The 288,358-nt window shown below is 30.7% G+C and overlaps 7 protein-coding genes and 1 long non-coding RNA gene across 20 annotated transcripts in view; 5 read left to right on the top strand and 3 right to left on the bottom strand.

The window, feature by feature from the left end:
- Window positions 1-29,494, top strand: part of loco (regulator of G protein signaling family member locomotion defects) — a 129,003-nt gene extending 99,509 nt beyond the window's left edge. Inside the window, exons 9-13 of one of the 3 annotated variants that reach the window (XM_075366236.1) lie at window positions 603-748; window positions 2,835-2,918; window positions 9,664-9,829; window positions 12,161-12,252; window positions 27,552-29,494. In XM_075366236.1, coding sequence (XP_075222351.1) covers window positions 603-748; window positions 2,835-2,918; window positions 9,664-9,829; window positions 12,161-12,252; window positions 27,552-27,620 — 557 coding nt within the window. In that variant the 3' untranslated portion in view covers window positions 27,621-29,494. Of the gene's footprint in view, window positions 1-602; window positions 749-2,834; window positions 2,919-9,663; window positions 9,830-12,160; window positions 12,253-16,114; window positions 16,356-17,249 lie in introns of those variants that run through there. The other 2 variants (XM_075366235.1, XM_075366238.1) reach the window with 2 other exon arrangements.
- Window positions 29,495-36,424: 6,930 nt separating this feature from the next.
- LOC142325001 (venom allergen 5.01-like) lies at window positions 36,425-67,971 on the top strand. The gene is made up of 7 exons (XM_075366234.1): window positions 36,425-36,640; window positions 42,520-42,638; window positions 48,993-49,080; window positions 56,791-56,957; window positions 62,443-62,546; window positions 66,578-66,675; window positions 67,575-67,971. The coding sequence occupies exons 1-7, from the start codon at window positions 36,553-36,555 to the stop codon at window positions 67,850-67,852; spliced, it is 942 nt and encodes a 313-aa protein (XP_075222349.1). The 5' UTR covers window positions 36,425-36,552; the 3' UTR covers window positions 67,853-67,971.
- Window positions 67,972-83,450: 15,479 nt separating this feature from the next.
- Window positions 83,451-90,536, bottom strand: LOC142324437 (uncharacterized). Its single transcript, XR_012756287.1, has 3 exons — window positions 90,412-90,536; window positions 86,928-87,019; window positions 83,451-84,618 (listed from the first exon to the last, which is right to left on the bottom strand). It is a non-coding gene; the product is annotated as an uncharacterized LOC142324437 (long non-coding RNA).
- Window positions 90,537-103,603: 13,067 nt separating this feature from the next.
- LOC142325000 (uncharacterized) lies at window positions 103,604-110,230 on the top strand. The gene is made up of 2 exons (XM_075366233.1): window positions 103,604-103,821; window positions 109,881-110,230. Exons 1-2 carry the CDS (start codon window positions 103,725-103,727, stop codon window positions 110,126-110,128), a joined length of 345 nt encoding a protein of 114 aa, XP_075222348.1. The 5' UTR covers window positions 103,604-103,724; the 3' UTR covers window positions 110,129-110,230.
- A 2,838-nt stretch (window positions 110,231-113,068) lies between these two features.
- Sec10 (Exocyst complex component Sec10) lies at window positions 113,069-170,587 on the bottom strand. 3 transcript variants are annotated; one of them, XM_075366232.1, is made up of 18 exons: window positions 170,444-170,508; window positions 167,016-167,069; window positions 165,213-165,337; window positions 163,044-163,161; window positions 162,622-162,819; window positions 160,148-160,212; window positions 154,039-154,222; window positions 150,022-150,162; window positions 147,786-147,862; window positions 147,429-147,539; window positions 146,042-146,137; window positions 141,007-141,166; window positions 132,138-132,373; window positions 131,891-131,977; window positions 128,967-129,069; window positions 127,202-127,358; window positions 124,223-124,383; window positions 113,069-113,764 (listed from the first exon to the last, which is right to left on the bottom strand). In XM_075366232.1, the coding sequence occupies exons 3-18, from the start codon at window positions 165,239-165,241 to the stop codon at window positions 113,666-113,668; spliced, it is 2,022 nt and encodes a 673-aa protein (XP_075222347.1). In that variant the 5' UTR covers window positions 165,242-165,337; window positions 167,016-167,069; window positions 170,444-170,508; the 3' UTR covers window positions 113,069-113,665. The 3 variants fall into 3 exon arrangements, with proteins under 3 accessions (XP_075222347.1, XP_075222345.1, XP_075222346.1); XM_075366230.1 differs by lacking the exon at window positions 167,016-167,069 and having other exon boundaries at window positions 170,444-170,587; XM_075366231.1 differs by lacking the exons at window positions 113,069-113,764; window positions 167,016-167,069 and adding an exon at window positions 121,283-121,410 and having other exon boundaries at window positions 170,444-170,587.
- A 336-nt stretch (window positions 170,588-170,923) lies between these two features.
- Window positions 170,924-208,868, top strand: LOC142324997 (uncharacterized). Of its 3 annotated transcripts, XM_075366225.1 has the most exons (6): window positions 170,924-171,230; window positions 172,879-173,079; window positions 189,310-189,421; window positions 195,421-195,573; window positions 199,907-200,431; window positions 208,528-208,868. In XM_075366225.1, the coding sequence occupies exons 1-6, from the start codon at window positions 171,087-171,089 to the stop codon at window positions 208,545-208,547; spliced, it is 1,155 nt and encodes a 384-aa protein (XP_075222340.1). In that variant the 5' UTR covers window positions 170,924-171,086; the 3' UTR covers window positions 208,548-208,868. The 3 variants fall into 3 exon arrangements, with proteins under 3 accessions (XP_075222340.1, XP_075222339.1, XP_075222341.1); XM_075366224.1 differs by lacking the exon at window positions 208,528-208,868 and having other exon boundaries at window positions 199,907-201,491; XM_075366226.1 differs by lacking the exons at window positions 172,879-173,079; window positions 208,528-208,868 and having other exon boundaries at window positions 199,907-201,491.
- A 4,038-nt stretch (window positions 208,869-212,906) lies between these two features.
- Window positions 212,907-241,354, bottom strand: LOC142324998 (venom allergen 5-like). 2 transcript variants are annotated; one of them, XM_075366228.1, is made up of 7 exons: window positions 241,252-241,354; window positions 240,622-240,740; window positions 233,143-233,230; window positions 224,316-224,470; window positions 218,619-218,722; window positions 216,954-217,054; window positions 212,907-213,470 (listed from the first exon to the last, which is right to left on the bottom strand). In XM_075366228.1, exons 2-7 carry the CDS (start codon window positions 240,622-240,624, stop codon window positions 213,166-213,168), a joined length of 756 nt encoding a protein of 251 aa, XP_075222343.1. In that variant the 5' UTR covers window positions 240,625-240,740; window positions 241,252-241,354; the 3' UTR covers window positions 212,907-213,165. The 2 variants fall into 2 exon arrangements, with proteins under 2 accessions (XP_075222343.1, XP_075222342.1); XM_075366227.1 differs by having other exon boundaries at window positions 241,146-241,334.
- Window positions 241,355-247,619: 6,265 nt separating this feature from the next.
- Window positions 247,620-287,956, top strand: LOC142324996 (tRNA (carboxymethyluridine(34)-5-O)-methyltransferase ALKBH8). Of its 6 annotated transcripts, none has more exons than XM_075366218.1 (9): window positions 247,620-247,673; window positions 253,791-253,909; window positions 254,423-254,654; window positions 256,899-257,030; window positions 257,333-257,542; window positions 268,621-268,780; window positions 277,207-277,432; window positions 281,472-281,627; window positions 283,214-287,956. In XM_075366218.1, exons 2-9 carry the CDS (start codon window positions 253,793-253,795, stop codon window positions 283,805-283,807), a joined length of 1,827 nt encoding a protein of 608 aa, XP_075222333.1. In that variant the 5' UTR covers window positions 247,620-247,673; window positions 253,791-253,792; the 3' UTR covers window positions 283,808-287,956. The 6 variants fall into 6 exon arrangements, with proteins under 6 accessions (XP_075222333.1, XP_075222332.1, XP_075222334.1 ...); XM_075366217.1 differs by lacking the exon at window positions 247,620-247,673 and adding an exon at window positions 253,517-253,693; XM_075366219.1 differs by lacking the exon at window positions 247,620-247,673 and having other exon boundaries at window positions 253,517-253,909; window positions 254,423-254,528.
- Window positions 287,957-288,358: the final 402 nt, after the last annotated feature.

The following is a 288,358-nucleotide window of genomic DNA, read 5'->3' as shown; positions in this document are numbered from 1 at the left end:
TAAATCTTGAAAAATAGCGTGGAAACTCAGCATCACATAAATTTTATATTATCTTTTTGTGATACAGATAATGATGGTGCTGATCAACAGTAATAATCACTAGATTTAAGTAACAATTATTGGACTTCACAATTAAAAAGGTTGTGAGTTAACTAAATTAGTAATTTCCATATGTAACTATGAACTCTTAATTGTGTTTTTTTTTTTACATTGTTTATAAGTTGTAGTTTAGAAATAATCATAGTCTTACTTGAACTGGTGTAAATATTTAGGCTTTTGGTTGTAAATTTCTCACTAACATTGAATGAAATTAATTCCATCATACTATTGAGTCATTTATTTCACATGATTATGTAAATATAGTAACTTAAATATTTTATGTTAAAATTTGCTTAATTATTTTAAATAGAAAATTTTTTTGTTACTGTTTTAGGGATAAAAATATGAAAGTATAGATTTTGTGCGTTATAATTAAAGAATAAAGGATTTTTTTTAAAGTAGAATAATGTAAACACTGAATCTACATTACAGATTTTTAAGTCATTTAAATATTAAGTGTAATAGATGATTTGAAACTTAGAGTTGTGTGTTTGTTTTATTAGGTTGGCATGTTGGAGACTGTAGTGCAACACATAAAGTTAAATCTGCAGTAACACTGGATGAAATAACTAATCGTGTTTTTGAAGATCTTCTGCAGGGGAAGACAGAAAACCTGCGGCATACAGCGTCTGATCAAGGATCAGTTAGGGTAAGTGAAGTAAATTTATAAAAACATAGTCATTATAAAAGATGGTGGGATTTATTTGAGTTGCTCAGATCAAGGCATTAAGGGCATAAAAAAAATGTTTGTATAGCATTGAAAGTCTCTACCTAAAAGGTTTGTGTAATAGCCATTTTAATGACTGCATAAGTTGCTGAAGTGTGTTTGTTTATTATGTTTACGGTTCAACAAAAAGCATAGTGTGTTTTCTGGCGCATATCAAACTAAAATCGATAACTTTGGTTCAGCATGCATTTAGAATGTACATGTGAAAAGGAGGTACCACATAAAAACAATATTTGATATTGATTTAGACAGTTCAAAGAAACAAAATTTGTTTTCTAGCAGAATTTCTGTGAAAGATATCAAATCAGAAAAAATGTTGAATAAATTAGAATCAGCAACAGTTACAACAATCTGCAATCAAAAGTCCTAATAAAAATTGTTGCTTGTCAAACCCTCCAGTTAGTTATAAATTACAAAAACAATAATTGATTAAGTTCTACATAAAAGGTTGCATTTGTATCCATACAGATATTATAAGAAATAGAACCATCTGGTACAGAAAAGTGTTTCCAGTTACTGTTGAAATTTTAGACAAAACTATTGAAAATGGATAATTTTAAATGCTGTTTACTCAAACATGCTTAGTTGAGTATACGAACTAGTATACACGTGACTTTCTAACAGGAGTTTATAACTACTATTCACCATGAACTCAGTATTCACTATTCACTTATCTGCAGTTCATCACACCACCACCTAAGTTATTGATAGATTTCTATATAAATCAGAACATTATAATCAGTCATTAATCACAATTAATTGTCAAAATCTGTTAACTGATTTATAGATACATCATGCATATTAAAAAGAATGCTGTGGAACATGTGTTGATGATAAAAATAAATACATCTGGAAATGTTAAACAATATGCAATATCAAATGTAGACATTTCATTTCCTTTTCCCACAGCTGACCGAGAATTGCAATTTTTTTAAAAAGAATAATTCTTCAAGACATCTCCATTTAAACAATATTCTCAACTAAACGTGTCATTTAGTATAATTTTTATGTAAGACTACTTTCCATCTTAATTGATCCATTAATAGGCAAAAATCAGGAACATAGGGATCTGAAAACCAACATATAATTTTTTAAGAAGAACATAACATCTAAAGTTAATTTTGATTGTTTTTAAGGAAAATCTCTTTGATAAAAAGGCTATTAATGGAAATTTTTATTGTGATATGCTAAATGACCATTTCTTTCTGACAAGATGATACAATCTTACACGTCTTTAATGCATTCATTAGCCAAGTTTTGAACAAAAAATTTGCAGACAATGGATAAGCAGAAAAGAAATGACCTCCAAGAAGTCCAGACCCAACCCCCTTGTGATTTTTTTGTAGGGGTACAATAAAAATATCATTAACTCAAATCATGTGAACTGAATCATCTGAAAGTAAGAAAATTAAGGATGCAGTTACAACCATAACAAAAGATATGTTAGTTTGCATATTAGCAGAAGCTGAATATCGATTAGATATTTGCCAAGGACAAAGGGAGTTCATATTGAAATTTATAAATTATTTAACTAAACTATTAAAGAGAATTTGAGAAATAAAATAATACAACCAAGTATTTTTTTTTTAATTTAATTTGTGTATAAACTCTATGCTTTTAAGACCCTGCATAATTATTTTAAAAGTTATGTAATTTCTTTTAGGATTTATTAATTTTTTTTTAAGCACCCATATTGGTGACACCAAACTAAAGTGTCTGTAACTTTTGTTCACTGAAAATTAAATGTATAATCAGAAAATTCGTTGGAACAAAAGGTATCATATAATATGTTTGATTTGAAATTATGAACCGCAACGGTTAGAAATAGTGTTGACATTAGTACATTATATATGTTCAGTATTCACTAATCACGAAATAGTTTTATTATTGTGTATTATTTGCAGATGTTGATTTTTAGTACTGATAGACTGTTTAGGAATGGCAGTGAACCATAGTTATATGAAAGGTTTAATTTATTAAGATGAATAATTTATTTTATATTTTGTAGTCTGATGATTGGGGGTCCGAGCATTCGTCTGGTATTGTAAGCCGATTCTTGAGAAGAGATTCTGCCTTTATGGATAAAGGAAGGGTAAGACTACAGACTGTTAGTTTAGAGTTTGCACATTTTATATAAATTTTACTTTGATAATTTGTTTTATTCTAACATATTGTAGACCAGATATATGGTGTATATGGTTAACATATTGTAGATCAAATTAAGTTATATTTCAATAGTAGGGGTAAGTGTCCACAGATGAGCCCAAATTAGGCTTAGGTTGCCATAATAATTTCTGTTTCAATTCTGGAATTATTATTTGGTTTTATTATTTTTTTTATGTATCTATGAGTTGCTTGAATCATTATTATCATATATGTAAGAAGTCTGTGCTGTATTTAATTATTTCTGAGTTATTCATAGCAAAATTTTAACTCATCTTCATGGAAACAGTATGATGGTTCTTTAATGTGCATTTGAAGTTACTTTTAGCTTATTTTAATTTGAATCATTTGGTGTATCATTAAGCCTGGAAAGAATGGTACAATTTAATCTTCTGATCAGCAATTGAGCTCTGACTTAATCGTATTCATTTTTGTAGTCTTCTGTTGGGCATATTTCTTGGAATATTGTAACTATGAAATGATACAATGGCTATTTACATGCAAATGCATGTGAGGTAGTGAAATGGATCGTTGTAAAGTATGACTTAAGTAATCATACATTAGTTTTTATCTATTTATTTTTTTTTTATTTTAGCAATGTAATTTTATTGGCTTCAATGTTATACAGTTTTTAAATAAAAAAAGGGAAATGTATCGACATGTATGTTGGCACAGGGACTGAAAACCTATGTACTAGCATTTTACTTGAATTGGCTTTTGTTACAAGCAAACTAAAAACATTGTCATTTTCTTTATGTCTTTTGTGGTATGATAATATATAAAAAATAGGTTTCATAAACTTACTATTGTGTATGTAATTATTGAGTTTTATTCTAAATTTTATATTAATGTTGTGATTTAGACCTACTTCCTGTTGTATAGCTACTAATAATAGTAGAATCATTTATAAATCGTACATGATTAATGTGCTATTTATAAATTGTTGTAAACACAACAAGCAATTCTAAGAATTTCATTTACTTATTTTTAATCAACTCTAATCATTGTGCTGTGAAGATTCATATGTCACACATCGCTTTGGTTATTATAGAAACATTTATTGTGATGTATATTTCACTTAATGAAGTGAATGAATAGCTTGTTAGTGATTTATTTTTACTATTTGTTGTGTTGTTTTTATTCGAGGCACTGTCATAAATTCAGTCGTTAAATTTTTAGTATTTCAATACAATTATTTTCTTTTAAAATGCCCAAGTTGGGAGGAAAAAGTACAGTAGTTCGTAGTCAGGCGAGGGAAATTGTATTCAATGTTTACAATTTCATTTTAAATAGCAATACCGGAACTGGAATAGTGAGGGAAACTAAAGTGCTGAATACGGTTGTTCAAGCGACAAAAGTATCAAAATGAACGTTCCAAAAAATTATAGCAGAAGGGAACTCAAATGAAACTGAGAAGCCATTCATGTTCATTTCGCCGAGAAAACATGTTTATTGCCCCAGTACTGTGTGCAATTTAGATTCATTTGACACGGATGCTTTGAGGCGTTTAATAAATAAAGTTTATGTATGACAAATTTTCTTGTTTCACAAAGAAGGCAGGTCGATTGTATGCACAGATGAAACCTACATTCACAGTAGTCATTAGAAAAAATTTTCCAATGTCAAAAATTATGGTCACACAGATCTACGGTTGCCACCTTATCACCACGAATTAAATTCCATTGAAATGATTTGAAGTCAGGTGAATGGACAAGTAGCTAAAAGAAATACAACTTTTAAAATGTCGAACATTCTTAAGTTAGCTGAAGAAGAATTTCATAAAGTGTCTGAAGCTGAGTGTAGCAGTGTCTGTTAGCATGTTGTTAATGTTGAGAAAAAATACATTGAAGATGAACATTTATATGATTTACACATCGACAATTTTGTGATAAATGTGAATTCAGAATCGGACAGGTCTTTAGAATCTACCATTGACAGCAACTTTGGAATTTGCGAGCTACACCAATAAAGTGAGTAGAAAAAATGATTATTTAAAGTACTTGAAAATAAAAATACTAATTGGGATACTAAACTAGTTTTAGTTAAATAGCATCATATGTATTTTTGGTTATAAATATTGTCTATATTAAACTGATAACGTTTTCAGTCGACCTAGTACTGTGCCAAATGTTTGCTGAATGCTTGTAGTTTTTTGTGCCATCATACGTGTTGGTAGTTCCAATGTCTTTCCCTTAAACCAATTTTGAGAATCATCTTTTATCAGTAATTAATTTTTTATAACTTTAATTTTATTTACAAATGTTAGGATAGTAAAAGACACAAAAAAGAATTATGTCTCCTCACCCTCAAAAAAATGTTATTGTCATAGAAGAATGTAATTTTGCTAGAATTAAGGTATCATTAAATATTGCCTAGAGAGTAAAACTGCTTTCAAATTATTATAAATCTTATTATTATTATTATTATAATTATAAATTCATAGATATTTCATTTTCAAACATGTTTACCCAAATTCTGTGGTTTGCATTTTAGTGGCTATGAGACATAAAAATAAAATAAATGTAGAGAAAATCTAGAATAAATAAATAAAGATTTTTGTAGATGATGAAGGCAGGAAACTCCTTAGGTTTAAAATTAGCTGAAGGAGCAAAGAGAATTTGTTAATCCAGAGATTTGATGACATAGAAAAATATGATTACTGGAAAGCTATCATTTAGCATATTTAAAAATAATAGAAAATTTCAGGGAAATGAAGCCAAAATGTATTAGTACAAGAAGTCGTGGAAGGCCATGAGAGATAACAAAACGTTATGAGGTGCCCATAATATTTATACTGTACTAAACAGTGGAGGGAAATAATCTGATTAGGTTTTGCTTAAGGAAAAAGGGAAAAATTGATTGTGACGACGATGATGATAGAGGAAGTTATTCTAGAGCAAGTTTGATAGAATAAACAAACACTGTTCAAATATTCATGGATTACAAAATAACTGCTCTTTTTCCTATTTGATTTAATACTGAACTTATAAATACACCCCTTTACTGTAGTTATTTGAACAATTACAATTCCTCCATGCCACACGTGATTTCTTCACTGTTCCCACCTTCATATTAATCATTGTCTTCAATTTCAGTAGAAATCATATTATTGCTGCTGTTATCATAGCTTAATTTTATTATGAATAATTTGATAGCCTCCTCCAGTGGACCTTGCATATCCTGGTAATTTTTTTCTATTTTCAAGCAGTGTTTGATTTTTTCTCCCAGTGTTCTAACTAAACCCACTGATACAAATTTGTTTTTGCAAACTCTGTCACCATCTTCTTGGATAAATGTAGTATTTTGGGCAGCGACCCAATTTTTGACATCTGCCCAAATCAATTCTATCAGGTTCAGCTTGGGACGGTACAGGAAAGTTGTAAAATATTGTGACCAGTGTTTTTGATGATTTTTGTCTATTGAAATTTCAAATGACTTATATTTCTTAACTATTTCATAAAGTTCTACTTAAGATCGGTTTCATGGAAAGGAATAACATGCAACTTCAGCCAATCTTGCACATCGATTTTAAAAAAAATTCAAATAAGGGGCTTCATTCACTTTAATGCTGTGATAAGGAGCATTACCATGGCTGTCACTTTAATTATAATAAAATGTCACTTTAATTTGTTTAAAACGTGTAATTCGCAGTATTATTGAAGGTTCACTAATGAAATTATTCATTATTTCATTAATTGTAAATTATAATTATATTTGTTTTTTTTTTGTACAGTTATGGGCCATGAATTGTGTACAATTACCAATTGTAATGGTATAAAAAAACTCAGATCAATATTAGCAATTCTATGTTTCTTGTACAATGACATTACACTGCTTCCACTCTCCACAAGCCATATGAAGTGGCACTATCTATATGTAATATTTATTATACATGAAAAGTAGCCACATGATAAAATAAAAATGTTACCATACCAAAGAAAACGATAGCAAATGAACGTGAAAATTACCGCGTTAACAGTCAGTGCTTCATGCTTGCTTAAAAGATGTTCACTAGAATAATTTACTAGTAAACAGAGTGTGATGAAAGATACACTGAATGAAAACCAGTGGAACTAGTTTTATAATTTAACTGAATGCAAAGAAAAAGAAAAAAGTGTGGCATTTAAAGAATGAATGTTGAGATTTGAGTCTCAAAATACATGTTGATGCTAAGAAAAATTCTTTCATAAAATTATGTCTAGCATTGTTTTTAATAACAGAATTTTAGTAAAATATATATATATATATACACACACACACACACACACAGTCAAATTCCTATAACTCAAAAATTTCTGAAACTTGAAATTTATTCTAATTCCCAGCCGTATTGTATTACGTTATATGGAGATATAATTCCTTTACTCAAACAAAAATTCTATAAGTCAAAGTAAAAAATTTGTTTACTTATAAAAAATAAAAACCCAATTTTAATATTAGGCCTATAATACTGATGTTATTTGCAGTTCAGAAATATGAAACAAGCATGATTCACTTCCATTACTATGCGATAACAAAATAGCAAGAATCAACATACAGTAAAGAGGGAAGCGAAATCTTATACATCAGGCGTCAGTATTCACTGGAACTCTTGTGTCGTAAGAAGTGTCGGTCAATGTGCCTTTATAATCATCTCAGCTCATATGCATAATTTTCATTTGTCTGTTTGGGTTTGTTTGTTACTTTAAACAAAGGTGTTCTTATACTATTTTAGATATGTTTAAAATCAGTCATGATCAAAATTTATTTATCAGGAGACCAAATTTACGTGAAATAGCTGAGTACTTTGTGAGACAGTTCAATCTTACAGATTTCAAAGCGAGTGTGGGTTGGCTTAATAAGTTTAGATAGGCATGGAATAATTTTTTTTAAATGTATGGTGAAAGTGCCAGTGTAAATGAAGAAGTTTGTAATACGTGGATAAACAGTATGCTAAAAGAAATTATAAGCACATACAACAAATCGGACATTTTTATTGCACAAAACTGGATTGTTTTACAAATGTTTAGCTGACAAAAGTTTAACTTTTAAAGGTGATAAATGCCATGGTGGGAAACAAGGTAAAAACCACGTCACAGTTCATTTAGGTGTGAACATGTCGGAGACAGAAAAGTTGAAACCTCACCTAATTGGTAAATAAAAACATCCACGTTGCTTTGCTAACGTTAAATCTTTGCCTATTCAGTATGAAGCAAATGGAAATGTGTAGGTTACTAGTGAAATCTTTGAAAAATCGTTATTCAAATCAGATCATTATCATCAATCAAAAAATAGAAAGATTGTTCTGTTTATTGACAACTGCCCGGCACATCCAAAATTGTTTTCTCAGGAATTGTTATCGATATAATAAGTTTTCTTTCCATGAAATGTTACCTCTAAACTCCAACCAATGGATCAGGGCATTATACAAAAGTTTAAGCAAATATACAGGAAAAGGATTATAATGAAAACGTTGCCAGAAATTAATCTTCTTCATTGTCTGTGGGAAGTTAAAAAATCTTGGAATGATGTAACTGAGCTAACAATATTACCTGTTTTAAAAAAGCTGGATTTAAAAACCCGAAACAACTTGTGTTATTTTGTTGGAATGTGAACAAACTAGCAGTGAAAAACCTTTGTTCTAGCAACTGTAATGATGATGATGATGATAATAAATGGCAGTCAGTTACCGATATTTAGTAAGTACACAGCAACGTAAATTTTTGGGCTAAATGTTTATATAGATGAAGATTTGGTAGTAGCCTACTCTACTGATGAAGATATTTTAATCTACATGATTAATGCAAAAGCAAATGAGAATGACACCATAGACACTGATTTGGATAATAACAATGATGAACTACCCTGCATACTGCCCCCAACTTTAATGGGAGTTACGGATAATGTTGATTCTGTTTGACGATACATTGAATCAAAAAATGATGTACCCGAATCGATTTCTTCCATGGTGGCAGGTATAGAAAAATGGTTGACTACACTGGTCAGAATAAACGTCAAGACAACTAACATTTTTTTTAATTAAATTCAGTTTTTTTTTTACAAAAGTGCCAATTATTCTTCACTTTTTATTTTATTTTTCATAATTTTAATATTGTTTTATTTTATCTGAAAAAAAAAACACAATCCTTGAGTTTAAACTGTGTTTTATATACAACAATGATATGTTTTACTATTCATATTAAGTTTAATCGTTTTGTATTTTTCATTCATTAACGATTTTTGTGCAATAAATTGATTATCAGTGAGAAAAAATATGATTAATGTACAGGTTTTCATGTGTATTTATTAGCCTACATTTTGTTTAGTGTCTTCCGCAGTAATGAATACTGATCAGGTAAGTTAAGTTTAACTTACTAACTACATACTACTGATTAGTACGTACATGTACTGAATACTGTTTTACAATGCTGAATCATGTAATAATATTGTTGTGATATAATATGACTGTATTTGGAAAAAATGCAATATTTTCATAAGTAGTGCTATACATTTTATGTGAGTGAATTTACAGTGGGTAATAATTTCATAACATGTATGTTTATTTAACTCAATTTTATCTACCTTGAATATTCAAGTTACAGGAATTCCACTGTGTATCTGTGTGTATATATATGTATAATAATGTATTTAATTAGGTAATGAATATTTTATACATTGTACTTTTTTTATTCTAGGAATGTAGGCATAAGAACAAAAAATCAAATAAACAGTTGGGTGGTGGAGAAGATAGTGGAGGAGGTAATAGTAATGGTGGAGGGGAAAGGAAATCAAGTAAATTACCACCTTTAATTGCCAAATGGAAACCAGGAACAAAATTAGAAGGACGTTCTGAAAGTGATGGTATGGGTTTTTGGTTTTACATAAACTCATAGTTAAAAATTTGTAGCAAAATTTAAAAAATGGTTTTTATAAATTACAGATACAAAACGAAAGTTTTAAATAGCAGTATTTATTTTGGGCAAGTCTTGAATGTTATGACACATGGGGAGAGCGGTCTTGCAGCAAAAATTAATATCTGTTGTTTGCTGAATAAAGACAACCAGAAAAAATGTTGAAATATTAAAAACATATTTACATTAAGTTTTTCATAACTAAGTTAATTTTTTGATAAAATGATAAAAGTAAAAAATAATAACTAAATATTTCAACACTAATTTCCCTCCTTTCCTCAGAATGTGACTAACTATGGTGCTTCCAAGTTTTTTCTTTTTATAATTAGAATTTAATGTAATATGAATATTTAATGTAAATTATATTAATTTTAAGCTTATGCTGTTTACCAGTAAAAAGACTACAGTGTATTGCATATGTTGAGGTGGCACATGTTTTGTAGCATATACTGACTTTGTAAAACTAGTTGTGTGTGGCAGTTATTGATATATTTTTACTGTGTACAGTTTTGTATTTATTTACTTTACTATATAGAAATACATCTTTACAAGCAAGCCACATAATTATGAGTAAATCTTTGAAGACAGACTGGCAAAATTTGTAAATCAACCGTATAATGAATTATTTTGTTAATACTGAAAGTAATAACATTAATATGCAGTAAATTAAAAATATTTCCGTAATAATATTTTTTCTACCGGGAAAATAGTTGCAGTTCTGTGCTCAGAGATTTAAATATTGGATTGTTTGTATTGGTTGTGTTTATAAGTATTCTATTTTTAAGAGCTTTTTTGCTAATGAAAACCTAAATGCATTAATATTTGATGGTACATCAATATTCCAAATATTTTTTTTTGGAAATTGTAAAGAGGATAAAAGGACAGTAAAGAGGGTCATTTCAGTAACTGAAAGAACATGATTGTTGTTAGGCAGGGTAAGATTGCTGGTGAATGGGAGGTGGAGAGTTTACTTCAAGGTTCATAATGATATGACCAGAAGCTAGTTTGTCTTAGGAAGCAATTACTTTTTAATAACAACTGAAAATCTTCAACCATGACTATAAAAATTGTATACAGTATAAATTTTCTGATAGATGATGTAAAGTAGCATTCTTAGATTGCATGCTTGTTTTTGCAGAAACAAAACAATTATACAACTTTATTCATTTATGAACAAACAGTATTTGAATTATACTATAATTCAAACTACGAGGGTTATTTTTTTTTTTCAAGGTCCGATCGGTCACGAAATTAAAACCACAGTGAAAATACAAAATTTTTTATTTGTACAAGTTCTTACATAGTTACGCTATTTTTCTACATGGTTGCCACTCCGATTTAGACATTTGCGTGGTACCAACTTTCCAATACCCTCGTCATAAAATATTAAATACCCACCTGTGTTATCAGCCCTTTTTCTATGCTGGTCTGCAGTTCGATGTCTGTGCCAAAATGTTGTCCTCCTAGCCAGCGTTTCATGTGAGCAAAGAGGTGAAAATCAGATGGAGCCAAGTCCGGGCTGTATGGTGGGTGATCAAACACTTCCCAACGAAAACGCTGTAGAAGCTTCTTTGTTACAGCTGCAGTATGTGGCCGAGCATTGTCATGGAGAAAGACAATGCCTGATGACAACATTCCTCTCCGCTTATTCTGAATTGCCCTTCGTAGACGTTGAAGGGTAATGCAGTATGAGGCTGCAGTGATGGTCATGCCACGTCCCATGAATTCCACCAAGAGAACTCCATTCCGGTCCTAGAACACAGTAGCCATACACTTTCTGTTGGAGAAGGTTCGCTTGAACTTCTTTGGTTTACTGGGAGAATGAGAATGCATCCATTGTTTCTTCAGTTTCGAAATGGAACCATGTCTCTCCCCTGTAACAAATTTGTTCAAAAAATCTTCTCCTTCATTGGGGTAGCGCTGGAGAAACGTTAGGGAGACGTCCATTCTCATTGTTTTGTGATGGTCGGACAGCATCTTGGGAACCCATCTCGCACACATTTTGCAGTAACTGAAGTCTCTCACTCGCAATGGTGTAGAGAGCTGACCTTGAAATTTCTGGAAACGAATCATTCAATATAGAATAGGAGTTACAGTCTTTGTCTCTGTATTAAAATAAACACAATAGATGGATGTTTGTTGAGTAGTACTATAGAGCTAGCCAAGAATCTCCGTAGATATTTTGAACATGGAATTGTTTATTAGAAGATTATACAATATTTTCTTACATATTTTTTGAATTTGCATTTTAATTTTATTTTATGAATTTTTTTTGTTGTAGTATTATATGAGGATCTGAAAAGAGCGCAACGAAGTAGACTTGAAGACCAAAGAGGCACTGAAATTAATTTTGAATTGCCTGATTTTTTAAAGGTATAAATCATAAATATTTTCTTCTTTGTTATGATCTGTTAATTATTTCTTATAATATAACTTTCTATTGGATGTAAAATTATAAAGTCTATGCTGTAGATGTTCTGCTTCTTGGAAAACTTAATTCTCCAGTTGACTGATTTGTAGGTGGAGCAGTTAAGTGGCTAATACTTATGAATGGGAAACGGGCCTGTGCACTATATTAGAATCATTGGAATCTAGAATACAACAATCATTTGTTGTTTGAAATGATAAACTGTTTTACAGTATTAATTTTTTTTTTAAAGAAAAAAATTAATGGTCTTTAAGTTCTTTATTTTAATGTTACAATATGTTATTATTATTTTTTTTTACTTATATTGATTAAAAAATTAAAAAAATAAAACAACTTCCCATAAAAACATAATTAAAAAGTAGTTTTGTTAGTCTGAATATTCCTGTATATAAATACCCTTTGCCTTTTACTTTCTAAAATAATAGTTAATTTAATGCAAAATATGTGTGTGTGTGTATGCATGTGCGTGCTTCCTAGGATTAATTTATTTTTTGCATTCAGGTATAACTATTCATTTTATACAGGCTAATTTGTTTATTCTCATGCATATGTATTCTTGTGTACTTTTGTAGTGTTTGCTGTACAAATCATGTAGCAATTTTTTATTGAAAAAAAATTCTGATGTAATAAATTAATCAATCCATCAGAAAGTTTTCATTGGTAGGTTTCAGGACTGTAATTTACAAAATTATAATAACAGTAAATGACAGTATGTTCAAAATTTTCATCATAATCAATTCTTTATGTTGGGCAAAAGATTTATTGTTTTTTATGAAAACTATATAAACAATAATAAAATGGAAATATTCTCTTGCTGCTTGTTTTTATAATATTAAAAACAAGCTTTCACAGTGTGTACCGCTTCATCAGATGTAAAAATTTAAAGAGAAGATTATTGTCTCTTTTTGGTTAGGTTGTCAGCTGGTAATGGAGGGAAATTTTTATTGATAATAATAATAATAATAATAATAATAATAATAATACACACTGTTATATCTATTCGATGAATTTTAAATTATATGAATTCTGTTATTTACTGAATCCATCATATTCAAATTTAATTTATTTATTTATAATATTTTAATATTATCGTTTTTTATTATATGTATTTTTTTGAGAGATTGTGTTTTTAAGTTATTGTTATTTATTTCTAACACTAATATGTCTTGTAAAATTTGAAAATGTATGTTTGTTGTCTTTTATGTAATATGCTTAATTTGATATCTGTTTGTTATATTTAAATGCTTGTAAGTGTAACTTAAGTTTTTTTTTAATTGTGTCATGCCTGTATAGAATTTATAACAATCCTTATTACCATAATTAATTTTATATACACCTGGTTTATCATTAATAGTTTTTTAATTCATTATTATTAATTTATTAATTTTTTTATTATTAGTTTTAGGAGCTATATATATATATATATATAATTGATGAGATATTTTTTGAAGAAGTTGAATGAATTATTATTGTATATTATATAGGTTGACAATTTTTATTATCAATTATAGAAAATTTCTTTTCATTGCTATGTTTCTATATTAATTTATATGTTAAATTATTAGTTTATATCACACCCATTTTCATTTTATTATTATTGAAAATAATTGTTATATACTGGAATCTGCTTAATTACAAATTCATTGATGAAAACTATTTAATAAATTTACTTTTTTTTCCATAATTTACTGATGGGTAAACTATTAAAAATCTCCATGAAATTTTTTACCTCCATAAATCATGCACACAGTTTACTAATTCAAATGTATGGTTTACATTTCCACTTGCCAATTATTACTGTACACGTGCAATATGCTTTATTTTTTATTGCATGATACTTCTGTCTGAAAAATATTTGGAGTTCAATTGTGTATCACTGAATACAGGCTGGATTAGTTTGTTATATATTTGATTATTATTTATGTTGTTCCATGTTTATGGAAGTAAAAGCTACTCCAATTTAAGATGGATTGAAAGATGGTGATATTTCAAAATTAATTTTTTTTTGGGAGCGAGTGCAAATCTTCTATTTACTGAATGAAGTGAATGTGGTTATATGTTGGCACATTTAACTGATTTACTATGTGTAAAATAACTAAATCAGTATTAACTAAAGAAAAATTAATATTACATTTTACGGAAATTTTAATTTCATGAAATACTGGTAAATGGTATGTCTAACTGAAAATATCCAATCTATAAAGTGTGATTTACTATTTTTAAATAGAGTACTCAATTGGATTATATAGGTAACACTGGTCAACAAAGTTTAATTTTTTGTTTGTTAAATGAGAGTGAGTGGCTGTTTCTTATAGTACTTTTTATTCTGATTTCATACATGTTAATCGATTTTTTTCTGTCGACCTCAGTTTTTTGTAATTGAAATTTATTTTGAAACAAAAAACGTATGATGAGCGTAATATGACAATACGTTACACGCATTTTGTACCCGCCTAAAATCTATTTCTTTTGGATTTTCTGCTGTATGTAGATCCCTCATTAGGTTCCAACAGTAGTCAGCTAACATTTTTGGGTACCATTTTCACTGGTATTGTGTTTCCATTGTAGATATCTTGTGGTGAAAGCGTTCTCCATGTTCATTACTGATACTGCCGAGGTTGCTAGGGAAATAATCCAAATGTGATTGTAGTTTTGAAGGAGTTCACTCACAAGTTCTCTGTAGTTATTGGCCTTATGGTTTCTAAGGAAGTTGTTTACCACATTTTGAAATGATTTCCATGCAGCAACCTCCAAGTCATTAAAACATTCTTCAAATGCCAGATCACTCATTAGTTTTCTTATTTTTGGTCCAGCAAATATACCTTCCTTTATTTTAGCATCACTTATATTAGGGAATTTATTATTTTAGAAACTGAAACCCTGCATCATTACAACCCATTGCTTTAATTAAATTTTTGAATAAACCTAGCTTAATGTATAGTTGCAGAAGATAAACTTTTTCTGGTTTTACTAATACCTGACTGACAACATTCTTCTCCTGTACAATCAGTACCTCTCTCTTTGACCACTGCTCTTTTGTGTAATGGTTTTACCTATCCCTGCTATTCCACTTGTACAAAAAGCAACAGAACTTAGTGTATCCAAGTTGCAGTCCAAGTAAAAGTGCTATTACTTTCTGATCTCACAAATATGCCATAAATATTTCTCATACTAAATCATTCTCAATACAAGTTTGATAAGACTCCTTCATATGAACAGCATATGCTAATGGTATTTATGGGTATTTATTTCCAGTGTGAAGTAGAATAGCTTCCAAAAAACGAAGTTTTTACTAGTCAATAAAAATTTGTCATTCATCAGGATTGTACATATGTTCTAAAGCTTTTACTAAAGAACCCATATCATTACAGTACACTAAGTTTTTCTGCTGAGAAAAGAAATGTACAAATTCTGACTGTCATGGAAAGCAATTATTTTAGTATTTGGTTGTAAAAGATGCCATCCTTTCAGTTGATGCCAATATTTCTGCCTGATTCTTTGATAAATTTAGATCAGGAAACAGATCATTTAATTCTGACTGATTTTTTAAAATGGGGTATAGTATATCTATTTTCTAAAAATTTTGGATCTCTTTCTTCATTGTCTGATAAATCAACACAAGATTTGACATTTTTATTTTCATCTAAGTTCCATATTTCTAGTGATACTAGAATTGGAAGCTCTTGGTGTCTGGCACTGACCTCATGGTAGAGGGAATATCAGGGTATTTAACAGTTAGTCTAGTTTTAGCTGTTATTCCAGATATCTTTATTACACAAAAATAACAGTCTGTGGTGTGACCCTTAGGTACTGTCCAAACCATTGGAATTGCAAATGGCATGTGACAAGAACCATTTAGCCAACCAGTGAACAATATTACACAAGAAGCACAGCAAATATAAGAAGACCAAGATTTGTCCTATCACCTAATTTACATCCAAAATACAGTTCTTATGACTTTTATATCAATGGAGTTATATTTCTTTTTTGAGGCTTCAACGTTACCTCACCACAGATGCAGCAGAAATTGTTTGGATGATTAATACAACTGCAAGCCATTGTTAATACATTACAATAACTAATGTTGTTTAAAAAGAAACACTTAATCACTTTACTGATCAACATATACCTGCAAATATGAAAACCAGCTACAAAACTGAATGTTACACACACACAAGAACTCGCACTTGAATGAGAATAAAAATATTTCTCCAATCTGCACAGCAGTTTATAAGTAAACATAATAACGACAGAAACAACTAACGAGTGGATGATATGTTTATTGCAAGATGAAAATAAGAATAAGTCTCATTCTTGCTCATTTTTATTAGTGTGTAAATAATAAACATGATGACTAATGTCCAAGAAAACAATGTGACAACAATTAAGTGACTGTAATAGATAAACAAAAGCTATTTAATTGTTAGATAATATAATAAAATACGTTCACAAAATGCTATGCTTATGGAGTTCGTGCATGATACTACCTGAAAATAATAATGGTAATTACAAAAAAACTAAGTCTGTGTAGAAGAATTTTGATTTCATATTTGAAATCAGCATGAGAAATACTATAAGTTATTCACTCTCATTTAAAAATCATTGTTGATTAGTGTAATTAATGGCACAGGTAATTAGATCTAGGTGAAAAGATGTTTTCTTAGGATGGAATTGAACCCACACTTTTTGGTGATGTTAGTAGTGAACTACCAACTCTCTGGTGAATTACTGAAGTATTATACCTCATATGTGCATCATGATCTATTAGAATATGATGTGTTTGTTTATAAATTCAATTTTTAAATCTTTGACTTCACTTTGTCTATGTCTTTTTTTTCTTAGTTTAAAACTGAGGACTTAGTAGTTTATTGAATACAGTTTTATCGTTTAATGAATTTGCTTGTGCAAATTAGCTTTTTCACCTTAAATTAAATTTTTTCAGGATAAAGAGAATGCACCACAAGGTGGTAAAAAGTTAAGAAAATTTAGGAGGGATGGAATAGAACCGATTGGAAATTCAAAATTTTATCAGCAAGATTCATTACAAAATTCAAGTGATGATAGATCTAGTTTAACATTACATAATGAAAGCACTACATCAAACGGTTTAATGTCAAGATTTTTGGATCAGAGTTTTACTACAGATAGCGTTAGCGTTATTCCTACACCAGAACAAGCAGAAGAATATTTTCTCAGCCATTCTAGAATGCCTCCAGCATCTTCTGCAAATACCAATACAAATAGTAATGAAAATGTAGATAGTACAACTTCAGGTACAACAATAGTGCGTTCTCAAAGGCTACCTAATGATCCGCCACCGCCTCTTCCGCCGAAACCGAAGCTTCCACCTCCATCCTCATCATCTTGGCCATTATCTAGCAGTGAAGATCCAAAACTTAGAAATGGCCGTGTTAGACGAGCAGTTTATCTTGACCAGCCAAGCAGTAGTTTTGTATAAATTACACTCATGTGCAGAACTAGTTATTTATTTAATTTTTTTTTTTTTTTATTACTTATTGTTTTTATTCAATGTAAAATAAGATCTTGTAACCTTATGTTTATAATATCACTAATAGGTTTTTGAAGAAAAAACCAAATTATGTTTTGCCAAACTGTCATTGTAGTTTAGATATTTGAGCCACTAATTCTCTATTATTTGGTATTGATGGACAACAATTGTTATTTTGTACTCGTATCTATTGTAATCAACTTTCTCATTGTTACCGTTCCTAAATTTTTTTGGGCTGGAGTTATTTTTATGTGCTAGCAGACCAGAAAAAGTGAGAAATACAGCAAACTTTCTATATGCATTTTATGTTTAGATCAGTTTTGCTGCTTTTGACCACGTGATTTAATCATTTCGTAGATCTTTAATATAAGTAACCTTTCTTTAATCCGGCATATTCGGGGCTTAAAATATGCTGGATTATTGGATGAATGTCGGGGGAAAAAAGCGGAGGAATTAGAACTAAACAAAAAAATGACAAAATTTTTAAGAATTAAAACAGCATAAATAGCATAAAAAATTCTTCAGTACAATATGTGCAGTAAAACCAAATAGTGCATTGTAGGCCTTAAGGAAATGAAAATATAATTTTAAATCTTTAAATGGTTTAAATACAGTAGCATAAAATATTACAGTATTCAGTACTGTACAAAGAAAAATTAAAGTGAGTGTCCTTTTAATACACAGTTGAGCAAGAAGGCTTATTTTAAGTCTGTGGTATTGTTCTTATTGGCAGAAGCATCTTAAACACATGTTGATTATTGGTTTGTTTTTAGTCTTGTCTCCTTGTTTTTTGATAGTCATTTCGTATAATGTGGGGTTTCATTATTTTACCATAATTGAACGAACTGCTGCATTCAGAAATTTTAGTAAATCAGCTCCTTCATTCCAAGTGATGTTATTTGATTTATCAGTCATCTTCATCTGAGTCAACATCTTTGGGAGCTGTTGGATTGATCACACTCTGAAGGATGGCCTTATCTGTCAGAATTTCCTATGTTGCCTCATTGTTATCTGCTTCAATCCACCCTCTAATTTCTTTTAGAGTCAGTTGTGACATAGGGTTTTCTAAAGGCAAATCGTGTAAAACCTTTTCTAATTCATCAACAGCTTCAGTTGCAGTAATTTCGACATTTTGATCCATTACTTCAGGCCAAAGTTTACACCATGACTTTTTCAAAGTTTTCTGTTTTACCTCACCCCAAGCAAAAGCAATAGCAAAGATAGAATTTTTAGTAGAGAACTACTCTTGAAAATCCTTAACATTGCAATTTGATTGTAGTGTGACTTAAAGTTCTGTATCACCTCTTGATCCATTGGTTGACGCAAGGATGTAACATTGGGAGGAGATATGATTGAAATGTTACCAGACACTAATTCCTCTTCATGTGGATGAGCTTTGCAGTTGTCTAAAAGTAAATTAGCCTTATGGTTTTTAGGCATTTTCAATTTTTCAAAATTGCATTTAACAGCTGGCACAAAGTCTTTGAAGAACCAGTTTTTAAACAATTATTGATTCATCCATGCATGCACTTGAATGTGCTCCATATATCTCACGTAAGGTTTTCATACCTTTTAAGCTCTAGGCCTCATTTACTTTCCTATCACAAAAGTTTTTAGTTTGTGATCACCTGACGAATTAGTGCAGAGTTGTACTGATAACCAATCTTTATTTTTCTGAAAAAGTTTTACACATTTTTCATCACCATCATCTAGGGTAGAATTTGTTAAGAAATGCCACAAAAGGCAGGTCTCATCTGCATTATGTATTTGACAAGTTGTCAGTTCATGTTCGGACACAGTAGACTTGAATTTAGTTTTAAAACCTCTTCTCACCCCCTTCAACATCTGGAGATTTCAGCCCACCAGAAACCTCTTAATTACCTGATAACATGATGAATCTTAAAAATTCCTTAGTCAGGCTTTAAAAAATTTACAATTCACATGTGTAATGTTCAAATCTTGTTGAATTTGTTTTACTTTTTCTATAAGCATAGGGCCAGTTATGGGTTTACCCTCTGAATCTTCTGTTGATAGCCAATTATACAAAACTGAATCCAGTTGGTCTGACTGGGTTTTTTTTTTTAAGTTTGCTTTCAACAACATTTTTTAAAGTTTCTAATTCATTCAAAAACCGTTTCAATTTGTTCTTGTTTTTTTTATGTCTTAAAAATTTGGACGACCCTAAATTATAGTTTTCATTATGATGTGCCTACTTATGCCATTTTCAAGCTTCTTGGCAATTTCCAGCTTTTCAGCCAAAGTGAGAGTCAGATATTTTCTTTTTGATGATATTAACCCATGACACTGTCAGTCAGAATCTCACAAGCACTATAAACATACTTTTTTCAGCTGACAACAAACGATTAACAACCTTAGTGTAACACTTAACTAAAATGATGGAAATCAAATGTAGAATGTTAACAAAGATGCAGTAAGGAAATGTGGTCCCTGCAGCTTTATGATGTCAGCTGAAGATGAGCGTGCTGTTATATTTGACGACTGCCCTCCTCCAAGCATGCTGTTCCATTCGACGCAATGTCTCCCCCTTCTGCCTTCAATTGCGTATGAGCTTGAACTAAACATGATTGCTTGTTTTGTGATTCATTATTTTTTTCTGAAAATCGTGCCGGACCATACGATGCCAGATTAATGGAAGTTTACTGTATTACGTACATATTAATCTCTCTGCAGTTAATATAGAACAGTTTTACTTGTTTACACTGACATCTTGCTAAAAGTAATCTGTTTATATACATCAATGGTATTAGTTCAAGACTACTTTACATGCAATTTTTTTTAGTTTATATCAAATTATATATTTATAGTCTGGGAAAATATCAAGTGGGCAGAGTAACTGAATGGAAAAGTAAATCTAGAAAGAAATTAATATTTTAGTTGATAAGTAGAATATAAAAGTTGAAGGTTGTTGTACATTATCATGTATAGAGCTCTGTTACTACCCACCATCCTATATTATCTCTTCTGCATCTGCAGTCCAAGTCCATTGAAGTTTTTGTCAAATTGTATTTTCATAGAATTTGTGCATTTATTTTGAATTAGTAGGTAATTTATTCTCACTAAGTAATCACTATTAACCTTTAGTTTGTTTCAGAGATAGGAAATATATATTTTCATAATCTTCTTTTGATTCAATATTGAATGTCTGCTTTTACACTTTTTTCAAGTGCACAACATTTGGATACAAAAGCCCACTTTTTTTACAATATGAATATAAAAAACAATCTGTTGAAAAATTAGCACGTCTCAGGTTTTTATTATTAGCTTTTTATTAGATTTCTTATTCTTTGGTCAAATTGATTTTAATATTTTGCCAAAATTTATAAACATAAGGTTGCTAAAATGATTTTTCTTTACCAAATTATATTTGTGGTTTTTTTTAATAATAAAAGAAATGTACCAAGTACAATAGAATCCTACAAACTTGAATTTAAAAAATAATAACATTCTGTAAAACTTGACATAAATCAGGAAACTGGTATATGCAGAATTGGAATCCACACTTTATTGTTTTCATGCATGGTGGTTGTAGTGAATTATTTCCAATCTACAAACAGACCTGTTAATGAGAAACATAAGGTAACTAGCAATTATAAATTACTTAGGAAAGAAGAATAGATGTTTTCATAGGTTGGTTTTCTTTTAATTTTATTTAAACTATACTTTTTTTCTGTTACCTGTTTCGATATAAATATTATAGTTTTAATTTTCATTTGAGGTATCCACTGAATTGTTTTTTAAGTTAAAATTATATTGCAACGTAAATTTAACTAATAAAAATCAGTGTTTTTGTCTATTTGCTCTTTGAGATTACTTATGCTATAATAATATATTGGATTAAATTTTTGATTAATACTTTTTATATCCTATTCCAAGTATTCAGTAGGATCCTTCAATAAATTCAGTTTTCCTGATAGGCTGTTCTTCTATTAATTCACATTATGCCAGGTTTAACAGAATTGTTTATCAGAAAAATATTATTTCATAACTTTGCTTATAGAAGTTATTTCTGTATGTATATGTGTGTTTTTGCATGTGTTAAATCCATGACATTTTATTTATATTTTCTTTCTTTACTTGGGAGCAGTATTTTATTTATTGATATTAAAAATTACATTTCTGGTCTTTGGTTACATGCATTGATGGGTATTTTCGTTTTTTAAATATCTCTATATAATTTAAATCCTTAAATACTACATTCAAATACATACTGTAGTCCAATAATTTGTATAAAAATCTACATACAGACTAACTTTTGTTAGTGAGAGAGTTCATTGCTGAAGATGTTTTCGGAAGTTTTCATCATTCTCCAGGTTAGCTCAGACAGAATGGCATCGATTTCATGAGCTTAAATCTGGTGACCATGCCGGCCATCCCAAGTCTCCCCTTAAGAGATCAAGTGCCCAGGGAACATTTCCCTTAACACTCCAAGCGAACATCATATTGTGTGAGATGTGGTCCTGTCCTGTTGAAACCATGCACGTTCTATAGCCACATAGTTCAGTTTGGAGCGCAGAAAGGTCTCCTATAATTCAATGTACCAGTCAGCTATTGCAGTTACTGTTGCTCCATTTTCCTCAGAAAAGTACAAGCCAACCACACAAAAGTCTGCCTGCAGCTGCACACCAAACAGTTGTGTGAGGAGAGTGAAGCAGTCATTCTTGGAGCTTAACATGATCTCTCTCATGTAATTCTTTAGCCAATATTATCTTTTAAGGATGCAGTTTTAAATCGGGATGCAGAATCCTCAAAATCCAACTTAATATCCCTAGTGACATGCTTACGAGTAGAATGCTTTTGTGATTGCTGAATGGATGCTCTTACTGTTTCTACATTTTCTGGTGTTCTAACAGTCCTAGGTCTGCCAGATGATATTCTTTTCAGTATGGATCCAATTGCCCAAAGGTTAGAAATCCATAAAATAATCATATTTCAATTTGGTACAGATACATTTCGACCGAGCATAAAGTGTGTATAGAACACTCTCTGTGCTCTCACGGACTGGTTCCTCTCATAATATGCTTCAACAACAAAGCCCCAATGTTCACTGGCCAACTCATGATGGGTACTGAAAACAGTAGAGGAAAACCAACTGCATGAAACCTACCCCACCTCTCTACTTCCACTACAGCCCGCACAGTGACTTCTCCAAATGTTTTCTTTAAGCTCAACCCAATATCTTTAACTTAAAATTGTCATCATTTATTAAATGAGATAAGAAAATTTTCCAGGAATCAATACAGTTGGTATATTTGGGTTGTTTTATATGGTTTTGAAGTATAGTTACAATATTATGTTATCTACTTGTGGATTTTTTCTTTACAAGATGGTAATTCCATGAATATAAAATACATTGAATTGAACTGAACATTTATCCTCAGATTCACTGTTTGCCTACATTATGAATCTGTTCTCCTTATTTGAATCGCTAAGTCTGTTCCATTACCAATATCAATCATACTGCTTTCATTATCTTCATATCTAAAATAAGTTATGAATATATTTTTGTTGTGTTTCATAATTCATATTAATGTTGAACAGTAAATATTTTACAAACTGACCATTAAAATGAAATTCTGTAAAATAAGAAAGAAGCATGCTCGCACATAATAGCTCTTCTGGAAATGACTTGCAAACAAAAACTCCTTGCCTAACGTGTAACCAAGGATTAATGTAATTTAAAAAGTATTAATAAATGTATTTATTTTACACAGCATAGGTTTTAATATATGATTTTATGAAATAATGCTTTGTAAAAATATAATTTTATGATTCTGTTTACAATAATAGTCAAATTTTATTTTAATTGTTTAGTTTGAATTGAGTATGAAAATTATTGTAATGTTTGTGAAGTAGATCTTTCCATGGCTATTTTTAAATATATAGCAATATTAAAATATTTATGGATATTGTATTTATTTATTTTTCTCTCTATTAAAAATTTATTTAATTATATCAGTATGTTCATTAAAATTCTGTAATTATTGTTAGAGTATGTTTTTTTATATATTACATTGACAAATAAAAATACCTAGCGGTACATTAAAACTGTTACAATTAATGCCATTAAGTCCTCAAAAATTATATGTTTTCATTTGCTGACAATTTTGTCGTCAGTTTAATGTCAAGTATTTCCCCTCACCACTGCACCCAATTTCAACAGGATTCTGTATTCTACAAATTCTGATTTTTAGAATATCTTTTAACGGTTTTAAACAGATATTCCTTAAAATACATGTGTATTGTATTATTGAAATATATATTTTATTACACCTCTTGTAAAATTTTTTTAATGAAATTGCTACTGTAATGGCGATTCTATTTCAAAATACTTTACTGAGAAGATTCTAAATTTATTCTTCCATTTAATACTATGATATCCTATTTCAACATTTGTAAAGAGTGTTATTGTAGTCTTTTTATGCTATCACTGATAAAATCTTTCTTTTAATGTATTTTTATTTTTTATTATTTATTCAAGTTAGGAGGAAAATATATATTTATATTTTATAAGCAATTAATATAATTATTTTATCTGTATTTAATTTCAGTCCATGCATATATTTTGACCTAACAGTTACCCCGTTACAGTGAAAAATAATCTTAAATATATATTATAATATTAGATTTCAATTTTAACAGATTTAGTTGGTTTTTTACTTTACAAAACAGCCACTTCAGTCGTATGTCTTATTGAAAATAGTTTATAAAGAAAAACAAGAATCCCCTTATCAAGCTCGTAATTGGAAGTCATCACCCTGCTAGGGAAGAGACTGCCTAATTGATACTAGACAGTGCTAATAAAAGCAAGTTATGTTGTCTAAGCCCATTTCTATTTTGCCATATCATTGTTTTATCAACTAAAACTAGCTTTGAAACTGGTAACATTTTATTCTGTAAAGATTACTAAAGCTTTTAATTTTAAACCTTTCTTAGTGGCAAGAAAGTTCTTTATGTTGTAAGAGCCTTAATTTATTCACAACCCTGAAACGTGGAGTTCCACGAAAACAAGTTGCATAGAATGCTTAATTGCATCCTTCTGTTTTTGTCTCCAACTATTGCAGGATTCATCAATAACAAATTGTTTTGCAGCTTCACAATTCATGTTCTTTCTCCAATTTTTATCACAATTAATCCATAATTCACATGAGCATATCTTTGGTTATCTTGGAATTTCGTACAGTTGGTTTCTTGTAATTTGGTTTGAGAGAGTCTCACATTATACAATTTTCAAATGATGGCTTTACATTACTCATACTGCAGATTGAACTGTAAAACACAGAGTGTAAAGAAAGTACTAAAATGTTTATTTACTATTACCAGTGTAATATACTTTAGATAAAAGTTATTCAAATGTATTATCTTTATAAAATAAAATAATACTGAATACTATTCTTAATTTCTGTAATAACAATTAGAGAATATTGAATACTGATATAAAATTACTGATTGGGCAAGTATTTAACAATATCAGTGGCTAATTTTTTACTGTACTCTTATGATTCATTCAAAAGTCTGCATTTTAATTGTATTTAACAGCATATCCCTGCAATTCTTAGCTCATTGGGTTTCAATGGTTATCTTAAACTGGATAATGCACCTCCTAAACTTTATTAATAGGCCTAAAATTACAGTTATATAATTTTGGATTAATAGAAATAATTTTTAGTAATACAGAAACCTGCTTTTACATAAAAGAATCAGTAGGGTTGGAGATCTTTTACGTTATATTTTCATTGTACATTTTTAAAATACTACTATGAAAAAGTAGTAAGTATTATTTGTTGTTAACTTTTAACAACAAATATTTGTTTTTTAAGTGCAACAGTATAAGCTTGAAATATTTATTTTGTGTATAAAGTTAGTGTTGTCATGCCTTACTAATTTATATTTTATATAAAAAATGAAAGAACTATAAGAAGAAATTTGCCATTATTAAGACTGTATTTGTAATTGTAAAGTAGTTTAAACGTTCCATAATGAAACAACTATTCCACATGATTATGTCTTGCCATATATTTTAAATATCTGTAAATATATTTGTAAATATTTTATTTTTAGTTATAAAAGTTTAAATTTTTGAACTGTATTTTAAGTTTTTTTTAGTATATTATATATTAATTTATAATGTTACTGTTTTATTTAAACAAAATAATAAATAAAACCAGTGAGTGTATTTTATTAAATTTTTTATAAATGTTAAATTATTTATGTAAATAAATTATAGTAGATACAATATTATGTGCATTTTAAGAAAGAATGATATTATTAATTCAAACAAATTAATCTTTTTTGTTAAATTGATTGTTACTCTATAATTTACCTCATATATTTGTTTAAGATTCAAATGAATTAATAATTTAAGCTAAAATTTAAGTAAATTTTTAAAAGTATTTTATGTAGAACATATTTTCAGAGGAACAGTTCTTCAAAAATAATATTAAAGTTTTTAGATGATTTTTAGGATGTCAGTATAGCAAAATAAAAGTTTAAAATTTGCATGTTACTTTGTTCAATTAGCAGAGAAGATAGATTTTTATCATGCTGGCTATATTGTTTAATAATAACAGTGGGGTTCACAAGAGACGTTTTAATTTGCCATAAATATCTGGAAAAACATTGTAAGTTGTGCCAATTTGAGTTTTTATCACCAGCCCCATCAGAATTATTTGAAGCCAGAATTTTAATTTAAAAAAAAAAATTAAAATTAAAAAATCATAAAAATTTAGGGGTAAGTATATCACCATTACTATTACATGGTAAAACTAGTAACATAAACCTACATATAAAAAAAAATAATTCAAACTGTGTATGCCATCCCTGCATCTTGAAAAAATTACCAAAAGTGAATATTCACCATTTTTCATGTTCAACATTATTGGTAATTTTCTCAAGAAAGAAGAGAGATAGGTAAATAAACTACCGGACCAATCTTTTACCTTGAGAAAATATGAATAATTTCTTTTTGTTATATCATTCCGGGACCAGTAGTTTTTTAATTATGATTTTTTCCATAAAACCTCACAATCACAAAAATAGGTGTGTGCACCATAACAAAAATGGCCACACTGGTAAACTGCTTAAATAAAAAATATAAAAAAAGGTAGTTTTAAGGTCCTGTGACATGTAGGAAACCACCCTTTTTTGAATTGGTCAAGCAAACATCCTTCGGTTACTTCAAATGAATTGACCCAATAGCTAATAAAATATAATTGTAGTTTTACATTTTTATTTTACTGTACTAATTTTTTTTTTATGTAATATCTATATATATATAAATGTTTCTCTTTAAAATGCTTTGTTCTATATAAAATAAAATTATCAATAAACTAAAAATATATAAATTAAATTTTTACTGATTTGATGAATTTATTAATTTAATTCTTTATAATGTTCATAAAATGTTCAACAAAAATATAACAGGCTGAATTTCATGGTGTTTCTTCAAGTACCAGAACATTCATTCCTATTGCCCGTAAGGTTATCCCCAGTCTAAAAGTCAAAAGATGTGTTTAATATTTAAAAATTATTTAATGTTCTATTTGCTGTAATTCTTTTCTCCTGAATCTTTAATCAGCTACATTCATAGCATGTAAGTACAAAAGTTTACGGTAAAATGAGGAAAGGAATCCATGTTTGTAAAATTAAATGAAAGTTTTTATGATAATTTAAAAATTATATTTTTCATAATTCTCATTCTTTTAAATATTTTGCCAGAACATGGTGGAACCCTTGCACCAGATTAAAATGAACAAGAAAACCTCTAAGAAGAAAAGTTACTTCTAATAATTTATATAAAATCAACAGACAGTGAAAAAATTTCAATTATTTGAATAGTTTATTTAGAGGTAAGTTTATTGACTAGGTTTTACTGTACATTCATTATCTCATTAAAAATGCAAATAATAGATAATGGGTGTAACTTCAATTATATACATAGTTAGTGAATGCTCTCCGTAACAAACTATTTTACTCATTTCTCTACAAAAATTGTGAAAAGCCAAATTTGTAATTAAGATACTAATATCTTGAAAACAGTTTCTTTGTTTTGATAAATGAAGTACAAAAATATAAAGTCTGTTTTTCATATTTTTGCTGGAACAATATACCTATCCCTTACTGAACATTTGATTATTAAATATAACATTTTCTAGGATTTATCTGTACTGTTCTCTAATTATGGGAGTTGCCTAAAAAAACTTACAACTAAAACTGTTTTCAAAGTTAAATAAAGTGTGGTTAAATATTCATTCACATGGCCCAGTAATTTTTATTTTTAAGTTAACATCTGTAAAGATATACAAATGCTTGAACTTTCATATATATCTATGAAGATGTACCTTTAATTGAGTTAGATTAAGATGTCTGAGTAATTAAAATTACTCGTCTTACTGTTAGATATTTAAAATGTGTAACTTGATGTTTTAATATTTTAAATTTATATAACTGCTGTTAAAAAATGTTATACCATACAATTGTATTAGCACCAACATATTGTTTTTTATAACATACTATTTAGATATGTAGTTGTAGAACTTTTATATTAAGTTCAAGTTATATATTAACTAATCCTCAGATTGAATTTTTTTTATATAAAAATGTAATTTTGTATTTTTCCTATGATCTAAATCTAGGTTTTTCACTTGAAAAAATTTTAAATCTCCCAAAAACATAAATAGTCCTATTTTTATAAAAAAATTTGAAAATAAACTGAATTAGTTCTGAGATTGTGAAAATTATTCTTTTAAAATGACTAAAAATTGACTTTATGAATAATTTAACAGGACAAAGTTCACTGGAATAATAAAATAATATTAAATTTTATAAATTATTAGATAATAATTTGAAATAACTGAAGCAGTGCTATTGTAAAACTAAAGCATTCTGTGTAAATGCTTGCATGTGTGGTTTGTGGATAGTTTAGTTACTGTATGAGCATAGACTTTGACAGATTAAGGCAGACTGAAATAATGAATAAAGTTTTACAAGTTTGACAATGACAGTTTCTTATCTTGCTGGATAATGTAAAAGAGATCATGCTGTTTGTATGTCCTAATGAGCACCTTTGTTTTACGTTTACACTTCATAGAAATTCAAAGAGGAAGTTTTAATACAGTGAAAGGTTAGTGATGTTTAGTATTGTATAAGAAATGTTTTTAACGAAACATTTTTACACTAATATGAATGTGATTAATTCTGTTATTATATATTAGTGGGGATGTATTTTCTGTTTATTATTGTGAAAAATACCTCTTTCTGCTTTCTGCTTAAGGAGTATGTATTGCACTGATTAATTACTAATACTTTTCAGATATAAATATTAATTTGCAATTTATTGTTGACCTATATTACATATTTAATAAAAGTGTTCATCATGAATCAAGTTTAAATGAAATGTAACATTCAAAAAAATTATTTTGTTAAATCATTTTAACTTTTTTAATTAAATCACAATTAAAAGGTTGAAAAAAAATCCAAAAAGTTTTTTTTAATTTTATTATGGTTAAGGTTGTATTGATATTTTTATAGTAAAATAAAATTTTATTATAGAAATTCTGTTTTTAAAATTGATGTAATAAACTAAATTATGTATTATTTTATAATTGTTAATATTATATATATTAAACAGATGAACTGAAGATTTGTATATCTAAATAAAATGTAAATATTGAAAATTCAGTTTTACTTAATTACTTAAGTTTCACTTACCTTTTTCTTATATGGTATATGCATCACACATACTATTCTGAACTTCAGAAATAAAAATTATTCTACATTTTTTCAAAGGATGTATTGATCAGTTCTCGTTTATCCTAATAGTTTATACTGTAAAGATTTTTGATTGCCATCTTACTGTTATAATTATGTCAACCTATTAATACCATTGCACTATCTATAATCGACTGTCTTCTGGGGAAAATGGGAAAAAATTGTAATTCTTAGAGTATATCGAATTTCATGATTTCCTCTTCTACATCAATAGTCAGGAATTTCATTTCCACTGCCTGCATGCTTCTATTATTCCTTTTAAACATAACCCATTACCTTGTTGTCCAAGAGCTTTGGTGCAGTTGTCATAAAACTGCAACCTTTCCTCTTTGTTACTTTCTTTAAAGATCTGGGTTGTGCCATGTACAGATTTCTAATAAATACTTATTGTTGAACATTTGTACATTTGACTAGTTAGTTGAAGGGTCTGGTGCTGGTGTCCATTCCTTTCTTTATATACCAATCTTTTAAACTCAACTTAATTTCTGCATTCTACTTTTTCAGTTATTTGTGTTCCATTATTCTATTTTTTTCTTCGTGTATAGATTTTACCTTTTATAAATCGTTCAATTACAAAATCTACTAAGCCTGGATATCTTAATACATTGTCCACCAACCTTAGTCATTTTTATAAAATTATGCAACAAATGTCTCTCCTCTCATATTTGTCTTAAGACCTTTTCGCTTTTATTAACCCCAGCTAATATACCAACGTCATCACATTTCATTACATGTTGACCACGATCCTGTGTACAAGTATTTAAAACACTGCAATATTAATTTTAGTTGATGTTGTTATACTTTTCTAATTGCAATGTAAAACAGATCTGTTTGCAACCTACTTCACTGTCCTGGTGATGTAGTATACCATCTGCAAATAGTAAGTATTGTAGTTAACAGAATCATGATTATTTTATACCTGATCCCACTTGTCCCTTCCAACAACTTATCATGTATATAAATATTAAATTACTGATAGATGTTATTTTAATAATATTTGATAAAATCTGATCAGCATCTAAAATATGTACCTGATGCTAATTGGTTTAGTGATATTCATCATTTTCAGTTCCCTTTAATCCAAGTTTCCTCGGGTTGGGCTATTAAAAAATTTCTCCATCTGCCTTGATCCAAGAACGAACTCTTCTGTTACTCTCACCATATCACCTCTCTTGCACACTTCCTCCATCACTATATTTATCCATTTCATTCTTGGTATACCTTTTGGTCTTGTTTGTATCTCTTTCCTCTGCGTGCATCATCCTGTTGGGTAATTATTCATCATCCATTCTTTCAATTTGTCCAAACCACCTGAGCTTTCCACTCAACAAGGCTTCCCAATTTCAATTTCTCTCCAATCATGCTGTTCCTTATCCTATCCTTTCTTGTCTTTCCTACCATGCCTCTCTTGAATTTCATGTCTGCTGCCGGTACTCGATCCTCCATCTTTCTGGGAAGTAAGATGGAGAAGTACCTTTGCAATGTAAGAGTGTTGTATAAACACTTACGTTGCAAATGTACTTCCTTGTTCCAGACCAGACTTCTTTCTTTTCTTTTCTTTTCTTTTTCCTGTTTAGCCTCCGATAACTACCGTTCAGATAATACTTCAGAGGATGAATGAGGATGATATGTATAAGTGTAAATGAAGTGTAGTCTTGTACATTCTCAGTTCGACCATTCCTGAGATGTGTGGTTAATTGAAACCCAACCACCAAAGAACACCGATATCCACGATCTAGTATTCAAGTCCGCGTAAAAATAACTGGCTTTACTAGGACTTGAACGCTGGAACTCTCGACTTCCAAATCAGCTGATTTGGGAAGACGCGTTCACCACTAGACCAACCCGGTGGGTTAGACCAGACTTCTTGCTTTCTGATCAAACCCACTTGATATGAGCCGAATAGGAAGCTGCTACTTGGTGTAAAAGCCATGTTATTCTCTAGGTGAACATGTTTGTCTCATGGTGTTGTTCCTCAGTGGTTAGAAGACCTTTATATCCCCCTTTCGACACTTTTGATTTCTCAACATTTTAGGTTCTGCAGATGTAAATGTGTCTGGAGAGCTGGGATCAGAGTAATTACATGCTAAGAAAGAGTCTGTCCTTGATGGGGTGTGACTTGGTAGCTGCTCATTTGTTTGTTGGATGTTTTGTCAGTCTTATAAATTTTGATTTTTGAGTAAATAGTACTTAAGTTAAAATTAGATTTCAGATTTTTTGTCTTAAATTTGTTGACAGTAAAATTTTATTGTATTAAAAAAGAATAACCTTAAATATATCATTCAATTAATGTATAGCTATAACATATATATATATATATATACACAAGGAGTGGCTGAAATGTAATGCACACTGGAACGTAACATGAGAAAAACTTAAATGACTGGTGCCACCACCTTGTAGTTTCATTCTCCTACTGTTAACATGACACATGCACTTTCTTTTTCTGTCAGTTACCATTATTATAGAATCGAGTACAACTACTATGTCAACATGTATAAAAAAATATGCAGTAATTGAATTTTTAACAGGAGAAAAAGTAGAATGCCTTTCATTACTATCCTGTGACATTTAGAAAACACTTCACAGTTTTGCCCTTTATTTTGTCAATCAGATTATCCATTACTAACAGTTGTTGAACTCTTATCATTTTATTTCATAGCCTTCCTTAACATTATCTCACAATGTTTCTGTTAATTTCATTTCGACTATTTGGAGTCTGTATCTCGTAATAGTTTTCTGTGTCCATTTAAGGTAGGTGTAAATGTAATTTTTTTAAAATTATTCTGTGGTAATTTGGCACAAAACATTCATTGATGCATTCTAGTATAATAACAGATATATATTTCCATCTGATGATGGCAACTTCTTCCTGAAACATGTCAATCAACATAAAGAACAAACGTAACAAAGCAGATTTAAATTGAAGTTTTTATAAACTACATAAATATATTTTTAAAAAATATATAGAATTAAAATAATTTTACAAATTTATATCAAACATTGAAGTCCTTCTCATAATAAATATATTTAAGCAACTTTGAGACCTGAATTTGTTTTTACATTTATGATCAGAATATGGCATGAATCAATATAAACCAAACTATTGTCGTCACAGCTCACATACAAACATGAAATGGGCTGTTGTGGAGGGATATTAATGGTGGAGATGTGCAAAAGGTACACCCGACTTGGCATTTGCATCTTTCTGATAAATAGTGTAGTGTGAAGGCAAACGATTCCATCATAAATTGCACAACAATTGGTACCTGTTGATTACATTCCTTCTGAAATGGATATCAGTCATGAAAATGTGTATCCCATTACTGCAAAGTGTGTGCGAGATGAATTTCAAAACTTGAACCAAATTCAGAAACAGCCCTGGAAAGAAATTATTGTCAAAGGATACTGAAGCGATTTTGACAAGAGGGAAATAACTTTTTGGAATAGTCACATGTGTGAGACATGTCCCCATCACTACACTACAAAGCTGAAATCTGCAATTATGGAGTGGATTGTCTTGCTCTGAAAATGCAAGATTCTCTGTCAGCTGGAAAAGTCCTTCCAACTATATTTTGGGAGTGAAAAGATATATTGTTCATCGACTTTCAACATGTACATCGTATTGTGATTGATGCAAACTATTGTCAGCTCTTTGACCAAATGAAAGCTGTCTACAGGAACAAAAGGCCCCGTCAGCCAATCAGAGAAGTAGTACTCCTTTATGATAACCCCTGACCTCGCACAGCTGTACTCAGAATTAAATGGACAGATTTACTGGAACACCTTCAAACATATATCTGAATAGTTCAGATTTATGCCCCTGCAATTTTCTTTGTGTTTGGGGCATTGAAGGAGGCACTGGGAGGACAGAATCAAGAGAGAAAAGGAAGTTGAGGAGTTCTGTGCAATTGACATGTCCTAAAACCTTTTTTGAAGAACGAATCAATAAGCTCCACCACATTAGGAAAAATTTGTAGAACTTTTGAGACAGAAAATCAATAAATATGTTTTGTATTTTTATTCTCGATTAATAAATATTAAAATAAAAGTTACATTTATATTTGACTGACTTAATAATAGATAATTTTCTTTTATTTTTACACTAAATGGAGAAAATATTTACCGACATAATTTATTTGAAAAGCAACAGTTAACAGTTGCCATAGTTTAATTATAAAAACATGATTATTTTATTTTATTTTTTATTCTTAATATGTGTGTTGCAATCTGTTAAACTAGTGAACAGTAAGCAACCCCATAGCCAATGAGATAAGGATGACGTGTAAATGAATTCAAGTGTAGGTTTTGTATCAGACCCAGGTTGACCATTCCTGAGGTGAGTGGTAAATTAAACCCTAACCACCAAAGTACGCTGTATCTATTGTCTAGAATTCAAATCTGTATAAAAATAATTTTACTTGGATTTGAACCTCAAATCTTTGACTTTGAAAATCAGCTGATTTACAGCAGCAACTTTTACCACTAGACTAACCCAGTGAGTTAAAAGAGTTGATTATTAACTATAATTTTTTTTAAAATACAGTACTGTTAAACTGTCTGATGAATACTGATGGCTAATATCTGTTCTGCTGTTGTTAGTAAAATCAGTTTGCAGACTGTAATTAGGTGGCAGTGTATTCTCAAAATAATTTTTTTAGGTTTGATGTATTTCCTTATTTCTTTTATTTTCTGCTGGTTTTTTAATGTCGCCCAACTTCCCACATCATAAACATCAATTATTTGTTTTACATACTCTTATCTGCTTTCCTACCAGGTTTCCCTCCCATATAACAGTTATTGAATAACACAGATAATGAACAAAGATAAATGAAGAACACAGCTTCATGCTTACTTCAGTTATGAGGTCAGCAGTTGTCAGCCCATCACCCTCTTGCCAGCAATCGGCAATTTCCCTGAAAGGCTGGTTGTGGAACAGCTCTGGGAAAGCAATGAGGTGAACTGTTTTCTAAATCGAGGCCAGTATGGCTTTACGAAAGGAGTTGGCACTGATGATTGCATCTTAAATGCTCTTCTCGAGGTGGAAAGCACCGACCGTAAATATATTTTGGCAATTTTTGTAGATATAGAGGCAGCATTTCCTTCCTTGTGTTGGAGTTCTATCCTCTATGCATTTGAGTGCCGCAATGTTCCTGTAGCCCTGCAGGCTGTAGTACGTGACTATTTGTTTAATTGTACGGCTCTGTTTAAAGATGTGCACCTAGCTGTGGAAAAATCCATCACCAGGGGAAGCCTAAAGGGTTCCGTTCTCAGACCCCTGCTATGGAACCTGGTATTTGATGGGTTTGTGGAATTGACATTCCCAGAAGGGATCACGGCCCAGGCTTTCGCCGATGACTGTTTCCTTTTAGTTCATGGTAATTCATGACCGCAGCTGTAAGATCGAGCACAAGTGGCCTTGTCAACTGCGGAGGGCTGGATGGACATTCAAAATTTAAAAATTTCTATGCCCAAGAGAAAGTTTATGCTTCTCAAGGGTGCAGACAAATTATCGTGCAGTTGAAACCCCCACATTAAGTATAAAGGCTGTGTAAGCCAAGTGTGAGTTCATAAGTACCTAGTTGTTTTGTTTGATGAGAAGTTGCTGTTTAGCAACCACATTAGGCAAGGAGTGGCGGAAGCCGTCTCAGTGATGCACAAACTTAGGAGGATTGATCGGAAGAACTATGGGTTGCCTGGCTGTCAAATGTACATGGTGTACCGAGGTTTTTTCGAAAACATGATCTCTTATGTGGCACCCCGTTTTGGCACATAGGTTGTATATGAATAGACCACTTTTTCAAAATTTAAGGAGTGCCCAGTACAGAGCCTTAACTGTATGCACTGGTGTTTTTAAAACAACCACCTACGAGGTTACCACTGTATTGGGAAAGGCTCTCCCAATCGATTTAGTGGTGAAAGTTCAGGCAGCCATGTGGAGATTTCAAAGAGGCCATGGTATTTGGGATGCGGTTTTTGGCCGGGCCAGTACCGGAGTGGAACGGTGATCACAATGCACCAGATCTAAATTTCATTCAGTTGCCCCTCTCCCGCCTGCAGAGCCTCACGATGGAAGCATGACAACTGGAATGGGACACCACAACTAAGGGAAGCTCCCAGTACAAGTTTATATGGGTTCTGGGGGGATAGTATGCCTTGAGTTCGTTTTTAAGGGCAACAGGTGCCCAGGTGCAAATAACATAGTTTTTATTATCTAACTTTGTCATAAATCTCTCTTTTCTCCAGAACTTAAAACTTCTAAAATTCTTATTTTATTAAATAAATAACAGAAAAATAAATAATAATTTTTAATTTTGGTCAATTATTATTAACATATTCATAAGATCTTCTGAGAAGAATGTATAAGTAAATATGTTTGGCCAAAATGATCTAGTGCTACAAGTCATCCTAAGGATGATAAAGAGAGAAATAAATTTTGGTTGGAGAAAATAAGAAATAACAATCTGATCTAGAGGCCTTGAAGAAACTTGATTTAGAAATTGGGGTGGGGTTGGGTGAGATTAGGATCCTGATTATTTCATAATTGAAAATTTAAAAGAAAATGGAAAAACATAAGAAATCGATATTATTCTTGAACACGTTTAGTTTATTTCTTCAGTAAACATATTGTTTTCTTTGCTTATTATATTTTTTTTTTAATTTGAGTGCATTATGTGCTTTCATATTCATAAGCCATTTTGAAATAAAAGTAAGTTATTTAACATCTTTAGAATAATTTTAAAAAAATTAATTAATATAGTTACAGTTTGTGCATATGCATAATTTTAATTAATTTGTATTTGCTATAAAACTGCAAGAATAAAAGTAACGTATTTAAAAGCAGCAGAATAACAGAACTGATTACTGGCAACATTGCTAATTAGTATCATTGCAAAATCTTTTATTTTTTTCATAATTAGTACGTAGTCAGTCTTTGTCATCAGGAAATATGTATCTGGTACTGCTCTTTTGTTTGTCAATACTGTTTTCTTTTACAATTTGTGTAAATGATGATGCCATGTTTTACACACTAATAGGCAAGTATAATCAGACATTTTTATTATAATGTTTTAGTTATGCTATATTATTTAACTACTATATAGAGGAAAGGTAAGACAATGTCTTGCATTTCTTGTTCAACTAATTACACCCAGTTTACATTACTCCCACAACAAACCTCTTAATTCCTTCATTTATCTTTCAAAATTAGATAACAGACACACTTTTAAAACAAAAACCAAAATATCCTTGTTTTCCTACAACACATATAATCGTCCCAAAAAATGATGAGCCTGTGATGACTTCGTACACATGTTATACCTCAAAGATATAAAACGTAAGCAAAGATCTGTTTATTAAAACAGATCTTTGTCATCTGACTACACTGAAGAAGCCAGTATAAATAAAACACTTGACCAGTGTCTATTTAATTTACACCTATAGGTGTGTTATATACATACTGAAGAAATAAAAAATACATCTAACGATCAAAAAACACATAACACTAAATACACTAACTAATGATCAGACAAAATTATATGCATTTTCAAAAAAGAAAATTGTGTGTCACTTTCATATAAAACAAAATATTCAAGTTCGTGAAGTAAACTAACAAAACACATAATAACAAACATAGCTACCCATGAGTAAACAAATTAAATTACACTAAACACATTAAAAAGACTGGATGTGCCTTTATATTTTCCTACAAATGTAAATTATACACACATCAATAAAATCAATTTTTGCAAAGCGCACAGTTATAAAGATATTAACCGCAACATACAAAATTTACACAGTACCTGAAAACCAGGGCATACTTGAAAAATATGTCATTTATAAACAAAGTTTAGACAAACACAGCTTTGAAAGGAATGCTAAGATGATAAAAAATTTACAGATTTCTGTGACAAAGCCTCTTTAAGGTAGTATACTTTTTTGTTTGCACAAGATGACTTGTAGAATAAAAAAAAAAAAATTAGTATAAAATACGTAATACTTCAATGCTATTATGTTTTAAGAATATTTTCTATTTTTAGTACTTTTTTAAATCTCAATTTCAGCATGGAAAACAAATAACAAAAAAACAAAATTTTATTTGCAGTATTTATTGACATTTCTTTTTCTCTTTTATAAAAAAGAATGGTCACTTTATGATTTAGCAATGTAAAAAATAATGATGTATAGCAGGAATAAACAAAACTGATAGACCTAGTCTAATTTTAAACTAAATTGATATCCTTGCAGAAAGCTAAAATTTTTAATTTAATTTATAGTAATTCCCAAAGGGGAATTACATAGCTCATGGGAGTTATAAAACTAAACAAAAGTGCTAGATAAGAGAGCACTTGTTCCACTTGCATTAGAGCTGTTTGTAATTCAAATATTTATACCACTGATCGTCCAACAGCTTTATAATTAGCTTACTTTTTCAGACAAAATATATTTCATATAATACAAAAATATATATTCAAGATACATGTTAGATTTCAATCAAAAAAACTGTTCATTTCTGTTTCTTAAAAAAAGGTAATCCACACTTATATTTCAATATCCAACATTCACCCTACCACCGGTCAATATTTACATATACTCATGTGCAGTTATTTATTAAAAATAATTGTTTTTTTATTTACCACTTTTGTTACTTTCCCGTCTAAAGAGTGCCATATCTCTAGAAGAAAAAGAATTGTAATCAGTGCAATTTAGGCATATGATATTTTCACCAGATCTTAAGGGTTTACACAAAGGAATCCAAAAAACCGAATAGAAATTTTCAGAATGTCACTGTTCATATGTACGCATGAGTGTTTAGTGTTGGCCTCTAAATCATCTTATATCTCCAGAACTACTGGATCAATTTTGGCCAAACTTGGTCAGATTACTTCTATATATGGAGCATTGATGCCATTAAAGATCAAGGGGGTGAGGGTGACCTTGCCTATAGGCACCTCTCACTTTCGAGATTTTGCCTAATTAATATTAAGCAAAATATATTTTTTCAAAGCACATCTGTTAACAATTAAAAAATAACAATATTTGCAAAAAAATTTTTCAAAATTGTACCCCGGCCCCCAAAAAATGCTCTAAAATACTGCTATGTTGTGACACCATAGGTGAGCAATAGAATTAAATAAATTAATAATATTTAAAGTGTAAAAAAATAATTCTGTCTATCTGGGTCTCGAACTCGATCACTTGATAAACTTGGTATCTGGTGTGTTAAGCCTCATGGCTACACTACCATACAAGCAAAATTTGTTCTAAGTTGTGAAATTACATTAGTTTAGTTAGTGCTGAGTGTCACCACTAGTATTGCGCAAATTAAATATGGTATGCACACACGGTTTAGTTAAAAACGTTGAATTAACTAAACGAAAAAATATATTTAAATAAAATGATCAATATTTTAAATTAAGTTGTATGTGTAAGCTGCATCAGAAACAACTCACAATTGTTGGACTTTCCTAGAAAGCAGCTTAGCTGTGTGACAGGAAAGTCCTACAACTGTGTTGTCAGCTTTTTTGTTATTCTTAGAGATACTTTTTTCATCAGAACATTGTTTGTAAAATTCAATTTAAAAAAATTTGAATCGTTAAAATTGTAAAGTGTACATCAATCATGTGTCACCATACAAATTGTATTATTCTGCTGCATAGATTGAATGATAACAAAGTGTTCATAGATAATGAAACAATAGTTTTGATCATTTGAATGAATATATATTTTTAAATATAAATGTGAATGATTTAAATTCATAAAATTTTATATTAATAAATGTATTATTTTCCCTAACCTAATCATTGCTTTTGGATTTTAATTGTGCATTAATTATATTTTTTTTAATGAATTTATATTCTATCAAGAGTAAGGAATTTAAATTTGTTGTTATTGATCTCTTAATACTGATAAATATATATTTTATTTTACTTAAATATGTTTACATATGCTCACCTTTAAATAGTATGACCAAATGGAAGATATAATTAGATACAATTATTACAAATACCAAAAAATAAATTGATGAATTAGGTATGTCGATGATATTTTGGTAATATATGATACAAAAATCGCTTAAAAATTAAATAGTTTTCATAAAAATATTATACACACTTTAGAAATAGAAATAAGTAATGTTTTTCACTTTTAAAAATTTGGTGTGTATAAAAAACTAATATCATCAGTTAGAATAATTAATAATAAATCAGTACTTCTGAATTCTTGTAAGAATAGTTTTTGCCTTGTTGGCATATTTTCACATTGTGTTCGCCTTTCCATCCAGGTTAATGGTAAGATCATTGCACGCGTTGCTGGCTAGTTGTTGTGTCATGATTTTTGCCTTCATTATGTCTCATGACAGGTTATAAGTGTATTATGTTGGTCTGGAGCATTCAAGACGTGTTGTTGGTATGAGTGAGAGCTCATAAGGGGCCTACACATCTTGAAGTTATGCATCAGGGTGATCCCAGTTTGTGTAGAGTTACTCCAAAAGAGGGTGGTTTTAGTCAATAGTCTGTTGATGGCAGTTGGATTAGACCACCAGCAGGAGTCCGACACTTCATGCATAAATGCATTTCCACCTCCGTCCCAAAAAAAAAGAACTTCTGAATTGCTAAGAAATAGTAACTTTTATGGTATGATTAATAGGGCTCTAACTATATTGAGCAGAGTATAAAATTAACAGAAGTATTTAGTTAATATCTGTATCAAATGAAAATGGTTATAATGTAATACAGAATTGCCTTTAAAAACTGGCAACAAATAAAAAAAAAAAGTAATAATGAATACTAAAAATGTAATTATAATATTTTTAAAGAATGTATGTCAAGAAAAAAACATTCTATACAGGAATAATAGAAACTTTAAAACATTTTCAGCATCATTAATGAACATAATAAATGTAATTAACATAAGCCCTATTATGCTGGGCATATTAGGAAAAACATATTTTAAGGTACAGAAAACTTGTCTATTAGAAAAGGAGAAGTCGAAGAGGATGAAAAGGAGATACAGTACTGAGATCTGAATTTAATAGAGCATTTAAAGATTTGAATGGCAGAAAGGCTTCTGGGATAGACAGGATAACTACAGAATTATTGAGCAGTGCAGATGAGGAAGCGATAGATAGATTATACAACTGATTTGGAAGTCGAGAGTTCCAGTGTTCAAGTCCTAGTAAAGCCAGTTATTTTTACACGGATTTGAATACTAGATCATGGATACCGGTGTTCTTTGGTGGTTGGGTTACAATTAACCACACATCTCAGGAATGGTCAAACTGAGAATGTACAAAAGACTACACTTCATTTACACTCATACATATCATCCTCATTCATTCTCTGAAGAATTATCTAAACAGTAGTTACCGGAAGCTAAACAGGAAAAAAGAAAGAAAGAAAGACAGATTATACAAACTAAACCTATTGGGTCGGCCTAGTGGTGAATGCACCTTCGCAAATCAGCTGATTTCAAAGTCGAGAGTTCTAAGTCCTAGTGAAGGCAGTTACTTTTATTAAAGAAAATTAAAGAAAAACAAACCAACATACATATTGTTTATAGACTTAGAAAAGGCATTTGATATGTAGACTGTAATAAAATGTTCAGCATTTTAAAAAAACTTAGGCTTCAAATATAGAGATAGAAGAGCAATTGCTAACATTTACAGAAACCAAACTGCAATAGTAATAATCAAAGAATATAAGATAGTAGCCGTAATAAAAAAGGGAGTCCAACAAGGATGTTCCCTATTCCCGTTACTTTTTAATCTTTACATAGAATTAGCAGTTAATGATGTTAAAGAACAATTTAGACCCGGAGTAACAGTGCAAGGTGAAAAGATAAAGATGCTAGGATTTGCTGATGATATAGTAATTCTACCCGAGAGTAAACAGAATTTAGAAGAAACAATGAACGGCATAGATGAAGTTCTACGCAAGAACTATCGCATGAAAATAAACAAGAACAAAACAAAAGTAATGAAATGTAGTAGAAATAATGTAGATGGACCACTGAATATAAAGATAGGAAGAGAAACGATTACGGAGGTAGAAGAATTCTGTTATTTGGGAAGTAAAATTACAATAGATGGACGAAGCAGGAGCGATATAAAATGCCGAATAGCATAAGCGAAACAAGCTTTCAGTTAGAAATATAATTTTCTTACATCAAAAATTAATTTAAATGTCAGGAAAAGATTTTTGAAAATATATGTTTGGAGGGTAGCTTTATATGGAAGTGAAACTTGAACGATTGGAGTACCTGAGAAGAAAAGATTAGAAGCTTCTGAAATGTGGCACTATAGGAGAATGTTAAAAATCAAATGGTTGGATAAAGTGACCAATGAAGAGGTGTTGCGGCAGCAAATTGATGAAGAAATAAGTATTTGGAAAAATATAGTTAAAAGAGGACACAGACTTATAGACCACATATTAAGGCATCCTGGAATAATCGCTATGATATTAGAGGGACAGGTAGATGGGAAAAATTGTGCAGGTAGGTGATGTTTGGAATATGTTAAACAAATTGTTAGAGATTTAGAATGTAGGGGGTATACCGAAATGAAACGATTGGCACTAGATAGGTAATCTTGGAGATCTGCATCATATTAGTCAAATGACTGAAGACAAAAATAATAATGTTTTGCTGCAAATTGCAAAATTATTTATTAACAATTTTTGTGACTGTTTCTTGTTAAAAATAAAACTTGGATAAATAACTTAATAATAATAATTCTTTTATTTTACTTCTGTTTAATTATTGAAGGGAATACTGATGAAATACTTACTTTTAAAGGGACAATAGTTGGCAAAAGTTTGGAAATCAGAACTTTAAAGTTTTAAAATGCGAGTACAAATTAAAAAAAAAAAAAAATGAAATAAATATCATCTAGTAAATATTAATAAATTTCTTTTTTTAGAGTCTGGTTTATATGATAATGATATACAGATAATTTTAGATGAGCATAACAAATTTCGAGCAGAAATTGTTTTTGGAATAGGTACTGATCAACCACCAGCAAAAAATATGAGAAAAATGGTAAGCATTAGCTTTATCAATGTATTTTATTAAGCTGTTAGTATTTGATTTATTTATTTGTTTTTGGTGGCTGTAGATCCACACACATGTAAAATATTTCCTCCTACAGTAATGAAAAATCCCAAAATATTTTCCCACACGCTACACAAATTCAAATAGAGGCAAAGACTTACTTCAGAAATCCTAAACCTGGTCTTAGGTGGCTGCAATTTCTGGAGGAAAACTATAAATGCTGTGGTGAATTTTAAGATGGTCAATTGTAAAAGTGTTTTGTAATTCGTGTTACAAGGCAAAACGTAAAAATTAGATTACAAATAGCGTAATCTTTTCAATGTCCAGAATTGGATGGGCTGTTATTATGAAAAGCTTTTTTGTTATTTTAAAACATATAAGTAACTGACTTAATGCAATCTCAATTCTGTTGCACAGTGATTATGAACCTCACACTGTTTATTTAGCAACATCTGCTTCAGTTATGTGAAATAACAATATTACAGCTACTGACAGTGAATATTGTAGTACTTATACTCCAACTGCCAGTTTTTTTCATGTGCTTATAGTGTCATTAAAAATTCATGCAAACCAATCTCAACATCTTAACCTTGGTTGCTTGACTTTGCTGACATGCTCTGTAATAGCTTTGAGACTGATCTCACATCCTTAGCAAGGAGGAGTAAGCTAATATTGTACAGTAGCATACTTAAAATGTACAACACACTGACCAGAATCAGTTAAGGATGTAATCAACAATCTGCAGCAAAAACTGCCTTTTATGTTACTACCTCTTAACAAAATCTTCCACTTATCTAAGTCACTGGTGCAGCTAATGGATTGCAATTCAGGGAACCCATCTTATTTGTTTCCTTTATCATTCACTGAGTTATGGAGCTGATGTTATGATGTTGCAGGAATTTGATCTTCATATTTATGAAGCTAGAAGAGACCAAATTCCGCCCAGTTTTTATTAGAATATTCAAGCTTCTTTATCATTGCTTATAAAGGGAATTACTGTAGATCTTACAATTAAAAAAGATAATCACTAACTATTATTTATTGTTAGATTAATTAATAGGTTTCAGTGTGTTGAAATGGTGAAGATTATTATGAGTAATACCGTCTCGGAAGTAGACAGTTTGGAATCCCAGCTTGGGATTTATCACTTATATAATATTATATTTTATTGTTAGTAGCTGCTGGAAGCTTCTGGCCAGCATTCTGTTAACGGGTTCTAGCAACATATCTAACATAACCTGTTACTAAATCGTAAATTAATACAATTTAGAAGACATTATTTGTTGTCTAAACATATCCTTACGTTTAAAATTTAAACATATTTCATTTTAGTTTCGCCAACTATACCAGAAATATAAGATGTCAATCCAGAAATATAAGAAAGTACAGGTACTCTCTGTACAAATAAAGGGCGCAACTGCTTTTGGCCCTGAATCAACATAGATGGATTAAATACTGGAAACTTTTGAAGATCATTTGAACCATCCATACACGAGTTATATTTACTGGTTCAGTAGCACATATATTTTTTCAATGTGGTTACAAAAGAAGTCCCAGTAGAAAGGATACGAACACAGCAAATAACTTCGTCCATAAATAAAACAAAATAAATATAACCTCAACTACATAAATAATTAGGTGTATCGGTACATATGTTGGCGCACGGACTAAAAGCCTATGTACTAGCATTTTGCATGCATTGGCTTCTGTTACAAGCAAACTAAAAACATTCTCATTTTCAATAAGTCTTTTGTGGTACGGGTAATATATAAAAAACAGGTTTCGTAAACTTGTAGCGTATGTAATGTTGAGTTTTATTCTAAATTATATATTGGTGTTGTTATCTTGACCTACTTCCTGTTGTATAGCAAGTAATAATAATAGAATCATGCATGACTAATGTGCTATTTGTGAATTGTAAATACAACACGCAATTCTAACAATTTTATTTATTTATTTTTAATCTACTCTAATCATTACACTGTGAAGAGTCATGTTATACATCGCTTGTAATTGTGTTCTAGAAGTCGTTATTATAGAAATATTTATTGCGGTGTTATTCCGCAATAAATATTTTTATTACTTTATGAAGTGAATGAATAGCTATTAGTGATTTATTTTTACTGTTTGTTGTGTTTTTTCATTCCAGACTTTGTCATAAATTCAATCATTTAAATTTTTAATATTTCAATACAGTATTTTCTTTTAAAATGTCCAAGTTAGGAGTAAAAGGTACAGTAGTTCATAGTAAGGCGAGGGAAATTCAATGTTTACAATTTCTTTTTACAAAACAATGCCGGAACCGGAATAGTGAGGAAAACTGAAGTGCTGAATACGGTTGTTCAAGCGATAAAAGTACAAAATGAACGGTCCAAAGAATTATGTTCGTTTCGTCAAGAAAACGTGTAAATTGCCCCAGTATTGTGCAATTTAGATTTGTTTGACACGGATGCTTTGAGGCGCTTAATAAATAAAATTTATGTACGACAAATTTCCCTGTTTCACAAAAAAGTTAGATCGATTGTATGCACAGGTGAAACCTACATTCACAGTAATCATGCGACACCAGAATCGTGGGTAGACTCAACAAACCTTCATGAGGGACTGAAAACACCAGAATCCAAGGGCTCACTATTAATAATTGTTCATGCCGGTTGAATAAACGATTCATTAACAACGCTTTACTTATATGCGAGTCAAATAAGAAAGGAGATTATCATAAATCGATGGATTCCAAAAATTACACGAAATGAAAATGGGAGAAGAAGTGTATCCCAACTTGCCACCTCGGTCGGTTATTATACTAGAAAACGCATCGTAACACAACATTCTGCAAAATTCTAACTCTTTAAAAAGTGATATGATAAATTGGTTAGCCGAATAACAAATTAATTGTTCTCCTGCTATGACGAAGACTGAATTATATGACATAAGATTACACAAAGATAATCAAAAGAAATTTCTAATAGATGACATTTTCGAAAATTATGGTCACACAGTTCTACGGTTTTCCATTTTATCATCCTGACTTAAATGTCATTGAAATGATTTGGAGTGAAGTGAAAAGGCAAGTAGCTAAACGAAATACAACTTTTAACATGTCGGATGTTCTTAAGTTAGCTGAAAAGGAATTTCATAGTGTCTGAAGCTGAGTGGAGCAATGTCTGCGAGCATGTTGTCAATATTTAAAAAAAAAAAATACATTGAAGATGAACATTTATATGATGTGCACATCGACAATTTTGTGACAAATGTGAATACAGAATTGGACACTAGCTCTTTAAAAAACTACCGACGACAGCAACTTCGGAATTTGCGAGCTTCAACAATAAAGTGAGTAGAAAAAATAATTATTAAAGTACCTTAAAATAATAATATTAATTGGGGTACTGAACTAGTTTTAACTAAATAGCATCGTATGTAGTTTTGGTTATAAATATCGTCTATATTAAACTGACAATGTTTTCAGTCGGCCTAGTACCGTCCCAAATGTTTGCTGAATGTTAGTAGTTTTCTGTGTCGACTTAGTACCGGTAGTTCTACTCGTCCATTAAAAGAAAGATACAGCAGGAAGGGATTTTTGTCCAGGTTCTGCGATTAGTAGGGCGATACATAATTCTCCCGCAATACTTGCGTTCCGTTCAAGAAGTAGAAATTAAAAAAAAAAAAGTTATCTTTATTATTAAAAAAGAAGAAAACCACACTGTTTCTGACCATGTGTCCTCCCGCCAGTTATCGATGAATTAATGAGTTTTAGTGCTAAACTACTGAAAATCAATACTTTTACATTATTGTATTTCTGTAACAGAGTGACTTGACATTTGATGATGCGCCTACTGACATGACCTATTTATCCACTTCAGAAATATATTCCTACTTGATAACTGTTGTTCATTTTTATTTGCTTTTATTTATCCAGTCTCACAGTGATAGTGTATATTATTAAACCGTATATATATCGTATATTAACCGTATATGATAGCATATATTATTAATTGTACTCAAGACACTACCAATAACGGCAGTATAGGTGACTATCGAAATTGATGAACCTACGATCGTTAAAAGAAAAATTACATCGTCGGCAAAGTACCGCGAGAGCAGTGAGTTTTCAGAGGGATCTGCCACGAAACACCCGTGTTTTATCGTTGTTACTATCCGAAGTGTGGACTCTCTACTATCAGTAACAGACAATTTCATTGCTCCGGGTTCCGTAATTATTTCAGATCAGTGATCGCATAAAGGAATGCGAAATTTGAACTGAAATTATGTACACAACACTTTTAATCGCTCTCAAAACCTTATACATCAAATTATTGGGCTCGTAACCAGACTGTTGAAAGGTTGTGGGGAATAGCAAAAATAAATTTCGTCGAAAAAGTGGCATAGAGAGAAATTTATTAGATAGTTATTCATGCAAGTTTCTTTGGTGCCATAAATAAAAGGTGAGGATCGGAATCCGTTTCAGACCATTCAGAAAGATATTACCGACGTTTGGTCCATACAGTAAGTCTCTAGTTGATTTTTGTGTGTACAATGAATATCACTTTCATACTAATAATGTTTTTTTTATAAATATGTCACTAATAACAAACATGATATAAAAATAAAATATCATATAATTAAAAAAATATTAGATTTTTTAATAAATTCGTTTAATTATTATTATTATTAACCACAAAAATGTATTAATATAACTGACGGGAGAATAACGGAAGACAACGGTCTCTTTCTTTTAATGATGTCAACTAAACATCCAAACCATATTTATTAATTTATAAAATTAAAACCATATGTATTAAACAAATTTATAAAATATAATTTTCCTGTAAGTAGTAGTTTTCATTGATTCCTCCAAAAATTATCCAGTGATTCTTTCTAAATGTAAAATCAAATTAATTGGTTAAAATTAACTTATTAAATAATCTTAAAAGATGATGTATATTTATAACATTTATTATTTTTTTCATAGTTTTTTCTCTACTTTTAAGCACACTTTGATTCCAGTATTTTCAAGTTCATTTTAGATGAGCTATTGTGATTGTTGAATTGACCCTAGATCAGCTGATTTCATTCTTATTAGGTATATGTGTTTTAAATCTACTACTTCAGTCAGATCTGGTTAAATTTTAATTTCCACTGTTAATAATACAATCATTTTTAAAATATTCATTTTTTAATAACTTTCAGCAATTTATATTTAATTCACTAAAAATATATTTAAAAATTTCTTATTTTACAAGATGATCAATATTTTTTTTCTGTTTAGCCTCCAGAACCACCGTAAGGTATTACTTAAGAGGATATGTATGAATGCAAATGAAGTGTAGTCTTGTACAGTTTCAGACTGATCATTCCTGAGATGTGTGGTTAATTGTAATCCAACCACCAAAGAACACTGGTATCCATGATCTAGTATTCAAATCTGTATAAATGTAACTAACTGCCTTTACTAGGATTTGAACCTTAAAACTCAATCTGGGGTTTTTATCACACCCTTTTAGTGTGTGAACTATACTTCTTGAAAGAAGCTACCTTCTTCTAAAATATTTTTATTAAATTTAGCATAAATTACTTTTAAAAATTAATTACCAATTAAAAAAACTCACTTTTTACGTAAAATTAAGAAATTAAAGATTTATTTATTTTCTGCACAGTATTTATAAAATTCTCAATTTTCAAACTATACCTTATACACACAGGTTGATAATTATTATTTTAACAGCCTTATTGGTTAGCTGAAATTTTGTTACTCTGTATATAGTCTTTGTATAACTGTACACGTAGCTACGCTAAGCTGAAGGTTGATATATGGAGTTGACAGTCAATCAAAAATTGATAGAATCAGTTAACTTTAGCAGAAATATTGGTTACTTGTCAATGGGTATTTTCCTCTTGATGGTAAACATGGCAAAGTTACAGTATTTCAACTGAGCATGTTTCCCCTCAGAAATGCAACTATTTCATAGCCAACAGTCATATAACATGGCTACATGAGCCTTGAGGCAATATAGCTATTAGCTTTGAAGTTACATAGCTCCTGTGAGCTCTCTACACTTGAGAGTAATGAACTGTGCTGGGTTGTTAATGCAACTGTGGCAGTATTCAATTGCTGACAGAATCGACCAAGTTTCTTACTTTACTGGATCATTGTTTTTGTGTAGTGAGTTTGTAATGATAGGCTAGATGGAGAAAAGCTGCTACTGGTCCTAATCCACTAACTATGCATGGTTGAAAGAAAAGAAACTTTCTGGATTAATGAAATATTTTGTAATTTGATAATGTAAGAGAATGTAATATTATATGTACACGTCTACAACATTTATATAAACTTCATTTCAGGTGTGGAATAATGATTTAGCAGATTTAGCACAAACATGGGCAAATACAGGTAGAGCTTCTCATGATCCTGATCTGCTAGAACCAAAACGTAATGTACACAAAAATTAATTTAAAAAGTTTTGTTTTGATTGTTTATTGTATACAATAGGGTGGTCATTAGTTACGCTAATATTGTACCTAGAAATTGTTTTTTTCTTGGTTAAGGAAGATTACACTTTCAAGTGAGAATGAGCTGTACATAGAAAGATTATTTGAAGTAATATACCCAAAGTGTTAGATTTAATATAAAACACACATATTAAATGTTTACTTTATGTATAATTATTTTTATATTATTATGAATAATTATAATCAGTTAAATATTATTGTAATTAATGATGGGAACTATTATTATTACTTTTTTTTAATAAAATGAACAAAGATTAACAAAGAGCTATAGTTATTACTAAAATTTTAATTAATATTAATTAATGTTTTTATACATTATCTCATAATCATTAATTATCCACTTTTAAAATTTCTTACGGCAGGACCTTTCATAATTCTTCAATACATTTTTCTATCACAAAAACTGGTATAAGCTTGTATTATAACTTTTTTGAATAACTGAAAGGTACTTGATAATTAATTTCAGTGACTACATCAGAATTGGGTAGGTATACTACTTCATAGTTAAAAAAAAGGTTATTTGAATCAAGGGAAACCAAGGTAAAACTTTGATCAAAGCAACATTACAAAATCCACTACTAATTATAAAATAAAACTAGTTAAACATCTATGTTAATAATTAAAAGTATATATTTATGATAGTAAATTGAGTATGAAAATATATAAATAAATGAGAACTACAAATCAAACAATTCAGGTGTTAATGAAAATTTTCATTAACACATTTTATAATATGTTAGAGATTTGCAGAGAATTTAGGTTTTTTTTTAAATTTTCTTAATAATAATTATTATTTAAAAACTGACTGATAAAATATTTTTTCTGTAAATAAATTGTTTATTTTATTTTAAATAATTTGAAAGTAGGAATAATAAGCATTGAAAGACCCTTTCTTATAAGCTGAAATATTGTATTGAACTCTTTAATCAAGGTTGATATATGTGGAAATTATCAATTTTTTGTTTACTAGATCAAAAAAAAAAATAATAATTAGGAACCGAGGTAAAAGTAGGTGAATTATAGTGTATTTTTTATGCTGAATCTTAAAATGAAATCTGTTTTTCTGCATCACCCTCACATTTTTAGTTAAGACCCTTAACCTAAAAAAATAATAATAATTGTAATTACAATTATAATTCCTACCTTTATTATGTAGACATTTTTATCTTAATTTCTTTTTCTTATTTTCTGTTTGTGTTCAGTGAAGTCTTATGTTTTTATTATCCAGCAATAGTCACTCATCATAGATTCATCCCATTGGCTTGATAATATTGTTTCATTTGCAACATATCTTGGTGAAATATTTCTTTTAGTTTGTCACTGATATCATCCAAGTTTAAAGGGGAAAAGTCCAAATGAGAATGTAAAAAAATTAAATTTCAATGACATTTTGCAGCCTAAATCTTTGGAGTTCACTAAGAGTTCATTTATAAGCTGATCATGGTTTTCAGCTTTTTTGTTCCCAAGAAAACCAGTAATGACATCTTTAAATGACTTACATGTTGCTAGTTCTGTAGGATTCATTTTGCTGTCAAATATAATTTTCTTATTTGTGGCCCGATGAATATTCCCTCTTTTAATTTAAATTTATTTAATTGTGAAAAATCCTCAGTTAAATATTTAAAGCTGTCTCCATCTTTATCTAATGCTTTTACAAAATTCTTCATCAGGCCTAGTTTTATGTGTAGAGGCGGTAAAATAATACGATCTACTTCGACAAGGGGAATATTGACAACATTTTCGTTTCCTGGGGTAAACTGATTTCTTTTTGGCCAGTCTTTAATTGTGTAGTGTTTACCTCTAGTTCGAAAATCCCCACAAACACAAGAAACACATATATTGCACATATATTTTGTAAAGCACTCTGGAAACTGAGAAGCCCTATCGCTTTCAGGTTAGCAATGATTCGCTATAAGTGTTAATCATATTTAATAGCTTTTAACATTTTTGACGTACTTTCATATGTTTCTTTCATTCCTACAGCATGTGCTACTGATATAGAAGAATACTTATTCGAGTTATGGAACAACACTGCCTTTAAGTTTTTTTGATGAGTCTATAAATAAACACTAATCATGAATAAAATATTCAATGTCCAGTTCAGACATTAGCCGTAACATCATGGCAAGAACAAATTAAACTATCTCTTCTAAAGTATTTCAATAAATTTTTGTTTCAATTTCTATATATTAAAATTTCGTACCCTTATTTAATAAATTCCATTCTTTTAGACATGAACCTGGGAGTTCTGCATGTTGTCTTGAATAATACAAGTCATGAATTAGGTCGCTCAGTTCTGGTTGTGTGATGAGGTGAGGTTCAGTATTTGATTCTTCTGGAATGTAATTAATATCTATTGAAAATGAGGGTTCATCAGTTGAGCCTTCTGGGAATCAGAAATTTCTTTCCAAGAAGTTGGAGCAATTGGAATTGGTAAATTAACACCATGAAGTACTGGTCTCCTACCTGAATGAACATTAGGGTATGCAGTACTGCTTTTATTGTTTGAATTGAAACCAGTAATATTTTTTAAGAAAAGATAGCAGTCATTATAATGGTTAGTAGGCTCTCACCAAATTACTGGTATGCCAAAAGGCAAATGCTCTTTATTTCCTTTTAACCACTGGGCTAGTTTAACGTAGCATTTGATACATCTCAGGATTTATCTTAGTCTCCCAAGGGACAGTCAAAATAATGTTCTTAAGCAGTTTTCAGCAGATTCGATAATGGTTTTTCGTTGACTTTTTGTAGTGAATTTTCTGCAAACATATCAAAAACTATTTGGAATATTTTTACAAGCTCAATTTTTTTTTTTTTGTCTTCAGTCATTTGACTGGTTTGATGCAGCTCTCCAAGATTCCCTATCTAGTGCTAGTCGTTTCATTTCAGTATACCCTCTACATCCTACATCCGTAACAATTTGTTTTACATATTCCAAACGTGGCCTGCCTACACAATTTTTCCCTTCTACCTGTCCTTCCAATATTAAAGCGACTATTCCAGGATGCCTTAGTATGTGGCCTATAAGTCTGTAACAATTTGTTTTACATATTCCAAACGTGGCCTGCCTACACAATTTTTCCCTTCTACCTGTCCTTCCAATATTAAAGCGACTATTCCAGGATGCCTTAGTATGTGGCCTATAAGTCTGTCCCTTCTTTTAACTATATTTTTCCAAATGCTTCTTTCTTCATCTATTTGCCGCAATACCTCTTCATTTGTCACTTTATCCACTCATCTGATTTTTAACATTCTCCTATAGCACCTCATTTCAAAAGCTTCTAATCTTTTCTTCTCAGACACTCCGATTGTCCAAGTTTCACTTCATATAAAGCGACACTCCAAACATACACTTTCAAAAATCTTTTCCTGACATTTAAATTAATTTTTGATGTAAACAAATTATATTTCTTACTGAAGGCTCGTTTAGCTTGTGCTATTCGGCATTTTATATCGCTCCTGCTTCGTCCATCTTTAGTAATTCTACTTCCCAAATAACAAAATTCTTCTACCTCCATAATCTTTTCTCCTCCTATTTTCACATTCATTAGTCCATCTTTGTTATTTCTAATACATTTCATTACTTATGTTTTGTATTTGTTTATTTTCATGCGATAGTTCTTGCGTAGGACTTCATCTATGCCATTCATTGTTTCTTCTAGATCCTTTTTACTCTCGGCTAGAATTGCTATATTATCAGCAAATCGTAGCATCTTTATCTTTTCACCTTGTACTGTTACTCCGAATCTAAATTGTTCTTTAACATCATTAACTGCTAGTTCCATGTAAAGATTAAAAAGTAAGGGGGATAAGGAACATCCTTGTCGGACTCCCTTTCTTATTACGGCTACTTCAATTGTTACTGTTGCTGTTTGGTTCCTGTACATGTTAGCAATTGTTCTTCTATCTCTGTATTTGAACCCTAATTTTTTTAAAATGCTGAACATTTTATTCCAGTCTACATATCAAATGCCTTTTCTAGGTCTATAAACGCCAAGTATGTTGGTTTGTTTTTCTTTAATCTTTCTTCTACTATTAATCTGAGGCCTAAAATTGCTTCCCTTGTCCCTATACTTTTCCTGAAACCAAATTGGTCTTCTCCTAACACTTCTTCCACTCTTCTCTGAATTCTTCTGTATAGAATTCTAGTTAAGATTTTTGATGGAATGACTAGTTAAACTAATTGTTCTGTATTCTTCACATTTATCTGCCCCTCCTTCTTTGGTATCATGATATAACACCTTTTTTGAAGTCTGACGGAAATTCCCCTTTTTCATAAATATTACACACCAGTTTGTATAATCTATCAATCGCTTCCTCACCTGCACTGCGCAGTAATTCTACAGGTATTCCGTCCATTTCAGGAGCCTTTCTGCCATTTAAATCTTTTAATGGTCTCTTAAATTCAGATCTCAGTATTGTTTCTCCATTTCATCCTCCTCAACTTCCTCTTCTTCCTCTATAACACCATTTTCTAATTCATTTACTCCGTATAACTCTTCAATATATTCCACCCATCTATCGACTTTACCTTTCGTATTATATATTGGTGTACCATCTTTGTTAGCATATTATTAGATTTTAATTTATGTACCCCAAAATTTTCCTTAAATTTCGTGATGCTCCGTCTATTTTACCAATGTTCATTTCTCTTTCCACTTCTGAACACTTTTCTTTAATCCACTCTTCTTTCGCCAGTTTGTACTTCCTGTTTATAGCATTTCTTAAATGCCGATAGTTCCTTTTACTTTCTTCATCACTAGCATTCTTATATTTTCTACGTTCATCCATCAGCTGCAATATATCGTCTGAAACCCAAGGTTTTCTACCAGTTCTCTTTATTCCGCCTAAGTTTGCTTCTGCTGATTTAAGAATTTCCTTTTTAACATTCTCCCATTCTTCTTCTACATTTCTACCTTATCTTTTTGACTCAGACCTCTTGCGATGTCCTCCTCAAAAATCTTCTTTACCTCCTCTTTCTCAAGCTTCTCTAAATTCCACCGATTCATCTGAGACCTTTTCTTCAGGCTTTTAAACCCCAATCTACATCTCATTATCACCAAATTATGGTCGCTATCAATGTCTGCTCCAGGGTAAGTTTTGCAGTTAACGAGTTTGATTTCTAAATCTTTGCTTAACCATGATATAATCTATCTGATACCTTGCAGTATCGCCTGGCTTTTTCCAAGTGTATATTCTTCTATAATGATTTTTAAATTGGGTGTTGGCAATTACTAAATTATACTTCATGCAAAACTCTATAAGTCGGTCCCCTCTTTCATTCCTTTTGCCCAGCCCGTATTCACCCACTATATTTCCTTCCTTGCCTTTTCCAATGCTTGCATTCCAATCTCCAACTATTATTAAATTTTCATCTCCTTTTACGTGTTTAATTGCTTCATCAATCTCTTCGTATACACACTCTACCTCATCATCATCATGGGCGCTTGTAGGCATATAGACGTTAACAATCGTTGTCGGTTTAGGTTTTGATTTTATCCTTATTACAATGATTCTATCGCTATGCGTCTTGAAATACTCCACTCTCCTCCCTCTCTTCTTGATCATTATGAAACCTACTACTACCTGCCCATTATTTGAAGCTGAGTTAATTTTTATCATTGTAAAATTCAAAATGTTTTAATGAATAAAAGTAAACTGAAATATTACAGAAATACTTAATTAATTACTTAAAATACTTCATAAAACTGTTTCACCATGGAGTCCAATAAAACAGCATGAAATATAAATACACATACACACACCTTAACAAAGCTTGATGTTCAATAAAATAATACCAAAAGTTGTTCTCTCATAGAAATCTCTCATTAAATATATGGCATCATTTATGAGATAATATTTATAATATGTGTTTGATAAAACCATTACCACAACTAAAGAACAGAAAGTCATACCAAGAGCTGAACTCATACTGAAGAAAATTTAATTACCTTGAATTACTCATTACTTGACTCACTGACATGCTATATATGGTTAGCTTGAAATGGAATGACATCATTTGACTGTTATGTATTAAATATAGGTCTTCTGTATGCATCACAATATAAATCAGATGTTAATAAGTAAAGATACAGACGTACTAACTTATTTGCATTGTTTATTCCACAAATGATGGATCAAATAAATTTAAGGGATTGTAACTTAATCAACTTTAATCACTTCTTGATAATTTCCTTTAACTGCACTTATCCCTTTTCATTTAATATTATATCTTTTTCTCAAACTTCATTTGTACAATTCTTTCACTAAATTTCATTTCATATTATTTATTACCCCTTTATTTCATTCTTCTACTTTTCTTTAAAAGAATTACTTTTAAGATTCAATACCTGTTAATTTAATACAAGTATGGCAATAATTATTATTCAATTAGAAATTTTCTTCGTTAAAAATTGCTGTTTTACATTTTTAAAATGATAATTGAAATTAATGTTCATCGTGTATTATTATAGAAAATACATATAATACATAGGGATCGATTAAAATTCAATATAATATTCATATCTTGTACATCAATAATATCAACATTAAGTGTTGTTCTGTACAGCTTGAATTTTTCTGGATTTGTATATTGGAGGAAGGATTGCTGCTAATTTACTTACTTAATTACTTAATTTTACTTATTTTTTTTGTATTCTTTGATGCATAAAGAATTAGTAAAGACCTTCATTACAGAATTCTGATATGTATATGTACAATTTTGGATTTAGGACTGTTGTAAAATTTTAACAATAAATAATTCAATAATAACAATTTAAAAAAAAAAAGAAGTTATTAGTGAAATAAAATCTTATGTACTTTTCATTTTAACTCAAACATTTTTACAATCAGAGGTTAATAATTTATTAATAAATCAATATATTTAAATTAAAAAAAAGAGTTAAAAAAAATATATATGTACATGAAGTCGGATTCGAACTGATGTGTGCATGGTTACGAATACGACATGTTCTCACTTACCCCACATATCTACTTCAGTGACGTGAAACAAAATTAATATATAAATTAACAGTTAAACTATTCCATTTAGTGAAGTCCTGTATACTGGTTAAATAAAGTTTAACCAGTTTAAGTTTAAATGAAGTGCAACAAAAAATGTGTATATGTAGTTTAATAGGTATACAAGTTATTCATATGGTGTCCACATCAGATTTTTTTTTACATATTGTGAAGTTTGACTTTTAATTATAAAATAATTATGTGGAAATTATCTATCTTTTGTATAATAATAAATGACTACTGTTTTTAGCAAAGGTTTTATACTCATGAACACATGAACAAGTTAAAATTTTTAATTTGCTGAACATTAATTTACATAATTAATATGAGTATTTTCAAACAATGATTTGACAGCTCATTTTTATATCTAGAAAACTTGTTCTATATTTGTTTTTTCTTTTTTGAGGGAGCTCCAAGAGATAATATTTTTGCTGCCATTAGGATGCTTGCTGCTTAATTATTTTTTAATGAACTATTAAGAATTTGAATTTTAATATGTGTGATATACGATGTTTTTATACTTTTATGATCTGTAATATTTTCTGTTACATAAACTCTGTTTATTTTAGTCAAGTTGAATTTATATATTTTTATACTTTTGATTTTCTAGTTGGTCAGAATATTGCAAGAGTTACCATAGAAGAAAGAATGGTAAGTAATAGATCAAACTTTAGAGAAGCATGTAAGCGTTGGTATGACGAAAAATTTAATTACACATACGATCTTGTGAATGAGGAACTGCAACATGCACAGCCTCCAGTATATCATTATGTACAGGTCAGGAACAGTCAAATATAGATTTCTTTCAATTTTTATTAATTTATTCCAGATTAATAAATCAGTATTTATTTTTAAATTGGTTTGATTAATAACTTTTGTGGAAACAGTCACAGCACAATGGTTATATTTAGAATCTAAATGATAAAATCATGACAACCTTTATCTTTAATGTTTAGGTAGATATTTTTTATTCCTTATGTCCTTCAATAACTATAATACTACTATCTCTTTTAGTAGCAATATTTAGGAGCAGTTTATAAGGGTGAACAATCCCTATGACTAATTAATTTAATAAATAGTTTATTTTCTACTACATTAAATGTACTATTATAAATAACTTGCTAATTCAAGAGAACAATGTTTGTAATTACTTGTTGGATACATCTCTCGCAAATATTACAGAAAATGTTTTTGCTTAAAAAGGGTTGAAACCCCTATTCAGATTCAGGAAAATTTTGTGAAGTTGTAGCTAACTGTATGGCTCTAGTTTTTGTCTTACTGACTTTTTTTTTGTTGTAAACAACAAAATATTAAAAAAATGATATAAAAAAACACCAACAATGAATTACATAACTTGACTGGTGTAGCTGGGAAAGTTATGCGATTCATTTTTCAATTCAATCATTTTAAGCTCTATTTGTACCTTAATGATAAATTAATTCCTTTTTATTAAAAAACAATAATGAAAATTATGAATTCTTTTTTTACATTTTTATGTAAAAATATTTATTTATAATTTCAACAAAATAAAGTAATAGCAAACATTTTTAACATTAGTATATTAATATTAGCATCACAATTTAAAAAATATGTTTTCGACTTTTTGAAAATTTGTGAGTTCATGCATCAGGGGCTTTTTTAATTATTAAAATATTCACTAAAATTAATTTTAAATACATTAAAACAGATTTTTTAATTTGGGAGCTCCCCATCATGGAAGGGTTACTAAGTTATTTTAGTGACTTTTTTGTTTAACAAAATACGTCTCTAGCATTAAAAATTTGAATTTGAGAAAAATTTTTTTTTTCATTTTGGTACCTTTCAAACTCAAGAAGAAGCATTCCAATATAATTAAGTTTTAAGAAAATAATCCCTAAGTGGTGATAATAAATTAAAAAAAAAATAACAACAAATTGTTTAGAAAGTACAAAACATAGCTATAGTTCTAAATAAATAAAGTTGTAATTTTAAAGGAAGGGGTAAACATTTTTGGCTAACTTTTAAATACTTTTCTGAAGTAAGATATAGCTAAAAAAAGAAAAAAATATATTAAGTCATTTCTTGAGGAAGGGGTGAATAATAAATAAACTTTTCTGGTAATTTGTGATCTTGGTAAAAAGAAAACTTAAAGTTTTGCGAGATAAAGTTTCTGTTAGAGTCCCAGTAAAGATTTGAGATTTATTTCAGCCAAAATACCCAACCCCTTTTTCAAATTTCTGCAAAAATGTAATACATTCTTTTCTGCAGAATGTAGTACCTATCTGCCAAGTTTGAAGAACATTGGTCAAGGGGTCAAAAGTTACAGTATAAGACAAAATACAAACCACATAAGCATACATATGTGTACATAAGCACAAATGTCTGTCTGACAAAAATAGTTCTGGAATTGGGAGATTGGAATAAAAAATTGTTTTCAGAGATTATTTACAATTTATTTAAATTATATTTTCTGTAAAAATATTTTTAAAAAACCTCCTTAAGGCATAAAACTTATACTTTTATTTATTTATATACTTTCCTATACAGCTACAGTAGGGAAAGTAAAATTATATATATATAGATGTATAAAACATTTTTAAATGTTAAAATATATATACTTTTAATCACATAGATTTAAAAATTGTGAACATAAAAAATAACATCTGTTTTCAGAAATCTATTATGCGTGAAATATTTGAGTTAAGCCTAATTTTAAGAGATTGATCATTTTCATATTTGTTGCTAGGTATTGAGAGACCTATGAAAACAATCAAATTACACAGACATGCAGCATAAACGTACAAAAACAAAATTATAATTATGACCAAGAAAGGATAATATAGGAAACAATAAATAAATAAAGCAAATCAGATTATGAAATAAAATATATTAAAAAGCGGAATACGAAACAATTTTGATTTTGCAATATTTAATTAATTAATGTTCTTTTGAAAACATTAATAGAGGTGGAATTTATGATTTGTTCAAAAAGTGAATTTTAAATGTGTATAGCTGAAACCATGAAGGGATAACTTTCTACATAGTAAAATTTTATGAGTAGAATCATGAAGGTAATACACATATGATACAGTACCTCTGCCTTGAGTAGAAGACATAAGTGGAAAATGTGGTGTGTGTAATAGGGATCCTGGAACCCTTAATAATTTTGTAAATGAACACATGCACAAAGTACTACTACCACTCCTTCAGTTTCAGTCATTCTAAATACCCCCCAAAAAACGGCATAATGTGATCTTCTTATTAAATATTAAAAATATAGTTAATGGGGATAGCAATTCAGTGCAATTAGAAAATGATTGTTTAATTTCTCTATTAAATTAAGATAAAAAATAATGGAAAAAATCAAAGCCATAGTTAGTACCCTTGTAATGTGGTTGGAAAATGTTTCCTTACCCACTGAAATTGGTGACTCAGCAAAAACCCAATTACCAAATATAACCTACCTGAGAAACCCATATGAAAAATTTCTCAGTTTGAACAATCATGCAAATAGTTTTCTTTAAAAAAAATATCATGGCATTTAATACTTGGTAGAATTAAAAAATCTATCTTAGAAGAGAGGGAGAGAATGATTAGATTTTGAGACCATAGCAACTAAAAGTGAGTTAGAGGGGATACCTTTGTCGTAAGATACAGACATGAGGATAGGAGCAATCACTAATTTTCCCATTACCTGACTTCTACATTACTATAAGTCTATAAGTCTTCTAGTTACTATAAGTCACTAGAAAAATAATATTAATAAAACATCCTTTGTTAAATTTTTTATATTAAATTTTTTTAATTTTCATCAACATTTTTGAAGTTTTACAGTTTTGATTAAAGTACACACACTTTTAAAGATAAAAGTTATAAAAAACTCCTTTCTGTGAACTAGCTTTTGCTTCATATTATGATTCTTTAGACTCTTTCTAAGTTCTTTTATTTTTTCTAAGTTTCTGTTGAAAGTTCTTTATTGTTAATGATGTGTTCAAAGAATGTGCATGGATTTGTGTTTGTTCATTTATAATGTTGTGTTGAAGATTTTGTATAATTTTGAGTTGTTTAAGTGAGTCAAAAATGCATCTTTTCTTATATACAGGTAATATTTTCATGTGTTTGTTGTTGAAGCTTGTGTATAAACATGATAAATCATGGATATAAAAATTTATAGTACATTTCAGTGTTTGATAGTTTAGAATTATAACTTATTATAGGAGTTTTATATATATATGGAGAAAATACTGCAACATTATATGAAAATTTTACTAGGGGATTTTAATGCACAATTAGGTAAAGAAAAAAAGTACAGGAAAACCATAGGTAATTTCTCAGGCTACAAAATGACCAGCAAAAACTGTCATCAACTAGTCAAAGTTTGTCTATAAAATAATTTAAAAATAATGTCTATAAACTTCTGCAAAGACCCCAAAAAGACCAAGGACCTGGTGATTTCCTGTAACTGAACTGGGGTAATTTCAACTGGATCATGAGGCAATCTCCCATCCAAACTACTGAGAGATCCACAATGTACAAGTTAGAAGAGGGGCTAAAAAAGACTCATACCACCTCTTGACAAGAATTAAAATCAGATTCACACCAAAGAGGTGCATCAGAAGAATGACAATAATCTCTAAGTTTGATACAAGTAGACTAAAAACATCCAAAATCCGAGAAGAGTTGGAAAGAGAATGAGTGTATATGTGGAAAAAGTTTCATAGGAAAATAGTACAAAAGGCAGAAGAACTCATTCCACTAAAGAACAAGAAGAAACACCCATGGTGGAGCGAGGAGTGTGAAAATGCAATCTATAACAGAAAACTCACCTTCCAGAAATATAGTTGCAATAAAACAGACAAAACCTAGAATATTTCCAAACAACAAGAAAACAAACAGCTAAAATTAATAGAAACACTAAAATACAACATTTAAAACACCAGTTGGAAAGCATATATAGGAGAACTTCAGAAACTACAATGTCAGGGACTTTTACAAGGACATTCTGAACAAGATTATCAGCAAGGATATCAACCACAAAATCTATGTTTCCATAAGAAAGTGGGTGACTAGTACTCAAAAACAAAGAAAACTGTGAAGAACTGGCAAGGTACTTGGAAGAATTATTAGATTGCCCTGAACCAACTTAACGATTCCCAGCACAAATTCCTCAGAAAAGAAAACCGGATTCCTACCACCTATGGTAGAGGAAATCAAGAGGCAGACCAAAAAACTAAAAAACGACTGGGCATCTGGATAAGACGGAATTATTGGAGAACTGTTAAAAGAAACTGGAACAAACACACTGTCAGAATTAACTCAAATTCTTGGGAACACCTGAGAAACAGAGGAATTACCAGAAGACTGGAAATGCGCTCTGATCTACCTTTTGCACAAAAAGCGAGATCAAACTGATGTGAATAATTGCAGAGGAATTTCTCTGCTGCAAATTACCTACAAAATTCTCCTCATGAGTCTTTTGGAAAGTACACAAACTCAATTGAAACACAAAGTAGAACACCAAGCAGTTTTTCACTCTTAACAGATCCTGTGCTGAGCAAATCTTCAATCTAAAAACCATATTATCAAACTAAAAGGAACAGAGATACCATATGCACTTTTATCAACTTTTAAAAAGCGTATTACTCAATAGAACGGAAATCCCTAATAAATACCTTAGAAGAATGATGGCTGGACAGGAAAACCACATACCTTATAAAAAAGACACTAATGAACATATGGCTTCCACCAGCATGCCTGACCAGAAGAATCCTAGAATACACAAAATCAATCAAGGACATCCTGTGGAACCTAGAAGTCCAAAAAACCTACAGAAAGTTGGAGTCACACCAAATGATATGAATGACAGAAACATCTACAAACATAAAATATACAAGTGGGAGCTAAACCAGGAGGAAGAGAAAAAGAGGAATGATACAAAGTGAATAGAAGAAAGAAAGCAGAAACATAGTCAAAAAATGAAACTCCGCTGAGCAACCAAGAAGGAAGAAAAAACAAGCTCACATTAAGTGGAGTTGCCTCATGTAGTCCTGGCAGAGCTCAGATACGTCAAATAATAATAAAATATATTAAAAAATATTAAAAGTGGTAAAATATATCTTATTTTTAGTTCTGACACTGAAAAATGTATTAATCATAACAAGTTTTTTCCTTTTGATTTTAATTGAAATGAATCTCCTTTCCCATGTTCAATTCATGGTTCCACTCAGGTTCTTGGTGTAAAATATTAACATGAAATAATTTATTGCTTTTCTTTACTGTCAAGGTGGTGTCTTCTCATTCTTATCACGTTGGATGCGGATATGCTGTTTTTAAAGGACCAAAAACAGGGATTACAAGGAAAGTACATGTTTGTAATTACGGGCCAATGTAAGTTACTCATATGTAACACTATATATTATTAAACTGTAGCCAATTTAATCTTTATTTTATGGTACAGTATCTTAAGTAATGAGCCTTTTCTTTTTAACAAGTGGTGAATTCTTTGGTGCACTGTTGCCAGATTTCAAAAAAAATTCTCATGTCAGCCTTACTAAAAATACGAGGATGAAGAGATTTTCCATATTTTCTTCTTGTGCCAAATCTATTGTTGTATATCTGTATGCTGATGCAACAAAACATGTAAGTTTTATTGTATATCTGTATGCTGTATGCAAGTGATCCTACAAAACATTTTTTCTCTGTTCCTTGCAGGGATTGGCTGTACAATAAACAATTAACTTGTACCTTGTACACCTCAGATAAATGTGTCAAGGACAAATGAAAGAGTGGGATGTATAGCGTACAGCAACAAATTAAAATAACTATTTCTGTGGGAAACAGTGCATTAACATTCTCATGTTGATAGCAAATGCAATCTTATTATAACACAAAAAATGTAATAATCGTAGTTTCATGTTCACAAGGAATTCTTAAAACTCAGAAACATGCTTTTAGATTTATGTTCAGTGTGAAATAAACAGTCATGCGGTCGGACTTTTATATCACATTTTTACTGATGGCAGTGATTTTTTATAAAATATAAATCTTTAGCTATAAAAAAAAAATGAAGATACTGAAGATCATAATAGAAGAGGTTAAATGGCAATTTCATGTAAATCAACATAATTTAAAAACACTTCCTAATATTTGAGGGTGAAAATAATACAAAAACTTCCAAATAAATTAAAATATTGTAGATAAAAAATCATTAAAAAAATCACGACAGTATATTCTTTCCTTCCTGTTGAATTCCTTCCTTTATAAAACTAAACAGAATATATTATATTCTGTACATAAAAATATATTTTGCGTTTGCAGAAGTACTATTAACCATGTGACTATATTATTCTACAGTATTGGTGCTTCTGGAAGCTTTTCTTTTTTTACTTTTCCTATACTTCTTTAAAAAATTTGTTTAAAAAAAAACAGATTTATTATACAATACATCAGTGACATTCACAATATTCTCCAGTAATATCAAATTAAAATACTAAACTAAAGGGTTTTATAATTTTTTTATTTCTCTCAATTCCCAGCCGTAAGCAGGTTTTAGTACCATACAGTCTTACTCATCTACTAATGACAAATTACTTGTCTACAAATAAATCGTTTACTATCAGAGTTGCTTTTGTTAAGTATATTAATTATAACTGAGAATTGAACTTATTTTAGTCATAAATAAATAAATTTTGTATTTGTGATCAAGTTTAATTATCTGTTTATTCCATTTACTATAGTTGTATACAAATATATAGAATCTTCTTTATAATTGAATTGATGTCAGATCTATGCTGAGAACTGAATTCTTGATTATAACATTTTTTAAATAACTTTTTCTGAGTGAATAATCTGTTTTATAAATTTTCAGTATAGATGTCATACTATATATTAATAATTAAATAGCCATAATAATTATACATATGAATATTTTAATCTACTCTATGTAGGTAATTCATGATATATTTTTAAATATCTTTACGACATGCATTTCAGACATAATTTTAGAAAATTTATGTAAATAATTAGAAATGGATAACTTCTGCAATAACTGTGTAGTAGTTAAATACAAAGAAAAGAAATTGTGAATCTAAGCATACTACAAGGTATGACAATAAAGTTCACAGACTAATGCTATAAAATAATTTATTGAAAAAAGTAATTTAATTACACATTGCACCCTTCAAAGTACTCCTCCTGAGCTATAATGCACTTCTCCATTTACCTTTTCCAACCATTGAAGCAGTCATGAAATTGTTCCTCTGTTACCACTGACATTAACTCTTTAATGCATTCTGGAGTAAAAATTTTTCTTTAATTTTTGGAAATAGAAAAAATCACAGGGGGCCAAATCAGGTAAGTAGAGAGGGCTGTTCAAGGACTATGGTGGATGTTTTGGTTAAACACTGCTTGACAATGATGGCTGTGTGAGAGGATGTATTGTTATAGTAAAACAGCCATGATTAGTCTTGCCACAAATTGAACTCTTTCATGCAGACATTTCATTACTTCCAGGTAGTAAGCAGAATTAGCTTCTCTGATCCTGGGGACCTATTCTTGGAGCACAGTTCCACATGAATAAAAAAAATCATCAGCACTTGATGTTTGATTTTGACATCCTGGCTTTTTTTGTCTATGGCTCATTTAGTTTTTTTCCATTACATGCCCTGCTTCTTCATCAAGGACTAATTGTAAATCTTGGTGTCATCTCCCGTAATCACATCTTTTGAAAAATGACTGCATTCTTCAAACAATCTTGACATATGCAAATGATTTTCCTTTTGTTCACCTGACAAGTTTTTTTGGAATAATTCGCAAATTGTTTTGACATCCCAACTCTTGTGTGAGGATGAGGTGTATGGTTTCTAAGTTGATTCTGGTGATCACAGTGACATCTCTAACGGTAAGGTGGCAATTCAAGTTGATGGCTTGTTCAATTTTCTGCATTGAAACATCATTTTGAAAAATGAAGGGGTACCCTGAACTTTCATCATGCTCTGTTGAGATTCTCCTTCTCTGAACCTCACCATCTACTTGAATAACAAAATTCTTTTCACAAGAGAGTCTCTGTAAACAGGGTTTATCATTTCAAGAATTTCTGAGTTTGTTTTCCCCGCTTTTACAAGGAATTTCATCATACTCGCTGCTTTTTAAAATCACAATAGGTTTCCATCATCATAATAGCAAAACATATGTGTACAAAAACAGAGCTATTCAACATGATGTTGAAAGAACTGAAAACAATTGCATGACTGAAATGTTAACAATTGCTGTACCACTGCTACTAACCTTCCAGTGTTGCCATTGCACTCACAATAAAATGAGTCTGTGAACTTTATTGTCATACCTCATACATTACTGAGACAATTTTAATCAATTAATTTAAACCCTAAACCCCACCTAGGGGGGTTAGCACCTTCCATTTGCATAATCTGTTGAACCTGAGAGTTAATCCAATGGCAGCTCAGTTATTATGAGGACTTCGTCCTACTAGGACAGTCAATGGTTAGGAGCCATATTAAGAAGTACTTTACAAAAAAAATCTGTTTTCTGCGTTAAGAGGTCTTTACAATAGAGTCTGTTCAACAACATGAGAAGTTATGGTAATCAGCTGATTACCATAAATAAATATAAAGCATTTAATTGCCATAAATAGAAAGCAGTTATCAAAAGATGGAAAGAAGATATTATATATAATTTAAAATTTTAGCTATAATTAGAAAATCAATGGATATTATCCATGACCAATACGAAAAGGGCAAAAAGAAAGACTGGATTTATTTGAAATAAGGATACAGAGGGCGGGGTATGGAGAAGATTAAATGGTCAGACAATAAAAAATGGAGAAATAATGATAAACAAGTATATAAGTTAATCAAAACACTTTAAAATAGGACAGTAATTGGCTGAAATAAGAGAGGAGGATTGATTAATGAGTGCTACAAAGATCAGTAAAGAAAGAGAGATATGAAAGATAAGAGAGATATGAGTTGTATGATATTAAAAAATACAAACAACTAAAAAGAAATGCAGATTCAAGAACTCAAAAGTTTATTTGGCAACGGAAGAGAATAGAGACATACATGGTGCAAAGGATCTACTACAGGGCAGTAGGATTAGCCTTATGATGCGCTTTAAAATCCCTCCATTCCTATAAGCTACAACAGAAGTACTGTTTATAAACACGCTAGTTACCTAACATAATAAATGATCAAATCTTGTTGCCAAAGTATAAACACATTCAGTCCTACCACATATTTCATTACCGAAAGTCAGTGTAATCAACTTCTGCTGATCTCTTGGAGAAAGAGCCAGAATAAAAAAAATATGATCTAACTCTGTAATAGAAAATTAAGAGAAAATATATTGTGCCTCAAATACATTTTAATTCTGTGTTATAACTAAAAAGATATTTTTTTCAGTGGTAATATAATTGACATGTATCCTTACGAAAAAAGAGTTGATGATGAACCATTCTGTGGTAAAGGATTAGTTGACAGTGATATTGAAGGTCTCTGTGGTAAGTAATATTTATTTTTTTAAATTATCAAGACAATTTTTAAAAATATTTATGTGTTTTTTTTATTTATCATGTATTTTTTTCTTACATTTTTGGAGCCAAAAAAAAAAGAGTATTGTTACTGGAGATTGAAAACAAACAAATCAATTTTCAACAAATACCTAGCCCACCACACATTACTAGATCAAGCCTTTGGATCAATAATCTATAGTGAAATAGATTCATTGTAGATGACTGACCCTTAACCTTCAATGATCATTTGATTACTCGCTACCTGTTTTATTTTTATATTTGTCAAATAACATAACACGAGTAATGTGATAGAGAAGTTGATTTAAGCAGTATTTGGTGTGAATAATTTAAACATAAAACATTTGAAGTTCCACCATCATGTTTTTGCTGATATCGGTGGTAGCGTCTCAGCCTTTCATCCAGAGTTCCAGGGTTCAAATCCGGTCAGACATATTATTTTTCATGCATTATTAATTTTCATTTTTGTATCCTATATACAAGATTCTGTGGTGAATTAAGTCAGTCATGCTGTTTTCAGTATTTGTAATGATTTAGTTTTTGTCATTGAACAATAGAAAAATAATTTTTGTTGCTGAAGAAATTTCATCCAATCATTTTACAGCATTAAACATTTAATGCATTTCTAAACATTTTTTTTGCCATCATTTTAAAGTTGCTTGCACATGGTACTTTTGTATATATAAAACTTCGTTTTATAAGTAGTCAGACAACATTTTTTACTGATGTAAATCCCATGTGTAATTGACTAAACAAATTTGAGCCCACTGTAAGGTACTTTTAAAATACAATATATGAGTAATATTTAAATATAATTATACTAATCATTGTGTTTGTACTTATACATATTCACTGGACTTTTTTTTCAGATCCAAATGAGGAAAATTCCATTGTTCCCAAATATAACTTAATTCAAAAGAGTAAACCTGAACAGATATCACAAAACATTATACAAAAGAATTCTTACAATCCTTTTGATGAAGACGCTTCCTTTTGCAATTCATTGACACCCATTATCAAAAAATTAAATCTAAAAAAAAATAGGGCTGCCAAACTGGAAATTGTAAAATTGTTTTTTAGTATGACGTTTATTGATGCAGCAAATACGCATGTACAAAGAAACTCTAAGAATACTTTGAATATATAATAATCTATCACAGCATGTCTGAAGTATAACATGCAAAAGACTGCAAATTTATTATCTATAAATGTTTTACTGTAATTGTTTTTAGAAATGAAATAAATATATTAATCAAAATAAATAAATTTTTCAATTTTTATTCACAGTTAAGGAAAATACCATATTTAATGCATAAGAAAATACCTGTTCTTCTCCTTGGTGTTTCATGTAATTAAACCTGCCAATTAGATTCTTTTGCTTTTTCCAATATCCTGACAATCTCCAAGTGACTTCCTTACTAATCTTTATTATTTGTTCCTTTCAGCCTCATATTTAAAATTAAATAAATATTTTTAATAGTTGTAAAGAACAATATAAATAAATCAATTAATATATTTCATTATAAATTAAGATGGCAAAATGAAATATCGTCACTATTCTCAATATGGGAAAAATTTAACTAAAATTCCGGTGTCCATCTGCTTCAGTGATTGGCAGTCAATGGGTTCATCTAAAGTGTAATGACCAGGAGGTGATAAGAGAGCAATAGTACAGTTTCAAAACTTAAATTCATGTCAATGGTTATGTGATCTTTGTAAAAATGGTTCTACTAATAATCATGCTTAATGATCAAATTCAATGATTTATAAAATCAAACTGTTTTTCTTCAGGAACAGTTATCAACAGCTGATTTAATCCTGTGCGTAAAGAATTCAATTTTTTCTACTGTTGCTCTTTTAATATATTCTTAAACAGTGGAAACAAGAAAAAGTTACAGGATGCAGTGTTTAGAGAAAATGGAGGCTACAGCCATATAGTGTTATCTTTGGCCACATTTGTGGTCCTTTTCTTTGATTCATGTAAATGGTTAAAACTACAAAGAATACTACTATTTGCCTGTCATATAATCTGGTAAGAATTCATAATGGACAATGTCATTGTAACTGAAAAAATCTTAAAGAAAATCTTTGATTGAACTTGGCTTGTTTTTTTCAGTGTTAGTTCTTCAGGATGTTTCTGTTGGGATGATTGGACCTTTGTTTCATCATAACCACTGATGTTTCATCATCTGTTATGAAATGTTTGATTAATTTTGGGTCATCAGCAACACCAATTGCTGACAATAACTGTTTTCAACAGCTCAACAACTGTTCTGTGATGTTGCTTTTGTTGAAAATTTAACATTTTTGTACCAAAACAGATTTTTCTACTCATTTCATGGTCAACATTTGTTTCACTTGAGCCATAAGGGATTCCCACTTCTCCAGCAACTTCTGCAATTGTGATTTTGTGAACTTTGAACACAACGTCCTTTATATTGTGTCAGTATTTTCATCAGTTGTTGATGTTTTAGGATGTCAAACCATTTTGTAATTTTCACAAGCTTCTTGAAACTGTTTCTATCATTTAAATCCTTGACGTCAACATAGCAGCCTCATCAGGAGTTTTATCTAACATCCTCACCACTTCACTGTACTTTATTTCACTTTCAGCACAAAGTTTAAGGCAAATCCTTACTTAGTTCGATCATTTTAAAACAAGATGAAATATCATTCAAAGAAATTCAAGATGAAAGATCATCCATGATGAAATATGTCCTAATTACTTAGCTGCCAACTTTAAACTAAGCATCTAATTTGGTTGAAAATACTGTTATACATTATAGGCAGTGCTCTAATCAAGTGCGGAAAAAGATGTACTAGTCAAAAAGAGAGAGCACAGAATTAAAAAATTCTCTTTTTTTTATCATATCTATTTTATATATAATAGTAAATCTATTTAATATATAATACACAGTTAACTGTCCTTGATTTTAGGTTAAGTAAATATAATCATTGAAAAATACAAAAGTCAATTTAAAAGCACTAGACAGAAGAATCACACAGCAAAAATTGTTACTCATAGACTCCATAAAACCATATACAATTAGACTTATACTCAAACTGAAGCCAAAATTAGTATGATGCATATATGGATTGAAAATAAATAACATATGATTAATATGTTGCAGATGAAAAATAAGTTATTTTTATATGAACTGGATAGTTACTTAACACAAAATTATACAGTACCAAAACCAATTAAAAGTTATTTTCCTTTTAACAGAGATACAGTATGTAATAATAATATATGAACATTATTTTCACTTAAAAAAGAATTTTAAATTGATTTACATTGTAGTAATCAGAGGCATTAGTAAGCCACATTAATGTGGTGGTGTCAGTGATTCATTAACTGACATGACCCTATCGGTGCTTCAACTGAGATAGTAGTAAAATCTATCCTAACTTACAAAGATCTATTTCATTTTATGAGTGATAATTACATTATTATTTAACTGATTTGAAAAACTTATCAAACCAGGATTTGTCTTCTGATATTAATAATTCTTCACAAAAGTTGTTTAAGGCATTGAAGCACACAAATATTTTGATAGTATATTACATAGGCATCACCACTAGGCAATTTTTATTGTATTTCATAGAAATTTTTATCGTTTAGAACTTTACTTAATATACAGACATTTTACATACATCACATGGGTTCCATATTAATGTAAAATAAAAGTGAATAGCTTACAAAATGATTAATATGTTTTAAATTAAAATGAGGCTTCACTGACTCATAATTGTGTTTGATGTTCTCTAATGTTTCATGATCTTTGATTTATAGTTTTGACTGAAAAATTGGGTTATAAAATATTCTGTGCTGGATGGAAGCCAAAGATGTTAACCGATATACACAAAGAAAAACATCTTGCTGCAGTGCATTAATTTTCATGGCAATATGAAAATGAAGATGATAATTATTTCTGGAGGTGAAATCTGAATTTCTTGAAGTTGAAGTTAGTGATTGTGAAACTTCTTTGGATGTGATGCATATTGCAAAATGTTAAAACATCTTTGGAAGAGATAGAAAAAACAAACAACGTAAAATGATATACCGTGGAATTTTGTTTTTGCTTGATAATGCCTGGCTGCACATGGCAAATCACAGTGAGGTGATTGAAAAGATTTTGCAAGAAAATCTAAAATCATCCACCTTATAGCCCTTAGTTAGCTCTTAGTGATTATTTTATTTTTCTTCACTTTAAAAAGTGGCTTGCAGTTCAAGGGTTTGACAACGATGACGAATTAAAAGATAGTATTATTGCATGGTTTAAGCCACTAATTGCAGAATTTCTTGAAGAGGAATTGAAGAAGTTAATGAAATGCTACGAAAAATGTGTTGAAGTTGGACGTAGCTATGTAGAAAAATAATTTAAAAAAAAATGTTTTTAATTAAGTTGATATTTTTCAGTTTTGTGTTTATTTCAAAACAGAACCTACTTTAAAAACTTGCCTCATAGTCAGAAAAATCCAGTCAATCTGATTCAAGGGGGTGTAAAATGAGAAATTGGAGGGGCAGGTAGAAGGGAAAAATTGTGCAGGCAGGCAACGTTTGGTATATGTAAAACAAATTGTTAGGGATGTAGGATGTAAGGGGTATATCGAAATGAAACGAGTGGCACTAGGGAATCTTGGAAAGCAGCATAAAACTAGTCAAATCACTGAAGACAAAAAAAAAGAAAGATAATGGTGAACCATGGTCCCAGCAAAATGGTATTAACAACGTAATATGATCTACGAATATCTTACAATGTTTCCTGGTCCACTGATTTTTTGGAATATATGTTATTGAACATTAAGATCTATAGTCTTAAATATATATTATTTTTTTGTGGGGTTATTCAAAAGTTTTTCTTTAAAAGAAAACTAAGATGAATTGAGAAGTGAAAAGTAGCATTACTAACGAAATTAAAATCATAAATAACAACATTCTGTACCATGTCACATAATTTGTCAATCAAATTGAAAATGTACTGCCAACAATGGAGCATTTTTTCACTATAGCTTTTTTAAAAAGTAAATAAACAGCACTAATTAAACAATTTAACCAATTAAACAAATTAAAGGGTGGGTGAGAAAGTGTAAAAAACGAAAATGATTGCTGGTTCACTGTTCAAGAAATCATGTCGGAAGTGTGTATCAGCTATAGGAGTGCTCAATCCATCAACTTGGTTTTAGAAAAATTAGTACTTGATGGGTTCTGAGGTTGCTGACCAAAAATCAAAAACAGGTCAGGTTGGAGATCTGTGAGAGACTTCTGAACTGATTTCGACAAGAATGGGATGATTTTTTGAGGCTCATTGTCACTTGTGATGAGACACGGGTCCATCATTACACTCCAGAGTCAAAAATGGCAAGTAAGGAGTGGTGAAGGCCAAAACCCATATTTCAGCTGGAAAAGTCCTTGCAATGATATTTTTTGACTAAAGGGGAGTTTTATTCATTGATTTTCTCCACAATCAATGAGCGGTGAATGTGGCTTACTATTGTCAGCCACTACAGTCAACAAAAGACTGGGTATGCCCATCAGAGATGTCATCCTTATCTATGATATTCCCAGGCTGCACACTGAGATTTTGGGATAAATTGGAAAAAATGCACTGAGAAACCCTCAACCATCTCCCTATAGTCCAGATTTGTCCCCCTGTGACTAGTTTTTTTTTTGCACTCTTGAAGGAATTGCTTGGAGGGGATTTGAAAACAATGAAGACATTGGAGCGTGTGTGTAATTGGTTGATGATTAGTCTTCAAATTTTTTATGAACAAGGAATATCAAGCTTCCAAATCATTGGCAAAAGTGTGTAGATCGTGCAGGAGTTTATATAGAAAAAATGATGAAGGTATGAATTATATATATTATTAATCAATAAATTTATTAAAAAAAATTACTGTTTATATTTGATCCATCCTCGTACATAAATATATATATATATATATTGAAAATTCAAATAATTCATTAATATATTGACCACTGTGTTAATAAAATTTCATATTATATGTAATATAAACCACCAAAACACAGTAATTAGATAAGTTAAACTTACAACATTAATTTACAAAAATCAATTTGCAGAGGATCTCACATTTTCAGATGGTATTTAATTCTATAATTACATTATATATAATATTTTTAAAAATGTCAGTACTGACTGCAAAATATGCATACACATTCATAATATTATTCAAAATTTTTTAAAACAGAAAACAATCTAATGTAACACATTTTAAAAATAATTATATATAATTTAATTATAGAATTCAATACCCAACTGAAGATGTGGGATCCTGCAAATATCGATTTGGACTTCTGCCTGAGTATCAATTAAAGTAAATATGCCGTTGATCACTTTACAAATTTAAACTTCTTTTATAAAAAAGTAAGTTTCATAATGGTTTTAAATTGAGGATTATCAATACTTTATTATACATTATTTAATAAACATATTGAAATAAATTAACAATAAATATTTGTAATTCACAATTCAGTATTTATTTGGCTATGCAGCCAATCCTTTTAAAGAGTTTGATAACTTCTGTGTTTTATAATCACTTCTCAACTGTATAAAATTTAATAAAATACAACGATCCAAACCAGACTGTAAAAAAATAAAATAAAATATTTTTATTAATGTAAACATTTCTCAGTACATAAGAACCAACTGAAATAAAAGCACCTTAAAAATTACTGATACATTTAAAAATTTTTTAACAACTATTTTCTCAACAAAAAATGTTTAATTTAAATAGCATTAGCTTCAAAGATTGCAATGTAAAACAAAAACCATCAATGTAAAGCGCACAGGTATCTAGAGTCTATCAGCAAAGACCTATCTTTTACCTGATAGGTCTCTTAAACACTATAAACTCAATTTATCCAGCTACTTAAAATAACCATCTATGATGGCAATAACCATTATTGGTTGAAAATCTCTTCCCTTTAAGATATTTGTTTAGGTTAGGAAAAGTGATAGTCACTGGGAGCCAGACAACAGCAATTCAAACTGTAATTTGTTAATTTTTGTCATTGCAATGATTGAAGTACGAGCTGGAATGTCTTGATGGAAAAAGCACTGTTTTTGTCAAATGCAGCTGTTTTCTGTAATATCATTGCTGAGATGCAGCAGTAGGATTGCACGTGATCAATGATTAATGAAAATTCACAATTTTCATGATTTTTAAGACATTTTTCAGCAACAGCAATTCAGACTGAAATAATCAATGAAAATTATTCCACGTGTTACCTAAAAAACAGCTGCCATAATTTTGTTAAAGTATAAAGTTGTTTTTGCTTTTTTTTCAGCAGGTTGACCTTTTTCAACACATTGTTTTGTGTTGGGAGAGTAGTGATGAAGCCTCTCTCATCAATTATCACACATCGATGTAAAAATTCCTCTGAATTGTGTGAAACAACTCGAGACAATTGCTTGAAATGTTTCTTTGGCACTGTCTTTGATTGAACATGAGCAAACGCGCACCTATGTAGCGCATAGCTTATTCATGTCCAAATGTTCCTGCAAAATATTGTGCATAGGTTCTGTTGTCATGCCTACAGACTTCCGCTAACTTGTTTGCATTTTATGCAATTTTCCTATCATTAGTTAGTCACTTTTCAGAAGGGTGTTCACTGCATCATTTGTTAGTGCATGTTTGACCCATTTTAAACTCTAGTGACCCAGCATTTACTGTTGAATTTGATTGAGAACAGTCTCCCAATGCCATATCAAGCTCTTTTTTCATTTGAAAAAAGTATTTAATCATTACATGAATTTCCAGTATTTACATTTTCAAAAAAAACCACCAAGTTCTCCACTTTGGATTTAGTGATGCAGCGACTTGATATTTTTTTAGTAAACTAATGAAGAATGTAATCTTGTGATAATGTCAAGAAGTTAAATGTGCACCATCTCTGTGTGAAGCCTTTAACTTTTCCCTCACCCATGTATAGAATTCAAATTCTACTAATTAATATATTTTTACACCTTTAAATCAAATGTTAGACTAATTAGATAAAAATTAGGTAATATCTGGAAAAATGGATAAACATTAAAAAGAATCAACTTTTTTATGAGCTTAAAGTTTTAGTTTTCCTTTTAATTATTTTTACTCTTGGTTCACAAATAGTATAAAATATACTATGTTTAGTTCAAGAACTATTAAGGATAAGATATGCTTGTTTGTAGTAGTAAGAGATACTGCATGGTACTTACATTATAAAAATACATTTATAAATAAATAATTTTTTTAAAAATACAGAATGATTCAGTAAATTATTCTTCAGATTGTAATATAATTGCATGTTGGGACCACTTCCAACATATTTTGTAACTATATATAATTACAACCCACATCAGGAATATTATGTTTGTTATTCTATTTCTAATTATTATGTTCTTGGACATGATTTTGCATACCTTTGCCAAGAAAGATTTGAAACCAGAATGTTAACCAATAAATCGAACTGGCCGGCTAACAGTTTTATTACACAATGTATCTGTAATATTTTTATTTATTGTTATGAACTAATGGGTGTTTTAAAAATGACACAACCCCTTTGTTTGATGATGTGGGTTTATTACAAAAATATTAATGTTAAAAATATGATAAAAATTAATCTTAAAAATGTTATTAATTAATGTTAAAAACGTTACAAAATACCTATAAAACATTATTTAAATTATCTTTAATAACTTCAATAGATGTTCAAAATGTTTTCCATTTCACTACCGGCACATCTCCATCTGACTATTTCCTTCACCCAAAAGTGAGATTACCGCCAAAGGGAGCTTAATTTGAAACCACTGATATCCAAAGAGTTGTGCTAAGCATTTGAAGAAAATCCTTTTGGAAGATTGTTCCAGCATGCTCAAGTTTTGAAACCTGTACCAAATGGAGAGAATGAAGTGAATTATATTTTGAATCAGAGGAAAACAGATTAATGTGAGATAACAAATTCTATATTTGTTAATCCTTTCTTTTTTTTTTGTTTAACCTCCGGGTCCACAGTCAAGCAATTCAGAGGATGAGATGAGTGTTTGTAGCATGTGTAAAAAATGCCATGCCTGACTGGGATTCGAACCCAGAACCTCTGGGTGAAAGACAGAGACGCTACCACTCGTGCCACGGAGGCAAATATATTTGTTAATCCTAAAACATTTGAACTGTATCATATATATAAATTATTTAATAATAATAAATCAGTATCATTTTAATTAACAATATTATTAAATGCAATGTGAATCAGACTAATTCAATAGAACTCATCATTTGAAAGATCTATATTGATCATTTTGACCTTGATTTTAATTATGAATACAACTTATCATATATTATTGAAGGACAAATAATATTAATTGAAAAAAAAACTTTTGTATTCGAATGAGGCTTGAGGAGAATCAGATACTATTAAAGAATTTATCACACTATGCAAAAAGGTTTTTTCTTCTAATAAGAAGGAAATCTTATAAAGATTTCATGCTCTTCTCTAATAATGATTGCAAAGCAGACATGACTCATATACACTTGCAACTTTGAACCTGACATCAGTAGTGCTAGATGTTTTTCTTCTCATCTCTGTCAGCTGTAATCAACATATGTTTGAACTGTTGATGGAGAGTAGTACTGCCAATAATTTATTGAATTTTGAACAAATTGTTTGACAAGTCATTCTGTCTAGGACTCTCACAAGACTTAATAATAATTAGGTTGGAGATGAGTACTCTGTAGTCTAGAATGTATGAGTGGTACAAGTCATTTAGAGAGAATTGGGAAAGAGTTGACAGATAACTTTTGGGTCAACAACCTTAATCAATGAAATCAAACAACATAAAGTCCAAGCATTTACACATTAAGCATATTACTATAAGGTGAGGTCTCTGAAACTCCTGAATTAAGTCTAAGGAAGAAAGAAGTAATAGTAAGAGATCATTTCAAATTCATTAAAGTGAGTTCTTTGTATGGGTTTCGTGCTTTTTGCAAATTGCATATAAAGAATGAAGACTGGTTGCTATCGCACATGTTGTGCAATGATGTGAAAAGGATAGAAATAATAATCTGATAATCTATAATAATCTGAATTGGATACTATAAATCTGAAAAGAAAAAGTTTCTGAAACGGAGAATAATGGTGGTGTCCTTTATTTAGAATTCACAGAGAAAAAACCTTGATTTTCTCCGAAAAAATAACTAACAATAACTGCTCATACTGTTCTATAATTTAAAAATATAAAGTAATGCATGCATTCATTCTATAAGGAGAGTTGGCTAGTATTCTATAGGTTTGTTCGTAGAGGTTTGAACTAACTAAAGATTTCAAATGTGACATGCTATCCCATCTGAGTTATATGTGGGATAGTCACATACAACCAATATTCTGAACCACTGTTTGGCCCTTATTAAAGAAACCATAAGAGATAAACTTTAAAAAAAAAAAAACAAAACAAACTTTTACCAAGAAAAATAATGGCAACCTTTATTTAGAATTTACAGTATTTACGTCATCTCGCTGTACTCAGTAATGAATTGTTGCTTTGAAATTCTGTCTATATTTGAACCATTTACACATATAAGAGATAATTAAAAACGGACTGAAGATGATTGATGATTAAAAGATGCCAGTCAATCAGTGAAATTTATCTAATTACATTATAATGCATAGAATATACATATAAATTGTATTAGTAAGAAACAGAAAAGTTAGCATAAGAAAAATATTAACTAACATTGTGCTAAGAAGAAAACTAAGAGAAATCTATTAAGCAAAACAAAACAGCTAGAGAGAAAATATGTGTACTGTTGCAATATGAAGTAGAAAAAATGGAAATGAAGAGGTAGAAAAGAAGTGCATTTTGTAATGCAATCTGTGAATTCTGAAAGTGTGAAATGATAATGATTTTCCATAAATAAAATAAAAATAACTTAATAACAAAAAATACGTACCAACTGTTCCCCATTGCAAACTTGTTTTAAATTTTCAGGTTTCACTAATAATAAGTTACAAAGAGCATGTAATGAATCATATAATGAATTGACTAGAGGACAATGCAATTCTTTAACACATTTTCTGTATTCATTTACATCATAGATAATACACACATTGCACCTGAAATAAAACAATTCATAAAAATAACAGGAACTCTATAAAAATATAGACATCCCATTATAATTTCTCATTTAATAATTTGCATGTTTGGGAAATACGGATGTTAATTAAAATTATATTAGCCAAGTTTGTTATATTTACTGTCAAATCATCTATTTGGAATAGTAAGATTATTATAGAAAATGCCTGCAAAAAAAAAATTATATTTTTTATGTGCAAACTGTAAATAACATTAAAAAAATAGTTCAATTAACTGAAATAATTACTTTCAAGATTTTTATTTTTATTCATTTATCTCTATTAAATAATCATCTATGGTAGAAAAGAATAACAAAATACACAGAAAAGCTAGTAAAATTCTATTTAGCTAATTTATTATTTTAAGTAACTTTAATTGCCTGTTTGATAATTTTCTTTACATTCCTTTTGTAAAATTGTCATTAATATCTTAAAAATTTGGCCTAGTTGAAATTTATGAATTGATTTCAAAGTTGGATCGCTAACTTGGGTGTCTAACTGACAAAAATATTTAAAATAACTATAGCTAATGTAGAGTAGTAATTAGAGTTAATGTATTCAACTAGTTTAAGGCTGAGCCATTTTTAAAAAATATAAATCAAACCATGCAATTTGTTTAATCATTGTAACCTTGTTTAAATAACCAAGTCAACTATCATGACCTCAAGATGGTGAGACTGATTAGAATAGTTGAAATGGTAGTGTTGAGGTATAATTTATATTAAAATAAGTTGCTTCCTAACCATTATTAAATTATTACATCTGTTGTTTCGTTACATCAAAAAACAAAATTATTAAAATAAATCCAAATATAAGATTTTACTCCCGGTTAAAAAGTGGCTTATTATAATTTAAGTTACCTCATAATAAATTTTAATGTTATTCTAAGTGGTCCAGCCAGCTACCTTGAAGTCATGTGATTTATTTCTAGTTAAAATATTGCTAATTCTCATAAGTTAGATTTGGTAACTGTATTCTTTTTTTTTAAGTGGCTCTGCCACTTGCTATCAAGTTATTTTAAAAATATACAGTTTAATGTATAGTTTAAAAAATTGTAATTTTTTAAAGTATACATTTACTAAAATGTAAAAAAAAAATATTTAAATACACAGTAATAATTTAACTGAGGTAAATGTTAAATCTTTAGCTATTTTCCACCAAAATAATTTACATACTTTCAATCATCTTGGCAAGTTAAGAGGGGTGGCTGAAATTGTAATGCATGCATATTCGCTCATAACTGGCAAATGTAAAAAATACAGTTTAAAAATACAATTTTACTTATAAAAAAACTTACGTTTATTTTTCCCCACAGTCACCATTTATAACTTATATTTCTCCAATGGTGAACCAGTTTTCTCATCCTGTCGATGAAAAATGCTGGCGCTCCTTCCTTATTCACGACCTCACTGTGTCCTTTGATTTATCACCCATGCTGAAATCTATATTCATAATAATCCTCTTTAAATGTAGAAAGAAGTGAAACTTACAGTCTCACCAAATCTAGTGAGAATATAGGGTGATGAATAGACTCAAATTTCAATTTCACAAGAATCTTGGTAGTTGCATGTGATATGTGTGGCCGAGCATTATCGTCTTGTAGTATTATTGGCACCAAGGATTGTCAAAAATGACACACACATTTCTTATGGTGTATTAACATCTCTATGAATCACACAGAATTTACAGTCAACTCGGCTTCCAGAGGGGTCAGTCATATACGTGTGTTTGAAATCGCAGACTATGTCAACAGAATTATTTTGCAGAAAATTGTGCTTTGAATTTTTTTGATTGTTGGGAATCATAGTGCCAGCATTCCAGGCTCTGCCATTTTTCTTCTGGATCATAATGATACACCCAAGATTCGTCTCTTATCACAATACTGAAGAAGTCACCTTTCTTATCACATAAAATTTCAGAGCTGTTACTAATTTTTTTTTCAATGTAGTTTCTTTTTTCTTTGAATTGTATGGCACCCATCATGAACATATTTTACAAGAGCCCAGTTGTGCAATAATGTGTCCTACTCATTCTTTTTATACGTCTATCTGGGTGGTGATGCGCTGCTGTCTGAAGTATCGGTCTTCTTTAATCAATTTCTTTGATCTTCTTTAACCTTCCTTTGATGCTTCTCATAATCACAAAAATTAGTTGATCACTGCAAAGGTTCATTATCAATATTCACTTTACCAGCTTCTGATAAACAAAATTTCATTGTTCACCAACTCACAGTAATTCAATCACCATAAATGGCTTTTGACACATTCACTTTTCCCTCTGTTAAAATTTCAATCACTGCATGTTGTTTTAGCTGCCTTGGGATAGCAGGTATACTCAACTCCATAACTATGGTGATTGACAGAAAATGACAGGTCAATGAAATTTGGAATATTAGTAGAAGGGGAATGAAACTACAAGGAGGCAGCACAGATTTATAATTACAAAAGATAGAATAGAATGTTGCTCTGTGTGACTTTTTTTCTCTCACTATATTTCAGTGCGTATTATATTTCTCTTTATCCTGAAAAAATTTAATTTAAGGTGAAAAAGCTAATTTGCACGAGCAAATTCATTAAACGATAAAACTGTATTCAATAAATTACTAAGTCCTCAGTTTTAAACTGAGAAAAAAAGACATAGACAAAGTGAAATCACAGATTTAAAAATTGAATTTATAAACATACACATCATAGTCTAATAGGTTATGATGTAGATATGACATATAATACTTCAGTAATTCACCAGAGCAAGTTGGTAGTTTACTACTAACATCACCAAAAAGTGTGGGTTCAATTCCATCCTAAGAAAACATCTTTTTACCTAGATCTAATTACCTGTGCCATTAATTACACTAATCAACAATGATTTTTAAATGAGAGTGAATAACTGATTATTATAGTATTTCTCATGCTGATTTCAAATATGAAATCAGAATTCTTCTACACAGACTTAGTTTTTTTTTAATTACCATTCTTATTTTCAGGTAGTATCATGCACAAACTCCATAAGCATAGCATTTTGTAAACGCATTTTATTGTATTATCTAACAACTAAATATCTTTAGTTCATCTATTACAGTCCCTTAATTGTTGCCACATTGTTTTGTTGGACATTAGTCATCATATTTATTATTTACACACTAATTAAAATGAGCAAGAATGAGACTTATTCTTCCTATTTTCATCTTGCTATAAACATATCATCCACTCGTTAGTTATTTCTGTCGTTATTATATTTACTTATAAACTGCTGTGCAGACTGGAGAAATATTTTTAATTCTCATTCAAGTGTGAGTTCTTGTGTGTGCGCGCGCGCGCGTGTGTGTGTGTGTGTGTAACATTCAGTTTTGTAGCTGGTTTTCATAATTGCAGGTATATGTTGTTCAGTAAAGTGAGTATGTTTATAAAGTGTTTCTTTTTAAACAACATTAGTTATTGTAATGTATTAACAATGCCTTGCAGTTGTATTAATCATCCAAACAATTTCTACTGCATCTGTGGTGAGGTAACGTTGAAGCCTCAAAAAAGAAATATAACTCCATTGATATAAAAGTCATAAGAACTGTATTTTGGATGTAAATTAGGTGATAGGACAAATCTTGGTCTTCTCATATTTGCTGTGCTTCTTGTGTAATATTGTTCACTGGTTGGCTAAATGGTTCTTGTCACATGCAATTTGCAATTCCAATGGTTTGGACAGTACTTAAGGGTCACACCACAGACTGTTATTTTTTTGTAATAAAGATATCTGGAATAACAGCTAAAACTAGACTAACTGTTAAATACCCTGATATTCCCTCTACCATGAGGTCAGTGCCAGACACCAAGAGCTTCCAATTCTAGAGTATCACTAGAAATATGGAACTTAGATGAAAATGAAAATGTCAAATCTTGTGTTGATTTATCAGGCAATGAAGAAAGAGATCCAAAATTTTTAGAAAATAGATATACTGTACCCCATTTTAAATAATCAGTCAGAATTAAATGATCTGTTTCCTGATCTAAATTTATCAAAGAATCAGGCAGAAATATTGGCATCAACTGAAAGGATGGCATCTTTTACAACCAAATACTAAAATAATTGCTTTCCATGACAGACAGTCAGAATTTGTACATTTCTTCTCTCAGCAGAAAAACTTAGAGTACTGTAATGATATGGGTTCTTTAGTAAAAGCTTTAGAACATATGTACAATCCTGACGAATGACAAATCTTTATTGACTCGTCAAATCTTAGTTTTTTGAAAGCTATTTTACTTCACACTGGAAATAAATACCCATCAATACTATTAGCATATGCTGTTCATATGAAGGAGTCTTATGAAACTTGTATTGAGCATGATTTAGTATGAGAAATATTTATGGCATATTTGTGAGATCTGAAAGTAATAGCACTTTTACTTGGACTGCAACTTGGATACACTAAGTACTGTTGCTTTTTGTGCGAGTGGAATAGCAGGAATAGGAAAAACCATTACACAAAAGAGCAGTGGCCAAAGAGAAAGGAACTGATTGTACAGGAGAAGAATGTTGTCAGTCGGGTATTAGTAAAACCAGAAAAAGTTTATCTTCTGCCACTATACATCAAGCTAGGTTTATTAAAAAATTTTATTAAAGCAATGGATTGTAATGATGCAGGGTTTCAATTTCTAAAATAACAAATTCCCTAATATAAGTGATGCTAAAATAAGGAAGGTATATTTGCTGGACTAAAAATAAGAAAACTAATGAGTGATCTGGCATTTGAAGAATGTTTGAATGACTTGGAGGTTGCTGCATGGAAATCATTTCAAAATGTGGTAAACAACTTCCTTGGAAACCATAAGGCCAATAACTACAGAGAACTTGTGAGTGAACTCTTTCAAAACTACAAAGAACTTGGATGTAACATGTCATTCAAAATCCATTTCTTACAATCATGTTTGGATTATTTCCCTAACAACCTCAGCAGTATCAGTAAAGAACATGGAGAACGCTTTCACCAGAAGATATCTACAATGGAAACACAATACCAGGGAAAATAGTACCCAAAAACGTTAACTGACTACTGTTGGAACCTAATGAGGGATCTACCTACAGCAGAAAATCCAAAAGAAATAGATTTTAGGCGGGTACAAAATGCGTGTAACGAATTGTCATATTACGCTCATCATACATTTTAGTTTCAAAATAAATTTCAGTTACAAAAAACTGAGACCTACAGAAAAATCCATTAACATATATGAAATCAGAATAAAAAGTACTATAAGAAACAGCCACTCACTCTCATTTAACAAACAAAAAATTAAACTTTGTTGACCAGTGTTACCTTAAACACCCCCAACATCCCCGGCCTCCGCCGTTAGGCTATGCGCAGGAATGTCAGAGTGTCGTGGCAGTCGACTGCCCCCCTGTCTTGCCTTTTCTTTGGCGTCCCATCGGGGTCCTCTCAGTTTCATCAAGATGCAGCAGCCCTCCCTTCTGGACGACCACTACATCCCTCCACTTAGAGGCTACCCTTCCCGTCCCTACACTAGGTTGCCGGCTACGCATTGCGCGAAGCCGGCAAACCGCCGCGTCCCCCTCTCACACCTGAGGGTCCCAAATGCATCATCGGAGCACCCCCAACTTCATTCTTGCATATGAAGGAGCCAAAGCGTCCTCTGCATCCAGGCTGCCTCCCTGGCCCTGCACGGCGACCACGATTCGCCCCCTGTATTTTATTTATTTATTTATTTTTCCTCCCTTCAGTTGCAGCCCATCACGTTGGCGTCTGAACTTATTCCTCCTTCCGTAATCCGCGGGCACGTTCGCTGTGAGTGCCCTCGTAACCGTTAGAAGGAACACAATCAATAAAATAAAATAATACCACAATCATACAATACAAGGAAAATACATAATAAATGAAACCCACTTCATGTTGTCTCTTCGGCGATGTCACCTCTAGCCGTGGCCCTCCTGCACACGGTCGAAGCGATCGTGCTTGTCATCTCGAGCCGGCCGTAGAGTACCAACCACAGTGACAATGGAGACAATGAATTCACAATACAATACAACACAAAAATAATATATATAGTAGAAGAAACACACAGTATACTTGCTAGGGACATTGCTGCTTACCCGCGCCTAGAAGTCTTCTCCCCGCTCTGTTCCATGTACCTCCTTCGTCTTCAGGATGCTAGCCACCATGCTCTGTACCGCATCCCATTCTCTCTTCCCTTTCAGCATGTGAGCTACAGTTGTTTCTGGAGTGAGGCCATCTGTGCCATGCCTACGCCGGACCACAGCCCACCTTTCGCACTCGTAAAAGGTGTGCTCCGGCGTGTCATCCTGACCGCAGTAGAAGCACCTCGGTGTCCGTCTTCTCTTGAACCGATGTAGGTAGACCTCGAACTCCCCGTGTCCAGACAGGAACTGCGTGAGGAAGTAATCTACCTCCCCATGCCTCCGCCTGACCCATGGTCCCAAGTCCGGGATCAGTCTCCTGGTCCATGCCCCAGCCGTAGCCGTTCTCCACATCTCCTGCCAGTTGACCATCAGCTGCCTCCCGGCTTCCGCCTTCGGCGTTCCTTCGTGTGTGGAGACCAGCTGCGTGGCCCGCAGCTCGATGGGAGGCACCCCTGCGATGACTGCCACTGCGCATCCAGATACGGTGCGGTACGCCGATGTTATGCGTATCGCCGCTCTTCTGGTAAGGGAGGCTAGCATCCGTACGTTCTTCTTTCTCGAAAGTGCGTCCTTCCAGGCCGGGACCGCGTACAGCAAGACGGAGGAAACCACTGAAAGGATCAGCCGTCGCTGACCAGTGTTACCTATATAATCCAATTGAGTACTCTATTTAAAAATAGTAAATCACACTTTATACATTGAATATTTTCAGTTAGACATACCATTTACCAGTATTTCATGAAATTAAAATTTCTGTAAAATGTAATATTAATTTTTCTTTAGTTAATACTGATTTAGTTATTTTACACATAGTAAATCAGTTAAATGTGCCAACATATAAGCACATTCACTTCATTCAGTAAACAGAAGACTTACACTCACTCACAAAAAAAACTTAATTGCTAAAATATCACCATCTTTCAATTCATCTTAAACTGGAGTAGCTTTTACTTCCATAAACATGAAACAACATAAATAATAATCAAATATATAACAAACTAATCCAGCCTGTATTCAGTGATACGCAATTTAACTCCAAATATTTTTAACAGACAGAAGAAGCATGCAATAAAAAATAAAGCATATTGCACGTGTACAGTAGTAATTGGCAAGTGGAAATGGAAACCATACATTTAAATTAGTAAATTGTGTGCATGATTTATGGAGGTAAAAATTTTCATGGAGATTTTTAATAGTTTACCCATCAGTAAATTATAGATAAAAAAGTAAATTTATTAAATAGTTTTCATCAATGAATGTGTAATTAAGCAGAGTCCAGTATATAATAATTATTTTCAATAATAATAAAATGAAAATAGGTGTAATATAAACTAATAATTTCACAAATAAATTAATATAGAAACATAGCAATGAAAAAAAATTTTCTATAATTGATAATAAAAATTGTCTACCTATATAATATACAATAATAATTCATTCAACTTCTTCAAAAAACATCTCTTCAATTATATATATAGCTCCTAAAACTAATAATAAAAAAAAAAAAATAAATTAATAATAATGAATTAAAAAACTATTTATGATAAACCTATCATAAATAATTTTATGTATATAAAACCTATTAAACAATTAACCTATTAAATAATTTTATGTATATAAAATTAATTGCGGTAATAAGGATTGTAATAAATTCTACACAGGCATGACACAATTAAAAAAAACTTAAGTTACACTTACAAGCATTTAAATATAACAAACAGAAATCAAATTAAGCATATTACATAAAAGGCAACAAACACACATTCTCAAATTTTACAAGACATAGAAGTATTAGAAATAAATAACAATAAATTAAAACACTATCTCTTGAAAAAATACATATAATAAAAAACGACAATATTAAAATATAATAAATAAATAAATGAAATTTGAATATGATGGATTCAGTAAATAACAGAATTCATATAATTTAAAATTCATCCAATAGATATAACAGTGTGTATTACTATTATCAATAAAATTTTCCCTCCATTACCAGTTGACAACCTAACCAAAAAGAGACAACAATCTTCTCTTTAAATTTTTACATCTGATGAAGCGGTACACACTGCGAAAGCTTGTTTTAAATATTATAAAAACAAGCAGCAAGAGAATATTTCCATTTTATTATTGTTTATATAGTTTTCATAAAAAACAATAAATCTTTTGCCCAACATAAAGAATTGATTATGATGAAAATTTTGAACATTCTATCATTTACTGTTATTATAGTTTTGTAAAATTACAGTCCTGAAACCTACCAATGAAAACTTTCTGATGGATTAGTTTATTACATCAGAATTTTTTTTCTACAAAAAAATTGTTACATGATTTATACAGCGCAAACACTACACAAGTACACAAGAATACAGTATGAATGAGAATAAACAAATTAACCTGTATAAAATGAATAGTTATACCTGAATGCAAAAAATAAATTAATCCTAGGAAGCGCGTAAATGCATACACACACACATATTTTGCATTAAATTAAATATTATTTTAGAAAGTAAAAGGCAAAGGGTATTTATATACAGGAATATTCAGGCTAACAAAACTACTTTTTAATTATTTTTTCATGGGAAGTTGTTTTATTTTTTTAACTTTTTTAATCAATATAAGTAAAAAAAAAAATTAATAATAACATATTGTAACATTAACAAAAAAAACTTAAAGACCATTGATTTTTTTCTTTAAGAAAAAATTAATACTGTGAAACAGTTTATCATTTCAAACAACAAATGATTGTAATGATTACAATGATTCTAATATGGTGCACAAGCATGTAGCCACTTAACTGCCACACCTACAAATCAGTCGACTGGAAAATTAAGTTTTCCAAGAAGCAGAACATCTACAGCATAGACCTTTTAATATTACATCCAATAGAAAGTTATATTATAAGAAATAATTAACAGATCATAACAATGAAGAAAATATTTATGATTTATACCTTTAAAAAATCAGTCAATTCAAAATTAATTTCAGTGCCTCTTTGGTCTTCAAGTCTACTTCGTTGCGCTCTTTTCAGATCCTCATATAATACTACAACAAAAAAAATACATAAAATAAAATTAAAATGCAAATTGAAAAAATATGTAAGAAAATATTGTATTATCTTCTAATAAACGATTCCATGTTCAAAATATCTACGGAGATTCTTAGCTAGCTCTATAGTACTAATCAACAAACATCCATCTATTGTGTTTATTTTAATATAGAGACAAAGATTGTAACTCCTACTTCATTAATTGAGCAATGGCTCAACAGACTTTAAGTTAAAATTTTTGTGATATGATAATTTGTTGGTCTAGCTTTTGATACTATTCAGCTAATTTAAATATTATTTATTGTTTTTAATATGACAACAAAGGAATAAATTTGTAGCAATATGAGCAGTACATAGTGTTTAAAAAAAATTAAATGCATTTCATTAACAGAACATAAATCAAGCAAATATAGCATTTTCTAATCACTATAAATAATTTTCTCTTATAATTCATATAATAAACTATTTAATTTCAAGCATTTTATAATTTTATGACATACAGATACATGGATACATGTTCTCATAAATACTTTTCTACAAAAAAATTTGATTCACGGCTACAATGTCACGCTCGAAAATTCAAATACTGTACTCATATACGAGGGTTATTTTTTTCAAGGTCCGATCGGTCGCGAAATAAAAACCCGCGCAAAAATCAAATGAACCTTTGGGCATATGTGTTGTGCAGCGTAGTTGGCCTTCAATCACGCCATGTCACTTGATTTAGTTCTGAACACTAGCTAGACATGTCTACAGCAATAGCATCTCCCGCCAAGTGTGAAGTGCGTGCGGTGATTCGATTTCTTCAGGCTGAGGGGTGTAATGCAGCTGAAATTCATCGACGAATAAGTAATGTGTACGATGAAACTTCAATGATTGGCGGCAAAGTGGGACAATGTTACAGGAACTTTAAAGCAGGACGTACAGATGTTCATGATGCAGGCGGTCAGGGAAGGAAGCGAGTGTCAACCGATGATCTTGTTGAGCGAGTGGATGAGACAATTCGAGAAAATCGTTGGTTCACAATTTCTGTATTGAATGATTCGTTTCCTGAAATTTCAAGGTCAGCTCTCTACACCATTGGGAATGAGAGACTTCAGTACCGCAAACTGTGTGCGAGATGGGTTCCCAAGATGCTGTCCGACCATCACAAAGCAATGAGGATGGATGCCTCCCTAACGTTTCTCCAGCGCTACCCCAATGAAGGAGAAAATTTTTTTAACAAAATTCTCACAGGAGATAGACATGGGTCCATTTCGAAACTGAAGAAACAAAAGAACAATCCAAACAGTGGATGCATTCTCATTCTCCCAGTAAACCAAAGAAGTTCAAGCGAACCTTCCCCAACAGAAAGTGTATGGCTACTGTGTTCTGGGACCGGAATGGAGTTCTCTTGGTGGAATTCATGGAACGTGGCATGACCATCACTGCAGCCTCATACTGTGTGACTCTCCAACGCCTACGAAGGGCAATTCAGAATAAGCGGAGAGGAATGTTGTCATCAGGCATTGTCTTTCTCCATGACAATGCTCGGCCGCACACTGCAGCTGTAACAAAGAAGCTCCTGCAGCGTTTTCGTTGGGAAGTGTTTGATCACCCACCATACAGCCCGGACTTGGCTCCATCTGATTTTCACCTCTTTGCTCACATGAAACACTGGCTAGGAGGTCAACATTTTGGCACAGACATTGAGCTGCAGACCAGCGTAGAAAAATGGCTGAAAACACAAGCGGCTCCGTTCTATGACGAAGGTATTGGAAAGTTGGTATCACGCTACTACAAATGTCTATATCGGAGTGGCGACTATGTAGAGAAATAGCGTAACTATGTTAGTAAGTACTTATTACAAATAAAAAATTTTTGATTTTCACTGTGGTTTTAATTTTGTGACCGATTGGACCTTGAAAAAAATAACCCTCGTAGTTTGAATTATAGTATAATTCAAATACTGTGTGTTCATAAATGAACAAAGTTGCATAATTGTTTTGTTTCTGCAAAAACGAGCATGCAATCTAAGAATGCTACTTTGCATCATCTGATCATAAAATTTATACTGTATACAATTTTTATAGTCATGGTTGAAGATTTTCAAGTTGTTATTAGAAAGTAATTGCTTCCTAAAACAAACTAGCTTCTGGTCATACCATTATGAACCTTGAATGAAACTCTTCACCTTCCATTCACCAGCAATCTTACCCTGCCTAACAACAATCATGTTCTTTCAGTTACTGAAATGACCCTCTTTACTATCCTTTTATCACCTTTACAATTTCTAAAAATAATGTTTGGAATATTGCTGTACCATCAAATATTAACGAACGTAGGTATTCATTAGCAAATAATCTCTTAAAAATAGAATACTAAATACAACCAATACAAACAGTAAAATATTTAAATCTCTGAGCACAGCACTGCAGCTATGATAATATTTTCCGGGTAGAAAAAATATTATTACGGAAATATTTTTAATTTAATATTTTAATTGGAATATTGATGTACCATTAAATATTAATGCATTTAGGTTTTCATTAGCAAATAAGCTCTTAAAAATAGAATACTTATAAACACAACCAATACAAACAATCCAATATTTAAATCTCTGAGCACAGAACTGCAACTATTTTCCCGGTAGAAAAAATATTATTACAGAAATATTTTTAATTTACTGCATATTAATGTTATTACTTTCAGTATTAACAAAATAATTCATTATACGGTTGATTTACAAATTTTGCCAGTCTGTCTTCAAAGATTTACTCATAATTATGTGGCTTGCTTGTAAAGATGTATTTCTATATAGTAAAGTAAATAAATACAAAACTGTACACAGTAAAAATATATCAATAACTGCCATACACAACTAGTTTTACAAAGTCAGTATATGCTACAAAACATGTGCCACCTCAACATATGCAATACACTGTAGTCTTTTTACTGGTAAACAGCATAAGCTTAAAATTAATATAATTTACATTAAATATTCATATTACATTAAATTCTAATTATAAAAAGAAAAAACTTGGAAGCACCATAGTTAGTCACATTCTGAGGAAAGGAGGGAGATTAGTGTTGAAATATTTAGTTATTATTTTTTACTTTTATCATTTTATCAAAAAATTAACTTAGTTATGAAAAACTTAATGTAAATATGTTTTTAATATTTCAACAATTTTTCTGGTTGACTTTATTCAGCAAACAACAGATATTAATTTTTGCTGCAAGACCGCTCTCCCCATGTGTATCACCTATTATAACATTCAAGACCTACCCAAAATAAATACTGCTATTTAAAACTTCCGTTTTGTATCTGTAATTTATAAAAACCTTTTTTTAAATTTTGCAACAAATTTTTACAACTATGAGTTTATGTAAAACCAAAAACCCATACCATCACTTTCAGAACGTCCTTCTAATTTTGTTCCTGGTTTTCATTTGACAAAGGTGGTAATTTACTTGATTTCCTTTCCCCTCCACCAATACTATTACCTCCTCCACCACCCAACTTTTTATTTGATTTTTTGTTCTTATGCCTACATTCCTAGAATAAAAAAAAAAGTAAAATGTATGAATCCCTCTATGAATCCCTCCTCTATGAATCATGAGACCTTGCCGTTGGTGAGGGGGCTTGAGTGCTCAGTGATACAGAGTAGCTGGACCAAAGGTGCAACCATATCGGAGAGGCATCTGTTGAGAGCCAGACTAAGGAATGATTCCTGAAAGAGGGCAGCAGCTCTTTCAGTAGTAGTTAAGGGGCGTTAGTCAGGACGACTTAAACGGCCATATCAACATCACTCAGTCCTCTGAGTACTGCGCAACTGAAAGCAATGGAAACCTACAGCTGCTTTTTTTCCAAGAAAATGTAGCTCTCTGCATTTTCATATAGTAATGATGGAGGCGCCTTCCTTGGTAAAATATTCTGGAGGTAAACTAGTCCCCCGTTCCGATGTCCGTATGGGGACTACTAAGGAAGGGGTCACCAGAAAATTTAAAAATAACATTCTATGACTCGGAGCGTGGAATGTTAGAAGTTTAAAAAAGGTTGGTAGGCTAGAAAATGTAAAAAGGGAAATGGATAGTATAAATATGGATGTAGTAGGAATTAGTGAGGTTCAGTGGGAAGAGGAAACCCACCGGGTTGGTCTAGTGATTAACGCATCTTCCCAAATCAGCTGATTTGGAAGTCGAGAGTTACAGCGTTCAAGTCCTAATAAAGCCAGTTATTTTACACGAATTTGAATACTAGATCGTGGATACCGGTGTTCTTTGGTGGTTGGGTTACAATTAACCACACATCTCAGGAATGGTCGAACTGAGAATGTACAAGACTACACTTTATTTACACTCATACATTTCATCCTCTGAAGAATTATCTAAACGGTAGTTACCGGAGGCTAAACAGGAAAAAGAAAAAGTGGAAAGAGGAAGGCGACTTTTGGTCAGGTGATTTTAGAATAATTAACTCGGCTTCAAATAATGGGCAGGCAGGAGTAGGTTTCATAATAAGCAAGAAGATAGGGAAGAGAGTATAGTATTTCAAAACGCGTAGCGATAGAATCATTGTAATAAGGATAAAATCAAAACCTAAACCGACAACGATTGTTAACGTCTATATGCCTACAAGCACCAATGATTATCATGTGGTAGAGTGTGTATACGAAGAGATTTATGAAGCAATTAAACACGTAAAAGGAGATGAAAATTTAATAATAGTTGGAGATTGGAATGCAAGCATTGGAAAAGGCAAGGAAGGAAATATGGTGGGTGAATACGGGCTGGGCAAAAGGAATGAAAGAGGGGTCCGACTTATAGAGTTTTGCACGAAGTATAATTTAGTAATTGCCAACACCCAATTTAAAAATCATAATAGAAGAACATACACTTGGAAAATGCCAGGTGATACTGCAAGGTATCAGATAGATTATATCATGGTTAAGCAAAGATTTAGAAATCAAACTCGTTGACTGCAATACTTACCCTGGAGCAGACATTGATAGCGACCATAATTTGGTGATAATGAAATTTAGATTGGGGTTTAAAAACCTAAAGAAAAGGTGTCAGATGAATTGGTGGAATTTAGAGAAGCTTGAGGAAGAGGAGGTAAAGAAGATTTTTGAGGAGGACATCGCAAGAGGTCTGAGTAAAAAGATAAGGTAGAAAATGTAGAAGAAGAATGGGAGAATGTTAAAAAGGAAATTCTTAAATCAAGAGAACTGGTAGAAAACCTTGGGGTTCAGATGATATATTGCAGCTGATGGATAAACGTAGAAAATATAAGAATACTAGTGATGAAGAAAGTAAAAGGAACTATCGACAATTAAGAAATGCTATAAACAGGAAGTGCAAACTAGCAAAAGAAGGATGGATTAAAGAAAAGTGTTCAGAGGTGGAAAGAGAAATGAACATTGGTAAAATAGACGGAGCATACAGGAAAGTTAAGGAAAATTTTGGGGTACATAAATCTAATAATGTGTTAAACACCTGCAGTGCAGGTGAGGAAGCGATTGACAGATTATTCAAGCTGGTGTGTAATATTTATGAAAAAGGGGAAGTTCTGTCAGACTTCAAAAAAAGTGTTATATCATGATACCAAAGAAGGAGGGGCAGATAAATATGAAGAATACAGAACAATTAGTTTAACTAGTCATTCCATCAAAAATCTTAACTAGAATTCTATACAGAAGAATTGAGAGGAGAGTGGAAGAAGTGTTAGGAGAAGACCAATTTGGTTTCAGGAAAAGTATAGGGACAAGGGAAGCAATTTTAGGCCTCAGATTAATAGTAGAAGGAAGATTAAAGAAAAACAAACCAAGATACTTGGCGTTTATAGACCTAGAAAAGGCATTCGATAACGTAGAATGGAATAAAATCTTCAGCAATTTAAAAGAATTAGGGTTCAAATACAGAGATAGAAGAACAATTACTAATATGTACAGGAACCAAACAGCAACAGTAATAATTGAAGAACATAAGAAAGATGCCGTAATAAGAAAGGGAGTCTGACAAGGATGTTCCCTATCCCCGTCACTTTTTAATCTTTACATGGAACTAGCAGTTAATGATGTTAAAGAACAATTTAGATTCGGAGTAACAGTACAAGGTGAAAAGATAAAGATGCTATGATTTGCTGATGATATAGTAATTCTAGCCGAGAGTAAAAAGAATTTAGAAGAAATAATGAATGGCATAGATGAAGTGAAGTCCTATGCAAGAACTATCGTATGAAAATAAAAAAGAACAAAACAAAAGTAATGAAATGTAGTAGAAATAACAAAGATGGACCACTGAATCTGAAAATAGGAGGAGAAAAGATTATGGAGGTAGAAGAATTTTGCTATTAAGACAAAAAAAAAATTAATTACATGATTATATATATATATATATATATATATATATATATATATATACACACATTGGAATTCCTGTAATTTGAAAATTCAAGGTAGATAAATTTGAGTTAAATAAACATAAATGTTACGAAATTATTACCCACTGTAAATTCACTCACATAAAATGTACAGCACTACTTAAGAAAATATTGCATTTTTTCCAAATACAGTCATATTATATCACAACAATATTATTACATGATTCAGCATTGTAAAACAGTATTCAGTACATGTACGTACTAATCAGTAGTATGTAGTTAGTAAGTTAAACTTAACTTACCTGATCAGTATTCATTACTGCGGAAGACACTAAACAAAATGTAGGCTAATAAATACACATGAAAACCTGTACATTAATCATATTTTTTCTCACTGATAATCAATTTATTGCACAAAAATCGTTAATGAATGAAAAATACAAAACGTTTAAACTTAATATGAATAGTAAAACATATCATTGTTGTATATAAAACACAGTTTAAACTCAAGGATTATGTTTTTAAAAGTTTTTCAAATAAAATAAAACAATATTAAGATTATAAAAAATAAAATAAAAAGTGAAGAATAAAAACTTACTTTACACTTTTGTAAAAAAAAAACTGAATTTAATTAAAAAAATTATTAGTTGTCCTGACGTTTATTCTGATGCAGTGTAGTCAACCATTTTTCTATACCTGCCACCGCAGAACAAATCGATTTGGGTACATCATTTTTTGATTCAATGTATCGTCAAACAGAATCAACGTTATCTGTAACTCCCATTAAAGTTGGGGGCAGTACGCAGGGGGCATCATTGTTATTATCCGAATCAGTCTCTAAGGTATCATTCTCATTTACTTTTGCATTAATCATATAGATTAAAATATCTTCATCAGTAGAGTAGGCTACTACCATTACCATTAATTCATCAACAGCTTCAATTGCAGAGATTTTGACATTTTGATCCATTACTTCAGGCCAAAGTTTACACCATGACTTTTTCAAAGTTTTCTGTTTTACCTCACCCCAAGCAAAAGCAATAGCAAAGATAGAATTTTTAGTAGAGAACTACTCTTGAATATCCTTAACATTGCAATTTGATTGTAGTGTGACTTAAAGTTCTGTATCACCTCTTGATCCATTGGTTGAAACAAGGATGTAACATTGGGAGGAGTTGTGACTGAAATGTTACCAGACACTAATTCCTCTTTATGTGGATGAGCTTTGCAGTTGTCTAAAAGTAAATTAGCCTTATGGTTTTTAGGCATTTTCAACTTTTCAAAATTGCATTTAACAGCTGGCACAAAGTCTTTGAAGAACCAGTTATTAAACAATTATTGATTCATCCATGCATGCACTTGAATGTGCTTCATATATCTCAGGTAGGGTTTTCATACCTTTTAAGCTCTAGGCCTCATTTACTTTCCTATCACAAAAGGTTTTAGTTTGTAATCACCTGACGAATTAGTGCAGAGTTGTACTGATAACCAATCTTTATTTTTTTGAAAAAGTTTTACATGTTTTTCATCACCATCATCTAGGGTAGAATTTGTTAAGAAATGCCACAAAAGGCAGGTCTCATCTATGCATTATGTATTTGACAAGTTGTCAGTTCATGTTCGGACACAGTAGACTTGAATTTAGTTTTAAAACCTCTTCTCACCCCCTTCAACATCTGGAGATTTCAGCCCACCAGAAACCTCTTAATTACCTGATAACATGATGAATCTTAAAAATTCCTTAGTCAGGCTTTAAAAAATTTACAATTCACATGTGTAATGTTCAAATCTTGTTGAATTTGTTTTACTTTTTCTATAAGCATAGGGCCAGTTATGGGTTTACCCTCTGAATCTTCTGTTGAAAGCCAATTATACAAAACTGAATCTAGTTGGTCTGACTTGGTTTTTTTTTTTAAGTTTGTTTTCAACAACTTTTTTTAAAGTTTTTATTTCATTCAAAAACCGTTTCAACTTGTTCTTACTTTTTTACATCTTAAAAATTTGGACGACCCTAAATTATAGTCTCATATGATTTGCCTACTTGCGCTATTTTCAAGCTTCTTGGCAATTTCCAGCTTTTCAGCCAAAGTGAGAGTCAGATATTTTCTTTTTGATGATATTAACCCATGACACTGTCAGTCAAAATCTCACAAGCACTATAAAACATACTATTTTCAGCTGGCAACAAACGATAAACAGCCTTAGTGTAACACTTAACTAAAATGATGGAAATTGAATGTAGAACGTTAACAAAGATGCAGTAAGGCAATGTGGTCCCTGCAGTTTTATGATGTCAGCTGAAGATGATAATTGATTTTAATACTTTACAAAAATTTATTAACATAAGGTTGCTAAAATGATTTTTCTTTACCAAATTATATTTGTGGTTTTTTTAATAATAAATGAAATGTACCAAGTACAATAGAATACTACAAACTTGAATTTAAAAAATAATAACATTCTGTAACAGACATAAACTGACATAAATCAGGAAACTGGTATATGCAGAATTGGAATCCACACTTTATTGTTTTCATGCATGGTGATTGTAGTGAATTATTCCCAATCTACTACTAGACCTGTTAATGAGAAACATAAGTGAGGCTAATTTGCAATTATAAATTACTTAGGAAAGAAGAATAGATGTTTTTGTAGGTTAGTTTTCTTTTAATTTTATTTAAACTATACATTTTTTCTGTTATCTGTTTCGATATAAATATCATAGTTTTAATTTTCATTTGAGGTATCCTGATTCACTGAATTGCTTTTTAAGCTAAAATTATATTTTAATGTAAATCTTACTAATAAAAATCAGTGTTTTTGTCTGTTTGCTCTTTGAGATTACTTATTCTATAATAACATATTGGATTAAAATTTTGATTAGCACTTTTTATATCCTATTCCAAGTATTCAGTAGGATCCTTCAATAAATTCAGTTTTCCTGATAGGCTGTTTTTCTAATAATTCACATTATGCCAGGTTTAACAGAATTGTTTATCAGAAAAATATTATTTTATAACTTTGCTTATAAAAATGATTTCTGTATGTATGTGTGTTTTTGCATGTGTTAAATCCATGACATTTTATTTATATTTTCTTTCATTAACCCATAGTATTTTATGTATTGATATTAAAAATTACATTTCTGGTCTTTGGTTACATGCATTGATGGGTATTTTCATTATTGCAACATTGTATTGAATCACCTCAAATATTTCAAAATTTGAAGAATAGTAAATTTTAGAGTCGTTAAAAGCCCAAAATTTTATATTTTATTTTCAGCTTGCTAGACATAAAAACTTTGAAACTACAGCACTCATGGAAATCAGTTTATATTTCATTTACAGTAACAGATAGATATCTTTTATGTAAAGATAAACAAGCTATACCTGTAATTTTTTTTCAGTGTTAATAAATTCATAAAAAAATTGATCTGTATAAAAGAGTTTGTTTGTAGCTTTTCTTTGAGGCCAATCTACATTGGAAATAATAATTGAATGATTTGTAAATGAAATGAAAGCAGTCACTATCAGTTGACAATCAAAATATTTCTACTTCTAAACCACTTTCCCTCCAGAGGTCAAGTCCAATTAGTGACATGATCTAGATAAATATAATAACCTGAAAAAAAACCTGTTCATTTCTATTACATCTTGCTGTTAGCACATCTAGTGTAATTACTATAATCAATATGAAATTATTTCTATAGACAGTTTTTTGATTTCTTTATACAAGGTGGGGCATAAAGATCTCCCACATTTTGAAGAGGTATAAAAATGAAAAAAAAATTTTTCATTATTGTGGTGATCATTTCAAATGTGGGAGATTTATATGCCCCATCTTGTATAAACAAATCTTCCATAAATTGAGCTTTTGTTCTGCAATTAAGCTAATATACCCAAAAAGTTGAACAGGATCATTAAGTTTCAGCATGACAGGTCCGTTATATCATGAGCAATGATAAAACAAACTTGACGATTTATTCATTTAAGTCACGTTGTCAAAAATTAGCTAGCCTTCACAAAAATATGGCTAATGGTCCAACCATATTACTTATGGAGCTATAATTTGGCAAGGCTTCATGTAAGACCCGTATGTACATTCTGTAAAAATTTCATCAAAATTGGAGATGGTTGAGTGGGGACCCTAGGGCCAGTTGACTGGAATGATGCAAAAACTATCTAGAAAAAACTGAATATATTTCTGAAAAGTACAAAAAATACAGTTTTATTTAATGGGTTTTAAAAATTATATCAGACAGATGGTGGCCGTCATTGTCAACACATTGCTCCCCGAAGGGGAGTCTTATTCTGTAAGACTTTGGGGATTGGCATCTCCACGGGCTTAGCCTCTGCAGCTTTTCTTCCCACTACACACAGCTGCAGAATACTGCAGCTGTATTATTATTTTTTAATTGTTAATATTATATATATTAAACAAATGAACTGAAGATTTGTATATCTAAATAAAATGTAAATATTGAAAATTCAGTTTTACTTAATTAGTTAAGTTTCACTTACCTTTTTCTTATATGGTATATGCATCACACATACTATTCTGAACTTCAGAAATAAAAATTATTCTACATTTTTTCAAAGGATGTATTGATTGGTTCTCTTTTATTCTGATAGTTTATACTGTAAAGATTTTTAATTGCCATCTTACTGTTATAATTATGTCAACCTATTAATAACATTGCATTATCTATAATCGACTGTCTTCTACTACATGGGAAAAATTTGTAATTCTTAGAGGATATCGAATTTCATGATTTCCTGTTCTACATCAACAGTCAGGAATTTCATTTCCACTGCCTGCATGCTTCTATTATTCCTTTTAAACATAACCTTGTTGTCTAAGAGCTTTGGTGCAGTTGTCATAAAATTGCAACCTTTCCTCTTTGTTACTTTCTTTAAAGATCTGTGGGTTGTGCCATGTACAGATTTCTAATAAATACTTATTGTTGAACATTTGTACATTTGACTAGTTAGTTGAAGGGTCTGGTGCTGGTGTCCATTCCTTTCTTTATATACCAATCTTTTAAACTCAACTTACTTACTGCATCCTACTTTTTCAGTTATTTGTGTTACATTATTCTATTTTTTTTCTTCGTCTATAGATTTTACCTTTTATACATCATTCAATTACAAAATTAACTAAACCTGGATATCTTAATACATTGTCCACCAACCTAAGTCATTTTTATAAAATTATGCAACAAATTCTCTCCTCTCATATTTGTCTTTAAACCTTTTCACTTCAGATTTTATTAACCCCAGCTAATACACATCAACGTCATCACATTTCATTACATGTTGAGCACGATCCTCCATACAAAACATGGATGTTTTGTCTTATTAATTTGGACCTTTGAGTAAATAGTACTTAAGTTAAAATTAGATTTCAGATATTTTGTCTTAAATTTGTTGACAGTAAAATTTTATTGTATTAAAAAAGAATAACCTTAAATATATCATTCAATTAATGTATAGCTATAACATATATATATATATATATATATATATATATATATATATATATATATACATATATATATATATATATATATATATATATATACACAAGGAGTGGCTGAAATGTAATGCACACTGGAAACGTAACATGAGAAAAACTTAAGTGACTGGTGCCACCACCTCGTAGTTTCATTCTCCTACTGTTAACATGGCACATGCACTTTCTTTTTCTGTCAGTTGCCATTGTTATAGAATCGAGTTCAACTACTATGTCAACATGTATAAAAAAATATGCAGTAATTGAATTTTTAACAGGAGAAAAAGTAGAATGCCTTTCATTATTTTCCTGTTACATTTAGAACACTCCACAGTTTTGCCCTTTATTTTGTCAATCAGATTATCCATTACTAACAGTTCTTGAACTCTTGTCATTTTATTTCATAGCCTTCCTTAAAATTATCATTATTATCTCACAACGTTTCTGTTAATTTCATTTCGGCTATTTGGACTCTGCTTCTCATAATAGTTTTCTGTGTCCATTTAAGGTAGGTGAATAATACTTTAATTTTCCGGAAGTAAAAGTGGTCCCAGGTAACCAAACCTTTTAGTTAAATATATTTTTCTTAAATGCAATTTTTTTAAAATTATTCTGTGGTAATTTGGCACAAAAAATTCATTGATGCATTCTATTATAATAACATATATATATTTCCATCTGATGATGGCAACTTCTTCCTGAAACATGTCAATAAACACAAAGAACAAATGTTACAAAGTAGATTTAAATTGAAGTTTTTATAAACTACATAAATATATTTTAAAAAAATATATCGAATTAAAATAATTTTACAAATTGATATCAAACATTGAAGTCCTTCTCATAATAAATATATTTAAGCAACTTTGAGACCTGAATTTGTTTTTACATTTATGATCAGAATATGGCATGAATCAATATAAACCAAACTATTGTGTCACAGCTCACATACAAACATGAAATGGGCTGTTGTGGAGGGATATTAATGGTGGACATGTGCAAAAGGTACACCCGACTTGGCATTTGCATCTTTCTGATAAATAGTGTAGTGTGAAGGCAAACGATTCCATCATAAATTGCACAACAATTGGTACCTGTTGATTACATTCCTTCTGAAATGGATATCAGTCATGAAAATGTGTATCCCATTACTGCAAAGTGTGTGCGAGATGAATTTCAAAACTTGAACCAAATTCAGAAACAGCCCTGGAAAGAAATTATTGTCAAAGGATACTGAAGTGATTTTGACAAGAGGGAAATAACTTTTTGGAATAGTCACATGTGTGAGACATGTCCCCATCACTAAACTACAAAGCTGAAATCTGCAATTATGGAGTGGATTGTCTTGCTCTGAAAATGCAAGATTCTCTGTCAGCTGGAAAAGTCCTTCCAACTATATTTTGGGAGTGAAAAGATGTATTGTTCATTGACTTTCAACATGTACATCGTATTGTGAATGATGCAAACTATTGTCAGCTCTTGGACCAAATGAAAGCTGACTAAAGGAACAAAAGGCCCCGTCAGCCAATCAGAGAAGTAGTACTCCTTTATGATAACCCCTGACCTCGCACAGCTGTACTCAGAATTAAATGGACAGATTTACTGGAACACCTTCAAACATATATCTGAATAGTTCAGATTTATGCCCATGCAATTTTCTTTGTGTTTGGGTCATTGAAGGAGGCACTGGGAGGGCAGAATCAAGAGAGAAAAGGAAGTTGAGGAGTTCTGTGCAATTGACATGTCCTAAAACCTTTTTTGAAGAACGGATCAATAAGCTCCACCACATTAGGAAAAATTTGTAGAACTTTTGAGACAGAAAATCAATAAATATGTTTTGTATTTTTATTCTCGATTAATAAATATTAAAATAAAAGTTACATTTATATTTGACTGACTTAATAATAGATAATTTTCTTTTATTTTTACACTAAATGGAGAAAATATTTACCGACATAATTTATTTGAAAAGCAACAGTTGTTGCCAGTAGCCATAGTTTAAGTAGAAAAACGTGATTATTTTATTTTATTTTTTATTTTTAATATGTGTGTTGCAATCTGTTAAACTAGTGAACAATAAGCGTCCCCATAGCCAATGAGATAAGGATGACGTGTAAATGAATCCAAGTGTAGTTTTGTACAGACCCAGGTTGACCATTCCTGAGATGAGTGGTAAATTAAACCCTAACCATCAAAGTACGCTGTATCTATTGTCTAGAATTCAAATCTGTATAAAAATAATTTTACTTGGATTTGAACCTCAAATCTTTGACTTTGAAAATCAGCTGATTTACAGCAGCAACTTTTACCACTAGACTAACCTAGTGAGTTAAAAGAGTTGATTATTAATTATAATTTTTTTAAAAATACAGTACTGTTAAACTGCCTGATGAATACTGATGGCTAATATCTGTTCTGCTGTTGTTAGTAAAATCAGTTTGCAGACTGTAATTAGGTGGCAGTGAATTCTCAAAATAATTTTTTTAGGTATGATGTATTTCCTTATTTCTTACATTTTCTGCTGGTTTTTTAATGTCGCCCAACTTCCCACATCTTAAACATCAATTATTTGTTTTACATATTCTTATCATTCTTATCTGCTTTCCTACCAGTTTTCCCTCCCATATAACAGTTATTGAATAACACAGATAATGAACAAAGATAAATGAATAACACAGCTTCATGCTTACTTCAGTTATGAGGTCAGCAGTTGTCAGCCCATCAGCCTCTTGCCAGCAATCGGCAATTTCCCTGAAAGGCTGGTTGTGGAACAGCTCTGGGAAAGCAATGAGGTGAACTGTTTTCTAAATCGAGGCCAGTATGTCTTCACGAAAGGAGTTGGCACTGATGATTGCATCTTAAATGCTCTTGTCGAGGTGGAAAGCACCGACTGTAAATATATTTTGGCAATTTTTGTAGATATAGAGGCAGCATTTCCTTCCTTGTGTTGGAGTTCTATCCTCTATGCATTTGAGTGCCGCAATGTTCCTGTAGCCCTGCAGGCTGTAGTACGTGACTATTTGTCTAATTGTACGGCTCTGTTTAAAGATGTGCACCTAGCTGTGGAAAAATCCATCACCAGGGGAAGCCTAAAGGGTTCCGTTCTCAGTCCCCTAATATGGAACCTGGTATTTGATGGGTTTGTGGGATTGACATTCCCAGAAGGGATCACGGCCCAGGCTTTCGCCGATGACTGTTTCCTTTTAGTTCATGGTAATTCATGACCGCAGCTGGAAGATCGAGCACAAGTGGCCTTGTCAACTGCGGAGGGCTGGATGGACATTCAAAATTTAAAAATTTCAATGCCCAAGGGAAAGTTTATGCTTCTCAAGGGTGCAGACAAATTATCGTGCAGTTGAAACCCCCACATTAAGTATAAAGGCTGTGTAAGCCAAGTGTGAGTTCATAAGTACCTAGTTGTTTTGTTTGATGAGAAGTTGCTGTTTAGCAACCACATTAGGCAAGTAGCGGCGGAAGCCATCTCAGTGATGCACAAACTTAGGAGGATTGATCGGAAGAACTATGGGTTGCCTGGTTGTCAAATGTACATGGTGTACCGAGGTTTTTTCGAAAACATGATCTCTTATGTGGCGCCCGTTTTGGCACATAGGTATAGGTTGTATATGAATAGACCACTTGTTCAAAATTTAAGGAATGCCCAGCACAGAGCCTTAACTGTATGCACTGGTGTTTTTAAAACAACCACCTACGAGGTTACCACTGTATTGGGAAAGGCTCTCCCAATCGATTTAGTGGTGAAAGTTCAGGCAGCCATGTGGAGATTTCAAAGAGGCCGAGGTATTTGGGATGCGGTTTTTGGCCGGGCCAGTACCAGAGTGGAACGGTGATCAAAATGCACCAGATCTAAATTTCATTCAGTTGCCCCTCTCCCGCCTGCAGAGCCTCACGATGGAAGCATGACAACTGGAATGGGACACCACAACTAAGGGAAGCTCCCAGTACAAGTTTATATGGGTTCTGGGGGGATAGTATGCCTTGAGTTCGTTTTTAAGGGCAACAGGTGCCCAGGTGCAAATAACATAGTTTTTGTTATCTAACTTTGTCATAAATCTCTCTTTTCTCCAGAACTTAAAACTTCTAAAATTCTTATTTTATTAAATAAATAACAGAAAAATAAATAATAATTTTTAATTTTGGTCAATTATTATTAACATATTCATAAGATCTTCTGAGAAGAATGTATAAGTAAATATGTATATGTAAATATGTATAGGTAAATATGTGTATAAGTAAATATGTATGGCCAAAATGATCTGGTGCTACAAGTCATCCTAAGGATGATAAAGAGAGAAATAAATTTTGGTTGGAGAAATAAGAAATAACAGTCTGATCTAGAGGCCTTGAAGAAACTTGATTTAGAAATTGGGGTTTGGTGAGATTAGGATCCTAATTATTTCATAATTGAAAATTTAAAAGAAAATGGAAAAACATAAGAAATCGATATTATTCTTGAACACGTTTAGTTTATTTCTTCAGTAAACATATTGTTTTCTTTGCTTATTATAATTTTTGTTTTAATTTGAGTGCATTATGTGCTTTCATATTCATAAGCCATTTTGAAATAAAAGTAAGTTATTTAACATCTTTAGAATAATTTTAAAACATTAATTAAAATAGTTGCTGTTTGTGCTAATGCATAATTTTAATTAATTTGTACTTGCTATAAAACTGCAAGAATAAAAGTTACGTATTTAAAAGCAGCAGAATAACAGAACTGATTACTGGCAACATTGCTGATAAGTATCATTGCAAAATCTTTTATTTTTTCGTAATTAGTACATAGTCAGTCTTTGTCATCAGGAAATATGTATCTGGTAATGCTCTTTTGTTTGTCAATACTGTTTTCTTTTACAAGTTGTACAAATTATGGTGATGGTGATGATGCCAAGCTTTACACAACAGGCAAGTATAATCAGACTTTTTATTATAATGTTTTAGTTATGCTATACTATTTAACTACTATATAGAGGAAAGGTAAGACAATGTCTTGCATTCCTTGTTCAACTAATTACACCCAGTTTACATTACACTCAAAACAAACCTCTTAATTCCTTCAGTTATCTTTCAAAATTAGATAACAGACACACTTTTAAAACAAAAACCAAAATAGCCTTGTTTTCCTACAGCACATATAATCGCCCCAAAAAATGATCAACCTGTGATGACTTCTTACACATGTTATACCTCACAGATATAACACGTAGCCAAAGATCTGTTTATTAAAACAGATCTTTGTCATCCGACTACACCGAAGAAGCCAGTATATTTAAAACGCTTGACCAGTGTCTATTTAATTTACACCTATAGGTGTGTTATATAACATACTGAAGAAATAAAAAATACATCTAACGGTCAAAAAACACATTACACTAACTAATGATCAGACAAAATTATATGCATTTTCAAAAAAGAAAACTGTGTGTCACTTTCATATAAAAGCCTCTTTAAGGTAGTATACTTTTTTGTTTGCACAAGATGACTTGTAGAATAAAAAAAAAAAATTAGTATAAAATACGTAATACTTCAATGCTATTATGTTTTAAGAATATTTTCTATTTTTAGTACTTTTTTAAATCTCAATTTCAGCATGGAAAACAAATAATAAAATTTTATTTGCAGTATTTATTGACATTTCTTTTTCTCTTTTATAAAAAAGAATGGTCACTTTATGATTTGGCAATGTAGAAAAATAATGATGTATAGCCGGAATAAACTAAACTGATAGACCTAATCTAATTTTAAACAAAATTGATGTCCTTGCAGAAAGCTAAAATTTTTAATTTAATTTATATTAATTTAGTAGTAATTCCCAAAGGGATTCTATAGCTCATGAGAGTTATAAAACTCAACAAAAGTACTAGATAAGAGAGCACTTGTTCCACTTGCATTAGAGCTGTTTGAAATTCAAATATTTATACCACTGATCCTCCAACAGCTTTACAATTAGCTTACTTTTTCAGACAAAATATATTTCATATAATACAAATATGTATTCAAGATACATGTTAAATTTAAATCTAAAAAACTGTTCATTTTTGTTTCTTAAAAAAGATAATTAACACTTATATTTCAATGTCCAACATTTACCCTACCACCGGTCAATTAATATTTACATATACTCATGTGCAGTTATTTATAAAAAGTAATTGTTTTTTTATTTACTACTTTTGTTACTTTCTCGTCTAAAGAGTGCCATATCTCTAGAAGAAAAAGAATTGTAATCAGTACAATTTGGGCATATGATATTTTCACCAGATCTTAAGGTTTTTACACCAAGGAATCCAAAAAACCGAATAGAAATTTTCAGAATGTCAGTGTTCATATGTACCCATGAGTGTTTAGTGTTGGCCTCTAAATCATCTTATATATCCAGAACTACTGGATCAATTTTGACCAAACTTGGTCAGATTACTTCTATATATGGAGCATTGATGCCATTAATGATCAAGGGGGTGAGGGTGACCTTGCCTATAGGCACCTCTCACTTTCGAGATTTTGCCTAATTAATATTAAGCAAAATATATTTTTTTCTTAGGCACATTTGTTAACAATAAAAAAATAACAATATTTTTAAAAAAACGTTTTGCAAAATTGTACCCAAACCTCCAAAAAATGCTCTAAAATAGCTATGTTGTGACACCATAGGTGAGCAATAGAATTAAATAAATTAATAATATTTAAAGTGTAAAAAAGTAATTCTGTCTATCTGGGTCTCAAACTTGATTGCTTGGTAAACTTGGTACCTGGTGTGTTAAGCCTCATGGCTACACTACCATACAAGCAAAATTTGTTCTAAGTTGTGAAATTACATTAGTTTAGTTAGTGCTGAGTGTCACCACTAGTACTGCGCAAATTAAATATGGTATGCACACACACTTTAGTTAAAATCATTGAATTAACTAAACGAAAAAATATTATATTTAAATAAAATTATCAACATTTTAAATTAAGTTGTATGTATAAGCTGCATCAGAAACAACTCGCAATTGCAGGACTTTCCTCCTGAAGTGCAGCTTAGCTGTGTGACGGGAAAGTCCTACAACTGTGTTGTCAGCTTTTTTGTTATTCTTAGAGATACTTTGTTCATCAGAACATTGTTTGTAAAATTCAATTTAAAAAAAATTGAATTGTTAAAATTGTAAATTGTACATCAATCATGTGTCACCATACAAATTGTATGATTCTGCTGCATAGATTGAATGATAACAAAGTGTTCACAGATAATGAAACTATAGTTTTGATAATCTGAATGAATATATATTTTTAAATATAAATGTGAATGATTTAAATTCATATAATTTTATGTTAATAAATGTATTATTTTTCCTAACTTAATTATTGTGTTTGGATTTTAATTGTCCATTAATTAATTATATTTTTTTTAATGAATTTATATTCTATCAAGAGTAAGGAATTTAAATTTGTTGTTATTGAGCTCTTAATACTGATAAATATATATTTTATTTTACTTAAATATGTTTACATATGCTCACCTTTAAATAGTATGACCAAATGGAAGATATAATTAGATACCATTATTACAAATACCCAAAAATAAATTGATGAATTAGGTATGTCGATGATATTTTGGTAATATACGATACAAAAATCGCTTAAAAATTAAATAGTTTTCATAAAAATATTATACATACTTTAGAAATAGAAATAAGTAATGTTTTTCACTTTTAAAAATTTGGTGTGTATAAAAAACTAATATCATCAGTTAGAATAATTAATAATAAATCAGTACTTCTGAATTCTTGTAAGAATAGTTTTTGCCTTGTTGGCATATTTCGTGGCATGATCGCCAAGTTCCTTGTGTTTCCGAGTAGTGTATTATTCTGGGTTTTTGTGTAAGAAATATGATAACCAGGTTGTAAGAATGTTGTTTGCCTTATTGGCTTATTTTCACGTTGTGTTCGCCTTTTGCATTGAAGGTGTTTGCCTTTCAGTCCAGGTTAATGGTAAGATCATTGCACGCGTTGCTGGCTAGTTGTTGTGTCATGATTTTTGCCTTCATTATGTCTCATGACAGGTTATAAGTGTATTATGTTGGTCTGGAGCATTCGAGACGTGTTGTTGGTATGAGTGAGCTCATAAGGGGGCCTACACATCTTGAAGTTACACCTCCAGGTGATCCCAGGATGTGTAGTGTTACTCCAAAGGAGGGTGGTTTTAGTCGGTAGTCTGTTGATGGCAGTTGGATTAGACCACCAGCAGGAGTCTGACCCTTCATGCATAAATGCATTTTCACCTCCGTCCCAAAAAAAAGTACTTCTGAATTGCTAAGAAATAGTAACTTTTATGGTATGATTAATAGGGCTCTAACTATATTGAGCAGAGCATAAAATTAACAGAAGTATTTAGTTAATATCTGTGTCAAATGAAAATGGTTATAATATAAAGGGAAATAGAAAATAACAATTTAAAAGATAATGAAATAGATAAATTCACAACATAATAACAGTTTAAAGTAACTTTTATGTTCCATTGATTTAAACTACCACCTCTTATTTTAAAGAAAAAAAAACACTTTTAACTAACTACAGAATTGCCTTTAAAAACTGGCAACAAATAAAAAAAAAAATAATAATGAATACTAAAAATGTAATTATAATATTTTTAAAGAACGTATGTCAAGAACACATTCACAAAAACAATCTACACAGGAATAATAGAAACTTTAAAACAGTTTCAGCATCATTAACAAACATAATAAATGCAATAAACAAAAGCCCTATTATGCTGGGCACATTAGGAAAAACATATTTTCAGGTATAGAAAACTTGTCTATTAGAAATCAAAAAAATAAATACAAATCCCTTTATAAAAAGTATACATTAGAAAATAAGAATGAAATTATAATTAATGAACAAATAACATTTTAATATAATGATTAGCTTTGGGAAGCAATACATTAAATTAAATCATTCTTCTTTTCAATTTAAAATATATATTTATTCAAATTATAATACCAAAACAATAATTTTTATTTTCTATCAAGTTGCAATAGCAACAAATTAGTTCATTTTGTATCAGTGGTTGAGATTGTAAACATATATCCCTATAATTTTAATATTGTAAATTACGCTTTTAACTAGATTTTATAAATAACGTTCTGATGAAGCTGAGAGCTCTGTTAAAGAATTAAATGTAGATAAAAAAGCGAAATCAGGAAATTAAATAAATTTTAGTATTTATTAATTATACCTCCCTCTATGAATCATGAGACCTTGCCAATGGTGAGGTGGCTTGAGAGCTCAGTGATACAGCTGGACCGAAGGTGCAACCTCGAGGTATCGAGGGTGCAATCATTGAGGTATCTGTTGAGAGTCAGACTAAAGAATGATTCCTGAAAGAGGGCAGCAGCCCTTTCAGTAATTGTTAAGGGCATGGGTCAGGAGGACTTAAATGTTCATATCAACATCACTCAATCTTCTATGCACTGTGCAGCTGAAAGCAATGGAAAACTACAGCTGTTTTATTTTTCCAAGAAAATGTAGCTCTCTGCATTTTCATATAACAAGGATGGAGATGCCTTCCTTGGTAAAATATTCTGGAGGTAAACTAGTCCCATGTTTGAATCTCCAGGTGAATACTACTAAGGAAGGGGTCACATAAAAATTAAAAAATTCTACGAGTCGGAGCATGGAATGTTAGAAGTCAAAAAAAGGTTGGTAAGTCAGAAACTTTAAAGAGGGAAATGGATAGGTTAAATGTAGATGTAGTAGGAATTAGCGAGGTTTGGTGGGAAGAAGAAAATGATTTTTGTCAGGTGATTTTAGAATAATTAACTCGGCATAAAATAAAGAGGGAATCGATTTATTGAGTTTTGCATGAAGTATAATTTATTAATTGCTAACATCCAGTTTAAAAATCATTACAGAAGAATAAACACATTGAAAAAGCTGGGCAATACTGCAAGGTATCAGATAGATTATATCATTGTTAAACCAAAATTTAGAAATAAAATCCTCGACTGCAAAGCACAACCTGGAGCAGACATTGATAGCGACCATAATTTAGTGATAATGAAATGTAGAGTGGGGTTTAAAAACCTGAAGAAAAGGTGTCAGATGAATCGATGGAATTTTAGAGAAGGATGAGGAAGAGGAAATAAAGAAGATTTTTGAGGAGGACATCGCAAGCGGTTTGAGTAAAAACAATAACACTAAAAATATATAAGAAGAATAGGAGAATGTTAAAAAGAAAATTCTTAAATCAGCAGAACCCAACTTAAGTGGAACAAAGTGATATTAAAGGTCTCTGTGGTAAGTTGTAACTTTTTTAAAATTATCAAAACTACTAAGCCGTAACAAACAACCTTCAATGATCATTTGATTACTAGCTACCTGTTTTATTTTTATATTTGCCAACTAACATAACACGAGTAATGTGATAGAGAAGTTGATTTAAGGAGTATTTGGTGTGAATAATTTAAACATAAAACATATGAAGTTCCACCATCATGTTTTTTCTGATATCTGTGGTAGCATCTCTGCCTTTCATCCAGAGTTCCAGGGTTCAAATCCGGTCAGACATATTATTTTTCATTTTTGTATCCCATATACAAGATTCTGTGGTGAATTAGTCAGTTATCCTGTTTCCAGTATTTGTAATGATTTAGTTTTTGTCATTGAACAATAGAAAAATAATTTTTGTTGCTGAAGAAATTTCATCCAATCATTTTACAGCATTAAACATTTAATGCATTTCTAAACATTTTTTTTTTGCCATCATTTTAAAGTTGCTTGCACATGGTACTTTTGTATATATAAAACTTCGTTTTAAAAGTAGTCAGACAACATTTTTTACTGATGTAAATCCCACGTGTAATTGACTAAACAAATTTGAGCCCACTGTAAGGTACTTTTATAATACAATATATGAGTAATATTTAAATATAATTATACTAATCATTCTGTTTGTACTTATACATATTCACTGGATTTTTTTTTCAGGTGCAGATGAGGAAAATTCCATTGTTTCCAAATATAAAATAATTCAAAAGGGTAAACCTGAACAGAAATCACAAAATATTATACAAAAGAAATCTTACAATCCTTTTGATGAAGACGCTTCCTTTTTCAATGCATTGGTACCTATTATCAAACAATTAAATTCTAAACAAAATAAGGGTGCCAAACTGGAAATTGTAAAATTGCTTTATGGTATGACGACTGCTGATTTACTGAGTAAGTATGGCTGAAGCATTAGATAACATGCAAAAGACTGCAAATTTATTTTCTATAAATGATTTACTGTAATTGTTTTTAGAAATGAAATAAATATATTAATCAAAATAAATAAATTTTTCAATTTTTATTCACAGTTAGGGGAAATACTATATTTAATGCATAAGAAAATACCTGTTCTTCTCCTTGGTGTTTCATGTAATTAAACCTGCCAATTAGATTCTTTTGCTTTTTCCAATATCCTGACAATCTCCAAGTGACTTCCTTACTGATCTTTATTATTTGTTCCTTTCAGCCTCATATTTAAAATTAAATAAATATTTTTAATAGTTGTAAAGAACAATATAAATAAATCAATTAATATATTTCATTATAAATTAAGATGGGCAAAATGAAAAATTGTCTCTATTCTCAATATGGGAAAAAATTTACTAAAATTCTGGTGTCCATCTGCTTCAGTGATTGGCAGTCAATGGGTTCATCTAAAGTGTAATGACCAGGAAGGTGATAAGAGAGCAATAGTACAGTTTCAAAACTTAAATTCATGTCAATGGTTATGTGATCTTTGTAAAAATGGTTCTACTAATGATTGGACTAATGATTGGACCTTTGTTTCATCATAACCACTGATGTTTCATCATCTATTATGAAATGTTTGATTAATTTTGGGTCATCAGCAACACCAATTGCTGACAATAACTGTTTTCAACAGCTCAACAACTGTTCTGTGATGTTGCTTTTGTTGAAAATTTAACATTTTTAAACCAAAACAGATTTTTCTACTCATTTCATGGTCAACATTTGTTTCACTTGAGCCATAAGGGATTCCCACTTCTCCAGCAACTTCTGCAATTGTGATTTTGTGAACTTTGATCACAACGTCCTTTATATTGTGTCAGTATTTTCATCGGTTGTTGATGTTTTAGGATGTCAAACCATTTTGTAATTTTCACAAGCTTCTTGAAACTGTTTCTATCATTTAAATCCTTGACGTCAACATTACATCCTCACCACTTCACTGTACTTTATTTTCACTTTCAGCACAAAGTTTAAGGCAAATCCTTACTTAGTTTGATCATTTTAAAACAAGATGATATATCATTCAAAGAAGTTCAAGATGAAAGATCATTCATGATGAATATGTCCTGAACATTATTTTGACTTATAAAAGGATTTTAAATTGATTTACATTGTAGTAATAAGAGGCATTAGTAAGCCACATTAATGTGGTGGTGTCAGTGATTCATTAACTGACATGACCCTATCGGTGCTTCAACTGAGATAGTAGTAAAATCTATCCTAACTTACAAAGACCTATTTCATTTTATAAGTGATAATTACATTATTATTTAACTGATTTGAAAAACTTATCAAAAGACAAGGATTTGTCTTCTGATATTAATAATTTTTGAGTTTTATTTTTAATTCTGAAGTTGATATTTTTCAGTTTTGTGTTTATTTAAAAACAGAACCTACTTTAAAAACTTGCCTCATAGTCAGTAAAATCCAGTCAATCTGATTCAAAAATGAGAAATTGGAGGGGCAGTAGAAGGGAAAAATTGTGCAGGCAGACAACGTTTGGTATATGTAAAACAAACTGTTAGGGATGTAGGATGTAGGGGGTATACCGAAATGAAACGAGTGGCACTAGGGAATCCTGGAAAGCAGCATAAAACAGTCAAATCACTGAAGACAAAAAAAAGAAAGATAATGGTGAACCATGGTCCCAGCAAAATGGTATTAACAACGTAATATGATCTACGAATATCTTACAATGTTTCCTGGTCCACTGATTTTTTGGAATATATGTTATTGGACATTAAGATCTACAGACTTAAATATATATTATTTTTTTGTAGGGGTTATTCAAAAGTTTTTCTTTAAAAGAAACCAAGATGAATTGAGAAGTGAAAAGTAGCATTACTGACAAAATTAATATCATAAATAACAACATACTGTACCATGTCCCATAATTTGTCAATCAAATTGAAACTGTACTGCCAACAATGGAGCATTTTTTTAAATATAGCTTTTTTAAAAAGTAAATAAACAGCACTAATTAAACAATTTAACCAATTAAGCAAATTAAAGGGTGGGTGAGAAAGTACAGTAAACGAAAATGATTGCTAGTTCACTGTTCAAGAAATCATGTCGGAAGTGTGTATCAGCTATAGGAGTGCTCAATCCATTAACTTGGTTTTAGAAAAATTAGTACTTGATGGGTTCTGAGGTTGCTGACTAAAAATCAAAAACAGGTCAGGTTGGAGATCTGTGAGAGATTTCTGAACTGATTTCGGCAAGAATGGGATGATTTTTTGAGGCTCATTGTCACTTGTGATGAGACACGGGTCCATCATTACACTCCAGAGTCAAAAATGGCAAGTAAGAAGTGGTGAAGGAAGCTAGAAGGCTGTCCAGTGAAGGCCAAAACCCATCTTTCAGCTGGAAAAGTCCTTGCAATGATATTCTTTGACTAAAGGGGAGTTTTATTCATTGATTTTCTCCACAATCAATGAACGGTGAATGTGGCTTACTATTGCCAGCCACTACAGTCAACAAAAGACTGGGTATGCCCATCAGAGATGTCATCCTTATCTATGATATTCCCAGGCTGCACACTGAGATTTTGGGATAAATTGGAAAAAATGCACTGAGAAACCCTCAACCATCTCCCTATAGTCCAGATTTGTCCCCCTGAGACTATTTTTTTTGCACTCTTGAAGGAATTGCTTGGAGGGGATTTGAAAACAATGAAGACATTGGAGCGTGTGTCTAATTGGTTGATGATTCGTCTTCAAATTTTTTATGAACAAGGAATATTCAAGCTTCCAAATCATTGGCAAAAGTGTGTAGATCGTGCAGGAGTTTATATAGAGGAAATGATGAAGGTATGAATTATATATATTATTAATCAATAAATTTATAAAAAAAAATTACTGTTTATATTTGATCCATCCTCGTACATAAATATATATATATATATATATATTGAAAATTCAAATAATTCATTAATATATTGACCACTGTGTTAATAAAATTTCATATTATATGTAATATAAACCACCAAAACACAGTAATTAGATAAGTTAAACTTACAACATTAATTTACAAAAATCAATTTGCAGAGGATCTCACATTTTCAGATGGTATTTAATTCTATAATTACATTATATATAATTTTTTTTTTAATGTCTGTACTGACTGCAAAATATGCATATACATTCATAATATTATTAAAAATTTTTTAAAACAGAAAACAATCTAATGTAACACATTTTTAAAAGAATTATAGATAATGTAATTATAGAATTCAATACCTAACTGAAGATGTGGGATCCTGCAAATATCAATTTGGACTTCTGCTTGAGTATCAATTAAAGTAAATATGCCGTTGATCACTTTACAAATTTAAACTTCTTTTATAAAAAAGTAAGTTTCATAATGGTTTTAAATTGAGGATTATCAATACTTTATTATACATTATTTAATAAGCATATTGAAATAAATTAACAATAAATATTTGTAATTCACAATTCAGTATTTATAATTGGCTATGCAGCCAATCCTTTTAAAGAGTTTGATAACTTCTGTGTTTTATAATCACTTCTCAACTGTATAAAATTTAATAAAATAGAACGATCCAAACCAGACTGTAAAAAAATAAAATAAAATATTTTTATTAATGTAAACATTTCTCAGTACATAAGAACAAACTGAAATAAAAGCACCTTAAAAATTACTGATACATTTAAAAATTTTTAACAACTATTTTCTCAATAAAAAATGTTTAATTTAAATAGTATTAGCTTCAAAGATTGCAATGTAAAACAAAAACAATCAGTGTAAAGCGCACAGGTATCTAGAGTCTATCAGCAAAGACCTATCTTTTACCTGATAGGTCTCTTAAACACTATTAACTCAATTTATCCAACTACTTAAAATAACCATTATTGGTTGAAAATCTCTTCCCTTTAAGACATTTTTTTAGGTTAGGAAAAAGTGATAGTCACTGGAAGCCACACAACAGCAATTCAAACTGTAATTTGTTAATTTTTGTCATTGCAATGATTGAAGTACGAGCTGGAATGTCTTGATGGAAAAAGCACTTTTTTTGTCAAATGCAGCTGTTTTCTTTAATATCATTGCAGAGATGCAGCAGTAGGATTGCATATTATTTGCCATTTATTGTTTCCCCTTTTAAGGGGAAACAATGAAAATCATTCCACGTGATCAATGATCAATGAAAATTCAAAATTTTCACGATTTTTAAGACATTTTTCAGCAACAGCAATTCAGACTGAAATAATCAATGAAAATTATTCCACGTGTATCCTAAAAACCTCCTCTATGAATCATGAGACCTTGCCGTTGGTGAGGGGGCTTGAGTACTCAGTGATACAGAGTAGCTGGACCAAAGGTGCAACCATATCGGAGAGGTATCTGTTGAGAGTCAGACTAAAGAATGATTCCTGAAAGACGGCAGCAGCTCTTTCAGTAGTTGTTAAGGGCATGGGTCAGGAGGACTTAAATGTTCATATCAACATCACTCAATCTTCTGTGCACTGTGCAGCTGAAAGCAATGGAAAACTACAGCTGCTTTTTTTCCAAGAAAATGTGGCTCTCTGCATTTTCATATAGCAATGACGGAGGCGCCTTCCTTGGTAAAATATTCCGGAGGTAAACTAGTCCCCCGTTCTTATCTCCGGGCGGGGACTAATAAGAAGGGGGTCACCAGAAAATTAAAAACTAACATTCTACGAGTCGGAGCTTGGAATGTTAGAAGTTTAAAAAAGGTTGGTAGGCTGAAAAATTTAAAAAGAGAAATGGATAGGATAAATGTGGATGTAGTAGGAATTATTGAGGTTCGGTGGGAAGAGGAAGGCGACATTTGGTCAGGTGATTTTAGAATAATAAACTCAGCTTCAAATAATGGGCAGGCAGGAGTAGGTTTCATAATGAACAAGAAGATAGGGAAGAGAGTAGAATATTTCAAAACGCATAGCAATAGAATCATTGTAATAAGGATAAAATCAAAACCTAAATCGACAACGATTGTTAACGTCTATATGCCTACAAGCGCCCATGATGATGATGAGGTAGAGTGTGTATACGAAGAGATTGATGAAGCAATTAAACACGTAAAAGGAGATGAAAATTTAATAATAGTTGGAGATTGGAATGCAAGCACTGGAAAAGGCAAGGAAGGATATAGTGGGTGAATACGGGCTGGGCAAAAGGAATGAAAGAGGGGACCAACTTATAGAGTTTTGCACGAAGTATAATTTAGTAACTGCCAACACCCAATTTAAAATTCATAATAGAAGAATATACACTTGGCAAAAGCCAGGCGATACTGCAAGGTATCAGATAGATTATATCATGGTTAAGCAAAGATTTAGAAATCAACTCGTTGACTGTAAAACTTACCCTGGAGGAGACATTGATAGCGACCATAATTTGGTGATAATGAAATGTAGATTGGGGTTTAAAAACCTGAAGAAAAGGTGTCAGATGAATTTAGAGAAGCTTGAGGAAGAGGAGGTAAAGAAGATTTTTGAGGAGGACATCGCAAAAGGTCTGAGTAAAAAAGATAAGGTAGAAAATGTAGAAGAAGAATGGGAGAATGTTAAAAAGGAAATTCTTAAATCAGCAGAAGCAAACTTAGGCGGAATAAAGAGAACTGGTAGAAAACCTTGGATTACAGACTATATATTACAGCTGATGGATGAACGTAGAAAATATAAGAATGCTAGTGATGAAGAAAGTAAAAGGAACTATCGGCAATTAAGAAATGCTATAAACAGGAAGTGCAAACTGGCGAAAGAAGAGTGGATTAAAGAAAAGTGTTCAGAAGTGGAAAGAGAAATGAACATTGGTAAAATAGACGGAGCATACAGGAAAGTTAAGGAAAATTTTGGGGTACAAAATTAAAATCTAATTGTATTAAACAAAGATGGTACACCAATATATAATACGAAAGGTAAAGTCGATAGATGGGTGGAATATAATAAGAGTTATACGGAGGAAATGAATTAGAAAATGGTGTTATAGAGGAAGAAGAGGAAGTTGAGGAGGATGAAATGGGAGAAACAATACTGAGATCTGAATTTAAGAGAGCATTAAAAGATTTAAATGGCAGAAAGGCTCCTGGAATAGATGGAATACCTGTAGAATTACTGCGCAGTGCAGGTGAGGAAGCGATTGATAGATTATACAAACTGGTGTGTAATATTTATGAAAAAGGGGAATTTCCGTCAGACTTCAAAAAAAGTGTTATAGTCATGATACCAAAGAAAGCAGGAGCAGATAAACATGAAGAATACAGAACAATTAGTTTAACTAGTCATCCATCAAAAATCTTAACTAGAATTCTATACAGAAGAATTGAGAGGAGAGTGGAAGAAGTGTTAGGAGAAGACCAATTTGGTTTCAGGAAAAGGATAGGGACAAGGAAAGCAATTTTAGGCCTCAGATTAATAGTAGAAGGAAGATTAAAGAAAAACAAACCAACATACTTGGCGTTTATAGACCTAGAAAAGGCATTCGATAACGTAGACTGGAATAAAATGTTCAGCATTTTAAAAAATTAGAGTTCAAATACAGAGATAGAAGAACAATTGCTAACATGTACAGGAACCAAACAGCAACAGTAACAATTGAAGAACATAAGAAAGAAGCCGTAATAAGAAAGGGAGTCCGACAAGGATGTTCCCTATCCCCGTTACTTTTTAATCTTTAGATGGAACTAGCAGTTAATGATGTTAAAGAACAATTTAGATTCGGAGTAACAGTACAAGGTGAAAAGATAAAGATGCTACGATTTGCTGATGATATAGTAATTCTAGCCGAGAGTAAAAAGGATTTAGAAGAAACAATGAACAGCATAGATGAAGTCCTACTCAAGAACTATCGCATGAAAATAAACAAGAACAAAACAAAAGTAATGAAATTTAGAAGAAATAACAAAGATGGACCACTGAATGTGAAAGTAGGAGGAGAATAGATTATGGAGGTAGAAGAATTTTGTTATTTGGGAAGTGGAATTACTAAAGATGGACGAAGAAGGAGCGATATAAAATGCAGAATAGCACAAGCTAAACGAGCCTTCAGTAAGAAATATAATTTGTTTACATCAAAAATTAATTTAAATGTCAGGAAAAGATTTTTGAAAGTGTATGTTAGGAGTGTCGCTTTATATGGAAGTGAAACATGGACAAGCGGAGTATCTGAGAAGAAAAGATTAGAAGCTTTTGAAATTTGGTGCTATAGGAGAATGTTAAAAATCACATGGGTGGATAAAGTGACAAATGAAGAGGTATTGCGGCAAATAGATGAAGAAAAGAAGCATTTGGAAAAATATAGTTAAAAGAAGAGACAGACTTATAGGCCACATACTAAGGCATCCTGGAATAGTCGCTTTAATATTGGAAGGACAGGTAGAAGGAAAAAATTGTGTAGGCAGGCCACGTTTGGAATATGTAAAACAAATTGTTAGGGATGTAGGATGTAGGGGGTATACTGAAATGAAACGACTAGCACTAGGTAGGGAATCTTGGAGAGCTGCATCAAACCAGTCAAATGACTGAAGACAAAAAAAAAATCCTAAAAAAACAGCTGCCATAATTTTGTTAAAGTATAAAGTTGTTTTTGCTTTTTTTTTCTGCGGGTTGACCTCTTTCAACCCATTGTTTTGTGTTGGGAGAGTAGTGATGAACCCTCTCTCATCAATTATCACACATTGATGTAAAAATTCCTCTGAATTGTGTGAAACAACTCGAGACAATTGCTTGAAATGTTTCTTTGGCACTGTCTTTGATTGAACATCAGCAAACGCGCACCCATGTAGCGCACAGCTTATTCATGTCCAAATGTTCCTGCAAAATATTGTGCATAGGTTCTGTTGTCATGCCTACAGACTTCCGCTAACTTGTTTGCATTTTATACATTTTTCCTATCATTTATGGCATAGTCACTTTTCAGAACGGTGTTCACTGCATCATTTGTTAGTGCATGTTTGACCCATTTTAAACTCTAGAGACCCAGCATTTACTGTTGAATTTGATTGAGAACAGTCTCCCAATGCCATATCAAGCTCTTTTTTCATTTGAAAAAGTATTTAATCATTCCATGAATTTCCAGTATTTCCATTTTCAAAAAACCACCAAGTTCTCCACTTTGGATTAAGTGATGCAGCGACTTGAAACTCTTTTAGTAAACTAATGAAGAATGTAATCTTGTGATAATGTCAAGAAGTTAAACGTACACCATTTCTGTGTGAAGCCTGGAACTTTTCCCTCACCCATGTATAGAATTCAAATTCTACTAATTAATAAATTTTTACACCTTTAAATCAAATGTTAGACTAATTAGATAAAAATTAGGTAATATCTGGAAAAATGGATAAACATAAAAAAGAATCAACTTTTTTACGTGCTTAAAGTTTTAGTTTTCCTTTTAATTATTTTTACTCTTGGTTCAAAAATAGTATAAAATATACTATGTTTAGTTCAAGAACTATTTAGGATAAGATATGCTTGTTTGTAGTAGTAAGAGATACTGCACGGTACTTACATTATAAAAATACATTTAGAAATAAATAATTTTTTTTAAAATTACAGAATGATTCAGTAAATTATTCTTCAGATTGTAATATAATTACATGTTGGGACCACTTCCAACATATTTTGTAACTATATATAATTACAACCCACATCAGGAATATTATGTTTGTTATTCTATTTCTAATTATTATGTTCTTGGATATGATTTTGCATACCTTTGCCAAGAAAGATTTGAAACCTGAATGTTAACCAATAAATCGAACTGGCCGGCTAACAGTTTTACTACACAATGCATCTGTAATATTTTTATTTATTGTTATGAACTAATGGCTGTTTCAAAAATGACACAACCCCATTGTTTGATGATGTGGATTTATTACAAAAATATTAATGTTAAAAATATGATAAAAATTAATCTTAAAAATGTTATTAACGTTAAAAACGTTACAAAATACCTATAAAACAATATTTAAATTACCTTTAATAACTTCAATATATGTTCAAAATGATTTCCTGCAATCCCGATGCAGATTCGCATACGTTTCATTTGCAGCCACTTTCCATAATGTTTGCTCAGTAATGTTTGAAATCTTACTTTCAATGTTAGCCTTCAATTCATCATGTATGAGGATTGTTTTTAAAAACGACACTTTTTAAATACCTCCAAAGGAAAAGCCTGCTGGTGTAAGATCTGGGGACCTTGGACGCCAAATACCTCCAAAGGAAAAGCCTGCTGGTGTAACATCTGGGGACCTTGGACGCCACAACCAATTTAATATCAAATGATGGCCAAAAAATTCCCCTAACATATCTGGTGTTTCATTAGCAATATGACACGTTACGTTATCCTGCTGGAACTGACATACTCGTTAGTGCAAATCTAACATGGCAATAAACTGTTCGATTAAGTTGCAATAAACCACACAATCTACAGATTTGCCAAATAATAAAGGTCCTATTACACGATGCTGGGACATTGCACACCAAACACCAATTTTATGTGAGTGCAATGGTTGTTCATGAAACACATGATGATTTTCAGCACTCAATATTCAACGGTTTTGGCTGTTAATGTAGCCATCCAAGTGAAACCCTGCCTCATCGCTGAAATAAACATGATCCAAAATTTCAATACCATTGTCATCAACAGGAGAATAAAACCGACAGAAAATACTGTAAATGTTTTCCGGGTCTACTTCTTTTACTTCTTGAATGATACTGATGCGATAAGCATGCAATTTTAATTTTTTAGTAGCCCTGAAAGCTGTAGATAGTGAAAGCTCAGCCTGTGAAAATAATTTTCTGAGCAAATTTTTGGATGAGCGAGTCAAATGCTATTTCACATCCTCCAGAACTTCTACTGTTAACAGTGATAGTCGACCTGTACTTTTCCAATCATGTACACTTCCAGTCTTACAAAATTTATTAAACGCTATATTGTCGACTTATTAGGAACTGAAAAATTGGGAAATTTTATCCAAAACTTGTCTTTCACTTATTCGTAAGATTTATACATGCAATAAGCCTCTATAATAAGCACACATTTGTCCTTGTAAAACAACACGGTTAACACAACAGAGATGAATTTTAACTGGTATAGCACTAGTGCATAAGAAGGACATTTCAACTATTACAAGATGCTAACCTTGAGTACAGTGTTGCCAACTGATATGTAGGGAGAAACAAAATTTACCTATGCATGACTTCTACCTTCTTAATCTGGGTTGTGTACGTTTTGAAACACCTGTTATTATTTACTATAATAAGGCATATTTTTACGCGTTATATTTGTAAATTTTTTAAATTTATTACTCCTTAACAAATAATTACGTATAAAATTTCAGACAATCTGTCATTGAAGACAGCAGCAGCTCTTACCTTAACAGAATATAATTTCAACAACTTTTTTCAACCATTATGGTTATTTTGAAAACCTCTAATTTTTAAAAAATATTTTAAAAACATAAAAAATTAGGACATAACACCTACTTAAGAAACATTAACTTTACTACTGGATCATAATGATAAGAAGGATTTTTGTATTTTTACTTTTAATTTTATATGACTTTAATTATATGTTAGGATTCAAATTTGAAAAATCAAAATCTAAAAGAAATATTATTTTTTAAAATGACTATTTTCTTGTTTTTATTTTTTGTGAGGGAAAGATACATATGTATATGTATGAGAGTATATTACTACTCTGATATTGTATATGTTGAAACTGTGGATGTGAATGAGTGCATGTGTTTGTGTATATGTACACAAAACAGTACTTAAGTTTTTCAACTAAAATGTTAATGTTATTAGTACTAATGTCAGTAGTCACCATTAAATTTTATAATAAAAATTTGTTGTAAATTTTTTTTTGGTTATAGAAATGATGGTCACATGGATTTACGTTGGTGCACCTTTGACTTATTCAAACATTTTTTAGTATTTCAAGAAGGGAGAGTCACTGATAAATGAAAAATGCAGATGAACTAACCACAGCTCAAGCAGGAGTTATGAATAAAGAATTTTGAAGGATGTTTATACATTTATAATTTATATTTATCATAAATTTTATTCCCATTTCACTACGGGCACATCTCCATCTGACTATTTATTTACCCAAAAGTGAGATTACCGCCAAAGGGAGCTTAATTTGAAACCACTGATATCCAAAGAGTTGTGCTAAGCATTTGAAGAAAATCCTTTTCGAAGATTGTTCCATCATGCTCAAGTTTTGAAACCTGTACCAAATGGAGAGAACAATATGAATTATATTTTGAATCAGAGGAAAACAGATTAATCTGAGCCAACATATTCTATATTTGTTAATCCTTTCTTTTTTTTTTTTGTTTAACCTCCGGGTCCACAGTCAAGCAATTCAGAGGATGAGATGAGTGTTTTGTAGCATGTGTGAAAAATTCCGTGCCTGACCAGGATTCGAACCCAGAACCTCTGGGTGAAAGGCCGAGACTCTACCACTCGTGCCACAGAGGCAAATATATTTATTAATCTATATTTGTTAATCCTAAAACATTTGAACTGTATCATATATATAAATTATTTAATAATAATAAAACAGTATCATTTTAATTAACAATATTAGTAATGAAATGTGAATCAGAATAATTCAATAGAACTCACCAGTTGAAAGATCTATATTGATCATTTTGACCTTGATTTTAATTATGAATACAACTTATCATATATTATTGATTTTTTTTTTGTCTTCAGTCATTTGACTGGTTGATGCAGCTCTCCAAGATTCCCTATCTAGTGCTAGTCGTTTCATTTCAGTATACCTTCTACACCCTACATCCCTAACAATTTGCTTTACATATTCCAAACGTGGCCTGCCTACACAATTTTTTCCTTCTACCTGTCCTTCCAATATTAAAGCGACTATTCCAGGATGCCTTAGTATGTGGCCTATAAGTCTGTCTCTTCTTTTAACTATATTTTTCCAAATGCTTCTTTCTTCATCTATTTGCCTCAATACCTCTTCATTTGTCACTTTATCCACCCATGTGATTTTTAACATTCTCCTATAGCACCAAATTTCAAAAGCTTCTAATCTTTTCTTCTCAGATACTCCGCTTGTCCATGTTTCACTTCCATATAAAGCGACACTCCTAACATACACTTTCAAAAATCTTTTCCTGACATTTAAATTAATTTTTGATGTAAACAAATTATATTTCTTACTGAAGGCTCGTTTAGCTTGTGCTATTCTGCATTTTATATCGCTCCTGCTTCGTCCATCTTTAGTAATTCCACTTCCCAAATAACAAAATTCTTTTACTTCCATAATCTTTTCTCCTCCTACTTTCACATTCAGTGGTCCATCTTTGTTATTTCTACTACATATCATTACTTTTGTTTTGTTCTTGCCCATTATTTGAATATTTTCTGCCTGCCCATTATTTGAAGCTGAGTTAATTACTCTAAAATCATCTGACCAAAAGTCGCCTTCCTCTTCCAACCGAACCTCAATATATATTATTGATCGACAAATAATATTAATTAAAAAAAAAAACTTGTATTCGAATGAGGCTTGAGGAGAATCAGATACCATTAAAGAATTTATCACACAACCAAAAAACCAAAAAAGGTTTTTTTCTTCCAATAAGAAGGAAATCTTATAAAGATTTCATGCTCTTCTCTAATAATGATTGCAAAGCATACATGACTCATATACACTTGCAACTTTGAACCTGACATCAGTAGTGCTAGATGTTTTTCTTCTCATCTCTGTCAGCTGTAATCAACATATGTTTGAACTGTTGATGGAGAGTAGTACTGCCAATAATTTATTGAATTTTGAACAAATTGTTTGACAAGTCATTCTGTCTAGGACTCTCACAAGACTTAATAATAATTAGGTTGGAGATGAGTACTCTGTAGTCTAGAATGTATGAGTGGTACAAGGCATTTAGAGAGAATTGGGAGAGAGTTGACAACCTTAATCAATGAAATCAAACATGAAGTTCAAGCATTTACTATACACATTAAGCATAATACTATAAGGTGAGGTCTCTGAAACTCCTGAATTAAGTCTAAGGAGTGCAGAAGTAATAGTAAGAGATCATTTCAAATATACTAAAGTGAGTTCTTTATATGGGTTTCGTGCTTTTTGCAAATTGCATATAAAGAATGAAGACTGGTTGCTATTGCACATGTTATGCAACGATGTGAAAAGGATAGAATAATAATCTGATAATCTATAATAATCTGAAAAGAAAAAGTTTCTGAAAAGGAGAATAATGGTGACCTTTATTTAGAATTCACAGAGAAAAAAGCTACCTTGATTTTCTCAGAACAAATAACTAACAATAACTGCTCATATTGTTCTATAATTTAAAAATATAAAGTAATGCATGCATTCATTCTATGAGGAGAGTTGGCTAGTATTCTATAGGTTTGTTCTAGAGGTTTGAACTAACTAAAGATGCTGCTTTAACAAAAGATTTCAATTGTGACATGCTATCCCATCTGAGTTATATGTAGGATAGCCACATATAACCAATATTCTGAACCACTGTTTGGCCCAATTAAAGAAACCATAAGAGAGATAAACTTTAAAAAAACAAAACAAACATTCACCAAGAAAAATAATGGCAACCTTTATTTAGAATTTACAGTATTTACATCATCTCGCTGTACTCAGTAATGAATTGTTGCTTTGAAATTCTGTCTATATTTGAACCATTTACACATATAAGAAATAATTAAAAACGGACTGAAGATGATTGATGATTAAAAGATGCCAGTCAATCAGTGAGATTTATCCAATTACAAAAATTAATTAGATAATTAAATTGTATTAGTAAGAAACAGAAAAGTTAGTAAGAAGAAAACTAAGAGAAATCTATTAAGCAAAACAAAACAGCTAGAGAGAAAATATGTGTACTGTTGCAATATGAAGTGGAAAAAATGGAAATGAAGAGGTAGAAAAGAAGTGCATAAATGTAATGCAATCCATGAATTCTGAAAGTGTGAAATGATAATGATTTTCTACAAATAAAATAAAAATAACTTAATACAAAGAATACGTACCAACTGTTCCCCATTGCAAACTTGTTTTAAATTTTCAGGTTTCACTAATAATAAGTTACAAAGAGCATGTAATGAATCAAATAATGAATTGACAAGAGGACAATGCAATTCTTTAATACATTTTCTGTATTCATTTACATCACAGATAACACACATTGCACCTGAAATAAGACAATTCAGAAAAATAACAGGAACTCTATAAAAATATAAGACATCCCATTATAATTTCTCATTTAATAATTTGCATATGTTTGGGAAATACTGATGTTAATTAAAATTATATTAGCCAAGTTTGTTATATTTACTGTCAAATCATCTATTTGGAATAGTAAGATTATTATAGAAAATGCCTGCAAAAAAAAAATTATATTTTCTATGTGCAAACTGTAAATAACATTAAAAAAATAGTTCAATTAACTGAAATAATTACTTTCAAGATTTTTATTTTTATTCATTTATCTCTATTAAATAATCATCTATGGTAGAAAAGAATAACAAAATACACAGAAAAGCTAGTAAAATTCTATTTAGCTAATTTATTATTTTAAGTAACTTTAATTGCCTGTTTGATAATTTTCTTTACATTCTTTTTGTAAAATTGTCATTAATATCTTAAAAATTTGGCCTAGTTGAAATTTATGAATTGATTTCAAAGTTGGATCGCTAACTTGGGTGTCTAACTGACAAAACTATTTAAAATAACTATAGCTAATGTACAGTAGTAATTAGAATTAATGCATTCAACTAGTTTAAGGCTGAGCCATTTTTAAAAAAATATAAATCAAACCATGTAATTTGTTTAATCATTGTAACCTTGTTTAAATAACCAAGTCAACTATCATGACCTCAAGATGGTGAGACTGATTAGAATAGTTGTAAGGGTACTTTTGAGGTATAATTTATATTAAAATAAGTTGCTTCCTAACCATTATTAAATTATTACATCTGTATTACATCTGTATTATATTATCTTATTACAAAATTATTAAAATAAATCCAAATATAAGATTTTACTCCCGGTTAAAAAGTGGCTTATTATAATTTAAGTTACCTCATAATAAATTTTAATGTTATTCTAAGTGGTCCAGCCAGCTACCTTGAAGTCATGTGATTTATTTCTAGTTAAAATATTGCTAATTCTCATAAGTTAGATTTGGTAACTGTATTCTTTTTTTTAAGTGGCTCTGCCACTTGCTATCAAGTTATTTTTAAAATATACAGTTTAATGTATAGTTTAAAAAATTGTAATTTTTTAAAGTATACATTTACTAAAATGTAAAAAAAAAATATTTAAATACACAGTAATAATTTAACTGAGGTAAATGTTAAATCTTTAGCTATTTTCCACCAAAATAATTTACATACTTTCAATCATCTTGGCAAGTTAAGAGGGGTGGCTGAAATTGTAATGCATGCATATTCGCTCATAACTGGCAAATGTAAAAAATACAGTTTAAAAATACAATTTTACTTATAAAAAAACTTACGTTTATTTTTCCCCACAGTCACCATTTATAACTTATATTTCTCCAATGGTGAACCAGTTTTCTCATCCTGTCAATGAAAAATGCTGGCGCTCCTTCCTTATTCACGACCTCACTGTGTCCTTTGATTTATCACCCATGCTGAAATCTATATCCATAATATCCCTCTTTAAACGTAGAAAGAAGTGAAACTTGCAGTCTCACCAAATCTAGTGAGAATATAGGGTGATGAATAGACTCAAATTTCAATTTCACAAGAATCTTGGTAGTTGCATGTGATGTGTGTGGCCGAGCATTATCGTATTGTATTATTATTGACACCAAGGATTGTCAAACATAACACAAACATTTCTTACGGTGTATTAATGTCTCTATGAATCGCACAGAATTTACAGTCAACTCGGCTTCCAGAGGGGTCAGTCATATACGTGTGTTTGAAATCACAGACTACATCAACAGAATTGTTTTGCAGAAAATTGTGCTTTGAATTTTTTTGATTGTCAGGAATTACAGTGCCAGTATTCCAGACACTGCCATTTTTCTTCTGGATCATAATGATACACCCAAGATCCGTCTCTTATCACATTTCTGAAGAAGTTACCTTTCTTATCACATAAAATTTCAGAGCTGTTACTAAATTTTTTTTCAATGTTGTTTCTTTTTTCTTTGAACTGTATGGCACCCATCTTGAACAGATTTTACAAGAGCCCAGTTGTGCAATAATGTGTCCTACTCATTCTTTTGATACGTCTATCTGGGTGGTGATGCGCTGCTGTCTGAAGTATTGGTCTTCTTTAATCAATTTCTTTGATCTTCTTTAACCTTCCTTTGATGCTTCTCATAATCACAAAAATTAGTTGATCACTGCAGAGGTTCATTATCAATATTCACTTTACCAGCTTCTGATAAACAAAATTTCATTGTTCACCAACTCACAGTAATTCAATCACCAGTTTCATCACCATAAATGGCTTCTGACACATTCACTTTTCCCTCTGTAATTTCAATCACTGCATGTTGTTTTAGATGCCTTGGGATAGCAGGTACACTCAACTCCATAACTATGGTGACTGACAGAAAATGACAGGTCAATGAACTTTGGAATATCAGTAGAAGGGGAATGAAACTACAAGATGGCAGCACAAATTTATAATTACCAAAGATAGAATAGAATGTTGCTCTGTGTGACTTTTTTCTCTCACTATGTTTCAGTGCGTATTGTATTTCATCTAACCTTGTGTAATGCGTAATTTTGGTCTTTTTAGATTCAAATTTTCAGAGTTTAAATTACGTCATTATTATCATCCCCTTTACATTATTTATTCCTTTACATAGCTTTTATCATGACTGTTATTGTACAAGCATAATGTGTTTTTATATAGTTTTTTTTTTGCGAAGAAGGTTTAAGTTTTTTTTCTAGTGAAAACTTATCAAAATTATTAATTTAAACACTTGAAAGTAACAATTAATAATAAAATGATTTAAATAAACTTACCAGAAGAATTATACTGAAATTGTTGTAAATGTTCATATATAACACGATGAAAACGTGTGCCTAATTCCATCATAACACCTTCAACATTTTTACCATCTAGACTATCTCTTATCCGAGATATAACAGAACTCATATATTGTACAACTGCAGAACATGCCTAAAATTAGATTTTAAAGGTTAGCTATTTACAGAAATAAAACATGATTTTAAATCTATGTATCAAACCTATCTGATCCAAAAATATTTTATATAACTTTCAAATATAAATTAAATACCTATTGAGGTAATTAAATGAATTATTTATATTAGCCAACTATGAAATGGAATGGAATGCAAAGTTGGCGGGAGTTTATAGATTCTCCCTACGGATCACAGAACCTGGACAGTCCCTTGCTGCTGGATGATTCAATCGGGCGTGTTTTTAAAAGGTTTATTTTAAGTGACGGGTCTAATTTTTCAAGTTTTGTCTTATTTAATATTTAGTATTTTTAAGGACGGATTTAATTGCATTCCAATCCGTTGTTAAACCAGCGTTATCGAACCCATTTTATGGGCCGACCGAGGAAGGCTAGGCATATGCAACCTGTCCTCCTGATGTAATTCCCCTTCAGACCGTCCGCTGAAGTCCTTTTGGTGCTAACGCTTCATAGGCTAGCAGGAATACGCCACAACGGGGCACTAACTATATGGAGGGAGCAATGCGCCCCCTTCTCCGGAGGAGTCGCAATTGCTGGTTTAAGTTAATTTACATGCAAGTTTTAAAGGAGAGGTTAAGCAGAAGTTTTTCATCCACTTCTGTTATGGCTGCCTTTCAGAACGCATCTCTGCTGGGCTCTTTTCCGGACTCCAGTCCGTGATGTTGGGACGAGTAGAGGGTGTTCCTTCTTCTTCATCTTCTTCCTCTTCTTCTATGAAACTTCTTCTATGCCAACTATGAGTGTTTTTTCTGAATTCTTACATCATTGTCAGGCTTAAAATTAAAACATCTGTTACCAACTCATTAAAATTGAAACTGTTGTCAATCATGTCTAGGGCTAGACTGAAATAGCTTACAAGTTCACGTAGACAATCACTGCCTGGTGGTTCATTAATTAGTATTCATTTTTATATTTATAGTATATAGTTAGTCTTGTACCACTATTTTATCCCTGGAGTATCTAAATTGTTAAGGATATAATACTGTTACTTAATACTCGTTTAGGAAGTCTAAGAATTTTTGCTATATTCAAGAATTTTTTATTTTTGTATTAAAATGTGTAGAAAATTATTTTTGAATGATTTGTTTTTCAAACATAAATTTGTTTGAAATCATTATTTTTATTTTATATATGTTCTATTCAAATCATATTAATCTTTTATCAGTTATTTAGAATGTGTTTGATCTAAAATCTATGGTATATATATTTTCTCACACATAGTAATATATTTTATTTTTATTGTATGTGTTAAGTGATGCATTTTTTTTTAACCTGTTCTTAAGTATTCATTTCAAGATATCGATGTCTATATCTTGATTTTTAAAAAGATTTTTTGAATTAATCTTATATTTATTCCTATATTTTAGTATTACAAATTTTTAAATACTACATACATATTTTAATGAGGAAGATGAGAGATGGGTAAAATATGTGAAAAAGCAACAAACCCTTAGAATGGTACTCAAGACTGATTAATATAGAAGTCACATACTAACCAAATAAAACTAGCATTTTATCTACATAATTAGTTAATAAAAATAATTCTACAAATGTTTATTGATACTTACTGGTGAATTTAAAGTATCAACATCAGATTCTGGTTTGAAATCGGTCTTCTTCTGCTCTGTTTGTAAATATATCCTAACCCAACCAACTATGGCATTAATAGACCTATGTAAAAAATAACTAAATAAATTTAAAAAATAGTAATAGTATGAATACTAAATTTTATTATAAACTTTTGTGAAGTAAAAATCAATGACACACCAAAGATTTTTTGGTTTAGCAGGATTCCATTTTAAAGAGGGGGCTGTTTCTTATAGAAGCATGAATATTAAAAAGTCAAATATCTAAGTAAAACACGTTAGTATTTTTTATCTAGACAAAAATACTTTAACCAGGACCTCAGTAAATGGCAGTTAAAATCAAATTAAAAATTTGATTAAAATCAAATTAAAAATTTGATTAAAATCAAATTAAAAATTTGATTTTAACTGCAAATTTTTAATTTGCAGTTAAAATTTTATAACATAAATTTCAAGAAATACAGTAAGTAGTGTTAAATTATCTTATATATTTATCATATTCAACCAAATATTTTTACAATAAGCTGAGATATAACAAAGTTTATTCTCACTGCATAAATTCTCAAAACTGTATCTTTGAACACTGACAATGGTTTACTTTCCATTCCATTAAGTTACTGAATCACTGTCATTGACATCATAAAGTTAATTCCATTCGATATTGTATTGTTTTCAGAAATATTCTAGTCAGCTATTTGATTTTTAGATTTTAACTTCAGATTCTTGCGTTTACAAAGATTAGCTTGAATACGTGGTCCTGAATAAGTAATCAAATAGCTTGTACATTTATGAACCACTCCTACATGGCAAAGTAAACTTTACCTTTACTGAAAACTGCTGATTAATTTTTTCCCAAATTTCTGTTCAACCTTTCAAGATTAGTGAATCTTTATTTTTATGTTCTATATTTCATAAATATTAAAATTATAAAATTATAGAATATTTGTATTTGTTGTAATTCTCTGTTATATTGACTTTTGTCTTTAAAGTTAGGGTTTTATATTTATTTTCATGTACAGTGTTGAAAATTAAAAACTAAAATAATAATAATATTAGAATAAATAAAAATATAGTTAAAAATGAAATTCAAAAACAGTAAAAATTTTCTATTTGGTAACCATAAAAATTCGTCAACATACATAAATCAAAAAATAATAAAATAAGTAATTAAATAGAAAAGATAAAATACATTATAGTGCTTAATTAATTTAAAACAGAAGGACCCACTGACACATATTTTAGATAATGTACAAATAGTAGAATATAAGATAAATTGTTAGTCTGTCAAATGGAATTTAACTTAAAATTGTGTTTTACCTGATTTAAAAGAATTAATTATACAATAGTATTTCTTTTAAAGACAGTACTACAGTATTACGTTATGGTTGAAAATAAATTACTTAATAATAAGTTACAGTCATTTTTGAATTATATATTTGTAGAAAAACAATATATATTGTATCAAACAAGACAAGAGATAGAATTAATTATCTTCAACTGATAAAACTTACCATTACCATACTTACCATACATGGAAAAATACTTTCTTTAATTTTTGTTTATAAACATTAAGTAAAGGCTTCCCACTTTCAGATTACACAGGTTTCGTTTTATTAAAGAATAATTTTATTAAAATTTCTTTCTTTATTTACATTGCCTGTTTTACTGAAAAGACCATTTTAGAAAGATTTTACTGTATTTATAAATTATTCAACTGCTTACCATTACAAAAATGAATAGTATTTTTGTGGATAAAATAAGACAACAAAAATATTTACATTTTATCAGTCTTTCATATGTAGATGTATGTTTAACCAGACGTAGAAGTATGTATAAAACATATTTAACCTATAAGCATCTCAATCCCACCTAATGTTGGGCTTTAGGAATAGATAATTTGGCTAATCCTAGGCAGAGCTGTACAGTCAACTCACACAAATACCAATAATGTAATTATTCTAAACACTCTCAAATTCTTGGGACAGATCCAGTAGACAGCTAACTGAAACATACAGAACACCCTTGGAAAGAAGGGCTCAAGGCAACAAAATATGAGCAAGTAGAGAGAAAGGGAAAATCTACTTAGTCTGGAATTACAGGACATATTAAATAAATTAACTGTAAGAAATTATTCAATTACTTCTATGTAAAAGACATTCATCTTGCATTTCTTAAAGATAACAGAAAGAATGAAAAAACTTACCTGCAGAGAGATCATGAAACAAGTAAAACAGCTCCACCCAAAGGAGAGCTTTAAGGTCCTTTCCAGGTGGAAAGTATTCATCCTGACTCATATGATGTATCATTACCAACGATTATTGATCAACAATTTTGCAAAGACCAGAATAATTTTATACCCCAACTAACTGTTCTCCCTCTTGACACTACAGAGCTTCTGAGAACAGGGTCAAGGTTTTGCAAGAAACCAAAATTGTAGAATGTGTAAAATTAAATTGTAAATTTTCAGCTGAATCCCCACTACAGAGATGCATTTAAACAATATATGACTAAAGGAAAATATTTCCCAAGTATCTTTACATCAAAATAATACAATTACAGCAGGAATTTATATTCTGTCACATATTCTACCATGGCAGTATAGTAAAGATAAAAGGCAACTGTAAAGAATTTGTTATCTATTCCAACAACATGATAACAATATCTTTAATATAAGGTCACTGCCTAATTTTTACTTTACATGTAAATACATGAATTTGAAAGCAATTATTTCTGCACTATTTTGTTTCTAATGATAAACAAGTTTTTCTTTTCTTTTTAACTGTCATCTCATGAAAGATCAATATCAAAACCTAGAAGTCTTTCAACGTCAAACTATATTGCTGCTGGACTTAAAAGATTTAATCCATGAAAAAAAAAATTATGATGGTTATTTATCATATATTTACCTATCAAGACCTGTATCCAGCTTCATTTCAATTTGCTCTAAAAGTTGTCTTTTTCTTATTAAACATTCATCATGCTTTGATGTATTACTGAAAATTAAAAAAAAAATTAAAATAGAAAAATATTTTATTGAGATCAGTACATAATTATATATTTCACATAACAGCAACAGAAAGGAGTATTTTCTTTTAACAAATAATAACTGGAAGTAAAGTATTTATAGTACAGGCTATAAAAAAAAAATCTTACATGACAAGAGGAAGAAGACTGTCATTGAAAAGTTTTTCTATAAGATGTACAATAGCATTAGCTTGACGTACAACATCAAAAAAGTATATGTGAGGTTGTTGAGTTTTAGATTCAGCTATTGGAACAGCTTGGAGGCCCAATTCAAGAGCATAATCAAGATGATCAACTATTAATTGTTGCAATAATACTTCCAAAATTTGCGTTGCATTATTTGCTAATTCTGATGGTTGAGATAACTGAAAAAAATATAACATCCAAATATTATAGTTCTATTAGTTCAGAAATTATATTTTTTGCAGAATAAAACTAATGTAGGTACAAAACATTATTCCATTTTGTTATTATAGTAACAAATACAATTATTAAATTAATTTACACACAAATATCAACATTGAAACACTAAATAATATGCAGTATATTTTAAATTCACTTTGCTTGAAATTTATATATAATGTCTAAATAATCTTCAAACCAAATAATGCAAGATTGTTTATTCAAATGTGAAACCTCATTGTAATACCTAATATCAAAGGTGGCTGTTAGCTAGCAGCATGGGACCCAGGCTAGAGAGTGGGTCCTACAACATACAAAGTGATCCCAGACTGGATCATATCTCTGTCATTGATTGCTTATCAATGGATCAGTAGAGAGTCATCTCGGAGCTGGGTATGATAGATCAATCATACCCAAACAATATCATTAATTACACACCAAATTATCCCTCAGCAAAATCCTTAGCAGTCATGTACACAGGAATTTGATTTATAGCTGGAATGGTAACAAAGTGAGGAGCATTTAATTTTGCAGCTCATGACAGTATCTGGAAAGCAGCAAGTAGGTCTTAGTTGTATCTTAGTAGGCCAAAATAGCTTACCCTGTGTATGTCAAGTTAAAAATAATTTATGGGTGGCTTTTTGTCTCTGTGCAACACAGTAATTGTGCTAACAGAACCCACAAATGTGTGCTCTTTCTAGTTGGTCATACATAAATCCACCCAGAATAAATTAGTTGAAAAATGCAATGTAGCATGTAGAAAAAACTCTGTAAGGCAGCATTTATCATCCTTTCAGTAACTGTGACCCAATTTTCAATCATAATTTTCATAGCGCACCCCCTCATACAATAACATATTTTGACACTAAAGCTACACTACGACCTTAATTACAAACCTTACAAATTACCAAGAATAAATTTATTTATATTTGGTTTACACCAATCCAGTCCAGAATCGATGCCTCTCTATTGCTTTCTGTCTTACATTCACCATATTGGACATTCTCATGGTTTCAAAAATAAAAATCAAGAAAATATTCTCAAGAATACTTAAATTTTGGGTTTACCAACATTGAAGTAAATGAAGAAGAAAGGCCCCTGTGTGTCATTTACTCAAAAATTTTGGTAGCAGGCAGCATGAACTCTAATAAACTTAATCATTTGGAAACGCTTCATAGCGAGTATGTTAACAAACACAGGGAATTCTTTGAATTAAAATTAAATCATATGAAAAGTAAAAAGAATTTTTAAAAAAACTTTGCAACAAATGAAAAAGCTCTTGCCTCTTACAAAGTTTCATATAAAATAGTCAGATGTAAAAACCTCATACCATTGGTGAAGAGCTTATTTTGCTAGCTGCAATTGAGATTGTAGAAACTGTGTTTGGAGATAATTTTGCCAAATAATTTCAGTCCATACCTTTATCAAATGATACTGTAGCCTGTTGAATTGGTGAAACAGCTGAAGACGTACAAAATCAGCTTTTTGGGAAGTTGTGTGACAAATTGTTTTCAATTCAGCTTAATGAGGCAACAGATAACAATAAAGATTCTTATTTCATTGCCTATGCTCGATTTTGTGATGGTATGTCAGCAGTAGAACCACTTTTCTGTAAACCAGTAGAACTCAAAGCAACAGCAGTCGCATTATTTGCTATCTTAAATGATTTTATAAACAAGGCAAACATAGAGTTATAATTGCATTGGAATATGCACCAAAGATGCTTGTTCAATATCAAGAAGATTCCAAAGTATACAAGCACTTTTGAAACAAAAATCTCCAGTGATCTGGACACATTGCATGATTCACAGAAAAGCTCTCTCTGGCTTCCAAAGCAATGACTCCTGGTTTGAATATAGTGTTAATGACGGTTGTAACCATAGTAAATTATATAAAAATAAGACTCTTAAAATCAATAATCTTTTCTCACTTTGTAAAGATATGGGTGCAGTATAATCAATGTTACTATTTTATTGTGAGGCAAGTTGGTTATCAAGTAGGAAATTTTTGCAATATGTTTATGAATTAAGAGATGAATCGCCATTTTTGTAGAGGAGGGGAAACTGACCGGAAGCTGAGAAGTTTCGAGATGGTTTATTTATGAAGGAACTGAGTACTTGATCAACATATTTGAGAAATTAAATACCATGAATCTTCAACTCCAAGGAACAAACACACCCATGTTGGATACGAGTGATAAAGTTAATGCTTTTTGTAGAAAACTGGAATTGTGGGGCAGAAATTTAAAGCTAAGAACCTAGAAATGTGGATGATTGTGTTAAAACTTTCAGGTTGAAGAACAACAATTGAAAGTTGTTTTTTAACAATTGAAAATCATTTAGCCATGCTGGCAAAGAATTTTAAAAAGTATTTTCTTGCTGACAACTTGGTAGCAAGTTATGAGTGGGGTTAGAGATCCATTTCAAAATACTCCTGGAGAGTTCTCAACCGAAGAAGAAATCTTCACGGCAAAATCAAAATACAATTTAGTAATAAATCAATCTTTGAATTTTGGACATGGATAGATGATGAGTTTCTGCACTGAAAACAAGAGAATTTGATATATATTACCATTTTCAACATCCTATCTTTGTGAAACCAGATTTTCTGTGGTGGCTGCTTTGAAGACAAAATATAGATCTCAGCTACCTACAGAAAAAGAACTCAGAGTGTCTATTTCTAATATTAAACCACCTTCCTTCGAAAACCGTTGCTCTGCAAGACAGGTCCAAGGGAGTCACTAATAATTATTAAACTTGTTTTTAATTTAGTATTGATAAGTTAATTATTTAACACAATGTGCAGTACTGATACAATCCAATTTATAAGTGTATTATATCAGTGTAAATGTGTAATTTATTATTTATTATGTAAGAATGTATTTTATTTTGGTTTCCTTTCAGTAAATTAATAAATCTTTTTAATAATATTTTCTTTTCGATATACTTGCACCCCCTTAGTATTATCAAGCTCCCCTAGAAGAGTGTGCCACACAGGTTGAGAAACACTGCTGTGAGGAGATATTAGAATATAAAAGGGAGACAATTGAATTTATCATTGCTGTTGTACCAAAAGTCACTAAGTTCAAAAATACTAAAAATTTAGTTTAAAATTGAAGTATATAAAATTTTTCATATAGTTTTTGAAGCAAAAGTCATTATTTACATATTGCCAGTTATTATCAGTTACATATTGTAACTGCATTTGTGGAAAAAATCAGTAGTCACTTAGTGAGTTTGCATAAAAATATTTCTTTGATCAATGCTGTTGGTAGCAATGTTAATAAGCTGACATCATAATTGGAGGAAGAGTAGCTAGTTCTGTTCCCTCCATTCTTAATTTAGTTCAGTGATTGCTATTAGTGTGCGTTATCTCTGTTTTAATGAAAATAGTTATTTGCGTTACTCTAATTATTTTTATTTTTAGTTACCAACATTACTACTTAACTATAGTTACATTACATGTTGAAGATTTGTTTGTTATTCTATTCATAAAAAAGAAAAAAAAAACAGATATTCCTGAATAGATGTTATTGTGTTATATTATTTAAAGGTTACAATGTTTAAAACTTCAAAGAACATAACTCTTTAAAGAAATTTTCATTACAATACTAATATTAAATTGAATACTTTCCCTCATTAGAGTATATTTTAATTCTTGTTTGTTACTAGCCATAGTCTATTAAAAAATATCAGAAAGAAAGTTTAGGATGAATAACAGTACAGATGTGGAAGATTTGTTAAAAGAACTTGATAGTAGTAATAATAATTTTTCGATCAATGATAATACAGATAATACAATGCAAACTTCTATCCCGATTCTATAGACAACAACAGGGTAAATGACAGTGGTATCAGAGAAATTGTATGAGATGATGAAAAGTTTCTGATGATGGCACTCAACTAATCTTTAACAAAGTTCCAGCAAAAAATATTACATGTGAAAATGAATCTGTAACTAATAACAAAGAAAACAGTGATTTAAAGTTCAAAGAAAACAGTGGTTTGAAGTTCATCAGTTCACAAAATTGAAAATGGTAATGCTGGTAATAGTAACTTAGTCATAAATTAAATACCAAATAATATTAATCAAGAAGACACTTAAAGGCGCTCTCTTAAAAGATGGAGAAAAAGAGAAAAATCAAAACAGAAGAAAAACCTTGTGAAAAAGATAAGGTATTCTTGCCAACCTTATGAAACACTTAACAAAACTAGGCTTGCAAAATTACCCAAAGCAACAGGTTGTTCTAGATGCAAGTTCTCATGTTAATCTAAATTTTCTGAAAATGGAAGATTAGAGATATTTAAGGAGGAATTCTGGAATTTGAAAGAGACAAAAAGACTTCATTCTTAACAATATTTCTTGTCATTTAGTCAAATGACGAACACAAAATGAAAATGCAAAGTTTTGCTCAGTATCAAAGTCTTATTTTTTGTATAAAAAACATACTAAAGTTAGGTTATGTCAAAACGTTTTTGAAAATATTTTGTCTATAAATAATGGGCCAATTCTGAAAGCTTTAGAAGGAAAGAGTGATGGTGGGGCTGTTGCAAGTAGCTGTTACAAGAGAGGTAGCTCAGCTCTGGGAAACAAACACTTGCAAGACCAAATGAATTGTGTTAACAGCACATAGAGTTTTCCTACAATGGAGTCTCATTGTTGTAGGAAATCAAATAGTAGTAGATATCTGGATAAAAATTTGTCTATTTTGAAAATGTATTTTCTTTACAAAGAACTGTGTAGCAATAAAAAAATAAAACCTGTCTGCCAGTCTGTGTACCGTGCACTTTTTGTAAAAATTACAATTTATCTTTTTTCAAACCCAAAAAAGATCAATGTGCTCTCTGTACAAAATATAAAGAAATTAAAGATAAAGTTAAAAAAAGTGAATTGAAGAAGGAGTACGAAAGTCACAAACAGAGAAAAGAGGATTGCAATAAAGCAAAAGAAAATGACAAACAAAGAGCAATTAACAATATTACATATTTTGCTATTGCAACATTCAATCTTCAGTCAGTTCTGTAGATTCCATTTCTGATTTATCACCCATGTATTAGGTAAATCAAAATAAACAGGATTTGGTTACTGAGCATCTATGGTTCGTAGGACTGGGCCTGAGCTTCTAGTATGCTTGGGTGGAGTCATTAGAAGTGGGGAAAGCCGGCCATTCCACACCCAACTAATTCATCAGTAACGTTCACGATGTCAGAGCAACAGATGCACACCTCCACTGCGCAAAGCATAATTATAAAATTTCTTTATAAAGCAACAGAAATTTTCTGAAGATGAATGCACAGTTCGGGAACCAAACATTGTCAAGGATTCATGTGTTTGCCTGGCATAAAGAGCTCAAGGAATGACGAGAATGATTGGAAAATGAGGAACATGATCGCCGTCCTTGAACCAGCATTACAGACAAAAACATTTGCGCGGTTTGAGACATTCTTGAAGACGATGAGAGTGTCTGAAGTTGCAGACAGGTCGGAATAAGTTATGGGAGCTGTCAAGCAGTCATCACAAATGACCTACAGTTCTGTAACGTATGTGCCAGATGGGTCCCTCGCCTTTTGACTGCAGATCAGAAGTTGAGACGTTTGGAGGTCTGACAGAGGCTTACAGCAAGATCTGCGAAAGAAGGTGATGCATTTTTGAGTCGGAACGTCACCTGCGACGAAATGTGGGTCCACATGACACTCCCCAGTCGAAACAAACCAGTATGGAGTGGCAGACAAAAGGGGAGGCAGCCCCAGTGAAAGCTAAGACTCAACTGTCAGCTAGCAGGTTCTTTCAAAGATTTTTTTTTTTCAACAGCAAGGCATTTTGTACACTGATTTTTTGCACGAGCGACGCACAATCAATGCTGCATACTACTATGAGCTGCTGAAGGAGGTGAGGACTGCAAAAAATGAGACCAACCGATTTGAGAGGCCATCCTCCTCCATGGCAATTACGGCTCTAAGCAGTTTAATATGATGGACAGGTACTTGCTGGTGTTCAGCGACCTAGGCATGGCAGCGAATTGCTGTCTAATGAAATAAATTTTAATTTATGGATGTCATATATATTTTTAGTAGTTGACACAGTGCGCCTACACATTTTAACAAGTGAGTGGTTGGGACACGTAAGCCGGTGGTGTATAGCACTGCATTTAGTTCACTCACACTGTTAGGTAAGCTTTAGGAGCTATTTAGGATACTGATCGCAAAACTCTTTGAGGCTCAGTAGCCGTTTAAGGCACAGACATTTGGTCGTATGCTTTAGGGTGACCGAATGGGGTGGTGGCAGGAGAAATGGCAAGCAAACCAACCTCCCTACAGCCCAGATTGATTGACCTGCAATTTTCATTTGTTTAGGTCGTTTAAAGAAGCTCTAGGAGGGCAATGTTTTCAGGATGATGAAGGCGTGGATGGGATTCATGTGCAATTGGTTCCTGATACAAGCAGCTTCATTCTAGGACATTGCAATAAAAATCCTTCTCGCTGGGAAAAATGTATTTCTAAAGCAGGAAAATGTAGAAAAATAAATTATATTTGCCTTTTATTTTTCAATAAATAAATTTAAAAATAATTAAATCCTGTTTATATTTTATTTACCCTTGCTTAAGTGCTATTATGCTTGAAAAATAAATGTTTACAATCCTACGATCTATGAAAGCGCATCTGGGGAAGGCTTCTTCTACTGCTGGAATGAAATGAATGGTAGCAGAGACAGCAATGAAATAGACTATGTATTTTATGACTGTCTCCTTCAGTGAAAGAGGTTTCTCTGTTTTCTGACAGGGGGGAGGGGTCAGAAGAGGAATCAAAATGTAGCAGCATTGCTATTGTATGCAGTTAATAATAAAAATATAGAAATGGAAAAGCAGTTCTAGAATCGGGTTACACTTATATGGAATGTGACTCAATGCATTCAGCCATTGAATCAGAAAAAACAGAGCTGTTTAAGGAATAAGTGGTTGGATGGAGATATTTCATAACGCAAGATCTCTTAAGAGGCAAAAATATAAAAAAATAGGTCCAAATTAGGCAAAGGAGCTTAAATAGGGTGACTTTTTTTAATTTTAATGCATTTTATGGATAAATGATAAGAAACTGAAGCATGAATAAAGATGGAGATAAGATTAGTTAGTTAAAAATTAAGGTACAAGATTTGATAAACTACCAGCAAATAAATTTTTTTACAAGTATAAACACACTAATTCATACCTAACCATCAACCTTAACCCAATTTTTTATTACTTCTCCAATAAAATAAAGTTGTTTAATTATACAAAAAAATTGGATTCAGTTCTTAAATAATTTCCATTTTTGTTAATATCATTCTTTCCGAACAGTGTAAAAGGTGTTTTTAATTTTAATTCATCATCATGATAAAGTTTAAGAAAGTGTTAAGTGAAAAATAAATTAAAAATTTGTGGAAAAAATTAGAAACTACAAATATTCTTTTTCTCATTAAAGTAATTATTTAAGTTTAGTATTAATTCACTTATTACATTAGTTTTATGAACTAAAGTAATGTAACATAAATTTCAATAAATATCTGATTTTTATAATTCAAATGTTTGACTTCATTTATCTCAGTGTGTGAACAAGTGCAATTAGTGACTTTTGGCACAACAGCAATGATATGGAACATCAGACTTGTTGGAAAAGATATAAAAAAAGCTGAAAACACAGTTGTAGGAATTTCTCATCACATGGCTTTTTTCTGTTGCATGGGTAACATACACGTACAACCTAATTTAAAATATTTATCTTTTTATTTAAATATAATATTTTTGGTTCATTTAATTCAATGATTCTAACTAAAGCGTGTGCAGATAACGCATTTAATTTGTGTGGGTGTGGCAGTACTAGCGGTGACTTTAAATACTTTTTTTACACTTTAAATATTATTTATTTATTTAATTCTACCGGTCACCTGTGACATTATAACATAGCAGATGATACAGCAGCTGCATGTCAGTGCAGCACTAGCACTCTTTGTGGTAAGAAGGGGTACTAATAATGCAATATACCCACTTAGCCACTAGTTTATTTAGGGAATTTTTTGGGGTGGAGGTGCGATTTTGCAAAAATCTTTTTTTGGAAATATTTTTTGATTATTAACAAATGTACCTAAGACCTTAATTAGGTAAAATCTCGAGATACTGTAGAGCTTGCTCTACAGCCTCACCCTCTTGACCTTTTAAGTTAAAAATTTAGTGGCATCAGTGCCCTATATAAAGAAGTAATCTGACCAAGATTGGTCAAGTAGTTCTGAAAGTATAAAGTGATTTAGGGTGCAACACCGAACACACACATGTACATATGAACATCTGGAAAATTTACTTCCAGTTTTTTGGTTTCTGGGTTCCTTAGGTGTCAAAGCGTACAGATCTGGTGAAAACCATATATGCCCAAATTGGACTGATTACAATACTTTCCCTTCTAATGCTATAGCACTAGACGGAAAAGTAAAATGTTGAAATAAATAAATTATTGTAATGTTAAAACAAATTCATTATTTAATTATGAAGACTGCTATTATAAATATATTCAAAAACTTGTTAAAACAATAAATATATAATTAATTCAATAATAATCAAATTACTAACCACTTGACACCTGTGAAGGGCCAGCTTAGTATCTTGGAGTAAAGCAATAGCAACTTCTTCTGAGATAAAAGTTTCACCACCATAGTCTTCTATCTGAGCTATATTTATATTTGCTCTTGTTCCAATTACTGCCTGAATATCTCTACGGAGATCTTGAAATCTTTAATCATAAAAAAAAAACACAATAAAAGTTTAATAAAAACCAATTAAAATTAATCATTAAATATTTTCCTATAAAATTAATGAAATGCCAGATTCAGCTAAAGACATTTTAGTATTTACAATTATAATATGTACTACTTAAAACTGGCTGGATAGAACTGCAAGAAATTAAAATTTGTTGGGAAAATATAAGATTGAAACTATTTCATCTGGGAGAAATAACTCATTAATCAATCAAAATAATGGTGGAGCTGTATCCTGCTTTGTACCAAAATACTGGGTGTATAATAAAACATACTGAGGTTTTAATTTATTATATTTCTTGGATAAAGTGTACAGTGTCAATTTAATGCTAGAATCAAAGAGCAAAAAGGACAGTTTTAATTGTATGGATTAGCTGTAGATTAATCTTTCTGTTTGACAGTAACACTAGCAAAGATGGTGACTCCTGAACAAAAGGCGTTTCGTGTTCTGTAGTTTGCTAAATGTGAATATGTAGGTTCAACTTGTGTTCTGTAGAAAGTTAGATAAAATACTTCAAGTGACAATATCATTCATCAATGGCATTATCAGTTTGAAACAACTGGATGTCTGTGTAAAGGAAAGAGCACAGGACAACCAAGGATCTCTGAAGAGAATGTTGAACATGTCAGGAAGTATTTACTGTGTAGTCCTAAGAAATCTGTTAGGAAGGCTAGCTGCAAACTAACAGTGACAATGATGATAGCATGGATTGTTTAATGGAAATGCTTACATACATGCCCATATTATTTATAGCTGTTACAAGCTGTAAAGCCTACACCCCCTATGCTGTGGGAGTCAACTTTGCAATTGAAATATTGCAGCATGAAGATGATGACTTTATGTTCAGATGATGATTGTATTCAGTTTAGTAATGACACCATTTCATTTTAGTGGTAAAGTTAATACATATAATATCTGTATCTGGGAGTCAGAAAATTCCAATTAACTTTTACAATGAGAAAGAGACTCCCTAAAATTAACTGTTTTCTGTACAATGACTCAGTGGCAATTTTATGGGCCATTCTTTTCTGATGAAGTAATTGTAACAGGAGTTGTTTATTTGGAAATGATGTATACATTGCTCTTTCCTCGAGTGCAGGAAAGACCAAAGAATTTTATTTGGCAACAAGATGGTATGTCTCCTCACTAGCATACGGGATGGTTGAACAATGTTTTCCCCAACTGTTGGATTGCCGGCATGGACCCAATGACAGAGCTTGTGCCCTCCATGGTCACTTGATCTAATACCATGTGATTTTTTCTATTGAATTTTTAAAGGATCTTGTGTATGTATCTCTGCTACCTACAGACTTCCCTGATTAAAGGCATGGGATTGAAGTAGTTATCACTTCCATTACTCCAGACATGCTGGTTAAAGTATGGGATGAACTCTCCTATTGGTTGGATGTATGTCAGTTGCTCTCATTGGACACTTGTATGGAAAAACTCAAAGCTACTCTTTCATTTTATTCGTGATTCATTACTAGTAATGAATTGAATTTTTAAACTAGTATGAATTTCTTAACTTTGACTTAAGTCAAAGTTAAGAAATATTAAATAAGTTTACACCTCTGATATTCTTTTTAGTACACTGATTTATTACATAAAACATGCATTACACTGATTTATTTCAATAAAACTTAATTCTTCCAAATTTTACATTTTAATAATTAGACTGAGTTTTTAGTATCTAATTTCAATACAGGATCAAATATTTAACAAAACTATAGTATTAGCAATTTACTGCTAAGTATCTCCCCAATTTAATAATCCACAGTTTCATGATCGAATGGGGAACATTATAATATTGTTTTACACATTTTGTCCAAGACTTTGTTTAGATGTAAGGCATGTTGAGTACCTGAGTCACAAGAGATGGGTGAATTGCTTTTTCTGAGATTAATAATGTTTACTACACAACCAGTTCATTGGTGAACAGAGTGAAGGTTAATTTGTAAAGCCACATGTAGTAATCTACATTTTAGTGAGCTTGGTGGTAGATGTATTAGCTTAATGAAGAAGGTAACGAGAAACCACTTCAATCCTGAACTTCCTTACTAAGTCTGAAATAAGATGGTGTTACATTTCAAAAGGATTGTGTTTGTTCATTTTTTTGGTTTAAGGGTAGCTTTTATCACATGTCAGGTTGCCTACAACTGTTTGGTTTTGGCACCAACAAGACAAAACTGGTAATCTCAAGCAGACAAAAACTCATTTTTAGTATTGCTGTTTTAAAGATTTCCTGCTTGCAATATTTTTTAGTTATTTCACCACTATAGCACATAGTAACAATGTTAAATATCATGTCAGTAAGATATTGTTTCTTGCATATAATATAATCTTCACCTTCATAGTAAAAATATTTATAACTTACCATTTCTCATTCTCAATGACTCGATAAAATTTTCATTTTTGGGAAAGAAGAGTGAGAACAAAAAATATAGAATAACAAAATGCATTTTCAAATGGGGATTGTTATTTCAACAATTAGCAACATTAGTAATGCTTAGTATACAACATGTAGCTTATCATGCATAGTGAATGATAGGCTACGTATAAATTGCAGTGGCAATATTTTTGGCATTCATGTTCCATGTTTATTATTATTTAACATAAATAAATTAATAAATTAGTAAATGAATGGTAGACCACAAGTTTGGAATGATCAATGTAAAGCTGTTGATAAGTGAAGGGATAGGTTCTCATTCTGAGTAAAGATACTTAAATCTCCAGAACAATTGTGGGTAGAAAATACCCCTGCCTGTAGATGGTGTCTTGAAACATTTCTTTTGGTGAAGTTGTTTGTATTACATCACATGCAGATTGTCAATTGCATATTATCTAATTAAACTTTTTTATACCTTTCATTTTGGTAATTAATTTTGTGGTTAATACTAGATTCCTAATAAAATCATATAATAAGGATTTAGAAACCTTACAGTTACAGTATCCTGAGTATGTATATAATGTAGCAAGACTGGCTTTAAACTTAACCAGAGATTGTGTTCCTACCCAGTGACTATACAAAAAGCCCAATCTGGGCTGAGACGTTTATTCCACAAAGTCAGGGTTTCTAATACATACAAACAACTTCAGCTAGTCACAGAAGCATCACTCATTAGTTTTCCTAACCTTCAGCTCAGAAGTCAGTCTGACAAGTCATTAACTATAAAATAAATAAAGCAAGAAAATATTAGTTGGATTCTCCAAACTCCTCTGTAAAAAGAATTCACTCTTCTGTAAGAAGGATTTGTTATCAATTTTTTTTTTACCTAAGAAATTGTGAATTCTAATGCCCGGCAAAAATACATAAATTAATGAAATAATTTAACTTAAAATTTCAATTTGTAACAAACAGTAATAAAAAGTAGATTTTACTGAAAGATTAGCACAATTTGAAACCTTACAAAACTGATGTAATAAAGGGAAATGGTTATATCTTGTTAATTTCTTTTACCTGTACAGCAAGTGGAATAAAAATAAATACTGATGAATTATCAATGTAAATTAAATCCTATTTATTATAGCTTAATGAAAATATAACATTAAAAATTATGCATTTCCCCAATTGACCTTTTTATACTTAGAATAATATTTATTATTGATTGTTGGCAGTATAAAATTGAAAAATACTCTAAACAGCATCCTACTTATTAGAACTTAGACTATTCTTACTATTAATTTTTTTTTCAGACAAAAAGCAAAGTGAATTTGCTAGGATGAATATTCCTATACTTAGTATATATAATTACTACCTTTCTATTCACAGCTGTGTTTAATCTAATTACTACTTCTAATGCTTAGACATTATACAATTTATGACTGCATTATTGTTTGTTTTAAGTGCATATACTAACTAAAATCAACTTAAGGTTTTTCAAATTAAAAAAAAAATCATGAAATATGGGACAAGAAAGTATTTATTGATTTTCTTTATAAAAGAAAATTATTATTTTATGTGCCGAACTATATTAATGTAAATTACCTGCTTACATCTATAAATAGAAGGGCCATATAGTCTGTTGACAATTACTTTTTTCTCTAGCTAACATTAGCCACATAATATCATGTTCAGGCCTCCTTAAGGAAAACCATTATTAATCCCTGTAATTCCATGACAAGTGGAATTACCTAACTGTATTTTAGAACATTCAGTTAGATCCTTACTAGATGATATGTAAAGTTACTGCTGGTGGATTTATTTGTTTCTTCTAAATTGAAAGATTAATATTTAAATTTAATTTACGTTCAAAAAGTAAAACAGTGTACAGTGGGTACACTATATATAAGTTTGTAGTTTTGTACATCATACTGTTAAATTTTATTGAGATGGATAATTTATACTTGTGATAAAAGTAAAAAAAAAAAACCATGTTATCATGTTCAATTATTATCTTCTGTTTTATTTAATTATTTTATAGAATTCAGTCATATATAATAATTAGCTCGTATAAGTATGAAAATATAAATTAAATGCATAGATATGCTGCTACTTTCTGGTAGAAAACATCTAGTAATGTACAATGAAATAGTTTTCTTTTTCTATTTAGCCTTCAGAACCACCATAAGGTATTACTTCAGAAGATGATATGTATGAATGTAAATGGAGTGTAGTCTTGAACAGAGGTCGACCATTCGTGGGATGTGTGGTTAATTGAAATCCAATCACCACAGAACATCAGTATCCATGCTCTAGTATTCAAATCCGTTTAAAAGTAACTGCCATTACTAGGATTTGAACCTTAGAACTCTCCTCTTCGAAATCAGCTGATTTACAATGACAAGTTCACCACTAGACCAACCTGGTGGGTACAATGAAATACAACTTAATAATTAAAATAAAATTTACCCTCCAGATTGTATGATCTTTTTCTGATGTCCTTTTGAATCATAGAATTTTTGTAAGGCTGCTATACTTTTCTCTCTCAGACTTTTAGTTTCTAAGCTGAAAATGAAATGAAAAAGTTATGAAATTAAAAAGTGTATAAATATAATTTTTCACTACTTTTAAGCATTATAAAATATCCAATGTATTATTTAAGTGCTTTATGCATTCCTATTTCTTTTTATAATGATTTTATTGTTTTATAATTATGTAAGCTTCAAGCATTACTACTAATATGCAATTTTTGTAGTTCCAAAGAAGCAGAAAAATCAAAAGAATAACTACTTTTTGTTTATTTTCTTTTTTACCAAATCATTTAACTATAGCTTTATCAACACACTCATCCATAATTGTTAATAAATAGTTTTCACTAAACACATGTGAATCCATGATACACTACAGTATAGAATTTTATTCAAGTTAGATTTTTTTTTAACTTACTGGCTATCATTTAATACAGGCAACTTAATATCCAACTAGCTTCCTTAAAATGTTTATACTAGAATTTTAACATTACTGTTTAATAATATTTTTTTTATCATTAAATTTGTTAATATTATTTTAATTTTAAAGATAGAACATAAATTCTATTCATGGATCAGTATGGATTTGTTAGGATGCAGGCTATCTTTCCATGCCTGTTGAATTGTTTTTCAATATAAAAACTGAAAATAAATAATGTATTTATATTATATAATTCCAGCCCTCAAAAATTAACTACCAATTCTTTTGTAATGTTTATATTATAAATTCTTTAAGGTCTATATATTTATTATAAACTTTAACCTGTGAACTTTCAGAAACAATTATTCTAGACTAAGGATTAGACCAGCTAGCACTCCTCATGTCATGAAAGGAAATCTATAGTAATGGGATGCTGGTAACCTAAAAGCTAAAAATAAACACCACAGTAAATCAAACTGGCTGCTAACCTATTAAAGAGTAAAAATATGCTATGATACCACAAAGTCAATAATATCCAATACACTTAATCAAGATTTGTAAACGCTAAGTTTTACAAATTAAAACGTAACATTTTCACACAGATCACCTGTTGTTAATTTATGCAGTTAAAATACATAACAAAATGGATAGGATTTAAATTGCAAAAAAAAAAAAACAGTTCATATTTAAGAAGAATTTATGAAGTAAAATATATGAAATATTATTTATGAAGAACATTTATGTATATAAACAGATATTAGATATCATAATAAAATGTGTCATCAATCTATAATAAATATTTTTAATTACCACCAATAATAGCTCTTAAAAGCTATAATAGCTCTTAAATAGCTATAATAGCTCTTAAGTTAAAAATAATTTTAAATATAGAAACAGTATACTATACCTGATATATGCTTCAAAATATTTTTGAAAAACATTTTGGTTGAGTTTAGTAAGATAATTTTCATCAGTACCCATATTAAATTTGCTTAAATCTTTGGACAACTGGACTGTTCTAAAAAAAAAGATGTTAAACATTTTTAATATAATTATTATTGAATTACTTTTTAACACTAATAAAGAGGGAAAAACATCATAAAATACACAGAAAATTATGTCTGTCATATGCACATTGAAGTAATGTGTATATAGTATAAGTGAACACTTATATAAACTATTCTCTAATATGAGTATATTTATTAAATATTTAGCACAAAAAAAGAATTGATAAAAATATCCCTTTTATTAAAGAATACTTTACCTTGTGTATAAATCCATCAAGTTTTTCAAATGTTTATCGGTGTCCGGCTTATCAGATAGCCTACCAACAACATATTTCTGCAAAAAAGTAAAAAAGCACAATTAATATACAAACATTATAAAAAGAAATTAAAAGTTTCATACTACTGTAATGAATTAAGAAAGATATTGTATGCTTAAAATTATCAAATATACCAAGAAAATGTCTTATAAATACAAAATGTAAAAATTTCAAAATGTTGAAAACACTGTTGTAGGACATTCCCATTATATGGCTTTTTTCTGATGCATGGCTTATACACACATACAACTTAATTTAAAATATTTATCATTTTATTTAAATATATTTTTTGTTTATTTAATTCAATGATTCTAACTAAAGCGTGCACATGCATACTGTATTTCATTTGCACGGGTGAGGCAGTACTAGCGGACACTTTAAATACTTTTTTACACTTCAAATATTATTTATTTATTTAATTCTACCAGTTACTTACGACATTACAACATAACAGATAACTACAGCAGCTGTACTACAGTGTTACACTAGCGCTCCTTATGATGAGAGGGGGTACTCTTGACACAGTATACCCACTTAACCACTAATTTATTTAGAGCATTTTTTGGGGGCAAAGATGTGATTTTGAAAAAAATATTTTTTAATTGTTAACAAATGTGCCTAAGAAAAATAAAACCTTAATCAGGCAAAATCTCGACATACTGAGAGTGACCTTGCTCTACAGCCTCACGCTTGCTGACCTATTAAATTGAAAATGTAATGGCATCAATGCCCCATACAAACGAGGTCTGTAAATAAAGTAATGAGACTGGTTCAGAAAAACTTTTTATTTACAATCCAATTATACATGGACTCTATCATCTTCAAAATAGTTCCCTTGGGAAGCCACGCAATGCTTCAAACAGTTTTCCCACACTTAACAGCAGTGTTGGATTCAGAAACTGGAATATCCTTCAGCTGACTGGTTACATTTGAGAAAAATATACTGTATTAAGTGCTTTAATACAATATATTTTTCACAAAATGCTTATCCCCAAAACTGTAATTAATTTAATAGTATTTACATTACATTATGAGTAATATGTGGATTACAAATGCTTCAAGTGATTCGCAATGAATATGTTAATAATAGAATTCTATTGATAACAATAGTCAGTATCATTTTTTTCTCAGGAGTACAATAGGTATACTTAAATGCAGATTTTTATCCTGTTTTTAAATATGTATTCGAAATTTCTCCATCACCCACACTTTTTTGTTATTTTAATTTTTTTAAACATTTTAAAACGCTTTTTTGTCCATTTGTCCATTGTCAAGTAAAAGCTCCTTGAGCACTGTAAATATGATGAAACCAAATGAGATAATTCAAAGGGTAGCATTGCTAAGGTTGTACAAGTACAGACGTGTATAGACATGTACAAACATGATCTAGTGTAGCACACATTCATCTGAACGATGCCAGTTGTGAAATAGTAGTGAACCTGTAAAAATGTCATTGTGAGTGATTTGTGTGTCTGAATTATTGTGTATTACATATTTACAACTTTATTTCTCTTAATTAGTCATTAGTTACAAAATACCTAGAGTTTGTTTAAATCATCCTAACAATTCTTTTTTGTGAACTGAAGTGATGTTCAAGCCCCAAAGGTGAAACCTTATTCCATTAGGAAAATAGTGTTATAAACTTTATTTTGGGTGTAAAGTTGGGGACCAAACATGGCCCTGGGCCCCACATATCTGTCGTTTACCATGTTCTAGGCATCACTGCATCAGATAATGGATAATGGATAATGGATAGATATTTAGCTATGGAAAAGAGGTATCAAGGCAAATGGAATCCTATTATGCAGGCCAATTATTGTTGGATCATCAAGAGGGATGCTCCACAGGTGAAATGTAGCAGAAAATCATAATTTCTTACTTTCTAGGCAAGAAAGAGTTTCTTACTTTCTAGGAAAGAGTCAAATATTTGAATATTGTGTAGTTAAAAATGCAGAAAGTATTAAAATGTTTGAAATTATAAATGCCTGTCTCTTGGAAACTTTGCATGATGGGGAAAAATTGATATCATATTTGAATTAAGGAGAAAACATACTATTAGTATCACATGTTTTTCTTCGTGGGACAAAAAAAAATTTTTTTTTGTTCCCCTGTGTAATTATAATAATGAAAACTAAACAAAGTAATAACTACAACACCAGTAAATAAAAAAAAATACCTGTAATTTTAGATGATAAATGTTAAGCACAAATTTTGCCATTACTGGTTCAGGATTGCTAAATACCTCTATTATTAATGAAAAATTCTTTTCACATAGTGGTATAACTTCACTAAAAACATCTTTACTAACAAAAGAATCCTAAAACAAAAAAATTAGTTTTTTATCAAACATAGTTACAGTAAGTTAAGAAAGATATAATCAATATAACGAAGAAATTATTAAAAATAACTTAAGTAATTTACAGCTATTTATACCATAATTAAATATACATATATATTTATATATATAAACACAATTATATTGTCGTAATATCTACCAATAGATATTATTGTCATAATATCTATTGGTAGATATATATATTGTTTTCTCAGAATATCTATACATACAGATGATGTAAAAAATATACTATCCTAATCTAATGAAGATCTTTTATATCTAATATTATAACATATTGGATTCTATGGAAGCATTACATATGTTTACTCCCTGCCTTCTACTTTGAGAATTTTACAAATGTAGATGCTCATCCTCACATTTTCATGTTCTGGGACATTTTCAAATAGCTTCTTTGCTGTAACAGTAACATAAAAACTAGTTCTTGAGTTTATTAATTCTGAAATAACCTAAGCAGAAAATATTGTACGTTAAAATTAAGTTGTATTTCTTTATAGGAGTTTGAACATTTCTGTCTCTGAATGTGTATGAAAAAAAAAACAACAAAAATATGCAATATATATTTAAGTTAATATTTTTCAAAAATAACTCTAAAGATGTATGATACAGCAACTACACTGAAGTTAAAAAAAAGAAACAGCTCAGAAAGGAAGGTGCCATTTGATGTTAAAAAAAAAATAAATAAAAAAATTAATCATCCTTGAGTGATATAAAGTATTTGGTCACTGGTGCTATTTTACCTTCTCTAAAAGTACTAGAGAATCTAAGAAATACCAATTAGGTCTTAGATTTCATGAAAGGAAAATCCTGAAATTCACCTTCCTGTGGTAAACTTTAATACACGATTGGTGTATTAAAGTTGGTTGGTATATACAAGGAGCTAACGAATGAAGGACTGAATGGAACTATGGTAACATTTTTTTGTTGTTAAATATTCTGGATGTAACGTGATTTTCCACTTGAATGGGTGTGGAATGCAGTGGTAAAAGAAGGCAAAGATGGAAAGACAGTAGGCAAGTTTGGAAATGAAATATGAAATGAAAGAGTAGACAGGCTGGTTTTAAATTTTTTCTCTTTTGAAGAAAAGGATTTGTTCATTATGAATACGTTTTTTAAGAATTGTAAACAAAGAAGATATATTTTGACAAGACCAACAGATGAATCTTGCTTTCAGACAGATCATGTTTTGGTGAAAATTGATACAGGAATGCTGTTGAGAAGGAAATGGGCTTCCAGGATCTGACATAAAAAGTGAACATATTCTGTAATGATGGAAAGGAGATTAAGGTAAAAAAAGTAGATGAAATGCTGACATACACAATTACTCAAGGTAAAAGGAAAATAAACCAGCAGAAGAAATGTGGTCAAGGATAAAATCATCTATGAGAGATGCTGCAGAGAAAGGAATTGGTTTCTAGGAATGCACTTGGGCAAAGAAATCTTGGGTAACACAGAAATTATACAAAAATTAGAAAAATAAAATATAAAAATAAAGAAAAAGAATACAACAGAGCAATCTACCGAAGATTGAATAACAAATTAAAGAGAGAAACACAAAGTTAGGGAAAGGTGGCTAAAAGAAGAATGTAAAGACATAGAAGATGTAGAAAAGAAAAAGATCTATGACATGTTGTATAAAAAGGTAAAAAGGGCCACATGGAGTAGAAGAAATCCTACTTATAAAATGAGAGAAATTGAGAAGACTGTAAAAACATTTATAAAGAAAATGAGATAAAGAAATGATGGGAAGTTTCCATAGAGGATCTGTATGTAGGTAGAAGGAAATGGGAAACTGAGGTGGAAGAAGTTATGGAAGAGGAGAAAATACTCACCAATTTTGAGATCCAAGATTATACAAGTTATTAAAGACATGAATAGGAAAGCAATAGGAGTAGATAAACTTCCAATAGAACTTTTTAAATACTTAGAAGATGAAGGAATATATGAAATACTCTAAATGTGCAATACAATTTATGGTATTGGAGTATGGACAGCAGATTTTGTTAAAATAATAATGATACCAAAACCTCCTAAAAATGTTGGAACCATAAAATATGAGGAATGTAGAACTATCAATTTAATATCACATGCTGCAAAATTAATGCTGAGATTTATGAATAGAAAGGTTGATTACAAAAATGGAGAAAAATGTTAGGAAGAACAGTTTCGACTCAGAAAAGGAAGAAGAGAAGCTATAGGACTGATCAGAATGATTGAAGAAATGTGTTTTGAAAGAGGAAGAGGATTGAGCTTGTATTTTATAGATATGGAAAAGGCATTCGAAAGAGTATAGTGAAAAAAGTTATTTGAGATTCTGAAAGAAAATAGAGTTGATTGGAAAGATAGGAGACTGATCAGAGAATTGTATATGAAGCAAAAAAAGCAGCTGTGAAAATAAATGAGAGTTTCACAAATTGGTTAGAATTAGAAAGAGGAGTGAGGCAAGGCTGCTTGCTGCTTATCACCAACACTGTTCACCCTTTATGATCAGGGCTAGGAATGGGGGTGGGATGGTGTGGCGACTGGAAGCGTCACAAGGCGAGTGTCTTCCCCTATGGGGTTGGGATGTTCCCCTTTATGTTAAAAGAAATATTGGATGGCCAATATTTCAGTGTCAGGTTTGCTGACGATCTACTGATTACAGCTAAAGACACTCAAGACATTTCAAGGAATGATAAAAGCATTGGAAGTAAGGACGAAGGAATTTGGGATAAAAATATATGTGAGGAAAATAAAAGTTACAAAGGTGAATGAGAGTGAAGATATGGATGTTGTAACAGCAGAAGGAAAAATTGAACAAGTAAAAAGATACAAATATCTCGGGACAGTGCTAATTGAAGACTGGAGGCATAAAGAAGAGATTAAAGAAACCTACTTTGCATCAATATGGATCTGAAACTGAGGAAGAGATTGGTAAAATGCTATGTTTGGAGTATACTTCTGTACGGTAGTGAAACATGGACACTGGGGAAAAAGGAAAAATATAAGATTGGGGCTTTTGAGATGTGGATTTGGAAGAGGATGGAGAAGATAAAATGGGTGGATAGAATAAGTAATACAGAAGTAATAAATGAAGACAGAAAAACACTGGCGACTATCAGAAGGAAGAAAGGAAACTGAATTAGGAATGTAAAAGGAATAATAAGTACAGTTCTTGAAGGATCTGTTGAAGATGAAAAAAAGAAGAGGAAGGAAAAGGCTAAAGTTATTAAATGTCAGAAAGGGCAGTGAAGATTATAATGAGATGAAAAAAAGGCATGGGTGAGAAACAGATAGAGACAACAGTGATGGACTTGCCAACAGGCAGAATACCACATGATGATGATGATGATGCTATTTTACACTGTTTCATACAAAATTGTTCCAATCACTGGAAAAATAACAAAATACAAAAAAAATTCTTAAAACACATTGAAAAAATTAATGAAAAAACCCAGATAAAATTATTCTCTCAATCTCTGAGTCAGAATGAGGGAAGTGTTTTCCCTTTTCAACCTGACGGTTTCCGATTTGAATGTTGGGATGGGCAATTTTTAAAAGTGTATATATATACATACAAACACCAAAAAAATTACTACGGGGTTGAAAGTTTATTTTCTGAAATAAATTACGAGTTTGAATGGATGCAACTGTTAATTGTTTATACATCAATCTATGTTGGAATTTTCATTTTTATTTATTAATATATAATAACATTAATCAAAACTATTAAGATATGATTATTTAATTTTGAAAAATTACTAAAAACATGATTTAAAAAAATCCAAGCTATTTCAAAGTTACATAGAAATCAGCCCAACTATACAACAAAAGCAAAAAAAATATATAGTATTAATTTACCATCTGACTTTGTTCAATGAAAGCGTCAACACACTGTGAATACCCTCTAAAATTTGACAATATACTAGCAATTTCCTTCATTCTTGCAATGTTATCCATCTTATGTGCTTCCATAAATTCTTCAATTAATGCTCTTTCAATTTCATCATATTTAGCAAGTATTTTCTTTTTAGCTTCCTCAAATCTAAAAAAAAAGGAAGAGAAATTTAAATACATTAAATAACACTGGTTCACATAAAATTTGTAACTGACAAGGGAGAATGTGTTCTACATAGTAGTTTATATGCTGAATCTGAATATGTATTCTGAAATAATACTTCAGGTAACGTTCTTAAGTTACAACCCCTTAAATTTATTACTTCCCATTCATTGAACAATACAAATATTAGTACATCTGTATCTTTGCTTAGTCACTTCTGATCTAAATGTGATGCTTGCTGTAGACCTATATTTGATACATAACAGTCAAATGATGTCATTTCATGTCAAACCAGACATGTATAGACATTTCAGTAGTCAAGTAATGATTAATTCAATGTGATGAAATTTACTTCAGTATGAGTTCAGCTCTTGATATGATCAAGTGATGCCACAAATTTAATGAAAGATTTTTACAGCAGAAAAATGTTTGGTATTGTTTTATTGAATATCACAATTTGTTAAGTTAAGTGTGTGTGTGTGTGTGTGCATGTGTGTATTTTGGGCTATTTTATTGCACTGATAAAACAATGATGAACACTGAATATTCTGAGAAACCTGGGCCTTCACCCTAAACTCGTAAACATGATAAAATTAACTTTAACCAATACCCAGTCCAGAGTGAAATTCAGAGGTGAACTCTCTCAACCCTTCTACATAAAAACTGGATTGAGGCAAGGAGATGGCCTCTCACCACTCCTTTTTAACTGCGCCCTCGAATTTGTCATGAGAAAATGGTATGAAATAAATCCCAAAAATATAAAAATGGGTACTAAGAAAAACTCCATCACACTAAATTGCCTAGGATTTGCAGATGACCTCGCTCTTTTAGCAAATAATATTCAAGAAGCCAAAACACAAATCATGAGCCTTCAAAACCTAGCACAAAAGATAGGGCTTCATATCTCTTTCGAAAAAACTGAACTAATGGCCATAGATCCTCTGGTAATAGAGCACATTACGGTAAACAATCAGAAAATTAAAATAGTAAAACAATTTAAATATCTAGGGGAAATAATAACTTATAATTTAAATGAAAAAGTGACATGGCAAAACAGGACAAATAAAATGATTAAATCCCAAAAATTAACTTGGTCAACATATAACAAAAAATGCCTTTCTGCTAAAACAAAACTTAAACATTATAAAACTGTAGTACAGCCAGAAGTCACCTATGGAAGCAAGACCCTTATCAAAATCACTCAGAAAAACCGAATTGAAAAAATTCTGAAAATAGAGAGGAGAATTGTCAGAACGTGTATCAATAAAAAACACCAAAAAGAAGGCCAATGGTGGATTGTGCCACATGAGGTGGTGTATCAAGAAATAGAGCCTGTTACTGATACTATGCGGAAAAAAAGAATCTCTTTCTTCGGTCATCTCATAAGGACACCGCAAACAAGACTGTCAAGAAATATCATTGAAAAGCTCTGGTTCCAAAAGCTAGAAGTAGGATGGATCAAAGAAATTAGAGAAGATATGAAAGAATTGGGAATTTCCCTGACTGACCTACAGAATAAAACTGGAAAAATTACAAAGCTAAAAGATAAGAGCATTAGATTTAAACAAAAGACAGACAAACTACAAAATACAACGAAGAGGGTGTTTACAGATGAAGAAAAGAAAGCAAGATCTGAACGGATGAAGAAATACTGGGCAGCTCGAAAGAGTAAAATAACACGCTTTTCTCAGAAAAGATCCAACTAAAATTGACTTAAGTGGTCCCATGTTGGCCGTAAAAGCATAATAATAATAATAATAATAATAATAATAATAATAATAATAATAATAATAATAATAAAACAATGATACGGTGAAAAAATTTTATGAAGTATTTTAAGTATTTCTATAATATTCCAGTTCACTTTCATTCATTAAAACATATTTCATTTTTAAATGAATAAAAATCAAGCTTGTAAAAATTCTACATATATTTTTTGTTACGTTTGCGTAGAATTCACCATGAGAAGTAAACGAAAGCCATTATCGAATCAGCTCTAAACTGCTTACAAACATTATTTTGACTGTCTCTTGGAAGACCAAGATAAATCCTGGGCTCTGCATGTAGCATGCATCAAGTGGTACGTTAAACTAACCCAATAGTAAAAAGAAAAAAAAGAGCACCCCCTTTTGGTGTACTTATGATTTGGCGAGAGCCTACTAACTATTATAATGCCTGCTATTTTTGTTAAACAAATGTTACTGGTTTCTACTCAAACAATAAATTAGGTATTGCATACCCAAATGTTTGTTCAGCTATGAGACCAGTACTTCTTGGTACTGATTTACTGATTCCGATTGCTCCAACTTCTTGGAAAGAAATCTCTGATTTCCCAGAAGGCTCAACCAATGAATCCTGAACTTCAATAGATATTAATTACATTCCAGAAGAATAAAACATTAAACCTCTCCTCATCACAAGCAGAAGTAAACGATCTAATTCGTGACTTGTATTTGTTGAAACAATATGCAGAACTCCTAGGTTCATGTCTTAAAAGAATGGAATTTATTAAATAAGGATACTGAAATTTCAATATATAAAAATCAAAACAATAATTAACTAAAATACTTTAGGAGAGATAGTTTGTTCCTGCCATGATGTTGTCCTGGGGACTAATGTCTGAACTGGACATTGAATATGTTATTCATGATTGGTATTTATTTATAGACTCATCAAAAAGAAGCTTAAAGGCAGAGTTGTTGCGAAAGTCGAATAAGTTTTCTTCTAAACTGGTAGCACGTGCTGTAGGAATGAAATAAAGATATGAAAATATGTCAAAAATTTTAAAAGCTATTAAGTATTATGAACACTCATGGTGAATCATTGCTGACCTGAAAGTGATAGGGCTTCTTCTCAGTCTCCAGAGTGGCTTTACAAAATATATGTATTTTTTGTGTTCATGGGACAGTCGGCTACAGATAAACACTAAGTAGTTAAAGATTGACAAAAAAAAATCAGTTTAATCTAGGAAAGGAAAATGTTGTCAATATTCCCCTTGACGAAACAGATTTTATTATTTACCACCTCTACACATAAAACTAGGGCTGATGGAGAATTTTGTAAAAGCATTAGATAAAGATGGAGTCGGTTTTAAATATTTAGTTGAAGTTTTTTCACAATTAAGTAAAGCCAAATTAAAAGAGGGGATATTCATTGGGCCACAAATAAGAAAATTAATTTGTGAAAATACATCTGACAGTAAACTGAATCCTAAAGAATTAGCAGCATGGAAGTGACTCAAAGATATCGTTACTGGTTTTCTTAGAAACAAAAAGGCTAAAAACTATGATCAGCTTATAAATGAACTCTTAGTACACTACAAAAATTTAGGTTGCAGAATGTCATTGAAAATTCATTTTTACATTCTCATTTGGACTTTTTCCCTTTAAACTTGGGTGACATCAGCGATGAACAAGGAGAAAGGTTCTATGAAGATATATTGCAAATGGAACAACATTAACAAGGCAGATGGGAAGAATCTATGAGTGACTACTGCTGGATAATAAAAACAGATTTCACTAAATACAAAAAGGATGTAAGAAAAAAATTAAGATAAACATAAATGTCTGCAAAATAAAGGTAGGAATTTTACTAGTAATTATTATTTTTGTATTCTATTATTTAAGCAGTTCCTCAATATTTTAAAGGGTCATTACTAAAAATCTGAGGGTGATGAAGAAAAACTGATTTGATTTTAAGATTCAGCATAAAAAATACACTCTTAATTAACCTACTTTTATCTCAGTTCCAAATTATTTAATTTTTTTGTTGACCTGTGTAATAAATAAGTAAATTTTAATGAAACAAAAGTTATGAAGAGTGTTAAGACATGAAATCGTTTATTTCTTCTTTAATCTTGTTAAGAGTACTGTGATCCTGTAATTTCGTTCTTTCTCACAGTATACATTGTTGTGACAAGAATTGTTCAGTATAGTTCAGATTTGAAATGCGTTTGTTCATAATATAGGATCCTAATCATTAACAGTCATTTCAATTCAAGTATGGTATAATATGAATGTATAGTCAATCTATTTTATAATTAAAATGTGTGGGTTAAATTAATTCATGAAGGAAATCACTGGGTCCAGCCCTTTAAATATTCTATCAATTAACCTTAAAATATTTGTTTCTACATTCATTTAAAATGATGTATTAGCTATGTAAATGAGCATGGTAAGATTTGTTCAAAGAGTTAGGAAGAGACATGATATTACAAACATTGATTATTTACAATAAAATTTGAAAATAGTTAGTAAAAACTGGTGGTAATCCATGCTTCCTTCTACAACATTCTTTTGCAATGGAGATAGGTTAACCAACATATATTTATTTTTAAGAAATATCTATTTTTTGGTAGCACAATGGCTGATTCGATATCATTTTAATATCAGTTGCAATAATGTGGTATTATATGTTAACAACATGAAAACATGGATGTAAAATTTTGTAGCAAGTGATTATGGACTGAAAATGAAACCTTAAGGTAAACAAAAAATTTTTCTAAAAAAAAATTCTTTATAATAGAAAACAATCTGCCAGTCATCATTTAGTTTTAGTTTCACTTGGCTAGTTAAACAGCACAATCAAAAGGATTCTTCATAAGAATTTACACCTGGATTTAAAGAAAATTCAAGTAATTTGAACATTAAAAGGCACCAATAAAGAAAACCAGATGACTTCTTGCCACTAACTTAGGCATCATAACATTACCTATGACCATATCCATAATCGGGTAATAACAGCTGATGTTTATTTTCATCGGAGTTGATATGTAAGAAAGAAAAAGTTTGATACGGGTTAATACCAACTCTCATTAAATTATCTGGAACTACTGTATGGTATAATTAAGTCACTGTATGGTACAGAATAACATCCTTTAGAATAATCAGTCCAAACTTCTTGGCAACAGTAGTAGCAATTCTGTTACTATCAATATAAGAGTAATTCATCTAAATGACTGAAAAGGTTTTTCCTTAAATAACAGACCAACCTGAAACCAATTCTAGATATTTGGACTGAATAGGATGTAATAAAAAATTTATATTCCATTGCATGTGTGGTCATCAGTTCTGCCAAAATATGATTTATTCTAGATGCGGTGTTTGAAGAGTACGGTGTTCAGATATCTGGCCTCATAAAACAGCAAAGAACTCAAGAAAGAAATTGAAACAAAATCTGTATACATGTAACATCATATAACAGCAAACATAAATCTTGACTTTGAAGATACGTGAATCAAAATAGTAGCATACCATTTTAAGAATATGTTTTCACAGAACATAATGATGTTTTGAGGAAAAAGAAAATGTAATTACATATATTTTCAATTAATACTGATTATATATATATATATATATATATATATATATTCTAATATTCAAATAATTCAGTAACATTTTGAAAACTGTGCTAATAAAATTTAATATTATATGAAATATAAACCACCAAAACACAGTAATTGGATAATTTAAACTTACCTTAACAATTTTCAGTAATTGGTTTTTGCAGTATTCCTCATCTTTAGTTAATATTATTACCAACTAATGTTATTTTTATTATATTAAATATTATTCTTTTTAATGATTTGTTATTTCATATATATATATACAAGATACAAGAACACACAAACACTTCTTTTTTAAATGGATAAATAACAAATTATTAAGTTAAATAATTACTTAATTAAATTATTGAGTTTTCTATAATTGCATATCTCTTCTGCTTACCTTAAAAAATACACACAGATCCGTCCACATGCATATCCAAAGTAACTCATAATATACAGCTGACGAAAAAGAAAATCTAATATCATAAAATGTTATTTTTACAACAGTATTTTAAAAAAAATTAATATGTTAGAAATGCAGAATAAATCTTAAAAATCAATAACAAATTAAAAAAAATTATTACTTTCCAGATGGCAATTCTTGGGCAATTAAATGTAGTTTCTGTATTACATCGGCAGCTTCATCAATCTGAAAATAGATAATTTCACTCTGTTAAGAAGGCAAAATATAGTATGGTGGTATAGTAAACAGTACAATATTTTTCTGTTTTAAGCAACAAAGTAATCACTTTGAAATTTTTATCAAGAAATGAAAATACATCTTGTCATTCAAATTTTCTGACTATCTAACAAAAATAAGTTCATAAAGATTAAAGCACTATGCTTTTAAACTTTTTACCTATCTTACACCATTATGACTTCTGTATACACAATAATCTAATTTATATAATTAAAAAAAAAATACCCACAGCATTTTCTACCTTTTGCAAAAAACTAAAAAAAGAAATAGAAAATATAGAAAAGTTGATTAGAGATTTATTATCAGTTTTACAATTGTATAGCCTATAAAAGACTTACCCTAAGTAAAATCTTAAGTCTTAAAATATGAAGCAGACCATAATTATTACATAGTGTTTCAAAAGAACAGTAATGATGAAAATACTAACAAAATTAATTATAATAAATTTTAACATAAATAATAAATCAACAAAAGTATGAAAATTAGTGAATAAATGAATGAATGAATGAATATTTTATTTCTTGCAAAGTAATTTACATTAAGCTTAATATTATTTTATAAAATTTTAAATTAACATTTTAAGTTATATCCAAAAAGGATATTTACATTTTAATATTTTTTTTGTTGACATTACTCTTCAGATTAATGTTGACTTAACTAAAAGATAAAACAGAGAGCGAGAAATTAGGTACACCTGAAGGTTACTTATAAAGCAAATACCAGCATATATTTGTTAAAACATAAAAATTATTCCGTGTACAGCACAGAATAATAAAATAATAGTTCTTACCTATTTTCCGTTGCATATCATAACTGTACTTGTACATTATTCCATTGTACCAACAATCAAACAGCAAAATGGTTACGTTTTTCTCTATAATTAAATTTTGCACTCATTACTATGAAGAATAAAACAAAAATGCGATCTAAGAGCACTAAATCAGATTGAGACTATCAGTAGATAATAAATAACTAAATATTTTGGTAAATTCTAAATTGGCTGTTGGGTGAAATTAGACTATCAGATTGAGACTATCAGTAGATAATAAATAACTAAATATTTTGGTAAATTCTAAATTGGCTGTTGGGTGAAATTAGACTATGTGAGAAAAATAATTTAATATCATCACTATTCAGAAGCCATTTGTTTAATGTACTTTTACAAACAGCTACTTGCTCACATGAGGGTCAAATGACCTGAATATATAGGGAGCTAAATATGAATAAAATCTATGGTAAATATATCTTTATCTTGGAGGAGGAAGTATATCCCTAGCGATCTCAGCAAAGTGCAGTGTTTTCAAAGTTCTATTTTATTTTAAATCAGTCCTTTACCAAACAATTCAAGGAAACTGAGCTACTTAAATAAGTTTATGATGACATTAAATTACAAGGTGGGGCTAATGACACTAGTGGCAAAAGAATTTAAAACCAGAAATTATGGTCTCTAATTCTGAGTGATAGCATATCTTTCATTCAAAAAATTCTGGGTTTGAATCCTGGACAGACTTAGCATTTTTACAGATTTAATAATTCATTTCTTATTCGTTACAAAAATAAAAAATAAAATGGAAGCTGCAATTGAGCACAAACCTGTTCCAATAGACTAAAACTAAATACACTTTTCCCTTTGTTTATAATAATCAAGTACTAAGAATGTATTTTGAATGAAAGATTTAAAATTGTTATCTTATTTTATAATGTAAAGTGCCCTTCTTTTTCTAAAATTGTTCATGTGCCAACAAAAAATGATAGCATGCCTAAAGTGTTGATTTCATACTGGCCTTGAAGTATTTACAAAAATAAATACAACCAAACTCCTTTGTTTATATGCTGTAAATAAGACAAGAATAAAAAATAAATAATTAAAAAAAAGCAATTTTTATGATGCCCATATAGCTAATTCCAGTTTAGAGAATTCTACATAATATAACATTTTATTTTCTTCATTCTCTTGATATAATATATAGTTATTTATTTATTATCTTCTAAGCTACATAAATGAAGTTAAATAGACCGTTTTTTTCTACCTCTACTAATTACTATTTTAAATTTCCTGAACTAAATTAAATTTAAAAAAAATACAAAATATAAATTTTCTTCGATGGATTTGTTGAAAATTTTGTAAAAGTTCAATTGCACTTGAAGTTTTTTTTAAATCGATTATTTTCTCTGTTAATTTTAAAATCATACGTAATAATATTATACTAGGGTAAAAAAGAAAAAAAATGATACTGTTAAGAAAAACTACATCATTTATTTTATAAGAATAGATAAAATTCTAAAAGGTACATAAACATGAACTTTACATTATGATATTTAAAAAAAATATATAATTAATTATTAAACATTCATTACCTGGGTTTTATCAGAAAATACTTCTACAAGAAGAGGTCCAGGACTAAGAAATTCTGCAAAATAATTCATTAATTTCTGTGCTTCAACTGCACGTGATCTTGGTGTATTTACACTTTCCAACTGATCACCTAAATGAATCACTTTAGTGGCAACATAGTTTATTCTTTCATCTAATTCTTGAAACATACTAACTGCATTCTGTAAAAAAAAAAAAAATATATATATATAATCACATACAGGTACAGATTATACCAAAGGAAAGAGAAATTATATCAAAAATGAATTAACTATATTTAGTTTTACTTTAAAAAACTACCAAATAATAAAATACGTTTAATACAGCAAATCTAAAAAAAATATGCTAACATGAATCTAAAAAAAAAACAAAAAACAAAGTAATCAATAAAACTAATTAAGTGTACCTTATTCTTGTCTTGTAATTGTGATATATCTTGCCAATGATTAAGTTCTTCTTCTCGAACAAGAGCTTCAAGTCTTTCACATTTTTTATGCTGTCTTTCCTGAAGTAACTGAAGATCCCTAAATATTTTAGAATGAATAATTTTTTTTATTGCATATATAAAAGGTACTGTAAAAAAAGTATATTTATATTCCAAGAACTGAAATCAGTTCATCATGTAATCATTTCACTTTTATGATAGAAACAAAAGCAATACATAAAATAAGAGTAAAATGTATTACAGGGAAAAAGAACACAGGAAATTAAAGTTAGGAACAAACTTAGGTATGTACAACTTCTGTTAATTAGAATATTATATTCTAATATAATATTATATTAGAATATTTATATTCTTTAATATAAATGAAAAGTAATGTAATTCACAATAAGAATGAATATTTTAAAGAATAACTGAAAATTAAGTCTGTTAACTAGTCACATTGATCTATGTCTCTAGGAGAGGCAGTACACAAAATTTATAAAAAATTATTCAAAATATGTTTTTAGGAAATAAGTTGAGACAAATGGCAGGGCTTAATTCAGTACTATTGTTAACCTAAATGTTTTTTCTTCTAGTTTTATCAGTGGTCAAATTCTGTCACTCAGTCTTAGAGTACAACTAAATACATTTTAATGTTTGATACCTGTTATACACCTTTATCATATAATTATTTTATACCTGAAGATAAAAAAATAAATAAATTTTTTAGTCTGATCGGCATATAACAATATATTACACAGATCACATCAGAAGTGGGAGGAAGGTATGCTACTCTAGGAATACAAAATGCAACTGAGCCAACATACTTGGCACTTGGCTGTATGGATCAAGAGAGGTAAACCTTAATCACAAAAAGTACATCAGAGCAACATCATAAAATGTATAATCAATAAAAGGATATTAGGTGGAAGTGATTAAAGTTCATATTAATAATGTAAAACATAAATACATGAGATATATTACAGTAAATACATGAAAATACTAAGTACATTAAATAATTATAAAATAAATCACAATTCAGAAGGCACTGATGAAAATTATTTGATGACATACTTATTTACAAGTTAATATGGAAATGAAGAAAATATAATTTTTTTAAATCTTTTAATTAATATTATTTAAAAATTCAACACAAACTATTATTTCTGTAAAAAATATCTTTTTATTTTATTTTAAGTAACCATCTTCGAGATAAGTTGATAATTTATAAAAGTGACAATGAAAATACCATTAAGCCAATTATCACAAGAAACGGTTCTATTATCTGATTTAATAAAGGTTACATTTTATAAATAGCTGACTATTTTTTCTTTTTTAAAAATTTAAAATTCAAAAATATAAACATACGCAAAAATTAAAAACTTTAATTTATAAATATTGTCTAGACAATTCATATTTATGGGATGGTCAAACAATTTTTATGTCTATTTTATGTCTTGAGAACTTGTTCTAACCAAGTCCCAAGAGATAGATTATAGTGTATATTTCATTCAGGAATGTACACAGCCATAATAGATGTTAATAATGATGATAAGCTTAGCATTTTAAAACATTTCAAAGCAAAAAGTACAAGTTATTTTGCTGCAAAAAAAATCAATCAGATTATCCCACACGAATTTGTCATCTAATAATCAGCAACTTAATTATTTAACAAGTAGAACAAGATTACTACATCAATTTCAATAAGAGGTTAATTGATATCCAAGCTTTTTTCATTAATGTGCAACACTAGACAATAATTTCAGGAAATTATGTAAATTAAAATATGGTATTATTGTTTAAAAAAATGATTGAACTTTAAGTAATCAACCAGTCTATTAGACTAAAATGGCATCATAATGCTGGTTATCAAAAAATTTGTAAGATTACTAGTTGGTTATTAAAAAATTGCCATTTTGGTATTAGAAAAGATTCAGTGCATGCAGTTTCAACAGATGATATGTGATACATAGGATGGCAACAAAATTTGTATCCAAACTACACTTAGTTGAATAAAAAACAGATTTGAAGACTTAATGGGCCCTATTTTCAAGCTGGATTTTATTTCCAATGTGTCCTCCTTCTTAGTGTAAAAATTCATTTAGTTGAATGTGAAATAGAAAATAATTAATAATGCATTAAATTTATTACTTTATAGCCTGAAGAAATGTTTCATTCATAACAACAGGATCAAAGGTAGAATTACCATCCTCTCTGCTACTATCTATTATTCTCCAAGCTAAACGCTCAACAAACTCCTCAGGATCAAAAGGCTCCTAAAAAAAAAGAAAATGAGAAATAGCTTACTAATAACTATATCAGAATTATATAGAATCAGCAGATAAAAGAAAAATCAATAAAAAAAAGAAACCAGAAACAACTACAAAATTACTTGCAAGTGTACATTTCTTCAATTCTTGATACCAGTTATTGTATTCTCCACCTGATACACAAAAATTATGATAAACAAGAATTATGATAATTTCCTTACTTCTTTACAAACTTAAGATAATGAACAATTTAATTGAAAATTACATTAAATGTTAAGATCAAGAAGTATTCATTATAAAATTATTATAGACTTATTCACTATAATAATGGTTTTTTTTCACACATCAATATAAATTAATCTGCTTTTACTTACAATTATTTAAATTCATTGATTAGAATGATGAAACATGATAATATTTCTTTTAAATATTAAACAACCAACTTTAAATTATGTGGAAATTATTCTGCCAGAAGACATTTTTGAAGCTAATTGTATTGAGATTTTTTAATATTTTCAACTTTATTTTAAATTCTGGTGATAGTAATAAAAATAGGTCAAACATCAACACACTGTATAATAAAATTATTGTAATTATCATCATAAACAACTATAATAATAAACAATAATTAATACATACAACAATAAAATCAATTTAGTCTTTTTGAAATAATAATAATTTATTTTAATAATTAAAAGTGTTATTAATTAGTAAAGAAAATGGTTTTATTAACATTTAAAGAATTTAAAAAATTTAATGGCAAAATATTTAAAAATAGTTATCACTATTTTTTGTAATAGACAGCACAATTTTCATGCAATAAAAATTGAATGAGATGTTTCAAAATTTAATTTTTATACTGTTATAATATCTAAAAATATTATTATTGTTGTAGTCTAACTCCCCTGCAGCACTTCCCCAGTATTCTATATTCCCCCGACACATTAATAACAGAAAAATAAATATTGTAATATTTGAACCTTACTTTTCTTTAAAATGTATTCTACCTTTAGAGACAAATAAAATAAATATATAATGGCATAGCAGAAATCAAACCATTATGCTTTTCCAAGCTCTAGCCTTCCCGATGACAAAAACTCAAATTTCATGACATTGTAAAATGAGTACTCTACTTTAAAGAAAAAGTAAATAACACAGTGTGATAAAGAGTAACTTCTCATCACGCTCTCTACTTCTCCTACCTCATCACTTAAAAATTTAAATGGAGTCAAATTATAACAACTTATAAAAGGTCTGCTTGTGAGGTCTAGTATAAAACTCAGTAGCGTCATCTAATTTAAATCCCCAAAGCACCTTCACCCAAAACCTCAATAAAAAAATCTGAATGGACACCACATGACTTCCTTGTATGCCTATTAAATTACATATTTATATTTTTTGCTGCACTTCATTTAAATTTATTTCATTTGAAAGTGAGGTACAATCCTCTAATTCTTTAATAAATTGGACAGTTATACAATTTCTGAAACTAGAGAACGTGTACACAAATTAAGATCAGAATTATATAAAACTAAAGAGCGATTAAATGATTGGCAACAAAAAACAAATAAATGAAATGATGATTAACTCCAACTTAGGGAGAATATTGTCCGATAATATCAGAGGAGTAATGAACTAAAAAATAAGAATTTTTTTCAATTTATTAAAGATTGGGCATGTATACCTCAGTGTATATGTTGCTCTTGTGAGGGCTATTTTTCAGTCACTCTGCAGTTACCTTTAATGTAGATAGAATTAAACAGAAATTAAAGTAGAAAATCCAAAAATAATATAATTCTAAATTATAATTTTCAATTAATATTAAATAATCAGACGTTTCACCAAATCTATTACATATACATATTTATAATGCCTATTAAATTACGCATAAACATTTTTAAAAGTACATAATATTTTATTTCACTAATAACCTCTGATTTTTTTTACATTTTTTTTTATTGGTATTATTGAATTATTAGTTATTGTAAATTTTTTTTCAATCACAGGTTAATAAAATATTTAATAAATCAATATATTTAAATTTTAAAAAAAAGTTAAGAAAAAGAGGGAGATGAAGTCTGATTTGAACCAATGTGCCTTCCCTTGTAAGATCCAAATATTTTATTAATTAAAATTTTATTTTGCTGTAACTTTGGAACCAATAAAAGTAAGTACCACTTATACATCGTTGAAAAGCTCTCAATGAGGGCTTATTACTGCAGTAAGAAAAAGTCCAAAATCTAAATTTTTGGGATTTTGGGCTTTTTTTGGACACTTTTGGTTCAGTTGATTGCAATCAAATGGAAAGGTACACAACTAGATTTTACAACATTCTAAATCCAAAATTTCAACATCCTACGGCTAATTGTTTTTGAATTAAGTGAGATATGTACATACATACATATGTACATACAGATGTCATGCCAAAACTAGACAAAATGGATTCAGGGATGGTCAAAATGGATATTTCTATTCAAATCTGAAAACCGAAATTTTTTTGCGATCACAATACTTCCTTTACTTCATACAAGGAAGTAAAAATCATTACTTTTCAAAGGCATGTGGAAACTCAAGAGATTTAGGCTCACCTTTTCATAACTGTAATTGTCTCTTCAATTATGAAAATTTGATGGGCCTCATAATTAGCATAAAACTAATGTACATATGCTTCACCATATGATCTTTTCACATCTTAATGTTAAAAAGTTAAAAAAAACTGATGCAAAAAAATCCATATGTACATACATTTCTACCATCTATCAGTTAATTTTTTTTCTTATCACATTGCAGTAAAAATTTTCATAAAACGTGCAACAAAAACTTATCTTAACCACGATTGAAATATATTTCATAATTTAAAATAAAATGTTTATAAAGGGGTGTTTTCAATCTAAAAACTTTTTTTCTTGTTTAATTATTTAAGATGAACTTAAAGAAAACAAAAGTACTGCGAAAGTGTGCCCAAAATTTACATAATACTAGTAGAAAGAGGTTTTTGAAACTTCAAACAAAGCACTGCAAATCCTCCAAATAAATTGTTCCATGATTTACTTCATATTACAAAAATCTAGAAGAAAAAATAAAAATATACAGCTTTAGAAACTATTCTGTAAATCCTGTACAAGTAACTATTATAATAAAAAATTATTTTGCAATTACTTGTTCTTATCAATTTTACTATAAATAATATTTAGTATTTTAACAAGTGTAAGGTGGTAGTACATGACCACCATCTAATTGAACCTGTGTTCTCTTACTAGTTTTTATTAATCGAATTAAACAAGATAAAGTTTTTGGCAATTCAAAAATAATAAGAAAATATCAATTGAAATATTGTAATAAATACAGTAAACAGATTAAAAAAAATTTAAAGCCAGGGATTAGGAAGAATATGAATATCATCAAATTTGTACCAGTTCGGAGAAATACCAACTCTGCTTATTTCAATATTGATAATGATTTTTTTATAAAAATATAACATATTTTACAATCTTTTACTGAATCTCTGGAATGGAACACCAAAACTATTAATATGATTAATACAACCAAAAATGAACTATTTAAATAATGTAGTAAATAAAAATGTGTAAAACAAAGTCCTGAGCAGCACACCTGCAGCTCAGAAGCGAGTAATACACTTGCTATTTAGAAAGTAAAGTAATAAAATTCTTTTACCAATTATCGACCTTTATTGTTGTTAATTCTTTCTCTTAGCCATAGTTTGATTTTAATAAATAACTAGTCTTGCCCTCAAAACAATATAATTTAGGACCATGGGCGAAAATTGTCATTCATATATAAATATTATTAGGATGAATGTATCTCAAACAAAATAAATATATTCCTCTTAAATCTAAGTTTGAAAAAAACAATTATATTTAAAACTAACATAAAAGCATATTTTTTTGGTATATTACTTAAAAGTAATTCAAATTTTCAAGTAATGGAATACTATTCTTTATTTATTTTGAATAGTGTAAGTTGTATACTGCCTTTGAGTAAGATACAGTACTGATCTCTTTAGTTAGGATTGCTGATACTGTTTATATACTACTTATGTTCAGTGATGCCAAAGAGAAGTTTCAAAGGAACTAGGTGAAGATGAATGAAGAGAAGAAAATCCAGAACACAGTGTGCAGTCTGAGTTACTTTGAATTCTTTAGGAATCTCCAGGCTGTTAAAACTTCTGGACTTCATTAGGCAGGAAGCTTACATGGAATTAATATGACTTCTACGTTTATAATCAGGTGTTGAGAGTTATTTTCTTCCTAAGGAAGCTGAACATGTGGTAAATGAACCATACCTTCTTGCTGTCAACTATGCATTATTTCACAGCCACTTTAATTATGAACTACAGTAGTGGGAACATTTTGCTGGTAACAAGGTTTAGTAAAAAAAAAAGGCTATGAGAATAACAGACTCTAGTGGGAGATGTCAGTTTTGCCATCCCAATTTTTGTACGATTGGCAGTGATGTTTTCTACTACTATTTTGCTTTAATTAGTTTTAATTAATTTTTATTTACTCCGAGACAATATGACATCAATGAAGACTGACCAAATGTACATATTTGTAGAGTAGTAATCTCTCAGTCTTTCTGCAAGGTCCTGGATTTGAATCCCAGTAAGGCATGTCATTATTCATACGTTACAAAAATCTCCATTTCATAAACTCCATGCAAAAGATTACATATAACTGAACTTACATGATTAATTAGAAAAACTTGAATATATGTAATGAGTAACTAAAATGCAAGACAACAAACTTTAAATGTTACACAAATGTTTGGGCTAACCATAGCAAACTGCGATAATGAATCTGAAAAAATAAATAAATACATTCTTGTTGATTCAATTCTGCTAAAATAGTTAAATCAAATGAACAAGTAAAAATCTTAAAAATAGCCAGCAAATACTGAACTTCTTAACAGCTTTAGAATCGCAGGTTGGCACTGATGAAAAAATGTAACATAATCAACCATACTTAATATTACTTCTTTCTCATTCTAAATGACTACAAATTTAGAAATACATACAATATTAAGCAAATATTCATATTTACTACAGTACGGAAGCAATCGCATACTGCTTAATGAATGCATTTCATAAACTACCTGTTCTAATTCTTTCATGTACTGTTGCATCATTTTGACAGTTTTATTTTATCACTCAACACCTGTGAACGCACACAACCTCAAACTTTGACAGCTACAATTTTCAATATATCAGGTAGATTGTTAACGAAGCATCAGTAAGGAGCAACGAGGTTCATAAGTTGATTTAGGAACTACATTTTTGTTGAAACTTCCATTTAAATATTTTTTACACTCTTTAAACTGTTAATCTTATTTTATTTCCTCAGAAACAAGTCAAACTGGTTAAAAATTGTAGGTAAAGAAGCAATAGAGTAAAAATATAAAGTAACATATCATTATTTATTTTAACAAACACAGCTTGGTGTAAATGTTATATAATATCAATTTAAATTTGTAAAACTTATTTATCTTATTTGGTACTTATTTGCGAACAAATTTTGTAAGTACTTTAGTAAGAGTTCCGTGTAAAATTATATTCCAAGGTTGGTATGACTTAAGTAATTGAATGACTAACCTATACGATTTTTGCGGAGTGAATGATTGTTTCTGATTATACTTGTGTATTATTACACAAGTTATATTGCATTACATTAGTGCATATGTTCCTTACACTTATTATTTAGTACTGTATTCAGTAGTTTGAGTTAGTTCTCTGTTTAAGATGTCACCTGATATTAACGATTCTGAGATTGTTTGCCAACTTCCAGCTGATAACACTGGTCGTTTATTGACAATCAAAACCAAGTGGCGTGATGACAGTTTGTGTGTAACTATATTTGATGGAATGAAAACATTTTCTGGTATTGTAAGTATAGTTTGTATATATAGTATAGGTGTTGTATGTATAGTTTAAAATTAATCTGTTAATTTTAAATTATGTGTTATTTAATGAAGTTTGTTTTCTTTTTTCACGCTGATTAAATGTTTCAATTGTGTTAATTATTATGCAATTAATACACCATATATGTTGTTAGAAGGATGTGTTTGACATTTTGATGAGTTACAACTCACTACCTTGATACACTATTTATGGATTGACCCAGGCTCCCATTTACTCTGAATGGATCATATTGATACCTGTAAAAGTATCATGAGATTGTGTCAGCTCCATGCTTGCGGAACTGGCGATTTATTGGGTTCAGTGGGATGGTGATTGCATTAAGAGTCTTAAGTCCAAAGCCAAAAAAATTAAGTACTTTCCTACATGGGGGTTTACTGAAAGCCAAATTGTGACAGTCAGATAAAGCTAACTCTCTTATTTCTGAAATAAAGATTTACAAAGTTGATTAATGTTGCTTACTGTATAAAGCAAACCAGTTCTGTTTAATCTTTTTTCCTTTCTTACAGTAACTAAAAGTGAACAGTTTGTGTAAACATGTTCATATAACTACAGAATATCTGATATGATTCTTGGAACTACGTGACAAAAAAAGCTTGAAAATAAAACAGCTTAGGCAGTGGATTAGCTAGTAAGTCCTGTATGTATCATTAGACATTTGGAAGACATCCCAAATATTACAAATTTTATGTTTGCTGGTGTTCACTATGTACTAATGTGCATTTGAACATGTTTCATTGTTATCAGTCTAATCTTTGGGTTCCTCTAAAAGTATACTTCAGGGCTTGAGTTTAAAGATAAAAGTGTATAGAAATTTCTTCTAGGTTAAATAAGTTTCTATTGAATATGGAAGGTAGGATAAGACGGATAAATCAATGACATTTACTCAAAGAAGAAAGCATTCTTAATTTTTTGACTGTATGCAGGTGTTTCATTTTAATCGCCCCAGGTGATTTTCTCACAAACTGCACACAATACAAAACAATGACAAAAGAATAAACAAAAGTTACTCAGATTGGAGAGAGACACCTCATAGTAATCTTGAACTTGATATTATTTCAAGGTTAATGTAATTTTTTTCAAATGTCATAACCAATTTTTGACCCAATCAATGAAAAAAGTAGAAAATTTTACATTGGAATATGTGTTTACACAAATGACCTTGGAACTTTTTTTTGAAGGTCATATGACTAACCACGAGAGATAATGTTCGCAATTTGCTGATTCAAGACAGTACCAGATCTTCTTCTCACAACTTAGAAACCAGTGAGTGTAAATATCTGCAAAATGAATCCAGCATCTGTATAACACTATCTCTAATGGTTCGCTGTATGACCTTCAAAAACGTTCCAAGGTCATGTGTTTGACCACATATTCCAATGTAAAATTTTCTGCTCTTTTCATTGGTTGAGTAAAAAATAGGTCATTCCATTTGAAGAAATTGTGTTAACTTTGAAATAGGTCAAATCCAAGATCATCGTGAGTTTGGATCACCATTGATGTTGTTCCCCTCCAATCTGAGTAAGTTTTGTTTAGGTAATTTTTTTCTATTGTGCTTAGTTTACAAGAAAATTGCCTGGGGTGATTGAAATGAACCACTGTTTTTTTTTTTCAGATGAGTAAAGAATGCATTACTGATATGAGTAATCAGTTGGGCATTGAAGCCAATCAATACATTGAGGAATGTAAAAGTGCATTGACTACTAGTGGAGGGTATGAAAACTTCATCTATAAAATAGATGATAATAGTACATTCGTGTGGAAGAAAGTTGGTCTAGATATGAAAATTAAATTTGGTTTTATCCAGTTAAATATGGTAATAACAGTTATTATTATTATTATTATTATCTTATTAACAGTTAAAACGATAGTGGTAATTAGTTTTAAGTTATTGCACAGCTTTGTAATTAGAACATAATTATTTGTTATAAGAAATTGAAGACAGGAAAATATGTCATAAATACTACTCAGCATATACCATTGCTATATCGCACATTGGAGTTTGGAATAACTGTGTGAATATCTAGCATTAATGAGTGTTGTATGAGGTAGAGAAGGTATTAATAGGAGATGAAAACAGAGGTGTTGCATACTTTGAAAGAAAGACACTTGAAAAAATGTGCTGTTTATTAAAAAAATTATATTGTTGAAATCATAGTAAAGATTGTTGGCCAGGAAAATGAAATTTGACTTAATTTGTTTTAAAAATAAATTACAAATGCAAATTACTTTCTAAATATTTGGAAATATATCATAGAAGATTTTTTAAACTATATTGGGTTTCCTTCCTCAATAGTTAAGATTACACCCTACTGGCTTTATGGATTACACTACTGGCACTCACATTAAAGTGGTTAAGAAATCAATTTATCATGTGGTTCAGCAGTTTACCTTTTTCTGTATTATGTCCATTTTAATATATTTTTGTAAAATTGGGTGTGTTAATTTTGTATCACTTTTGTTTTGTTGATTTTCATATTATATATATATATATTTATTGTTACCACATATATGCCTAATTTAATATCAGCGGCCGAACACAGTATAGCAACTCAGATGTGAACTGGCGCTCAGTATATGGACACGCTGATATAAGCATCACTAACGCCGTGCAGATGACCGTGCAGTTCTCCCACCATAGCGGTGCTGCAGCCCCACCACTCAGGCTCCAATAAAAGACTATTCACCATGAGAGTGAATGCAATTCATCTTCGACCACTACCTGGAGAAGACCAAGAAGAAGAAGATGGAAGAAGACAGAAGTTTCCTGGTTGACTCAATGTGGGACCTCCCAGCAGATGCCAACATGCCTGCCAGAGCAGCAGGTCTGGCCGGCCTGCTGGGGGAATTGCTGGATGTGGACGCTACCTTCCTGCTCCAGCTCCAGCTCGTTGGGCTTCAATTGCCTTGACTAGTGGACTCAGCAGCAGGAGTTGGCCCAGTGTGGAATCGCTCAAGTAGAATCGCCTCGGCCGCACTGGTGAAGGATGACCGATGCCGACCTGACACTGAGGGGCTCTGAGAGCCACCACTGCCATGTTGTAGTGGGGACCCAACTGCTGCTGAGGAAAAGCCTAGTCGGACTTCAATGGATGAGCCACAACTCTCTGACTTCGCCAGAGACCATCTTCTAGACCCAACAGCTGTTCTCAGAACTAACTTAAAAAAACGGCCCTTTTCATGGCTATCACAAGGTTATGAAATATGAACTGTCAAATCCATTCGAAAAAAACAGTCCTTGTCAGGGCTACCATAAGGTTAGCAATTACAACAAGCTGTCGAAGCCAATTGACGACAAAAAACGGCCCTTTTCAGGGCCACCATAAGGTTAGTATGTGCCATGTGCCGTTGAAGCCATTCGGTGAGACAATATATATATATATTAATTTTCTAAAATTGATCCTTTCAAGAGAATCATATTCCTCTGCACTATACAAATTACATTAATCCGATCAACCCAAGTACAGAATAATAAAATAAAATAGGATGACATTTACCTTATTCCATAATTCAAGTAAGAGCGCTTTCGTGAGTCCCTCGCATCATCAGTTGCTCTATATAATTTTTCAAATCATTCGTACTAAATTACACATTTAAAAGCCTATACATAAAATTTAAAATTCTTAAAAGATCCTTTACCACATTAAAATCAAAACAGAAATTAAAACCAAAAATGTTTAAAATCATACATTTTTTATTAATTTTTTTAAATTCATGAAACTGACTTTTATAACTTTGTGAAAATGATTTTAATCTATGTTAAACATACAAAGATGAGTTACCCAAGTATTTTTGTGGGAATTAGTTTTTATCTATTGTCTCTGAGAAAATTAAAAAAAGAATTTTCTATGAGAACTGTGACAAAATTTTCTTTTCTTTAATACTTGTCCCCTGAAATTTTTTTCTGAAATATATCCCCAGTGAGTTTCCTCATCTATACCTCAGATTATTTTAGAGCAGCTTGACATTAGAAAGTGTAGTTCTGATTCATGGACTCCTAGACAAATGGAAATGATGTATTGCCTTACAAACCAGCTAGTAACGTTGCTATCTTTCTTTATGCTAATGAAATTTGACTTGAGTACACTTACATGTTTGCTTATATTTATTTATCATTGTAGATTATTTTCACAGGTCTGCTTAGTCATGCAAGAGAGAATATCATACCTTAATTGTTGCATTCTTTACTACGGTTTCCAGAGGCAGGAAAAGTCAGTAAAACCAGAAAATGTCAAGAAATATAAACTTAGTCAGGAAAAGTTTGGAAAAATTATAAAAAATATTTAGATATTTCCCCTTTTGTTACCAAATTAAGATTATTTTGTTAATAAAGTATTTTTTAAGTAATGCCAAAATATATTTGACATAAAGATGATTAAAAATTAAATATACACTTTTGATAGCTTATAAAAAATTAAACTGGTGGGTGTGAATACAGTAAATGATATGGTTTTACAGAGAATTTTTTGAAGTCTTTGTTGGTATATCTGTTCTGATTGATGTGTCATGTTGTTATCAGTATGGTAAGATGAGAAAGAGTAGAGAAAGCTGCAGTAGAGAAAGCTTTTTGTGTGCTCGTATTAGCCAAAACAAACTCTTGTTACTGTCATGCAGCGACGTTTCAGAACAAAATATGGTAAATCACCAGCAACAAGAAAATCAATGTATGACTGGAATAAACAGTTTCAAAACCCAGGGTCTGTGTAAAAAGAAAAGTGCTGGAAGACCTCCTGTTTCAGAAGAACAAATCGATTGATCATGTTTGTGATGGGTATCAACATAGCCCAGGCAAATCGACTAGATCAGTCAGTTTAGAATTACAAATTCCTCAACTGGCTGAATGAAAAAGTCTGTGGAAATGTTTGAAAATGACGATTTATAAATTACAGTTAGTACAAAGTTTAAATATTGACGATAAAATCTTACGTAAACATTTATGTATGGAGTTGCAGGAACGTGTTTAAAATGACAATGGCAGTTTTCATCACCTAATTTTTGGTTATGAATGTATGTTTCACACTAGTGGAAAAGTTAATAGTCATAATGTAAGAATATGGGGTACAGAAAACCCAAGAGAAAGTTTACAACATATATGTGTTTCTCCTAAAGTGAATGTGTTTTGCGCTGTATCTCGTGAAAAGGTGTATGAACTGTTCTTTTTTCATGAAGTGGCAGTAACCGGAGTAATTTAACTGGACATATTAAGTGAATGACTAATGCCTCGTCTTGAGGAAGATTGTGACTTCACTTTTGTAAAAGATGGAGTTCTGCCTCACTGGTACTTACAGCTCAGAGATTATCTGGATGAATGCCTTTTCAGACAATGGATTGGCCGTGCAAGTGAGAAAAACATAGTGTTTAAGCGTTGGCCACCATGTAGTCCAGACTTAACGCCTTGCAACTACTTTTTATGGGGTTATGTAAAAGACGAAGTTTTTTTACCGCCCCTTCCTGTTGATATCAACGACTTAAAATAACACATCACAAATGCTGTTACTACCATTGACCAGCATATGCTTGCATGTGTTTGGGACAAATTTGACTTCCATGTTAATATCTGTTGTGTTACAAACGGTGCGTACATTGAACAGTTATAAATAAATACTTAAAGGTTCTGTATATTCATTTAGGCAATCATCTTGACTCTTAAAAAATTAATTTTTAATAAGCTATCAAAAGTGTATATTTCATCTGTAATCACTCTGTACTTTTATGGCATTGGGAAGTGGCAACCCTATCACCTGGCACATTGCAACTACGTGTATCAAGCAGCCATTAACGTGCCCTGTTCTTACTTAGATTCCCTAATTACTTTTTTATATTAAAGGAGGAATATTCTAAATTGCAGTTAATTTTTTCACCGGTGAAATTTTAACAAAAAGGTATCATTAAAAAATTTAAAGGTTGTTAACTGTTTTCTTGAAGTTTCTTTCAAACCATCATGAATTTTTTTGTATTTTAGGTAATCAGTTGCTTTTAAATGGCATCTAAAAAGACTGTGTTTAATGATCAGTGGTTAGATATAAACTTACACCCAGAATTCAGTTTGTTGAAAAGAGGTAGAGATGTTTATCATGCTTTTTGTGATGTGTGTAAAAAACATTTTGGAAGGTAATATGGGCCGAAAACTAGTGACTTTGCACAGTAAAGGAAAGCAGCATAATGAAATAATTAAGATAAGGAATCTCAGCCTTCTCTGTAAACCGCATTATTTCCCAGTGGTACTTCAACTCAGCAGAATAAGTTCTCACAACAGTTGTGAGATTGGTAGTTGTGATATATCTGTGTTCTTTGCTTGGATGGATCTTCTGGTCAGAGTAATAGCATTTCAGCAGTAAATTATACATTTGAATCCTTGACTTCATTTATGCAAAATGACAACACAATTACTTCTTTTTGTTATAAAGGTGATGTTTCTAAGGCGGAGATTATGTGGGTTCTCAATGTTGTACAAAATATGTTATCCTTAATTTCATGTGAAGATATTGGTACAACTTTCAAAGTTATGTTTCCTGATAGTTGTATAGCATCAAAATTCCAACTTTGAGCTACTAAATGCTCTTATGTCATTACTCATGGCCTTGCTGCATACTTTGATCTGATTCTGCAATTACATTACAATAATAACAAAATATTTTTCAAGTAGTTGTTAATAATGTTTATTTTCTGCACAAAATAACGCATTCTAGTTTTCTTACCTTTTGTACTTTTAGTTATCTTTAATTTTTGATTATATATATATTCTTTGTTAAATTGAATGTGTTTCTTAGCATTTTTATGCAACCCAAGTTATTAAATATTGTTTTGTTTACTTTGCAAAATAATGTAGGCTAGTTTTTGTGAAACATTTTTAGCAATCTTAGGTGCGAGCCAATTATTATTAAAAATTGCTTTAGATAGTTTTTATCTCTTATCTGTGTTACCTTTAGTTACCAAGATGTTCATTTTTATGCAAAAAACTTTTTAAATATTGTTGCTTTTTTTGTACTTTGCAGTGTAATTTACTGAAACAATCTATCACAAAAAGTAGTCTAATTTTAAATGTATATTGTAAAAAAATCATTAAAAAATAAACTTTAAAAATGAATGTTATGATAGATAATAAAAAAAAGGCGTGTTGGGCATCTATAGGGAAGTTGAAAGCCGCAAAAAAATAAAATATATATATTTTGTGGAGTAAATGACATTAGCATAATATTATGAGAGTCAGGAAATTTTTATAAATTGGTCAGTAAATGCCAGGAAAAATAAATCTTAAAATTCGGTGGGAACCTTGTTTATGTGTTGTATGTTAGTTTTCTGTATAAAATCTAATTCTAACCTTATAATTTTGTGTTATGATGTGTATTTAATGATTAAACATTCTATTCTTATGAAAATGAGAAGACACAGAAGAAATAACATTAAAGAAGACTATGAGAAAGATCAGAGAAAAAATATAGATTAAGTTTCGGAATATTTTGAATAGAATGTAAAAGTAGAAAGGATTAGTGAGCAGTGGTGGAGGGAAAGAACATAATGTAGATTTTTTTTATCTATTGCCCAATTCAGGCTACTATGGATCAAGGAAAGGGTCAAAGGTGTTACAAAACTTTAGAGAACTACAATGATTCAAACTGTATTTGATTATTTACTACCAGCAGACACATTCATAGGGGTATTGTGTTATTGTGAGAGTGTTTACAAAATTATCCATGCTAATTGTGTAATTTTTGAAATTTACTGATTACTAACTCATTTGTTACCAGTTGTTAAGAGTTGTTCTGAAAGCTTCTCAATTATAGTAAACCATAAATATGTTTTGCTAGGAGATGGAATTGAAAATTATTTTAAACTTTGTTTTACTCCAGAAAAGTGTTTATTTTTCAATGACTTGCATTCTGAGTGAATACATGCCCAAACAGACAAATTAGTTATACAGTACACTGTTAAAAAATTGCACTTTTTGCCTTCAAATGGAAAATATGTAACAGTAACATTTCCAATTAAATGGCTGATATCTGAAGAACTGTTTACTTAAACATATTGATGAAGTGTATCTATAATCCAAAACCAATACCAAAATAAAATTCACTATTTTCTAAATTTACTCAGAGTAATCTTGTAGCTTTTAATTTAAGCCCAATAAATCTCATTACAGAGTGTGATTTATTTACTACATTAGTACTAGTTCTGCATTAATATACAAAAAAATGCTGTAAATATGAAATTTATGCCTGTTTATGCTTTACTTTAATAATGGCTAAATTTATTCCTAAAACCTTCCTTAAATTTACGAATACATTAGTAAAAGAAGTAATCATTCAGCGTGGCTGAGAAGTTCTTGAGCTTCAGATGAACATTTGTACTACCAAACATTCCGATTTTTTATAAAGATGTTAAAAAGTATGTGTATGTAGCCATTAACAGTTAGTTAATTCATTATGTTGAATTCAGTATAATAGACAGCCAACATAGGTTTTATAATAAATAATAGGCCATTTAACATTTGTGGAAGAGCTGCAAATTTGTACTTTGCAAATTGATTGAATGTGCTGCAAGTAACATAACTCTGTTAATAAGTATGAATGATGGTGTTTCAAAAAGGATCTAATCTTTAGAATAATTGTGTGCAATTAATGATTGGCAAATTCTATGATACAAACTATTCATAGATAGCAGTACATAGGAGTTAAAATAATATTTTCATACGTATTAATATTTCTCTGTATTTATTAGTGTTGTTTTTAAGTTTCTGTAGTTTTATAGTCTCTGTATTAAGTTGTTTTTGAAGGATAAGCTCATGTTTATTATGAAGACCATTTTATGTTTAAAACTTTCAAATATGTAAAAAACTAGTTTCATTTGAAATTTCACTGTTTGTGGTTTCCATTAAGGCAGCATCATACTTTAAGTATAAATTCTTGGGACTGTTGGGCGATACAAAATCATAAAGGAGAGTGATACAGCATCACTGTCAACCATAGAAATTCTTAAGACACAAAAAAACAGTTAACTTACTAATCCAGAGAATCTTGGAAGTTAGCCTCGTAGATTTGACTGCCAAAAGTACTTAACTTCAGTTTCGCAGAAAGATGTTATAATCCTACCTAGTAGATTACTCCTATAATTTAGCAGGTTGCGCCCTTTTAGCAAAATATAATTATTTTGATAAAATTTAGTAACTGCCTCTGATTGCACATGCTGTCCAGTGTTCAATGCAGTTTTGATGGTCGTGACCACACTTTAACATCTATGGTGACTTACCAGGCATTCCTGGATACTCTGTTTCCAGATGCTTCAGAGGGTGAAGCAGTGGTTGGCGTTAGGGTGAGGACTATGCCCTTCCCTGGTATTCAGGCTGTGGATCCCATAGATATAAACTAAGTGGTTTCTCGAATGACACTAAAAAAGGCACCAGGGATTGACCTACTTGACTCGGATAAATTCTACCATCCACTGCTTGTTCATAAGAGAGCTGCTTGGCAGGCTGTTCACAGGGTGCCTTAGCTGAGGCTGCTTCCTGACTTGTTGGAAAGTGGCTTTGGTGATGTTGCTCTTAAAACCAGGAAAGGATCCTAGTGAGGTCTGCAGTTATCGACCCATCAGCCTCTTGCTGGTAATCAGCAAGTTGTTTGAAAGGCTGGTTGTGGAATGGCCCTGGAAAAGCATTGAAGTGAACTGTTTTCTAAATCGAGGCCAGTATGGCTTCACAAAAGGGATTGGCACCGAGGATTTCATCTTAAATGCTCTAGCTCAAGTGGAAAGTGCCAACTGTAAATATGTTTTGGTAATTTTTTTAGATGTAGAGGTAACATTTCCTTCCTTGTGTTGGAGTTCTGTTTTCTTAGTTGGAACACTGCAATGTTCCTGTAGTCCTGCAGGCCGTAGTATGTGACTATTTGTCTAATTGTACGGCTCTGTTTAAAGATGCCCACTTAGCTGTGGAAAAATCTGTTACCAGGAGAAGACCGCCAGGTTCCGTTCTTGGTTCCTTGCTGTGGAACCTGGTATTTGACTAATTTTTGGGATTGACATTGACAGAAGGGGTCATGGCCCAGGCTTTCGTCAGTGAGTGTCTCCTTTTAGTTGGTGATAATTCACGACTGCAGCTTTAAGATAGAGCGTAAGCAGCCTTGTCAACTGTGAAGGGCTGGATGGACATTCAAAATTTAAAGATTTCTGTGCCCAAGACAAAGTTTATACTTTTCAAGGGTGCAGACAAATTATCATACAGTTGAAACCCCCAAATTTAATATAAAGGTTTTATAAAAGCCGAGTTTTATTAAAGGTTAATATAAATCAGCCGAGTGAGAGTTCATAAGTACCTAGGTATTTTGTTTGATGAGAAGTACATTAGGAAAGTAGCGACGGACGCCGTCTCAGTGATGCACAAACTTAGGAGGATTGCTTGGGTTATGAATTGTCTGGCCGTCAAATGTACATGGTATACCAAGGTGTCTTTGAAAGCATGACCTCTTACACGACGCCCGTTTGGGCGCATAAGTTGGATATGAATAGAGCACTTGTTCAAAATTTAAGACGTGCTCAGCGCAGAGCCTTAATTGTACGCATTGGTGTTTTTTAAAAACCTCCTACCAAGCTACCACCATATTGGGAAAGGCTCTTCCAATTTATTTAGTGATAAAAGTTCAGGCAGCCATGTGGAAATTGCGAAGAGGCCGGGAGGCTGAGGTATGTGGGATGCATTTTCATGCTGGGCCAGTACTGGAATAAAACAGTGATCACAATGCACCAGATCTAAATTTCATTCAGTTGCCTATCTCCCACCTGTGGAAGAGGCTACAGAGCCTCGTGATGGAAACATGGCAGCTGGAATGGGACACCAAGACTAGGGAAAGATCCCTGTACAAATTTATACAGGATCTGTGGGGGATGGTATGCCTCAAGTGTTTTTAAGAGCAATGGGTGCTCACCAACCATGTTAATTTGAACCAATATCTGTTTCGGTTCCGCCTGGCAACTGATGAGCTGTGCGTCTGCGGGGAGGTCCAGTCAAATGAACACGTGATGTATGACTGCCCTTCTCTTGAGGGGGGGGCAGAGACTGGGCCACTCTGAAACTTAGAGGTCAAGGGGAAAATTGGCCCCTCACAAGTGGCTCTCGCCACATTGTCATACCATTTGGAAATTCCTTGATGCGATTGCTTTTTTCAACAACAATCAGTAGTTTACTTAAACTACTCATTGTAAGACTCCTACTGCACTGCTGTGGGAAGTTAACCTAGAAATATAAGGCTGATCACCAGCCAATTAAGGCTCCAAGCGCTTTAATATGGTGGACAGGTACTTGCTGGCATTCAGTGAACTAGGCGTGGCAGCAAATTGCTGTCTAGATGAAGTAAATTTTAATTTATGGATGCCATATATATTTTTAGTAGTTGACGGGATGCTTCTACCCATTTTAGTAAATATATGACAAGTGAGCGGTTGGGACATGTAAGTTGGTGGTGTATAGCACCGCGCTTAGTCCGTTCACACTGTTAGGTAAGCTCTAGGAGCCATTTAGGACACTGGTCGCTAAACTGTTTCGAGGTTCAGTAGTCATTCATGGCACAGACATTCGGTCTTATGCTTTAGAGCAACCAAATGGGGTGGTGGCAGGAGAAATGCCAATCAGACCAAAAACTGCCTGTTGCTTTTTTTATTGTCTGTAACTGCTTTTGTAGAGATATACTTCTTCAAAACAGATTTTTTTTATCTCAATTTTTTAAGTAAAATTAACTTCTGCTCTTGTTACAGTCTAATAGCTAATGAAAGTAATGTTATAGTATCATACAAGGGTGGTACAGAAAGTAACCTCTGTTTGGCTACAAATAAACACCTGCGTAAATAAAAATATTTCATTATATACAACTTGAAACTACATCTTTTAAGAAGTATTTTTCAATATAGTTGCCATTTAAATTCAAGCATTTGTCCTAGTGTTTCACTAATTTACAAATATCTTCTTCATAAAATTCAATCACTTGGGTACTTAGCCAACCTTCCAAGGCATGTTGAAGTTCATTGTCATCATCGAAGTGCTGCGACATGAGCCATTTCTTTACGCGAGTGAAAAGTTGAAAATCACTTGACACCAAGTCTGGGGTGTAGAGGGATGATCAAAAATGTCCCATTGGAATTGATTCAGAAGTTTTTGAGTTTTTCAAATACTATGAGGACAAGCGTTATCATGCAAAAAACAATACCATATGACAGCATACCACAACGTTTGTTCTGAATGGCCTACCTAAGTTTTTTCAAAGTTTCACAGTAGACTTGTGTCAAATGGTTTATGTTGCAGCACTTTGATTATGACAGCAAACTTTGAAAGGCTGGGCTAGGTACCCAGGTGGCTGAATTTTATGAAGACAGTATTTGTAAATTAGTGAAATGCTATGACAAATGCTTGAGTTTAAATGGCGAGTATATTGAAAATTAGTTAAAAGCTATAGTTTAAGTTGTATATAATAAAATATTTTTACCTATGCAATTTTTTTTTGTAGCCAAACGGAGGTTAATTTCCAAACTGCCCTTGTATTTGAACATATTTTGTGAGCAACTTTAAATCCAACCGAGCTGGCTTAATCTGGAGTTATTTGATGCTGCTACTACAGTGTGATAATTTTATCCCTCACTACGTGCATTACTTAAACAATCTCCAAGGAAAGGTTTGTGTAAATATTTGCACGATTACCAAACTGAGAGTGCACTAACGACCACATAGAGATTAAATCTACTTGCATACCAAATTTGTTACATACTGGAACTGAAACCCCAGACACTGTTAAAAAATTAAGGTACTGCCAGTGTTTATCAACCATGTGAAAAGTAATGGAATGGTCATATTGAATAATGAATTTTTTAGTGGTGGTATTTTCACCTTAGCAGTTACATCGTAATCAGAACAACAGATATTGGTCAACACAAAATCCCTACATCTCCACTCACATAAGGTAGGGGGGGGGGGTAGTGATTTCTCAATGATGAATAGTGGACCTGATTTGCTTTTTTATGAAACCCTTGACAGTTTAGCATACCAGGATATAATTATGCGATTTGTAGCTCTTCTTCAGCCTGATGAATGCTATTTATTACCTGTAATAAGACAGGGCAATCTGCCATACATCTAAAAACACCATGCAATTTAGAGATATTAGAAGAGCTGTCACTGTAATTTGTGACTTCTGTGCAGAGGATCATGTGGAAGGAGAATGGTGTTTATGTGCTAACATCCTCTTTTATCCTAACTTTTTCTGCACTAACTGTTCCTGAGAAAATAAGAATTGGCTACCTCTTCGTCTGTGTGTGACTATACATTCCTAATCCAAGATGCTGGCACAATAAAATAGGTTGCACCAAGGAGCCAGTTTGTGTGCATTGTAGCTAAACAGGACATGATAGTACATGTACAGAAGTTGAAAATGTACCAACTCTCAGTGTTCACATTTAGCGAGATCTCAAGAATGTCTTATTTATAAAGAGTAACAGGCTATATTGAGGATTTGTGTTGAGCTAAAAGTATCCTTTCCTGTGGCTTGTTGGGAATATAAAAAAATCCCTCAACATGAGGAATCCTGTTCAACTGTGTGTTAGTTTTGTACAAACTTTCTTCAGTAAAGTACTGAAAGAGAATGAGTGTGCATTGTGCAAGGAACTGACAAAATTGGTCCAGCTTTGTCAGACCAGGTAAAAGCCCTTGGTTCTGCTATTGCATTGTTGAATGCATTTAGAAGAAATAAATTTTTGGTGAAAAGGCTGAGAGTGGTTCATCAAAAACCACTTCAGTTGCTACACCACCCAATAAAATTTCCATTGCACCAACAATGCAGCAAACTACTAAGATCCCAGTGAAGGAATTTACAAAAAAAGCATTGCCTGGTACAGTATCTCCGGCCTCCCAAGCTTCCAAGTCACCCCCACCATCTTGAGGTCTCTTTGACAATATGGAAGCAGATGAAGTATCTGAAGAAGCACAGCACTTCCTAAAAATTATCAGCAGCAAAAAGAAAAACCGAATAGTGTTTGGCAACTAATCTGCACATAGTTTTTGTATATAACAGGAAAGGAATATGTATGGGTACAAATATTATTCACTGAAATGTTTGCAGTCTCCATTCTCACTATGAGGATATTGAAATCTTAATTAAGGAAGAAGATGATTTAGTACTGTGTCTGCAGGAGACTCACCTCTGTCCCCAGGATGGTGTGTCCTTTCGTGGATATTTTTGAGAATTATACGACTATCAAGTTGAGGGAAGAGGATGAGAAGGTGAATACCATGTGAATACCAATGCATACAAACAGCCCTGCAGTCTCTTTGAAGATTTTGGCGCCATTCAGAATGAATATCTGCAACCTATATCTTCCTCCAAATTCTGATAGCAGGGAGAATGATCTGCCCAGTCTATTTTCCCACATTCCTACACCCTGCTTAATAACTGGTGATTTCAATGCCCATCACCATTCTTGGGGCTCATTGTCATGTTCTCCTGAGGCAGTATATTTGGATTGACTGAAGTAGAGCTTAGATCTCTGCTTATTGAACGATGGATCATACACATTTATGTCATCTTCATCAGGTACATTTTCATGCCTCGATAAATCAGTGTGTTCAGCAACCTTGCTCCCACGTCTTACTTGGTGCATTTTCAGAAACTTCTTTGGGAGCGATCATAGACCATTTGTAATCTCAGTTGGTAATGGTGATTTGCCTTGGAGTCATCCATGCTGATGGGTGGTTCAGAAAGTGGACTGGATCGGGTACAGGGATTCCTTTGGCCAGTATTACAAGAGTGGTAGTGTAATCCAGAACTTACCAACTTGCACACCAAATTCTCAATAGTGAGATTGAATTCATCCCTTTAACACCTTGAGGGCCGAGGCAGCCTGCTGTTCTTTGGTGGGATGAAGACTGCTGCCGTGCACTAGAAGATCAGCGTAGAGGTTTATGTAATCTCAATTGAAGACTGATGATTGGATTGCTCTGCACCTTGTGCAATGCAAGGGCTGTTTGCCATCGAGTGTTGAGGTGTGTTAAATGAATTTCTTGGCTGAATTACTTTTTTTTTCTCCCATACCTAGGACGGTGGACCAGCTAATGCATTGCACACCCTCAGAGGTTGCCTTTGCTCTAACTTACAGAGACCCGGCTATGCCATTCCCAGTGGGGGGTCATTCACCCAGTAGGCCAGGACTGGGTCTTTTTTATGTCTGCTTCTAAACCATCTAGTGTTACCACACTAGATGATGGTTATTCAAGAGAAACACCCAGATTGCCCCAGAACAGTGTGGTTTCCACCAGGGTAGATCATCTATTGATCATGTAGTTACCCTGGAAGCTGCTATTCAAAACAACTTATTTTGCCAACGCCTGGTTGCTCAGATTTGATGCATGCCTTACAGGTGATTAGTGATGTGTACTCCAGACACCCTTTTGTATGTGAGATTCAATCTGCTATTTTGCAAATGACTAAACACAATACAACAGTGAGCTTCTGCTGGATCCCCAGCCATAAAGGAGTTTCAGGCAATGAGCGTGCAGGTATTGCAGTGAAAGAGGCTTGTATTCAGCCTACTTTTAACAAATACGTTGTTTCTAACGATCTTATCTGTTTCCTGAAAGGGTAGTTCATGATGACTGGCAAAGTGAATGAGATACTACTATGAACAATAAACTTCATCCAATTAAGAACACTTTATCATCGTGGAGCTCTTCATGTAGAAATAACCATTGAGAGGAGGTTATTAAATGCCATTTATGAATAGGGCACACTAGGCTCACTCATGGGTATCTGATAATGCAAACAGATGCACCCCTTTGTACTCGTTGCGACTGCCAACTAACAGTGCATCACATCGTTTTGGATTGTATAAGTTATGTGGCATTACGTCACAAGTTTAACCTAGGGGCTAACATGCGAACCAGTTTAGAGGATAATGAAATGTTATTTTATATTTTACGGTTTCTTAGGACCATCCATTTACATTTAAGTATTTGAATTGCTGTAGTGTGTTTCAGCTGTACATGACAAGTGCTATAAAGCAGATGGTTATTGTATTACTTTGGGATATATAATGTGATATATTTTTGTTTACTACAATAAACCAAGAAATAATCATGTTCAGGTGATTATAATGTGGAAGGGTTTTCACCCAGGAAAAAAGTAACATGTTAACAGTTGTGTATAACTACATTTCATGAATCAAATCAAATGTGAGTATCTGTATTGTAGTCTATAGTGGAATTATAGTGTGCAGTATCATCATGTGTAAGATAAAATTATCACATTATATTAGTGTCACTATTGGTTGTGTATGTAACTAACTACTCTTATCTGTTGTTATCAGTTGTGAACTGTCAAGCTTCAGTGCTGCATAATTTCATTCTTTGCTGTTGTGTTTTTCTAAAATGCCTAATTCAGTCGTGGAAAGGGTTGCTGTAGTGGAAGCTTCTGTGCATTCTGGATTTTTTCAACAAATGTGTCAAATATTTGACATACAATGGGGTTGGTTTTAAATACAAATGAAAAATGAATAGCTTTTTTTCAATTACTGTGGTAGTAACTTGAGATAAATCTCACAGATCAGTTGATTTTTCATTTACAGAGAAAAATGACTTTACTTTAATTTTTTTTGGAAATAATACTGCACTAATTTTTTAAATATTAAAAAAAAATAATTAAAATTACATTAAACCCTACGTAATCCAGATTTGCCGTAAAGGATTAAATAGTTAAAATAAACTTCCAGTATTTAATAAATTAGAAAAATAATACTTTCATTAAACAATGGACTAAGTACAAAAGATCTGATACAAATAATTTGTTTTTTTATAATCTTTATACGGACAAGTTATATTAGCTGTAGAATTGGATGAATAATTGCATTTTATTTTATAGAGATCAGATGTTTACAGAAACAGTTTTCATACAATAATGTTTACTATATGGCATTGTGTTACACTTAATTTTTCTTCATAATGGGTTCTATTATTTTAATTAACATTGTTAAACAGTGTGTATGTTCGTGCTTGTATGTGGATGGGTATCTGCACATGCTGTTTTAATTGTAAAATATTGGTATTGCTACTACTACTATTACAAAAGAAATAAAAATAAAGAAAGCAGAAGAATACTTTTCTTAATGATTACTATAATGAATTTTATTCAAATTTAGTGTGTACCTTTATCTTTATTTAGTTATTTTTGCCATGAAAATTTTAATTTCTTTATACAATATGTCAATTTTTAACATGAAGCTCATTTTCAACTTGTTTTCCAAAATTCCTGTTTATTCAGGAATGAATCAGAGCCCATATTATTATGGTTAAAAGGTTTCTACAGTAAATTAAAAATCTTTAATTATTTCTTTGTAATAAAATTTGTATTTTTTATAAAATTTATTAACCGATCTTTAACTTTTTTAAAATTATTTTTGTCAGAATTTTTGTAATTATAAACTAAATGATTTTTTAATCAATATTTTGAATGCATAAAATGTTATTGTGGAAACATATTTCTTTTTGAAATTTTCTTTAAGTACTTCAAACACTCTCTTTATGAATTTCTAACAATTACGGTTTTTGGTTATGTTGAACATATTTTATCGTCTAGTATTTTGTTTTGCTCAAATTCTCCTACATCCAGTGTTATGTATACAATTGAATCATGTTTGATACCTATTTAATGAAAAATGTGTGCATCTATTCTGCATGTTACAGGTTTTATAACTAACAAAGAAACATACTACCCAAACTTAAGTACAATTCCTTTTTTATTTTTCTAATGGTTCTTATTATCACTATAATGTAATTTTATCACGATATGGCTGCTAATAATATGATGTAGATATGATCTGCCTAAATTTTGATAAAACCAATATCCTAGTTATAGTTGGGGGTGGTAATTGCAATTGCCTGTTTGCTTTAAGGAGTTATTAAAAAAGAAAAACATAAATTGCTATTGTATATATTTCATTACTGGTTAGCATATATAATTGCTTTTTAATATATAAAATATTTAGTATATATATATATTTTTTTTTTTTTTTTTAATGTCCTTAGGTACCAGTGTGTGAAACTCTTAATGATATTATAAATGCTACAGTAAAAAGCAATCACCTAATGCATGAACAGTTAAAGGAAGTAAAGAAAGAAAGAGATCTTCTGTCAGAAGGTTTTTATCTATTATTTTTTTTATGATTTATATTTATTCAAACTAACTTTGGTTATTTTTGTGTATTTATATATTTTTTAATATACATCTAAGACTGTTTTTTTAATCTAATTCTCTTTTATGATATTTTTATCATTTTTAGAGTTACAACTACTTTTTTTATATTGTGAATAAATAGTTTCATAAAATAATCGTTTTCAGGTCCCGTTAATCCAAGTTTCCTCGGGTTGGGTCATCTACAAAATTTCTCCATCTGCCTTGATCCATGAACCATCTCTTCCATTATTCTCACCTCATCCCCTCTCTAGCACACTTCCTCCATCACCGTACTTATCCATTTCATCCTTGGTTTTAACCTATTTCCACTGCATGCATCATCCTGTTAGATAATTATTCCTCATCCATCCTTTCAGTATGTCCAAACCACCTGAGCTTTGATCTTACAATTGACTCGACTTCCCATTTTCAGTTCCTCTAATCATATTGCTCCTTACCCCTATCCTTTCTTGTCTGCCTAGCATGCTTCTTTTGAATTTCATTTCTGCTGCCTGTACTTGACCCTTTCTGCCACCTCTCCAGGTCTCTGCCGCGTAGGTAAGAATTGGTACAAAGTATGCTTTATGCACAATTGTCGCATTGAAAAGGGTACCTCCTTGTTCCAGACCAGACTTCTTACACTCTGCTAAAATTCACTTTTTTCTATCTTGCACAATCACTTTACTCTTCTTAATACTAAACTGCATATCACATTTCCGAATTTCTTCCCTCCAGATATTTATTGCACACTACATTCCTTTCAGACTCTACCCATATGGCCAGATAATCTGTAAATAACAAGTTGCTCATTCCTTCTGCTATTTCCTTTTTAACTTTTTTTGAAGATTCCATCCATAGTTATTATAAACAAAGGTGTAGATATCACACTTTCTTGTCAAACCAATCTGACCTTCCCAGTCTTGTCCTGGCATAACTTTTGCTCTCCTCTCACACAACTCAACCATCCTGATGTCTGCTTTATCCACATTCCTTTCTTCTAGCACCTGCCACACAACTTCCCTATCCACGCTGTCATATGCCTTTACAATGTCCAGGAATGCCATTAATAATTTCTTATTATAGTTTCATTCTTTCTCACTCACTTGTCTCAGAGCAGATATTGCATCCGTAGTGAATCTACCATTTCTAAATCCCATCTGTTCCTTTTCCAATCACCCCTCAGTCTTTCTGCTTATTCAGTTTTCCAGTATCCTTTCAAAGAGCTTTGCCATATGTGGAATTAGTGTAATACCTCTGTAATTACTACGCAACATCTTGTCCCCTTTTTTTAAATATGGGTATTATTAGTCCCTTTGTCCAGTCTTCTGCAAGAATCACCTTAATTTTTCATATACTTCTGGAAAGTTTATATGGCCATGTAAACCACAAACTCCTGCAGCCTTCACCATCTCAGTGTTTATCTCATCAATTCTTGGTGCTTTGCTTCCTTTCATTCTTCTTAAAGCATCCTCTATCTCCTTCATTGTTATGTAACATCCCTCTTCTGCTTTCACTCCTCACACCCCTGTCCTGTCCTTTTCTATTCTTCTCTCTTCCAATCAATTTGGGTTTAGGAGTTCACTAAAATATTCTTTTAATCTATAAAGTATTTCTTCCTTACTATTTCATGTTGTAGATTATTCTTAATAAACTTTGCATCTTCTCTAATTTCTGTTTTACTTTTAATGACACCAAACAGCATTTTCTTATGGCTTTGTCTCCATGTCTTCCATGCTACCTTCTTTTCAACTGCCATCCTTACATCATCATTCCACCACTTTGTTTCCTTCCCTCTTCTTTTCCTGCTAGTTCTACTGCATATCCGCTCTCCTATACCCAAAATGGCATTCTTAAAGTGTTCCCACTCTTCCTCCACCTTTTTATTTCTCCTTTAGGTAACCATTCTTTTATTCGTTCTTCAAACTCCTTCCCTTGTGTTGTTTTCTTTCAACTTCCACACTTTAATTATTCTTTCCGTCATAACCTTCACACTGGAATTTTTCTCAAATCTGAACTTAGCCATTATCAACCTCTGGTCTCTACCAACCACTATTTCTTCATTCACCACCCTCACATTCATCAGTTCCCTCTTTATCAATCTCTCTCTCCCCACTAACACATAGTCAGTTACTGATTTTATTCTACTCTCTCCCCATCCATACCTCACAAACCTCTTTCTATTATCATACCATGAGTTACCTACTATGAAGTTATTTCTTTCACAAAACTGTACCATTACTTCACCTCCCCATTTCTTCCTCCATATCCATGTTGTCCTACTATCTCTATTCCATTTCTCTCTTTTCCCACCTGCACATGCATTCATATCTCCAGTTATTACTATCTCCTTATCTTCTCTACTGCTTCCAGTTTCTCTAAGAACTGCCCTATATTTTGTTCAACACATCCCACCTATGGTGCATACACTTGTATGATATTCTGGGTCTTACCTCCAATACCTAGTCTTAATCTTATAGTCTCATAAAATTAGAAATTAATTAAGTAAGATATATTGGGAATTTGTGTGTGTGGATTTTGAATGTTTCTTCCTCTCTTTCTCTCCGCGCGTGCGCGCGTATGTGTTGTGTATGCATGCATGCATGCATGTGTATTTAAGAAACAACCATGTAGAAATTTTTATTACGTGTTGACGTGTTTGTGGGACACAAAATTCTTTAGTTTGTTGACTTGTTTAATCTTTGTTAAATACTTGTTACACACCTTTTCATATTTATTTTTAAGTTACTTTTAAAATTACACAGTTCGCTATTATAAATTGTGAAATTTAAGGTTATGTTATGTTTTTAAGAGCTTGACATGAAAGTGATAAAGATTTGTGGGGAAATGACATCTTTATCATTAAATATCTTATAAAACATACTGAAAGCTTAATTAAATTGTTACAAAACAAAACTGTTGTTACTGGGAAAAATCCAAGGTATTGATTGATATGTGCAACTGCATCATACTGATAAGATTGTGTGACTTACAGCACAATGTTTCAGAAGTGATTGCTGGTTCTTTATTTTTCTGATTTTATGGTAATCCTGTGGTAACGTCTACCATAGGACAGATTTATGAGTATTGTAAAAGTGGATAAATATGTTGAATCTGTCACTTTGGACTAAATGTAAAATTACCATGTGTAATATCTTTGTTTATGATTGTATTCAATTTTTATGACAGGATTACAAAAATTTGTTGCTTTTTTGTATTCTTGGGTGTTCTTGATATCATTTTTGAATGTTCATCTGATCTGTCCTTAGTAATATTTTTGTTAATCATTTAATGTAATTTACATTTTCGTATGTTTGTCAGTGTTTAGCATGTGTTCATCTGTTCTTATCTTTAATAAGTATGAAACTTTGTTAAAGTAATTAAAATATAATGTTATATTTTAATTATGAAAATTTATGTAAATCTTTTTAATATTTATATAATTGAAATTCTAATATTTTACCATTTCCTACATTAAATTTACTAGATGTATGACATTGGTAAAAAAAAAAAAAAATTACTAATCGTTATTCCTAAGAAAAAAAGAAACAAAAATTCACTTTTATCAAGCCAGACAACAAAGCTAGCGCACCAGGCTGGTCTAGTGGTTAACTTGTTATCGCAAATCCCTGATTTCAAAGTCGAGAGTTCTAAGGTTCAAATCCTAATAAAGGCAATTACTTTTATATGAATTTGAATACTAGATCGTGGATACTGGTGTTCTTTAGTGGTTGGGTTTCAGTTAACCACACTTCTCAGGAGTGGTCAACCTGAGACTGTACAAGACTACACTTCATTCATATTTATACATATCATCCTCTGAAGTAATATCTTACGGTGGTTCTGGAGGTTAAACAGAAAAAGAAAGTCAACTAAACTATTTTCACAAAGCATAATGCTTTTGTTTTCACTTAGTAAGAAAGTTTTAATAAATTAGCCATCATTCTAAAAGAACATATGATAAAACTTAATTTATTTTAAATTAAACAAGTTTATTTCACAAAAAACAATATTATTCTAGTGATTAATTTTAATTAGTTAACTCTTGCTCATCTGTGTGCAGTTATGGCTAATCCATAGCATCTGAAAAAATAATTTCTACAACTTTCTTTAAATTTTTGTACATTAGTTTGATTTTTACAAGGTACTCTGGTTATGTGATTTCTTAAAACTCTTATTTATTTGATGAAATTTCATTGATCAGTCAATAAATACATACAGGTTATGCTTTTGTTTTCAGTTCTGTTTCAAACTTTGCATTGTTAAAGGTTAATGTTGTAAGATTAATGTTAGTTGACATTACCAAAAAAAAACAGTATTATTGAATCTCTATAGACTTTTGAGGTCTTTTTCATTATTTTGCAAATTTTATCATGAAATAATAGTATCATTCTCTGAAGAAGTTGACTGATAGTGTAGAAGTGTTGATGTTGACAGATAATTGTGTAAAAGAATAATGCATAAAAATTAAATTACATAAGGTACACAATTACATAAGGTAATTGGTATAAATCTGTGGTTTATTCCACAAATTTCTGAACATTGTCTAAAAAATACTCCCGGGTTTTTAGTTATTAATCTAATTTGATTTAGTTGTCCTGGGATTGCATCTATTTTTACTCCTATTGATGGAATTGTTCAAGAGTGGATTACATCAGGTGATACGATTATTCGGATTTGTGTTAAGAATGGAATAATTATTCGGTTGTCAACTTCAATTAGTCTTTTTTTATATGCTTTTTTTTTGCAAATCAAGATTATTATTTAATATGGTTATTTTGTATATGTCTGATATTTGGTAAAGCATTGTAGTATAATCATAAAATTTTGCATAGACAAGTTTAATATTGCTGGTAGTACTGTTACAGATTGGAAAAGTTATATGCTTGAAGTTGTGGTAATTCTTTGATTCAAATTATGCATTAGTAAGGTGCCTCTAGTTAAATTCTCAAATGGGCAGTTTTTTTTTTAATAGAATAATTAGTAATTAGTGTTTTATGATTGATTGTTGTGGACACAATTATTATGCTAGATTTATTGAAAGCTTATAATGAAAACTTCATCCAGGATGGTATTCGGGCGTTTGATGATTAATCATCAAACAAATTTTGTAGATTTGATAACTGAAATAGATTGCTATATAATGCTAAATAGAAAAATTGCTATAAAATGTTATTAAAGCTGTTACAACATAACTATCTGCTACTCTTATTGTATAAGTTTCTTTGTAGACATAAAGAATTTTTTTTTATTTTTTAACAAATGAGCCTGATATTCACACATTCTTCCTGTTGAATATTTGTTCATTGTTATTTAATGAATAAATTTCATTGTTAGATTAGGTTAGTTTTTTTTATTAATATCATGTACATAACAGACAACTATTTTAATGGATTAAATTGTATAATTACAATTACTATTATTATTGTATTTGTATTATTGTATTTTTACTCAAAATTTATTTCTAAACTTCTCTAAAAATACTGGCATCACATATACCCCAATTATGTAAAAATATTATTCCATCATTAAAGTCCAAAGTTATTAGCAGTTTACTTAATTTGCAGTCTTTTCTTATTCTCACTGAACCTAACATTGATCAGTGAGAATTGAGTGTAATAAATAAAATAAATAAACAAATTTTCTTCATACTCACAATAATCCTAAAATATGTATTTAAAACATCTTTTCATGTTAAAAATATTAATTTATTGTATGTAGATTTTATTTAACTTTTCAAGCATTTACGTCAGTTGTATTTCCCATACTACCATATTATTTTTATTATAATATGTATAAATACATATATTTTTTATTTAGTAATTTTTTTATGCTGTTCTGATCAAGGTTTTCTTTGATCATTCCAAGAAAATGCTGGAGCAGATTCGTTTTTCTATTTTTGTGCACATCTATTTGTGGACAAGTAATACATTTATTTATTTAATTGTCTTTTTATTTATTTTTAGCCAATAGCGAATTATTGCAAAAAATTGATGACTGTATTTGTTTGAAAAACAATATGGAAATTCAGCTTTACGATCAGTTTTTAATGGTTTTAAATACGAAGAAAAGAAAAATTGCAAAATTGGAAAAGCAACTTGAGTCAAGGGGAAAGGATGGTAATGTGACATTATTTGTTATGATAATTATTAAAGTATAAAAATGAACTACTTGTTATAAAAGTGTTATGTAAAATTTTACAGGAAACTAATTAATGTTTTGAGTGCTTATTACATTCTTTTAAGAATATCAATTGCTCCTAAATAACCATTTTAGTCATTTCATCCATTATCTAGAAGGATCCTTTGATCTTCTGTGCAACATATTTCTCTACATTTTATCACTTTTTTGCTTGTTTTGCACTGGTAGTTAACATTAATTAAATACACCATTTTTAAATTTACACAAAGTTTAACAGATTACCTCCTAGATTTATTTTTGTGTCCTTCTTCTCGTTCAATAATCTTAATGGACAGGAAGTAGTCATAACATGAAGTAGAGTAACATTGTGTGCTTGAAGTTTAAAAATTCATTTATCATTTAATAACATATGATGCTTGTCTGAAAGTAGTTAGAAATAACATTTATATGAAGTCAAACAGCACAATATATTTAATCTGCGTTGTGTCGCTTTATTTAATATTTGAACATTGTTTAAATTATTCAAATTTCCATTTTATATGCTGTGTAAAATTTGCTCATAGGAATTTTTGAAGTGGTTAATGTGTTTTTATTATATGTGTAGTCGTAATATGTCCAGTATCCACTAGATGATTGGCAAAAGATTAATTCTGTTGTATGTAGTGCTTTTTTGGTTTATTTAATATATATAGAATAGTAGCTTAGTTTACTCCTGGGCTGATGTATTAGCAAGAGAAAAATGTGTAAGGGGGACAGTGTAATATAAAATATGTGGTTATCATTTCTGCTTCCAACAAGTACTTGTAATACATTAATTATAAAGTATGATTACCTAAGTTTTATGAGGAAAGTAATTTATCAATTGAATATCATAGTTTAATTAAAATTGTAATTAATCATATTTTGATTTATTTTGAAATCTTCTAGTGTTTTACTGTATTTGGAATTTTTTGTTTTAATTCAACCTCTGTATTTTGTGAATATAGTCTGTGGTTTTAAAAGCAACATGATAAAGATTTCTTTAGGGAAGATCTTCCCTGAAAGTGGTTGATAGTTTTGTGTAAATGGTAGCAGTGCCCATTAATGTAATGTTGTTTTTTTTTTTACTTTTTCTTTCTTTTGATTACAAGCTTAGTGCTTTAACTTATTTCTACTTATTGTAGTTTAGACTGTTTTTTAGATTTAAGTGTATAATCATTAAAATCTGAAAAAGTTTTATTGTATTCAGATATAAGTTTTATTGCATGTATATAAGTGATGTGTAACACATGTGAAAATCTTACTTGTTTGTACTGTGCAGAATGTGTGTTGTGTGGATGTTTCAGTTGTGATAGGCTTTCTGTACATTTTGTGTGAGCATGTTACTTGTTTTAAATATAATGATCTATAAAAAGTTGAGTAATTTATTTATAAATATTCTGCCATGTTAGAAAATTACAGTGTAATTAGTTGATGAATATGTCACTCTTGCTGTTGTATATTACAAAGGCGAGATGATTGAATCAAAACTAAAAATGGTAAACTATTTACAAAGTTCATAGTATATGTATGAATTTTGGTTATTAATCACATAGTATTTGTTTTAAATAAATGGCTGATTTGGTGTTGTACTGTTAAATAAGAACCAGTAGAACATTAGTGGCAATTTTGTTTATAGCATTGTATGATTTTTTTTTAATGATAGACAGTTTGATAATGTAAAATCATAGTTATATAATATCATATTGTATACATGGTTCTTCAGAAGTAAAGGATCAGAACTGATTTTATACTTGAAAAACAAAATTATTGTACTTCAAACCTAAAAAAAGGAATTTTTTGTCAACAAATGTTTTCTGTTTTATGTTGGGTATCATGCTAATTATGAAAGATACAGCTCTGGAATCTGTTTTATTTGATTTTTCAGGACAAAAACCATAAGAAATCATCAAATTTACCTCTTATGTAATGTCTTAAAAATTTCAGGATGACCTCATTTCACTGGAGGAACAGAAATCTGGGTGAAATTTTTCGCTAGCTGAAACTATAACAAAGCGTTTTCAGATGTATTTTGGTTAGAATTTTTTTTCCTTATTTCAAGTTCTAATCAGTTCCCAAATTATATTCCCCCTTCCTCCTGAATCACTGTGTGTATGTGTGCACATGCGCGCATACATATATATCCAGTATGTCTGAAAAGTTACCAAACTAAATTAAATAAAAATACAGATTTCAAGATAAACGAATTTACTTGTATCAGCCCTCTACATAGAACCCTTCTCTAGTTATACACTCATTGCAGCGCCGGTAGAGCCCATCAAACGCTTTGGAGAAATCACTTTGTGGGATTGCCTTTAACTCGGTGCAAGCCCTTTGGATGACCAGAATATCATCGAAAAAGCGGTCTTTCATCTTCAACTTGAGTTTCAGGAACTAAAAATAGTCTTCTGGAGCCAAGTTAAGTGAATAGAGCAGGTGGGATAACACTGTGATTAGATTTGCAGTATAATAACATGTTAAAGTTGTTGCCATGTGTGCTGGAGCATTGTCGTGCAATAGAGTCCAACTGCCTGGATCCTGGTACTTGGGCTAGATTTGATGAATGCGATGTATCAGGCGTTTCATTACTTCCAAATAGTTGGGACAAATTCATGATGAATCAGGTCCTTTGAGTTGAAAAATCAATTAGCATCATTTTCACTCTTGATTTTTGCTACCCAACTTTCGCCAGTCTTTGTGCTTCAGGACTCAACCAAGCAGCAGATTGAAGCTGCGTTTGCAGATCATACATGAATCATCAGCTTTCATTCCCAGTTACAATTGTTTGCAAAAAATTCGGGTCGCTATCGGCAGTTTCAATGAAGTCTTGAGCGCAAGAAAGATGTACCTGTTTTTGTTCTTTAGTCAAGAAGTGTGGAACGAAACAAGAGCACATCTTTTGGCGATTAATTTCTTCTGTTAGAATTGTACATACTGTGTCTATACTGATGATTAACTCTTCTGCTATTGCCCAAAGGGTAAGATGAGGTTGTTCAAGCATGAACATGTGCACTTTCACAATGTTTTCATCGTGAACAGCTGTTGATGGCCTCCCACTTTGTTCATCATCATCATTCAATGACCCTCTACCATCTTTAAACCACTTGCACCATGTGCATGTTGTAATATGAGATGTGGTTCCATCACCGAATGTTTGCTTTATCATAGAAAAGTTTCAACGAAAGATTTTTGAAGTCGAAACAAAATTTTATCGCACTTCTCTGTTCCATGTTGTGAGCTCGCACAAGGTCACATGAACACAACATACACAGCTGATTATAACTTGAAACTGGAGTGATGAAATTTTGTGACCTATTTGTATTGACAACAGAAATTTAGTTTGGGAACTTTTCAGACCTACTGTGCTTATATATAACGTTGGAAGTATTAAGTGCCTTACACTTAACATAACTGTGTTAGGTGTATGGAGCCACAAAGAAAAAGAACTTGACAGCTCAACTGGTTGCCATAACCAAAAGAAGGATTCTTTTGATATGGGAACCAGTTGTGGTGTCAGGTTTTTCTTTACATTTATCTGATTGTGCAACAACCAAAAGCGGGTGTGAACTCTTATTATGAAACAACTGTTGGTTGCATGATATCCACATGTACAGTTTTGTTTGCTGAACTGTTATAGAAAGAATGGCAAAGAATCGCCCCCATAATGATATTTTTACCTTCTGATATATATTCTTGATGCACATTTTATCAAAATAGAAAAAAAAAGAAAAATGAAGTATTTCAGATATTGTAGTATTAGAAAATAATTCCACTGTGGATAATGTATTAGCTGGATTACTTGCATGATTGTTATATTATTTTAAAAACTGTAAACTACAATTCAGAAACAAGAAGAATTTTGTGTCTTCTTATGACATCTGTATGAGAAATTATCAGAAACTATGTTCTCAAGCTGTTGTACTTAGTTCTTCCAGAAAGAACCTCCAATTAACTGCTGGTATGTACTGGTATGATAATGGTATACCGCTGTATTAACTGAATTTACAATTTTAAATTAGTTATACATTCTTTAATTTCTGTAACCCCTTTAACATTGCTGCCAAAAACCTGCTGAATTTTATGAATTAAAACTTAATTTACTGCATCTCCACTTAAAACGTATAGCCTATAAAAATATGTGCTCAAATGATATTTCAATTTTCAATAAATACTTTTCTAGGAAAAAACTGCATGGGGCATTTAGTATACTTTTTTTTTAATTTGGCTGTACTTTATATTAAGATTTTACATATCAAAAAGTCAATAAATAATTATGTTTTCAAATTTTTACAGTCTGTGATATTTCTAATGATAATAATAACGAAGAAGAACAGGAAGAAGAGAAAAATTTAAAGAAAAAGTTGTATGAATGTGAAACAGATGTGGATACAGATAGTGATAATGGTAAAGAACAACAAAATAAAAATGTTAAAGAATCTATAAAATGTAATAGAGACAATAGTTCTTATGAATCTGATTTAGAAGAAACAGATGATAAGATTTGTGATATACCAAAACGTTATCCTGTACAAAATAAGAAATCATCAGAGAGTGCTAAAAATGAATTAACTGCTTCTAGTGAAATTGAATCATATTTTAATAATAGCAGTAGTTGTAAGAAAGAAGATAAAAAAAATGTTAGTAATGATAAAGATAACAATCCTAAACCTAGAAAAAAAAGATTATCAAATGAAAAAGATGAATTTATTTTTAATAATGATTGTTGTAATGAAGCCGGGCCAAGTGGTATTAAAGTACCTAAAGTAACTAGTAATAAAAAAGATGAAAATCATCAATTATCAATATCAACAGATTTAGGTAACAGTAAAAATTCAATAGATATATCTTCTGATAAAGTTATAGAATTAGAAAAACTATTTGCTTGTCAGAAAGTAAATATGGAAAATGTACCACCTATTGTAAACAGTATTTCAGATACTGTAGTATTAGAAAATAATTCCACTGTGGATAATATATTAGCCGGATTACTTGCATGATTGTTATATTATTTTAAAAACTGTAAAATACATTTCAGAAATAAGAAGAATTTTGTGTTTTCTATGACATGTGTCATAGAAACATAGAAACTATGTTTTCAAGCTGTTGTACTTAGCTCTTCCAGAAAGAACCTCCAAAGTTCTAAAACTTTTTCCAACAAAATTAAAAAAAAATTATACCTTTTGCTCTCTGTCAATTGATTTTTTTCTTTTTAATAAAATCCATTCTTCTTGATATGTCATTATCAAGAACTGGTGTAGTGAATTTCTCAAAACTGGTGTAGTTCAAGAAGGTTGATTGCTCTTGTTTATTCTCAAGAATAACAAGATATCAATCATTCCAGGTATACTAGATAAAATAAATTGTAAACTGGTAATGTATAAGTTCTTCACCAAGATGAATATACTGTTTCATTTCAGAATATCAGACCCACTGAAGTTATATGACATTCACCTCTACAACTGACACCTTTACCTTGTTCCCCGTTTGGACTGGCTATCTAGTGAACAACACTACTCTTGTAGAAAGCAATTCATTGATGATCCCTTTTGTATTTTGATTCTTTACATGTACTAATTTTATCAGCAGCTAGCCAGGCCTGCTTGAAAAGTAAGCCTCTCATATTTTACGATTTTACCGTCATTTGTGCTGCATGATATCTTCCTTTCTTCTTCCCCTTTCTGTATACACTAAACTAGGTCACTTTCCGTTCCAGCAACTTGTCCGTTCCGTTTCTCTATTATCTTCCTAGTTATCCTCTTATCTACTGTTTTTTAATATGTTTGTTCCACCTCATTCTTCATTTCTGTACTTTTCTCTTATAAGTGTTGCTCTGTCATTGTAAACATATCTTATAAAAATATATTAAATATACAATTGACTTTAATTTTTGTCCTCTAAGTCATTTGGTAAAATGCATTCTCTATTTTATTTATTACAGTGCATTATTAATTGAGTTGCTCATTTCCAAAATGTCTCTTGCCCAGATGACAAGATTGCTGGCAATTGACAAAAAACATATAAAGGCTTTAAAATTACTCACAGAATTCCCCCCCCCCCCCTAATTATATCCAGGATAGTTAAGTATTTTGACCAAAAATATTCTCCATAAATTTAGCCAGTTTTTAATAATTAATGAAATAAGTCCAGATAAGAGACATTTTGGAAACAACAAGGTCTGGATTGAAGACGTTTTGAAAATAAAAATACTGGATATGGGACACTTAGATTAAAAATAATGTAGTTTAGATATTGATATTAACAAATTTCATTTTTATTCTGAAGGCAATTACAAAAATTACATACCAAATAAAGTAGTGGGCTGAAAATTTTAATTGCTGGAGAACATAAATGAATATAGAAAGTGTAAAATCATTATAAAAACAAATCAAATATCAGTGAAATAAAACGAGCATTAAAATAAATATTGTCTGTAGTTCCTTCAACAATAGGTAGAACCATTAACACTATCAGTTACATTAGAAGGCTGTATTATTTTGCTAGGCTATTTTAAAAAATATCAAATTTTAAATGTCTTCAGAATTAGCTGGCTCTAAACGTAATCATCATCTTTCATTTGTCCACCCTCAGTCTCATCTTCAGTTTCATCAGCATCTGTCTTTGCATATCCAAAAATTAAGTTATGGTAAAATCTGAGTTGAGGCTCATTTTCTTACTGTTCACCAAAATGCTGAACGAGCAGCTTCTTCACATCATTTACTTTAGCAGTTTTCAGTGGAACATTATGCTGCAATAATGGCAATTTAAATGTTTCAAATTTGACATTTTTTTCATGACTTTGTTGCTTTCTCCAATGTCTGTATTATACCAGGGCTCTCTTTTTACAAACGCTCGATTGCCTGGAACTGTACTACAAGTTATAATGAATCTCTTCAATAGTGCCAATATTGAAGTTATTTCATAAAATTATGGGAAACTGCCCTCCATTCAAAGACATTACAAACTTCAGACATCTTAATAACAGTTCCACGGTTGGAAAAAATTCTCAAGTATTGATCAGGGTAGATTAACAATTAATAACTTAATAGGGTTAATTAACAATTAACAGGGCACAACAAATTTGTTGTGCCCTTTTTTTGGTAATGCGTAATATGTTACAGAAAGTCTTTTTACAAACTTGAACCAATGACGTCTTCCCAAATTGTTTGTTCACAATGAAGTAGCAATTCCAGTTTTCAGTGGATTGTTTCCATTCTGCTGTGTTGCTTTTTCTTACAGGAGACTTGCACATAATTGTCCTGAACTGTTTTATCTTTTGCATACTAACAACCTGGATGGAATTCACAAATTTCTTGCATAGATAAAAAATTGCATTTAATAACACTGTTGACATGCCTGCACTTTGGAAGTTTAGATAAAGTTTTTGAAGCGTATAACTTACTTTTTTGCAGTCTTTTTCCACTTTTTAACATCTCTTGGACATTTTCTGGCTTTATTTTTAGGACAGTAACTTTCATACCTTGCATTAGCCATTGCTGTTGCTGGGACTGAGGTTGAACTCCTTCCATGATAGGCTTACAGTGCACCACAGTTGTCAGCACAAATTTTACTTCAAAAGCAATGCCTAGACACTAAAAGCTAATTATTAAATAAATCAAATATAACTAAAAAAACTGTAAATAGTACAGTAAGCTTTTATAATGTACTTTATAAACAAAATGGCACTGAATCAACAAAAGATATTCAATAGAACACAAGTTCCACTAACTTTTTGTTTACTTAGAAAAATAAACTATCATTAAACAAAACTGAGTTTTTTATGTCAACTGTTCTGCAATTATGCCTCAATGCATTTCTGATTGTGAACAACACTAACAATTTTAAAATATTGTTTTACTGTTTTATTTTCTATGTCTACATTATAAGTAAGATATACAATTTTTGAAAATACAGTGGCTGCTCATTTAAACTTCCACATTGGATTGAGGACAGTTTGATTTTGAATTTGTATCACTTGTGCTGCCTGCTGTGTTTTGTGGATAAGAGACATTTTGGAATCAATCACTCACTTGTGAACAATTTAATTTCTAATATTATATAGGCTACTTTGAAATGAAAGGAAAATACATTTGAATAAAGAAAGGTATGAGGAATATTATACAATCAATAACTCAATTTGAAAAATTTTTGGATAAAGGTCGTTTTTGAAATGAACAACTCAATAAAAAGAAAGAAATAATGATTAAATTTTATTTGTTATATAGATTTTATTTATATGACAACATTTTTATTGTACCTAATATTTATTTGTATTATGGTTATTTTTACTTTTGGATTGTAATAGAACAAAAATTGATATGTAATCTTATAAAGAGACATAGCAGTTGAAAAATATTACTCATATTTGTTAGTGAAAATTATTTTTCATAAACATAATTTTCACAAAAATAAATTTTTGTGTTTCACACATCACTAATCAGTGCATGGTTCATGGATTTTACAGCGCTTTCTATTTATTAAAAGTAAAAAAAATATATGTATAATGAAAAAAAAAGTATATTAATGAAAGTGTAGTAGAGGAAAACAATATACAGCATATACAAAGCATTAAACATTTTTTAATGATTTCTTTTATTATTCAATGATCACTTTTGGTTTAGATTGCCATTTTTAGGTGTTTTATTTGATAAGTTTTAGTCATTATTGTGGTTACATTGAAAATTTCTGTATCTAAACCTTGACTGACAATGTTTTTTTAATAGTTGTTTTTTAAAAGATAATTTAGGGTACCATTTTTTAGAATTACAAACAATCAAGTTCTTCCTCAAGTCTTGGGTTAAATACATTATAACACAAGCTGATCCTTCTTTTTATTTTTGCAATTCCATCATATCCAGCAGGCATTCCATTCTTATTATCATTTAACACTTGTTTTAATTCTGATATTTTTAACCAATCTACTTTCCCATGGTCCTCAAAATTCTGTTCACTCTCAAATTCTGTTCATAAATTTCCAAACCAGAAAAAACTAGTTTCTACTGCTGACATTTGTGCTAGATTTCTCTCCTCACTATTCAGGCATTTCATTGCTTTATAAGCAATATTTTGCCATCCATGGATGTCATTTTCTATCATTGTAATGAAAAAATCCCATTGATTATTTTCTTGATTTCTACATATGTACTTTGTAATATTTTTCTGTCTATTGTATTCCTTTCTACCTTCATCTATTTTTCATAAGCCATTTTCTGTATTCTTGGATTATCTCTACAGTCTCTTTCATCTGTTTAGTCCAATATAATTTCCTCTTCTTTTGAGATCTTTGACATCTAAGGGTTTCATAGCCGCTTTTTTAAAACCTCTTTTATTCTACTCCATTCTTCATTTATATCATTAGAGAGTTCATCGTTGTTATTAATTGAATTCAGCATCTGACCATATAACTTTCTTATTGATTAGTCATTTAGGTGCTGAATCTTTTATTTCATATCCATGTTGTTAACCTTCGATCGCCTTTTAACCCATTGTGATTTGACATTCAGTTTAGCCCTTAAAAGGAAATGGTCTGTACCTACATCAGCACCTCTGAAAACTCTAGTAATCCTAAACAACTTTGCTGCTCTCTGATTTGCAAGTAAATAATCTACAAAAGCTGCTTGTCTCCTGGCTGACCAAGTAATTTTTTAATTTTTTTATGTTTAAATTATAGATTGATATTTGCAGATTATTAAAACTTGCAAAATGTCTTAATTTTTTGCTGTTGGAATTCATATCACCTCCATTAGTACCAATAATTCCTTCTAAAGGCGTACTGCCGACATATGCATTCTAATCTCCATCAATTATGATATAATCGTTCATGTTACATTCACTTAATGTTGTTGCAATTGATCATAAAACCCTTCCCTTCAGTTTTGTCCTTTTCTGGCATGTATGCACATTTGAAACATATATATTCTATATATTATATCTTTTTATCTTACACCTCAAAAGCAAAATTAGTTCGTTAACCTATCTATACATGTTTACTTGGTGTTTCCTTTTGTTATTTATAATTAACCCTACACCTACTTTAGCTCTTTCATTCTGTGAAACTCCAGTATATAAGTGTGTAATTAATATAATCATAACTTCCTAGCAGCTTCTTTTTAGTTTCCGTAAATAAAGCAGTATCGATTTCATGTGCTTAGTAAGGTCTTTTCCAACAAAATTATTTTTTTTATTTCACTGATGTTCCAAGTACCAAGCATAATATGTCCAAAATTCCAAATCTTTTAAATTTTTGACATTCCAGTTTATTTACCAACAATCCAGTTCATTCTGAGGCTTGTGTAAGTGTGCAAGTGATTAAGTTGTCATCGAGCTGCACAGAGCTAGATTGGTTTTGGGGTTGCAGTCTTACTGCCTCAAACCTTCAGGGTTTACTCCTCTAGATTCTTTTGCTCCCTCAGCTGTTGGGAAGTTCTTCCTCACCTACCTTAGAAACCATTGACCAGTTATCACCTGTAATCCTAATAGGCAGGGATTCTATAACTGGGTGCTACCATTCTGAGCCAGATGGACCCAGATTTTTTAACGAAGTTAATACTCCTCTCCCTTCACATTTTCCCATCCTCTTAAAAGATGGGGCTGGCTTGCAGCAGTGTTTATGGAACAGTCAAGTTTAGATGGATATTACTGCTGTAAAACATTAACAAAAATCAGCAGGATCAAATTTAAAAATTCTTTTTTATAAGTTAATCACCTTCAAATTGGTCACTTTCTCAGCCACTAATGTAACAACACCACCCAAGCAACTTTTTATAATCATCCTTGACCAACGAAAAAGCAGCCCCATTTTATTTTGTATTAGCTTCTCAATATCTTGAAAATATTTTCATTATCTGTTGGAAGTCCTTATCAGATGTTGGTAACATCTGAAAATTCAGAGTTCAAGTACCAATCAAGTAAAGTAATGAAAGCACTGTGCATCAGCTATTGATGAAAGCTATACATCAGTTTATAAGCCCAACATCTAAATATTATTATAAAATTAAGAAGCAAGCATCATTCTCATGTGACACAACTCTTTTTTTGTACTACAAAATTCATTTTTCATCAGCAACTCTTAGGGGCATCTTCTTGTGTATAAATAAATAAATTATAAGTAATGTTAAATCACCAGAAAGGGGAAAAGTCACAGGAATTGAGCAATGAATAGTGTGGTTTTAAACTTAGAGTAGCAAGATATTCCAATATAATTTCTATTATGTTATACATTATGGTCTTGTTACAAGATTTGGGTTGATGTGTAGAAATGGAGTTGCCACATGCCATTTTTATTTGTTTTGTCCTAAATAAATATAATCTCAATATTGATACAACTCTGTCAAGTTTTTTTTTGTGTTGGTAATATGTTTGGGGTCCTCTATTGTGAAGACTGGGCATTAGGTTCAGTATGATATCTGCAATAAATAAACCCATTATTTATTGCTAGTTATATGTTTCCAATACACATGTGTTTCCATTTTGAATAGTTAAAATACAGTTCATGATTTTAAGGCATCATTCCATCTCTCTCTTTGACGACTCATCAAATACCATTCTCCTTCAACATGTATAGAATACAATGCGAGTTGTCTATCTTTTCCACAATTTATTGGTAAAGGAACTATGTTAGGAGTAATATCCCATCTCAAATTTCCCACACTGTTTTCTAATTATTAATGCTGATTATTAGATTACATTCTTTGGCCCTCTGTTCTCATACTTCTGATCATATTTGCACGATGCAGCTGTGATGCGTTTCATGTCCAAGCACATAAATATTGATTGAAATGCAAAACTCATTAAAGACTTATGATAAGATAGTCAATTGGGGATTCTTCAGCACAGTCTCACTAATTCATCTTTCTTGTTGGTTGTGGATCTTCCACAACATTAATCACTCCCATAGTAATTTGTGACTTCTTAAAAACATTTACACTATTTATAAATTGAGTTTAACTTGTATCACGCTCACCATAGATCATCTTTATTTTTCAAGTTAGTGTTTGCAGTTATGCAGAATATTTGATAAAATTTTATGAAAATTCATTGCTAAACCCTTTTATACAATGAAAGCTATAAGCTACACATTGGTTTATAAGCCCAAGATCTAAATAATACGTTATAAAATTAAAAAACAAGCATCATTCATGTCACATGCACAGTAGTTTACAAGGTCAGCCTGTGCCATTTCTTACTTCTAGACTAAGACTTATTTCACCTAGTTCACCTACTTTTTAATAACTCTTATTACATTATTTAGTGATAAAAACATTTTTAATAATAATAAAAAATAAATAAAAACTTTTTTAAATGCTCGAGTCTTTCTCAATATGAGGTAATTCATTTTTTTGTTATGTTGTTGATTTGAACGATAATGTTATAAAATAATTTTAAATTAATTTATATAAAGGTAATAGAGTAAACTGCATTCCTTGTAACCTTTAACAGGCCTCTTGATGCCTGTTGAAATATCTTAGGGAATATCTTCATGAAAATTGAAGGATTTCAAAGAAAACATTAAGTGCCAACAACTGAAAGTTAAGCATTGGGGTTACCATTTTACTGTGTCCTGTTGGTATTTATTAGTGGCTTCTGTCTATGCTACAAAAAAACTATTTTAGTTTTTTTTCTACAGTTTAAGTGTAAAATGCATTCTATTGCTATATGTAACCTATAATTGTTTTATTAAATAACTGATTTTTTAATATATAAAGTATTTATTTTTGTATTATAAATATTCATATGAAAATAAATTATTAATATAACAGATTTATTTTTAACTTGGTATAACATGTTAAAATGTTTCCTTATTTGCTGCTAGTAGTGCCCACCAACCAGGTTTTACTTAGAGTGTAATCTTGTCGTAGTTCATGCTAAATAAATAAATATTCTACTCAAGTATGTAATTATATTTTATACCATTCCAGCATTTGCATTGATGGATTAAGGGAAACTAATAAAACCTCATTCAGGAATAAAAAGAGTTAAGTTCATATTAATTCATACAAATAATAAATATATCAAATAGTAATAAATAAAATAAAGGAAGATATTTAACTATTTAGAATAAGTTAGTGAAAATTATTTGCACACATTAATTGAAAATGATTCAATTTTTTAAATTATTTATAAACTTGCATAAATGGTAACATTGATTTTGTAAAAGGAAATCTTTTAATTTTATTAAATAAATTATTTATGTAAAAATTTTTTTAATTTTTTGTCTGCTTTGATAGCAGTGGATATTTAAAATTTTTTTTTAAAGAATAAACGACTGTTTCTGCTTATTACCATAAATATAAATGCACTAAACTTTAGCTAAAGATTGGTACAAATAACATCAGCTGAATGATTGTGTGAGAAATAACACTATGTTATTTCAGTTGTTCTGATCATCATTTTAATTTATATGAAGTGGAGATTATATTGGTCATACAGATCATTCTTTATTATTTCAGCTATGCAGATGAAGTTTTTTATTAATTTACAAAATCCATTATAGTAGTTTTATTCTATTACATGTTAAAAATCAATATCTAAAACTGAAGACTATTTGATTCTAAAAATGCAGTCAAATCTCGATAAATCAGACATCATCAATTCTAAAATCTTGGTATTTCAATTATTTTTTAATTTCCCACCACTCATGAAGTAAAACTTGTAAGAAAAATAATGGCTACTCAAATTTTTTGGGCTATAGCTTAATATTTAACTCTATTCAAATATCAGTAGGATAGACAAATTACCAATAAACTAGCAAGGAAATGCTTCATAACATCTAAAATAATAAATTTAGTTTGTCTGCTTTCATTATTATTTCATTACCCGTAATGATTTGTGCTCAAGTAGGATATGTCTTCCTTTTTGAAATCGAATGTGTTTGGGTAACTAATTTCCTGGTTACTAAAATTTGTCATTTAGTGTTGATTACAATTTATTTTTTTGTTTATGTAGATACATTCAGCATAATTTTATTTAGATTATTAATCTATTTTTACAGTGCTGTAAAAAAATTGCATAGTTCAGTTAAATTCTCTTTCTAGTACAATTTATTTCTTTTCATGATTTTTTACGTACAGCATTTAAAAACCCATTTTTCACATATTGTATTTTATGTTTAATCTTTTTTACTTCCTTATACAAATAAAAAAAATTATTGTAATCAAAAAAAAATTAGGTTTTCAGATTTCAATGGAAATATCCATTTTGACCATCCCTGAATCCATTTTGACTACGTTTCGGCATGACGTCTGTATGTACATATCTATGTATGTATGTACATATTTCGCAAAACTCAAAAACAATTGGCCATAGAATGTTGAAATTTTGGATTTAGAACTATTGTGACATCTAGTTGTGCACCTTCTCTTTTGACTGAAATCGACTGAAACAAAAGTGTCCAAAAAAGCCCAAAATCCCCAAAAATTTGGATTTTGGACTTTTTCTTAACTGCAGTAATAAGTGGTACTTATTTCATTGGTTCCAGAGTTATAGCCAAATAAAATTTTAATTAATGTATTACTTGGATCTTACGAGGGGAAGGCACATTGGTTTGAATCCAACTTCATATACATATATTTTTTTTTTAATTTAAGTATATTGATAAAATTTTTGATGTTAAAAATTTTTAATAATAAATAATCAATAATAACAATACAAAAAAAATCATAAGTTATTAGTGAAATAAAATTTTATGTACTTTTCATTTTAATTCAAACATTTTTACAATCAGAGTTTAATAATTATTAATATATCAATATATTTAAATTAAAAAAATATATTTATATGAAGTCGAATTTGAATCAACATGAGCATGGGTTATACAGATCAGACATGTTCTCACTTGAGCGACATATATCTATTTGAGCGACATGAAACAAAATTAATAACTAATATAAAATTCTAAGGACATTTTTAGGGCCATTTTTCTTGAGTACAGTTGAATATTGTGTGTTAGTATTATGTGATTAAGATATGTAAACAATTTATTTTTCACACCCACAATATGGTTCAAATCTGTATCCTTCCCCTTGTTAGCTACAGTAATATGGATCTTAGGTGCCTTATACTGATTTAACTTTTTATAGAAAGAGGTCACTACCTCTTTTCTTTCAGAATTATAAATAATTTGCTTATAAAGACAATTTTTATTTAAACATTAAGCATGATCTTAATATATTAGAATAAACTGTATATTAAAATTCACAAACTGTAGTGACAAGTGTTATAAATTCAGAATAAATATACTAAGACAAAAACCCTATACCATACCCATTTTAAACCCAGTAAAAACATGTTAAAAATGTAAACTAAAAATTAGTAATCTTTTCCAGTTTCGTTTTTATTTTCATTGAATTTAATGAAAAAATTATATATATAAATTATGTATTTATAGAAATGGAGAACCAAGTGTTACCTATTCATCATTTTATATATATATATATAGATGATGAAATATGATATGCGTGAATAGGTTGCACTTGGTTCTCCATTTCTCCTGTATAAATACATAATTTTTTTTTTATTTATGCATTTGTTTCAGTCTACTGGATAATAAATATCGCCATAAAATTTAGTAACCTTCTCCAGTTTTTTTTTCTTTTCATTATGTTGATGTTACGTTATAATAATTTAAAAAACAGTATTAAATAGATATAAGACTTACATTTATTTAAAGAGTAATAAACACTTTTACTGTATTCTAATATTTCAGGTAAGATTGTTTAATTAATAATTGTATAAATATTTGATGTTAATAAAAGCTAATATTTTAGCAATTGTTTTAATGGTCCACTTATTAAAAGAATTGGAGGATTATATCTCGCTTTCAAATGAAATAAGTTTAAATGAAATGCAGAAAAAAATGTGTATATGTAATTTAATAGGTGTACAAGGAAGTCATGTGATGTCAAATCAGATTTTTTTTTAATATTAGAACAAGGTGTTAACAGTAAGTTGAAATCATGAACTTAAAAGTTTAAAAATTTCTGGAAAGTTTCAAATTATTGACAAGCTAAAAAATATTAGAAGAATAAAAGATATCGTAAAAGAATTTGGAGTCTCATCCAGCACTCTTGTCAGCAGTTCTAAAGAATAAACTAGAAATTAGTTGCAGTCTAATACATTTTCTGGTTAACTTGAAAAAGAATGCAAACAGCTGAATTTCCCAATATCAAAGAATGTTTAGTTAAATAGTTTAAACATGCAGAGATAAAAGTAATACTACTGGAGGTCCTTTATGGAAAGAGAATTTTGAGCAGTATGCACAATCGCGACAGTACAAACAGTTTAAGGCCAACAATGGCTGGTTAAAAATTATAATAAAAGTTCTATTGTAAATGGAATGTTTGCACTGAGTTTATTATAATTATTTTTTTGTTTGTTTAACTACCAAAGGAAGAATGCTAGATATGCAAATAATTGAATTAAACATAAGTCAAATTTTGATGAATTCAGACAATTATACTTAAGCTTACTTCATGTAATGCTGTACAATAACAATTCTGACAGTACCCTCATCAAGTGATAAAATTCTTATTAAAAATAAACAATATTTTATTATCTACACTGTTTATCATGTTATCCCAAAAGTTTTTGTCCATTTTTTCCTTTTTGAATTTATTGTTAGTGAAGTTTTTTGGTTTATCTAATTTCGTGTGAGTATTTGTGTGTACACGCTCATGTGCAATCAATTCAAGATGGCAAAAAGATGGATCTCGTAAATTATAATTTATATGAGAAACTTTAAATGGAGAGGGAAAACCTTCCCTAGATTTTTTTCTTACATTAAAAATAATGCATTACCTTTCTTGAAATCTTCACCCTTTACCCAATATGGCACCCATCTTCATTATTTCAAATGGTATAAAAGCAATAAACGTTTTTATTGCATTTTTGGGTAGAAAATAGTGTTTTAAGACATTTTTATTCTTTGGTATTTTTCTCTAAATGTATCCATTTCAGAACTATGACTTGTAAGACCAAATACTGTGGCCATCTGCATTATTTCAAATGGAAACTTAATGTATTGGTATCTGGTTGCCAAAAATTTATTCAAAGTTAGAAAATTAAGTAAAGTGGAAAATAAATTAAAGGTGAGATTAAAAAATTTTTACCTTAACACGTGTGGTTTAAATATTATTTATTAGGAAGGAAGAATTAGTGTCAATTATATGATTTTCAAATTGGCCACCATTAATAAAAAAAGCAGGCCTTTTGCTAGAAATTACTAATACTAATTTATTCTCAAAAATTGGTTAATAGGTCAACTAATTCAATTTATTATTAGTTAAAATAATAAACATAATAAAGATTTATTTACCATTTAATTCATTTTTTGCATTTAAATGATGATCTGTACTCTACAATAAGAAATTCATAGGATATCCATTTACAATCTGTTATTATATTAATTAGGGTTGGATAGAATGATGAAACAATTGAGATAACGAAGATCCTTGGATTTCAGAGGAAAATCATTTTGATGATAATATAATTAAAAATGTTCTTTGTAATCTTCAAGAGGATATTGTGCACTGTACAATAATAATAATAATAATAAAGCACTAATAATTCTGTGCTCCATAAAGATTGTTAAGAATTTCTATTTTGACAATTTTCTGTATTTGTGGATTCAAATTTCTGATAGGGTGCATAAGTGAAAAGACATAAATAGAATCTTCATCTGTTGGATCAACAGTTATTTTACAAGTACTCTGTTGCAATTGTTTTTCTCCTACATTTATTGATTGTTTCTTTGGATCATTATCCATAGTTGATGATTTACTTGGTGTAGAAATTTCTGTTGTTTGCTGCTCCATATTACTATCATCACTTCCTTCTGGATATTTTTTAGGAGATGTATCAAGTACTGAAACAGAAATGGAAGAATCATTTACTAGTAATGTATGTTTACTGGTTTTATTCTTCATTGTGTGTGTATGTTATTTTTAGAAATATATGGTAGGTAGATATAATTTTATGAGTCTGAATTTGAAATTTTACTTGGAATTGTGTGTATATGCCAAAATTTATGGAAGTTTATCAGCGTGAATACTTTTTAAACAAAAAAATATTTAAATACAATCCGCCTGCAAATTTAATGATTGTGGGTTTGACTGGACATACATTAAAACCCAATCAAATTCTGCAATTCACACACACACATAAACATGTTAAGTCATATCAAGCAAATTTTAAAATCAGATAGAGTGAGTCATTGAAACAAGATGTCTTTTTTTGCAACATTCAGTATGTTAAGTAGCATTACATTAGTTTTCTTTTTCTTGATTGACCTGGTGAAAAGTAAGTGTTTGCAATTTTGCTGTTAATCATTATTTTGACAATTCAGTAAACATGGGAATGATGTGATGTCACTTCATGCTATTAAAGAAAGACTGTTTGCTGAATTTTGAAGAATCTAATTCCATATTGAGCAAGAAGTAATCTTGGTAAACAAAGGAATGTGAAAATACACCTGAAAATATAACATGCTGAGATTTGTAACATCCCAAAAAATCTGTCGGTCATCATTCAGTTTCATTCTGCATCTTAAAAAACAATGTTTAAAGAATTCTTTAGGAAATTTTACTTATGCGTCGTGTAAATGACACTGATCAAGTTGCAGTACTGCTGTTAGCCTTTGAATCAAATTCAAATATATTAATGAAGATGTTATTCACAATATGTTAATGAGTAATGTTTCATAGATCCATTTGTGTGGATATGTGAATAAACAAAACTTCTAGTATTTGACAAAAAAACAACCATAAGGAGTTTGATCAAGATTCACTATATAATACTAAAATTACTATATTGTGTGCAATAGTAAAATCCTCTGGAATAATCAATCAGTCCTTCTTTGAGGACATCAATGGGAATGTTGGTTACTGTCACATCTGAGCAATATGTCCTGATGATTTCAGTTATTTTTTGTCTCCTCAAATAGAGAAACCTGAAACTATTCCAGACATATGGTTTTAATTAAATGGGGCAAACATTCACCCAGTTAAGTAGTGGCTGCAGTTAAACAATTGTTTCCAAACCACATTTCCTCTAAACTTAGTGATGTTCTTTGACCCATTGATCTCTGGAACTCACAACACATTTTTTTTAAGGGCAATTAAGTGTAAGCTATTTAATGATTCATCCTGACAAAACATTGAAGAACTCAAAAATAATTAATTTGAAGTCAATAAAATTACATTTTTACATTGTATAAATTAAAAATGCTGACCTAATTTTTGGATATTACATTAAAAATTTGGAATATTTTATGACACAATTGTGCTGTTAAATAAAATGCCAATTTATAATAAAAGCTCATTTTTACATACACTAAAGAAATAAAAATATTAAATTTTTAAAATTGCCAATTTTATTGGCTCGTTCATTAAAACCAATGATCTCAACATGTTTAAGAAACGTGAGATTTACAAACTACCTAAATTTGATAAAAATAACTTGTATTAAATTAACAAACATGGATTAAATATATCATTTATCAAATATGTAATGTAAGGAGTTTCCTAACCTTTTAAAAGAAAAGCAATTATTAAAAAATCTTGCCAGGATTTTACTGAAGAAAATTGTAATAATTATCACCAAAAGGTCTTAGAAGGTTCTGGAAGAATAAGTTTTGTTAATTTAAAAGCAAGTTGTACACAAGTACTTTTTTTAATTTTTTACAATAATTTAGACCAAATTTTTTGAATATAAGCTGTTTCTAAAAGTGATTGCAGATTTTATTATTTAGATTCTTGAAATAAACTTCTGTTAGGTAGACAATAAAAAATAAAACCCATCAGAATTCTGAAAAAATTAGCACATAAATTTAAAAAAGCTGGTCGTAATGTAGCATATTGGACAAATAAAGGCAAAACCATTAGTTATAGAACAAAATAATCACATACAATGCTCTTGCAATACATAAACTGAACTGTTTTCAAAAATTTAATGCACTGGGTAAATTGGCTACAACTTCAAAGACACAATGTACGTTTGGTTGAGTGAGTGTTATAATGAAGTACGTTTGAGATGGTTTGCTAACTATCCCCCAGTCATAAAATTACAGTTCCTCCAAAATTAACAACCACCTTCATATTCTTACACAGATAAAAAATATCACATCATAACATCTCAATGATCTTCAATCTCTCCATCACAGATTCTAAACTTATAGGAAATCATTTAGTTATTTAGTATTAAATTTTTAAAATAAATTTCATAAAATAATTTATCTTATGAAACACACACATAAGCTCAACAATATACCAGTTGAACAGATACAATTAAAACCTACCATATTTTTCAACCTCAAATATATGTCTTCCTAACTTAAAACTCAGCATCAGTTGATACAAGAGTACAGGTAGTTTAATCACTGTAGATGGCTACATAAGCATCTGAAACTGCTGACATGAGTTTTTAAACCCATCCAGTAAACAAAAAAATTAGGATAAGAAATATTTTCCTTTTTTTATGCTGCATAGTGGAACAATACACAGTAGAAGACTAAAATATAACATGACAAAAATTATGCCCAGATAAGGTTATATATAGATTCTAATCCAAAAGCATAATATGGGATAGAAATTAAATATCCTGCTACTAATGTAATAAATTATACACACTTTTATAAGTACGAATAAACTTACTAGATCAATTTACTATATGTGAAGATTACTTTTGTTCCGTATAAAATAGGCATGAAGGTTTTTATTCAGGAGAAAAGTGGACATTTTTTGTTCACAAACAGAACAAAAAATGAAAACCTATACAATAAGGACAAAGACATCTATATGGGCCTTTTTACAGCAATCATTATATCCAAGTTTCAGTAAAATTCTTTTCTTTTATTTTTTAAATACATTTTTACTATTACACATTACTCTAGAAAATTATGTGATATTAAATAAGAAAATGAAAATTTATTAAGAAAACTGGTTAAAATATAATCAAGTAAATTTTTTTTAAGAAACCCTAAATGCAACATAATTTTACTTTTATATGTAGTGATGTAAAATGATTCTTTTATGTCATAAATGATTAATGATGCTTAGAAATAATTAATCATTTAGTCAAAAAATGGAATAAATTTCAAAAAATAGGGCTAAAGAAAGTTTAATTACTACTGAAATCAATTCAGAGAGTTTTGCTGATATTTAGAGTTTATAAACGGCTAATTCTCCTACAATGATATTTTATTGTGAATCTTTGTAAAGAAATCATGATTGCACTGAAATTTTCTCTCTAAGAATTTCTGTTTAATTTAAAAGTAAGTAGTTCATAAATTTTTCTTAAGCTTTAAATATTTATTGTGTCATTTTATTGAATAAACATTACTTTAACTTACCACAGAGACCCTCAATATCACTTTCAATCAAGTCTTTGTCACACACTGGTTCATTTTCTTCTCGTTTTTGATATGGGTAATGGTTTCGAAGATTACCACCTCTGAAATGACAATACTGAGCTTGTGTAATGTATTATATACTTCAGCCAAAGCTTACTAACATTAGAAAGTAAGTAATATAATTTTAATTTTTATGATACAATAGTATTCTACCAATTAACAATTTAGCCTCTAATATCTCAATGACATTTTTTTTCAGTTTAAACTTACAATTCATTTTTCATAAATATCATTTGTTAAAATAAAATTTTCCAGACTCTAAAATCTTTTAACATGACATTTTGCAATTGCTATGCAAAATTTTGCATTATGGTTTTTGCAAGACTACTTCCATATGTTGAGCATGAAGTATGTCCTCTAGTAATTATTTGTAGGACACTAATTAAAAAATTCTGGTAGTTACAGAAAAAATCTCATAAAGGTGTGCTAATTAGTACAAATTCTTCAGTCAAACAAATATTGTACCAAAAATTGTATGTATTTCACTTCATTTATCACTCCAATCTTTGTACTTAAGTCATAAAGTAAATTATAAATGTTGGGTAAAGATTATCGCATCTTGTAGTTATAACTTTTACAACTGCTAAATCATATGTTTGGAATATCAAGTGCAGAAGTGACTACAGGGATTTTGAACTTAAAACTGATGTGAATGCTTCCAAGTAGACAGTACCTTACCCAGATAAGTTTAGTGTGTACTGATGTATATTACTCACCAGTCATTGGTAAAAAACTCAGAATGTCTTTTTTTTTCAAAAAGTCTACCAAAAAAATATATATGATTGTGTCACTCTTAAATATGATCAGTGGCATAGCGTGGGCTTCAGCCGCCCAGTGCATAGGCCAAATTTACCACCCATTTATTCAGGTATTTAAATCTAAAAGGCTCCAAACTTTACAATAATTCTAAAGAACTCTTGGGCAAGAATAAATTTGTTATTGTATATTGTACAGGTTACAAATAAGTCATGTATGCATGTATGTTTTATAATATAATAAACACATTTGTTACAAAAGTTCTTACACGTATGCCACTTGATATACACACAATATTTATGATATGTATCGACAAGATTAAGTTATTATTACATAAAGTTAATAGCATAAAATCTTTCGACAAGGTTCAATAATTTAACAATCACAACACGCACTTAAAGAAAATTATGAATTGAGTCAATGTGAATTGGATGACTGATGTTGCTGGTGATATTCATTGTGAACAATCTGAGCACAAAATAAAACACAGGGAATTACCACAAGACAACTGGTTAGTACAGACAGTGTTGTTAGTCGCTAGAGTGAACGAGATGACTACACTCACTTAAAAAAAGAAAATCCCTGGTTCCGTCACAGATTAAATAATCTGATCCAAATTGTAGGTGTGACAAAAATATGAAAAGAAATGGTTCAAATTTTTTGTTCAGAGTACAAGATATTATTATTATTATTATTTATTGTGAAATTTTGCCACTCGGCTGCGCCATGCCATTGTATATGATTGTTTCTATTCTTTAATCAGTGTGTTATTAAAAAAAATATATATATAATTATATTATAACTTAAAGTGCTTATATAATATAAAATGCATTAATCATATTCACATACTCTGGCCCATAATTACAAACATAATATTTTTGTGTAATTATTTTATCTGGTGTTTGAGCAACAGCAAATCCACATCCAAGTTCAAATGAACGCTCAGCCACCATCTAGAAAATAAGAAGAATAAAGAGTTATTAATTTGAATGATTAGTTTCTCTTGAGTCCGTAGAAGTTTATACATTACAAGAAAATGAGTTTGCACTAATAAATAAACAAAAGAAAAACTAATTTCTAATCAAGTAACGATTAAAATTAGATACAGTTTTTTCACATATTATTTATTTAATAAATCTATCCTATGATTAATTACAATTAGAAAACATTACAATTTATTTGTTAAAAATTAAGTTACAAAGCCAAAAATTTAAAAACAGGGTGGTGTTTAATTGCTTGTACACTCCACTAATACTATAACATACTGTAATATGTATACTGTTCTTGCATGAACTAAACATATTTAAAGAAAGTAAAAAGAATGTTTAATAGTACTTAAATCAATGGGAAAAGAACACTATACATTTAAAAAATAAAAATATTTATTCCAATGGATTGTAGTTACGTACTGTACAAGATAATATTTTATATACAGAAAATAATACTTGTTCAGTTAATTTGTATGTGTGTAGATTAAATTTTATATATGTATGTAGATGAATGTTGTCTTATTATTTTTAAATACATTTTTTTTACCTCATAAAATAAAAGTATCAATTTTTAAATCATTTGTTGAGAATGATTACCATTTTCCTGTAAATAATAATAAAGTCTGTTGAAATTCTCATTTTACTTTCATTAAAGTTTGTTTAGTTATACCCCTACATGCTCTTACAATTTTATTTTTCAACTCTTGTATGTTAACATGAATTTCTTTATAAATTACTGATTTTAAATGACTCCACAAAAAAAGGTCAGCCATCTTCTATCTACTAAAAGTGAAGCATATCTTCATTAAGTAACATGTTTCCATTGTCATCTAACTGATTTTCTAAGGCATAGACTCTTAGTGGGTGAATAACTCCATCCAGCAACTGGAAATAATTTTCACTTGTCAAATTCCCATCGATAAATACTGCACCGAATATGTTATCACTGTAAATCCTGGCCCACACATTTATTTTTTAGGATGCTACAACATTGAAAACATTTACATTGCTCCAATATCAGCGTTATGTTTATTAACAAAGCCATTTAGAAAGAAGAAGAATTCATCAGAAAAACAAATATTTTTCATAGACATTGGATTGCCATCTATTAACTAAATCATTTCTTCACAGAATTCAACCCTTCTGTCAACTTCATCCTCATTTAGTTCTCGATACAGTTGAATTTTATATGGAAAAAATTTATTCAATTTTAATGAAGTAAAAACAGAACCATAAGAAAACCCCCATTTCACGGGATATTTTACAAATTGAGCTCTGAGGACTTACTACTACACTTCTCAAGATTTCAACCAAAGTTAATTCCTCTAAAACCTTTTGCCCTGCACATTTCTTATTCATGACAGATCCTGTTTCTTGAAATTTTTTTACAAGTTTTACAATGTAAAATTTTGGAAAAGGCAAGGAAGGAAATATAGTGGGTGAATACAGACTGGGCAAAAAAAATGAAAGAGGGGACCGACTGATAGAGTTTTTCACAAAGTATAATTTAGTAATTGCCAACACCCAGTTTAAAAATCATAATAAAAGAATATACCCAGGGAAAAAGCCAGGTAATACTGCAAGGTATCAGATAGATTATAACATGGTTAAGCAAAGATTTAGAAATCAACTCATCGACTGCAAAACTTACCCTGGAGCAGACATTGGATAGCGACCATAATTTAGTATTAATGAAATGTAGATTAGGGTTTAAAAACCTGAAGAAAAGGTGTCAGATGAATCGGTGGAATTTAGAGAAGCTTGAAAAAGAGGTAAAGAAGATTTTTGAGGAGGACATCGCAAGAGGTATGAGTAAAAAGATAAGGTAGAAAATGTAGAAGAAGAATGGGATAATGTTAAAAAGGAAATTCTTAAATCAGCAGAAGCGAACTTAGGCAGAACAAAGAGAACTGGTAGAAAACCTTGGATTCAGACTATATATTGCAGCTGATGGATGAATGTTGAAAATATAAGAATGCTAGTTATGAAAGTAAAAGGAACTATCGACAATTATGAAATACTATAAACAGGAAATGCAAACTAGCAAAAGGAGAGTGGATTAAAGAAAAGTGGTCAGAAGTGGAAAGAGAAATTAACATTGGTAAAATAGACGAAGCATACAGAAAAGTTAAAGAAAATTTTGGGGTTCATAAATTAAAATCTAATAATGTGTTAAACAAAGATGGTTCTCCGATATATATTACAAAAGGCAAAGTCGATAGGTGGGTGAAATATATTGAAGAGTTATATGGTGGAAATGAATTAGAAAATTGTGTTATAGAGGAAGTTGAGGAGGATGAAATGGGAGAAACAATACTGAGATCTGAATTTAAGAGAGCATTAAAAGATTTCAATGACGGAAAGGCTCCTGGAATAGACGGAATACCTGTAGAATTACTGCACAGTGCAGGTGAGGAGGCGATATATAGATTGAACTGGTGTGTAATATTTATGAAAAAGGGGAAGTTCTGTCAGACTTCAGAGTATTATAGTCATGATACCAAAAAAAGCAGGAGCAGATAAATGTGAAGAATACAGAACAATTAGCTTAACTAGCCATGTATCAAACATCTTAACTAGAATTCTGTGCAGAAGAATTGAGAGGAAAGTGAAAGAAGTGTTAGGAGAAGACCAATCTGGTTTCAGGAATCGTATAGGGACAAGGGAAGCAATTTTACCGCTCTGATTAATAGTAGAAGGAAGATTAAAGAAAAACAAACCAAGATACTTGGCATTTATAGACCTAGAAAAGGCATTCGATAACGTAGACTGGAATAAAATGTTCAGCATTTTAAAAAAATTAGGTTTGAAATACAGGGTTAGAAGAACAATTGTTAACATTTACAGGAACCAAACAGCAATAGTAATAATTGAAGAACATAAGAAAGAAGCCGTAATAAGAAAGGGAGTCCGACAAGGATGCTCCCTATCCCTGTTACTTTTTAATCTTTACATAGAACTAGCAGTTAACGATGTTAAAGAACAATTTAGATTCAGAGTAACAGTACAAGGTGAACAGATAAAGATGCTACAATTTGCTGAAGACATAGTAATTCTAGCTGAGAGTAAAAAGGATTTAGAAGGAACAATGAATGGCATGAATGAAGTCTGGAAGAAGTACCGCATGAAAATAAACAAGAACAAAACAAAAGTAATGAAATGTAGAAATAACGAAGATGGATCACTGAATGTAAAAATAGGAAAAGAAAAGATTATGGAGGTAGAAGAATTCTGTTATTTGGGAAGTAGAATTACTGAAGATGGACAAAGCAGGAGTGATATAAAATGCAGAATGGCACAGGCAAAACGAGCCTTGTCAGAAATATATTTTGTTTACATCAAAAATTAATTTAAACGTCAGGGAAAAATTTTTGAAAGTATATGTTTGGAGCATAGCTTTATATGAAAGTGAAACTTGGATGACCGGAGTAGCTGAGAAGAAAAGATTAAAAGCTTTTGAAATGTAGTGCTATAGGAGAATGTTAAAAATCAGATGGGTGGATAAAGTGACAAATGAAGAGGTGTTGCGACAAACAGATGAAGAAAGAAACATTTGGAAAAATATAGTTAAAAGAAGAGACAGACTTATAGGCCACATATTAAGGCATCCTGGAATAGTCGCTTTAATATTGGAAGGACAGGTAGAAGAAAAAAATTGTGCAGGCAGGTCACGTTTGGAATATGTAAAACAAATTTTTAGGGATGTAGGATGTAGAGGGTATACTGAAATGAAACGACTAGCACTAGATAGGGAATCTTGGAGAGCTGCATCAAACCAGTCAAATGACTGAAGACAAAGAAAACAGTGTAAAGTGTGAAATATTTTTATTTAGACGTCATTCATTAAATGTCTGGGCAGTTCTTCTAGCACATTTATTTTGTTCGTATGTAAAAATTAGTTCACTTCTTTCTTCCAGATTGTAAGTCACTTTAGCAAGACAAAAAATGAAAGGCCCAATGGCAGAACAATAACACAAACCAAATATCAATATTAACTAAAGAACAATTTAAATAAAACATGATGAAATAAATTCAATAAATACCTCTAATACATACAATATGAAAGAAAACAATTTGCAAAAATTGACCATAGAAACTAAAAACTCAATAACTAGCAGAAAATATAACCTGTTATAACAAGGTAATCAAATTTTCAACTTGTTGCCAGCAAAGAAGTTGGTACCTTATTGATTTTTTGTATGTTTAACTTATATTATAATGCTGTGTTTACTGGTATGTTTTTTCAATGCTGTAATAACTTAAAACCCATATTTTTAAGAAGAATGGACGATTTCAGACCTAATGCTAAGGGTCAGTAACACTGTATCCCAATATAATCTAAAAAAACACATTTTTAATCATTGCTCAATAACAGTAAACCAATTTTTATTTATTTGTACCAAATTACTTATCATTCAAAGGGACTTACAATGAAGTGTTGCAAAATACATCATCTCATTTAAAAAATAAAATTTTCAACCCTTGAAAATTTAGAAAACATTTAAGAACAAAATTTTGTGTTGGTAATTTAAAAAATAATTTTCACAGTTTTAATCCACAAATTATGATTATTTCAAATGGTTTAAGAAGTAATATGATGTAATTTTATAGTGATTTTTTATTGGACTGAAATTTAAAAGAGTACTACCCAAATGGTTTTTTGCACCTACCGAGCAAAGGGGTGGGCAGATTTTAATTTTCTTTTCACCAAAATTCATTATTTTTTCAGGTTTTCAATTAATGTAATTAAATGTTATTATTGCCATTTTAGATTTTTGAATTGGTGTAGGTGTAGTGAGAAGCTGGGTTCCACCTCTTTGAAAATAGTTTTAAAAAGGTTTCCCTGAGAATGGTGTAAATGCCTGCAAACAAAAATACGATAGAACTGATAGCTGTTGAATAATAAATGTAACTTTTCAAATGATCACCTGGTATACAGCATTATAGCACAATGTAGTTTCTAAGTCAGGTCTGCATGACAATAATGTGGTTTCCATGTCGTATATAAAATAGACAAGCATAATTTCAAAATATAGTGAAACCTAACACAACAGACATATTCATCTACAGCACATCTACTATAAAATCTTACTGTACAAAAAAACATATCCCATCATTACCTATTCAACATACTGCTACAATAAATAAGCTCAAAATTTATTGATTCTGTTATGTACAAGTTGATGACAAATTTTTATAATACTTTTTCCTGTTGCTTCTGAAAGTTTACTGTGATCCATAATCTGGAAGACCCCAACTCATAACATTAGATTTTTCAATTTAATTTTTGAACTCGTTTTAAGATACCATTATTTACATTTAATGGAATTTACACCTTTCATCACCTTTTATTCATGCTTAAAATTAGGTGTTTTACCATGGAGCAAAGATTTTTTGAAAAGGATTAAGAAAATTAACTAATATTTCATCAGAGGCAATATCTTTAACACAAAGTGTTTATTGTTTCCATCTTAAATTTAAATGTTCTATAGTCAATTTAAAAACTATTCTTCAGTTAATTAAAAATAAAATAAATTTATATACTGCTGTTACTAACCTGCGTATAATGGCCTTCCGCAGTATAAAAAGACACTGGAGAATAATTATAAGTTTCTCTCTCATTGTACCAATCTGAACAGATAAGTAGAAACTCTGGTGTGATACTAACAAAACGATTTGATTTAATTTCTTGAAATCCTATATTCTGACCAACTGTAAAACAAAGAGTAAAAAATTCATAATATAAATAAAAAGTAATAACTTCTAAACTTTAATTTTTTATTTATTTTTAATATGTTCAATATTACAATGCAGTGTGTATAAATTATTGCACATTTATGAGGGCTGTTTTTTTTTTCAACTTCCAATGGGCTGTAAATAAGACACACTGACATAACAAAATGATTTTATTATGAAAAGTTGAATTTTATCTGAATTACTTTTCTACGTAATTGTCAAAATGACTGAGGAATTTGTCAAATTATGACACCAGTTTTCCGATGACCTCTTCAAAGAAGTTTGCCACCAGTGAAGTAACGTACGTTTTGACAGCCTCCTGAAGTTCTTCGTTGGTGGCAAAGTTTGTCCACCCAGCCATGTCTTCAGTTCTCGAAAAAGGTGAAAATTGCTAGGTGCTAGGTCTTAACTATACAGTGGATGCTCAAAAACTTCCCACTTGAACTTTTTGAGAAGGTCTTGCATCACATTGGCATAGTGTCGTCGTGCATTGTCCTGGATTAAAACCACGCCGGACGTGAACATGCTTCTTCATTTGTTCTGGATCGCTCTGCAGAGGCAACGTAAAAAATTCACATTAAACTTCCTTTGTTATTGTTGTCTTCTGCTCCATAAAGTCTCCAACAAGACACCTTTATAAAACTGTAGCCATTGTTTTCCTGTTGCTCAGTGTCTGTTTGAACTTTTTCGGCTTGTTCGGAGAAGTATGCATCCACTGCTTAGACTGTTCTTTGGTTTCTGATTTGTCATACTGAATCCAAGTCTCATCGCCAGTAATGATAGACTTTAGAACCTTTTCCTCCTCATTATCGTAAAGCGTGAGAACATTAAGATTGACCCCATTTGCTGCATTTTATGATCTTCACTCAACATTTTTAAGACCCAACATGCACAGTTTCCAGTAAAATAGGTCGTTAGTCACAACTGTATACAGAGAAGACCTTGAAATTCTGGAATTTCTACAGAAAGTTCATTTATCGTAAACCTACGTTTGTCGTGAACAAAATCATCAGCACGCTCAACCAGGTGTACATAGCGACAAACTTGAGTCCTCGCCAACTTTCATCATGGACGTCTGTTCATCCGTCTTTAAATTTTCTACTCCATTTCCGTACACTACCATCACTCATGTTTTCACCATACACAAGGCTCATTCTGCGATGGATTTCAGCAGCGCTTCTGCTTGCAGTAAATATTTCACACTTGGCAGGAGCATAGATCGTAGCAGCCATGTTCAATTCCTTGTAGCTTGGCTCAGATTGATGCAATGGAGCCGGCAATGGCAGAGGTTGTGGTGGGGGTCGGCGCAATTGCACAATGCATAGACTTTCTTTCTTTTTTCCTGTTTAGCCTCCTGGAATTACCGTTCAGGTATTACTTAAGAGGATGATATGTATGAGTGTAAATGAAGTGTAGTCTTGTCAGTCTCAGTCAGTCTTGTACAGTCTTAGTTTGACCATTCCTGAGATGTGTGGTTAATTGAAATCCAACCACTAAAGAACACTGGTATCCACAATCTAGTATTCAAATACTTATAAAAGTAACTGCCTTTACTATGACTTAAACGCTGAACTCTCTACTTCCAAATCAGCTGATTTGAGAAGACGCGTCCACTACTAGACCAACCCAGTGGGTTACGACACATAGATCGCTTATTTCTTGTTTACTTAGATGTATGATAGGAGGTTGAAAAAAAAAACAGTCCTGGTATGTCAAGATGATTTATATTTGAAAAATATTAATAATCTTTTGTAATGATAAACCAAATTTTATAAGATAGTTTAATAAATGATTTATGTGAAATGCTGCATTTGTCTTGGTTCTGGTTATTATAAATGTGCAATTATTTTCCTTTAATTTTTCTTATTACAGGAAAATAAGTGTATTGTACTTACATCAGACAAAATGAACACACCAGTTATCATGCTAATTAATTAATAAATATAATAATTTAATGGAAAAATATAAAGTGAAGATAATTTTACAAAAATATGAGACCCAGTAAATTTCTAAAAATCACGGAAAAAGCTAAATAACAAATTATAGAGCAATTTCTAATTATAATAATAATAATATGAGGTATCACACTAGATTAAATCCATTTAAACCATTTGCCCCTACACTTACTGGTCTTCCTAAAATGCATAAATGGGATAACCCAATGCATCCATTAATTAATTTCAAATCCACTCCTTGTTGTTTTATTACTAAAGTAATAGATAAAATACTCAGATCTAAAATCAATTTACCAAATAAGTATATTTTAAAAAGTTGGTATGATTTAGTTAACAAATTAAATAGTTTAATAGTAAATCCGAAATTCATAGATAATATTATAACTATCATCAGAAATGTATGTCAACAAAATTATTTTGAGTTTAACAATGAATTTTACACCCAAGATAATACTTTGCCCATGAGATTTCTATTATAGGCTGTTATGTTTATTTACAGGATTTTGAAAATAGAATAGTGTATGGCATTAATAAAATTCAATTATAGGTTCATTACAGCGATGATATTTCGGTAGTTTATGAATCTGTTATAAGTAATGAACATTTAATAATTTTAAAAAACTAATTCTTATCATCATAATTTAAAATTTACCTTCAAAATGGACAAATACAGAAAAATACATTTTTTAGGTGTTGACATAGAAATTAGTAAAAGTAATAAAATTATAACATCTGTATATAGGAAATCAACAACTAATAAAATAACTATTAACTTTAGATTGAATAATCCTTAGGCATACAAAATTAATACATTTACAAACATATTAAATAGAGTGTTACATTACATACAGAATAATAAAGAAAATATAGATTCAGAAACAGAAATAAATTTCATTGCATTAAAACAAGGATATAACATGTCATTGATTGATAATATTTATAAAAAACAAGAAATTCAAATCTAATAATACAACAACATTGATAACTATAAATAATAAATGTATTGATGAAAATATTTATATAAATATTCCTAACCTAACCTAACCTTATTGAAAATGTGGTTTATGCTTACAATGATAAAAAACATAAAATAGCATATAGACCATAGAATCATATAATAAAACACTTGAAAATCCATAATAATGAAAATGATCCTAATAATTTGTGTGGTATCTATAAAATAACATGCAATGATAGTAAAAAAAATTATATTAGGAAAACTAATAGATCGTTTAGGTCAAGGTTTGCAGAACACTGTAGATCTTATAAAAACAAGTTAGGTTTTTCCAATCTTATAGACCATTATAGACATTCAATCTCCAGTTCAGGTACAAATTTAAAAATATTAGAAATTGTAAACGGATGTGATAATAATAATAATAAAAAATTAAATATTTTAGAAAAATATTATATATACAAGTATAGACAAAAGTTTAGCTTGGTAGTACAGTCAGACTTTGATAATGACTTTTTTAACAGGACCACCTTAGATAATAGTACATTCCTATAATTTATAAAAATTTAATAATCTTAGAATAGTACTGTATGTGTGGCTGGTCACATGGAATATTTTATTTTTGACTAATATTTTTATTTGTTGACAATTTTATGTTTTGAGTTTGATGTGTAATTTTAAAAAAAACATTTTTATTAACTGATGGTGAGGGAAACCCTCGGAAGCGCTATTAAATGAAAAAACAGTAAGCATAAGGTAAGAGGCATTGTTGAATTCTGTACTGTTGATGGAAAATTGTGTTACACTTTTGTCTTAGACAAAATTAGTACAGAGGTGAATACGAACAGACACAATAACAAAAAAAGAATTGATTTTGCTAAGTTAATATATATATATATATAATTAGAAATTATAAAAGATAACAAAATTAATGATTAATAACAAAGGATACATGAAATAAAGGGTTTCTTAAAAAGTCAATTCAGAAAGAAAAGGGCATTTCTAGTTATCAGCATATAAACAAATTTCACCAAATTCATAAACAACTGTTGATGATGAAAAATATAATATGCTGTTAATGTTTAAAGATGTCATTGAGTATTCAGGAAGTTTAAGAAAAATAATAAAAGAATTGTGCTTTAAGTGGAGAAAAACTTAAAATAACAGGAAGATTCTTACTGAGTGACATGTTGTAAGGTTTAAGCATATTCAGTGTCCAACTGATTTAAAAAAATTTAGAACCGAAAGTAGCTGATAGTGTACCTTGACGAGTCATATATATTATCTTCTCACACTACAAATAAATTGTGGAATAGTGATTCAGGTGACGAAATGAAAGTTCTTATTTCAAAAGCCAGCAGACTTATAGGCACGCCGAAGAAGAAATAGGTTTTATATCAAACATCTTATTAACTTGGCATGCAAGTTTAAAAAGTGGTGAATATAGAGGTCAAATGAGAGCAGTAAATTACTTAAAATGGTCAGAAGAGGTATTAATTTCAAACTTCCTGATAATTCTGTGTGGTAATTTTTGATAATGCACCCTATAAAAATGTTATTTTAGAAAAATCACCAATTTCGAATTCAAGAAAAGATGATATGATAAACTGATTGCAGAAGCATTTTCTTCCTCATTTTTCCATGATGCTAAACTACAGTTATACGAAAAGCAAACAAGGAAACACTTACTGTCTATTTGTTTGACAAACCTTTACAAAAAAAGGGCATGACGTTTTCCGACTACCTCCAAACCATTCAGATTTAAATCCTATAGAGATGGTTTGGTCTGAAGTTAAAGGAAACGTAGCAAGTTATTAACATAACTTTTGATATCTATGATGTTCAAAGACTATGTGAAAATAAAGTGGTTAACATAAATGAAAAAAACGTAAGGTGTATTGTGGTAAAGTCAAAGAACCAGAAGCTACTTATTATTAAATTTAAAAATGTATAATATTTAAATATTAGCAATAAATTGATATAATAAAAATTGTGTTTTGTTAAACTTTAGTAACACCACATCTTACAAAGGCTCAATTGCTGTAAGGTAATGAAGCAAATGTTATGCTAAAAGGATAGTAGAATGTTTTGAAGTGCAGCTACTTTTACCATGGCACCAAGTATCAAGACTGATTGTGCCACCTATACACTTGATGGCAGTACAATAAGCTAGTGAATTTTCGCTGGCATTCTGTTATGTTCTATTATAAAATTAACAAAAATTCATTTTTCATCAAAAACTTAGGTAAAATATGACAATATTTTTGTAATCATTATTAAACTGACTTTTCTTGGAAACCAGTTGTCAAGTAAGTATCTAAGTTCCTTAGATATTATTTCAAATATTTGAAAACTGTTTCCAACAGTAAAGTGATGGAGTCTGTTTTATCCAAGTACATTATTAATTTCCGAACATTTCTCCCTGTTTGCAAATTCTCTCTGTGAGCAAAATCTTTCTAAATAAATCAAACAAAATAATAACTGTTTTAATAATCACAGGTAATTGTGACTATTCAATCTTTTTAAAAAGTGTCCAATTTGTGTAATGTATTTTAAAAATTTCCTTCAAATCAAATCATATCTAGTTTCAAGCAAGGTTAGATATGAAGAATTGTTGTAATAGGAAGGAACATATAAGGCAAAATCACCAAAAAATGGTAAGAAAACTATAATGGTACTACAAGCTTTTGAAGTAAAATATCTTAATAAGAACAGGATGAATTTGTATAAAAATTTTAAGTACAATTTCATTAAATGGAATAATTATTTTCCCGAAAAATTTGATAACAGTGATAATTTAAAAACACTGATAACAGTGTCAATCATTCCTACCAACTACAACTGAATGATTTTTTTTTTAGGTACTACCATTAGGTATCGCTTCAGAGGATGAGACGAAATGATAATTTTTTTGCAGAAATATCATGTATGACTGGGATTTGAACCTGGGACCTGCCACTTAAAAACTCCTAACTAGTAGTGGTGGAATAAATGATTCCTTATCAGGAATTGATTTGATTTGTAAAAAATAATCGTTCGTCTGATTCAATGATTCTTTTCCTTGATTCCCTTTACCAGTACTGTAAACTCTAATGTGTATACTCTCTTTCTCTTCTTCACCCGTGTTTAGCGGTTCATCTCTTTCCATACTCCTGCTCGACTCAATTGATCTAGATCCACTACAGACCTTGCGATTGTTAATTTTAATCTGCATGCACTTCCTTTCTCCGCTCTTCAACTATGTTCCGATTCTTCTCTTTTCAATTCTTATTCAACTCCTTAACATTAACATCTGATTCTTTTTCATTTCAGTACAATGTTTAGGAAACTCAGTATCCTATCACTTCTAATGCGCTTACTTTATTCTCTTCATGTATCTAACATATCTCCTTATTTCATCTCTTATTCGATTCCTTAATGAAAACAAGCATACATCAACAAACCTCATCGGCAAAAGGAAAAGGGAAAATATAAACTGTTACACACACATTATACAATTAAATATCTTTCAATAAAAATTTGTAATGAAATAAGCTTTTTTTCTTTTCTTTTAAAATCTGTTCTTTATTAAACCAACTAACTCCAAAACAAGAAATAATTTGTAAAAAATAATGCGGCCTAACTTTTTTCTTTTTCCTAAAATTAGATAATAGAAATGGCATTCTTCTGATTTTTCTTCTAAAATTTGACAGGAAAATAAACTAATGGTATTATTATTTTTTTAAATTGCATTTTGAGTTTTCTTTTTATTCAGTTTGTGAGCTCTACTGTAAAAACTCAAATAATAGAGGTAGCAGGTTAACAGTATTCAAATATTTTTTTTCTTTTTCTAATGAAACAATATTTATGACTAATGGAACTGTTGTTATGATTAACAAAAATTACTGCAGTTCTTAGTGCTGGACTAATGGAATATTTATTGGTTGAGGAAAAAACCAAAGATAACATACAGAAAATTTCAGTAGTTTTGGGGAAGATATCTTAAAAGCATAATTAGCAAGATATTCTTCTTTAGAAAAAGACAAACAGGAAATTTGTAACACTGTAATAGATTAAAACAAAAGATAAAATTATGGCAAAATAACGTTTTTATTAAATTATGAATTAATATTTTACTAACTAGTGATCAATAAATCAGTTCCTGGATTTAATAATTTACAGTTAATAAAAATGTTCAAAATTTATTATGTTTCTAGAAAGATACAGCACCATTTCATTTCCTTGCATTTCCACGGTATTGGGTAAATTAATGGGGAGTAGCAGTACAGCTTTGGTGGTTGAGTTTCAATTAGTCACACATCTCAGGTATGGTCAGTCTGAGACTGTTCAAGACTACACTTCATTTACATTCAAACTATCATTCTCTAAAGTAATATCTTACAGTGGTATTGGAGGCTAAACAGAAAAAGAAGAAGAGAACACCTGACCAAATATCCTGGAGTTGTCTATTTTTCACTACTTTTATTGGGGTTGTAAAAACAGACTGCATAATGTAGATGAAGTGAAATATAATTTAATTCAAGAATATGGTTAATCATAAGGGAAATTGATTGTGGTTGATCATTATTTTTTATTGGCACATATTCAACTGTGAAGGAAACTCTTTTGCAGACTTTTAGCACACATATCTTGGTAAAATTCAAATAACTCATTGTGCTACAGTATATTAGTACCAATGTATGGTGAATTTTGTGTAAAATTAATATGCAACACCAATATTTTACTCATTGTATGCTTAACAATTTTAACAAAGAAATGTCATATATTGGTAATAATTACTATGATTAAACTCCTGCAAGAACAAAATTACAGCAGACTTTGTCTCATTTACATTTTTCAATCCCATTTAAAAGTGTAAATAAGGTGAACATTTTTTACTTGTTCTCCTTGAAAGAAACCTAACACCTTCTTCTTCTCTTACAATTGTATTATGACCACTGTGATATGTTTATAATCTCAGTTGTAATTCAAAGCATAATAATGAACATATGGTTGAATGGTAGTATGTAATAAGCTTTGAAATAGGGATAAAGAGGAATTGTATGGATGATGGCCATGTATAGATCTAAAATCTCATTCTCAAAACAGTTTAATTTTGATGGTTGGTGATTCATTTGAAAAAATTACGTTAGTGGATGGAAAAGCTCAAATCAAAATTTTTGAATGAATATTTAACCAAAAAGTAATAAATCTAGTGACTTTGGTTACACCATTGATGTGGTTAATACTCTGTATCCTGGCAATTAGACACATAATAGTAAAGTAATTTAAAAAGATGCCTCTATTTATGATAAAGAAAATGACCAAAGCATGTTGTGGACTCATTAATTAATGAGTTGATGAATTATCCTTATTGATGCTAATAATGGTAAACAATTTTATGAAATAGGAAGGCATTAAATAGAGAAATAATACAGAGAGAGAGAGAAACCAGTTACACAAAGGTGGATCAGGAATAGTTGAACCCATAGAAATTTAAAAAATGGGATTAAAAAAGTAATGTTTTTAACTTAATAGTGGTAGACTAAAATAATTACAATTTTAACAATTATTGTACATTGTCAAGTAAACATACTGTGAGAAATCCTATACTAGCAAATTTCCCTACCTACTAAAAAAAAAAACTTTTATTCTAACAGTAAATAGATAATTAATTTGTTTGTTTAAGATCATTCTGTACCATGAAAAAATATTTTTAAAAAAGAAGAAAAGTTTGAAATTAAATTTCTAATACATACGATGATCGTTCTCTATTTCCTTATCGTGTTCAAACACACATTCATTAGCCCATTTCTGTGCTCGATCAGCTAACTCGTCATTCCAAACCTGAAATGAAGAACATATTAATTTATCACATTAATGTTGCTAATGAAATAAACAAAGTTTGAATCATACCTCCATGCTGTTAAAAGTACATTTTTATGTGAGTTAAATACCATAACTGTTCAGCCTCTGTGGCACGAGTGGTAGCGTCTCAGCCTTTCATCTGGAGATCCTATGTTCGAATCCCAGTTAGACATGGCATTTTCACATGCTACTTGTCATTTATCTCATCCTCTGAAGCAATACCTAACAGTGATCCTGGAGTTTAAAAAAAAAGCCATAACTGTAAAAGTTGACTTTTTTTTCTCCTATTTAGCCTCCGGGAATTACTTTCAGGTATTACTAAAGAGGATGAATGAGGATTATAAGTATGAGTGTGAGTTAAGTGCAATCTTGTACAGTCTCAGGTTGACGATTTCGGAGATGTTTGGTTAATTGAATTTAACTACCAAAGAACACCAGTATTCACGATCTAGCATTGAAATCCATATAAAAGTAACTGCCTTTACTAAGACTTGAATGCTGGAACTCTCGACTTCCAAATCACCTTATTTGTGAAGATGTGTTTACCACTAGACCAACCCGGTGGGTTTATAAAAGTTGACTTGATATGAATCATAAGTCAAGAATTGCAAGCTGCTATGCTAAGCTAACAAAAGAAAGAGAGGATGATAAATTTCCTGTACTCTTCAATGAGCCAGATGTACGGTAACAAATCAGCTTGCCAAACACTTTCATACTATTCACCACAGAGACTAGTTACATTATTACTAGTGAACATTTTATTTAAAAAAAAGAAACTGAGGCTAATGCTTGTACATCAGGTTTTACAATTATGCAATCTTAATAAAGACAGATATTGTGAAGTAACAGATTCTTTTTTGGTGTGTAATGGTTACAAAGAATTTTATTTTCAAATTACAGGGATATGTAGAGAATTTTTAAAATAAAATCTAAAAAATAATTACACAGATCACTTACAAGTGATAGCATCATCACTTACAAATAAGTAAGTGATAAGTAAGTTAAATAAATAATGTTGAATAAAAGTTTTGATATTATAATTTGATTATAATTTTTGGAGAATTGTAACTTAAAATAAAAAGATCATGTTGTACAATGTTATTAAGCTTTTCAGTTTTTGTGTTCAATTAATATAATATTTATATTAATATATGCATACATAATACACATGATATGTTCATATCAAATTAATTATTATCAGCGGCTCCATTACTCTCCCACTAACAATCACTCTTAAATTGTTTACATACTTAGGCTGTTTATTACTGGATTACTATTATTCTAATAAATGTGTTGGCAACTTTCTTCATTCTGGCTACTACACTTCTGTTATTCATCCCATAACTATATCAATAAAACCCACAACAAGCATAATACACAGTTTTTCTATTGGTACGGTGCCAAATGGACTCAAGATTTAAGCAGATGAATCTCCTTTTAATACTTATTAGAGTCTTTTTGTTAAATCTTTAATATTTTTCTAAATTACACCATCCAGAATTAATTTCTTGGATTGTCTCTCCTGTTTTACTTTTATATCTATTTTTCCTAGATTTTCTGATATATATATATATATTTTTTTTATTTTTTTATCAATTTACTGACTAATTACCTTTTACTTCGTTTTAGAGTTATCGTATTTGTACAGTTAATTTCATTAAGCCTTTTGTTTTTCTCAACATTTTTGGTTCGGGTGTAATATTTATGTCATGCAGCAGCTAAAATAAACCAGCTGGGTTGGTCTAATGGTGAACTCATCATTGTAAATCAGCTGATTTCGAACCAGGGAGTCGCTTGAGTCATAATGCGACTTCAGCATTAGAGAGTTCTAAGGTTCAAATCCTAGTAAAGGCATGGATTTGAATACTATGTCATGAATACCGATGTTCTTTGGTGGTTGGGTTTCAATTAACCACACATCTCAGGAATGGTCAACTTGAGACTGCACAAGACAACACTTCATCATTTTCATTCATCCTCTGAAGTAATACCTTAAGGTGGTTTTGGAGGTTAAACAGAAAAAGAAAGAAGGCACTAAAATAAGTGTACGTAATTTAAAGAAGGGTACATGTAGTGGATTTTTTGTTTTCTGTGATACTCCAGAGATAACAAAAAAAGTTATGCTATTTGTCTGGAAGAGGAAAAATTTATCTTGGGAAAATTTCAGTTTGAAGCAGTAATATCAAAAACAAAATTAATAAATAAATGAAGTTTCATACTAGAACATAAAATAGTATGAGATAATAATAATAATAAAAGGGAATGGTGTTTATAATACATCACATAGTCAATTTGGAATATCATAATTTTGAAGGTGATAATTTAAAAAATATTTGAGTTCTACAAGTTATAATAAAAATAACTTGATCCTGTTCTCTGGTATTTGCAGGAGGCTGTGTAGTGTCTGGAGGAAAAGCAGATTAACTTGAATGTAAAATGCAAAACCTCTGATAGGAATATGCTGCTCCCAATTTATGTAAACAAATTTTTATGTTCTAAGAGATTGTGAACATGTGGCCTACTATCCCACTTCCATAATCAGGAAGTGGGATTAGATTGAAACTGCTATTGACAAACCATTACGAGGAATCATGGCACAACTACCTCACCTCGGTATTAGATGACGTTCTTTGATATTCAGGCTGAATAAAAGGGTATGCAAAGGAAAGAAGCCCCGCCAACCCGTGTGTGGTCAGAGAGGGCTTTTAGTCTACTGTGAGTCCAACTTGGTGGAGGTTTTTGCAGATAGCCTGGAGGAGCAGTACATCCTGAATCCCCCCAACCTTGACGTCGATCACGCAACCCAGGTAGTAGCTTCCTAAACAATCACTTCAATCGGATAGAGCATGCCTCCCGCGAAACAGACCACGTCTCTGAAGAGGAGTTAACCCCGGCTATTAAGACCATAAACCCTGATAAAGTCCTGGGAATAGATGGGATCAAAGTCCGGGCATACCAGAACATACCTCCGATTATAGCAACAATCGCCACCCCATTTCCATCTATTCTGTGCATAGGGTACTTTTCAGCTTTCTGGAAAACGATAAAGGACGTATGCTTACCGAAACCATAGACCATAGAAACTATTAATAGATTTCGCTGTTTCCGGTACTATCAAAGTTGTGTGAGAGGATTTTTTCAAACGACTCCGGCAATACCTGGGACCAAACAGATTCGGTCTGAACAATTTGGGTTTCAAGAGGGCCACTCGATGACTCTCCAACTGGTACAGCTGGTAGATAGCATTTTTAACGTTCTAAACCATGGTAATCACGACTATTTTTCTGGATCTAGCCAAACTCTTCAACAAAGTTTGGCATGATGGCGTATGCCAGATTACTGAAATAGTGTCAGCTGGGGAGGCAATTCGTTGTACGTATGAGGGAATCAGTATTCTCCATCTGAGCGATAATCACCTGAGTCCCTCAGGGCCATGCTTTCGCCCCTTCTCTATGCGACGTACACAAACAATTTGGTACGTTTGGAAGGGGTCAATGCAGCTCAATACGCCAATGATACGGCATTCTATTATTAATCCCAAAACAACGTTAGACTCTAACACGTATTCAACGTTCTAACGGCAGACTCTAACACACAACTTCAATATCAGTAGAAAAAATTTCCTTTTGGGATGAAAATTAATTACTTGGGAGTGATCCTGGCCAACCTTAGACGAGCATATAAATTATGTGATCCAGAGGGCGAAGGCAGCCAGGTCCTTCCTACACACAGTACTTAACCGCGTAAACCCCATCCCATTGGCGACAAAAATACTCATCTACCGATTATACGTGCTGCCAATTCTATACTACGCCTACCCTGCATGGAGGGCGATATTGTGTACCACACTCCAGAAAATGCTGGAAGTCATCCAAAATGTCGTGTTGTGGATTATATTTGGAACACAGTGGTTCAACAGAAACGGCACACTTCAGTATGATGCTGATATAAAGACCGTATTAGAAGTGGGTATGGCACAAGTGCAGAGACTCTTTGGTAGGGTTGCCATGTCCAAGCATCAGCCTCTCAGAGATATCTGCCGAGAGGATCCTACTACACAGGAAGTAAGAACAAACCTCACACCGTTCTTGATGAATCACCATGATTGGCACGGTTAAGCGAAATCGGATAACCCGCACCAGGCCAGGGGCCAGGCACTCTAGTGTTCCATCCCTCTATTTTTTTTTTTTTTGATGCTTGGGTATAAATACACTGAAATCACCAGAAGACTTCATAAGATGGTAAGAGCAGAATATAAGATTCTGCTCTTATATTAGAGAAGAAGGTGTCTGGGAATACCACAGAATGAAAACATAGAACGACTTCTACACAGAAGGTAAGATTAACCCAAAAGTAAGGTCTCAGGATTGTCATCAGCCATCTTCCTCAAGTGTTAGGGCTATGAAATAGAATACATGTATCGAAAACGCCAACTCCCGGATAGTGTATCTTCCCTTTCTTTTCTTTTGCTTCTGGTCTGTTACAGGTGCTACAGAGTGGCTACAGCGACCATACCGGCAAGGGTATCTTTTTCGGTCTTGCGGCCCCCCAAACCCTTCTTAGATTAGTTGTGTGTGCCTAGAAGAAACGTTGGTTGTTTTTCTGCTCTACACAGTACACACAAGGCGATCACAGCAACCTCGTGTATGTGAATTTTCTACTTATATAAATTTGTAAGTCACCCCAAAATCCGTTTTCCTATTTTGGGACGATAATGGAAGAAGAAATCCTGCAGTTACTCAACTGAAGACGAAAAGTCCTGCACTGTCCACAGTGTTGCTCAATTCAGGGCTCACAGGAGTTTCAAGGTTACAATTTTATTTATTCTTCAACTGAAATATGGAAAGTCAGGCCCAAAAGAAAAGAAAAAGAATTACATTCCACGACAAGGAACTCGCCCAACTCCGACTCATCTGTTGCAAAACAAAGAAGTTGGTGAAAGTGAAGAATGGTCTGCCAAACATAAATTCATCAACCATCCATGCTTCCTTTCTTCAAATTATAATTTTGGCTTTTAGCTAACACGCCCTCTGGTGAAGAGAGAGGATGCACCCTTCAACAACTAGAGTCCCTCAGGCGCTTCCTGCTCATCCGAAAGGTACTAGCATCAAAAGACCTTCAGTGGACGGACTGAAGGGGAATTGCACCGGGAGAAAGGCGCATTTGCCTTGCTAGTCTCCAAGGATAAACTAAATAATGTTATTTCAAATTGTTCTTAGAAATATGTAACTGCCACTAAACAAACAAATACCAGCCCAATATCAGGAAAGAAGCAGCAGCAAGTAACTGATATCTTGACTCTGTGATGAATAGGGGATATGTATCTCCTGATATTCTTTCGTTATGTTCCGTGCAAGAGCATTCACTCTCGGAACACCGCCAGGGAAGACCAAGAAGAAGAAGAAGGAAGAAGACCCTTTAGTGACCCAATGTGGGATATCGCAACTGATGCTAACATCCCCGCCGAAGCAGCAGATCTGACCGGTCTTGCACGATGGCCGCTAGTGCCAGGAGGCATAGTGATGAAGACGAGCAGCGCCAGAGAAGAACTACCTTGGCCCTGTTGGTGGAAGACAACTGATGCCGATCCACAATTGCAGGGCTGTGGTGGCCATCACTACAGTGAAACTGTAGTGGGGACTCAACTGCCTTGTGGGAAGCATGGTCTAATTACAATGGACACCATGCAACAACCTGGCTATAACCCTTGAGCTGAGACAAATTCGCCAAAAACCAGCGACCGAACTCAACAGCCTTCTCAGGGCTACCGCTTGAAACATACAAATGGCCATTTTCAGATGCCATATGCGGTCAAAGCAATTAGGCGACAATATATATATATACATATTCTTTTTTTTGTAAGTTCTTAGAGTTGAGAGATACAGTTTATAACATGGTGCAATTGAGTAAATTTTCTAGCACTGTTGGAAAAATCAACTTCACTCTGCAATCTTTATGTATGAAAACTCAACGACTGCCTGTCTACATAACAAAGTGGTATTTTGAATGATTTCCACTTCTCACAGACTGTAAAAAAAATCTTCTTTTAGTTAAAATGGATAGCATCATAGTGCAGTTGTAATTAGCAATCAGCATGAATAAATAAATAATTAATTGTGTTTAAAAATGATTCTTTTTTATCATTTAAGTATGATTACAAAATGTGTAGAACAAAGCTAGTCCATCAATTTTTTTATATGTGTGATAATTAACCTGATGAAATTATATGAAAGATGTAGTAGTAACATTATGGGAGGTTATGTAGTTAAAAGAATAATGCAACCATTTAACTTCAGTGGAAAGTAAATAAAGCTCTGAGGCTGCCAAAATTCAAGTGATTCTTGTTTATGACTGTGAAGTTCTAAATATGAAAGTGCTCCAGGAACAAGCAATTAATAAAAAGTCTCCTTAATTACTGAGTTGAAATACATTTGAAAATTGTTCATGGCAAAATACCAGAACTGTGAAAAATTTCACAACTAGAATCTTCATCCTTTCTATTCCCTTATATATTGCCATATATAATCATGAACTTTTTCAACTAAAAAAGCAGTTTTCTAGTATTTTTAAGCATTTTACTCTAGATATTTCTTTCTGTTATTTCTGTATAATATTCAACTTGATAATGTTGCTTATAAGGTTACAATTTGGGAGTTAAAAGATTGTTATAAAAAACTGATGTAGGTGAATATTATTCCCAAATAAAATAAAAAAATAATTTCAAAATGGGAAAAGTAATGGGCCAAGGTACTGAGTTACAAGAGTCATGTTTTGAAAATTATAAAACCTGGATTCAAGTATATGAGAGATTTTTGTTTTAATTCTGTAAAGTTGGGTTAATTTTTTAACAGACTCATATAATTAGAATTATTAAAAAACTTATAATTTAGGTAAGTTTTCAATATCAAATTCTGTTATTTTAAATAAATTACTCAAAAGGTTTTTAGATTACATAAATTATTTAACTGTAATTAAGACACATACAGTGATTTCACTTTTATGAGATGCCTTTAGAAAATAATTCTGTTAAACGAATATCAAAACAACAACCTCCCCTTTATATTAATTTTAAAAAACCTATAAATACTTCAAGTTTAGTTTTTGTCACAAGGATAATCTCAAAATACACTTTTGTTATAGGATTATGAGTGTTTATCAATCACTTGATAGTATTTGCTTTTGGTCCTTTTCTGTTTTCACCACTACACTATGAACATTTCTTCAAAGTATTAGGATTTTCCTTTGCTACAATTTCATGACTATGAATGAGTGTGTTTTATAGCAGGTAGAGACGATTAGATAAAGAAAAATCAAAAAGAATAAAAAAAATACCTATTTAATAAAATATGTAAATGAAGCCAGGTGCTTACCATTTTTCTCAGATTTTTTGCTGCAGGTTGACCAGTATTTTTTCCAAGAGCAGTTTTAGCCCTAACGGCATTATGAAAATCTAATATTTCTATTTTATCGTTTTCTGTAATACCAGAAGCTAAAAAAACAAAAAAAAAATAATTACTATATTATTTCAGAAAATGATAACATCTGCATTATGCTAAATGACGAGTAACATCCTTTTAATAAGTACACATCTTATTTTATGATTTACTAACAAAGTTGATATTGATGTTAATCAATATCAACTTTGTTAGTTAATCATTTGTGAATAAACATAATATATATGAAGTATAATATTTTGTTACACATTAAATGATTTTCTGAATCATTTCTAGATGAATGCCACTAACAAACATCACACTGATGCAGGAATTGTATGACAGAACTGAAAAGATCTGGAAAATACATCAATGTATAAAAAAGTGAGTTGTTTTGAATTTGTTTTTTTTTACAAAGAAAAATATATATACTTAAAATAATTGTTACTGAAAATAATTACATATTCTTCGTAATCCAGAAATGTTAGTTATGTAACTTTGATTACTGAAATTAATTTTAAAAAGAATTAGTAGCACAAAAATGAAGTAGAGATCATGCATATTTACAGGAAAGAAAACTGATTTCATTTGATAATGAAATAAATACTCGTAACTAATGTAGAAAGAGATACTTCACCATGAAAGTAATGAGTATGTTATAGCCATAAGTCACCATTATATACCATTTTTAAATGGTATATCAACATGACATCCCAATCTTTTTTTTATATTGTTAGTTTACATCAAGTTGTGCATATGCATAAACCATAACTACTTTAACGTTTTTTTTTAAATTCTGATTGTGTAATGTAACTTTCTAAATTGAATATGTAAAGAAATAAATGAAAACACTAAACAAACATGTTTAAGAATAATATAATGAAACTATTTAACATTTTAAATACTTTATGTTTTTTATTATTTGAAATTTGGTAATTTTGGTTTAAATATGGTGCCTGCCTTAGTAATACATTTAAAACTTCTCTGTAATTACAAGTATTATTTATTTTAAAATTTACTGCATTTCAGAAAAAAATAAACAGTCATGGTGACTATTACCATTTGGTAAATTATCAAGGCCGTCTTCTATGGTGCCGTCCAGAGATCAGTCCAATCTGAATTTATGCTGCAATGAACGGTCGCTTGAAGATAACCCAATAATAACCCAGATAAAAACAACAGCGAGAAACACGGAAAAATGTGGCAGCCGATTTGTTAGAGCAAACGGAAATCAATCCAGATTTGTTGAGCCGAGTTATCGCTGGTGAAGAAGGTTGGTTTTTTCAATACGATCCAGAGACAAAACGCCAAAGTTCGCAATGGTGCTCAAAGGGATCACCCAGACCAAAAAAAGATCATGTCAAAGTCAAAAGTGAAATGCATGCTTGTGTGCTTCTTCGATTACAAGGGAATTGTTCATAAAGAGTAGGTGCCTCCTGGACAAACAGTTAACCAATATTTCTACAAAGAAATTTTAGAAAGACTTCGTAAACGAGTTCTTCGTGTCCGTGCCAACATTGCTGATAATTGGATTCTGCATCACAATAATGGGCCATCCCATACTGCTCTGTCAGTACAGCAATTTTTAACCTCAAAACAAATTTCAGTACTACCACAGCCACCTTATTCACCACTTATCACTCCATGCGACTTTTTTCTATTTCCAAGAGTCAAAATGGCGGTCAAGGAACACCATTTTCAAACAACACAAGATGTCCAAAAAGCTGTGACGCAAACACGTGTTCACTTATTTCAGCACAACTCACGACTGAACAGTTGCATCAATGTGCCGCTTGGACTAGAAGTAGCTTATAAACCAAGGTCAAAGATGGTGTGCCTACGCAAGCTGCAGGGTTGCCACATCTTGCAAAGAAAAATCAGTCTCGTTACTTTATTGCCGCACCTCGTATATATGAATATGTATCTCATGTAGTGACTAGGCATTAAATAATTTTTATTAATATAAGAATTACATTATTTAACTGCAGTTACATTATTGTAATTTTTAAACTTAGAACATAAAATTGACAGAAGTTAAATGTTAATTTTGAAAGTAAGGGTTTCTAGATAAGTTTTATTACATCTTTATAAGAAAAATTGGACAGCTTTAAGACACCTTGGCTCTATTAATTTATTTATTAAATTTACTATTTTTGAATACAGTCATTTTGTACAAACATTTTTTGTTTGTTTTTCAAGATGATCAATCAGAGATAAGGAAGAAGAACTCATTTTATTTCACATTTTTTCATGAATTCAATGAAATATTTGTTGAATTTGTTGTTGTCCCAACAAGCTGATTCAGTGGTTAACTTATCATTGCAAATCAGTTATTTAACAGGTGATGGTTCTGAGGTTCAAATCCTAATAAAAAAAAAAAATCTCTTTCGGTATGCGGGAAGGCAGAGGTAGATTTCACCAATGCTAAGTAGGGGATAAAAAATATTTCCCCTTAAAGTTAAGAGAAACTTCAAATTTACTCAATATGACAATGGTTGCAGGTGAAAAAAATGTTTACATACTTAGCATTTGATAAGTCCCATCTTCTTACAATTACAGCAACATTTTGGTCATCCCTTGCCATAAAGGTTGGTCATATCAAATATTGTTTCAGACAAAAGTTTTAAGAAATGTTTAGAGGACTAACGACCACTTTAAACTGATTCGATACTGTGCCTATTAAGAGCGGTATGATTCTTTTTTGTCTTCGAAACCCTATTTTTTCAATTTCCTGGGCCAATGGTTGGTGATATAAAAAAAATTTACTACCTAAGTTTTAGGGCCTTATCCAAAGAATAGTAAGAACATTAAATGAATTCGGTATTTTACTTAATAAGAAAGTTATAGAGATATTTTTTTTTTTAGAAAAAGCCTCCCATTTTCACCCCACTTCAAACTATCCAACTTCACATGAACCATCTGCTTTCAGAAGTATAATCCACAGACTACTCAACACACCTATATTGCCTGAAGACCACTTACAAGAACTCAAACTCATAAAACATCTAGCATACACTAATAAATATAACAGCTACTCATTGAAATACTATTATTCAAAGAAAATAAAAATAAACAAAACAGAAAGTACATCACACTAGTAGAACATGAACAACAAATAAACACAATGGCTCTGAAATATGTAAAATGAACATTGATAACAATGTTTGTACATTTATTCATACAAAATAACCCACATCTTAACAAGTTTGAACATTATGAAACATATAAAAAATACAAAAATGCAGAACAATGATCTACAAAACTATAATATATATATAAAAATCTAAGTTTTCAACCTAACAAATACAATTAAAAAGTAATCAGTTACATTTTACTGTTGTTTTCAGGTCTCATAATATCAATTATGTCAGTAGTTTATTCAATAATATTAGCTTGCAAATGTACTGAAGTTGATAGTGATTTTAATATGAATATGTACTCGAATGTGTTTTGGAATGTATTTAAGATTGAGTTCTCTATATTGGCTGAAGCCTAGTTTTCATTCTGCCTTCGGAGCTATACATTCCCCTACTACATACTCGTAAAATTGAGTAATTTTTCGCAAACTGTCCAGATATTAATAAATATGGACACTTGGATGTATCAGGAATATCAAAGTATGTTCACATATGCTGCACATTCAAGTTAAAAATTCTTCTTTAAAAAATAGATTTGTGTTATTGTGATTTAAATGAATTATCCCTATTGAGTTAACAGAGAGTTTCAATAAAGTACCTTAGAGGTGTCTTTATAAAACAACAGGATTTAAATTTTAAAAGATGCTAGTTTTATTCAATAAGTATGCTCGTTATAAAAAAATGTAAAAAAGCAAAAATTTGCACCTTGGAATAATCTTGATATCAAATAAGTTATGATTCTTCAGAATAAATAATAATGTACTAAAAGTAATGAGTTTTAAGTAGATTTCATACGAAAGCTACCTATTGTAATGGGTACCATGATTCCACTTCCGGAAAACTTCGAGTTTCACATCCCGGACCCCAAAACCACTGACAGCTCAAAATCTTATATATACATTTATATATATTTCACTTTCTTGTGGACACGATAACTGCCGTAATTTTGCGCAATCACTTTCAAATTGATGCATAAAATATAACGACACAAAATCTCGGTCGAGTCGTTAATGAGCAAAATCGGACCACGGGGTGGAAATGTCGCTATAACTTTCTTATTAAGTAAAACATCGAATTCGTTTAGTTTCTACTATTCATTGGATAAGCCTAAGACTTATCTAAATAAAATTTTTTGATATCACCAACCATTGGCCCAGGGGGTGGAAAAAATAGGATTCTGAAGACAAAAAAAAATCATACCTCCCTTAATAGGCACAGTATCGAATCGGTTTAAAGTGGTTGTTAGTTCTCTAAACATTACCTAAAACTTTTGTCTGAAACAATTTTTGATACGACCAACCCTCATGGCAAGGGACCAAAATGCTGCTGGAATTGTAAGAATATGGGGCTTGTCATATGCTAAACACGTGAAACCTTTTTCACAACCTGTATTTTAAAAAAAAATTCCTGTAATTTAAAAAAATGTAATTCGTGTAATTTAAAAATTCCTGTATTTTATAGTACACACAAGTATTTATAGTTTCTAAGTTCTGCCCCCCAGGGTAATTCAGGGTTCAGGTAATATATTAACTTCGGCCTGTTAAATATTTATTTGCCAAACAATCTAACTTTAACCCCTCAAAAATTGAACGTATGATGAGTAATGAAACGTATCTTCTATTTCTGAATTGTTACGTATAGTATAACGATGCTTTCACATTGTATGTTTGAATGTTTAACATTATAATTCATATATTACAACGTTCCCTTTAACTTCATTATAACTTTCGTAAACATAAAATTATTTCATCTGAAACATGACTATCTACAAAATTTATTTTCAACTATTTGTATAAACTGTGAAACGTTATTTTTTTACTTCCTTGTACGAAGTAAAGGAAATATTGTGATCGTGAAAAATTACAGTTTTCAGATTTCCACAGAAATATCCATTTTGATCATCCCTGAATCCTTTTTGTTTAGTTTCCGCGTGACGTCTGTACGTATCTTGCATAACCCAAAAACAACTAGCTGTAGAATGTTAAAATTTTGGATTTAGAGCTGCTGTAACATCTAGTTGTGCACCTCCCCTTTTTATTGCAATCGACTGAACCAAAGTGTCCAAAAAAAGCCAAAAATAAAATAAAAATTGGATTTTGGACTTTTTCTTAACTGCAGTAATAAGCCCTCATTCAGAGCTTTTCAACGATATATCATAAGTGGTAATTATTTTTATTGGTTCCAGAGTTACAGCCAAATTAAATTTTAATTAATGAAATAAGGGGAAGGCATAGCGGTCCGAATCAGACTTTTTAATTTATATATATTGATTTATTAATAGTTATAAACCTCTGATTGTAAAAAAAATTTACGATACATAATAACTCAATAATGACAATAAAAAAACAAATGAAAAAATATCTTATTAATGAAATAAAATTTTATGTTCTTTTCATTTAAAAAAAATGTGATATGTAATTTAACAGGCGTACAAGGAAGTCATGTGGTCCACATTAGCTATTTATTTTTTAAAAAAGAAATTATATTTAAAATCTTATTTATTTTTTTAACCCTGTTATCTATACTCTTTTACTGTAATTAAAATAACTACAAAATTTCCAATTATAAATTATTGTACTTTTCACACAATAATTTAAATTCTTCAAAACACAATAAATTATTATTATTTCAGCAGTTAGTACTTTTTTCTGTTGTTTAATCTCCGGAACCACCGTTAGGTATTGCTTCAGAGGATGAGATGAGATGATTGATTCGTAGCGTGTGTGAAAATACCGTGTCTGACCGGGATACCAACCCGGGAACTCCGAATGAAAGGCCGAGACGCTACCACTTGCACCACGGAGGCCGGCAGCAGTTAGTACTTAAGGTAACTATTAGGAAGCAGTAGCACTTTTTTGAATCCGATTAAAATGTAAATTGGATAGTATATATGAATATAGTTTGTATATCACTCTAAATATAAAAAAAAAACTGGGAGTATTCTAAACTTCACTTTGATCTTAGAAATTTATTGTGAGTTCCTTATTTTTCAGATCTGTGAAAGTGATTTTTTAACAAGCGATTGATTTCAATGCCAAATTAAAACTTTCAAATTTGACATTTATTTGAACATTATTATTTCTAACTGTTACTTGTGGAGAGCATGCCGAATTTTGCTAATATTATCTCCTCAACAAAATCCATTTTAAATACGGCCTGTATCTGTGATTAGAGAGTGAACAGCAGTAAACATCACCTGCATTTCTGTGAGCTTGACATTCTGATATGCAGCAGTGTATCTAATAAGTGAATAAGACTACAGGAAATGACTATTCCTCACTTTCCTTAATAATCCTAACATACATATTTGATATTCCTGAGAATGGTATCTTATTTTTGGGAGTGACTTCATTCAATTTCAGGTTGCTTTTATTTAACAATTACATTTATAGCACTTGACAAACATATGTGTGGAGGTATTTAATATAAATAAATCTCCTCTCAATTATGTTTTACTGAAATTGATTGTGTAATCTAATTATTGTTAATATTATAATGTTATCTACTGTTCATTAAGTGGTATTAATTCCTTTGATCATTAGACATTAACTTGGTCCAACTGCATACAAAAAATTATTCCCAACATTTTTTAACCTCAGTGATCAACAGGAAGAATTGATTTATTAAACTTTGTTTAAGCCATTAGCAATTTACCTCATTTCACATTCTTAAATTTATAGAATACTACTTCCTGGTATATTCCAAGCGCAGTGGAACCATCTGGTTGTAAGATTATTAACTAAATTTATTATTCATAGTTTTATTTATAGTGTTCGATTTTCTGTGAGGTGTTTGTTTTATGTGACTGGATGTGACTGACTTTGATGTGATGTGTGGAGTGTGCGGCGTGAGGTATGTATTCTAGGTGATGTTTGTTTGGGCGTGGCGCGATGGAGCAAAGTTTCTTCTATCACGAAGGTGTAATATATCTTTTTAGGAAGAAAGGTAGGAGGTTTTCGAGTAATCCCGAAAACCTCGTTGGGCTCGCAAACTAGGTTTCCAAGAACATTTGTTCTCGTACCAGTGCTGCTGCTGTGTGTGTGTGCGTGCGTGCGTGCGTTTAAAAACTCCCTTTATCAATTTGCGTTACACTTTGTCGTGCGACGTATCTTCTACCAAAATGTAGCACAGGTTCTTTCAGTCGATTAAGCATTGACTAATGTAGGCCATTTGCCAAGCGTTACTGCATGGGGTTTTAAATAGAGAGAGATGTGTGTGTGTGTGTGTTTGTGCGCTGTGTGGTAGTTCTAAAAAGAACTTTTTTTAAATATCTACACTCGATAAAAGAATTCAGAAAATCTCGTTTTACTTGTCCCCCACTATTATTCATTTATTTTCTACACTATTTTTATTCAGATTCACTACCGCAACAAAAATAAAATTTCATGTAGCAACCATGGCGTGTTGAGATTGTTTTTCTACTAACGAGTGAAATTTCTTTCCAAAAGGCTTACTGTGAAACACTCAACCTTTTTTTTATTTATTTTTTATCTTTATTTTGTTAGTATTATTTTCTTATACTTTAACTTATCCACATGATCAAGGCAATAGTTTTAAAAAATCACCACTTTCTCCGTCAATCGTATCTTTCATTAGCAATTGGTAGCAAATATTTTGACAGTGTAAATATTGTAATGATTACAATACAAACCAGTTTTCCAAATCAAAAGATATCTTTATATGGAATCATTGTTAAAGACGAAATAATATGGTATCGTCGAATAAGGTAATAACTGACAGCGATTTAAAACTATATTTGCCGTAGTCTTAGTACGCAACAAAGCTATCGCTAACTTTATAGATCGAACAAAACATTCCACGTTCTTATAAAACGATTTCGTTTTGATAACTTTCTATGTAATCGCTCAATTACAAAATGAAACGGAACCAATAGCAAGGAGTCGATATGATTAGGAAAAGATATACCATAATCGAGGCATTTTTTAAATGATAACGCGTGCAGCGAATCGGACATACTTTTAATGTAATATAACAGATCGACTCAGTTTCTAAAATTTGAATGATTACTTTGTCAGTCATAGTATGCAAACTTAATTACCTTGATCAAATTAGCGCATATAGATTCTCTTACCACCAGAAATCACATCCGTTAGCTCATGATCAAGAAATATATGTTTTTAAATTTCGTTAAACAAACATTGTTAAAAAAATATTACATTATAAAAAAAATTGTTAATTTTTTACACTACCCATGAGGTATGTTTTATTAGAGTGAAATTTCACTAGGAGGCCTACTACAAAACACCCAATCTTTTTTACTTTTTATTCTGTTTATTATTTTTTATCACTTTACAAACAATTACAGCCTCAGCTGTAATTGTGTGTTTCCGCACTAAAATATAGCAGTCTGTTTCCGTCATCTTTCAATCCGAAATAAACTAGTTTCATCAAATAAAATTTTGCGTGCCTTAAATCTTCACCACTAAACCGACTTAAAAAATTATAACGTAAATAAACTTGAAACAGCTTGTTCTTTATGACATTGTTTAAAAAGAATACTAACAAAGCTCCACATTTGGTAAACAACCTTTCATATTCCATATAGCGTACTTATGGGAAAATTGTAATTCTTCTAATCTGAACGTGACTGGATCCATTTTAATTGCTTGATGCTACTCAGAATGATGAATTCAATAGATTCGTAGTGTTTGAAAATGAGCTCCTCCATTTGTCACAGTCGGATGTGATGAGCTTCTTGCTTTTTGGAATTAGTCTTGCGATTGCGCAACGTTTTGAAACAAACTTTTCAACTCGACAGCGTCAATGACTCGTTAGTTCGGCGTTTCCTACAGCAGTTTGATTCCATTCTTTCGTATACGGGATTTCAATAACTTTACGTAATCTCTAATAAATTCAAACACACAATTGTATACGTGAAAGGTACCCCACAATTCAAACAGACAACATTCTGGAACGTGAGAGGTGAATTCTTCATCCAGCAGAGTAAAGAAAGTATCGTAACTATGATGCGAAGCCGCATGTTTTGCGCTGACTACAATAACCATGGAGTCTGCTCCACCGTTATTAATTTGCAATTTGTAAACTTTCTTGTTAAAAATGCCAATTCTTGTTAATAATGTAACGATTCTCTTACCTCTGTTATTCTAATCTTGGGATTTTTAATTTTCTTTTAAGAAAATATTTCTAATCGTGATCGCAAACTATCCAGTCCTCATATACTTCAAGCTCTTGCTCAATATCTTACAAAGTTTCTTGTTTTAAAGAAAACCTGTCTATATTCACCCATCAGGGCATTTGGTATGGAAGCTCGATTGAGATTTTGTATTTTATTGCTTCGAAACTGTCGATTCGGACAGTAATGATCCGAATCCATCTTCATCCACTCTAAAAGCGGCCAGATATTCTTGCACCCTCGTTGTCATTCTTGTAGTAGTAATAAGTACTCAAGTTAAAGTTGAATGCGTTTTCGATCAGGGTGAATCGACCGAATTGATCGGTAGTATCGAGTCTTACTCTCTCATAGCGATTTTCCCGTGACATGATCTTTCATTATCAATTACAAATTAAACAGTGAACATTATCAACAAGTACACCATATACCTTTTCCACTACTTTTCCAACCTGCTCAATGTCACCATCCACTTTAATCAAACCCAATTCAATTTCATTCTGCATTTTAATAAACGAGTATACTTTGATTTTAATGAAGCGGAGTTGGTGCGGTACTTTTTTTGTTTTACGTAGGAGGAGGGGAAATCTGCTACCAGATGTTTAGCAGCCCGTACTGCTAGGTGTGTGGGGTTTCCTCCCGTAGCAGTGACACACTAAAAACCCTCCACCTCCCTCCACGCAGCAACGGTACTACACCCAGGAATTCGCCGCCACCGCGCGTGTCAACGGGCACTTCTCATGCTGTCCTTCCGTGAGGGCATCCAGCGTCCCCCGGGGGGACCCAGCGTAGCGATTCTATTGGATCCCCGCCGCCCACCCCCCGAAGGCTGGTCTTCGGCACTTGTGTAGTTTTTATGGGGTCGATGTTGTGGTAGCGGGGAGATTCTGTTTGTAGGAGAACTGAAACAGAAAACAGTTTCTACTGAAGACCCCATAACTCGATAGCAAATGTCAATTTTAACAATTATATCATTTAACAGATATGCTGAAATTAAATCGAATGTTAGCTTCATTAAAGAAATTAGTTCCCATATTCATGCAATTATATTAAAAAAAAACAACAGTATTGTTACCTTAAACGACGGAAGTAAACGAACCGATGGACAGTGAGACTACTCTAACGTTTGCAGTCGATTACAGCTGTAATCAATCGAAACCGTTATTTATTGTACAAGTGTTAATGTAAAGAGATTTTGTGAACTTCTAAATATTATTTAAATCTACCAGCATCTATTAATTATTTTATTTTAACTGTATAATAATTAGTGGTAGCTCTTACGATCCTCACTTTTCGATGCAGGCAGCGGTTACTCGGTCGTTCCGATGGTCATCGGTATCAGAATTGTGCCAACGAAGACGAGGGGTAACAGAACTGGAACAAAACAAATTCGTTTTTATGAAAAAGAAGTTGCCTCTAACAAGTGCCTAATATTAATCTTATCTCAAGTGTGTAGTTAATAATTACATGTTTAATGATAAGCGAATATATATAGAGCATACATTTTATTTTAAGTGCGTAAATATAGACTTAATTTATTTAATAGCTAATTTTAATCAAAATCTTATTTAATAAGTATTAAGCGAGTACATTAGTGTATAATTAAAAGGTACCTAGTGTTGCGAGTCATAGCATCTTGGCCTTTCATCCGGAGTTCCTGGGTTTGAGTCGCGGTCAGACATGGTGTTTTCACACACGCTAAAAATCATTCATCTCATCCTCTGAAGGAGGTGGTCCTGGAGGTTAAATAAAAATAAAATAAAAATAAAAAAATAAATAATATACCTAAGTATTTTTACTCATCTGAATGGTAACGTAGATAGTGCGTACGCAGATACTACAGTAGTACAGATTCCTGTAGCGATACTGATGACTCAGAACAGGGTACTTTTGCACCAGACTAGAACTTGGTTTGAAACAATCTGCACAATCTTCAATCAACTGAATAGGTCTGATGTTGTTGAGGAATCCTGTTCACAATCTCCTCTAAGTCAACCAGAAAAAGGTTTTTACAGCTAAATATTTCCCATGCAACATTTCAGAAAATAACAAAAAAGATTCTGATTTTAAACCTAACTTGCTTCTGTTAATGATCTTTTTGACCAGATCATGGTATGAAAGAAAACTTCTTACAAAGGTATTTTCCTAATTAATCATTGAATCAATCATGGATTTTCTTTCCTTGTGAGTGTGCCATTTATTTACCTGAGTAATAAATTTCCAAACTTGTATTTTTAATGTAAAAAATATTTCCACTTTTATGAGAAAATCACAGAACATATGTATCTGGGCATTTATATTTGAAATACATCTGATATCACTACACTGAAAGAAGTGTTAACAGTATTTCACATGTTAAAATGCTTGAATTATTTTATTTTTCACCGTTGGTTGATTAGTATGAGATTAACTGCAAGCAAAATGTAGCTCCATCCTGACCATAGGGTAAGATCTGCCTTGTGACAATCACAGTCGCCAAACTACCCTTTCTGTTCCTAGCCTCGATGGGCTTTACTGGAGGACGGAGACTGCTGTACTGCTGTCAGAGACTGTTTTTATAACTTTGACCCTTCAACATGGAACACAATGTTTAAATGCACATGGTGACTAATGGAACCGTGTATGGTCAGTGAAGAAGCACATATAGATGTAATTTAAATTAAGTTTTACCTAATAAAATATTAAATAAATTAATGGTAAGTGAGTTAAGTTTATTTTTTTTTTGCATAGAAAGGTACTTTGTGGCCGCTGTGCAAATCAAATTTATTGTTTGTTTACATATCTAAGGGGTTTGCACTTATGTACCTCTGCTGAATAATTATAACACAATTGTGTTATGAAAAGATCTTCTAACATATAGCTTCCACATAATTTTGAATGCCAGTCATAAACAATTTCGAATGGAGAATTCTTTTAAACCATTTTACAGGATCAATCTTTGGTGATTTACAAGTTGTAAGTGTTCTTCAGTAATAGATTTCTAATTATAAAAAAAAGGTGTTACCACCTTTCATCATGTGTTGATCAAGAAAACTTGTTATAAGGTTGATAATTTAAGTTTGCATATTAATAAGGTTCATTTTTTCTTTGATTACTTGACAAGAATTTGAGTGTTCAAGAATTTTCTCACAAATTTCTGCTTTCATTCAGAGTGTTTGGACATCATTTTTCTTATTATACTTTTATTTTTGATTCATGGGCGTTGTTTATGTTTGATTCGTTCTTCATTTTTAAGAATATATGTTTTATTTTTTTGTTTCAATATCATATTTTAATTTATTGTTGCCAATTGTTTGCTTTCGCAGATATAAATGAAGTTAATAATATATAACGAAACACTCACTGCCTTTGTTATTTTCTAAGTAATCCGCATTTAGTTCACACTTAAATTTCGAAATTAATAATTTTTGGTTTATTAATGTAGTCAAGGAATTTTTTTTGTTATTTTTAATCCTTTAATTCTTATTTCGCGTGATTTGTGGAAAAATTGTAATACTCTAGGTACAGATTACCAATGTTCTTGAATTGTAGTTTTGGTATTCGTAGTACGTTCAGCTGTGATGTGAGTGGTTAGATTGCAGCGGTTGTTACGGTTTTGCTAAGGGTGTAACATTTTTGTTATTTATTAAGAGACGTTATTTTGTTTAGTGTTCAAAAAACTTCAATTTTGTAATAAACTATGAAAGATCATAAGTTTCAATCCGTTTAGAATAGAAACCTGGTAAATATTTACTTTTGACCTCGTGTAGATAGCGTGTTTGTAGGTTATAAAACTAGGTAATATTTTTTCTGTTTGTTTTGTTTTGTTTATTTACCAGCAATGCAGACTTCTGAAGATTGTAATAAACACAGAAGAAAAATTGATAGAAAAAGTTGTAAATACAAAAATATATTACTTAAAGAAACTGGGATTAAACATGCGGAGGAACCAACGAAAGTAAGTTAAATGTATTTATATAATTTAAAAGATTCATATAAACATTTTTGTGTTTAATGTATAATTCTAATGGTAACTTTCACTGAATTTTGAATGTGATGCAAAAACTATATAGATTAGCATTATTTTGTTTTTAATGAGGACAGATTGTATAACATTAAACTCGTGCTGATAAATATTAGAAGTTTTAATGCTGATGAAGTTAGGTCGTGTATTGTATATTGAAAATAAATTTTGTTAATTAGTTAGTATTCTATATAATTTGATATGTTAATATATTATGGTGTTAGGTAAATTGTGATTCATGAAATTAACTTCAGTAAGTAATTAACTGCCGTATATATTTCATATCAGATACATTGGCAATAATATGTTGTTTTCACTTTCTGTTACTAGTCTTGCTGAATAAAAGTTGTGATGAAACAAATAAAAAAATTACAATATTAAGTTATTCTTTTAATCTTTGTCCATTTAAGATTTTGTTTGAATATTGATAATTTTGTTTGTTTTTAGCATCTTATGATATGTAACGCCGGCCTTGTTTCGGGAATAAGTGAATGTGAAGTTGTTGAGTTATTTTCTGAGTATGGATCGATTGATTTGACTACCATGTTATTTGGTAAATCATATTCATTTGTTACCTTTAAAAATATTTCTGATGCTGCATTAGCTTTTGAAAATATTAATGGAAAGAAATCATTCAAAAAAATGAATGGGCCATTATACTTATTGCATACTTATACTGGTGAGACACAGTTTTTTTACATTCTTTTATTGTTTATGATTGTTGCTCATTATAAATGAAAAATAATATTTGTATGAAGCTGAAATATTTAAAATATTGAATTTTTTTTAAATTTTACTAACTCTTTTCTTTGTTTTTGTCCCCTTCAGTTTCTTGTACCTAAATTAATTTTGTTGTCTTAATTTCATGAGGTTCAGTTATTGCATCTTTATGTGGATTTCATCATTTATTTTCTTAGTATTAAATCATTGTATTTGCTCTTCAAATTTTCATTTGTTTCATTACCTTTTTACTGTTCTAGATAATGTTCTAGAAAAATATTTGATTACAGGAATTATAGATCATTTCAAGTTTATTTATAGAAAAATTAGAAAGAGTATTTAATTTATGGAATTATAGATTACTGATACTGCTGTATTTAGTATGCTGAGGATGTGACATCTGATATTTTATTTAATTAACTTCAAAATGTTGCTGTAATACTACCTTATTTTATTATTTAAGCAAAATTATATATTGCAGTAGTATTAAGTCTCATTGACTGATTTATTTAAAATGTATCTTAATTATAAGAGGGCGGTTTAGTTTGATTATATTTACACTTTTAGATTTACTTATTATATCAATTTATTATTCGTATAAATTTATTATACAGTGCACCTTCAATTTTCGTGGGTGTTACGTTCCGGAAAATTTCCATGTATAATGAAATCGCATAAATTGAGACTTACATTTACTGCAGAAATACAGGCTATGTTCTCGTTAAATTATACAGTAAATTACTGTATTTATTTTATTATTACAGTATCATTGTATTATTTTAATGATATTATTGTTCAATGTATGTATTTAAAGATAAAAAAATATGTACTATTTATTTATTTTCTCCTTTCAGTGGTGCCATCTAACAACTAACTAACTACAGATCGGCTGCGGGCATCTTGAAAAGTACCAATATTTTACTATATACAACTTAAAGCTGCAGCTTTTAACTGTTTTTCAACATAGTCGCCATTTAAATTCAAGCATTTGATTCACCTGCTTGAGTACCTAGCCAACCTTCATGGCATTTTGAAGTTTTTTGTCGTTATCGAAATGCTGCGATGCAAGCCATGTTGTTATGTGAGTGAGATGAAAATCACCCTGCTGGGCGGTCAGGATGATCAAAAATGTCCCATTGGGATTGATTCAGAAGTTCTTGAGTTCTTTGAGCACTGAGAGGACAAGTGTTGTCATGCAAAAAAAAAACACCGGATAATAGCATACCACGACATTTGTTCTGAATCCATGGTTTGCCTAAGTTTCTTTAAAGTTTCACAGCAGACTGTTGAAGTGATTATCGTGTACCACATTCCATAAAATTGACTAGAACTCCCTTGGCATCCCAAAATATCATAGTCATAACCTTCCTTGCTGACAAAGTTTAGTAGGCTTTCTTTGGCTTGCATAGAGAATTGGCATGGCCCCAGGCCATCAATTGTTGTACTGTTTTGGTGTTCACATAGGCCACCAAGTTGCATCCCCAGTCACCATTCTCTTCAAAAAACTTTCTCCTGTGTCACAGTGTGAACGGAAGTCTAAGGCAGAGCCCATTCATATGGTTCAATAGATCTTTATGAGCATTTTTGGAACCCACTGAGTACAGAACTTCTGGTAGCCTAATTTATCTGCAAATTTGCAGGAATTGTTTGGAAAGTTCAGAGATGGTAAATCTTTGATTTTCATGCACTTTCTCATGACACTTCACTCATGACATTTCACTGACACGATCATCACTCACAACAGAAAGCCTGCCACTCTTCTCTTCTTCCAGGATGTTTGTCCTTCCATTTTTTAAAAATTGGACCTATTGTCACACTGCACTATCATTCTCAATATTTGGGTATACACAGTACACAACTGACAATGAATGTCTACTGCCGAAACATTTTGTGCTCAAAGAAATTTTATGACAGCATACAACCTCGCATTTCGTGGGATTTTCTATTACAATGCTCATGTTTTTAGGTTATAACAAGCAAACGGGCTAAAGTATGTCTCACATTGACAGTTGGAAGTTCACCGATTGAAGAGTAAGCCGATGTGTCAATGGTAGCATAGCACTTGTAGTGGTGTTAGTACACCACTACTAGTGCTATGCTACAACGGAAATTACTTTCCGAACCACCCTCATATCCAGTGATACTGTAATACTTAAAAAATTTTCATAAATACTTTTAAAGAAACATGCTGTTTCTTTTGCAGTGCCTCAAGTTCAAAATAATTCAGTTACTTCGCTTCCAGAAGGGCTTTATATACTTAATGATTTTGTAACTGAAGATGAAGAAGAATTGTTGCACAAATGCATTGATTGGTCTAAATCTACTTCTAATATTGGTAATCAACATGAAACATTTACATAATTTAACAGTGCTTTTATGTATGTGTGGGCTTGCACAAGCCCCCCTCTTTCTCTGGCTGTCTGTGCGTGTCTGTACATGACTGTGTGTGTGTCTGTGTATACATGTGCGTCTGTGCCCCCTCTCACTCTGTGTGTGTATGTGTGTGTGGGCGTGTGTGTGACCATGTGTTCAAGTACAAAAAGATGAGCATGTATGTATAATTAATTATATGTATTTAAAATACAGTCATTTTTGTATATTAATTAATTTGTTGTTTATATTTCTCATGTTTTAAAGATAAATTAATATTGAAACATAGAAATGTTAAACACTATGGGTATGAATTTAATTATGAAAATAATAACGTGGATAAAAATAGTCCTTTGGAAGAAAGTATACCACATAAATGCCTAATGTTATTTGATCGATTAAAAGAAAAAGGTTTTTATAATATTGTACCTTGGATACCTGATCAACTTACTGTCAATGAATATCAACCTGGACAAGGTTAGTGAAATATGTTTTTTGTTACTGTGGTTGTATGTGGTATGCTGTGTTTGGTGAAAGAGTAATGTGTTAGTAAATTATTAAGAGCTTAGGTAAATACAGGTTTGGTTTATGAGATTCTGTTTACATGTTTATGGGATTCATCACAAAAGAAAAAGCTCTCTTTGAAAGATTATCTGTTAAGAACTAATTGATGGAATGTTTTGAATTATATTGGTTGCCCAGAAGAGTTCTTGCCAGTTTTTTATTGGTCATATGTCTAGAGATTTTTTTGATTGACAATTAATCTGTATTTGTGATATATAATTTGAACTACAAGATGTGCACTCTGAGTCAGAGTTATTTTTTAAGAAGTAATCATCAAGCTGTGAATTTTCTTATAGCCTCAGTATGGCTAGTCAAAAAGAAGTTACTCGTGGATGTTTGTTTTACAAATTAAAACTTACAAGTTCAAGGAATGAACTGCTTAAAATTAGTTCCATAAGTTTGCTTCAGATGATGAGAGTTGCACCCTGGTCTGGAAGACCACTTTCCATAAAAGATTTAAGGACTACAATCAAAATGAATTTGAAATTGACTTGCAGAGAACTTGCTTGTAAAATTAAAGTTAATGAAGAAACCACAAGATCACATCTTTATCGATTAGAAAACAGATGGAAATTAAGCTAATAGGTATCCCATGATACCTGAAAACAAACTGCAGTAGCTCATAATATGCATTTCTCATCTCACTTGGTCAAAGACTGAGCTATTATTTAACCAGATTTTAATGTATGATGACAAGTGGATCATGTACTCTTAATCAGAAGAGGTTTGTTTCATCATTGGTTATCAACAAATGATGTTGCCACAATTATCAAAGTTATAACTTGAGAAAAACTGTGCTATATGTTTAATAGACTTCTGTGAGATTTATTCATTTTACATTTTTAGGAGTGGAAATAACTGTCACAGCTGACATCTGCTGTGATCAGTTGGATGCTTATGACAAGCACATCTGCTTGTGACCAGAAGTGCAGATTTAATGTTTTGTGACTATTGAAATAGAGTTGCTATAAAAAATTAGAGTTTTATTGTTAAAGTGTTTTTATAATTTTATCTGCTAGTATGGTTATTTTTATTTTTATTTATTTTTATCAGTCTTCATAGGTTTTTCTACAAATTGAACTGATTTAATCAGATGAAAAACTATCAAATATTCTACTTGAGTAAGAATAGGAATGAAATAATAATTAATAATTAAATGAATTGAGTTAAAAATAGGAAGGAAATAATTGTAATCGATCTATTGATGAAACTTGGAACATAAAGAGAAGATTAGCTTATTGCGAGACTTGGTTTATATGTTTTAGACAGTTGCATTGTTATATGCATGGACAAGTTGTCATGAATTTCATTTGTTTGGTTGAAAGTATTAAAACTGAAAAAAACTGCAATCAAATTTTTTCAAGATCATGGTATTATGCATAGCTTGCAAAAATGTAGTAGTAATGGTCATGAAATCATATTGCATTTGCATAATTTTTAGCGATGAAGCTGTGTGAAAACAGTGCCATGAATATTAACAATCACAACATAACACAATTCCATCAGGGTCAAAATTGCCATATCCTAAAATATTTTTCTTCGTATATTGCTGATTAAAAAAATTAACTATAATATTTTGTGAAAAATAAATTAATATGCCGACAATAATAAATAGGAACATGTGTTAGCCGATAGTTCATTACTTATTGGAAAATCTTAATGTGTTTGGCTTCATCACTTTTTTTAACATTGGATTTTAGGCAGCTTTTCTAGGGAAAGTAGAAATAATTTTTGATAGCTATTGATATAGGTTAGCTGAACAACTGTTACTTATTGTTTTATTCTATCTGGCACGATAATAAAATTGGACCATTATAAGGCAATCAATTGCAAAACATAAGTTACAAACATAAAAAAGTGTCACATATGTACAATTTTGCTGACACTGAAGTGAGATTATACAGAAATAGTAGAAAGCAGATTTAGACTGGCAAAACACCATAATAAAGTATAGTATGGTACGCAGTGAACTCGTACTTCTGTGAGTTTATGTGACATCACCAACATGAGGGCAGTGATTTATTTCAAAGAATATTTTTTGATATTATGTCCAATTTACTTCTAGAATAAAGGTTAGTACTTGGTGTTTTTAATGTTAAAATCATAAACAATTTATATAGAGAGATAAATGAAAAAATCTGTTGTTAAATTGTAATGAAGATTTATTTCCTTAATTTTAGGTCGAATTAAATGTAATTTTACTTCTTTTCTCTTATTTGCAAAATAATTGTTATTAACTACTTTCCTTTAATGATATTTTATTTACTTCACATTTCCTTCATCTAACAAGAGTAATCCTAATCATTTGTGTAAATTAATTAATGAAGTTCTAACAAATTGTGATGCTATTAAGGCGCTTAATTTAGAGGTAAACTTAGACAAATTACTATTGGTTCAATTAATATTAAGCAAGGTTGATATTTCAACGTGTACTAAATTCGAATCATCCCTTAAAATAGAGCAGATCGCTACATTAAATTCTTTCATGACCTTTATGGAGCATAAATACCAAACGGAGCAGGTACTTCATAATTAAACATATTAGGGATCTCCTTCTACAGTAAACCAATTCAGTTCAAAAAACTCTTATAACAAATCAAATAAGACAAATTCAATGGTAGCTACTAGTTCATCCCTTTGTAATTTATGTAAGGGTACTAATAAATTACACAGATGCCGTAAGTATACCTCACTCAGTCCGTCAGAGAGACTGAATCGAGTCAAAGAGTTTTGTTTATGTTTGAATTGTCTCAATACAGGTCATATGTCTAAAGATTGTCCATCGTCCACCTTATGTTTTAAATGTAACAAGGGTCATCATACATCCCTTCATTGGGAAAGGGTTGACAACTCAAAGGTACATCAGGCTTCTGGCTCTAGTAAACAAACCCCTGAAAATAAATCACCTAATCAATTGGATCACTCAATAAAAAGTTGTTATGCTAGTCCTGGTAATCAAAGACAAGTTTGCTTGCAACTGCCTTGATTAATGTGCAAGATGAAAATGGCAATTACGTTACGTGTCGCACTATTTTGGATAATGGGTCACAGGTAAACTTCATAACTGAAGATATAGTACAGAAATTGCAACTTAGACTATCCAAGAATCCTGTCCCAATAGAATCATTCAATAACTTGGCATATGAGTCCAACTATAATGTTACTGTACAAATCTGTTCTTTAAAATCAAATTTTTCTATGATCAACTGCAAGGTACTTCCAAAGGTTACCACGGATCTCCCTTCCAGTAAAATTAAATACAATTCTTGGAACATCCCTCCTGACATGGAACTTGTGGACCCAGGATTTAATGTACCACAGTGTATCGACTTGCTGCTTGGGCCACAGGTTTTTATGAAAATATTGTTAATGGAACAACAAACTCGTCTGGGTTTATACCCTATTTTACTCTGCTGGATTGTGAGTGGTGAATTTCATAATCAAGATGAGAAGGCAACTTCATTCCCACAAGCATGGTTTTTTCACTCGACAGTGCAACTCAATCAGTGATCAGCTCCAAATGTTTTGGGAACTTGAGGAAATCAATACTCCAGCTTGGTCAACTGAAGAAAGGGAATGTGAAGAACATTTCATTGCTAATACGTCAAGAGACAATCAAGGGCATTTTGTGGTCAAATTACCCCTAAAGCAGGAACTTTCAACTCTTGGGGAATCCAGATCAACAGCTCTTCATCGCCTCCAAAGACTTGAACGTTGTCTCTCTTCAGACAAGCAGCTACATGATGAATATCATAATTTTCTTGACGAATACTGTAAACTAGGGCACATGCAAACCGTTCCATCAACTGGTCAACCCACATATTTTCTGCCAGATCATGCAGTCTTTAAACAAGACAGTACTACTACTAAAACTAGAATAGTATTTGATGCATCGTGTAAAACATTTAATAATATCTTGTTAAATAATATTTTCAGAGTTGGTCCTGTTGTTCAACAGGATCTTTGTACGATCGTATTACGTTTCTGCACTCGTGAGATAGCATTTATCGCAGACATAAATAAAAAGTATCGACAGGTTAGAATACAATTAGCAATTATGATTGCCAGCGGATATTGTGGCGCAATTCCCCAGCGGATCCAATACAAGAGTACCAACTCAACACAGTTACTTATGGCACAAAACCATGGCACAAAACAACTTATGGCACAAAACCATTTCAGCATTGAAGTCAATGGCAATGCTACAGTAAAGGCGTTGGGTCTTTGATGGCAACCTGCACAGGATCATCTCCAAATTGTTAGTGGAATTACCTCATCACATCAACAATTTTGGCCAACTAGTTTTACAAAAAGAAATGTCCTTGCTACCATTTCGACCGTATTTGATCCACTTGGTCTGTTGGCCTACAGTAATTCATTGCAAAATATTGGTGCAAAGGTTATGGAAACAAAATCTTAATTGGGACGATATCCTCCCTTCGAAGTTACAGCAAGACTGGGAACTCATTTATAATTCGCTTGAACAGCTCAATGAAATTCATATCGATAGATTGGTTATGATAAAGAATCCTGTTCACATACAATTGCATGGCTTCTCAGATGCCTCTGAGGCAACCTACGGTGCTTGTGTTTACTTCAGATCCTGCAATTCTGATGGAAATGTTGTCATTAATTTACTTTGTGCAAAATCTAGAGTGGCACCACTCAAGCAAGTTTCCATACCTCATCTTGAGCTCTGTGGTGCTGTTTTGTTGGCTCGTTTGATTGTCAAAGTCAAGGGTAGTATTGATTTAAATATAAATGAGACACATCTATGGACAGACTCTAGCATTCTACTTGCATGATTGAAAGGGTCTCCATCTACATGGAATACATTCGTTGCAAATCGCGTCATTGAAGTGCAAGATTTAACAAAGGAATGCACCTGGCATCATGTTTCATCAGCATCCAATCCTGCGAATATGGTGTCACGCAGAGTCACTCCTCAAGAACTCATAAATAACGAGTTATGGTGGCATAGTCTGTCTTGGTTGAAAGAAACCCTATCACAATGGCTGTCACTTACATTTGCAGCAAACTTAATTAGTAATATTCCTGAAATGCGTCCTACTGTAAGTTTTGTTGCATCCACCTGCTCAGATGACATTTTGAAGGAATCATCTTCTCTTCCACGAGTCCAGTGAAAAATTGCATATTGTCTTCGTTTTATAAAAAATTGTAAAGGTTCAAAGAATTCACAAAATTTTGGGGCATTCACTACTAAGTAATTAAAAACATCCTTAAACACTTAAATAAAATTAGCTCAACGCATCTGTTATTCTCAAGAACTCACGAATTTGGAAAGTGGATGGGAATTAGCTACTAAATCAACTATACATGACTTGCACCCATTCATTGATAACGCTGGTCTTCTTAGAGTCAAATCATCTTACCACCGCGTCATCATCTTACTACTAATTGAGCAAGAGCATAAACAACTTATGCATGCTGGTCCACAGTTATTGATCAGCTCACTTCGATCCAACTATTGGATACCTTTGGCGAGAAGGATTATAAGAAACATTCTACATAAATGTACACGTTGTTTTTGGTTATCAGCAAAACCACATAACCAGCTCATGGGAAGTCTATCTAGCAAGCGAGTTGTTCCTGCACGGCCCTTCCTTAACACGGGGGTGGACTTTACTGGGCCATTCTTCATAAAATCTGGCAAAGGTCGCATTAAATGTTACGTTTTAGTATTTGTTTGCCTTGTTATGCACGCCGTTCACTTAGAACTCATAAGTGACTTAACTTCTGATGCTTTCCTAGCAGCTCTTTATTGATTCATGTCACGCCGAGGAATCTGTGCAAATATCTATAGTGACAACGGCTCAAATTTCATTGGTGTCTCTAATGAGCTTCGTGAAATCTATACCATGCTAAAAAATAATAATACAGCCACTGTCGGTGGATTGTTGTCAATGGCGTTTTAACCCTCCTAGCGCACCCCATTTTGGCGGCATGTTGGAAAGTGCAGTCAAGGCAATGAAATACCATCACCGTCGCATTGCTGGTAATAATTGTCTAACATTTGAAGAAATGATGACACTACTTACGCAAGTAGAAGCTTGTTTAAATTCTAGGCTATTGTCAAAATTATCAGATGATCCTACAGTTCATTCCTACCTTACTCCTGGCCATTTCCTGGCTAGAGAACCTCTCACCATTCTCCCAGACCCTGACCTGAGTGATATGCATGTGAATAGACTAAGTAGATGGCAACTGCTCCAGCAACTCACTCGACAACTGTGGCGAAAATGGTCTACTGAATACTTGACATCTTTGCAGCAGCGAGGAAAATGGTCGTCATCCAACCCAAATCTGCGAAAGGGTGAAGTTGTTCTCATCAAAGACGATCAACTCCCACTTTTAAAATGGAAATTAGTGGTAATTGAAGACCTTCACCCAGGTGCTGGTGGCCATATAAGAGTGGTTTCAGTTCGAACAGCTCAAGGTGCAACGTTTAAAAGACCTATTGTTAAGATCTGCCTACTTCCAACAGGGGACAAAGATGAATAAGTCTTCGTGTAATGTTTTCTTATTGTTTTTATGTGCTATTATTGGCAGTGTCAGAGTTTGTGTTGTTGCATTGTTGAATTTATGATGTGAATAATTTTTTTTGTTATTACTAGTTTGCATTGACTATTTGCATATGTACTTTTACATTGATGAATTTGTTATTATTTTCCATGTATTATTTTTAGGTTTCAGTTTTGATTTTGTATTTTATTAGTTGATTCTATTCTTTATCAAGTGTCATATTTTTATTATTCTATTAATTGTTATCATTTATTATTTGCAGTGTAATATTAGGTTACTATATTTGTTGTTTTGGACATTATTAAAATATGATGTATTTTGGCGGGCGGTATGGTTGATGTTCTGCCTGTCTTTGGGTTCAGAGCGCTCTATTGCGAGCGACTGGCAATTTAACACTCAGTAAGATGAGGTCGAAGTGTATGCATCATATAGTGTTTGTGGTGTAGACTTACAAGGACGTCGGCTCAGCACCTTTTCCTTTAACGGTTCATATCAAAATTGTCATTAATTCATTCTTATATGTTTTACTTTTATTTATTATTAAAAGTAATAAAAATCTCTTTATATCTTTCGAAAAACAATAAATTTTTTAGTAGGTCTATTTATAATATTATATTAATGATTAGTGGATTATATTCAGTATGGCTGAGGTGCTGGATAAAATATATCCTCAATCATGTTCTATTATTTTCTAAATAATTCTTATCTTATATGTAGTCTTTTTTGTAACTGCTAATTTTATTGTAAGGTACAATTTATCAAATCCAATTCAAAAATTCAAATCTCTGACTTTTTAAATTTCAAGTTTTGATTACATGTGTGTACTTTATGAAATAAATATTTACTATATAAAGTATTAACTTTTTTTAACATGTTAAAGTAATGATATTAATAAAGTATATGTGTAATGAAATCCACTTGGGTTTATTAAGTTATATTGCCGCTGATAAAAACTACTCTAATATTTTCATATTGGATGTATTCAGTATGTGTTGATTTGAACACGTCTGATTTTGAAGGATTTTCCTGAAATTGAAAAGAATTGAGTTTTAAAAGTTTTCACAGTCTCATTCTTTGCCACAAGATTTGAGTTTAGAGATGTGTTTTGATTGTATTTTTGCTGGGAATTTAAAAAAAAAATTGATGGTAAAGTTTGTAATAAGAAATCATTAGTTATTAACAGATTCAGTTATCTCTTGACTTAGATAATAAATTTTATTAAGTTAGTTTAACAAATTCTTACAGATGCTGAAATTGTTCTCCATTTTGTAATAGAGATAAATTCTCGTGATACATACATAAAAATACTCATTTTTTAAAAATAATTGACTAGGAGGAAAACCTTTGTAGTATTTGTTTTTTTTTTCTATAGATCCTGGAGCCTTGCATAATTAACGTGGTCACCATGGTTTTAACCTTGTCAGATCATGTAGCCTTGGAACTGGTTATGTACAGCGTCAGTTTTAAAACGCAGTAACAAAATCATTTTATATGGCATCTAAGTCGGTTATTTTTTTTTATATTTACAAAGGAATCAGTTTTATTACACAATTTGAATGACGTTTATATGTAAAATGTATTATTTAGACTAGAAAGAATTGACCATTTTTTTCTCAGAAATGTGCTTGTGTGTGTGTGTGTGTGACTTGTGTATTATAATTGCTATGATGATTACGGATTTATTTATTATTTACAAAAATAGCTTATCTTACTAGCAACATATCGATGTATTGAAACACGTAATAAATTATGATATACGGCACAAAAAAAAAGGAATTTGTGGTCATAAATATGTCACTTTTACTTGAGGTCTATAAATATCTTTTCAGACAAATGATATCGGTAAACATGTAACACATATCGATTCGTCATTAATAACAGTATACAGTAAAAATGGTTTTTTGTCAATCTGAATAGCCTTTTGAGTGGTGGGGATTTTTATAAAACGTAGTTTTCTGAATCTACTTTCACTTATACTAACATATGTTACTAATCTGTGATTTATGACACGGGTTTTTCATCATATTTTGCCCAATTTTCAACCGATTTGCTTGAAAGTATTTTTAAAATCAGCAAACTATGTTTCATAAACAAAGCAAAAAAAACAAAATTTTGCTAATAAAAAACGCAGTAGAACTGTGCAAAAAAAATTCTGCAATTAAATTATCATAATTTCTGTACTGTTTCAATTTTTTTGTTGTTACAGGCATAAAAAATATCCAATCGTAACTGTTTTTTTTTTTTTAGAATCTGTTAAATCTCTGTAATATACCATAATTTTTTGAAATTTTTTTCACAAGATGGTAGCATAAGACTATGAAGGGAGGCAATCAGATACCAACATATTTTCGCAGAGCGCTAATCAACCGCAGATCATTGTGATGGGAAAAGGTTAAGGTAGCTCCCTACAAAACAGAAATCTTAGCATAACAAGTCCATTGAGCGTAGGAGTCAAAGATTTTTTGAGATCAATCAATTGCTGAAGAACTCGCAAAGCATTATAATCATTTCATAGGAGGTGTGTTTGTTGAAATCGGCAATTAAGTTCATTAATTTCCATCGTGGCCAAAAACTAATATACCAGCATGGCTATAAATTGATGATTGCTATAAACTTTCACCTGTTGTAAGTTCTTATCCATTACTTAAGGATCATTTACACAAAACCAAACTTCATCATTGAAACTAGAAAATTTAAGTAAAAATACTCACTCTCTTGTGAGCAAATCTATTTAACCACTTGTAATAACTATTTGCTTTTCTGAATCCAAAGATGGGTTTGTTTCTTGAACTGCTCAGTGTGACTGTGATTTTATTAGTCCTTGGAAAGGTTAAATGAAAGCTCAAACATGTTTTGCCAAACTGCTGACTCCCTAAGTGATAAAAGCAGTCTTTAACATACTCTTTAAACTCAGGTGTTTGCACATGTGGGTAGCCTTCTAACTACTTAGTACTTTTAGTATCACAAAAGTGTTGAATTTAATTGTACATGGTTGATTTCCTTGGAGTAGGAACATTAGGAGTTTCTCTTAAAACAGCTTAATAAAATTATAAAATTTTATTATAAAATAAACTTGCAGCAATACAACCCATCAGTCCTGCATCAGATTCTTAGCAAACTGATAATCTTTTCCAGCTAACCATCGCACACGATAAAGTAGGGCAGTGATGTGTCATCATACAGCACATTTTTCAAAGCAATAGTAGTTGTTATTTTAATGTTTTATTAGTTTATTAGTAAACATTTAAAAAATTTGCAGTCCAGGCTTATCTGAATCATTCAGTGTAACAGTAAAAAAACTATTTTCTAGATAATTAAAGTAGAAAAATATGATGATGAACTTTTCCAGCACTAAGCATTCCTCTAGTAATAATGTAGAAACTATTATTAATCCTTAAGACCCAATGTATTTTTATAGTTAATTAATCCCTTGTAAGAAAAAATTATTTAATGATTTGTGAAACAGATCAAGGTAATTTCTGTCAGTAAGGTGTAATAATGAGTACAGATTAAGATGTCATGAAACATAGTGAAAGCCATCTTGTTTGATAGAGCTGAGAGGATGAACTGAGGCAACATGTTATTGGTTTCATAGCTGATGATGATCGGCTATCTGTTTTGATTGAATTTCATAGGGACTATATTTATTTTCTAGTTAATAGGTAGTTGATAGTGTGTGTTTAATGTTAAGTCAGTTTAAGCTATATGTAAGATTCAGTTCTACTTTAGTAATATTCTCTGTTTTATTGTTAGAAAAATTAGGTTAATGAATGGGCAGTAGATTAATCTCAACTGGTTGACCCTATTTTAGTTTATTTACAACACTTATTTGACATTTCTTAATTGTTCAGTGCTTTAAAAATTCTCATAATTCTTACATATTTTGCTTTTTTGCTTAAGGATCTGGAAGTAAATTACAGATGATTTTATCACCTCCTAAACCAGAAATCTAATACTGAACATTCTTGTTTAAAACTATTTTTGAAATGACTTTCAACTGTTTTAAATTGATGAGTAGCATGCCAACTTATGATCTTAACTGTTCCTTATATTTTATTTAGATCTTTTTTTAACTTCTACAGTCATTTTGTTTTTACTCATTGAATGGCAGTCTTTCTATCTTTTATAGTATTTTGTAGTTGATAGAACATTACATATAAAAAAATGCATTTATATTTGTTGTAGTCATGATTATATAAATAATAACATTTTTAGATGACTTACTATTTCTAAATCAATGATACATCATTTACAGATGCATTTCCTGTAAAACCTGCTAATTCAAAGCAGATTTATTCTTTCTATTTTCATTTTTGGAATTGACTACAGTTGAATAAAGTAAGCACACTAACTTAAATTTTATTGTAGAAATAACAACATAATGGAACTGTTCTTAAAGTTGTTTGTTTTACATTAATTATGTTTGTTATAATTGTGTCTATTAACAGGTATCCCAAGTCATGTTGATACTCATAGTCCATTTGAAAGTCCTATTATTTCATTATCACTGGGATCTGATGTTATAATGGATTTTAAACATCGTGATGGAAGAAAAGTTCCTGTTCTACTACCTCGGCGTTCATTATTAATAATGGATGGTGAATCAAGGTAAATTAATATATAAAATGTACAAGTATTGTATTTTATGTTGTGTGCATTAATGCCAGTTTGTTCCCAGTAGTGCTAATTACCATCAGCTGGGTGGTAAAAATTAGACTTCACCCACTAATACTAATTAGCTTAATTATAAAAGGAAATGCTTGTCTTGAAAGAGTTATAACTTATGAAGAACTTTGTGGAAAAAATTGAGTTTTATACTTTATTAAATCTTATTAGGTTCTTCATTATTGTGAGTTACAATAAATTTGAAAAAATAAACCTGTAGTAATTTTGATAAATTATCCATAAACTGTATTGTACATTTCATCTGTTTTTGTGGTAGGCCCTGTTATGTCAATAAGGTATTAACAGCTTTAATTAATAACAGCTTTATTTGTCACTTTTTTTGTCTTCAGTCATTTGACTAGTTTGATGCAGCTCTTCAAGATTCTGTATCTAGTACCATTTGTTTCATTTCAATATACCCCTTACATCCTACATCCCTAACAATTTGTTTTACATATTCCAAACGTTGCCTGCATGCACAATTTTCCCCACCTACCTGTCCCTCCAATATCAAAGCAACTATTCCAGGGTGCCTTAATATGTGACCTATAAGTCTGCCTCTTCTTTTAACTACGAGCGAAGTGAATAAAAATCAGTAAGTACTTATAAGAGAGTACTTATTAAGTAAAGTAAGGTCTGAAAAGAAAAGTAAGTACTGATTTTGATGAGAATAAACGTTTACTATTACTGACGAGTTAACACGTAGTGGATTAAGTGAGTATTGGTAATAATCAGTAATTGTTGCAACATAAGTAAACACTGATTGAATGACATCGTAGTACGCATGTAATCGTTATCGAACAAGTTGAATCATGCCTGTTACAATTTTTTGTATTTTAAACAATTGTTAAACATTCATACAGTTACGGATCTTGGTAGCGTTTTGTGTGTAACATCTAGCCATGGAAGTGTGCAGTGATGACATTTTTGAACGTGATGATGATGATGAAACTCAAGTGTGAGGAGCCTATTTCTGGTATAAAAAAATCAACACAATAGAAAATGTTTAGTTAGTCTTCTTAAAAACAAAAGAATGGTTTTAAGCAGATCAGTGACACCAAAAATAGTATCAGTTAAAGAAAAAGCATGGATTTTAATGTTGTTAGAATATGAGAAAAAACTGGACAAAAAGAAACTACAGAGAAACTGGTGAAGTATGTATTGGTACATCAAAAGATGTAGACTTTGATGCCTGTGCTGGATCAAGTAGCAATGATTCTTCCACTGCTGGACAGGACTCTTCAAAAAATATCAGAAAGAGAAAAACTCAAGACTTCGAGACTGAAGAAAGTTTGAAGTTAACTACGCCAGAGCTGCAGACGGTGGTGCTACTAAAACAACTTAAGTTGATTGAACTGCAAATGAAAAAAGAAGATTGTAATGACATTTTTGAATGAGTTGGAAAAAAAGCAAGAGCCATCAGTAGAACAGGAACTCTGTCAATATTTTATTCTGTAGTTTACCGGCCAAATGAAATTTGTAATTTTTCAATAAATGAATAGACTAATAAAATTTTTATATACCTTCCCTACTCTTTCTTTTTAACATTATAAATAAAATAAATAGATCAAAAATAAGAAAGAAAAAATAAAAACATGTTAAAAAAAGAAAAAAAGACTGCGTGTGACCTTTGGGGCTGAGCATTTGTTAGAGCACAGTCAAAAAATTATGTCCTTGCAAACCACACTCACAGGTAGCATGCACGTTCAAAGTTGTAAGGTGAGGGGTTCACGCGTAGTCCCCAACGATTGACCTAATCCATCCGGGTTAATTCAAGCAAGTGCCAAATCCAATTGTAACTACAAGTTGATTTTGTGTGTGTGCATTTGTTCACCACAAAACTTATGAATTGGTATTTAATGTTTTTTTTTTTTTTAATTGTAATTGCTTATTTTATTATTATTTTTTCCTTTTTTTGGGGGGGTAGGGATTTAAGGAATAAAATAAGGTTTATTTGTTATCTTTACATTTTAATTATCAGCTGCAAGTGCGAGTATGTCAGCAATTTCTTTTCATTTTTCCTGCCCTCTGTTTCAGAGTTATTTCGCCAACTTCTTTTTCGTAATCTAGTGCTTCTTCTGTAAATTCATTTTCTATAAATTCTGTATCATAATTATCATTTAAATGTTTTACAAAATTATGAAGCACTACACAAGCAACAACAACTTTGAGAACATTTTCTAACTTAATTCGTACAAGATTTCCAAGTATAGAGAATCTTTTTTTAATTGACCGAACATTCTTTCTACTATAACTTGTTCTTTGTAATGATAACTGTTATATACTTTTTCTTCTCTACTTGTTGCGGAAGTGAATAGTGTGAGCACCCACGGCGAAATCCCATACCCACTGTCAGCCATGACACACACTGATTCCATATGGGCATATAGAACTTTACAAACTGAGCTTCTTGTCCATATCTTACTGTCATGCGTACTCTTGTCCATATCCTACTGTCATGCATACTTCCAGGCCATGATGCATCTACACTTGTGAAACTTTCTGTAGCGTCACAGGTTGCCTGTACATTAATGCTTGCATAACCTTTCCTATCTATGTAGGAATCTCCTAATTTCGATGGTTTTGTCATTTGTACATGAGTGCAATCCAAAGCGCCTATAACAGTAGGAATTTTAAAGGGCAGTAACCACTTTTCTTGCGCTTCATTAACTTCTTCCATAGTTTCAGGAAAATGAATCCACTCCGCAGCTCGTTCATTAACTTTATTTAGGATGTAATTAAAAGTTTTTCCAACAGTCGTGCTGTTAACCCCAAAGTCTTCAGCAATACCTGATTGATAGCCAGGATCATTGAGATAATATTGCAAGATTATTTCTATCTTCAAATCCGATCTCAAAGCAACTCTTATTTCATTACTTTCATCTAAAAATGTCTGTGCTAAAACCGCTACAGATTGTTTTTCAAAGCAAAGTAACTGTTTTTATTTACTTGGACTAATTTCTTGTCGCTTCTTGTACACTTTACACTCAACGCATTTTCATAAAAGCTGCCATATCTGTATAAGAAAGAGTTATAAGTCAGCACAGGACCAACCTAAAATATTAGCAAGTAAATACTGAAAATTATCGATAAGTATTCTGTTTTATTCTCACAATTTCAAGTAAGTACTGAATACCGCAAGTATCCACTGGTAGTTATAAGTGAATACTATAGTTGTAAGTAAGTACTGGCGGAAGCCAAGTACAGTCAACACAACATTATCAGTAAATACTTATTTTTTACTCTGATTTTCTTCAGTGATTTTTTTGAAAAACAACAAGTAAAAAGTTTTACTTATTTTTATTCACTGTTCTATACATTTTTCCAAATGCTTCTTTCTTCATCAATTTGCCGCAGCACCTCTTCATTGGTCACTTTATTCATCTTCTAATCTTTTCTTCTCAGGTTCTCCGATCGTCCAAGTTTCACTTCCATATAAAATTATGCTCAAACATATACTTTTAAAAATATTTCCTGAAATTTAAATTAATTTTTGATGTAAGGAAATTATATTTCTGACTGAAAGCTCGTTCCACTTGTGCTATTCGGCATTTTATATTGCTCCTGCTTCGTCCATCTTTAGAAATTCTACTTCCCAAATAACAGAATTCTTCTACCTCCATAATCTCTTCTCATTTTTTTTTTAATATTCAGTGGTCCATCTACTTTGTATCTACTACATTTCATTATTTTCGTTTTTTTTTTGTTTATTTTCATGTGGTAGTTCTTGCACAGGACTTCATCCATGCCATCCAGTGTCCTAAATCTTTTTTACTCTCAACTAGAATTACTATATCATCTCTATACTTGAACCCTACATTTTTTAAAATGCTGGACGTTTTATTCCAATGTACATTATCAAATCCCTTTTCTAAGTCTATAACTGCCGTGTATGTTGGTTTGTATTTTTTTAATCTTCCTTCTACTATTAATCTGAGTGCTAAAAATGCTTCCCTTGTCCCTATACTTTCCGTAAAACCAAATTATTCTTCTACTCTCCTCTCAATTCATCTGTACAGAATTCTAGCTAAAATTTTTGATCCATGAGTAGTTAAGCTAATCATTCTGTTTTCTTTACATTTGCATTTACATTTATCTGCATCATGACAATAACATTCTTTTTGAAGACTACGGAACTTCCCCTTTTCTTTTGTAAATATTACACACCAGTTTGTATAATCTATCTATCGCTTCCTCACCTGCACTATGCAGTAATTCTGCAGGTATCCTGCCTATCCTAGGAACCTTTTTCCCATTTAGATTCTTTAATGCTGTATTAAATTCAGATCTGTACTGTTATTTCCTCTTTCATCCTCTTCGACTTACTCTTCTTCTATAACACGTTTCTAATTTATTTCCTCTGTATAACTTCAATATATTTCACCCACCTATCAACTTTTTCTTTTATATTACAAATCGGTGTACCATCTTTATTTAACACATTTTAAGTTTTAACTTATGTACCACAAAATTCTCCTTAACTTTGCTGTATGCTCCCTCTATTTTACCAATGCTCATTTTTCTTTCCACTTCTGAACACTTTTCTTTAATCCACTCTTCTTTCACTAATTTGCACTTCCTGTTTGTAGTATTTAGCTAAGTTCCTTCTTCATCACTAGCATTCTTATACTTTCTACGCTCATTGATCAGTCGCAATATATCCTCTGATATCCAAGGTTTTCTACCAGTTTGCTTCTGCTGATTTAAAAATTTCTTTTTTAACATTCTCTTACTCTTTTGTATTTTCTTCCTTATCTCTTTTACTCAGACCTGTTGCAATGTCCTTTTCAAAAAGTCTTCTTTACTTCCTCTTCCTCTAGCTTCTCTAAATTCCACCGATTCATCTGACATCTTTTCTTCAGGTTTTTAAACCTTAATCTACATTTCATTCACTAAATTATGGTCGCTATCAATGTGTGATCCTGGATGTGCGTTGCAGTCGACAAGTTGATTAAAAAGTTTTTGCTTAACCATGATGTAATCTATCTTGTACCTTGCAGTATTGCTTAACTTTTTCAATGTGTATATTCTTCTGTAATGATTTTTAAACTGGGTGTTAGGAATTACTAAATTATACTTTGTGAAAAACTCAATAAGTCGGTCCCCGCTTTCATTTCTTTTGCCTAGCCTGTATTCATCCACGGTATTTCTTTCTTTGCTTTTTCTGATGCTTGTATTCCAACCTCTATTATTAAATTTTCATCCTGTTTTTATGAGTTTAATTACTTTGTCAATTTCTTTGTATATACACTCTACCTCTTCATCATCATGGATGTTTGTAGGTACATAGCCGTTGTCAAAATCATAGCCGTTGACAATCGTCGACTTAGGTTTGATTTTATTCTTATTAGAGTGATTCTACTGCTAAGCTTTTTGAAATACTCTACTCTTTTCCCTATCTTCTTGTTCATTATGAAACCTACTCCTGCTTGCTCTTTATTTGACGCTTAGTTAATTCTAAATTCACCTGACTAAAAATCATTTTCCTCTTCCCACCGAACCTTGCTAATCCTACTGCATCTACATTTAATCGACCCGTTTCTCTCTTTATGTTTTCTAACCTACCAACCTTTTTTTGACTTCTAACATTCAATGCTCTGACTCGTAGAATGTTATTTTTTAATTTTCTGGCAATCTCTTCTTTAGCAGTTCCACCCAGAGATCCAAACGGGGGACTAGTTTACCTCCAGAATATTTTACCAAGGAAGGCGCCTCCACCTTTGTTACATGAAAATGCAGAAAGCTACATTTTCTTGGAAAAAAAACTGCTATAATTTTTCATTGCTGTCAGCTGCGCCGTACTCAGAAGATTGAGTGATGTTGATATGGCCATTTAAGTCTTTCTGTCCTACGCCCGTAATAGCTATTAAACAAGCTGCTGCTCTCTTTCAGGAATCATTCTTTAGTCTGGCTCAACAAATACCACTCCAATATGATTGTATTTTCAGTCCAGCTACTCTGTATCACTGAGCACTCAAGTCTCCCTCACCATCAGTAAGGTCTCATGATTCATAGAGGGGTTATCTGTCTTAAGAGAATTTTTACAAATTTCCAGTGATTGACTTCAATATGGTTACTGTTTTTAAAAGATTTCTAGTTTGTTTCTTAGTAGTTGATTCATTTTTTTTTACTTTTTACCTTGTGTTCTAACAATTTTTTATATTATGTACATAAATTTGTAATTTTAGTAAAAATGGGTTATAAAAAGTTTTTTGTGAAGGAAAGAAGAATTTCTATTAAAACTGCAGGGAGTTTTTGCTGTCTAGTATTGAAGAATGCAATTGTTTCATAATTTACCATAATAAAATGGCTGTTCAAACAAGTATAAGCTCTACATACTTCCATAAAGTGATTAAATTTTTTGTAAGGGGTGACAAAATTACCAGCGTTAGTTTTATTCAAAGAAATTCTTTCTTTCATAACCTTTTTTCTATTATGTTGTAAAAATTACAAAAATATGTATATATATCATAAGTGTTTGTTAAAATATGTAGTTTAGTGAAAATAATTTTTTTAAAGGCGGAAATAGCAATTTAAAATTATTGTCATACTTCTGATGATGCTGACAGAAAAATTAATACATGTGACAAATGAAGTTGCCTTAAATGTGGCATAAAGTTGCTTTAACTGTATTTTTGTTGTTGTAATTTCACTGCTTTTGTGTTATAAAACATTGAATTTACACTGTTAGAAAAATTGATAAAAAGCAGTGCATATTTTATGCATAATTTTGTGGAGTTCCTACTAGTCTTCTTCAAATTAATTGAAGAACAGCAACACAGGAAAAAGAAGTTTAATTTGGTGAAGAACTTACCAAATGGTTTTTAAGATGTGATTCTTTAAAGACAAGCATTTTCTTTTATAATGCATGCACGCACACAGTATAATGTGTATGTATTATGTACGTATGGTGTAGGATAATATTTTATAAACAAGTTATTGTAATATTTAGAAAAGTATTATGGAATAGGAATTATTCTCTATGGATTAACTAATTATTTTTCTTCTCAAAACTGTCAAGCCTGAAGCTGCAGTGTAAACACTCCTGAGTTGAGAATTAAAAAAAAAGGGGTGCCTCTTATTAATAAAGCATCACATCTGTATTATCGTTTATTATTTTCCAAGTTGGGTCATGGGTTCCTTGCATCACATCTCTTATCAAGCTCTCCTGTCAAGAGTCATAGATATTTGGCTTGATCTTTTACAATTCTTGTTGATGTAAATCATTATTCATGCTACTTGTATACCCAGTTGGCTTTTCTCTTTCCAAACTCCTCTCATATTGTGTCATTCTTGTAAAGAATTATCTTCTTCTTACTCTGTAGCCTTGTTTTGTCCATTTTAATTTTTGACACACTCCTGTCAAATCTCTGTATTAGATATATAATGACAAAAATATATACCACACCTGTTATTATGATCTACATTAAGTTGGCAGTACCTTACATGATGAGACATCTATGATACCTTGGTACAATCATGTGCTGAGTATGATGTCAGTGCACTTTTCCTCTCTTCTAAATGAAGTCTAAAAACATTCACTTTTATGTGATCCAAACTTTCGTGGAACAATTTTTATTTTGATTGTGCTTACACCACTAGATAATGATTTACACATTACCCAAATAGAAATATATGTGTATGGCAGATTTGTTCCATTTACTAAAAATAGAAGTCTTGCTTACAGTGTCAAAAAATAAAATAAAAAAATAAGTGTGTATTGGATATTTCTGTCATATTAGCTCTGTACAATAATAACTTTCATAAACCAGTTATTTTATTTGGCCATTTTTAAAATTTTTTCTAAACAAATTTGTTAAAAATGCTACTGTAGTTTTACAGTAAAGTTTTTCACAGGTGTATTTCACAATTTTATCTGCAAACATAAATATTATGTTTTTTGCTTTACATTTAAAATTTTCATTTAGTATTTAAATTCTTTACATTATACACAACATCTATGTGAAATAAGAACTTATAGAACTTGGAAGTAATACTATTTTAGTGGTGCAAAAAATTAAATTTGTTGCTGTATTTTTTTACTACATTTAGAACATAATAGCTGCAGTACTGTTTATAGCATGTGTTAAAATCAAAGAAAAATAAATAAAAAACAAATGTCCATATGGCTGCTTTTTTTTCCATGACAAAATTTTTTTCATTGCATGACAGTGCATCCATGGTAAATTAGTCAATATACGTGCACAATGTTCTAACTAAAGCAGGGTTTAAAGTACATTCTTTGTTATCAATCTTATTTTCGTGTTTGTTATTCTAGGAAGCAAAATGAGATAAGCATCTTTGTCCTATTCTATTCCAGATATGGTAGTTTAATGTTGTTTATATACTATAACGAAATTGTTGAACAGGTATGACTGGAGTCATGGAATCACACCAAGAAAGTTAGATGTTGTACAGTCTCTGGAATATGGTTTAATTTCAAAGGAAAGAAGTGTAAGGACATCATTTACATTTCGTAAAATACATCATGGTGCTTGTCACTGTAAATATCCATTCCATTGTGATTCACAACAAACTTCTGCAGTCATTTCAAATAATGATGCATCTCAGTTGGAAGCTGTTCATGTACATCAGGTATAAACATTTATTTTAAAAATTCTTTTTGGTTTAGCAAGTTTTTTTTACAAAAGGTGATTGTATTTTAATTGTAATTATAAATAAATAATTTAAAGATTCGTACCCGAATAAAGAACATAAAGGTTCATATTCTCCACTTATTCATGAAGTTCCTTCACTTGGTCTTAAAATTTTCATAGTCTTAAATATGTCAAAATGAAAAATTTGTTCTTTGACTACTACTGCTGCTTTTACATTAAAAAAAAAAAACACAATTTCCTCCATTTCAAAATCTTCAGGCTTGAAAATTAGGTAGGAATAGATACAGCAAGATGTGGTGATAACCCCTAGCTAATTCAAAACACAGTGTGGAGGTATGTTGTGCTATAAAGACAGTACACCTTTTCATAATTGATACACCAAGATTGAGTAATATTCTGAATTAACTGTTTGGCTCTTCTGAGCTTATAATCATTTAATCATCAGATACCTTCCGTATCCCTAAAAATTGTGGCCATACACTTTCCTGCTGATATTTGGTCTTGAATTTCTCAGCCAGAGAACAAGATTTTTTTCTGACACTGCAAGAATTGTAAACTACATTTCTCTTTTAAAAGTTATCTCTACAATGCTATTAATGCCACAAGAAAAAATTGAAAGTGTATGTAACTTGTTTTGTATTTTGTGTGTATTCAAACAAAATAGATCCACTTGGCCAATAGTTTTTCATATCCACCTGCACATGAATTACAAATTCAATACTAGATGATTCTAGTTACCCAGGATTTTTTTGTCATAATTCTGTGTGGGAAAATCAGATCATGTAAATATTTGTTGGTATTATTAAATACAAAAGTGAATTTTTTATTTTATTAAAAAGGATTTTTTATTAATTAAAATTTGAATTCATTATTTTTTTTGCCAGTAACAAAGAATTTTTTTGCCTTTCATGTCCAAGTTAGTTATATATTGTTTACTTTTACTTTTCTGTTGCTGTGAAACTTGACCTAAAGTTATAACTTCAGGGGGATGAAGTCTGGTTTGAAAGTCAACTTAAAAGAGTCGTCCAGACCTTTTTTTCAGTGGTTACAAATGCTGCTCGCTCACAAAGGATGCAGAAAACCATTTTCCTGAAAAATCACTTCTCATTCTGGCCTTTTAAAAATCAAAATAGAGGTTTTAACAAACCAAAAAAATCATTACTATTACCACTGGCCAGTGATCGAACTTGAATTTTTCTTGATGAAAAATGAACGGTGATGGTTCTACTCCCTGTTTTGTTGTTGGTATTCTGGTTCATATGGTATTAAGGTCTCATTAAGTTAGTTTATTACAATCTTGAAATGGCAGCAGAAACATCCTGTTCTCTGGCTGAAGAAATTCAAGACCAGATTATTTTCACCAGGAAAATTATGGCTACTTATTTCTAGAGCTAAGGAAGGTATATTTGATGACTGAACAATTAAACCTTCGGAAGAGCCAAACAGTTACTTCTCAGAATATTACTCAAGCTTGCTGTACCAATTAAAGGAGACAGTGAAAAGGTGTACTCTATAGGACAACACACCTCCACACAGGAAGATATTTTGAATTATCTGGGAGTTTTTTTTATGCTCTGGATGATTTTTAGAAAAATATTTCAGAAGTAAATAAAATTTGATAAAGTTTTCACATATGAAATGTTTTTTAAATTAATTTTTTTTAAATCTTGACTGACAATCCCTTCTGGTATAATACAGTATACCTGAGGAACCTAAATAGTACTACAGCATACCTGAGGAACATCTGTTAGCTCGACTCGTATTAAAATATTTGCCAACTAATATTGTTGTTAAAATATTAATAAAATATTTGTCAGTGAATAAAATATTTATCAATATTTAAATTATGTATTTAAATATTTGAATGGGATGTCAGTTTATTATTTCTAAACTGTCATATTATTGCATTTCATTTTTTAACTATAGATATTTGTTCTCTTACTTACTGAATGACCCATTTAGATGCCTAAAATACTGAAAATTACTTAAAAAGATATAGGAAGAATAGTTTCCATGCTTGGAATAATAACACATGTTTCAAAAAGGATGCAACCCCTTTGGCAATGTGAATTTATTACAGAAATATTAATGTTAATAAAATACATATACAACAATATTCAAATTATCTTTAATAACTTTACATAGATGTTCAAAATGATCTGTTATCTCGATGCAGGTTCATACATGTTTAATCAAATTTGCAGCCAGTTTTTGTAATATTTGCTCAGTAATGTTTGAAATCTCACTTTAAATGTTAGCCTTCATTTCGTCAAGTGTATGACGATTGTTATTTTTAAAAAGTACACTTTTTAAATAACCGCAAAGGAAAACGTCTGCTGGTGTAAGATTTGGGGATCTTTTAGACCACAGCCCTTTTAATATCAAACGATAGCCAAAAAATTCCCGTAACATATCTAGTGTTTCATTAGCAGTATGACATGTTGCGTTATCCTGCTAGAATCAACATTCTTGTTCGTGTGGCATTCTAACGTGGCAATAAACTGTTCAGTTAAGTTGTGATAAACCACACCATCTACAGATTTGTCAAAAAATAAAGGCCCTATTACATGATGCTGGGAGATTGCATACCAAACACTAATTTTAGATGCGTTTAATGTTTGTTAATGAAATGCATGAGGATTTTCAGCACTCCATATTCAGCAGTTTTGACTGTTAATGTAGCTATCCAAGTGAAATTATGCCTCATAGCTGAAATAAATACAATCCAAAATTTTAATACTGTTTTTATCAACAAGGGAATGAAACTAATGACAATACTGTAAACGGTTTACATGGTCTATTTCTTTCAGTTCTTGAACAACACCAATGTGAAAGCATGCAATTATAAATTTTTAGTACCCTTGAAAGCTGTAGATAGTGAAAGCCCAGCCTAAGAAGATAACTTCTGAGCAATTTTCTGGGTGAGTGAGTTAAATGTTCGTTCACTTCCTCCAGAAATTCTACTGTTAACAGTGATGTTTGACCTATGAAATTTATTAATCAAACACAATACTGTTGACTTATTAGGAACTGAAAAATTGTGAAATTTTATCCGAAACTCGCCTTTCACTCGTTCATAAGATTTATATGTGCAATAAGTTTCAATAATAAACACACTTTCATTCAACATAGTTACACAATAGAGACGATTTTACACTGGTATAGCACTAATGCATAAGAAAGACATTTCAGCTGTTACTAGCTGCTTACTTTGAGTACAGTGTTCCTGACTGACGTTGGGAAAAATAAAATTTACCTATACATGACTTCTCCCTTCTTAATCTTAGGGTTGCTCCTTTTTGAATTCTTGGTATAGAGGCCTTCATTATTTTGTATTTTCTTGAAAGAATAGAAAAGCATTAGTTCATTTTGTAGTAGTAAATGTTAATGCTAGAGGATAAAACGTATATGTAACAAATTTATATGATCCCATAAAAACTAAAAATATTGTTGCTTTTTTTTAACGCTCTTAGATTTTGAAAATATTTATTTCACTATGGATTAAACTAAACTAGACTTCATATGTTATGAATAACATTTTGGATGTATTTTTATGGAATTATTGTTTGTGTGCATCATTATTAGATGTTCTGCTTTCATACTTATTTTGTGTTTGCTTTTATGCTACATTCATTAGTTTCAAACTTGTTTTATTTTATATTAAAGATATACAATAAAATGTGGTTCAGTTCAAGACCATATTTTCTAAATAAAAAAGTATTATGAGAAAAAGTAAAGATTTAACTTGTCTATGAAGTACAAAAGTTGAGATAAAAATCTCCTCTATATTAAAACACATTACTATAAAAAAGTAATAATAATAATAATAATAATAATAATAATAAATTTTAAGGAGGAGTTGTTCCCAAACTTCTATAAAGAAAACAATTTATTTTGATTATATTACATTTTCTTTTGAAACTAATATTTTTAGGATTTCTGTCTTATGTTAATATTTCCATTAACATCAATAACATTTGTAACTTGAAGTGTTTTCTTATTTTCTTACGTATAAGGTCTATGAGGAAATTTCATCTCACTTCAGCGAAACAAGGCATAAACCTTGGCCAAATGTTGCAAATTTTGTCAGTTCATTACCTTCAGGAGCAATTTTAGTTGATGTTGGTTGTGGCAATGGGAAATATTTTGGAGCAAATAGACATATATTTGAGGTAAGTTTTGAAAATCATTTAAATTAGATTTTTTTTTCCATTTGCTCATTGTCTTTCTGTTTCTTCATAAACTATTTTTTTGCTGAATGGTCTTTCTGATGTTTTGCTAAAAGAATGCTCATGATTGCAAGTTGTTGCTTAATGCTGATAGTGTGATTATATGACTCAGGCTGGATACAGTTTTAATGTTGTTGTTAATATAAATAGAAAAAACCTATTAAGTTCAACCATAATCCTATTAAATACAGTGATTAAAATAAACATCATAAAGAAATTGAGAGAATGAATGACATTTCAAACTGTAGAATATTGTATCAATGGAAATCAACATATTGATTCACATTTAGATTTAGGAAAACAGATTTAGCCCTATCTCGTTTGAGCTAAAAGGACTTACACCTAAACTTTTAATAAATTTAGCCAAATCTATGTTATAAATGATCTACACAGAACATGATCTAAAAAATCAGAATCTTTATCTGAAATTATTCATTCAGAAGATGCTATAAGGACTTGTTTCTATACAGAAACTATTAATTTTAAGTTAGAACTATTAATTTTTCAGTTAGAAATCTTGTTGCCAATAAACCAGATTGACCAGGTAGAATCCTGTAATCTAGAAATTCTTCATTATCAGTTGATATTTTGATAGAATTAGACTTCCTGTAATTCCCCAAAAAAAACTTGATATTGAGAGATGTCATTAAGACTCGTCTGATTGGATTTTTCTAAATTTTCAATTATTCGCTTTTTCTTAATGCTTTATTTACTTCAGTAACATCAACCTAATAAGTAAGGGTTGTTGTTTTCTGCATCAAGCATTTCTATATTAACAAATTAAAATTTTTTCAGGTCAGGAATAAGTATGTAATAATAATAATTATTGTTATTGAACTTATTGAAGCTTGAAGTAAAATTAAAATATCTGTTATCCAGAAGATTCTGAAACATTCTATAGCCAATTTCCACCTTTATGTAGCAAGAAGTGGGTGATTATCCAATTAATCAATGACCTAAATGTTTATTGCTATGTGGATACTTGTGTTCAGCTATACCCTCCACATTTCATCCAGACACAGAAATACCACCTTAGTTTATTGCAATTTTGTGACTTTGATTCACCTAACCATGAAAAGCTACTTGCCATGTCCCAAAGCTGTGTGGCCTGGCTTCAGTAGAGAGTATTTGTGTAACCGTTGTCTCAATCCCAACTTTCTAGATGTGAAATGAACCTCACTGTACAACTACATCCTGCTTCACAACAAAAAAGTTTGAAAAGACAACAAAAGGTTATCTGTTAAAGTGTGTTTATTTGTCCTTCATTATATCTAATGTAAATTATATATATATGTATTAATCATATTTTTTCTTGATTTCGTGTAATGTAGTAAAAATCTACTTACTAGTGAGTGAGGTTTTTGTTGTATAAGAAGGTGCTGTACTTGTTAATGATCTTTCTGTTAAGCATTTATAATTGTTGTAATAACTTGAGTAAAATTGTATACTTTGGTTGCATTATTTCATTACATCCACCTTTAATTCTACCTTTTGATTGTTTAATGTTATATGAATAATTAATTTTTCAGGTTGGTTGTGATCGTAGTATACATTTATCACAAGAATGTCATAGTCGTGGGAATGAAGTATTTACATGCGATTGTCTTCAGTTACCGCTACAGTCTTGTTGTGCTGATGGAGTTATTAGTATAGCTGTAATACATCATCTTGCTACATATGAAAGACGACTTTTTGCACTTAAAGAAATGGTTAGGGTATTACAAATTGGTGGGCGAGGGTTAGTATATGTATGGGCTAAAGATCAACAAAAAGGTAATAATATGTCTAGTTATTTGAAACAGGATAGAAAAAATAGAAGAAAAGATGATATAAATAATCAGTCAAGAAGCAATAATGAGAGAACTGGTGAAAATAGTGATAGTGTTGAAGTGACGAGTGATATTTCATTACCGGTTCATAAAAACAGGACCCAATTTCAACATCAAGATCTTTTAGTGCCGTGGAAACTTAAAACAAATAAAGATATTATATTTTATAGATATTACCATGTTTTTAAAGAAGGAGAGTTAGAAAAAATATTTTTATCTATTACAGATGCAAAAATTACTAAATCGTATTATGATCAAGGTAATTGGTGTGTACTTTTTGAAAAAATTAAATGAGTTTTTAATCCATTAAAATTAGTATTTTTATTTTTAACTTAATGTGTAAAAATGTTGTACACTTTTTGTGTTTCCATTCTCTGCATTCTCGTATTTCAAAGGAGCATCTTAAGAAATATCTATTTTATCATTAATTTTCACAATTTACTGTACACTTAATCAGTTAAAACTTATTTGGATGTACAAAGTTATCATAATAAAATAAATAAATAGTTTCAACTTTCTTAAAAATGTTTAGTAATTGTCTGCTTGTTTATTAAAATTTTCACTTGAAGGCTGTCACTTAAATGACCATAAATGAATAAATATACAAATCCTTATTTTTAACATATTCAGAACATAAGAATACATTAAATAAATCATAATATCGCACTCCTAAGAAAACTGTCTAAAATTTAATTTCTGGATTATTTCATAATTATGTGCCAGTTACAATACTCTATGTCCCAGAAAAAATGTATTAACAACAGTTAATTCATTAGCCAGTAGAATGTGCATGTCTCTTTTCTTCTAACCTACTTAGCATGGAGTGTGTGGTCCAGACAGTATCATTTTGTATTGTTATATGAGAATGTCAAAAGTTTCCAGTGAAAATCATGTTATTCTGTTATGCAACTATCTTCTGTGGTAAGTGTTTCTTATTTATTACTACACTTCCGTAATAAATATTATTTTCTATTACTACATTATTCCTAGGAATGTTAACACATTTTTTTAACAGATTTATACAAATAAAGTATTATTTTGGATTATTACTGTATTTATTGTAAGATAAACTTTTATGTAACAGCTCCTGAATAACGATGCATTATTTTGTCTTAATACAATATTTATCAGAAAAATTACAGTATATTTTAGAAATAACTGACAGTATATTATTTTGAAATAACACTGTATTCAGTGGAATGTGAGCAGTGTATTTAGGGATGTTTAGAATTATTTCGGGTTAATACTGTATTTATCAGAACATTAACAGTATATGTTTTATTATCAACTAGATGTTATAATAATTATTTTTTAGACATTATTAGACATAAAATATATATTTATTTATAATAAAAATTATTTAGGATAACAGAAAGCAATCTCAAAAAAAAAATTGAAGTGTTTATTAAAGAAATTTCTGTTATTGTGATATTTTTTATTGTAGAAAATGAGTTCCTGAGGTAATAAATGTTACAAACGATTACTGGTAATGAAGACATACATAGTCCTGAAAAAAATAAATATGATTTATATACATCTAGCAACATTGTAGAAGAGACTATTAATATTTATAACACTATATAACAGTATTGAAGATTTCACAAGTATTTCTAATGTCAGTGATCTGATTATTGCGAATGACTTGGAAAATCAAAGTGATTCTGAAAATAATTCATATTCAACATGCGATAATGAAGATAGAGATCTAGATTATATGTTAACATTATCGTCATTATGTTCCTTACACTCAAGAAGTAGTTGTGAATCAGCAATTGATGATGATAATGAAGACATTATGCTGACTGAGAAATTTATATCTCAGGAAAATCAGTTAAACAGAAATAATATTATAGTTAATGAAGCAGCTGCTATCATTTTAAATTAAAATAAAACCCACAAACTTTAAAAAAGAGAACAAGAAAACATCTAAAAAAAAAAAAATACTTGCAAACATCTTCACAAGGAATCTGAATGGATTAAAACAAAGGCAAAATTTTTAACAAATCATGGGAAAGAATATGTAATTGTTAGGAAAACAAAGAAAATTATTCCAGCGAAAAAATTAAAGAACCCTGTGGAGAGAAATGCAAGTTGAAATGCTGAGATAAAATAAATGGCAACGTATTTTCCATGAATACTATAATTTATTTGACATCAGTTGTTAAAGTGATTTTATTTATAAACATCTGCAAACTATTCATCCAAAATTTGTGTATGCAAACACTTTTTCAAAGTGATTATTGATTGAATGATAGAGTTATCAACACTGTATATAGTAAAAGCTCAAAGACTGGTATGGTTGTAGAGGACAAAAGAGGAAAATAATTCTCTTAAGAAAATTTGCGGTGGCATAAAAAATGATGTCAGAAATCACATAAATTCAATACCAGAACATGAAAGCCAACACTACCTTTGAAAACAAACATCTAAAAATTTTATTGGAGGGAAAACCATTGTGGAGTTGTACCATGACTATGAGTATGAATGCAAAGAACAGGGAAAGACCATATTGCTACAAATCACATGTATAATGACATATGTAATACAGAATTTAACATTTCATTTTACACACCTCTTAAGGACCAATGTAATTTATGCTTATAATCAAAGCAGCGACGAAGAAAAAGCACTAATGAAAGTGGAGTACGATAACCACCAAAAAGAAAAGATTCTATCAAGAACGGAAAAGGAAGAAGATAAAAAGAAAAATGGTAAGAACTTTATCGTAGTTGTCTAAGATTTGCAAGCAGTTCTACTGATACCAGAAGGAAATTCTTCTATCTTTTACTACAGATTAAAATTGAACTTCATGAATTTCACTATAACAGATATTGGTCATGATGATACTAGTTGCTATGTGTGGCATGAAGGCGATGGTAAAATATTAATATTCTATCTTTTTTATTCCACTTTGTTTCTGGTGAAGTGATCACTGAGATCGGTACCAATTTTTATACCTGACCAATATATAGCATTCATTAGGACAGCAAAAAAAAAGGTATGGCATACGAAGTAAAGGAATTAACCTATGATGCCTTTTTAAATGTTAAGCAGATAGATACCTGTTTTGGTTAAAATTATGTAAATTCTGAGGGACAAAAGTATTGTTTCATGAAATTCAAGTACTGAAATTTGAGAAAAACAAACTGTCACAGTTTTCATATAAAAGTTGTTTTGCTGACAAAGATTTCCAAACAATTACTGTAGTACATAAGTTGCTCACAAAAAGTGAACAATTTCAGATGCCAGCAGTCATCATCGGCAAAGCTTATAAAACTAAGCTACAATTAAAGGATAATAAAGCAAAATACCTTAAATTTTTGCTTGAGAAGGGATTTTTCCCAACATATTACAGCTTATTTTAATTTAAAAATTTTTTGCTATCTTTTTATTATTGTTTGAATTTATTTAACTAAATTTAATTTTTGGAGTTCTGAAATGTATCTTGTATTATATAGTAGAAAATTTTTTTTTTCAGTTTATTGTTTGTTTTCATTTTCAATAATTTTTGTTTTTTTTTTAATTTTATTATTGTGTTATTAATCTAAGAAGATTTTTTAATTTTAGTGTTTTATGTTATTGTTTGCTTACCTTTTTATGTTGTTTGCATTTTCTAAGTGAATTAATTTTTGAATGTTTTATATTATTTTCTACAAAAGATCCATTTGTTTTCTGTTTTTATTGTTTCAAAAGCATATTAAACATTTATGGAAAGCATCGTGCTGCACAATAGTTAAAAATTACAGAAGTTATTGTGATTTTTTTATAGTTATAATTATTTTTAAAAACAAAATCAGCCTTCTCCTTCCTGTTAAGATTAACTTTTTAACAATTTATCTTAAGTTCTAGCCTTTATTACATTATTCACCACAAGACCCTTAAATTATAATAATTATTTCATATAAAAAGATACTCAGGTTTCTATCAGTTATACAGAAAAGTATCACTTAAATGAATAGAGTGTGGTAAGTAACAAACTTTTAAAATATTTTCCGTAGAAAAGTGTAACGATGTCATTAAATAGATTTGGAAAAAATTTTCATAATTAAAGTTTAGACTGAAATTTATATGCATCAAGAATCTTGTTTTTGCTCTCCTGAAAAATTCACTACTTTTGAGTTATGACAGTTTTCCTTGGAGTGTGCGATATAATGCTCGGTATAAGATAAATTCTAAATATAACAAAAAAATTATAAGATAAAATATAGATGTGTTTAAAGTCCATATTAACTATTTAAATACAAAAAAATGTTAAGGTAAATGCTTAAGTCTAAAAAAAATTACTACAAAATAATTCACAATTCAGGAGTCACTACTGAAAACTATTTTGAGTATATTTTTATGTCATACTGAACTGGATGCAGATTAATTGTATATTTTTGTTTTTAATTCATCAACTGAGTAATATTGTTTCATAAAATAATTCTTTTAATTGTATTTTAAATAAATTGATGACTTGGATTTTTGGGATAACCTAATTTTATTTTAATTTTTTTTGTTTACCTACATTGCTGAACCAGTGACAGTTATTTGTCATCTGTATTTTCCCTTCTATCTGGGGCCATTAGCTCAATACTGTTTCTTGATGTATATGTTAATGGTAAATTTGATTAATCCATTGATTATGCATAATAACCAGTTAAATTTAATTAATCACCTCCAATGTTGCAGAATAACATATATAATTTATAAGTTTAGCATTAATTAGATTAGGTTAGCAAGCGTAGGTTATGTTGATATACATACAATTTGTCAGTACACAGAATCAATTTATATTTTTTATTACCTCTGGGAACACAGTTAGGTATTATTTCAGAGGATGAGATAATGATATTTTGTAGTGTG

Source organism: Lycorma delicatula, chromosome 5, assembly GCF_047948215.1.
Source record: "Lycorma delicatula isolate Av1 chromosome 5, ASM4794821v1, whole genome shotgun sequence".
Classification (NCBI taxonomy): Eukaryota; Metazoa; Arthropoda; class Insecta; order Hemiptera; family Fulgoridae; genus Lycorma; species Lycorma delicatula.
Note: the sequence above shows the minus strand (reverse complement) of the source record. Positions and strands in the feature narration are given on the sequence as shown.

What these genes read in the sequence shown, in the direction of transcription:
- LOC142324998 (XM_075366227.1), bottom strand. Translation starts at nt 241,272, where the DNA reads ATGAAATCAGTTTTCTTTCCTGTAAATATGCATGATCTCTACTTCATT. An exon ending in CGGAAGGCCATTATACGCAG is followed by an intron (nt 218,723 to 224,315) that starts GTTAGTAACAGC and finishes CTTATTTTCTAG; the next exon opens with ATGGTGGCTGAGCGTTCATT. An exon ending in TGATATTGAGGGTCTCTGTG is followed by an intron (nt 213,471 to 216,953) that starts GTAAGTTAAAGT and finishes TTTCTGTTTCAG; the next exon opens with TACTTGATACATCTCCTAAA.
- LOC142324997 (XM_075366224.1), top strand. Translation starts at nt 171,087, where the DNA reads ATGTCACCTGATATTAACGATTCTGAGATTGTTTGCCAACTTCCAGCT. An exon ending in TGAAAACATTTTCTGGTATT is followed by an intron (nt 171,231 to 172,878) that starts GTAAGTATAGTT and finishes TTTTTTTTTCAG; the next exon opens with ATGAGTAAAGAATGCATTAC. An exon ending in TGAGTCAAGGGGAAAGGATG is followed by an intron (nt 195,574 to 199,906) that starts GTAATGTGACAT and finishes AAATTTTTACAG; the next exon opens with TCTGTGATATTTCTAATGAT.
- LOC142325000 (XM_075366233.1), top strand. Translation starts at nt 103,725, where the DNA reads ATGTATCTGGTAATGCTCTTTTGTTTGTCAATACTGTTTTCTTTTACA. An exon ending in TGCCAAGCTTTACACAACAG is followed by an intron (nt 103,822 to 109,880) that starts GCAAGTATAATC and finishes TTTTTTTTTCAG; the next exon opens with GTGCAGATGAGGAAAATTCC.
- Sec10 (XM_075366230.1), bottom strand. Translation starts at nt 170,476, where the DNA reads ATGATGCAACAGTACATGAAAGAATTAGAACAG. An exon ending in TCATTGAACAAAGTCAGATG is followed by an intron (nt 150,163 to 154,038) that starts GTAAATTAATAC and finishes TTTTTGTTTTAG; the next exon opens with GATTCTTTTGTTAGTAAAGA. An exon ending in CCCTTCACAGGTGTCAAGTG is followed by an intron (nt 132,374 to 141,006) that starts GTTAGTAATTTG and finishes TATTTTTTTCAG; the next exon opens with TTATCTCAACCATCAGAATT.
- LOC142325001 (XM_075366234.1), top strand. Translation starts at nt 36,553, where the DNA reads ATGTATCTGGTACTGCTCTTTTGTTTGTCAATACTGTTTTCTTTTACA. An exon ending in CAAAAAATATGAGAAAAATG is followed by an intron (nt 42,639 to 48,992) that starts GTAAGCATTAGC and finishes ACTTCATTTCAG; the next exon opens with GTGTGGAATAATGATTTAGC. An exon ending in TGATATTGAAGGTCTCTGTG is followed by an intron (nt 66,676 to 67,574) that starts GTAAGTAATATT and finishes CTTTTTTTTCAG; the next exon opens with ATCCAAATGAGGAAAATTCC.
- LOC142324996 (XM_075366218.1), top strand. Translation starts at nt 253,793, where the DNA reads ATGCAGACTTCTGAAGATTGTAATAAACACAGAAGAAAAATTGATAGA. An exon ending in TGAATATCAACCTGGACAAG is followed by an intron (nt 257,543 to 268,620) that starts GTTAGTGAAATA and finishes GTCTATTAACAG; the next exon opens with GTATCCCAAGTCATGTTGAT. An exon ending in AAGCTGTTCATGTACATCAG is followed by an intron (nt 277,433 to 281,471) that starts GTATAAACATTT and finishes CTTACGTATAAG; the next exon opens with GTCTATGAGGAAATTTCATC.